This window comes from Epargyreus clarus, unplaced genomic scaffold (genome assembly GCF_041222505.1).
Source record: "Epargyreus clarus isolate Ecla_fem2 unplaced genomic scaffold, WU_Ecla_fem_2.2 ptg000004l, whole genome shotgun sequence".
NCBI lineage: Eukaryota > Metazoa > Arthropoda > Insecta > Lepidoptera > Hesperiidae > Epargyreus > Epargyreus clarus.
This window is the reverse complement of record NW_027332212.1, coordinates 14,851,034-15,139,391: the sequence shown is the minus strand read 5'-3', so window position 1 is coordinate 15,139,391 and position 288,358 is coordinate 14,851,034. Positions and strand designations below refer to the sequence as shown.

Here is a 288,358-nt window from a genome sequence, read left to right as displayed (position 1 = left end):
ATTAGATAGACTTTTAAATCAAATCAAATCAGTTGTTATTATTATGTCTGATTTGAATTTGATTTGATATGAGACTTTTATTAACATAAAATAATAAAGGAAACTATTGTAATGAAAATATGGCCGTATAGTAGTTATATATGAAGATTTGTATTAACGCCCTGCCTCACAAAAGTCTATTTACTCTTATTTATCTGGAGATAAATGAGACAATTTTATTTATACTTAATCGCCAGGTTGTCGCTAATCAATAGTTATTGGAATTCATTACATAATGCTGAGTACTTCTTAAAGCAATGTTTTCCGACATCGAAGGAGTACTAGATTTCTCTCAAGGCCAACGAGGTTATACCAGTTACTGTATTTTTTATTCAACAAAACAATTATATTATAAAATTCTTGATAATGATTAAGTGATTATGAACTCTGGTAGTAATCGATTCGTGAGTCGTTCTTGCAATATTCAACTGAGTGTTATACTCATGTTAATATTCGATATTATTATTGGTTTTAATTACTTTACTTATTTGTTGAACTATTTTAATCTCGTCATAATTATTCTCTCTCATGTAACCCTCTCTGGATGTTGAGTGATTATCCATTAGATTCGTAGCTACTAGACATCCATCAACATGATAAAATAGAATGATTTTATCCGATTAATCGAATGATTTCCCTCCCTCAGGACCATTATAACAATAGTTCTGTTTGAACACGCTTGTAAAAAAACTCAACAATTTTTAAGCTTTTTTTGTATTCTTCACTGGATTGGAAAATCATTCGAAACGGTTTATGACGGACGGGCCAATTAAGTCAGCAGGGGTAGTACGCCTCTGTGACCGACTTTAACAGTAATTATGAAAGTTGGGGAAGAAAATTTTGCGGTGAATAATTGGTCATACCCTTCAAGAACTAGTAAGTATTACTCGAACTTTTCAAGGTATATTTTAATATTTTTAGGTCATCCTTATCTAACCCCATTTTTTTTGGGAACGTAGGCAATTGTTTCAACATACTTTGTTTACTCACATGTGTACCCTGCTCTATCATTCGTTTCTTATGTTTTTTTCTTGTTTAATATTCAGGGTTTCTTCTCCTTGTGATGATACAATTTTTACAATAATACTATACGGCCTCAAAACACAAGGCCCGAAGAACACGATCCTGGCCGTCGTCGATAAAAGCCTTTGAAGGTTACAAAAATGTAGAATTAGACATCCCTTAAGCCCTCAAGGGTCTTGCTATTGGTAATCGATGAACGGGATTGCCAGTAAGAACAGTTTTCTACGAGTTAGGTTTGGAATAAATTGTATGTTCGTCGTTCCTTGCGCGTGTTCCATTACGATCGATTAAACGTATGCCCGTGCCTACATTCCACATCATCTATCATTAAAATTAATAACCAATATAAATGAATGTATTAACGGCTGTAATATATGGGTAAACTAGTTACGTTTATATTTCTGTATCCGAGGCTAGGAAATTGATTTTATTGATAGCAATTGTATCTCTAGAGAAAATATTTTTATCATAGCTTATTGCTTGTTGTTCTTTTGTATGCGCTAACTGATGGAAATTAAATTGATTGCTTCCACGCCAACGCAATATTTTTATGTGTCCAACAAGTGATTTTTACCTCGGAGGTGGAACAAACGCCTTATTCTTCAACGTTTGACCCCTTTTCCATTGTCAGCACTTTGTGTCTTGGATATTGAGATTCTTGTTGTTTCAATGTTTGTTATAGATCCCTAAGAGCAACAATATTCCCTTTTGAGAGGCCGTCGGGTTACTTTCTTAACAATATTCTTGTTTGGAATGGATGGAATGTTTCTTATTTGTTTGCGCATGTTTTATGGCCCTCTTCGTAGTTTTCTTTCGTACTCAGTTTAGTACGGATGAATTTAGATTACATTGGATATTTTAATGTATAATAAATGAGCTATCATATCTACGTCTATAAAGATTACGTACATTGACGGCCTCAATAATAGTGTGTTCCCAAATAAATGCGATTTGCTGAGCTTAATAGCTTCCGTTATTAACTTAACAGTGTTACTATGTTTTTATTTTATGCTTAGTCAATAGTCTTAATCGTATGTGCAACTTATTAGTCCATAAGTAATATTGAGAGTAGTGCAAAATGATGTAATAAGGTAATATTCTATTTGCATTTATACCAATCAGTGATTCACTAGTTCATGGAGGGCTTTGCCAGCATTGGTCAAAGTGAACAAAATCTAACTAAGTTAAATGCTAAAATTGTCTTGAAATTGGGATAAGAATGGGTATGATTATTTGGTTCAATAATTTTGAATTCCACACAGCTCAAGACAATGTCAAAATATCATGGTCTATCGGTCTTATCCAAACTTGGCCGTAGAAATCGAATCGGATATTAAATTGAAAGTAACGACGGAAGTAGGCGTTCGGCATCCGAATTGTTTCATAAATGAGGTTAATCGTGTCGGGTTAAATGTACGTTTGTTACGAGGGCGAAGTACCCAGCATTTAGAGGTTATTTTTTGGGTAACTGGACTTAAAACAATTGCCTTACATTCCTGAGATGAAGTCATCGCTACCATGCTCATGTACCTCTGCAATGAATTATAAATATAGCAGGAGTACTATAGGATAAATAAATAAAATAAATCTAACTGTAGATCCGTTATTACCCCTGAGCTATACGAAGATAAGCCTTCATCATAAAGGACAAGAGCCCAAATCCAAATACTGCTGTTATCACGCAGAAATATTATGACGCTAATGATGCCTTGTCAAACCTCGAAAGAATTCTACCTTCAATACTTGCCAATGTATAAAGGTAACATTGTACATTAAACATTCAATTGAAACGTAGATGAACGTTTATATGTACACATATTGGTTATGTCCTCTTTCCTTTATGTTATTACCACGGTATAACTCTCTTTATCAATATGCTAATATTTGGTGTTCGTATAGCACTTTCAATTAGTGTTCAATTTATTCATGCGCAGAGTAATATAGTAACACGTTCAGTCATAAACAAGGCAGGTATAGGCACGTGAGTTACCTAGAGCAAAGTTGGTAAAAATAGGCCGGCAAACTCTACCTTAGGAAAAAAGGTAAAAAAGCTGTTTCCGTGGTTCATCTAGCGGAAATTATTTAGATGGACCATTTATTACTATTGAACGTCTTCAAGGAAGAAAACCCGTTCTCGATTAGAAATTTTTAATATTAGACGCCATTCACAACTAGATGACTCACCTACATTTTCCTACGTTATAGAATGTCTGATAAAAAATTGGTAATGCCTCGTATGCCCTTACTTAGTGGCGCAATATGGCCGATTTCATATCCGTTCGCTGGCGGAGCGCGCCAAGGCTGCCATTGACGGCGTTGCCACATACAGTGGGGCTTGCTCGATCTGTTAAATATGTAATTATTGTAATGAGGCTTTTCAAGAAGAATTCTGAAGGGTACAAAAATAACTTATCTGCAGAGCCGAAGACGCTATGGCAACTCCTCTGGTATTGCAAATGTCCATAGGTGACGGTGACTGTTTTGCATCAGATAGGCGGACTGCTTCATCATCATCATCATCATCATCATCATCATCATCAACAACCCATTACTGTCCCACTGCTGGGCACGAGTCTCCTCTCATAATGAGAAGGATTAGGCTATAGTCCACCGCGCTGGCCAAGTGCGTATTGGTAGACTTCGCATACCTTTAAGATTATTTTTTATAAATCTTTCAGGTATGCAGGTTTCCTCACGATGTTTTCCTTCACCGTTTAGCAAGTGATAATTAAATTCTAATACACACATAACTTTTTTTGAAAAATCAGAGGTGCGTGCCTGGGATTTGAACCTCGGACCCCTCGATCGAGAGGCCGAGTTTATTAACCACAAGGCTATCACTGCCGTCAGCTGCTTCATCGCTATGTTAAAAAAAGAAACATCATTCCCAACGATCCATTTTTTCGCTAAGCTATAAAGTTTCCATCAAGATGACCGATGGACGATCCAAGGAAGGACATGATTGATCGCCAGTAATCCATAGGTAAAAGTTGTTTTTGTGGAGAATAAAGAATCGTGGCATTATACTTCAATTCATACATAAAATTGGAACACATGACATTGGACAGTAAATTCCTTGGATAGCGACCGTTTCCGTGTTTTTGGAAGTGTATAAAAAGTTTTGCGAAAGTAAAAACAAGAATCATTCACTATTTATGATCTGTCAATCATAATTGAGTTGTTTTACAACTAAAAATAAATTAGGTGATTTTGGTGTGGAAAAACAAGAGAAACTATTGTTAATTTTACAAGCAAATAAATACAATTGATAACATGACTAGAATTCATTATTTAATTATATTATGTGCTTTAAATAAACGGAGCGAGTGTTTAAATAGATATCAATATCAATTGATGTTTGCATGCTATTTTCGTTTTGACGATATTTTAGAAAACTATTTTTCATTTTTTTTATATTAAATGTTAAAATAACTAATTATTCAATGTTAGTAAAAAAAATCTTGTAAACTATACAAAATATTTAGCCGATTAAGTCTCTCTGTTCTTACAGGTGTTATAGATATGGTATTAACGCTATTTTTTTCTATCAAAAAGATCGTCATATTTTTTATCGTATAGTTCTTTTAGGATTGCGATACCGTTCATCCTGTGTTAGAAAATAGATAGTTTATTAGTGTCCTACATGTGTAATGACTACGCGTTTTCCACAGTATCATCACTACCGTTCAATTATTTTAGCCCTGAAAGTTTTCCTGTAGTACCGTTACATGCCATTCATGACACATCAAAGGTTTGACGTAGGCACTCTGAAGTTAATAGACCAATCCTATTTGTGAATCTAAGTAGTCTTGACTGGCAATGACAAGTGACAGTGGTGACAAAAAATGACAGTGGTCCTGTCGCAACCCAACCACAGATAGTTATGTCGCCTTAAATTTAACAGATGGGTTAAATTCTGAATAAAGGCATGCGATTTGTTTTAAAAATGTTGAATAAAGTGGACTTTTTGCGATACCTCGCCAACTAATGAAGGTTATCAGTTTCTTGCATTCCTGCCTGTTCTTCGGCAGGCGGAATAGTTCAGATGCTATCTGCGTAAATTGGATTAGAGGCCACATTATTTTCGGTTCATGTATGAAGTTACTGAAGCCTTGTGTGTGACAGGTTAAATAGTTGACTATACATAAGATCCTTACATACCAATTAACACGTACTGTCACGTGACATTGAAGTGAGAATGATATGGTTGGCTTGGTATAAATCTTGTGGGGTTTTCCTCTTCGAACGATGTATTCATTGACGTTAATTTTCTAGTACCTGCAAATTATATGTAACGTAATGTTTCAATGAAATAGAAAATGAAAATGTGTTAAATATTAACGTAAAGGGAAACTGGTGGAAATTCTACGAAAAAAAATATCGTGTTCATTTGTAGATAAGTTTGCTAAAAACAGAAAATTGCTTTGTTGTGTGCGACTAGAGAGCATTATTCATGTGGGAAGTGTGGGAACAAAGACCTGTAGGTGGAGACTATTTTTGTGTCAGCGATATAACACACCCCGTTTAAAGGGCAAATCATTTAAAGGTGAACGCGCCCGAGATCTACAGAAACAATTTGGCATTACGAGAACGATAAATATCTACATGGGTTATTACTTAAAGCATTACTTTTGACACATTAACTCGCGGCATTTTTAGGTTATCGCTACATTGTTGGCTCAAAGTAATTTATTATCCCCAGTAATTTTGCCCTAGCCGAAATTCGATGACATACATTCGCGCAATCTTTCGTTCGCAAAGACCATTTATTCCCGGGAATTAAATGCTGGGCAATATCCTTTTTATGTTTCGATGAATTGGGAATATCGCTGGGAAAACTTGTACGGTCTTGCACAGTCGTTTATGGTTCGTGTCTTTTGCCATTTGACCTAGTTTTACAGAAAAATGTGCCTTTATTTTTCTGGTTCAAACTGGTTTTGCGGATGCTCTCTACATATGACATGTATCTACTGACATGTGTGTACAAAAACGTACGACCGCCATGACCACGCTGGATTACATTTTAAAAAGGAAACCTAGAAAAGATTAGATACTAAAGTAAATAAAACCTATTTTTCAGACTGCTACATTTTTGTGTATCACGTTGATTTGTTTCTTGTGATTGCGTTGCAATGCTGTTTCTCTTTTACAGGCATACGAGAGACGGTTTCCGAACTGTCCGCAAATTCCTGTGGTGATCGATTGCGTGATCACGGAGGACAGCTGGTCTGCGGACGACTCGCAGCGGGACACCACGCGCCGGTGCCAACTTAACGTGGAGGCGCCGTACCTCCTAAAGAAGGTGATGACTTCAATCTGGTATAAGATTTTCCTTAGCTTGCCAGCTTCCTATATATAAAGCATCTGTATTTAATATCTTATAAGTAAAACTCATATAGTTGAATATAATAGCCGCCTTATTTCTGCCGAATATGAAAGGTGTTAAACGCTGTTGTGGTTTGAAAGGTCTAATAAGAAAAACTCTTATAAAAGGATCAACTTACTCCTCAGGGTAAGCAACGCGTTTGTGACCGACATTTGATAAAACTTCAATCCTATGTGGAGTTGATTACGATTCATGAATGACAATGATACTTACCTTATATAGGGTGGACTGTATGTTTGTTATTTACGATACTTGTGTATTAAAAAGATGTAGTAACAGGTACGCATTTCATCTGATATTTGGCTACCTCGAAATTGTAGGAAAAGAAAATAGAAGTTGATATTTCATGAATTTTCCGTCTTTATGCATAACAAATTACTTAATGAAATATTCGTGATGAATGTACCGTGGAAAGTTAACACGGATTCCATAACGTTGTATTCACGAATAGTTGTGAAAGTGGACGTAACATTCCTCCATCAATCCGGAGGAAACACCAACCCTCGTCACTCGGCTGATAGACGCGGGAATTTCAACTATTTTCCGCACTCCGCCATGTTAAGCCTTATATGAAAATGTTCAGCTTTACACACTTTGAGAGTTAGATTTGTGAGGTTTTATATTTATATCTATGTACTGCATTAAAGGTGGTGATAGACTGCTGATTAGAAATTTTATCGAGCCACTAAATTGGGAGTTCTGAGGTTCATATCCCATTGAAAATATTCGAAAATAAAAAGGTGTGTGTGTGTAGTCTTCCAATCTATAGTTGACTTATAACGCGATGTGCTTAGTCTAAAACGCCCTCACCCGGAAAGGAGACCCGTACCCATATGTAGGATAGTAACGGGTTTACGACGACAAAAAGATCGTATAGATCATAAATAGTCTATTTTTGTTAAGACTTGCATTTCATTAGCTTTTTTCTTTGCAGATGATCGGTGTTGACTACATCTACTTCATCCAAAAGAACCATCTGGACCTGAAGGCCCGCTTCCTGGAGATCGAGGCCACGAACGAGACTTTCGCCTCCAGGGTCGGAGTCGTCGAGAAATGTAAATATTATGTAAGTGGCAATTTTTAAGTGTTTTATTTCTACTGATTTTATAAGGGAGGACTCGTCGTAATGGAAATTAGGTTTCTGGTGAGACTCTCAATTGAGGCCAAGTTCCATGAGCGCTAGCTTCGGATAGCGTGTTCGTGTGCTAATTCCTTTACTTGAAAAAATAATTCTATTACGATCAATCAATACTAATTGGTTTTCGCTGCGCGATGGAGCGATCAATTAATTATTTATCAATTCATGCGTACTACACGACGCTTTTCAGCACTTGCTCAGATCGCCGTATTTGATTAAATAAACTAATTAATCACTACTTTGGTATGGCTTACTTTTCATAAAATAGCAGCGATTCTATGTGATATGGTACTTTTATATACATGATGCGTGGATGTAGATGTTTTTACGATAGAAGTGGCAAACGAGCTTGCAGTCCACCTTATCGTAAGTGGACTTTACCGCCCATAACCAGCTCCATATTATCAGAATAGGGCTACGGTATCCCCTGCCTGTGGTAAGAGGCGACTAAATGGGGGCTTCCGGGGTTGCGGGTGGCAGGAGTGGGAGCTCGAACCGCCCAAACAGCGACCTTTTGGAGGTATGGATCAGGTTCTGTCGATCACAGATCCGTTGCCATTCCAGAGGACTAAGATTTTAGTCTCGTACCCTTCAATTGAAACAAAACTGATTTGTGCTAGAAATAGATGTAGCGGTGATATCGCCCCGGGCACACTATACTGGCTCTATCCCCTTTCAATCATATTCTATACGGTCCATTACGAATGTGAACGTAAAGTCCTCTAGCTTGATTGCCAATTTTAATGGAATTGTTTGTCGCAAGGGTCATAAATTCGAATAAACCCCTGGAGATCGAAAACGATCTGATAACAAGCGCTTGTTATATAGAATGATTGGATGTTGACGTTTAATTTAAATTTACGGTGCACTCAATTGAAGGAGCACATTTTCTGAGATAAAAATCAGTTATATTATCTTAGATGAGTAAAGTGGTAAAATTCATACATATTTCATGGAATTACATACATATATGACGACGCAGCAGTGAAAGCCTAGTGGTTAAGAAAATCGGTTTCTCGATCTAGGGTTCCGAGGTTTAAATCCCAGGCACGCACCTCTGATTTTTCAAAATTATATGCGTATTAAATATTAATTATCATTTGCTTAAACGTTGAAGGAAAACATCACGAGGAAAACTGAGAGGTTTATTAAAAAAATATTTATCTCAAAAGTATGTGAAGTCTACCAATACGCACTTGGCCAGCACGGTGGACTGTGGCCTAATCCTTCTCACTTTGAGAGGAGACCCGTGCCCAGCAACCCGGGACAATAATGGGTTGAGGATGATGTTGATATGACGACGAGGCAATAGGAATGAATGTTATAATTTAAATCAAATGTGAGCTAAATAACGTACACAGACTATTATGAGATTTTGTAACGATTCGTGTTTGTGTTCTTGAATTCATGACGCAATGCAATGGAAAGCTACTTTGAATTGATTTGAACGAGGGATTCACAGAAATTTCCGGCTCATAAATACGCTTAGTAACGCGCAGTAAAAGTTCAATGTGACTCGAGATTTTCGGAATGCAAAATTTAAGCTTTAAATAAACTCAAATACGTTGTTGCCTCTTCGCAAAGCCCCGTTATTGTTCCGGAGAAAAAACTTCACGCTAAGTGGAAATTGAATACAGATTACGATTTGACGTTCACTCGTTGTTTAAATTTGATTTCGCTGAGTATCCGTGGGGCTGCCACCTTTTTTTTTAGGAAAATGAAATACATTTTAAATTTTCTAGAAAACAAAGATATTGCGTTTTTTTTACTATACATATACATTTATTTTTCGCCAAATCACTTGATTCAAGACTAAGACATTTTTTTTTTGTTTTCGAGGGGGAAACCTTCAAAAGGACCCGACGCCGGGTTACTGCACTAAAACCCCCTCGGTGGCCTAACTCAGCGCTTGTTGGAGATCCCGGAGTTCTCCAACAAGCGCTGAAAACGGCGGCATGCAACCACACATGCCGCCGTTCTTCCCGGGGTTGCTTTCCGGACGGTTCGAGCTCCCACTCTTGCCGCCGGCAACCCCGGAAGCCCCCTTTTAGCCGCCTCTTACGACAGGCAGGGGATACCGTAGCCCTATTCTAGCCCTGGAACTACAGGGACAAGACTAAGACAACCTAGATTATGCTCCTAATTATCTATTTTTTCGCCTACTACAGCTATTCGCATTTCGGGAGAGCACCACGATACTTAAATATCGACGAAAATATAGTATCTTAAGTACTATAGTATAATATGGTACAATATTGAATATGAAATATGGGTACAACACAAAAAATATATTAAAGAGCGGGTGGCAACCCTAAGTAGGTATTACCTGATGCAGATTTGATATTTGACTTTCATTTTCGTAATGTGGCTTTTCTTTAAATACACGAACCGACTGCGTGTTTTTGGGGGATTTTTATGCGGCATTCGGCATTGCTTGCGGACGTGCCCCGCATGCGGACAATATCCATGCCATCATAGCCAGCTTATATACCAATAAATTGAGTAAATTACACGTATCAAAATAACAGACATTTTCATATTTTTATAATAATAATATGGCTAACACAACAAAGTACGCTTTAATGAATAAACGAGTTAATGTTAGAACGGCTGGACTGAGATCGATTGAAAGTTTACCCCTGTAAAATATATTGTAAGTTTCTGCTTAACATTTGGTAAAACACGGGTGCGGTTGGGATATTATCGGGTAGAAACAGATCTTTAAATACAATTTTATTAATATCTAAAAATATTGATACATGATAGGTAATAAGTGAGTGTGTATCGAAATTAAAATCTTTGTGCAACTCGTATGGCGAGCGGGCCAGGTTACAAAACTAACCGTCTGGCATCAGACCGGTGTTTGCGTAAATGTTTACAAATCGAGCTGCCTGCGCTTATTAAGACGAAATTTTGAGATTCTATCGTAAACTACCTAAATACCAACCGAATACTTCGATGATCGTAAAATAAATGGAATATTCGCGTCTCTTTAGTTTTGACGGTGGTAGAACTCTCTGGATATACTTTAACAGTACGTTGTGATGCTTTAATATGATTTGCAGCGGTGGTAAGGGGCCAATTATTCAGTCCACTTTAGCGTTTAGGCGTAGCAAAGTTACGACTTTAATCTTGCTTCTACAATAGCAATTATTATTTATACCACAAAAAAACATAGACACCGTCGAACCTCCCCCTTTTTCGAAATCGGTAAAAATCAAACTTGAAATATCTGTTTGATATAAAATAATCCCGTTCAAATCCCACTTACTTTTATCACGATACTTCCATTTAGTGTACGGGCAATATTGAATTCTGCAAAATCCAATTCATGTTAGTTTTCAATTTCTTTATTCGATAGTTTAAAACTAACTTCCGAGAATTGAAAAGCTTCGGTAACTAAGGTGGAAGTTGGAGCTTTTTCTGAGCTTCGCTTTAACAAAGTTTATCAAAGCTATAATTCAACTTTTCGAAGAATTTGTACTACGTAGAGTTTGAATTGGTTATTCTTAACTCCCGTAACAGCGTGGTCATAGCTATAGCTACTATTTAACATTAATATATGACAGATGGTTCCAGCTTCAATCTCAGATTGAATTAAAAAAAAATCATACCTACTCTATTCTCTCTCTCTCTGTTGTATACTTGTGTGTGCGTGAAATGTTGTACGAGTATTAACTTTATAAAACCCATGAAAACGTATTTATATGTATTTTAAAATAAAATTCCTGTAAAATTTATTATGCATCGGTACGTTTTCTATGAAATATGTTTTGTGATAAATTATTCAGTTTTTCTATAGAGTAATGGCTTTTCCGTGGGAATTAAGCAATTGGAGTGGAAATGCTTGGTAAATTATAATTTTACTCATCTAATATTAACGTCCCGTCCATTATTTCGTTTTTATTTAGTCATGATCCTTATTGCGTAAAACGGTAAAGTATAATACTTGTACAGTTTTCATATAGGTAATATATTTTACATAGATGGAATTATAATTTTAATATAAGAAAATTTCGAAATGAATAATTTATTGAGACCAAGAGTTTTTTCCACACATTATTTTACTACTGCTAAAACTTTTTCATCGTGTTCCATAATGACGTGTATTAATCGTTGTGTTCAATTTGGAGTCATTAACAGATATCTAACGACGACGGTTCCTTCTCATTACAAAAAGGATTGTTCAAGTTCGAGTTGAAATTTGGCGCCCAGGCCGAAAAACGCCGAAAATTGCCGGCTACTTGTATGGGAACGCCCCTTTTTATTACTGGTATTTCATATAGCGATCATAGTAATACACACTGTAAAAATCAAGTGCCTAACTATTATATTGAAGAGATAGAACTAGAGCTCCGTGACAGACGGACAGACAGACTAACAGTTAATGCATACAGTACCGTTTTCGCCCTTTAGGTACGAAACTGTATAAAGTATCACACACTTTTATTAAGTACTTTTCATACTTAGAAGTCAATTGAGTTGTCTAACAAGCAATTATTGTTATGTTGTCAAAATGTCTATTACGATAGAAACAGACATAATAAATCGTAGCCAATGTCTTTCACCTTATAACCTTTGAGCCTCTTCGGGCTCGCCCTACTACATCGCTTTCCCAGTAAAATTAATTGCTATATTAAGGTAAAGTAATTGGCCCGATATTTGGAAGTGCTTTGATCAAAATATTCTCATTATTTTCCACCTCGTGCCAATATAGGTGGATGATCAAATAATACGTTCTGTAGGAGATTTATATTCTGTACTTAATCAAAATTATTCGGTAGTAATGTTCCTTTAGCTGTCAAAGGAAAATATTGTTTTAGCTACTTTTCAAAAAGGTCTGTCTTCCAACTATCGTCGGCCAACTATCGTATATCTTCGACTTCGGAAAGGCCTGAAAATTCCCTGGGTTCGTGAGCTATGTCAGATTTGTCGGGTTATATTAATAAGTTAAGTAGGTATTCGAATCGCTGACTGAACTTGTAATATTTCGAAGCTCTGTGGGCTTTATTATCATATTCACATCTGTTGCTTTAATGCCGAAGGAGAATATAATAAGAAAAAGATGTTTTAATGTTCTCTATAAAATACATAAAAGCACGTTTAACAGCTTTTACTCGATGTTTTCTATGACCCAAGACTGCATTTTGTGCTTACCCAAAATTGAGGTGGTAAAGGAATTTTATTAAAGAAATTGCTTAACTAATTTCGACTTTGTCACATCTTATCAAACCAAAGTGAAATCCGTTTGCGCGGTCGATTTCATTATGAGGTTTTAATTACAATAAAAAACAACTCAATCTATTACTCGATAAGTGTAATCAGATACTCGTAATGCTTTTGTCGTTTATCTCAGTTCGAAAACGACATAAGCAACACAACACATAACCTTGACATCGCATGCTATTGTATAGGAATTCTATAGTTATAGGTAATCGTGGTTTATAATTATTATAACCCGTATGTTCATTTAGCATAGGAGTATAACGTCGTAGTTAATGGATCAAGAATACAAGTAATAATAATGAATAGTATATTATGTTTTATGTGGTACATCTTTTGCATCTAAGTTTAATGTAATTGCTTATTGCACGATTCTCTATGCAAACATATTTCATCCTGTAATGTATTGGCGGAAATATTTGCATTGTCACTTATGTAGGTATATAGGTATTAATTAGTATCGATTGGTCCTATTGACTGTGTTATGGAATTTTCGTAGCACAGACCAGGTATATAGGTATTAATTAGTATCGATTGGTCCTATTGACTGTGTAATTTTCTTAGCACAGACCAAAGACGAACCACACGTAGACGTCCATATACAGATTTGTGGATATAATATCTTCTAGTACAAAATCTCGACATTCTCATAAAGAGACCCGCCGCAGAACCTTTGCTCATTGCTTTCACAGGCCTCTCGTCGTTGAGAGGCCTGGACCGTACACTACCACACTGCTGCCAAGCGTGTTGGTGGCCACCCATTCAACTTTCAGTCGCTTTACCTAAATTTATAGATCGGGTGATGTCTAAACTAGCAACTAAACACGCTTCAGATATGAAATAGTTTTCTGAAATTTACAAGTTTTATATTTTCTGAAATTAATTGTCGGCTATACTTGAACATTTTCATATTGCCTTTGTCCTTGTCATACGTACTTAATACACGTGTAGCTTTAATTATGCACTGGGAAGAAACCATCGGTATGAATGCATACATTATATTAATTGCTTTTGAAATATTCACGAAGACTACACGGGAACTAAGCCGTATGGTGAATCGAACAATTACCGTTAAGATTAAGACTTCGTTGTCTGTTCGTCTGTCCGTCTGTCACAGGGCTCTATCTCGGGAACAGTAATAGATAGATACTCGTACTTGATTTTTTTACAGAAGATGCATGACGGTGACCGCTATAATAAGAAATATTAAAAATAAAAAAAAAGTTTAATATTAAAGGGGGCCTCTATACAACAAACCGGTATTTTTCAAGTTCATTTCAAAAGGAAGACAATTGAATTTTTTACAATCCGTTTACTGTCACTGCTTTTATAATAAATACAAATAAGAACAATAAAACATATAGTACGTGGTACGGAAGCCTTCATGTGCGAGTTCGACTCGTACTTAGCGAATTACTCTGTCAATGCTTACAATGTAAAAGGAATTATTGATTGCAGTAATACACGTGTGTCCTTTGAAAATATTGCATTTTACTATTAGTCCATTAAAATGTTACATTTTTTAGGCCTTAGTGTGCATTTGTCAGAGGACGCAATTTTATTTTTTTAATGTGTAGGGGGGGTCAGTAGAAGCTTAAGTTCAAGTTTGTGGGGTCGGCACCCTTGTCCCCCGGCCGCCATCTTGGAAAAGGGGGTGCAAAGGGTTTTCGCGCTGTATCTCGTAAACTAGTTACCCTACAGAAAATTTAATCAAACATAAAATGTAGCAAATTAAATTTCCTACAATTTTATTTCTATTAATTTTATCGTCAAGTGACCAACAAAAAAGTTATAAACAAAAATAAATGAAAATTTTGTAACAAATTTCCTTTTGGAGGTTATAACTTTTTATCAGTTTATTTTACAATAAAATGACATCACAGCAATTTTGTAGAGGGTTTTTCAACGAACAATTTCCTCTATATAATTGTTTCATTTTATTTATTTATCTAGGTTTTACAGCGCTCCAAACTTGAACGGATTCTCGAATGCTCATAGGGATGCAATAAAAACTAAAAATTAGGCTTACTTTTCTATCTATATTTTTTTTATTCATACAATTTATTATGATCTTAACATTCCTATGCTATTATTAAACTATGTTTGACCCTTTTACCCACCACCTATGAGGTAATCCACGGGCAATTTCTAGACAAAATAATGTTATTTATTATTATATATTGAAAAATGTCTATCAGTTATTATTTTTTCATTCTCTTCGATGGTCCAGGCTGCGAGAAAAAATCTGAATCAGTATCCGAGGTGAATTTTTGTAGTATAATGGGAGTTGGTATTGGCGTTATTGTCGGTAATTCATCTTCTAATTCATTTTCTTCAAGTAATGTTGATATGTCCACGATGTTGCTGCAGCTTTTACCACCACAATGGAGGCAAACTGGTGAACATTTAAGGCCTGCTTTTCGGCAACCGGATTTTCAGGATGCGACACAACGTCAGCAGCGTATAACATGGGCAAAGTCAAATTTATAAAAATTTTGCAGAAGCATCCAGAGTTAGCAAGTGGAACTAAATTATTTATGAGTGAGAAAGTCGAGTCATCGTTACTCAGTGTTGTTGGCGAACGTTTTTTCGTCTCTTTATATGGCGGAAATAAAGACGATACTCTAGACACTCTGCGATACAAACGATTTGCTAAGACAGAGACAAAAAATGCATTTAATCTCTCTTCACTTCCTCCAACACAAGATGCAGCCCGTTTCCACAGTTTCCCAGTGTATCACCAGATTCAGTTATGGCTCGGTAAATATTGTGATCCAGAAGAATGGGGCTGGAAAAAGCATGGAAAATTTTGGATGCCAATCCAAGCTTCCAAGCCTCCAGCACCCCCCGAGCTTATGAAATTAATCTTTTGTAGATGCAAAGGAAATTGTGGAAGTGCGTGCGGTTGCCGAAAAGCAGGCCTTAAATGTTCACCATTTTGCCTCCCTTGTGGTGGTGAAAGCTGCAGCAACATCGTGGACATATCAACATTACTTGAAGAAAATGAATTAGAAGATGAATTACCGACAATGACGCCAATACCAACTCCCATTATACTACAAAAATTCACCTCGGATACTGATTCAGATTTTTTCTCTCAGCCTGGACCATCGAAGAGAATGAAAAAATAATAACTGATAGACATTTTTCAATATATAATAATAAATAACATTATTTTGTCTAGAAATTGCCCGTGGATTACCTCATAGGTGGTGGGTAAAAGGGTCAAACATAGTTTAATAATAGCATAGGAATGTTAAGATCATAATAAATTGTATGAATAAAAAAAAATAGATAGAAAAGTAAGCCTAATTTTTAGTTTTTATTGCATCCCTATGAGCATTCGAGAATCCGTTCAAGTTTGGAGCGCTGTAAAACCTAGATAAATAAATAAAATGAAACAATTATATAGAGGAAATTGTTCGTTGAAAAACCCTCTACAAAATTGCTGTGATGTCATTTTATTGTACAATAAACTGATAAAAAGTTATAACCTCCAAAAGGAAATTTGTTACAAAATTTTCATTTATTTTTGTTTATAACTTTTTTGTTGGTCACTTGACGATAAAATTAATAGAAATAAAATTGTAGGAAATTTAATTTGCTACATTTTATGTTTGATTAAATTTTCTGTAGGGTAACTAGTTTACGAGATACAGCGCGAAAACCCTTTGCACCCCCTTTTCCAAGATGGCGGCCGGGGGACAAGGGTGCCGACCCCACAAACTTGAACTTAAGCTTCTACTGACCCCCCCTACACATTAAAAAAATAAAATTGCGTCCTCTGACAAATGCATACCCAAATGTAACTTTTCAATGGACTATATTTAACTAAAGTATTAACGATGATGTAAGCGATTTCATATTTATGTTTTATGTTTCAAAGCGAAAATTTTGCATTCATTGCTTACAATGTAAATGGAATTATTGATTGTACTAATACTAACACACGTGTGCTCTTTGAAAATATTGCTTTTTACTGTTTAACTAAAGTATTAACAATGTTGTTTGTTATTTCGCATAAATCGGTAAAATTTAGCAGTCATGTTGTTAACATTAAGTTATTTCTATTTTCGGCTAGCAACACTTAAATACTCTCGAGAACTCGGGAGTGTAAGTAGCTTATGTCACTCTTCAAAGACATTCTTGTTAAATTCCCCGCCAAAGTTCAACTGTTACCGACATAAACTTGGACAATTTTGTATTTTAACTTCAATATTTACCTTTAACTTATATGTTACCTTATATGAACTTTATGACGTATTTGTTGTTATAGCGGATATACAAAAAAATGTAAAAATTTCAACTGTCTATCTTAATAATAATTTTGTATATTGTAACCGTAAATAGTTCAGGAGACAGAGCTCCTTGACAGACGGACAGATGGCGGAGGCTTGGCAATAGAGTTCGGATTTACCCTTTGGGTACGGAACCCTGAAAAACTTCTGTTTAGATACAATAATAAATAAAATAGTAATTAGTTATATAGTGTAATTTTTTGTACACAGGTGCACCCAGAGAACTCGGACTGGACGTGCTTCGAGCAGAGCGCGCTGCTCGACGTGAAGAACTTCTTTGGGCTGGAGAGCACGGTCGAAAAGATCGCAATGAAGCAGTACGCTGCAAACATTGCTAAGGGTACGTAAATCGGAATGTCTTTGATATTTTCCCAAATGGGGGAGAAATTTTAGAAAAATGATTCTTTAAATAATCGGAGTTATATCCAGAACTGGCCCTGACTAGTTTGGATGAGCACGAAATTCTAAGTTCCAAGAAGGTTTTTTGAAGGTGGTAGAACCCTTTGTGGTTCGACTCCGGCGGCACCACCGCCACACCTATTTCTTCCTAATAACAGCTGTGTTAGGCGCTACTGTGTTCCGGTTTGAAGGGTGTGGTAAGGGAGACAGACTTCCGAGGCGTTCAAGCTTAGTCCTCAGGGGTAACGGCGCGTCTGTGGCCGACCTCAGGTAGGAATATCTAATGCTATCTGGGGTTGATTACAGATGTCCATGGGCGGCAGTAGCCACTTACCATCAGGTGGACTGCATGTTCGTCTGCTACTCTTATATTATAAAAAAAAGGTTTATTTTATGTCAAAGAAGTATCAGATGAGCATGCATTCCATCTGAGAGTAAGTAGCCACTGTCGCCTATAGACATTAGTAATCAACCACAGATAGGATTGCCGATCAGATTTTCCTGAAGACAGCCATAAATGTGTTGTTACTTTTGATGCTAAGTTGGATCGCTTAGTATCAGTGTTTATTTCGTACCATACTTTTCGAAACAAACAATAGGAGGTTTTGACACAGCAGATATAAGGCATAAATAAATGTAGCGGCAGTCCACAAAGTGATCTACCATCTATTCTTCCAGCACGTTAAATGAATTCATATTTGTTTCATCGTTTTATTATGTAAATGGACAAAACGATGAAGTTTGGGATGAGTGGGAAAATTCGTTGACAAATGTACAAAATGGACCTCCAGGTTTGGGCTCTGGTTAACCTGCCAAGAACTTTCAGTATCTACATTAATCTTTGTTTTCGGCCTCTGTATGATACTACTTGATTATCTCGTTCTCTCTCTCTCTCTCTCTAAAATATGCTATATCACTTATGATTTATAAATATGATTTAGTCGTTACTTATTTCTTATTCAAAATGTTATCTCCTAAATAACATTAATGTGCTTTTAAATTAAATAAATTCACTTTGTGAACAAGCTTTTTTGTTAATTAATTCAAGTAAATAGGTAATTATAATGTTACTCATCTGAATAAAAAAGAAAAATGTAAAAACATTTTTCTTTGATGGCATAAATAAAATTAATGTGTTGTATATTTAATTAAATAGTCTTATAAAACACACTATTTATAATTATTGTTGGAAATACAATCTACTAACTACTTCATACAAATCTTTTCAAACAAAAAACAGCATTTAATATGGATATAATTTATTCGTATGATAATGTGAAGTTTCTTTGAGTACGGTGCCAAATATATGATTATATATCGAGATAGTGTTTATTGCTGTATATCATTATAATAATTATACTGTGCTAAATATTAATGTGTGAAATATGAGCTATTATTTCTGCATAACAAAGCTTGTTAAGTTTCGAGCTTAGTTATATTTTCGTTTGAAAGGTGTGGTAAAGCAGATACACATACGAGGTGTTCCAATTTAGTTTTCAGGCGGTACAATAACAGTGTTAAGAGCTGCTTCATTCTGGTTTACTGGGTGTCTTAAGAGGTAACACTTATACGACGTGTTCGGGTTCCAATTTAGTTTTCTTTGCTTTTCCGTAGTTTTGTACGTAAAGAAATGAATTATCATTTATAACAGGTACCATGGGTTATCACGGAGTTCTCCATTGTTCTTAAAAATAAGCGAAGATTTATTTCCAGGAAATTTGTGGCCGGTAGTGAGTCGGTAATGTGTTGATGATAAATTATTATCGACTACTAAACTTTTTCTACGTACGGAGCTATGCGTACTAGCTAATCATTACTCAATGTACGTTAATAAAAGTCTGTTTCGCGGGCAATCTGGTTTTCGCCAAGTATTCGTCCTTCAACCACAAAGAAACACTTTTGCGTGAAGTTGTGTACAACTAACATAAATAAAATATTAATAGACAACGTGTATTTTTAACTGTGGCTTGATTTCATACACTTTATAATAGTAATCATTATAGAAACAAAACACAGTCGGTGTTTTAAAATAACTATTTAAATAAAAAGGGAATTAATGTAGCCTGTCATATCCACATTTTAGACGTCAATTGATTTGATACCTCGTGTATTAAATCAATCTGTGAGGCTGTGAGGTGTGCCAACCATAAGTCATGCCCTTGAAAATATTACCCCCTCGTGGTCGTGTAAAAACTCAATATAAAATACTCGAATACATAACCAATCCATCAATTTCATACGCGGTTATTACGAACCTATGTATATAAGTATTGTTTCTTCACACTGAAACGCCTTTAACTCTACACTACATGACCATAAGATAGAAATTGGTGGAGCAGTGCTGTGGCGCTATACCATTACCATACAATTGTTACAAATTGAACGGTTACATTAATCATGACAGAAATTTTCCGTAGGTACCTAGGCACCTACATACCTGTAATTTATTTCGTTTCCACTAGGTACAATTAAATTATTATAAATTGATACGTCTGTTTCAAGTTCGCAATAGAAATGGTCTATATTTGTTAGCCTATTTTATTATAGCAGAATATAAAAAAAAACTGGTTTTGATGTGTTTGTGTGACTTGAGTTTTCTGTACAGACATATTTTCAAAAGTACTAAAGCTATTTGAAGAGGTATTTTTGCACAAGTGCATACACACACACACACACACACACACACCTAAGCACGGACAGAATTCAGAGTTCTCACACGTGTCAAGGTTTCCTCTCGATATTTTTCTTCGTAGCTAAATCAAGGGATAATTAATTTTAATACACACATAATATGTAACTTTGAAAATTCAGAGATGCCTAGGATTTATATCTCGAGCCCCATGAGACGCCACCACTCCAACACTTCTTCTTCTGATACCTCTCCAACTCGTAAAGTATTCCTTTTTATTCATTGCTAGATGAAAGAGTTCGGCGGCATTATTAATATAGGCTTTCCTACAAATAGGGGTCACTGCGTCTTGTAAAAGTTTTAGATCTTAAGTAAAAATAAAATATATATTTTCGTTGCGTGCAGGCAAGGAGCTGATCGAGTCGTTCATGAGCGAGGTGCACGCGGAGGGCGTGACGGAGCTGCGGCCGTGGAGCGCGCACGAGCCGGCCGCCAACCGCGAGCTGCGCCGCGTCGTCTCGCGCGGCACCGAGCCGCTGTCGCCGCGCCCGGTCGCCGAGACGCGCCGCCACTCGCAGCCAGGTCGGTGGATTGTTATAAGGAAAATGATGCTTTATCGTATGTCTTTGATGGCATAGTCAGCGCCAAACTGTTAGTCCGCTTGGAATATAGAAACAAGTCGCGTCAAATCGCAAATTGTAGATATTAGCGGGACGAAGACAGCGCGAGACCCCTTCCGGCACCCGTCAGTTGCCAGCTCTCGCCCACAGTTACATAGCTGCGTTAGTATGCCCTTACGTTGCTATGGAATGTTAGCTTGTAGTTAGTTGTAGTAGTGCGCAATAACTTCAGAGCGAACTAGCACTTTGGCGTGGACTATACCGTACATACCCATCTCTATTTCTTCCTTATCCACAGCAGATGGCAAAGCGTTGATGTTTTAGATGAGGAGGGTCTTTTTAGTGATACGTTGGTAGTAGTGCAATGTCTAAATTGATATCATAACAATTGTGTTTAGGTTCAGGCTAGGTATTTGGTGATTATTACAGAAATTCTTAGGCGACAATGATCATGTTTGTGAATTGTATTGTGTGTGACTTCAGTTTCGTAAAAAAAGACGTTTAAGCAAATTCCACGTCGAGAACTACGAGACGCTTATAAAAGTAATAATAGACAATTATCATTTAAAAGCGACATTTGGTGGGTTGCCTGTGCGGCACCGCCGTGGCAAGTATTTTGGGCTTGGGTAAATGTGATCTTAGTATTCGACTTTTCGTTACAGTTAGCCACAGATGTGCCTAAGAACATTGGCCATTTAATATTACGCGGACAGTACAAATTACTTCTATTACATAAAATAATATAAAAGAGGTCTTCCATAAAGATTCCCCGACACATACAACTACTAGCACATTAAAAGAAAGGCCCAAATAAAAGGCCAAAATGTAATCTTATATTCCATGTAACATAGAATCATTTGTACATTTTCGCTTGCCAAATCGTTGGTATCATGTGTTAAATGTTGCCAAATGAGCTCTTCCAAAACAAACCTCTCACTACTCATATGTTATTCACACATTAGATACAATTATATCAAAATTTCTAATAAACACGTTTTTAATTTTGTTTTCAGTATAGTGTTTTAATGAATTTTAGGTAAAGCTAGAGAACTTATAGTGTCGTCGAGAGTAATAAAACTTAAGGTTAACTCGTAAAGCAAATTTTTATTTCTGTAGGAAAATTTTAGGTGATCAATAGTGTAGAATATCTTTGTTAATACCTCGGTAAAACAACTTATGTATTTGATTTATTAAAGTCTAACACAACCTACCAATAGTAAGCTGTTAAATACTATGCTTAGCGCTTTCGGAAGCACATTTTCAGAATTTTCGCAAATTAAACAATATCCACGTTCACAAAAAATAAACGAAAAACGTGAAAATATACTTTATAAGTATATTTTTCACTTTGACGTGCAAAATACTTTTCACGGTATAATTTTCAGAGTAATAGAAAGGACCAAACGGCGTTACTTTACAAAGTCATATTTTACGCAAAATAATCAAAAGAGTTTATTTTTGTGGAATCTCAGCGCTCCCGGTAATCCTGCTAATTCTCCCTGCTGGCTGTCACGGATGCCGCACAGGCAATCTCTCTGCGTTTTGAATTCTTAAGGGCCATTTGCATGATGTAAGCGTCGGCTCTGTTTGGGGTGCTCGGGGGACGGGGGTTAATTTTCAAACATCCCTCATACACCCTTAGGTTAATATTTACTGTCCTTGTGTACTCTGCTGAGGGCTGCTTTTAATTATAATTTTTTTCTGTTGCCATTTGTGAGCTAATGAACATTTTAAAACATCACATTTTCTCAACTGACTTTTCTAAGGCGAAATATTGTGAATATAGTATGTATATAGAACAAGAATATAACACAAAACAAGGAAAAATAAAAGATTTATTTACATATCACTGGTTACTTAGTTAAACGATTAGGTCATAATAATATGTACGTACCATACCATAACGGTAATAGCTACGACCTTTATTATGTCCCATGTGAGGCCTTACGTTCAACTGGGGGAGGTGTATTATTAGTAAAATGACGAGGGCAGCACATTACACAACAACATTTTTATATTCCGGACCATAGCAGTGATAGCCTAGTGGTTAAGAAACTCGGCCTTTCGATCGAGGGGTCCGAGGTTCGAATCCGAAGCACGCTCTGATTTTTCAAAGTTATGTGCGTATTAGAAATTAATGATCACATGCTAAACGGTGAAGGAAAACATCGTGAGGAATACCTGCATACCTGAGAGAAAAAAAAATCTCAAAGGTATGTGAAATCTACCAATACTTGGCCAGCGCGGTGGACTATGGCCTACTTCTTCTCATTGATCATGAAAGGAGACCCGTGCCCAGCAGTGGGACAGTAATGGGTTGTTGATGAGTACCAGTCTATGCTGTATCTAAATTACGAGCTAATAAGACATACGAAAATATATAATATACAAAGCCTGTCTTAGCTTCCAATCCTCATACCCCTTTGTCTCAGTGCACCCGGAAGTGCATGCTTCCGTGTCGTAAATACAGTGGCAGCCGATCGCGCATACCGAACGATGACGCGCACTTCCGACAAGCCCTTGTCTGATACACTGCTCATCGACTCATTAACTAGCCCGCCTTCGTGACTTCACTCGGTTGTTATGTGTTTTGATACCGCCAAAGGTGAAAGTGAAAACACTTATTGTTATGTTACGTTTATTCGAAACCAAATTTTCATTGGTTGTTGTTAAAATAAAATAACATAAATTAAAATATATTTGTATTGGAGTAATGTGGTTGAGTATGATCCATGCTTCTTACACTTTTGAGGAGAGAGATGCGACCAGCGATGGATATAAGAAAGGGAGCTGGTCATAATATCACATACATAAGTACCGCAATCCTATTCGCATAATCTTTTACAAATCTAATTCAAAAGTTTCTACGGTTGAGAACTAATTCAATCACACCTTTGACACATAAAACTCGATTTAGGGTGGATAATAGGTGTTACTTCGCCCAGTTGACTTGAATACAGGTTCTACTGACAATCATGAAATTTTTATTAACCAAAAGCAAGAATTTATTATCCGCTTGTATTTTTAGTATGTAACTAATTCCACTTGCAATCCGTTTAATTGAATACATTCACGCATATATAGCCCAGTCATTATAAATTCATACAGTAAACGGTATGATGTGAAGGCATGTGTTATGCCACTTGGGTACCGGCGGGCTCGCAAACGGATTAGTTATGTAACGTAACGGGCCGCGGGGATCTGCGCTAATTGCGCATGCAGTGAGCTAATTATTATCACCGATAGCGAAATTAGGTTGGCGCAAACGGAATACCTTGGCGTAATGATTGCTTAGTACAGTTGTTAGGTGCTATGAGGTGACCTAATAGAGCCTTAATGTATTCTCTCCAAGTATTACTTTTATATAAGTATGTAAAATGTGTGTTATCTGTACGTTTACCTGTTATTTCATAATGAAAACTAGGTTTAGGTCATACGTCTTTTGCATGATATTAAAAACATATAAACTTAAGTCATTAGGAGTTTATTGATACTGCAAGTCTATTTGACCACTTCTATCCATATTTTCATCATCTTTCATCTGTCGAAAATTTAGACTTAAGGTAAAAATTACAAGCATATTAGAAATCAAATGAATCTATGTTATTACAACCTATGAATGTTTCTTAGAATTCATTTGACTAAATCATGAGTGCAGCTCATAAAACTTTGCTACTACGAGATACAAAACGTCGTAAAACTAGTTCCCTATTCTATGTTTTCAAATTGTTACAATCTTAACCTTAACTCATGTTATCTCGGCATTATTCTGTCGCCGTACAACAACAGTGTTTGTTTACATTCGTCGAACAATATGGCCACTGATCCGATTTTAGTTACACTGGCAATGCTGTTTGACTTTCACGACATCAATAATTCAGAGGATCGCCCCTTGTTCTCCGAGCCGGCGTCCTTTAGTTTTCTTAGTATAATGCCGTTTCAATGTCACTTCCATATTATCGTGAAGTTTTAGTTACTCGTGGCTTTGTCGACTGTTTAAGTTTTAGTAATTTGAATATCGTGGCATTGTTAATGATTGTTATTAAATTCTACGGCCGTTGTCTTTTACATATGTACATTGTACACATAGTTATGTTCTATGTCTAGGTTTTAAGGCATAGGTAATAGCTTTTAGGTTGTAAATTCGTTTTCAAGGTGTGTTAACATAGATCCTATTTAGGTAGAGTTTACTGATGTTTTTAGTAGGTATTCAATGATATCGACATACTTAAAATGTCTACCTGGTAGCTACTTATTACTATCCTTTCCTATCCTATTTAATTTAATCTAAATACAACTAACCAATCTATTAACAATTTAACCTTATTCCTGTACATCATTATTAACATGCCTTTCCTTCCATCTCCAGGTCCATCCCAATCGGAGTATCCTACCAGATGGAGCACCCAAAACCTATCCAAATCCTCCCGCAAAAACCTAAACATCCGCAGTAAATCCGCCACCCGGGAATTGAGCCCTGATGCGTCCCATAGGAATATATTTTCTATGTCCAAGTTGAATATTATAGAGCCAGTGAAGTCTGGAATATTGAACAGTCTACAGCGCAAAAACAAGCCCGGAGAGTCCGTGCTTCACCTGCCCTCCGATCCTAAAACGAAACAAACGTCAACCAAGTGGTACAAGCAACCCGGCGAGTCTTCCTTCGACGTGAAGTCAAAGAAGGAAGAAAAAAAAAAGAAAGCGACTCGCTCTAGTCCAGACATGGCCCGAGATTCAGTGAACGTGCGAGATCTAGAATACAAGCCATGCTATTGCCCCTCAGGGACTAGGCAGGCGGGCACCATGGGGGAGTTCGTCACGAGATGGGACAACTTGGTGGTGGTGCTCGCTTGTGCTGTCCTCCTAGTCGTAATCCTGTCGACGCCCTTGTCGTTCTTGTTCCAACGCCGCGATGGACGGTAGATAAGTGTAAAATAATAAATTTATATGCATTTTTATTTTACATTTTCTTTTGTAGTTTGTTCTATGTAGTCTAACAGTAGAAGAAGATTAAACGAAAAATTGAGGTTACATAAGGTAAATCGTAATAAATAACTGTAATGACTTAAAAGTATAGTGGAAGTCGGAGATTACGCATTAAAAAAAATTAATAATCCAACTTTTCTCAAAAACACATTACACAATTTTGGTTTAAATTATTCACATCATATGGAGGAATAGCCGATAAATCTAAATAAATGTATCTTGTTATAACGGAGAGTTGCGATAAATGTCCGGGAACGAGTGTCCGTGGGCGGCTGTAGATTATAACATTTCATAACCGTATTTCAAACATGTGTAATTGTATTTCATATTAGCTGCAAGCTTGTCTGTCTGTGAACTATCGAAATATATTTAAACAAAAACAAAGTTTTGTAAAGTATCTGTTTAAGGCTCTAAGATAATCTTGGAAAATGTGAACCGATTTTTACTGGCCTTGAGCGAGGATAAAGGGCTTCCAGAACTCCTTCGTGTTTAATGGCGTACATTAATATTCTTTTGTAAATTTTTCATCGTTTGGAAATATGTTCGCAATATGATACTTTTTGATACCATTCAGTCGTTTTACGTAAGTGGATCTTTTATCTGGCTAATATTTACTTTGATTTCGTTTCGCTGACGTCAAACATTTCACATACGCGAAACCTGTGTCATTAAAACTTTGTTTGTAATGTCAAAAATTTTTGTTAAATATTATTTTAATGAAAAAATATGAAATGAAAATTTCGTCATAACCTTGTAATCTCGGTAAAGGTAAAACAGTAGCCATTTGTTAGATGTTATTTCAGTAGTGGATATTTTTGTGAGTATCTACGGCAGGTTCATAAGCTGGAGCTGTCTGAATAATATTTACGTTGGCAGCGTTTTCCCGCTGACGTCAAATGTTACGACGTCCTTGACATTGGCGGAACGTTCATCTAAACTTGTTCTGGATTACGATTTACTCCTCGGAGTTTATGAGGATAAAATAGTTGTATTGACATTCAAAAAATGCTCTGTATAGAATCTATTTTAAATTTAAAAAAATAGAACTTGTCGTGGTTCGACTCGGCGAATCACAGGCGAATCTTCTTCGTTGTCGTAGATTTGCCTTTATTATTCCTGGGTCTCCTCGCAGATTGAGATCAGTTTTTCACACGTCTTTAAGAACTTTTTTTAACACACACTGGTACACCTATGTCTGTCTAGTAATAGTAGTGTCAAGTCCCCTCAGGGATAGCAATCCATCTGTGACCAACGTCTGATTCCAATTACCTGAGTTGAACAGATGTCGAAGGACGAAAGTGGGCCCTTACCTACAATCAAGTGGATTCAAACTCATTTGGTACTTCTATATTGCAACTGAGAAGTTTAACGTTAATAATAGTAAATCCCAGTTATTATGAACTAGTGTCAGCACGAAGTTTTACTGCTACTGGCGTTGTTTACTCGGTTCGCAGTCACTTGCCGGATTCCCGGTGACGTCACGTTACATGCTTGACATTGTCGCACGGAGATTCATTAAAACTTTGCTTAAATGATTTAGGGAGGTTTGAGCTAACGCTAACTTTATTCGAGTGACAGGATTGTGAGTTGTGACTCAAGTTGAGTCATAGGTTTAACAGTTTGGGTGATATGTGATTATTAGTGTAATGTAAATGTAGGTATAGGAGCTAATCTTAGCTTTGTAGACGTTCTGTATATTCGTGTTATCTTATAACGAGAAATGTTAAGGTTTTATGCGTCAATAGACGGCACCACCATAAAAGAAAATACATTTTTATTACCTATGTGGTACCACGGTGGATAAGGCAAATGCACTGGCACACGTGACGTTCGAACTTAGTACTTTAACTCAAAGATGCCGACACATCTTTGGCCAAATTCGCAAAGGACTTCTATGATTCCTTTGCGAATATTATTTTTTGCGCATATTTCAGATTATAGTTATCACTTAGCTTCCGCAAGCTTAGCAAATGACTATATTTAGGAACGTAAAAATCAATATCTATTAATTAGCCAGTCAACAAAATTGGAGCTACATTATGGAATTTGGTTGCCACAACTCGACCGTCCAGTAACGTCAAATATGACGTCCTTGGCATTGGTGAACTAGCAAAACAGAGTTGTAAAGTATTAATGTAAATGTTTATGCAAATGTCTTAATTACGTGTAAAACTTGTACCGCTTTATTCAGTTATTTGCATTTGACGACTGTACGGTGTGAAGTGATTATAAAACAAATACGTAAGCTAGTCTATGAAGTTGTAAATCATTTTTGCCTTTTTGAATTTTAAATACAGGTTGAACGGCTTGTGTTTCTTTTTAATAAGAGAACGTAGAATAGATTATCTTAATTTATTAAATTTCCGTGTTATAGAGATGTGTTGAAGGTGCCACAAGAATATAACTAAAATTATTTTGAACGTGTTACACATGCCTCAATTATAGATTTTTAGTGCATTCATGTAGATGTGTTTCAAGTTTTTTTTTTTGTTTTATACCCACACGTAGAGAAGGGATAGATACGCGTAATAGCTTGACATTCAAGACTTTGGTTCGAATTAAAGGCACCTTGGAATTGCTGAAAGCACGTAGTATTATAATTTAACGAATGTAAACGAAAACGTCACAATTTAACATTTTTTCTGAGGGGCTTCCACAATTCTCAAAGATCGTAATGCATTTCGTCAGCATGACTAAAGTGGAAAGTAGGGCAGTAGCGTTATGTTAAACTTTATTGGAACTTTATAAAGTTCTAATTCATGTGATGGTGGTCCGTGCCCAGCCTCATTTATGGACAAATCATACTAGTTTGAGTGAAGATAATGAAAGCTCAAATATTCAAGAAATCATAGATATTCATGATATACATGATAGTATATATATGAGTGAAGACCGGAAATCAATACTGTATATTCAAATGATTGTCGCAATGCTGCATTGTGCGATCTTCACTGGCCGCGTAGTGATTTAAATTCTCACTGGATACGTACATAAGTATAATAGGACGCCCACGCGTCACAGTTACCCACGCACTTGGTATTACGTAAGTGTGATAAAGCGCTGGCACAATTGCCAGACTTTACTTAAGTTTAAGGGTTGGTGATTATTTTTAGGGATCAGTAACATTGAAGAATTTATTCAGATACGCGCAAAAGTTTTGCGGGGTAAAATGTAGAATGTACCTAAGACAAAATGATTGATAAGAGGATTTTAAAGAAAATAGTTTATAAAGAAAAGCTACTGGAACTAAAACGAATAGTTAAGTTATGATTGAAACTTATGGCGTCTGTAAAAATTCAGATGACCTTTTCTCCATTCGATTTGTCACGCAGGCGTCTCGTTAGTGACGTCAAAAAGACAAAATAATGTACTTACTTATTAGATACTTAACATAGTTAATTTTAGTATGACATTTTGGCAATGACAATATTGTGTTCAGCTATGCTAAAAACACCCGTGTACAGTAGGTACAGTGTATTCAGAAAGGAAATTAAAAGTACACTTTTGAAACAAACTACAGTTTACTAAGTACTTGATGGCTCAGCGCTCTGGCTTTCACCTCTCTTCGCGAAGCTCTCGTAAAAGTCTTTCGTCTCTAAGAACTTCGTCCTTCTAGGAGGATTGGAAAACACACGAAGTTTTTGCTACAAAAATAACACAATGAACTTACCTGGGCTACACTTTTTATTACTTACACAGAAGTAAATGACTAGGAGGTTTTTGCTATAAAAATGTTTTTCTGAATAATACGTAGAAACCATCGACTCACGATGGATTAGAAGGAGCGTGGGCGTTACGTCGCTCCGCGGTATTAATTTAACACGAGCTGTCACAAATTACATTAATTACACGAGGGTATTTTATTGTGGAGTTCTAGAAAGTACTATTCATAATTTTCATCGGAATTATTTGTTTGAAATTCATGGAATTAAACGGTACGTTTTGCACGTGCAAATAAGAAAAGTCCTATACTTATGTCAAGATTATATTAATTTCAAAGTAATTGTAACATAAATCAAGAGATAATATGATATTCTCTTTTTAGGGTTCCGTACCCAATGGGTAAAAACGGAACCCTTTTACTAAGACTTCGCTGTCTGTCCGTCTGTCACAGGGGTCTATCTCCGGAACCGTAATAGATATGCTTGAAATTTTTAAAGAGGATGCATCATGGTGGCCGCTATAACAACAAATATTAGGAATAAAAAAAAGTTGAAAATAACTGGAGGTCGCTATACGAGAAACCAATATTTCTCGACGTTTTTCGCTTTATATATTGAACCGGAATAGAAAGGCAGTTCAAATTTTAAAATGTATTTACTTCAGTGGCTGCTATAATAACAAATACTAAAAATATATATGAAAAAGTTGGTAGTACGGAACCCTCCGTGTACTAGTTCGACTTGCATTTGGACAATAATTATTATTAAAACAATAATTAAGAACCATAATATTTACTTCCTATAAGTTTATTCCACATTAGTACATAAAGTAAAGCGACTCGCATCAAGTGACTCGCAAGACTTAAGTGCCTCGTAAATCAAAATTTACTTACCCTTTCATAGTAGATGGCATAGAGTACGGAATTACGATCTATGGTGTCGATTTGCAAAAAAATCGCTCTTAATTTTTCCCTAACGCATCAATAAAAACACACTTAATTTTTTTTTTACTTTAATTTCTAATATTTAATTTGCTATAGATAGAAAGACCTTCACGATAGATTCTTATTATACACCGTCATAGATTAGTAAAGATACTTCGCCGCCTTGAAATTGAATGAAGCCACAAATGGCTTATTTTAGTAAGTTCTTTTTTTGAATCCTTGACAAATAAAATAATTTTTAGAGAAAATTTACGAATAAATAACTAATTTACGTAATAATTACGTAATTTACGTAATAAATAAATAATTATTTCAAATATTTTAGGGACATTTTAGCATGGAGACGTGGCAAAACTTTTTTACGCAACTATTTCAATTCTCAAAACTGGGTACATTTTCTTGTTAGGCGTGAGTAATCTTTACTAGTCTATGTACACCGTACACAAATTACAAATACTTCACTACGCCAATTCCACGCTAAGCGTACAAGACTATATCCATACACGGTAACTAGTTCTATTTCAATTTAGCCCTAGGATATAGCAATTAGCAGCAAGTCTCGGGTAACACCTATCCTATTTGCTTAGATATCTGATCTTGCAAACATGTTACTTGTCGTACAGTCTAGGACATTAGGTCAAACCACTTAAGACTTAGCGAAAGTGTAGCTATTTGTGATAACGTCGACGATCCTTGTAATGTAGACACCCATTAGCCGGGATAATAGCTTTAACACAAAGTATTGGATTTAAGAATGTCTACTAGGTGTGAAGTGTGAACCATCATAATAGCTATCTGAAATTTCGAATTAACTTGCTTTGATGATCTTCAGTTTATTTTTGTGTCCTAATTTTTGAAGCATCGTTAGTGAGATGCATGGGTTTAAAATACTTTCTATGAACCCAGACATAACATCGGCAATTTAAATAACATCTTTATACATGCACTTAAATACTAATAAATATTGAATGAACGTACGTTCTGCATTATTTTAATAATAATATTTTCACAATTCGCGCTTTTTTTGACAACACCATCACAGACGAAACAGTTAAGTTCTATTTCAACGACAATATTGTCGTTAGACGCAGTTGATAGATGCACTATATTCTATCATAAATGTTTGAGTTTATTTTAATATTACAATTTCACGTACGGACCAAGAAACTAGTTTTTATTATTAAGTAGTTTTACAGTAGTGTATAAACACAAAAATGTTCTGAAAACTTTTAAGGAATGTAAACAAATGCTTTTAAACAAGTTTTATACTCATTGCTACGCGAGTGTGGGGACATCTTGAATGTAAAATAAATACGGGATGTTCGTGTTTATTTTACATGTCCTTTGCATGTATGAAGATGAAGTTTATTTTTAGGTGGTACGAGTATAAAATTACAATATGTTGATCTTCTAAATTTAAAATTTGTTCAAAAATAACGTGACCGCATAATAAAAATACATAATTTTTTGATAAGGTGGATTTTTAATCATAATACAGAGGTACAATTTCTAAAATTTAGAAAGTATGTCATAAAGGCATAGAATATTTTTAGCAAAAAAAACTGCTATTTTTATCCGTTTATAATTAAGTTGATCCACTCTAACTTGACATTGAGTCTTTTGTTACAAGGGCCTTGTTAGACAAGGGACTCAGCTGACACGGGCGACACGGCCATACTTCACATTTTCAGCGCCCTACAGATATTTACAGCCATCTCCTGCGTTTGCCAGTGACCCCGTTCCCGCCAGCCTTGACCCTCCCCGTTACGTGCACAAGGTTCTATCTATCTCCCAGTCTCCCGCTCGGAGCGAGGAAAGGAACCTTGTCGCAATACCGCATTAAACGTTCCATGAAACAATGCAAATGGAGCCTTCTCGCCTTGAACTTGTGTTAACATTGCGGTGGATCTGAATCACTGCGATAAACGCACTGCAGGTAGATTGCTGCTTTTAGCTGTGGTAGGCCTAGTAGGCGACAGTATTCATTGGACTTTTTATTTCAGAACTAAAATAGTAAGTACAATGAGAGCGCCCTCTATTAGTGGGGTAGGTCAGACAGTGCCGCCGATGTATTGTCATTATGTCAGATAGAATTTTAGTAGTAAAATAAAGATTTACTCCTACTTAATATTCATGAGCCATGAATATTAAGTAGGTATTTATTTTAATTAAACTACATTTAAATTAGATACTCGTAGATAAATCGAAACCTCTGTGTGTGTGTTTAAAGAATATGACGATATCGTATTAATACATAAGATTGCAGCCTCTGAAAATGTTATGTGTGGGTGAAAAAATAAATTGGTATCGCGCATACTTTGATGATTAAGGAAAATATCGTGAAACCCTTAAGTTACATGATAGTAATGGATTTATTGCGATGTCTGAAATAAATTAAATAAACCTAATAAGAATAAATTGTATAAATTGCACTGCATAGTGAACAGAACAACAATGAAAAGCACGGACTCTTGTTCGGGCTATAGACATTTTTTTCAATGTTCAAACAGTGAAAATAACAACCTTTGTTAAATGGAGCACTCTATTCAGTGTTCCAGTTAAATGCGCTCCAAGATTTCCGAGCGTAAGTGCAATTTTCTCGACAAACATCCTGCCGCTCCCGGGAGCTTCCCACGCCTCCCATTCATTCAGAAAGTCTACAAAGACTTGCAGGCAATCATTTATTCAAATAGGAGATAAATCTTTCAGTAGCTGTAGGTTTTTTTGTTTCTTTCTTATATAATACGAGAATTGTTTGACCAAACTGAAAATATTTTTAATTTCTGATACGGAATATATGGGGACATTAAGAAATGACATATTTTTATTTTTTTTTGCAGCACACTGCATCTCTCGCAAGAGAGTAGTATGTTCTGTGCTCTGCATTCATTTTACCTACTTCTCGTATCTGTATATAAAAACTTTATCTGTAAATTTTATGACACTTTTCAAGAGTACAAAGTTTCAAAGGTTCAAGAGTTTGTCATACAAACGATTTTGTGGAATTCATAAAATACATACAAATACGTGTTTATTTAAAAGCGTATGTCTTTCTAACAAAATTAATACAATCCCTAATTTTAGCTATTAAATTATTATCAAAATTTGTGGGATGCCTAGGGATAATACCGATAGAAATATGCCGCCTAAAACAAAAAAATGGCTGGTATGCTCCAATAAATCTAATCTCTGAGACGACGATATTTCTACAATCCCTGCAGACCGCCCGCCGCCCTCTGGGTCAAGGTCAGATCAGAATATTCCTTTGCCTTTCCTCTTAGCTGTATTTTTGCACAGCTTTTAAATATTACTTACATTTATTCCGCAGATTTAGGGCTGTAAGGTTTGATGTTTTTAAAGCTTTTATATTTAAGCTTGACCTTAAGTTTCTTTGATTATTTGGGATTAAAGAAATAAATGATTTACTTGTACAGGTCTTCGTGCACACATGGAATTAAAGTACCCCTATACCTATACCTAATTTTGTATCATATCTCATTTAGGTAGGTACGCGAATCTTAAACAAAGTTTTCTTATAACTGTTTTCGTTTGTGTGAAATGATGAAATGACACTTTGGAAATGGCTAAACCGCGTATCGTGAGCATATATTACATAATAGAGTGTCCACTGATACGGTTCTTTCTCTGATTTTTAATAGTTTAGGTGACATAAGCAGAGTTTTATTTTAAATCAAAAGTAATACATTTGCAAAGAGACGCGGGCGGAGGCCGTGTAGAAGGCAGCATACAATATTATGAAGTGCTTCAGTAATTCCTAATCTCGGTATTACCTAATGCAGTTTCCAACACTCCCCCCGTCTCCTCTCTATCCCTCACGCTCTCTTCGCACTGAGTCACGGTCAGATCACAGCTTCCCTTAGAATTTCCTGTCAATTCATTTATCCTTTTTCAAGGAAATACATTTTTATCGTATTGCTGTTATACGTACGTATTGCTGTTATTTTATGAAACAGCAGTAAAGAATGGGTACAAACTATTATGACAAACGCCATAATGTACAAAATATTATGGCGTTCATAAAAATCTATTACTTATATAACGCGAATCTTACTGTTTGTTATGGTATCTTGTATCAAGGTACAATTAGTTATCATTAATATTATTCTTATATTTGTATTTGCGCGAGTGTGTTTACTTGCTTGCGAGCCTGTGTGCGTGCGTGCGTGAAATAATGTAACACATTTATAGTAGGTACCACTGGAAATTTAGTGATAATAAATATTAATTTATCCCATGTTGTTATAGATCAATACACTCTGGACAGCGAGTATATCAAGCGGTATCTGGGAGAGCTGACCCCAATGCAGGAGTCCAGGCTACTGCAGCTGAGGAAGTGGATCGCTGACCTTCAGAAAGGCAAGGTAAGGTCCTTTGAAGCGAAAACTGAACGTGGTAAAAATAATAAAATCATTTACGCAAATGTAGATTATGCTGTTATCATAACCTTGTATTACAGGCATTTCCTGACAATTTTATACAAACAGTCATAATGTGGCGCAGAAAGAGCCGCCAAAAAATGAAGTTTTTATCATTGGGGCAACAACGCACTTCTTATTAGAAGAGATTAAAGCTATGAGCCAGACGTTTCCGTTGATTTGCGAGGTCATTTTACTGACACTCGTAAGGCTGACCGCCCATTAGCTATTATAGCTTGAGCAACTGGTAGATGATTACTATTAAGCAACGGTTAACGCGTAAGGTAACATCTCAAAAGTTTCTCGGACTCAGCTACTATTTAGAAGTTTATACAGATGCTTAGATGCAGATTTTTTCGAATAAAGTCAAATGTGTATCGCTCGCCGGTTGCTTAAAAAACAAATTGGACGCACGAGCTGCCATCTAAGCAACTGTTCAGTAGCTTAATTGACAAGGTAGCCTAAGAAACTATCGCTCAAATGATGGGCCACTGGCTAGCATAGCAATGGGCGGTCAGCCTAAATATTAATTTATTATTTTCCTCAAAACAAGTATCTGAAGTAAGCGAGTTATTTTTTGTCTTGATTTTTTTGATATCCTGATATATCTCGTTATTGGTTACGTACGTGGGTAGGTACAAAAAACTTGAATAGTAGTCGGTAAAACTTGGAGGTTATATTAATAACTTAAAAAGGATTGCAATAAATATATTGAGGAAATCAGTTCCCTATCAGTTCGTAATTAAATTTTAGTACATTAAAACATGATAATTTAATTAAAACTCTTAATTTATTTGTGTTGAAATGTAATGAATTAACAATACAAGAAAATTATTAAACAAACGTAATCTAAATTTAATGTGGAAATTGAACTTTTCAAATGTAAAGGCGTTGCAACTTACTCCTCAGCAACGCTGTCCCTGTAGTTTCGGGGCAAGAATAGGGCTACGGTATCCCCTGCCTGTCGTAAGAGGCGACTAAAAGGGGGCTTCCGGAGTTGCGGGCGGCAAGAGTGGGAGCTCGAACCACCCGGCCACCTACCCAAAAAAAAAAAAAAAGATATAGCAACGCATTTGTGACTGATCTTAGGTAGAAATTTAATCTTATCTGGGGTTAATTACAGGTATGCTACTTCTATATTTAAAAAAATCTAATATTCAGGTGCCGAGCGACACGACGTTGCTCCGTTTCCTACGAGCACGGGACTTCAACGTGGAGAAGGCACGCGAGATGCTCTCGCAGTCGCTGCTGTGGCGCAAGAAGCACCAGGTGGACCGCATCCTCTCCGAGTACGAGACGCCCGACGTCGTCAAGCAGTACTTCCCGGGCGGCTGGCATCATCATGACAAAGGTATACCATACCCTCATTATACTCCAACACTAATTAATTTTGAGGTGACTTAGGTGTTTTAGGCCATAGTCCACTGCGCTGGCCAAGTGCGAATTGGTAAACTTCGCATAACCATGAGACTGTTTACTAACTCAAAACGCTGCCAAAACTCTTTCTGCGTTATAACAGGAGTATTGCTGCTATTTTCAAGGTTCCTAAGACTTTACTGAGTCGTCAATTTAAGGAAGCAAAGCACCGCAACCATCATTCTCTGCAAGATAATCTTCTTTATTTATGATGTAACGGCAGTAACCACTTAATGCCAGGCCGAATCCATGCTCGTCTGCTCGTTTAAAAATATTCTTGGTCCTTTTAAGTATACAGGGTGAATTTTTAAAACGGGCCTTCAGGGCCAAATCCGAAACTATAAGGATTAGCGAAAAATGTTGAAAGGGGTTACGAGGCCGATTTTGATAAAAACTAAAACTGCATCATTAGTTTTTTAAAATATTTTTTTCCTTAGCCGGGAATCGAACGAGTTTATTTTGAAAAAAATGACACCTATATATTATTCCACTATCTGATAGTGTCGCTTATAAGGATCAAATTCTGGGAAGTAATGTTATGTGACAAATTAAAGGAAAAGGATTTTTTTAAGAAAATACGAATTTTTCCATACATTGGCATACTAATCCTTAAGGATTATACATAACAAATGATTTATGTATAATTCTTTAGAAACAGACATAAGTCATACCATTGAAGAATTTGTTGGTTAATCAACTTATTATTCGATGTTATGACTATGACATACGGCTTAGTATGAGAAAGTAATAGTTTGGCAAATAAGTTATCGCCGTTTTCGTTCCAACGTTAAGTATGATTTTCTATATCTCTTTTTTACCCGACTGCCAAGGAAGGGTTATGTTTTTCGCGCGTATCTTGTATGTTTGTCTTTCTTTATTTGATCCGATCTAACAAACGGCTGGATGAATTTCAACAGTTAAAGTGTCATTATATTTGTCTCAATAACCCGAGTGTCCTTAGATAGGTGTTAGTAAAAAAAAATCAAAATGGCGGATTTTTGGCGCGAAATAGTAACACATTTAAAAAAAAAGTTTACCGAACCGATCGAGTAGGGTATCAAATGAAAGGAAATTAAACGGAGATTATAAAAACATATTTGTATATATATAAAACAGTAAGGTGACTGACTGACTGAATAACTAAATGACTTTTTCATTTTTAAGAAATCAACGTACAGCCTAAACCAAGGACTTTACAGTTCTGAAATTTTGCACACAGGTTCTCTATATAGCTTGAATAAGTACTAAGAAAGGCCTTTTGGAAATTCTAACCTTAAGAGGGTAAAATAGGGGAAACCAGTTTTTTTGAAATCCTTTAATTTTGAAGCAACTACTATAAAATTTTGTATTTGGCTTTCTGGATAGGAACAAGGACGCACTTATTTATCTCCCTCCGAAAAATCAACCCCGTAGAGGGTAAAATAATGGTTAAAAGTTCATTTGAACTATCGTCAATTTTGAAGCAAACACTATGACATTTTGTATCAGGCTTGTTGGATAAAAATAATGAAATGCTACCTCTAACGAGGTAAAATAATGACCGAAACTTTGATTTACTGAAGTTATATATTTTATAGACCGTAAATGGTGAATTTTTTCGCGAAATAGTAACACGTTTTAAAAAAGTTAACAAAACCTATCGAGTAGGGTGTCAAAATAAAGGAAATTAAGAGGAGATTACACATACATTATATAATATATCTTATATATAAAATTCTCGTGTTAGTGACCGTACTCCTCCGAAACGGCTTCACCGATTTTCACCGAATTTTATATACATATTCAGTAGGTCTGAGAATCGGCCACTATCTATTTTTTTTACACCTAAGTGATAAGGGTTGTTCATCATTAACATTTTTTTATTTATATGGCAACACAACGTTTGCCGGGTCAGCTAGTACGTATATACTCGTATATACACATCGAGATGACTGTCTGACTAAATGAGAGAGTTGCTGTGCCAGAGATCAACGCAAGGGGAAACCGCTGAACTTAAGCGTGCTGGAATTTTACACATAGGTTCTTTAGCGTAAATGAACACTACGAGGATAAAATAGGATATATTGTTTGAACATCTTTTGTTTTTGAAGCAGACACCTACTATGAAACTTTGTATTTGGCTTTCTGGATAAAAATAATGTAATGCCTATTTCACTGCTTTTGGAAATTCTACTTCAGCCTTTTTGGTGCAGTCGGGTTTTTGATTTTTTAAATTAATTACTTGTCTTAAATGTAAAAAGCGTTGATTTTACTTTAATATAGTGTTGAATTGAAATTTTGTCGTTAACCGTTTTTATGATACAGGAGTGATGTACTTTTTCGAGGCATTCCAGTTTAGTCTTCAGGAGTAGCAGGCGGGGTGTGTGGCCGACCTCACGTAAGAATACCTTATCCTATCTGGAGTTGATTACAGATGTCCATGGGTGGCAGTACCCACTTATCATTAGGACTGCATGCTTGTCTGCTACTCTCATATACGAGTATTAAAAAAACTTCCAACAAATTTAACTGTGGCCGGTTGCTATATAAAAAAGAGTGTGGAAAATAAAGTGTCAAACTTCATAACGCAGACAGTGTAATAATATTCCACACGTGCGCTATTCAAATATGCAGTAAGATCATCGCGACGTATTCCGTTATTTTTATCTGTGACACGTCCCCGAAATTAGATTTTAAAATGAGAATTCTCTTTGCGCGAATTTGGATTAAAGTACATCAAGCTGTCAGATTTGCGGGGTACATTTTAAATATAAAATACGGCTCCTACATCTAAATATGTTTTTTTCAGAAAATATCTTGATAAAATTTTGAAGTTGATATTTAAGTATTTTATAATATTAAAAGAAATTCTTGTATGGTTACAACTCATTTGTATATCCCACTGCTGGACACGTGTCCCACGCTATAATCAGGGAAAGCCTGAAGTGTTCATCAGCAGGTTTATAAGCAAATAAAAAAAAAAATTTCATCGAAAAAGTTACATTGCTTCGTGTCGAAGTGTATTCGTATAAAATATAGTATTTTAAAGTTAGAATCATATCACTAAGAACATTTTTGTAAATTGAGAACCACGTAAAAATTACAAGAAAAAAGTATCTACAAACATACGATATACATAAACAGAAAACTCCATCTAGTAACAACTTTGTAAACTCGCATCTTAAACATTTAAAATCGTGGTTTATATATGTGTTGCTTATTTTATAATATAGAAATAGCAGAAAAGCATGTAGTCTACTATGGCACATAATGGTAAATGGTTACTGCCCCTCCTGAATATTTTGAAATCAACCCCAGATGAGTTTGGATTTCAACCTTACGTCAGCTATCATTCATACATCCGTACACACACTCTACTTTGTATATTAATGCATTAAATCGATATATTCACCAACATTACATTACAATTTTGAGGCACGCGAAAAAACTCGATTATCATACCTTGCGTGACCAAAAACTATTCCAGTTGAAAAAGCCATAACAATAATAACTTCAGCGACAATAAATCATGAGAACCATGAAATTTTGGAGCCTAATAGCGGATTAGGTCTGTAATAACATTACCTGGAAATCTGGAACGTAAACAAATATAACGTAAGTCGTCATTATTGTGCGGTAGCGTATATTTTACTTCGTGTTTTATCGTTTTGAAAAAGGTTTAAGAAACGAAATGTATGTATAAGCAGAAATAAAATTAAAGTGGTTAAAATCTACTTGGTTCGATGTAATAACTGTTGTGTAAAGCGCTGTTTTGTTTTTTTTTTGTTTTGTAATATAGGAGTAGCAGGCGAGCATGCAGTCCACCTGATGGTCCACCTACTGCCGTCCATAGACATCTGTAATCAACTCCAGATAGGATTAGATATTCCTACCTGAGGTCGGCCACACATGCGCCGCTACCTGAGGACCAAGCCGGAACGCCTCGGAAAAGTATTTCCCTCAAAACGGAACACAGCAGCGCCTAACACTGCTGTTATTAGGCAGAAATAGGTGTGACGGTGGTGCCACCGGAGTCGAACCACAAAGGCTTCTACCACCTTCAAAATGCACTAATGCACTTCCTCTCTTGAAGATTCCTTTATTATTTATTTAGTAATCACTCGGATTTGACTCTAAAAAGTAATTCTCGCAAATTGTCAACTTTACATCATTATTAAACGAAACTCCGCCCATAGCAAGTAAATCTATTTTAATGGTCCTAAAAATAACCTTAGTTAAGTCGGACATAAAAATATAAATTATTGGGAAACAAAACGTCCATTTCGAATGATTAGAAACATTGAGCCAAAAAAAATGTTAATACACGAAATGTTTAAATTAATGAATGGCGGGAACTTAACTGCCAAATTAATATGAAAAAATATGTATTTTCTTAAAATTGAGGCTTTTCCTTTAGTTTTTCATTTATCATTACTTTCCAGATTTTGATCCTTATAAGCAACACTATCAGATAGTGGAATAATATAGAGGGTGCATATTTTTTCAAAATGAACTCGTTCGATTCCCGGCTAAGGAAAAAGTTATTTTAAAAAAGTAATGATGCAGTTTCAGTTTTTATCAAAATCAGCCTCGTAACTCCTTTCAGCATTTTTCGCTAATCCTTATAGTTTCGGATTTGGCCCTGAAGGCCCGTTTTAAAAATTCACCCTGTATATATAACCTACAAAATTTCTATTATTTCTATTTATTCGGTTAACGTGACAAGTTTGAGGAGGATGCTCATTCTCAGTTTGATGATAAGATAAAATATTAACACAGGAAACGCTGAATGCAAAATTTATATGCAAAGTAAAAAGTCTACCATTTTAAATTAACAAAACTTCTAGAATATTTAATTCAATTACAACTTTTTACTATTATCTTGACGATGTTAAACTTTGTTCGAAGTTGTTCGCGTGAATTTGATCTTGGTTTTTCAGCGGCTTTTTTGCATTAAATTTTTATTCTCAGTACTTTTTTTGCTGTTTCAGACGAGCGTCCGCTGTACATCCTCAGGCTTGGTCAGATGGACGTAAAGGGTTTACTCAAATCTATTGGCGAAGACGGTCTTTTGAAATTGGTACGTATTTAATATTATCGATATATCGTTTGGCTTGTAATAACCAAGTAGTAAATATAATGTTTTTTAATATATTGTACGTGAAGATCGGTTGAAAATTGCACGGAGTAGGTAACAATATTAATAGAAAATATTTAATCTTATCGGTAAAACACTACATGTAAATGTTACAATGTTTATTATTTTTATTTATGCAAAATAGGTTATAATTAATGGATAAGTACATGTATAATTAAGGCTATTTAAAGATTATTTATTAATGGCAGTACGAGCCAACATGCAATTTATGAAACCAGTGTGGCATCTCCAATCCACTGCCCATTGCTTATCGGTGATAGTATGTATATTCATGGTCAACTTCACGAACCATTCCAGCTGCATATGGATTTAATGATGGTCGGGGCATGACTTGCGTTGGCTATCTAACTGGTGGATTGAATACCCAATATGCTACTTAAGCGTAATTAAGTTTTCACTGATCTTAATACATATTTCAATGTATAGTATAGTCCCCGCCAAACTTCTAGTCCGTTTTGAAGTTGAACACAACTATAAGCATATACTCTTTTGCAATAGTCAAGGCAAATATTAACGTAGCTATTATATGTACTCACGGACGAGCGGGCGGCGGGCAGGTTCCGGGGAGGGGGGCGGGGGGGGGGTCCCTCGCTGTCTTCGTCCCGCTAATACCTACATAATGTAGCCTACATTTGCTGTTGCGATGCAACTCGTTTCTATATTCAGAGCGGACTAGTAGTGTGGCGCGAAGTCTACATTTATATATGCGTAAAGACTACTCTACCTAGAAGGACTACCTTCTACCATAATAACCAAATTAAGTACAAATGTCGTTACGGTAGACGCTGCATGTATGCGAAGAGGGTCTGAAGCTGTTAGAGGAAGCAACTCGGGCGTCCGAGCGGGCGGTGCAGGCGTGGTGCCTGCTGGTGGACCTGGACGGGCTGAACATGCGGCACCTGTGGCGGCCCGGCGTGCGCGCGCTGCTGCGCATCATACAGATCGTGGAGGCCAACTACCCGGAGACCATGGGACGTGTGCTCATTGTGAGAGCGCCACGTGTCTTCCCCATATTGTGGACTATTGTCAGCACTTTTATCGGTTAGTTTTAAACTCGGCGCATTTACTAAATGTTTTATATATAAAATTCTCGTGTTACAATGTTAGTTACCATACACCTCCGAAACGGCTTTACCGATTTTCACCAAATTTCATATGCATATGCAGTAAGTCTGAGAATCGGCTACTTTCTATTTTTCATACCCCTAAGTGATTTTACTTCTAACATCTTACATCTAACATTATAGGCTTGCCTAATGTGTTCGTGTACTTCACCTAATACCTTAATCAGTTACAATTCTCCGATATAATTATATATTATTAATTTATTATATTTACATGAATTACAAAACTAAATTAAATCCAATGAAATATCAAAAAATCTAATAATTATATGGATCGATTAGGTATAGGTATGGGTCGAATGTCTCGATAGATTAGTCGAGTAGTTATATGGAACGATTTGCTTAAGAATCAAAATTATGTATATGAAATCTGCAGGAAGAAAAAGACTTGTTTCATAAAGCTCAAATATTTTATCAATTAAAAATAAAACAACAGCTGCATTTAAAAAAGTAATTATTAAATTAATATAAATTACATTATATGTTTTTAAATCAAATCCGTAATTAATTAGTTATTAGTTAATTAAATATAATCGTAGAATATATTAAAGACACGTTTAGTTAACATGAAGCCTTGTTTCGTATTACAATTCCATGGTCACTTAAAATTGATTTATAATTTCAGATGAGAATACTAGAAGCAAATTCTTGTTCTACGGTGGCAAGGACTATCTGCAACCAGGTGGTCTTCTTGACTACATTCCTAAAGATCTCATCCCTGATTTTCTTGGTGGACCTTGCAAGGTATGACTTTTGGTCCTATACTATTTATTTTATTTAAGTTCTTTAATACTTTTTTGTTAAATATTTTTAATATAGAACATAAAAACATATTTGTTCAAAGGGTAATTAAAACATAATGTGGTTATTGCCCTGACTTTCTGTTCAACTTGAATTTAATATACAAAAAAGTGTAATTAAAGAAACTTTTTATAATAAGGTTTTTGAATGGAATAATATGTTTTAAAATAAGAAATATTTATAAAAGCTACTAAGTAGGTATATCTTACATTATTTTTATTTAATTATAGAATCCTGTTTTTGTTTTGTTGCATTCAAAATATATTTTTATTTATTTTCTGTTATGTTTCCTCACATTTGCGGCAGTCGGATGTATTAGAGGTGTTGTTGAACGTGCCTCGCGTCTATTACGATGAAGTATGCGTAGATATATAATCGTTTAGCTTCAGTGCACATGTGGACACATTGTGCCTGATCAATATGCTATTGTGCCGACTTGTTTGTCTATCGTTGCTAGTTATTACTGTCGTAAAATATTTGTACCTACTGGTACCTGGTTGTTTGATGTAATCGAATAAGAAGTGAATTAAAGTGTCATAACGGCCTTTCGCATATTATTTTGATGCCATAAGAAAAAATGAATATGAAATGAAGGTAACATTCCGTTCATATTATGTCATAAACGTGATACAAAATTGAAAGAAAGAAAAAAATTGCTTACTTAATAAATTTTTATTGTATGTCTATTAAATAAAAATAGCAAAATAGAATAGTGTTTATAGATATAGTTTATTTCACCACTTCCTTTGCCATTTGGATGTGATAATATATTCGAACAGCCAGGTAACTAAACGTACTTTTTATTCTAAATACGTTAAGTTTTTTTCTTTACTTCTGTTAACTTTTACATTTTTTCTTACGTTTCTTTTGTCTTCAGTACGGATATATTTGTATACTATTCTTTACAGTTCATTTGTCAAACATTTTTAGATTATATTTATTACTGTATTTGTTTTCTCTCAATGATAAATCACATTCAAATAATAGCAATTTGTAAGTGTCTTAAATGTTACGCAAATGCTATTCGTTTCACACGTGCATCTAATATCACGTCAATGTATTTTTCAATCTCTGTTTATGTAACCTTAAGCCAGCGAGCACATAATTAAAAATGTATTTTGTGGAAATCTCTATTAATTTTGTTCATTTTGGTGCAGAGTTTCGTGCATGAGGGTGGACTGGTACCCAAGAACCTGTACGTGAGCGGCGCCTTCACGGAGCGTGATGGAGACCCGCTTAGTGAAGACAGCATTTACCGCTCCGTCAGTCTCACCAAGGGACAGGTAGGTCGGCCACCTGGTAAACACTACCTGTTATATCTATAGAAATTACATATTAATGAATAACATAATTATAGACTATGCCATAACTCCGACAATAAATTAAAACTAAGTTTCTTATTGTGATCTTTTGTCCTCCATTCATAAACGGGTCGTCCGTCAATAACAGGATAACATTTACAATACTCTGAATGGTACTTATGAACTATATTTAAGACACATTCACTTGCAAACTCTAGTGATTAAATAGCGAGTTTCGTCCCTTGATGTTGCCACTTGCCACATCCAGAAAAAAGGCCTGTAAAAATATAATCGAAAAGTAAGTATTATAACGGTTTCTTTTTAAACTCAGGTGCATGAAGTAGTGGTGGCCAACCGTGACCCCCAGAGCGTGCTGACGTGGGACTTCGACGTGCTGCGACACGACATCGCCTTCACCGTCTACCGCAGCGAGCAGGACCTCGACATACCTGACGCTGCCGGTATGTTGCTACAAAGTATAGTTAAATAAAGTTGTTGTAGAAGAGTGAAATGTACACATGAAGTCGATGTTAGAGACAGAAAAATATTCATATATCTAGAAGTTATGCTCAATTTTTTCTTTTCTTATTGGTTTTGTTTCTTTTTAGTAATTATGTGTATTTTTTTCGATATTAAAAGTTGTGTACTTAAACGATATCTAATTTTTTTTCCTAAAAAAAATATCAAAGATATCATGCGCCATTATGCTTTGTGGAAATTTTTTCGATGTAAGTCTGACAAAATATATAGGTCCAGTTAAATTGGTCTCTACTAATGGATGGAGTGTAATGGAAGCCAAAATTTTAATAATCTATGATTAAACATTGCACTTAACATTCGTTTTGTTATTTATTTTATTTATTATATATGAAATAACAAAATTCTTTTTTAGATTGTTATTATTTTTCTGTTGCGGTTTTACTCGCCATGCAACATTAAAATTGGTTCATTGTCTTAGCAATTATCCTTTATATGCAAACACTAAGTACGTACAGTTATTTGAGTGTGTCGGTCACAGCGGCGTGCGGCGCGGCGGGCGAGGAGGGCCGCTCGGTGCTGGAGCGCGGCGGCGAGGAACGCCACTACCACCGCGTCGAGCCCACGCTCGTCTGCCACGACGGGGAGAGCATACAGGTACACACTTACCGAGAGGTTTCACGTTCAATAAAGGTTAAAAGACAAAGACGTTATTTGTATCCTGAAACATGATTATGAAGTATAGTAAACTTTTTGCATGTTTAGATGCATGGTGGCTCCCTTCATGTAGTGACTAACCCCGTAAAGAACCCTTACCGAAAGATTATAATAGAGATACAGAGATATTCTTTGTTTTCGTAAATCAATGTCCATTTGGCGATAAATTTGTAATAATGAAGGTTTAGATTTTAATCTAAAATACTTGTAGTTTCTCGTCCATTCTTGGGTATATGTACGTTGACCACGTGGATGTAGGCTAAAGGTGGTACAACTCTCAGTGATTGGACTCCGGTGGCACCGCCGTCTCACCTATTTCTGCCTAATAACAACAGGTTTAAGCGTTGCCGTGTTGTGGTTTAAAGGGTGTGCAAAGGGAAACATAGTTTTCAAGGCATTCTAGCTTAGTCCTTAGGTGCAGCGGTGCATCCGTGGCAAATCTGTAGTAGAAATCTAATCACATTTCACAAATAAATTTGATTTGATTTGATTTAGGAATCTAATATTATCTCAGGTTGATTACAAATGTCAATAGGTGGTAGAAGCTACTTACCATTAAGTAGACTGCGTGCTCGTCTGCTACTATTATATTATAAAAAAGGCTAACTGCGTACATATTTATTAGAATTAGGAACGTACGTACTCTGACTTTTATCAGTGTACGTACGTTCCTAAGGAATACGTTTTTGCATCCGTATGCGTCATCCATCATCCATCCTTTAAGAGTCCACAGCTGGACATAGGCCTCCCATAATCTGCACCACTCCGACTGGTCTTGAGTCGTGTGAATCCAACGGTTACCCACCGTCCACTTCAGGTCATCATCAGTCCACCTGAACGGGGGGCGTCCTGTACTTCTTTTGCGTATGTACGTGAAATTCTGTGTACAAGTCCACGTGAAATTAAACGAGAGTTTGTTGCGTAGGGCTCGCACGTGATGGCGGAGCGCGGCAGCTACGTGCTGCAGTGGCGCTGCGAGCTGCCCGACAGCGCGCCGCGCGCCGCTCAGCTCGTCTACTTCCACGAGACGCTCGCCAGCCACCACTACAGGTGAACTGCACTTACACACGTCACTACTACTGTTTATAATACGAGTAGTAATGTAGGAGTCAATACATAATATTTTTACTATTGGCTAACGCTGATAATATATTAAATAACGCTTTCTATGCTCATAGCCTCACACTAGGATTTTCCTTTTGTGGGTGCCACAGACACACACAAACACAATGAACAAATACACAAACATTCAGACCCAGAACGCAAATCTAAATTAATCATTTATTATTCTTTTATATTATTCTGGTTAGGGATTGAAACCTGAACGTAATGTCAAGCCGGGAGAGTAAAGTTGTTAAAGTTCTTTAAGTTTTTAAATCATATAAATCATCAATATCAAGATTGTTTGAAAACAAAGCAAAGCGTTGTATAAAAGCTTTAATTAAAGACATATGTATACTTACATCGGTTCACACATCATTTCTTAGGCAACTCAATAGACTGTTTATTGTATATGCACACGTTTTGGTTTAAAAGATGCTATTTATATATATATTACTTTTACATAGCATTTACTTAGTTATAATAGACACAATTATTCATTCCCAATCTGGAGTTCGATCAAATTCCAAACTGACACATAATTTATTACTTATTTTTCGCTTTGTTGCTCAAAAACCGGAAACTTTAATTCGATCGGTAGTTAGATGATCTCAAATGGCCTATACATAATAAACTGTTGTCAGGGGCTCCATGTCGAGCCTGCAGTCCGGCACCAGCGGGTTCTCGTGCCTCAGCGGCAAGTCTGCGGGCAGCTCGTGCCCCTCGCGGTGATTGGAGCCCGCGCCCCACTCCTAGCCCGCGCGGGGGCTAGTGCCGGTGGAGAAACTGACTCTGAACCTATGTGAATAAAGTTCCCTTCTCATCGGTCATGCTTGTGTGGGTTAGGTCCTGTGACTAACGACTCATGACGTCATACCTGTCATCGAAACTAGATATCAATGATAATGATGCGGATTAATAATGCATACTCACGTTTGAATCAGTTTTCCATTGACATGCAAATGTAAAGTAGTGTCAATCTCCATCTCTGCTTTACTTAAGAATATATGCAAAGTATATTAAAATATAAAAAAATATAATAATATGTTTAAGGACACATTGTTAACTTAAATGTTAGATAAAAGCAATTACAATGACTATAGTACACGCTTTACATTTTAGTACATAGATGTGGACCCGGTATTGTATACTATTGCAAGATTTATTCATTATTGAATCGACTATATCATCTACTGGCCTTTTGTTAGAAAGGTCTATTGTATATGAATAATTGACTTATTTAGAAACTAGCGACTAGCTAGCTTGCTAAAATGCCTAAAGAGGAATTGATTTACGAGTTCCGTAAACTGACGACCTAGTATACTGTAGTATGCAAATCAATATTACTGATTATGTTTGACTGGTACAATACATGCTCCTTTTTTAAAAGTTTATTAAAAAAATGCCAAAGAATTGCTAAATTTAAAATTATAAAATGGAATACTTTACAAAAGCCAAATTAGGAAATTCAACAACAATTTTTGACTTCGTATGTTGGATCAAAAAATATTTGAAAGTTTGTATGGTAAGGATGTATCATACGTAAATGTAGAAAATGTACTAGAAAATATGGTATCATTATTAACTGGTACTAAATGTATAGGAAATTAAGATATTGGCTCTGGGTCCGGGGCGTGCTTGTGTGCGTTTCTGTGGCACCCAGAACATTGAAAATATCAGTGTGTGGGAGAGTTTATAAGTAATGAGCTCACGCAATTCTATGGACAACTTGTAGACGAAATAAAGGATTGTCAATGGCAGCCGTGGATATGATCTATCGGCTACGTCATAAACCTGACGAAGTATGTAAAATATCTCTTGGGAATTATGAAGTCAGGGCTCAAAATATACGAGAGGAATTACAGTATTTTGCACTGTAGAAAAGGTATTTATTATGAGTTATTGAGATATCTAATCTTTGATATCTCTAGTAATATTATGTGAAGCATGTGTCCGATGACAGCAATATTAGTAAAATATTAATATAAATAATATATTAGGAATATCGATGTGAACTTTTAAAGAAAATTAAACTGGCGATATTCGACATGACCAGACGACCAAGCGATCATAAGTCTTAGTAAGAAGTCACATTGGTAACACGTAATATTTAGGGAGCACTACCTAATTCTCCAATAGCTACGTGTATTTCATCATAATCATATTAGAATTACTTTGTTTTCGGACCAGAAGAATGTAGTCTAAAGATATTATGGAGCGTACAAACTGAAAGGGTATAGAATTTTGAGGCTTTTTACAAGCTTTGATTTAATTTGCTGCGTTATTTCGTTCGTCTATATGTGCGAGAAAAATATATGCATCTGAATTCAAATCAGTTTATTTGAGAAAATTACGAAAAATATTGTTTATACAATTTTTAAAATTTTAAGATCAGGGGTTGTATCCGGTAATTCCTCCATAAAACTCCCCTCGCTACTCGCTTATAACGTATGTAATACCATTGAATAATGCCTCCGTCGTCCTATTTTGTTGTTACGCTACACCGTTTCTAATCTGCACGTGGCAAGTAGTGATTCAAGTAGAATCAAGCTTTCCGCACGACGTATTTATGTTCAATAGACACATTAATTATATCTAACTATAAATCAATAATTACAATGGCATTTAAAAAATACTGATCTGAGATTTAGGAAACATTTAGCCTTTCTATTCGATTCGATTTTAACTCAGGTTGCAATTGCTGGCGAGGTTGCTTTATTTTTCGGCAACATTGCTCGCCATGTCTGGCAACGTTGCAGGACAAAATATATGCAAGCAATATTTTGCATACATAGGACAAAGATGATGACTTAAATACTGAACGTAAAGGTCGAATCATTAGGTACTTATGTGGCTTAAATGAGATAGAAAAATATATATATTATATATTATCCTTCCTAATTATTGCTGTCAATCGGTAATCGTGTTCCGTCGTATTCCTACGTAATGGAATTTATACAATGTTATCATAGTAATAAAATATTATGTCGCCGCTCAATAGAGTAATGCAAATATAAAACGTATGCTTCTAGCGTAAAGTCTATTTTTGATTAAGTAGCGAATTATATTAATAGGTAGCTGTAAGTTATGAAGGATTGTTAAAGTTACTCGAAGAATGGGTGGAACCCTTTTTACACAATAATTATGCCTACCTTGTTGCTAAGTAAAATAGTCATTACAAATAATAAGCTTTCGTTAATTTCATAGTTTTGCTACATGTCAATTTCGTGTTACAACAATTTACAAACTTTTAACACTAATTTTGTACTCAAATGTATTTACAAAGATAAGTTTTATTATAATGAAGGAATTGAATGTTCTGCGAATAATTTTAACAATGCTAAAAAAAAAGAATCTCTGTTGTAAATGTAACAAAATTCTAATATATATACAAAAATGTCTCGCGGTTATTACGGTAAGTGATTACAAAAGCGTTGGGTACAAAGTCGTGTAAAGAAAGATGTATTCTTAGACCGGGGGCCGGTTGGAAATACCATTTGTGTATATAATACCACGTTTACTTACATTTAAGTGATAATACAATAAAATAAATACACAATTATTATTGTAAGTCTGGTATGTATTTTGTATTCTATATTTTTAACACGATTGTTGGTTCCCGGTGTTGGAAAAAACTAGAGCACACATTTATTTTATTAAAAATTAATGGAAGAATAACAAATTATTGAATAGTGTGTGTTTCTAGTTTTTGTCAGATCGCATATCGTCTGCGCGGGCAATGTGTATGCTCTTAATGAATTTAATTTTTACGCGAAAATACTTATTTAACAACTACCATAAAATAAGTAAACATTACAAAATTAAATTAATTATAATATTTTATATTTTTTACGCTTACCTTTTATAGTCGCAAGAAATTATTATTTTCAGCTGTCATATTGTTTCCCGCGCAAATGAATGCCACAGATTACGTATTGGGCGTAAAGGAAGTATCTCAATATTTGAGGATGTACATACACACAATTCTGCCAATGTTGTAGAACAGAGAAAGCGCATATTTTTCCAAAAAAATCTATAATGTTGTAAATAGCTTGTTAGATGTATTCGAGATGTAGTGTAGTTATTGTTAAAATACTCTAATAAATATAAATGGCCAATGCTTATACGCTGCCAAAGAATTGAAAAAAAATGTCCATCTTCAATAATAAATATTAGTCAATATTAAATTATACAGATTATTGTCATTATATTGTTATTGTGCAAAATTTCAATGTTAATAATGATAAATGTAGACCATATGAATAAGGTACCTATAATTCTTAGTACCAAGTATTTACATTTTACTTTCATGTATCTATGTTTATCTTAATTCATTGTTTTGATTAGGTATTAAATTGTATTATGCGTTTATTCTCTTAAGATTAAATAGTACTAGTGTAATTTTTTGTGAATATTTTAAAAGTAGCTTGTTAAGGTAGCTGTAACGTTTGGTGGCGGAATTTGCTTGGGGATTTACTCGGTGGATATCATTGTCCTGTTTTTATCGTTCTCGTTCAGAAAATTCTTAGTCTGCTGTTTCTTGAAACATTCCAAATCTCCATTGAGAGAGTATTACCAACCATAAAATAATACTCTGTTTTATGTTTAGTAGGAGAATTTGCAGACCAATTTGTTGACCAGTTTTTTTTTTTCCATGCACATTATTTTTTATTTCACAACAAATATCATAATCATTTTATTTGAAAGTTATACCGATCGGAATTTAATATTTTTGGCTGTCAAAAATTTCGTTGGCTTCGTATAAGTCGAAAATATATCTTTTGTCTCATGTATGCCACTAAGATCAATAATGGAAAATAAAAGTGTTTGTATAATATGCATGAATCTATAAATAATATTAAGATAATGGAAATGTAGATTTCATGCTCAAATCTCTCATGAGTTCTCTCATTTTGTTACCAAATTGAGTCTATAGCATAATTAAATAACAGAGAAAGGCCGTTCTGATATTATTTATATATATATATATATATATATATATATATATATATATACCTATGACGTCATTATATAGATTGTTGTTGCCTTCGTCGCAAATATGATTTTGAATCATTTCCTCTTTTATAGCTATTTATTAGTATTGAATTTTAAAGATGTCACTCTATAACAGATTACATACTGCAATCGAGGTTATTATTTTAAAATTCGTTACGCAAATAATGTATGTTATTAATAATAATAATTGATGACACGTGCGTGCAGCGCAGTGTGTACAAACTCTAATGGTCTACTGTATGCATGAAATTCCTTTGAACAGTAATGGCGGCTGAAATCCAGCCCAGCTGTTAATTTAAGCGTACAATATCTTTGGTTTCCGTTCTTCCGTTTAAAAAGTAAGTATTTACATAGTGTTCTTCACACAATCGCACGAGAATAGCATAGTTAAGAATGCTTGGAACCATGAATGCAATATAGAAGGAATTAAGTTGACACTTTGCATTGTAACGCAGCTACGCCCTTGTCTGATATCTGGTACACTGGCATTTGGCAATGGAGTATGCTCATTGGCATTTTGTTAAGTAGAGTACATACTCGTTTACTAATAAGCTTAAAAAGGCATAAGGGCCTGGCATTCTACGGCATTTATTCCAGATATTCCACTATTTACTTTAATCTAATTCAATCTATCGTACCTACTTTTTAAACCTAAACCTTTATGCAAAATTCCGTGCATTGAAGCACTATCCTGTTTCTAAACCATGCTATGTTCAGCACCGTGCGAGAAACTTCCTATGAGCATTTTAAACACTCGCATCTTTCAATTTCTTTAGTGTTGTGAGCGTATGAGCAATTTATGAATAGATTTAATGTACCTAATCTCAAATAATAAAACTATGAACCTATCTTAAGAACGGAGTTGGTCCTATGAAATGTTATTTATAATAGGTATACCTATGTTAAGAAAGAAACTAATACACATTAGTAGAATTTATTGACTATTAAAATAAAAATCTAAATCAATTACATCTGTCTTTTATTACTATCACTGTAACAAAGTAAGTGGTGATTATAGATTTATCGTAACTAACATACGATTTAAAACAATACCTTTTAAGGCATATGATTCACAATTTTCATCTAGATCTTTCTGGATTCTTTCTAGATTGTGTCTTATCTGATTCAGACAATATAATCTCGAATGGTTCCCTTTGTTATATATGTTATGAAGTTATTAAATATTTCATAGTTCCATCCCCATCCATCCATCCATCCCACCATCCCTGAAAGTTCCATGTCTTTCTAACATGGAACTTTCAGGGTTAGCTTTTTGACATCATGGGTCAATGGATTTTGCAGTTGGTGACGTTGAGGACTTGTGCAGCAGTTGCACGCTGATAGCGTGTCTCTTTGCTCCTTTTGATTTCATGGAAAGGGGATGCGGGATGGAATGGATTTTTCATGGAAGGGTAGACTCTGTTTACTCTGAAGCGGTAGGAACATCCCTACATGTATGTAAAAGTATGTATGAAAATCTATGAAGGTAACATTTACAGGTATAGGTATTGTATTAGAAACTAACAATGGCAGTTTCGAATTTTATCCAGTTTCGCAATCATACAGATTGTTTACGACAAAACCGTAACCAATTTCATAAAACATTAAAGCCGAAAGCTCGATAAGGGACCCCGTTTCACAACAGCCATCGCCCACCGTTTTGATTAGCCGCGCTCAAATCGCCAACCAACGGATTTATTACTAAACGAATGGTTTCTTTTCGTAGTTGGAATCTTTTATGACGACGATAAGCGGCGGACAATTTTCCGCCATGGAAATATGTTTTTACGACGCGCCGCCACGCGGGGACAGATTAAAAATTATGAGACAAAGGATATAAATTGTGATTGGGAACCTAATTATTGTTTGATCAAGCAAAAAATTAAGTAGACAGATATACTCGTACCTGCGAGATTTAAAATTGAGGTATTTTTAATAGGTAAGGCATATGTCTTTAGGGTAGGCAGTTACAGGTAATATCTATCGATGCCAAGTTTATCTTTTGGACGTAACGTGTCATGTGCATGTTTAAAAGGGCATTTTACTAAGGATTTAAAATTCTAAACATGATCATGGTGTAATAATACCGTTTTTTGTTTAGGAACTACAATGTTAATATCTATCAAAAGCCTTAACTATGTCATAGTCAGTCGATACTAATGGTTGATAGAATATAGCACTCCCTTCAAACTAGAATACAGCAGCGCTTAATACTATTTTTATTAGATACAATTGTTTCAGAGAGAAGACAAAAACACATGGACCATAGATGTAATACCACACTGCGTATTAAGTTGGTGCTCCTCGTTTGAAACGTTTAAATGTCTTTGCTATCCACTCTTCAAACCAGAAGATTACATTTGCTCTATGGCGGAGGAAAGAGATCACACGTACCACTTGAATATAATGATAAAGGAGCAAATGCGGAGGTTCTGCACCTTGATACGTCGATAGTTTTGTCTCTGTAGTTCCGGGACCAGAATAGGGCTACGGTATCCCCTGCCTGTCATAGGAGGCGACTAAAAGAGATTTTCGGGATGCGGGTGGCAAGAGTGGGAGCTCGAACCGCCCGGCCAGCCACCCTGGGAAGGACGGCAGTATGTGTATCGTGACGTGTGTGTAGTGACAACGTCACCACACACCTATCAATCTCACCTGGTGTTCCCTTGGAGATCCCGGAGTCCTCCACGCAGCGCCGACGGCGATAACCTGGGAGGTTTTAGTACGGTAAAAATCCCACATAACCCTGTGTCGCTCCCACGGTACCGGGTACCTTTAGAAGGTTTCCCCCTCGAGAAAAAAAAGTATAGACATACATAATATTTGTCGCGACCTTTACGTGAGAAAAGGATCCGAAAATGTCAGGTTAAAGTGTTAAGTGGACTGTAAATTTGGCGAGACGGACACAACATCTCTGTGTGTTGAAGATTTTACATTTTATTTTATTTAATTGTTTATGGACATGTTCGTATAACGAGACCAAGAAGACAAATTCAAGGAAATATATTTCAAAATTGTTAAAGGAGAATGCCCATTCTTGGTACTGATTTTTCTCATGCGTCAAAATGAAAGTAATATTAAAATTATTTTTTGAATTTTTTACATAATTTCACGATCAGAATAGTTTCTTTGAACAGGGGATTCCATTTAAGATAAAATAAGACGAAATGTTGATTGTTGTTCTTAAAAATTAAAATGGCGGTCACTTATACCCGGAATTCAATAAGATCTATTAGTGTTTTGACTAATGATTATTCTCATGCGACAAAATGAAAGTAATATTAAAATTATTTTTTGATTTTTTTACATAGTTTGTCGATCAGAATAGTTTCTTTGAACAGGGGATTCCATTGAAGATAAAATAAGACGAAATGTTGATTGTTGTTCTTAAAAATTAAAATGGCGGTATTTTATACTCGGAATTCATTAATTTAGGTTTTTAGGATTATTTTAGGTTTTTGTACCTACTACCTTTAAAAGTAAATGGAATATGTTAATCGAACTACATTATAGGTACCTACTATCAGTTAAAACCGACCTTCAATCTATCGTCGGATATTTTCGATTTTGAGGTTATGTAACATTTCGGTAAATCACTTCAGAACCCGGATGCCGATCTAAAAAATAATTATTGGTGGTAGTATTTGGTTAATTATACATCGTCCACAACAAGTTTCAATTTGATGCAACTCTGGACGGCGGTCCATACTTTCATGGGCATTGTCCTTTACAACAATAGTTTGGTACACTAGGCTGATTTGCCTGTATCGTAGATAATTTAATGCTGATTATGCTGTAACCATTCTTAAAAAAATCAGTACCATCGATCAATCCATATCAGAATTTGGCAGAGTGAAAACTTCTGCTATAGCTCATAAATAGCTACTTAAATGGCATTGATGGCAGCCTAGCCGGACCATAAAATTTGACATGTTGAAAATGATTAAATATATAACTTTCCACCACATTTTCATATTTATTGTTGCTTTTAGTTTGTACTTTTAATTTAAATGGTGATGATAAGAAATATAAATTATTCCATTAAAAGAGTATACCTACTACTAAGCATGTAGGTAAACGGTTAATGCAGGTGGAAGAACCCTTTGTGGTTCGACTCTGGCGGCACCACGCCACACTTATTTCTGCCTAATAACAGCAGTGTTAGGAGCTGCTGTGTTCCGGTTTGAAGGGTGTGGCAAGGGAGACATACTTTTTCGAGGCGTTTCAGCTTAGTCCTCAGGGGTAGCGGCGCATGTGTGGCCGACCTCAGGTAGGAATATGTAATCCTATCTGGGGTTGATTACAAATGTTCATGGGCGGCAGTAGCCACTTATCATCAGGTGGACTGCATGCTCGTCTGCTACTTCTATATTATAAAAAAAAGCAACCTTAATACCTGCAAGCAAGTCCTTAGTAGGACTAAGTTCCCTGTAAATCTTTATTATTTTGGGGACGCTACCACGATACCATGTAACGATAGTTACCAAAAAGGAATATACCGGAAAAACTTATGCGAAAATGAAGTTCAGACGATAATTAGTCAGAGCAAACAAAAGAGACATCTGCTCCAATTTCAAAGCCATATTATATGCCTAGCATTTTAATTGCAGAAATTCTCTTATAACTTACATCGGCTTTTGTAAAAAGGAAAATACCACAGCATCGCTATAGGTACAACTGTTGTGTTATTATATTAAGACTTCCGAATTATACCTACCTACTGCATCTCTGTAAACCATGCTATATGAAAGCAGTGAAACTATCTTTGACGAAGGATTTATGTGCTAGGTCCATCCAGTAGAAGAAACAAAACGTGGAAGGTACAATCCCATGCTTTAAGTTATACCTACGTAGGTACGTGTTAAGTAGGTATTAGTGTTTGAGATTCGTGGACAGATATTTTAGTAAAACAAACATCATTGGAAAGGAGATTAAAAGATGAAGAATGCAAAGAAAGTAGCGGAAAATATACCAAGTATTAAAATTAAAGGCAAAATCAAAAACGTGGTCTCACATCTAGAAGAAAGCCGCCATCGGAACCAATCACATATAGTCACGTGTACGTTGCATCGTCGTTGTGCGGCGCAAGGCGACACGAGCCGGGGCGAACAAACTAGTATAGGGACAGTTTGCTCATCCGCTCGGGTCGCCCATCGCCCCAGGTCATCATCCAAATCCGAAATATTTAAAAATCCGTCTCCGAAGACGTAAGGAGCGCGCGCGCGCCGGGTCGACACTACCGTATGAAAAACTAATGGTGTTTGCGCAAGTGTTTTCAGTAACAATTGTAAGGACTTTTCTACTATTACATGGGCGATGTGGCAGCTGGAGTGCGTTATCGTTTTTTATATGAAATGTCAAATTTTTAAATTTCCTTTGTACTATGCCTACCTATGGCTACTGATTCAAATGCCTGACTTACGATATACAATCTTGTAATTGTTGCGCTACCACTACTTTAATCGGATGTTTTAACTTTTGTCTCCCTAAGAGTGACTTTGTTTTGACAGGTTAGCCGCTCCGAAAAGTATTTCAATTAGCTTTTTATACAGAACTTTTCTCAGTTAAGCTTTTATGGTAGTTTGTATCCCAAGCATGCGCACCTCTTGTTTTATGAAGAAATGAACATAAGTACTACAAATGAATTAATAGGGAGAAAAATATCGAGGGAATGTATACAATGGACCAGCAGTTTGGAGCGGACTATAACTTGCAGAGACTTTCCTAAAAGTTACGTCAATATTTTTTCTACATTTCTCTTCACTGAAGCCTGTTTTTTTTTGTGTGAGCGGAGGCTAATGGATAGCACAGCAACATCAGCAGCAACTATTTGACATTTTAGTCAACTTGTAGGTAGTATGTTTGAGACACCATGTGAAGTCCATAAACCTCATATAAATAACGTATCGATGAAAACCAGCATTCTATTCTGGGGCCGAGCAATTCCCAAAAGGTCTAACTCCTTGTCCCCGTTGGCTCTATATCGTGTTTTAAGGGATAAGTTGTTTAACATTCTAACTAAGTGACATCTTTAACTAGCCTGAAGTTCTCAACCTGGCCATTTCACGAAAAGGCGTTATTGCTTTTCGAACCGCAAAAGGCAGCATACACGAGTGCCGGCGACCCACATAACCGATCGCCGCGGTTTTATCAATGTTGATAAACTTAACTACTGCCTCCTCGTAAGTTGCGCGCAGCACCATGAAATCAGAACGCACGCCAATAATTAGTACGCAAACGGTATTTGTGTTAAATGATAAAATTCAATTATTATTTACGATATTTCTTCATAAACGAGGACACGAAATAGAATCTTAAAGTATCACTCCCTCTCGGGTCGTGGAAGTCATTTCTAGTGACGACAGAGAAGAGTTTAATGGGAGGGTCTCTCAATCTTCAAAGGGAAACATTGCTTTCCCTGTGAACTTATACATCTGCATAGGTGCAGTTACGAAGAAGTATACCTAAGCTCTGTTACTAAGCCGAAGCAACGAGAACGAGTATGTTCAAATTGTTCAACAGCCGACCGATTATTACCTACTTTAATTGCCCAGAACAAAATTTCAATGAAGATTTTGAATTTATTTAAAACAAATTATTTATGATAAATTCTATCATTATCATCTTTGAATAATTAATCTCGACTTCTCGAGTTCAAAACAGATGCACGTCAAGATGCAATCTTTACTTAATTCGTTATAATTTCAATAAGAGGTCATGTTATATCTAAGATTGTTTTATACGTTTCTAAAGCTATTAAGTCTATCCAACATATGAGTTGTCTAAAGAGGTTTCCACGTATATAGTCTCAGTGGAAACGAAGAGAACGAGGGAAAAAAGGAGTCAGTTTATGCAATAGCGCCTGTTATACACATTTTAGCAATTTATCGTACGAGTGAAACTGCACATAATGCTTGTTCGGTTATTTATGAACAGGCGATAGAACATTTCTAAGATATGTATTAGGTAAGTAAAACCTAAATAGACTAATCTATTACGCAGGACATTTATATTTTTAGTATGTAATGTAAACGAGCATGCAGTCTACCTGATGGAAAGTGGTCACTTCCGCGCAATCACATCTGTCGATTACAAATACATTGCCACTCCTGAGCCTCCGGAGGCTTAAGGAGGAAATCATATGTAAATCCCGGCATCCACACCATCGACACCAGAAATATTTGACACTGAATATAGATACGGTTGTGGTCTGCCCGTTCGAACCAGTGAGGTGCTAAGTACCTACTGTGTTATTTGAAGATTGTGTTAATTAGGACATGCGTGGTTGCATATATGTAACTTAATAGAAGGAACAACGAATTTGTGACTGACCACGTCGAACCAATGGTCGAATATGCATACTTGCATAGTTTACAGTTGTATATGGACGGCAGGGACCAAGTATTAAAAATATGTTATCAAGCTTTGGACAGCAATATAAGTGTGCTACTGATACTCTCGCAGTTGAATTACTATCTTTGTTCTTTAATGGAAGCTTTAATCTATATAAGTAGGTCCATCTCGTAAATGATAGAGAATTCATCGGACAGGAAAAGTGTGGTTACCCGGAATACTGATCCTAATATAACCGCATTTTCTTCTGTTATTTTGATTTTCATTTTGAACAAAAGTGTGATAAGGAATACATAATATAATATAAGTACTTGTCCGAGGCGTTACAAGTTAGTCCTTGTTTAGTGACGCATCTGTAGCCGACTTCAAGTATGACTACCATCCTATCTTGGGTTGATTATAGATGGGCGGCAGAAGCCAGCTACCATTAGGTATGCTACATTATTGTTTGCTACTTCTATAATATACCAATGAAATAGATAAAACACAATACGTAAGTAGTTATAAATTATACCGATAATAAAATTATACCTAGGTAAACAAGTGACGTTTGGGGTAGGCAGTTCGTAACCTACGTACTAACCTAACCCCCAGATGACAATTTATCTTGTACCTTCTTATAATGTACAGGAAAATAACTGGTATAAGGATGATACGAAGTTATGTCTTTGTGGGTCTACCAATATGCTTAAAAATATATATCAGCCCTTTTCCTTTTTGTGTCTTAACTTTACAAGTCTTTATAAAATTTATAGAAATAGCAGGCCAATGTAGATGCCACCTTACTTTATTTATAACGGGGTAGCTATTCTCATACTTAATAGTTAGTACATTTTCGACTTAGCGGTAGTTGTGTAGGTAATTACCTGTAAATCCTTTCGTTTTAAATGTCGGTTGATTTAACTCAAGTACGGTACATTATTCTGTATGTTATTTTTATAATTGTCTGTAATCTACTCCTATAGAGGTCATCCGTTGACCACTGGCGGTCGTTATCGCACGCAACTTCATCTCGAATATCTCGATCTCAATACACAAAATACAAAAATTCTCGAACGGGAATACCGGATACCGTGGTGGGAATCGAGCGCAATACTTCCATCCCTGTCGTTAGTAAGTGTACTACGGTGCATGCGTTTGATAACCGTGCTCTGTCCTTGTCTCGCACGTCATGTTGGCTCGTTGTAGGTATATGGTTGTAGATACACGCATCGGCGGTGGTAAAACTATTCACTTTTGTGTTTTGCCAAGTAGGAGTCGCTGTGTCGTTCAGTTGTTCCGTGAGTTGACGAAAATTAACAGAAATCGTGTAGTTTTATGTATTCGTGAGGTGATGTGAGTTTTTTGTCGAGTTATCGTAAAATGATGCGCTTGTGCCCGCAGCGCCGTCGGAGGCGCGCGAATGCATTTATTAGATTCCGATAGACTTCGAAAGTTATGCATAGTTTATGTTTTCTAGTGTTGTAAGTGCCAGTGTGATTAAGTTATTTTATCGGATCGGATGCAAAAATGGCAAAAGCTCGATGTTGCTATACTGACGTAAGTATATTTTTTATTTTTATATCACTAATAAATTAAGATTCAGTGACAATAAATTGTTTTGACATGTTTCTTGGGATATTTGTGTTCATTTTCCTTAATTTATCGTCATTGTTCCAAGAAGCTTACTAAGGAATTCAAAGTTAGGAATAAATTTCACAAAAAAATGTTTGATTTCATAAGATTTTTTTTCTGGTAGAAAGTGTTTTAACTGAGCTTTCTGATACAAAGACCTGGCTCGAACCCAGCGATGAAGATGTGTAGGTATTTTTGTGTCCGCGAATACAATTTTTGATCTTGTCCCTATAATGTAGGGTTACTGTACTGTCGGAAAATTATTAATGAGGTTAATGAACCAAGTTATAAAATCGTGTATAACAACAGTTCCTACCCACAATTTCCAAACGGATTGTAAAAGGTTTTAATCACCTGACACTTTAAAAACCCTTATTAATTAATATGTATTGGTAGGTAAATACAAAAAATAAAGTGGTAAAACGTTTCAAACGATATTATTATAGACAGGGTCATTTGCATACTAACTTGATGTTAAAATAGCTGTCAGTATCAAATTGAACCATTGACTACCTTGAATTTAGTAGAATCGTTCAAACTTCATATTGGTTAATATCTTGGAATACGAAAGTCAAAAACTATTCAAAATAAAAAAAAGTTTCAAAAGTGATTTTGATGCGTCCGATCAGGACAAACCCTTATGTTAATCGTTCTCCATAGTGTAGTGTAGGGAGATATTCGTTTACGTTTTTGGCCCTATCGAGTCTTAAGGATGCATATTTTTGTATCTCTTTAGGGAGTAGTGTTGTTTGGTTGCATTCCAATATTTATGACAAAATCCGACAAAATCCAAAAGTATAGCAGCACTATTTGAATGTATCCACATTTGTAATGGTCTTCGTTGCACAAGAAGCCGCTTTGATGGATACAAACAGACCAACAACACATTTGTTTACTTTTAGCAAGATAAAGATTTCCATATTTTTTAGATCTATATTTTTTAAAACAAATATTGATTATTTTGTGAGATTTCAACGAAGTCTTATCTTTTCGTAGAACATTGATGTATGTCTAAGCATGATTAACAGTGACAAGTAAAAATTGTCTACATGAGTAACCATGATACGCAAATCTAGCAAAATGTACTGCATTACATTTTCGTCACAAACTTACTACTGTTTCTGTTTTATAAAATTGGTGCTCATTCTCCAATGATCTGAAAGTGATAACACTGATAACGTATGCAAGTTCCGAGCGTTACATTCAAGCATCGCTAACTATTTAGTCGCTCTGAGTAAAAACAATCTTTGTCGTCCTTAAAGGACACCATACAATTTAAGAGACCATATAACAAATACAGGCCTGTAATATTGTTATTACATAATGAAAGGAACCAATTTTGCTGCCTTTGCAATTATTCGGCTCCCTTTTCCCCCTACAAATGGAGTCTTCCTTTCAACTTTGACTTAGTCTTCAGATCTCTGTATTGTATATACGATGCATATATGACTGCAACGGAGTTGTATGTGTTCTTCAGATGATCTGGCGGCATAGCCACATAACAATTTTGAAGGTGGTAGAACCCTTTGTGAACCCTTTGAACCCGGCGGCACCACCGCCAGCCTATTTCTGCCTAGTAACAGCAGTGTTAGGCGCTGATGTGTTCCGTTTTGAAGGGTGTGGGAGACAAACTTATCCGAGACGTTCCAGTTTCGTCCTCAGGGGTAGCGGCGCATCTGTGGCCGACCTCAGGTAGGAATATCTAATCCTATCTGGGGTTGATTACAGATGTCCATGGGCGGCAGTGGCCACTTACCATCAGGTGGATTGCATGCTCGTCTGCTACTCCTATATTATAAAAAAAAAACATCGTCAACCTATAGAAACCCACTGTCGCTAAGGCTTTGCCAAAAAGAGGAACTAGTTACTCCCCGTGTTAAACCACTGACGACATAGAATGAATACATGGTTGGAAGGAAAACTAGACAGAAGTCTTCGTAGTTCGACAACATTATAATCATATCTATTTCTGCCTCATTACAACAGTGTTGGACGCTGTTGTATCCTGGTATCCTTATACGACACTTATACGAGCCAATTTAGTCCGTAAGGGTCTCGTATATGCCAACGTTTAGGAAGCCAGCTAGGACTCCAATCCTATCTAGGGTCACGAATCAACAGGTGGACTGCCATGCTTGGTTGCTTTATATTATAAGAACACCACTTGTAACAAAGCAATTTACCCATACCTGTTTCTGGCGAAGAATTTTATACTTTAAATAAGCGGCCCTGCACCCGCATAGCAACGTTAGAACACAATGTCATACTAAATACTTTGTACCAAGGATGTAGGTACTGCTGGTGTAATACGTAAAGATAATTATGGTTGAGTGATTGTCAAATATTGGCGCAAATACAATACGGTCATTTAACATGCCAAGGCCAATAATTAATATGATTAATATTAATCCATAATTGAAGTTATAGTTCATATGTTGAATTTGTGTATCAATTTCTTAAGTGCATACATAACATTTACTTACGATTTTTAACACGCTTTTATTATTTAAATGAAGCTTCCAGGACCTCAGGCCGTGTGTACCCTCGCGCACGAGTAAAATTTTAAAAACGTTAAAAAAAGATACTCAACCCCACACTAAAATATATTCTGTGCAGTGTCGTATCTTATTATCTATAATAAACACCCAGGCCCAGAAATCTAAATTCATCAGTTAGATATCTGCCTGCCGGGGATCGAACGCGGAACCCTCTGCGCGTCAGACCAGTATGGTGACATTCCGCCATGCGAATCGTCTTTTTCAACGATTTTAATATTCATAATAATCTCTGTTTTCGTGAAACTCCCCTTAAAATCTATAGGTTCTGTAATCATAGCACGGACAGACTAAAATACAGAAAAACTATTTACATTATTACATTTAAAATATGTACATACAACACATAAACAAAGCGAGCGTGAGACAAGTGATGCAATGATTATGTTTGCGTCTAAAATTATCTAAAAATAGACGCCATTAGCACCACATTTAACGCATTGGACACAAATAATTATCGTAACGGAACAGCGTATTATAGAATACCTTTATTTCTTAACGCTAATTGACATACGTTGTTTAGAATATACTTATTAGTTCACAATAATTAATAAGCTAAAACATACCATGACTGCGATCATTTATTTATTTTGGCACTCGATGACTTCAGTGTATTTTGTCGTCCACATTATTGTAACTTTTATAGATATACTCGTAGAAATAGAATATAGAAAGGTACAAAGGTACAATACTATTACTAACTAAACCAGGTTGTATGAAGTATTTTGTATGATTTCGCTTATTGTCTGCTTTAAATTCATTTTGTAGTAGGTATTAGATTGTCCTTTCTGTATGTTTAATTCATTATATCGTATTTTATGTGCTCACAATCATGAAGATTGATTTAGTGCTGATTTGACGTAATTTTAATAACATTTTGCAGAACTCTCAGGCACGCCTGTTCTATTAATGATATTTGTCTAGCGAAAATGATGACTTAATATATAAATACTTTTAATACCCACTTCGGTAAAAAATTAGAGGTGCCAAGGATTTTAAAGTCTATGCTCAGATTAATTAAATAGGTAATCAAAGGGTTTATGCCAAACTTCATAGTTCATACCAGTTGGTTTGTGCATCAATAATTGTATCCAACATCCAAATATAACCAAATTAAATAATAATATAATATTAATAACACATATTATAAACGGTTTTATAATGTCTCTATGAGAGATAATATTTCCATTAGTCTGCACTAATACAGTATATCACACTTAGAATAAATATTACTAAGCACAAACAAACATTACGAAGATGTGAATTAGTCAACATGTTTTTTGGGTCATGTAATGATTCCAGATGTCTTGAAGTAAATCGGATAATCCCATAGTATAGCTGCTAGATGACATAAACAGAGGTGAATATATCTCTTTATGTTTGAAATGCTACTTTTCGTGTTTTTAAGTTTATCGAGAATAAATCAGTAGTATTAATATGCAAATATGCAAGTTTTTTATTGAATAAACATATGGAACATGCTACGTACATACAAGTGTAGGTTAGCGGTTAACGTAAGGACGCATTTAAAAATATAAGATAAACGTATATTTATCTTTTGTAAAGTCTGTTGGTAATGATGATATTCACAATTTAAATCGTTTCACGTATTTTTAGATAAAATAGGTTTACTAGTTTTTAGCTTGGTTTATTTATACCAATCAGTTTATTATTTGCTTGAATTTGAGTTTTAGCGACTCATATATTCTTATATATAAATTTCTCGTGTCACAATGTTAGTTACCGTACTCCTCCCAGTTACCTAAAGGCTTTACCGATTTTCACCAAATTTTATATGCATATTCAGTAGGTCTGAGAATCGGCTACTATTTTTTTTCATACCCCTAAGTGATAAGGGTTGTTCACTTAACATTTTTTTATTTATATGGCAACACAGCGTTTGCCGGGTCAGCTAGTTATTATTTAATATGCATATCTAATAGGTTTAAGCTTGAAATGTAGTGAAAGTGGCTACTACTACCCACTGCGGTGGACAACAGGTGCGTTGCTATCCCTGAGGACTAAGTTGGAACTCTTCAAATAAGAACACTGCTGTTATTAGGCAGACATAGGTGTGGCGGTTGTGCGTTGGAGGGCTCTACCTTCTTATAATTGTACTAGTTTTTGCCCGCGGCTTCGCCCGCGTTTATAAGAAAATAATATGACATATAATCGATTATGATATGAAAATAATAGATTTTTTTGATCCAAAAGATCGATTCTCCGATTAATCGATCTTAGATCGCCATCCCTAGTTCCCGAGGGATTTCCGGGATAAAAACTATCCTGTCCTTTCTCAGATCTCAGACTATCTTTGTACAAAATTTCATTCAAATCGGTTCAGTGGTTTAGGCGTGAAGAAGAGACAACCAGACAGACAGACAGACAGACAATGTTACTTTCGGATTTATAATATTAGTAAGGATGGGAGTATTGTATAGATGAAACCGCACATTCCGTGCAATTACATGCGGGTCGAACCACTCTATAAAAAAACCTTGCAGTTTGAACACGTCACAGACAAAAATAAAGCAGATATTTTTACTCCCTCCTATATGGTTTACTCATCATTTCTTTGTTTGCAAATGTACGTACTTATTTTGCGTTATAACAAGTTCTCAGTTCATATATTCGGTAAAGCAAACTATGCAAAGAATCTTGAGGCACTCTCATGTAGTCCTCATAAATAACATATTCAGGAGGAGAATTCCCGTAAGACTTCTATCCTATTTGGTTTTGATTACAGATGTCCATGGGTTGCAAGAAAAAAGTTGGCCACTCCCTTTTTAAATATATAGCATTACCCGTATTTCAATATTTAAAAACCTGTTGGCGAAAAAAGTTCGTAAATATAAAAGCAAATTCATAAATATAATAAAGTGTGTCTTATTAGCCTCTGTTTAGTGAGTGGGCGGAAAAAAAGATTATCTGAATAAATGAGTCGGCGTGAACTAAATGTACTTACTATATAACTATACTATACTATAGGTTTATAACCCACTATATATTTTCCTAAATTTCTTATAAAATGTTTTTGCAATGTTTTAAAAGAAATAATATATTTCGTCTAATGAGATGACAACCCTATTCAATCTAGGCGGATAGTAAGTAAAAATACTCGCTACAATATAAAAAATGTCCTCAAAACACTTGTAGCGTAGCATCAGTAGTGGGTACTGTATGTGTGCCATGTGTTCATTATGCGTAAGTTAGTGATTTAACGTACAGATGAGTAACGGTCGACTCACCGGCCAAATGTTATTCGCGCCCAATGATATATTAAAACTATAGATACGTTACATGCCTACTAAACAACACAAAAAAGTGAAAGAACCGCGAGCGCATTGACACACGTGCACGTTTTTCATTTTACTTACGTATTACTAGCATTACAAATAGACAAATACTCTATAATAGACAGATCTATTAGAACAATATGATAAAAAAGTCAACTAGTGTTTGACATTGCGTTTCAAGTCTCATTCATACGTAAACTTTGCTTCTCTGTCACTTTAGGAATACGTTGTCTCGTTCTTGTTAGTTACGTTATCATGGCGGATCAAACCAGTAAAATGAACAAAATGTGCTTCCATAAAGCTTGTTTAATTTTTGCGCATAATTTGTACATTGCGCAAGAAGGCAGTTTGAGGCTTAGAAGACTAAAATAATGACGTTTGACGTGTATAGTGATATACGTGTGAACTACTACGCCGCGCGATAGTGACTGTAGTCGACAAACACCAATTGGTTGCTTTTGTATGTTTCAAGTTTTGCCCCCTAGTAACGTATCTTTAGTTATTATATCAATGATCGCGCCTTGTTTTTGTACAGCTAAATGCCATTGTCAGCCATTGTTTTGGATTTAAGTATGTTACATGGTAACAAGATAAATGGTACGTAATTTTGAAGGTGGTAGAACCCATTGTGGTTCGACTCCGGCGGCACCACCGCCACACCTATTTCTACCTAATAACAGCAGTGTTAGGCGCTGCTGTGTTTTGTTTGAAGGGTGTGGTAAGGGAGACATACTTTTCCGAGGCGTTCCAGCTTAGTCCTCAGGGGTAGCGGCGCATCTATGGCCGACCTCAGACAGGAATATCTAATCCTGTCTGGGATTGATTACAGATGTCCATGGGCGGCAGTAGCCACTTACCATCAGGTGGACTGCATACTCGTCTGCTACTCCTATATTATAAAAAAAAAAACGTAATTGGTAGGTACGAATAAGTACAAAGTTAATGGTGTAATTTGTAGGTACGGAATGTACTTCTGTAGTTCCGGGACAAGAATAGGGCTACGGTATCCCCTGCCTGTCGTAAGAGGCGACTAAAAGGGGGCTTCTGGGGTCGTGGGTGGCAAGAGTGGGAGCTCGAACCACCCAGCCAACGGCCCCGGGAAGGACGGCGGTATGTGTGGTCGCATACCGTCGTATGCACCAGACGGTGCGGTGAGCGATAAGCTCACCTGGGCGGAGCCCGACGGGGCAATGCGCTAAGAGGACTCCGGTTGCGTTCCTTTGGAGATCCCGGAGTCCTCTACGCAGCGCTGAGGACGGCCACCGGGGGGGTTTTAGTGCGGTAAGAGTCCCACATAACCCCGTGTCGCTCCCAAGGCATCGGGTACCTTTTGAAGGTTTCCCCCTCGTCAACAAAAAAAAAAAAAAAAGGTACGGAATGTACTTGACGTGTAATTTAAGCTAAGGGCCTGTTTACAATGTCCGAATGTTACAAATAAGGTCCTTGAAGGCACAGATTAAATAAAGGTCAGGCTAGAAAACTGATATTGTCAAGATTTTTACAGACTTTGAAAGGCGAAAAAAGAAAAAAATATGTATGGGACAAATAGATAAATTCGTTATTTTGGGAATTCGGTTACATAGATACTTGAATGTTTTGATCCACCTGATTAGACTTTCATGCATCTTCACACTGACATTATCTCAGATTTATTGATTTTTACTAACTTATATTTATATTATACTTTGGAAATATGAGTCAACATCAATTGGCTTGGAAATGATGTGGCTATTTAAGACATTAATTATGTTTAAAAGTATTCAAATAGAACTAAATTCAAACGACAATTAGCTGTAAAACAAAGAGTACCTATTGTTTAGAATTAAGTGACAAGGATAGCATAATTTAGTTAGAACGTTATTAATTTATTTATTTTATTTATTTATTTATTTATTTATTATTACATCATATTCACTAACATTACAGGAATGCCTAATTCGTTAGTAAATGTAGTCCAATGTGTTAGTATACATATATTATTAATTACTTATAATATTCATTCATTATCATTATATAAAAGTTTAATCGTTTTAGCATTTGTCAATATTGAGGTATACCTAAGTCAAATATAATATAAGTCAATACAAGCTAAATCAAATTATTAGTAATAGTTAAGTCTATAAAATATGTTTTTAAATTATGCTTCTATAAACTATATATTATTGTATTAACTATCTTATTTACATACTAGCTGACCTGGCAAACGTTGTTGCCATATAAATAAAAAAAATGTTAAGGGTGAACAACCCTTATCACTTAGGGGTATGAAAAATAGATAGTAGCCGATTCTCAGACCTACTGAGTATGCATATAAATTTTTTGGAATCCGTAAATCCGTTTCGGAGGAGTACGGTAACTAACATTGTGACACGAGAATTTTATACATGTAAATGTAAATGTATATAAGACTTACACCAATATATTCATAACTAATTGCAATTTTATACACGACTACATAAGTTATTCCTTCGAAGTACTTTAGTATGAATATTAGAAGGGTTTCTTCGTCGTATGTGGTATAACTTTTAACTATATACTTTACAGCAAGTCTCTGTCCCTTACTAGATATCTACACTTAAAGTGAAAAAGGATGCACTTAGGCCATAGTCTTCTAAGTTAGCTAACCTGGATCAGTCATGTTAAATTTCAAACACATAAGAGCTACTTTTTCAAATTAAACTTTCAACTAGTAGTTAGTTTATTTATTTAACTTTGTAACTCCGTTAAAAGTGATAGTTTTATACTCATACTTATGTATTTTTATGATCATGGACTCCGGTAACCAACTCCAAATAGAATAGGAATTCCATCTGAAACCAAACTTGGATACGTAGCAATTTCCAAGCATGGTCGCCTCATATGTAGGTAAGCCAGGCTGCATCCACACTCTGTCAAAAACACACACTACTTCACGCTAAAAAATAAAAATAAGTCAATAATTTGAAAAACACAGGTGCCTGGGTTCTTTTTAAATTGTTACTTTGCATCAATCACACACGTTGATGCAACAGATGTGAGATAACAGTTAAATAAACATTTATGTAATCGATGAACTGCCTAACCACATTAGTATGATAATTAGATTCAAATAATTTGAATTGGATAGACGCCATTATCTTACTAATTGGTGGCTTGTCGTTATCAGCTATCTTGAAAACAACAATTAAGCTACAACGTGTAGATGTATATTGTTTTATTAAAATAGTTTGCTTTTTGTTTTAAAAGGCTATAAAAAGAATTTCAGTAATCTCCTGCTGATAAGGAACTTGTCTTCCTTGATGTAGAATACCGCAATTTCAGTCAAAATGAAGGAAAATACTGTTAAAGCGATACAGAAGAATATGTATGAAATTAAATTATGGTTAAGTACTATACCTACATTTAAATTTAATTAAAATTAAATTATGTAGAGTTATACAATATTTTTTTTAGTTTCTCCTAGAAATATTATTTTTCTCATCACAAAACCCGCAGGAGCAAGAAACGATCTTCATGTGGTTGTAGTGCCTCTGCAAGTAGATTGGCAGTCAGCTCAGCTCCTTTCTTTTTGTTGACCGTAAAGCAGAAGTCCTGCAGCACTCTTAATCCCCACCCACCTTCTAAAGCGTTTGAAAAGTATATTTGAGTATTTATTGTAAAGTCCAGCATATCCTCTCCGTTACACCCGCGGCAGAGATAAATGTATGCAGAGAAATCTATCCCCACGAAAAGAAAAACTGACCAAGTGCGGGTCGGACTCGGCGGATTTTGGGATCGTCATGACCTCGGTAACCAACCCCCCTTGGAACCTCGCCTGCAAGAAACGATGTAGAAACTCTTATGAATCAGTTCGAAACTCGTAGAATCCAATGTTGATTATAACTATTTTCTGCTACAATTATGTTTCGGTGTTTATACAATGTTAAGTATATTGTTAGTAACAAAGTTCCTACGGTTCGTGCTATGGAAACTGGAGAGCTATGCTTGGTATTTTGCTACGTGACAGAATTCACAATAAGACCATAGAGTATATACGAACAAAGGTATTTGAAGTAGCTTTTAGCCAAGCATTCATATAATGTTGCAATTTGCAGTTGATTTTACAAATACCAAGCATTCAAATAATGTTAGACTTGGTCAACTTGTACTTTTACAATACTATTTTGTTAGTATGACATGAAAATGTAGCTGGCGGAATTTTGTAAAATGGTTTCCGTACCTACTGTGATATTTTACGTGGTTTAAATATTGGGATTTTCGATGAGGTTTTCCTGCAATCTCAGTGTAGCTTTACATTTATTTGTATTACCTAATTACTTCCACGATTATTTTTAAATTTAGAATTATTTTATTTTGGTTATACACTTGTTATTAATACACCTCATTCTGAACACTTATACTATAACATAACTTATACTAAATTTCAACGTCTTATACCCGAAGAAGATTCGAAGAAAGTAGATTGTAATAATTGTAATAGATGGACGGACGAAGCGACAAGAACTACATACTACAAAGGTTCTTGCAGATATACGGTACCCTAAAATTACCTATAAAATTGTTATTTATGTACGCAATGTCACATATTTCCATGCATATGCAAATGCATTTAAATCCGATGCAAACAGCTCGGTTATGCAAAATACCAGAAGACCAGACATTAAGCTACACGAGGGGTTATTAATAGAAGAAAATCTTCCATAATAGGTTCGTTATTGCTATGCTAATTAACTTAATACATTAATGGAGCAGCAGATAAATATAAACTGTTGTAACGCCAATCAGAGTGTGCAAACATCGTCATCACCTTATCATGTTTGTTGCATGTTAAAAGTACCTACATTGCGGGAATGATTTTTTGTTCTCTGGTCTGTTTTTAAGTAAATATGCCTTAAGATAAGGAACTGTCATGTGTAGGTAATGTACTCGTATGTGCAATATATTGAAATAAATATTGTCATCGTCAGCCGTTACTGTGTCACCGCTGGGCACGAGTCTCCTCAGAGCAAGAGGACTTTTCTTTAAACATAAGCTATCAATTGTGTAGTTTTCCTTGTAATACTCACGTCCACCGATATAATAATGTAATATTCTCTTAATTTTGAGTATGAAGTATAAAGATGGCAACCCTACATGGTTTGACAACGAAGACAATATTGTCACACTTGTTTGAGTTATAACAGCAGTGTTAATTGCTACGTTTTGGTTTGATGAGCATGGTAATTGAGTCACTAACAATGCTTTCTCTAACTTAGTTCTCTGGGGTGTTTAGTGAGAAGTGTCTACCGAGGCTAAATCAGTGTAACGTAACTAGAAGGTAGTAGAACCCTATGTGGTTCGACTCCGGCGGCACCACCGCCACACCTATTTTTGCCTTATAACAGCAGCGTTAAGTCCTGCTGTGTTTTGGTTTGAAGGGTGTAGGAAGGGAGACATACTTTTCCGAAGCGTTCCAGCTTAGTCCTCAGGGGTAGCGGGGCATCTGTGGCCTCAGGTAGGTATATGTTATCCTATCTGGGGTTGATTACATATGTCCATGGGCGGCAAAAAAAAGTCTACCCTAAAAAAATACTAGTGTGTGTGAGCCCTTAGATAAATGCAGAAGTTATCATATCCACTATACATTGTCAACTATCCATATCAACCATATACACGTTTATTTAAATACGTAATTAAATCGCGTTTGAATATATTATTTCGCTTTTACATATAAGTAACACATTGGGCATAGATATAATGAATAGAATTATATGGTTACGAGAATACTTGGAAATCATTTTTCCTGTAATCATGTTTAACTAGTATTGTATTATTAAAACGATTTATAAACAGACAATATTTATAAACATTGCTCTCAAAATTAGCAAGGTGAAGTGGCAACGTGCTGGCCACATTCGTAGGACAGACTCCGCAGGTCATCAGTTCATCTGGGACTGATCATCTGTAGAGGACGGGAAACCCATGTTGAAGGAGCGTTGCTACACTTAAGGACTAAGTTGGAAGGCTTCGGAGAAGTATGTCTCCCGTACCACACACCCTTCAAACCGGAGCCCAACAGCGCCCATGGTTATCAGGCAGAACTAGATGTGGCCGGGTGTCTCCGGAGTCAAACAACAAAGGTTCCGGTGACCAGCAGCACTAAGTTTAATTTTCAGTTATAAAATGACTAGTTTGTACCCAGGGCTTCACTCACTGTCTGAGTTTTTATCTATCCCTTGCGTACGTTTTTTTTCGGGATAAAAAGTACCCTATGTTCTTTCCTAAACCCCTGACAACGTGTGCAAATTAATGACAATCGGTTATATAGTTAAATTGTGAAAGAGTAGCAAACAAACAAACAAACTCACATTCGCATTCTTATAAGTTTACTTAATAAGAAATGAATCGACTTGGCGCCTCGTCTCCGTTCAATCGAATTAACCCGTCATCGCGACGGTCAAATGTAATTCGATTGAGCCACTTCCCTCTGGGCTTTATTTAATTAATTGCGGCGCGCTTCGTAAGTCTAATTTATTAAAGACAAACAGTAAGTTGGTCAATCTGGAAATATACACGCGGTATCGTAAAGTAGACATTTAAGCTGAGTTACGGATATAGAATTATTTCGGATTATACGATAGTTTCGGATAGTTTCAGTTACGGTTATTAAAGTGTTAATAAGTAATGATATTACCTTTTTTTTAATAATAAACACGCGTGAATAACTGTGTCGGCTCGACCGAACAAAAACCTGTCCTAATCCTTTCGTGTCTCATTTGCATTTCTGTCCAATCCGTAATTATTTGAAACTTTTCGGCCCATAAGTGAATTACATATTTGAGGCGGTCAGAATCATTGTATTTATCGTACAAACTAAAGATTGAAACTTTTGAAGATTGTTTTTGAAGATACACAGTTATTGCTATGTTAAATAGGGAAGTTATTCAGCAAAAACTTAGTAATGAAATGTTACTACTACTTCGGATATATCATTTAGTGAAGCGGGCCATGCCTTTAATAACTGTAGTGTTTAAAAAAATAATAAGGTATGAAACTTCTTGAAAAATGCTAATGTCTACCCTCCTGCCCATCTAATTAATTGCCTATTGGAATGAATTATGATTTTGAATACATTAAATTGTGCTACTAGCCTACTGTATAAAAATTGAGAATAACCTTTATCAGGGGGCACAGGAGTGCCCCCGCCAAGTCGAGCAATAAAGCGATATGGCCGTACTAACCTTTTCTCGTGTAGATATTACTTATGTCGTATATTTGTGTATGGACGTATATTTTGGTGATATTATTTTTTACACATGTAATGGGCATTACAACTGTAAGTAGAGATAAGAAGATGTAAGTCATTTACGTGTGTTTTATTGTTACAGTACATTGTAACAATGTTACAATGTGTAGACTATTATTTAGTACCACAAAACTACAGTTTGTTCATATTCATGCATTCTTTTGTTTAGCGACCACGCAAAAAGTTTGTAATGAAGTGGTGTGGTATTGTGTTTAGATTAAATGAGTTAGATACATGATTGTAATCGGTTGAAATAAACGTAATGGGAAGTATATTTTTAAACCAATTGAAGGTCTATGATATACCTAGTATAAAAGAGGAAGCAAATTACAATTAATAAAAACTGCTTTTACCCGTATATGTATCTAAAAATTTAATGCGTTATATTTTTGTTTCACTTGACTATACTTTGTGTTTTTTTTCACCTTCTTCTCCACGGAGAAAGTTGTTACAATAAATCAAAGTATCCGTCTTTGTACAAATCCACGACACATTTTTTGTACCATAAAAAAGCTTAAATATGAGCTTAGCCTATGAGCATTTTTATAATTTAATTCGAGTATAAGCCAGTGAGTCACTACGTCATAGGCCGGTCGACTAACGTGAGTATATTTTTATTCAACTGGCATACGTGCGAGTGGAACACATTAATATGTCAATTTCATATTTCTAAGTATTATTGGATTAATCGGTACATGGAAGTTTCCTTATAAACGTAATGAACGCATCTTTTAAGAGACACGTAATAGTTTTGTTAAGTTTTCCTTAAAACACAGTAACACACACAAAAACACAGTAAAACACAAACACAACAAAACACAGTAGTAAGTAGTAAGTTAAAACACAGTAGTAATACTTACCAATTATATTTTAAGAAACATAATGATTATGTATTGGATGTATTTTGTGTCAATTTATCGGAGTAGCGTTACTTTTGTAAATAATTTCAGTTTTAAGAGTAACACAACATAAATATGTGTATTTAGAAAAATGTAATTTTCGAAAACTGGGAAACTTGTTGAAATCAGTGCAACCCATTCATCAGTTTTCAGTGATTCACTTTAAAATTAGTTATACCACTGATTAGCATACTGTGGATTTAGTTATTGCATTAGTATTATTAAAAATGGTAGAATATAAACATATGTTTTTTCAATAGATATTTTTCATTAGTAATGTACAATTTTCTACAGTAAATTAAGGAGAAAAAATGTACTGAAGAAAAGAATATCATTTGGTACAAATTGAGCAAACAGGGCGAGCTGCAAATAGCTCATTCGATCGTGGTAACGGCCCCCGCTGTGATAAATTAATGCCTATTCGGGCCACTGTTTATTTCTGACTGCTATTGTTCTTTGACATGGACAAAACATAATTTGGACCTTGAGCATAGACAATACGTACATATATTAAGTATGTTATGTTAGAAATCTATACAAATTATTTTATTATTATATTAGTATTATTTTATTTTATTATTTTGTATTATTTTCATGACGTGTAATTTTTATAATATTAAGATCTTGTTTATATAATTACTGGCAGGTACGATTGTATGAGTTAGCATAAAAAAGAACGGCTCTTGACGTTTGAGTTGTATTTTGCGCAGGAATAAAAAAATGGAAATTTGATCAAGAAATAGTATCTATTATTCTATTAGTTATTATAAGGACGTGTTCTAAACCACGAATCAAATGAGGTTACAGCTGAAACGATTGGCGTTTTTGTTAGTTAAAAAGAGAAAGTTAGGTAATTTGAATCACGTTAAAGACCTACTGGCCTATGTGTTCATTCAACTCAATGACTTTATAAATTGCTAAGATAGGCCTAAGATAGGATTTCCAATCGCGAAAAGTGAAAGTGAACACTTAATAAGTAAAATGCGCTCCTATTTGTTACTTTTCATAAGTACATAGACAAGATTAAGGTAAATAAAACACATAACGTTCAAGAAATAGCTACTTGTCAAGAAAAGTAGTCGCAAAACAACTTTCGTCATAGTATTCACTTGATGTGCACACAGGGAGTGGCAAATGCCACTCGGTACTAAAGTGCCCCCTCCGTGGTAAAGTTATTACCTATTCAGGCCACTGTTTGCCGCGGACCAACCCTCGATTGTTCTTTGACGTGTACACTTTTATGTTCTGTGTACAGTACACACACGTACACAGTGTGTTTACTGTACACAGTGTGTTTACACAGTTAATGCGTGTGGACAATCTTATGGTAATTAAGGTTGCCTATGGTCATTTAAGTTTAAAGTAGTTTGTACGTTTGAAGGGTTTGTGATCTTTTGGAATTGAACATGGTACGCACTGCATGAATATTTGAAATAAAAAAAAATCAAATACGAATACAACTAGGTAAATACACCAATATACGGACAGACATAAAACATATCGTTTATGTTTTGTGTATAAGCAAATTTGCATTTAAATAATAAAGAGTACTTATACGAAAACAATAGAACGTGCTTTGTTAGAATTGGTTCTTGTAACTAATTAGTTTTTTACGGTTGATTTAACTGATTATGAAAGATTCCGTATATACTTAAGTACGTTACCGAAATTCATATGAGTTATAAAAATAGAAGCTAGAGTGGCATGCTAATGGGCCATCATAACAACATATTAAAGTATTAGTAATGGGATTTTAAATCACTATAATGCCCTATACAGTCTTATACAGTGCCCTATACAGATTCCTTATTAGCGTGTGACAGAATACCGTGGTGATAAAATATTCAAAAAAATATTTTATTATAGGTAAGGATAAAGAGGTACATCTGAACCAAGTCTAGAAAGATATTAAAAACATTTAGAAAAATCACGCAACATTTACTTCGCCAAAAATTGCTTAATTTTGAAATTGGGTCGAATGGTACATAATAATCACGTCAACAGCATTGGTAGCATTAAATAATAATGCCGGAAAATCAATCTGTCAGATCTCTAGGTAGACCGGCCAGCTCTTTTTGTTCTGTCCGAATATTTCCGAAGAGGAAATGTGGTTGTCATTGGCACAAATTAAAGTCTTAGAATGTCAATGACTTTCGCAAAGAGTGCTATAGAAATAGAGCAATAGTGTTGTGCTAATATCTAAGATTCAAGAATGACGGTGTTATTTTTAGAGGCACGAGTATTTTTATATTGACTGTAAGCCGTAAAAGAGCGTGTATACCTGGTATAGAGACAGCTGAGGAAATGGTGTCCCTGCAATTTCCGCACGGACTGGTTCTAAACCATATGACTTATAGTTAATTAATGCCCACAGTCAGCATTAAGGCACAAGTAATGTTAAAGTAACCATATAATCGTACGATGCCTTACGTAAACACCTGTAGGCCTTATGTATATAGAAAATTATGTTACTACATTTTTGATGCGCAAGATTTTTTTACATATTCCATAAAAGTCTAAAAACCAGGCGTGTCTTAAATTGACCAATTTTACACGAAATTATGACGACTGAACCATAAAATAAATTTCATTATTTCGAGATCCGAAAAGAGACGACATTGATCTGAAAATGTCATGGTTATAAGTGATGAATAGAAAGAACAAAAGGCGAGATCAACCATTATGGAAAACATTCATAAATAAACATAATATGTAATTGTTTTTTCTCCGGATACATCAATTTCAGAGTTATCTATAATAATTTAAATAAACTCTGGATTTTGTTCCATATTATTTTGATATTTTAACAATATTTATCCGATTTTACTTCTTAAATCATTTACCAAAGTACATAGTACAAAGTATATAGGCACCGCAGACCATACGGTCATGGTTTATTAAACAGTTTGTTTGTGTTTTCTTCGGATATTTTAGCTTCCATATTGTTTTATGAAATATAAATCATGCTAATTTTGATATATATCTTGATTCAATGTAGTATGAATATGTATGTAACCGATTTTTAAATAATTCGTATAGGCACCGTAGACCATACGCCTATGTACAAAGAAAAATGTTTAATTATTTTTTATTGAATAAAGATTTGCAAATGCAGGACTAATTGTATTTTTTTCACACTTGTTAGTAGTCAGTTGTTTTATAAATAGAACAAAATAAGCCACAGACTTATTTCTTATCTGTGCTCAAATAGCAGGCAAGGCTGCGGTCTGTTTGCACCAATCTGGCCGTTATCTGTTTCAACGTCGTAAATAGCAAATGTTATGTCAGTTTAGTCTGTAACAGAAAAATAATATAAGTATTGATTTAAATTTTAATAAATAATATAAATTAAAAAGAGGGCTAGGTTTCTGTTTTATTCGCGGTGACTTGTTTTGCGTATTTCTTATTGCATGACTTGTTTTTTGCTCTGTCCCGTTCCGTTCATTGTAATTTATAAAGATGAATTGTAGCAAAAGCCTCTAAAATTTCGGCGTTATGTAGGTATATTTTTGTATTATTAGAATTTACGTTTCAAGTTATTTAAGTTCTTATTAGATTTTATATTTAGGCATAGAACCTATCTTAATAGTAAAGCGGAATTGCTCTGGCCAGTTTGAATATAGGCTTTCGCACTATCGCGAACATACGTAGGTACTTATCATGCCGACCCTTAATTTTATTTGATACATTAGATTTACTATGCAGCATTATGCACGATGGTCGAATGATCCACAATTAACGTGCCTTAAACTTTGCCTTAGTCTATAATTTTCCAATTTATTTGAAAACCTATGATGCTTTATAGAGATTCAAACATAAAATGTTTAATAAAGTTATATGCTAACTTTATTTTAGTAAATCAAAAACAATACTGTTTTTTTCCTTTCTTTGTACAGGTTTTTCTTGTAACGCGATGAATCAATTTCTATGGGACTTGTGCACAAAGAAATAATTTTGCAAAATATGAATACACTATTTTGTACCCATAGATAAGTAGAGATACTTCACCGCCTTGAAATTGAATGAAGGCACAAACGGCTTATTAGTAAGTTCTTTTTTTAATTCTTGACAAATAAAAACATTTTTAGAGAAAATTTACGAATTAATAACTAATACTGCGTAATTTACATGATAAATAAATAATTATTTCAAATATTTTAGGGACATTTTAGCACGGAGACGTGGCAAAACTTTTTTACGCAACTATTTCAATTCTCAAAACTGGGTACATTTTCTTGTTAGGAGTGAGTAATCTTTACTTATCTATATTTGTACCATACAGACATCCTAAATGTTCGGATTCTGCACAAAATTAAATAACCCTTGTTTGGTACGGCGGGCGGTACCACTAAACGTTATTAATAAATTGTATTTTAAATTCTGAGAATTGTTAATAGTTATGTACCAGTTAGAGACTGGCCTGCGGTTAGCACACGTCATACAGATTCTACGAGCACTAGTTATATTTGAAAATCGTGTGATCGAGTGATGAATCAGGTTATTTTTCCATAAACAGATGAGTGTAACTTAGAGAATAACTTAAAACAAAACATTAAATTAAAATGTAATAAAAAATAATATAAAAACTTGTGAACTACTTCTTTGTTTAAGATAAATTGCACATGACTTGATTTTTTTTAGGTTTGTCTGTATATTGAAGGTTATAGACCTTTGTGATTCGACTCTGGAGGCACCATTGTCACACTTCTGCTTAATTAACAGGTGTTAAGCGCTGCTGTGTTCCGCTTTGAAAGTTGTAGTAAGGGAAACATTATTTATCCCAGGCGTCTGATCATCGTAACGCCCTCTACTGCTATCTGGGGCTGATCAGATGTTCACGGGCGTCACTACCGACTTACCGTCAGGTCGACTGGATGATCATTTTCTACTACATTTTCATAAAAAAAAGATCTTATTTCCCAAAGGAAGTAGGTATTAACTTTTTTTTTATAATATAGGAGTAGCAGACGAGCATGCAGTCCACCTGATGGTAAGTGGTAAGCTACTGCCGCCCATGGACATCTGTAATCAACCCCATATAGGATTAGATATTCCTACCTGCGGTCGGCCACAGATGCGCTGCTGCCCCTGAGGACTAAGCTGGAACGCCTCGGAAAGGTCTGTCTCCCTTACCACACCCTTCAAACCGGAACACAGTAGCGCCTAACACTGCTGTTATTAGGCAGAAATAGGTGTGGCGGTGCCGCCGCCAGAATCGAACCACAAAGGGTTCTACCACCTTCAAACTATGGATAACATTAATCTCGGTCGTCTGTACATATGTTTATCTTCGCAATCTCCATAAAATACGCGATACTCAGTGTCAAAGCAATAACCGATAAGCTATCAGCCAATATTTGCTGTAATATCCTATGTTATTCGCATCACTATCAGCAGATAGCCTGGGGACAGCCCGTCGTGTGTTCCGGTGATAATATCGCTTCGTCATAACAATAAAAAACGCTAGGTACCTAAGTGGGTACTAATATCCATAGCTTATGATTTCCAGACGTGTATATAAATTCACCAACAACCCATTATTGTTCCACTGCTGGCACGGGTCTCCTCTCAGCATGGATTAGGCCATAGTCTACCGCGCTGGCCAAGTGCGTATTGGTAGACTTCACATACCTTTGAGATATTTCTTTTTTTTTATAAATCTCTCAGGTATGCAGGTTTCCTCACGATGTTTTCCTTCACCGTTTAGCAAGTGATAATTAATTTCTAATACGCACATAACTTTGAAAAATCAGAGGTGCGTGCCTGGGATTTGAACCTCGGACCCCTCGATCGAGAGGCCGAGTTTCTTAACCACTAGGCTATCACTGCTTTTGCAGTTGCAGTTTTATATAAATTAGAAGTACATTATTATGAAAATTTTGGTAGTTCAAACACAGGTGCTCCACTATTCTACTTTACAACTGAAGTGTTAAAGATTGCTGTGTTCTGATTTTAGTGGTGTAGTAAGGTATGCATTGTCATTTTCACTGAATTGTCAGAAGTAATTTGTAGTCGATCTCAAGTTTTCAATATATTTTGGATGATTACAGACTGGGAGCGGATTTGCTACTACAATCTATAAAAACATCTCATCCTAACTTATACTTCCAAATCTCATTTTCTACCACAGACCTTTATTGTACAAACAAGCCTGTGTTCTCTACCTTATCTTAAACCTTTCTCAAATATTATAATATATTGAAAATATGTATATATTTTTAGAAATACTCACTTGGCAGCATGGACAGAACTGTTTTCTTGTTCATCGAGTGCGAAATGTTCCTTGCCAAATAATAGACATCTAATGCAGGACAGATTCTTGTGCTACATTAGTTATATAGATCTTAAAAATATAGCCAGTCTGCCCGTATGTTTCTCCCATAATTTAGGCGGATCCAACGACGATTTATATGTTAAAAAAAATAAGTCAAAGAAGTTTTGTTTTAGTACATAGTTCTGAAGTCGGCGCTCAATATATTTCGTTGGATAACGGCGTAAACAGCGTGTCCAATATGAGCGCAGACTTCAGAAATATGTACTAAACTAAAATTTATTTGTCGACGTAACAGTTGAGTAAAATATTAGATTTTTTTTTTTTTTTTTTTATATGTAACCTAACGATAAGGCAGACGGGTTGCCTGATGGAAAGCAGTCACCGTCGCCTATGGACATTTGCAACACCAGAGGAGTCGCCAATGCATCGCCGGCTTTGAAGGAGAGCTCTTTTTACACCCCTCTTGAAGAGCCCCATGTCATAGTCCTGAGGGAATACCTCAGGAGGAAGTTCATTCCACATTTTGCACGTACGCGGCAAAAATGAACGTACGCGGCAAAAATGTTCTCTCATTTACTATACGTTAATACTTTTCAGGCGCCGTGTACATTATCTTTATAAACTAGCGAGCTACGTCACACCTGTGCTATGTACGATTGTTGCCAAATTGTCTACACCTCGTGCGGTCTCAAGTTCAAATTTTTGTGTTTGATCTTGACCTTACTTGCTAATTATAGTACAGGGCTTAGCGGCCTGTAAGAAAACAGCAGTGTTAAGCGCTACTGTGTTCTGGTTTGAAGGGTGTGGTAATGGAGACATACTTATCCGAGGCATTCCAGCTTAGTCCTCAGGGGTATCGGCGCATATGTAGTCGAGCTTAGGTAGGAATATCTAATCCTATCTAGGGTTAATTATAAATGTCCATGGGCGGCAGTAGTCACTTACCAATCAGGTGAACTGCATGCTCCTATTTTAAAAAAGAATAATAATTGAGCGTAAGAACTTGAGCCAGACCAGGGGTATCGTAATAATTTAATCTTGACTCTATTTATAATTTTATTAGAGATATGTATCCTCGCTGATTACTGTAATATCCTTTTACTATTTGACTAAAATGTCAATGCCACAGCACAGTCAATTATATTGGATTGAATGGAATATTTAAAAGGACGATTTTTAAGGCGACGAACGAAAATTGAATTTTCTGCACTGTGCATAGGGATGACACACGGTGTCGTGGGTGCCATGGACAAACACGACGATTATATATACTATATAACAAACAAATATATACTAAAAACGAAAATCAAAATGTATCATTCCGATACTTGCTGGGTTGAGGGTCGGACATGGAGCCCTTTGAATCTCAAATCGGTATCGCGATAACTCCGCCACGTCGCTAGTATTTTCGACTCCTTCATTACAAAATGGACTAAAACGGAGATAAAACTTAAAATACCACGTTCGCTGTCCGTGAAGAAAGGAAGTCCAATATTGGATAATTGGCGGCGGCGTCCTGCGGCAAGTAGCTAAACAGCGCTGAACGATCTCGCGGAAGTTGGGATGAGTTGAGATGCCTACAAGGTTTTGACCGTTCATGTTTTAAGAAGCAGCAGCGATAATCTAATGCTGCAACTGAAAGAATAAAACTATATCATGATCCAATTTACAACTTTTATTATTCCCGTGCAATATACAACTGAAACGTCAAGAGCGTTCTTTTTGTTCTTTTTTTTAAATTATACATACAAGGGTATCAGCCATTGACTATATTAGAAATGATATCTCATCATTATAAAAATAACACATCATGAAAATAACACAAATTAATTAAAATAATTTAAATTCGTCGAACATTCGGGCTTTCACACACGGGGTCCAGGGTTTCGGAGCCCAGGCACGTGCATTTTATTTTAAGGCGTAATGAAAATTAAAAATTAATTTGTTTTAACGCTAAAAAATCATCGTGAAAACTACATGCCTGAGAGGTGTCCAAGAAAAACCTTAAAAGTGTGTGAATCCAATCCGCGCTTGGCCAACGCGGTGTACTACGGTTAGGCCGTAGTACACCGTATATCGCTTTCAGAGGAGACAGTGAGGAGGAGGAGGAGATGTGCACAGGCACAGAAGTGGGAAACTAAGACAACTGACATACCTTCCTTTTTCTACGATAATTGTGTACATTGACTACTGAGTTAATTTATAATTTCTTTGCCCCCAGATAATATTATGGTGCTTAGTGGCGTATCTTTCGCTGCATGTTCCGTACATCGAGACGAGGATGGAGGAAACCGACCGGTACAAGAGTGTGGAGGTATGTCCATTTCCCATTTTAATTAGGGATCATTACGTGTCATTACGTAGGAGAAACCGCGCCCGGCTCTGCATAGGATGCACGTTTTTAGGATTCCGTAGAGAGACTGATACCCTTTTGCTAAGCCTTTCTTTCTCATCTGTCTGTCTATATGTCACAGGGCTCTATTACATGAATTCATAGACTTTTTTTGCGAACATCCTATATTTATGCTTGAAACGTAATAAACATACACTTTAATTTTTGAGGTACGGAACTCTCCGAGTGCGAGTTCGACTCACATTTATCCAAAGAATTATATTACTCTTATTAATCACGGTAAAATCTATTTCATGTTGCTTTTAATTTGCTTTAAGTTCATAATGTCTTAAGTTTACGGGACCCGTATAAATAATGAAACTTCGTTTAGAAGTCTGCCTTTATTTATCAGAAAGATTACATTATATGTTTATCATAAGTAGTATTACATTGGTACACTCATAAGTGAGAATAACATGTTATTGTCCGCTAACTAAGGACGTAGGACATTCTGGATCTAACTAAACTTCAAGTTCAATATTCCAGCCGCCGTCAACAGAAAAGCCTGAGAAACCAGAACCGCCCAAACAGGAGCTGAAGATGGGCAAGTGCTTCCACATGTCCCGGGAGCACTGCCCCACGGATGGTCATAAGTGCGCCAAGATAGACCCGGCGTCAGTCTTCTGCTGTGACGTCGACAGCTTTCGCTTGAAGGAGTCCTTGCAGATCTTTGGTGAGATTTTATTTTTATAAAATAGGAGTAGCAGACGAGCATGTAGTTCACCTGTTGGTAAGTGGCTACTGTCGAACATGAACGTCTATAATCAACCCCAGATAAAGTTAAATTCCTATTCGGCTACAGATGCATCGCTATCCTGGGGACTAAGCTATAACGCCTCGGAAAAGCATGTCTCCCTTACCACACCTTTGAAACCATAACACAGTAGCTCTTAACAGTGCTGTTGTCAAAGAGTTCTAACATCTAGAAATGTTACTGCACTTCCTAAAAAACCCTTACTCTTTTGTCCAGCTGTCAGAGGCGCATGCGGCGCAAATTCGATTTACTGCCTAATTAGCCATGAAAACAACAAACTAATCTTGTAACTTGTAATAAAGCATGAATTGACTATGAGTAATAAACTTTGTTTATATGTAAATCGTGTCTATAAATAGCACTTAGAGCGCGTGTATGAGGAGTTACGCTTGATACTTATTCGTATTTATTTTCTGCCAACGCATAAAATAATAGTAGTGTTATGTTTCACGTCTGTGCAACTAGCATGCAAGGCATGTAACATTGTAATGCTCTTTAGCACGTTTCCGAGTTTACATTTTAAACAAACGATAAGTAAAAAAGCAGTGATAGGGTTCCAATGGTTCAGAAACTCGGACGACGGTGTCCGAGGTTCAAATCCTAGGCACGAAACCTCTGATTTTTCAAAGTTATGTGCGTTTCATCGTGAGGAAACCTGCATATCTGAGAGATTTATATAAAAAATCTCAGAGGTACCTATGTGAAGTCTACCAATACGCACTTGACCAGCGCGGTGGACTATAGCCTAATCCTTCTCATTCTGAGAGGAGACCCGTGCCCAACAGTAGCACAATTATGGGTTGATGACGATAAGTAATTTTAAGTTGATAGCAGGGTCGGATTTGTAGGTCTACATAAATTTGATATTTCTGCTCAATTCTATTATGAATAATGAAAAACAAAGCCCGTGGAATATCTCACAGAGTTATAAGTAGTTTGATAACGAAATTTCCGTAACTAAACCCGGATATTTGCATTAAATTATAATTATGGATGTATTAATAATATGCAGAGTATTATTAAAAATTTCCCCCTGTATAGGCAAGTATGATGAAATTGCCAAAATTACTATACTCGTAATAAATTCGATAACAAACAACACAAATATAGTAACCAGGGCCGGATTTAAGGGAGGGCAACCGGGGCGGCAGCCCCGGGGCCTCCACAAAAGAGGGCTCTCCACAATAGAGACGTCGGATTTTTTTTTAATTCCGACTAGTAAACACTAGTAAAAAAAATATAAATCTTTTCCTTTGATATTTTTTTTCGCTGTTTTACCTTTATCTACAGTACTTTGTACAAACATGAATACTAGAAGAATTTACCTGCGTTTCACATATTTATTGAAAAACTCAACTGAAAAAAATATTCATTTTATTCGGAAAATAATTTGTGCCAGGGGGTCTTCACTCCTTTGTTGCCCAAGGCTTCTTGACCTCTAAATCCGGCCCTGATAGTCACCCAATTTACGTTAAAACATGTGACATCTTTCCATGAATTCTGTTTGGATGTCTGTCTTTGTGTGGTTATTTATTTATAGCGGGATGTTGTTGGCATGCGTGGATGTCACTGCGCAGTGTAGATAAAACTGTGACAATTCTAGACATAATTCTGAAATTATACAACGTACTTACTGCTAGTAAATGATGACCATAAAATACTGGTTATTATTAGATAATTGACACTTGTGCAAGTAATTAATAACAAACAGTTAACGTGTTTGAAAACTACTTATTTTTGTGGAAAAGGTTCAGTAGTATTAATTTTTGACTTTTTTGACAGCGTGAAAATTAAATCCGCTATAAAGGTATAGGGAAGCTATATGGTGGCGCCATCTGTTCAAAATTGGTCGTACCAACTCAGAAACCTTCGTGGGCTCCTGCACAACTACTTTGCTAAAGATCAACACATGATCAAATGAGTTTACGACATACAGACAAACATTCATTTTTATATACATATTAAGATAACCGTGTTCTTTAGAAGTTGACAATGCCCGCTTCAGGTGTGGAGATGGATCTTATTTGATATGCCAGTCATTAATCTTATGAGGAAGTTTAGCAAAAATAATTATTTATACACCTACTCATAAGATCATCTAGGTACTTATACTGCTTGTAAAGAATGAGCATTTAAAATCTTGAAATAAAGTATAATGTATGCACTTAGTATTTTACACCTACTCAATAAGGATAAACTAAATAAATAATTTTAATGAAACTAGATAAATAATTTTAAAGAACTAGTAAATACTTTCATTCTAAATGTTCCACAATAAAAATAATAAAATTAGCTGTGTCGTTTTGTAGTGGTTTTCCAATAATAAACGAGTTTCAGAATATTTGTTTTTGGTCTTAAATATAATAATTAACAACGCTTTTGGCAATAATGAGAGTTTATTGCTGTATTGTTGGATGCCTTATAACGTTATTATTGGTCTCTTTCATGACTTTTAATTGTAATTCTATATAGCATTCGTTAAGCTATATATAGACTTATAAGACACGGCCTTGGGGAGTATTATCTTGTTCCATCTACAACTGTAAACGATGGGAGGTACTGTTGTAGACAGACAGATTCAAGAAATTAAAGTCAATGTTGATGACCCGATGATGATGATAGTAAAACCTTTTACTTTTTTTTATTACTTAGGAGAAATCAACGTCTCATATATTTTAAATGCTGCTGTGAAGCTGTGTGCTGTTTGAAGGATATGATAAAGGAATAATAATTGTACCAGGCGTTCCAACTTAGTCCTTAAAGGTGGTAAAACAATAGGTATATCTGGTACCAACCTCGGTTAGGACCTCCTATCCTATCTGAGATTTACTGTAGATGACCATTAGCGGTAGTTGCACTTACCTAACCTAACCATCAGTTCGACGCGTGCTCTTTTACAGTTTCTAATATAAAGCCTATTTATTTTCGGCACCTTCTAATCATAAATAAATAAAATACTCGCAAATTGATCGCTTTGATACAAGGAACTCATTTATATGTACTGTTTTTTGTAGAGTATATAAATAGATTTTATGATACCTCGCGACTAACTTTATTGTTGTGTGGTGGGTGTAAATGGACTGCATTGTTACAATTGAACAGATCTGTTTTGTTGTTAATAATAGTAAGTAAGATGTTTTAACATAAATATTACGCTGGTTTCCTCACACTGTTATATTCATAGATATACTAGTCAGTAGGATAATATATCTCTGATATCTATGGGTATATTATTGTGTATGATATATGTGTATGACTTATGAGTGTGTCATTAATTAATGTCATTATATAATTACTTCATATATTGGTCTATTTTTAGGTCCTTAGCATGCAAAAGTCCGAGGAAGAAATTTTACTTTTTGAATGTTAAGGAGGGTAGAGGGTAGGGGGGAGGAAAGGATTGGTTCTGTGAAGTTTGAAAGTGGTAGAACTCACTAACGTTCGACGACATACTTTTCCGAAACATTCCAGCTTAGTCCTTAGGTAGTGGCGCATCTGTGGCCGACCTCAGGTAGGCATCTATATTATCTGAGGTTGATTACAGAGTCCATTGGCGGCAGTAGCATTTACCATCAGGTAGACTGCATGCTCGTCTGCATAGCTGGGCATTAACTCGTTAATCCGTTAATCGTTAATTAACTAAGTTAACATTTTGATTAACGAATTAACTTTTAAGTTAACTTTTAAAAATGTTAACGGACACGTTAACTTCCGTTAATATGCAGAAGCCCGTTAATCGTTAATCTAATGCCTACTATTTACCGCACGGCACCGCGGCGCGGCGCGAAAAACAGGTTCAGATAAGTATGAAACGAATGACAAGTGCCGGGAGGCGCGTTACTGATCGCTTTCAGACGAGAACTTCAACACGTTAATGTTCATGAAGGGGAATATGCACCTTATGCCCGACGATTAAATTACACATTTGAATTATACAAGTATTTTGTTTTATTCCTAACCTGTTAACTTCCAGAACCTAAACCAACAAGTTGTATAAGTTCACTAACGCAACGATATAAAAATGCAATTTTACACATATTAACGGATTAACGATTAACGTTAACTTGCGTTAATTCTTCCGAAATGTAACGCTTTAACGCTTAACGAAGCTAACTTTTTTTGTAGCGGATTAACGATTAACGAAGTTAACTATTTGATTAACGGTGCCCAGCTATGCTCGTCTGCTACTCCTATATTATAAGAAAGCTAAATATCTTGTGTTAAGGAGTAAGTTGCTGTTGTATATACTCAATTTGTATTTTAATTTTACGCTGCAATACTTGCAATGGTCATTTAACATCGTAGCTTACTTGTTTTCTCTCATCACTTTACTTCAACTAAAACTAATCTGTTCCATTTCCAGTGACACAAAACACGACGAACCTCCACGTGCTGAACGCGAGTATCGACGAGCTGGACGTCTCGCAGAGCACCTTCCGCCGGCTCGTCTCCATGGCGCTCACCGACGGCAGCATCGGCAAGATTGTTGGTCAGTTCATGGAAAGGATTTTATGCTCTGATCATTGTCATTATTGCCACTATTGTCATTATTGCCACTGCTTATATCATCATAAAAGTTGTTGATGTCTTCACTGTGATTGTCGCCCCCATCGTTATAGTCATCACTGGCACCGTTTGAATTAACATCATCACAATTGTTATCGTAACCATTATCTACACCGGCACTGTCGTCATCATCATCGCCAATGTTAGTACCGTCTTTATCATCATCACCATTGATATCATCGTAATAATCATCATCATTGTTATCCGATAATAAAGCAGGTGACATTAAAATTATCTTAAAATAGAAAAACTTAAGTTCACAGTTCTGGCAAAATCAAATTATCTTTTTTAATTCTTGTATATTTTTCTACATGCTAAAGCCAAGGATGTAGATGAAGAGGGAAGTACTAATGGAAGCAGTAAGTATGGCATACGATATACTCGGAAAAATGCACAGTGCATTTATTGCGATTAAAACTGTAATACTGATTGACAGACAAAGCACGGTTAAAGAGACGGTTTTTGATAATCCTTACTATTTTCTGGTATTCGGTATAATATACTTAAGTGTTACGTTCATTTGTATGGATTAGGTAGTCCAAAGTAGTTTAAATATTAAAAAACAAACCAACTGTTTAAAAATAATTCATTCGAAAAAAGTGATTTAGCTTATGTTATTTCTATTACTCCGACAATTTAGACGACTCTAATACTTATATTATAACCCATTCTAGTTGTCCAAATATGAGACATACAGTCATACAAACATTCATACAAACGTTCGAAAAACTTTAATCTTCCACACTCGGGTAAATAGCGCGGTGAACAACAGATTACCAATAGTTCCTCTCATGAATACTCCTGTTGTCGCTTCCAGGACAGTTCCCGAAGCACTCGTCGGTGGCGTGTCTGAACATCTCCAACAACAACCTGAGCAGCGCGCAGCCGTCCATCCAGCGGCCCTTCGCGTACCTCTACAACCTCACCATCCTGGACGCCTCTGCTAACAACCTGACCGAGTTCCCGCTGAGTTTAGTGCAGAGTAATCGGAAGATCTCCGTGGATCTATCAGGTGACTTATCTTATCTTGTACATATACTCCATACAAAAAAAATTAAGTGTCTGTTCTTGTCAATGTAATGTCAAATGTTTTTTACTAAAGCGTATGATTTTTGTCTTTCTGTCTGTTGGATCCTCTCGGAAACGGCTCAATCAATTTTGACGGGAGTCTGGCAGTTAGCTGATGTTATAAGGAGGTCTTCAAAAGTACATTTTGGATTATCATTGGATTGGAAAATTCACCCTGTATATAATAGGGATTCTAATCTCTACTTGAAGCCGATCACAGATGCGTTGCTACTCCTAAGGACTAACATGTAGATAGGTGTAACGGTAACTCCCCAATCGACTCATACTAGTTGTACCTTTCAAAGTAATCAGTAAGGTACATTGACACTTATTTCAACTTTCCAGGCAACAATTACATGCCCTGCAAGCACTTCCAACGCGCGATGGAGACCAACAACAGTCCTCTGGTGTACTTCATCAACTACGAGAAGACATTCTGCGCGCTCGACCTGCTCTTCAACTGGTTCAAGGACGTCAAGATCGTGCAGATTGACCACCTTCGAGTCCAGAAGGAGGTAAGACTTAATTTTACATACATACCTTATTTTTTTATAATAATGTAGAAGTAGCATACGAGTATGCAGTCTACTTGATTTTAAGGTAATTGTCACTAATCGACATCTGTTATGAACCGTAGATAAGAATAGATTTATTTCTGATGTTGAAGATTCAATTTATATCCTTCAAACCAGAACACAACTACACTTCAGAAATAGGAACTTCAAAACACAAATAGGTGTGATGGCGGTGCCATCGTAGTCGAACCACGATCATTCAGGTTCATTTATGGGTTTGTGAGACCGAGTAAAAAAACACGATTCACTTCGACTTTTTATTTTATCAAAATGAATCGATTTATTAATCAATCGGTTATTGTACAAATAATCTAATAATAATCGATTTTTAAAATTAAATTTAAAATCGGCGAACAAAAGCTCCTGAAATTTGACAACTTAAAAAATATCGATTGACAAAAAACGATTATTTTTCTACATCTGCAGTTGAACGCGAGCTGCCGCAACATAAAGCCGTCGAACGTGAACTGCACGTGCGTGCCGGACCGGCTGGAGCTGCTCGGCGACGAGGTCACCAACCTGGTCGCCGTGGACTGCTCGCGCCGCCGCCTGCGCGAGATGCCCACCAACCTGCCCACTAACACCGTCAAGCTGAACGTGTCGTACAATAACGTGAGTTGCATAGGCACGTGACCTGCACGTGTGCCGGACCGGCTGGAGCTGCTCGGCGACGAGGTCACCAACCTGGTCGCCGTGGACTGCTCGCGCCGCCGCCTGCGCGAGATGCCCACCAACCTGCCCACTAACACCGTCAAGCTGAACGTGTCGTACAATAACGTGAGTTGCATAGGCACGTGACCTGCACGTGTGCCGGACCGGCTGGAGCTGCTCGGCGACGAGGTCACCAACCTGGTCGCCGTGGACTGCTCGCGCCGCCGCCTGCGCGAGATGCCCACCAACCTGCCCACTAACACCGTCAAGCTGAACGTGTCGTACAATAACGTGAGTTGCACTAACTTGCTCATTAGTTTGAAATAGCAGACGAGCGTGCAGACCATCATAGGATATGGTGAATTTGTTATAAAATATTTTATATCTATAGCCGATTACAAATGTTTTGCTGCTCTTGAAGGCTAAGATCGCCACATAAGTCAGTAAGTATCGACAACTTTTCAGCGAAACGTAAGTAGATCTGGTCAAACCCTTTTCGATCGAACCCTAGTCTCTCTACAAAGTGTAGATAAATCCTTTGTTCTATACGCAGTTCGTTACGTTTCTGGACGTAGAATGTAGTACCAGCAACATAAGATTATTGTATGAAATCAAGGCTCAATAAGTTTTATTTTGTGTAGATAACATCGTTGCAAGCGGTAGGCGACGACCCCAGCTACGAGCACCTGCGGCAGCTGATCGTGGACTACAACGACATCGCCAACATCGTGGAGCTGGAGGGCACCAAGTTCATCGACAACTTCATGCTCTTCTCCATCAGCCACAACAAGCTTAAGACTGTGAGTTTTGTGATATGTATATTTTTATATGTATTTTTATATTTTATGTATTTTTGTATGTTTTTGTACCTAGTGGAAAGCAGTTACCATCGCCTATGCAACACCAGAGGAGTCGTCAATGCATCGCCGGCCTTAAAATATATGTCGTGAATAAAATATATGTTTTTTGTATCCTGAAGAATCTGAATTTCGGGGACACGGTAATGTGTCGTTTTAGGAAAAAAATAGTGATTGTTAGTCAGTAATCTAGTAAACGAATAGTTCAAAGAACATGCAATGATACAGGATAGGAATGGATTCATCCCTCGTATCTTGACACCTCTTTACAGTCCGACTTCGGCGCTGTAGCACTAATCTGTTCAAGTTTGAATTAGTAGATTTCCCACACAATTGTAACAAACTTTGCGGAATTGCAATACGCAATATAGCCTTATTACCATTTGAGATAGTTATGGGAAGAAAAATATTTTATATTACTAGATTATTACTGTTTTTACGGTAGTTAGAAATATGAGAAATATATTATTCTCCTTATAATTTTAGATCCACACGTACGTGTTATCGAACAAGTTCGACACGACGGGCCCCTACACCACGTTTTCCATCGCCGGCAACTTCATACACTGTGATTGCAACACTGAGAAAGTTTTAAAGGTAATCTATAATATTAAGAATTATTGTTAGATTCTGGAGTTTCATTCTCGAACCCTAAGTACATTTAGATTCTGATTTCTTATTTGCAATAATATTACGTTCAAAAGAGTTTTCCCACGAGATCGCAATTCAGAGCTTTTACCAAGTTGTTCAGAAAACTTTTATTCCTTAATCCGGCATTGTGTGGCGCCATCTACTGACGATTTGCAGGATATAGCCACAATTCTAATTAATTAATTAATGATATAGCCGTAGTCATAAACCGTTAATTTTATCTCAATTTTATTACCCAGACGCATGAATAGTCGTCTTTCTCTTAATTGTCCTCTTATCTGCCTTTCCCGTATTAAATAAGCATACATTTAGAGACGAGCTTCCTACAAAAAATATGCTCTTGTAACTGACAACTTGTCTTATTCCAGCCGTGGCTGCTAGAAAACTTCAAAAACATCCCCGATTACAAGAATCTCGAGTGCCAGGACAACATGGGTGCCGTGGTCGACCTGGTGGAGTTTAAGGTGTGCCACACACCTCGCGACTGGACCGACTACATCTACTACATCATTGGCTTGGAGGTGCTCATCCTCGTGCTCCTCATCAGCAAGGTCTCGTACGACTACTGGGTGTTCAAGACCGCGGGCTACCTGCCCTGGCCCGCGAATAAGATGCCTCGTCTCCCTTGTGATTGGTTGTGTGAATGATTCATTCATATTTGGTGTTTTTCTGATTTTAAAGACACTGCAAAGACATTTATATATAGCAATAGATTGGATTGGGCAGGAAGTGTTATCTACGTTAGTACAATCGGTAGAAGAAGCTGGTAGAACCCTTTGTGGTTCGACTTCGGCGGCACCACCGCCACACCTATTTCTACCTTATAACAGCAGTATTAAGCGCTTCTGTGTTGTGGTTTGAAGGGACATACTTGTCCGAGGTGTTCCAGCTTAGTCCTCAGGGGTAGCGCCGCATCGGTGGCCGACCTCAGGTAGGAATATCTAATCCTATCTGGAGTTGATTATAGATTATTATAAAAAAATAGTAAGTCGATCTGTCATATTTCAATCGTTGATTAATACGAGATTGTGTCAATCTGAAGTGTGATGATACGTTTATATAAACATTTCAAAGTCCACTCTATAGCTCTATATATAATCTCTTTGACATCATTACTTAGTAGTCCATGGATCTGTTCCTTTCTATATGAATGTTAGCACAAGACAGCATGTAAAGCTAGGAGCACAGCTAAAATGCTTAAACTGTGTATATCTAAGGTGTATAAGGTAACTGTGTATATCTGTGTATATATAAGGTGTTATGTTTAAGATAGTCTTCGGACTTGAAATTACGGACGGAATTTCCAAAATTTGTCCTAAAAATGTATTTCTAAGTCTCACAAAGAAATGGGTAACTAATATAAATATCTTCATAATTTCTTTTCTTTTAGTTTAGTCGGAGAAGACTGGGGTAGCACATAATACAATAGATTAGAGTAAAACAGGACTATTTTGTAGATTTAATTAAATAATAAGCCAAAAACTACCTTCACTTTTTGTTATTTTTATGTTTCAAATTTGGAAATAACAAATCGTGAGGCCTTAAATAACTTTAATTATAAGATTTACGGAAAACTGTAAAAGCAAAGAGGCTTAATAATTATATAATTAATTAAGGATCAATATTATAGATAATAGATTTATTTTTATAAAATATACAAAATGAAAAATCGTAAATTTTGAGGCTTCTGCTGTATATTTATTATCAAAATCAAAATAATATTAGTCATGTAAATTAGTGCCATAAATTCTTGTTGGCCCAAAGCTAAGCTTGTAAATGTAGCTGTTAAAAATGTATGAAAATTTGTGTATGTTGTGAAATCGCTATTTTTGTATATAATTTGCATTGAAGACTGTATATTTTGTACGCGTTTTGGAAAATCATGCCACAGAGATGAGTAAAGAGTTTTGTTATTAAAAAGTTTTTTATTACCACTCCTAATTATTTAGTCCTATTATTATAAGGGTGGCAGGTGAGCTAGGGGTATAACCGGGCGTTAGTTTCCATACCGAACGGTATGCGGCAATTCTATCCAACCTAAGGACTATATTTTTATACATTCACAATTAAAGACTGTATTTATGAATTCGCTACTTAGAAAGAAAAACGCTCCGTGAGTTATAAACCTTATTGTGACAGTTTTTCCACATATAATACCAGCTGTGAAAATAACTGATATTACAAATTTTTAAATTTTATGTTGGATTATAAAAAGAAAAAGTTTTTTTAGTATTTTATTTTTTGGAAATATAATTATTAAGTTATCATACATTAGGTTTCACAAATGCTTTCTTTTTTCGCTTCTTATTTATTTTTTTCTTATCCGCTATGCCTTTTTTCCCAATCTTTTTCTTTTCCTTAGCTTTACCCTTTTTATTATTTACCATTTTCTGTTCATTACTTTTGCCTTTTTTGACATCGCCGTTTTGAATTTTCCTAAGTTTCTTATTTTTCGCATTTTTCACTACTTCAGTATCTTTCTTTTCATCATCTTTTGTTACTTGACCATCTTCTAGTTTTCTCCTAAAAAAAAAACAAAAAATATGAAATAAACTAAGAAGTTTCACAAGAAGTTTTCACACAAGTGTGAAAAATTAATTACAGCCGATACTGACAACTGTGTTTCGTCTCCGAAGGCACTACCGCCACTCCTACTTCTGTCTAATAACAGCATTGTTAAAAACTGTTGTGTTATTTTGTCAATTAAAAATAAAAAAAATAGGAATTAAAATATATCGTTCGAAATATTCCGATACGAATAATATAGAATTAGACTTTTTTCTTGTATGCGGTAGAATAAGAGTATCGTACTTATCAGGTCGTTTCCCCAGCACAGTGGAGATATCATCTCTGCGCGGAGCCTTCGCCCCGCGGCGGCGGCGGCGCGCCGTGTTCTGTTTCAATTGTAGAGCGTAGGCGGGGACTTCGCAGCCGGACTGCTTCATTACTGCCGCTATGCTGGAATACCAAATGAAATTTACAAACTTTTCCGCTAATCTTTCATAGTCCACCGGCACGGCTAAGTGCAGTCAATGATTTTTAAATTATCGCGTAAGGACCTGGCTAACGAACGTTACTAATGGCCACAGTGCGTTGGCCCTTCAATATTAATTTAAGGGCCAACCCGAGACTCCGCGAGTCTCTTGAGTTTTCGTCTTAAAATAGATGGCGTTGTTATTTCTTGTATGAAAAATGTTTGTGTCAAAAGTCTGAACAAGCGTATCATTGATCTTCAAATTATTTTAGTTAACATTAAGATTTTTATGGACCTTTATAAACTTCAACATTAAGGGCAATAATTATTAATTTCAAATATCTATATTATTTCCAAAAGGAACGCATAATTGAACGTCGAACCGCGGACATCCAGAGCAAAAAGAAGAATTAAATTTTATAACCACTATGGTGCATATTTACCTACCTTCTGAGATTAACGACATCGTCTTGTGTGAAGAAGGTTATCGCGCGCCCCTTCTGCCCCGCGCGACCCGCTCTGCCGATCCTACAAACCAATTAAATTGTTATTAAAAATAAAAAATAAAAACATAATTATTTATGCTAATCGTCAACAATATGTTGTAAAAGTTTACATTTTATTTTTATTTAGGAAGATTTCTGAAATCCATACACAAATTTGGATGCTTCAGATGACAAAAATGTACCTACGCAAATCAACGTACAAAGCCATCCATTCGATGACCACGAGTTTAAAACATTTTAAATAAACAATGTAAACTAGAATTGATTATTCGGTAAACATGTAAATTTTGTACTTGCATGTTCTAAAATTTATTGGTGCCAATCTCAAGACTTTTTAAATGATAACTTTGGCATAAGCCAATTAAATAATGATACATTTCTTAGGTGAAGGCTTTTAAATGCCATTTTTTATAATAATATACGAATAGCTGACGAGCATGCAGTCCACCTGGTACCATGATGGTAAGTGGCTAACGCCGCTCATGGGCACCTGTAATCAACCCCAGATAGATTCTTACCTCACGTCGGCCACAGACGCGTGAGCACTACGCTGGAACGCCACGGAAAAGTATGTAGACTATTAAGCCCACTCCACATTCTCGCGAGAAAAGCATGAGAAACGAGAACGTGGAGCCCATACGAATCGGGTTTTTCTTGCGTTCTCGCGAGAATGTGGAGCAGGCTTTAGAGTATTGAGAAACGTCATAAAGTCCCACCTGTGTATATAAGCGATAGCGGAGGGCGGGAAGTCGTAGTTGACCACGAGGTTGACGCCGCGGAAGTCCATCCCCCGCCCCAGCAGCTCCGTGCAGATCAGCACCCAGATGCGCCCCACGCGGAAACTGCGCACCACGTTGTCACGCTGCAAACATTTTTTTTATAATATAGGAGTAGCAGCAGGTTAGTTAATTTAGAATTAAACGAGCAATGAACGAACAATAACAGTACGCCTAATGTCCCATCCCAGTCAAAGCCATGAGTTGCTGCTCTTAAGGACTAAGTTGAAATGCTTTGAGCAACTGTTTTCTTTTTTTATATAATGTAGGAGTAGCAGACGAGCATGCAGTCCACCTGATGGTAAGTGGCTACTGCCGTCCATGGACATTTAATCAACCCCAGATAGGATTAGATTCCTACCCGAGGTCGGCCATAGATGCGCCTCTACTCCTTAGAACTAAGTTAACGCCGTGGATAAGTATATCTCCTTTACCACACCCTGAAAACAGAACACAGCAACGCTTGACATTACTGTTAATAGGCAGAAATAGGTATGACGATGGTGCCGCCGGAGTCGAACCACAAAGGGTTCTATCCAGTGGCGGATTTTAAAAAATTAAGGTCTAGGCTGTACAGTTTTTGCCGCCCCTGCTTCTACAATTGTCATGTCTTACATTTTTTTTTAATCCAAAGTTTCGTTAAAATTCCACATAAAATAACAGAATATGGAAGTCTGCTACTCTCGGAATATGCAATGACAAGTGAAAAAACAAAGTCATCGGCAACATTTGTTGCAGACTTCTATCTGTAAGGCATCAAAAGACCAGAAAACCGTCATGCAAAAATCTTTTTGATTTCTATGAGGTAGCAAAAAAATAAATAAATTCGGTCCCCAAATTTGCCGCCCCAAAAATCTGCCGCCCTAGGCTGAAGCCTACTCAGCCTGCTGGTAAATCCGCCACTGGTTCTATCGCCTTCTAAAATGCAGTATAGTATTATTTCCGTAAGATTTATTTAGTGGAATATATTAAAAGGTCCATGAATTGTGTGTTACCTGCGCTTGCGTCCTGTCTGCGTGTATGACGTCAACATTGATGCCGTCGTAGATCAACTCCTTGAACAGTTGTTTCGCGCGATCCTTACTTTGCACGAATACTGAAAATGATAAAAAAAAACCTTTGTGACAACTGAAAAATTCTTACCTTTTGTTTTATTACATTTATAAAACTATGGGCATCCGAAAATTCGAACCCATTGTAAAATTTGGTAAAAGTAAAATACTGTCAACTACTGGATCTATGAACCCTGCGGAATAATTTTTAATACTTATAGACTATTGAAATGTGTCCCAAGAAACCCTTTAAAAATTATCTTTAAAATCCAGATGCAAAATAGAAAACACATCATTGAAGCTAAGGTTTTATACCTTTTTTTTTTGTTTACGAGGGGGAAACCTTCAAAAGGTACCCGACGACGTGGGAGCGACGCCGGGTTATGTGGGACTTTTACCGCACTAAAACCCCCCCCGGTGGCCGTCCTCAACGCTTGTTGGAGAACTCCGGGATCTCCGAGGGAACACAACCGGAGTCCTCCAAGCGCAATGCCTCGATCGGGCTCTGCCCTGGGGGAGCACTTTTGGCTCCTCCCACACCATCTGGTGTTTACGACGGTATGCGACCGCACATACCGTTGTCCTTCCCGGGGTCGCTTTCTGGACGGTTCGAGCTCCCACTCTTGCCGCCCGCAACCCCGGAAGCCCCCTTTTAGTCGCCTCTTACGACAGGCAGGGGATACCGTAGCCCTATTCTATTCCCGAAACAACAGGGACAAGGTTTTATACCTAGGACGGGTGGTTTGAGTCCGTTCTGCACGAGTTGTCTGAAAGCCACCAGTTTCCCATTCTCATTCCCACAGTACATCAGCTCCTGCTCCACTAGGTGTGTTGCAGCGTTCCTGGAATGTATTTAATTATTTTGTCAAGATTTCAAACACGATTTATTATACAGTAACACCTCGATCTACGCTACCCCGATTTACGCTAACCCGGGGTTACGCGATTTTAAAATCTCGTCGATTCGTTTTTTGTTTCAGCGACATGCAAGGACCGACTACTGCTCCCACACCATTGCTCAATTAATGTAAACGTTCGCATTTGTTGCGCGGAGTAGCACATAGTTATATGCGAAATTATACCTTACGATGTCAGTTATGTGCGACATCCTACCCTGACTTACGAATTCGACTTACGCGGTTATCGCTCGGTCCCACCCACCGCGTAGGGAGGGAGTAATACTTTACTAAGCTAATATGTTATAGAAAATGATATTTTGGGTCAAAATATTCTACTGAGTCAACCCATTACTATGCATTGTACTTTAGAAAAGTAAAAAAGGATGGTTTTAGCGGAGAGGTATCACAGCTACGTCTATTTCTAGCATGAATCAATCTTTGCGTTTGTAATAGGGTGATGGATAGTCAGCCGACTTATATTACATACTAGCTGACCCGGCAAACTTGGTACCGCCTCAAAATCTATTTATCAAATATATTTCATATAAAATATAGCCTATGTTACTCGTGGATAATGTAGCTTTCGTATGGTGAAAGAATTTTTAAAATCGGTCCAGTAGTTTTTGAGCCTATTCATTACAATTAAACAAACAAACAAAGTTTTCCTCTTTATAATATTAGTATAGATATAGTGATCATCTGTTCCCATGGTGCTACTGAAGTTAACTTCATCATCATCATCATCATCAACCCATTGCTGTCCCACTGCTGGGCACGGGTCTCCTCTCAGAGTGAGAAGGATTAGGCCATAGTCCACCGCGCTGGCCTAGTGCGTATTGGTAGACTTCACATACCTTTGAGATTTTTTTGACGTGACAACGTCTTAAATTAGGTTGCGGCTGGGAGTCACTTATGAAAAAGTGTAACGCCCGGTAACGTTACGATGAGTCACCGAACGAGAGAGAGGCCCGCCGAATGCCTTGCGTCTCTCTCCCACTCAACTATGATCGGTCTGCCGCGCGCGCAGCACTAGAGAATTAGGCGCATTGAATCGGTGCATGCTTGTGTCTCTGTCTTTGTCTTTCTCGAACGTTCTTGGCGTTGGAAAAACAAGAAAGCGTCACAATACAAGTTCACACGTGTGGTTAAAGTATCGTCAGCTGTGTCTGTAGTGAAAATATGGAGTGCTTAGATTCGTCATTTATCATTTACAACAACTACAACAATAAAGGTAAATAATTGTACACTGATATTTCATTATCGTAAACTATGATTGATTGATTAATTGTTAGATTGACACAAAAGTTGAGAAACTGAGTTTATAGGTTATGTCATACTATTGATAAATGTTGATAGTGTTAAGTAAATTATTAGTTTAAAATTAATTAATTAATTAATTATTATTTTACAAATTTCTTTTGAAAAATGCAACCATTCCATCAGTATTTTCATATGACGTTGTCACGTTCAACTATCGTCAGTAAACCGACTTTACAGACAACCGATTTTTTTTTATAAATCTCTCAGGTATGCAGGTTTCCTCACGATGTTTTCCTTTACCGTTTGAGTACGCACATAAATTTGAAAATCAGAGGTGCGTGCCTAGGATTTGAACCTCGGACCTCTCGATCGAGAGGCCGCGTTTCTTAACCACTAGGCTATCACAGCTGAAGTTTACTTATCAAAATGTATGACTCACCTCTGCCCCACTGTAATATTAATAAGCCCCCGCATATTATGCCGGCACCACTTCGCGACCACAGGTGTGTGCGTGGCGCTGAACATCGCGATCAGGCGTCTACCGCTGCAAGCAGCCATCACCACGCCGAGCTGCTGCCTGAACGTTGAACCCTCGTCCTCGGAGCCTTCGAATAGCTTGTCCGCCTCGTCGATGACTAGCCATCGTACTCTGATGAGGAAGGCATAAACACAAAAGAAAAATAAAGCAAATAAACAAATGTATATTAAGAAAAAATTTTAAAACCAAGATTTTTAGCGAGTTCACAAGATGAGATTCTGTATTCAACTGCTGTGTGCGTGTATGTTTGTATGTATGTCTGTTACTTTCTCTAAAGACCCGGCCAAACGGAACGCGTATTTTAGCGCCGCGCTAGGCGACAGCTAGTCGTGTTTTTATTTTTATTTATTTACTCTTTATTGACCATGTTAAAAACAATGTGGTACAAAAGGCGGACTTAATGCTAAATAGCAAACTGAGTTACTACTGAGCGGTCACAAAACGCGTACTCGTACGCTTGTCGCGGCGCTCGGCGTTCTTGTCACCGGACGTTGTATTTTTTTACAGATTTGCGTACAAGCGTCAATGTATGGGAAAAAGTACGTGCACGCGTACGAGAACGCGCATACGCGTACGCGCTCTGTGTGACCGCTGACTACAGTCTGAATCATAATTAGATGTCCAAAATGTAAACAAAGAAATTACACTGTCAAAATTAAAAAGACACAAAACCTTTAACAAATTCAACAAAAAACGAAAACTTTAACAACTATACACAATTTAACATACGCGCTATAAAAACTAATAAATATTGAGTTTGATCACAATCACGAAAATGAATAATATCAGCTACGAAACTTAAAAATGACTGCACAAGAAATGTTTTGGATTCTGATTGTGTTACCATTATCACATTTTAATTTTCTACCATAAACCTTTTTTTATGATTATTACTGTATGGAACAAAATTAAGTTAATATAAATATTGGAAAATGTGAATTGTTTTTAATTTATTTAGATTATTATTTTATTATCGTTGTATTAATTTCATATTGTCAAAAATAAGAAACTACCATTTTAAATATATTTTCTTGGTAGGTCAACACCTTTGTTTACATTTTGGACACCTAATTATGAATCGGACTATAGTAACTCAGTATAATACAACTCAGCGGCGTCAGGATTCACTTCTAGCGCTAACGCCCTAGCGCGGCGCTAGAATACGCGCTCTATGTGGTTAAAATACCCTCAAAAGTACTGATCCTATTTAATGGGGTTTTGTTATTCATATTCTTCTCAGAAAACACTTTATAGGGGTGCATAAAAAATAATGCGTCCGCCATCTAGGAGTGGCATATTGGATTTAGAATGACGTCACAATGCTAATTTTGCATTATCCGAACCAAAAGTGTTTCTAAAAGTACAGGTTATTCAGCTGAGGTTAACTGACTTAAAACTCGGAGGATTTAACCCTCACATACATACATTTAAACGAGACAAGTTAAATAAGAGCTTTGTAAAAATAGCACATAAGGCTTCTTACCAAGGGGCACTACAATTAAGTAGTTACTTACTTATCTAAACTAATCTTGACATCATCACGGTTGAGCAGATAGCACAGGCGGTTAGGCGTGCTGATCACAATATCTGAAAAAATATTTCGAGTGTAAAAATAAACTATTATTCTTTGTAAAGTTCTATCAGTTGTCCAGCTGTTATGATGATATACAGTAATTCTAGACATACAAAGAAAGCTATAAAATTTATTCCTATGACTTCGAAATTCGAAATAATAACTATAATTATGTACACTATAATATTTTGAGAAAACATAAATATCTTAGTGTTCTATGTAAACTTCATGTGGATATACATAATCTATCAATCTGCACTGTGTAGCACATTCATAAAATATAATGAGGTTACTAATTAACATACCACTTTTCTTAATAGTAGACTCCCGCTCCTTCACTTTGCTTTCCTTGATGTTCCTAACGACTGTACACCGGAGTTGCGTTGAGGCACTGAGCCGCAACGCCTCCCTGTATATCTGGTGCGCCAGTTCCCGCGTGGGGCAGAGAATCAGGGCTCTGGGTCCGCCTTGCGGAGCACCCAGAGAGTGTAGCAGAGGGAGCAGGAAAGCCGCTGTCTTGCCTGAGCCGGTCGGTGCACAGGCAAAGATTTGACGGTCCTGTGAAAATGTATGATAACTCTATATAAATAGTAAAATTATAACTTGTAATATACATAGCATTGTCTATTTTCACTATACTGAAATTATTGTATGACATACTAACCGTTCTTGAGCATGTGTGTTGCAATAATATGATTGGGTGTAATATTTTTTTAAACTATAATGTAATGGTACAGATGTACATGACATCTTTTATTTCCGACAAGACAATTATATAACCTTAAAGTTTAGTTGTTTGTAGGTATTATTTAGGCCTGCTTATGCAAATCCTTGGCCACTGATCCAAACTTCCATGCACTAAATGCCATTGAAACATTGAGTACAGTTGAGCCCTTTTAAGGTTGTGAAGACGAGTTTCTTTACTGACTTTCAGTTTCGCCCCCTTTGGCCATGCAAATTAGATGTCAATTACAGTATGTAATGCTAGTTAATACAAAAACATAAATTAGATTCAACATACCTCCAACATGCAAGGCAAAGCTTGCCGTTGCACTGGTGTGGGTTCATCATACCCACACTCTCTCACAGTGTCAACTAAAGCCTGGGGCACATTGTACCTGGCGACCAGGTCGGAGAAGTCCTTCAGAGCGCTGGGTATGTGCCGGCCCACTGCTTTAATGCCATGTTCGTTGCGGAAACGATTTTGCTGGATAGAGAGAGAACAAGATAAGTATGTGTTATTTTATATATGTGGTTTGTGATTACAATGTTTATTCAAGTAAGTTTCACATTTTCTACAGTCTGCACCAAACTTCTAATCCGCTCTTAAGTTGTTACAGGTGTAGTCAAGAGCCAATGTGGGCGAACACAACTACAAGCAACTCCGTAGCAATGGTAAGGGCACATTAACGCAGCTATGGGCGAGAGCGGACAGCGGAGGGTGCCGGGGGTGTACCGCGCCGTCTTCGTCCCGCTAATATCTACGATTTCTTGTTGCGACGCGACTCGTTTCTATATACAGAGCGGACTAAAATTAGCGTTAGTCTAAAATGTTATTTAAATATTTCTTTTTTATAACATTGAAGTAGAAAATAAACAGAGCAGTCGACCTAATGCTAAGGATGTGGGTTCCAGCTAACTAATATATAATGATGTCTTCAGGTTGACAATCTCAGTCCTCAGGATTGATAACACATCACTGATCATGTCTATGGGTGGTTGATCGATGATTTTTTACATGATCGATGAATATAAAGTATATAAAAATTTGAAAAACCAATTAATTTTTAAATTTACAGTGTAAATTACCTCCTCTAATTCAAGTTTCTTTTTTAAGTCCTCTGGTTTTTCTTTATTCTTCTTTTTTTTCTTCTCTCCAACTTTGACGCCTTCTACTAACTGTAGCTCATTATCTGTCCCACTCTCTACTTCAGATTCTGAGTGAGACAATACATTAGCCTCAGCCTCCCCTTTTATGTCCTCTGTTTTAATATCTGTTTTTACTTCTGTCTCTTTCTTTACTTTTGGGGTTAGCTCCTGTAAATAGAATAACCATTTACCACAAAAATTACATGTTATTGATGTTAATACCATTGCCATACTGTCTTATAAAGTACCTAGTAGTCGAAGACATTGAAGTTTAAAGATGGTAGAGTCCTCCATGGTGGGACTCTGGTAGCACCACCTCCACACTTAATTACAAGTGTTAAGAGCCGCTGTATTCTGGTTTGAAGTGTTTGGTAAGGGACACATACTTTCACGAGGCATTACAGCTTAGCCCTCAGGGATACCGGCGCATTTGTGAGCAATTTCAGATGAGAATTTAATCTTATCTGGGGTTTATTACAGTTGTCCATGAGGCAGTTGACGCTTATAAAATAATAAGACAGCATACTGATTTGTTAAAGGCTGAACGAGCAAATAATTATCATTTCTTTCCAATGTTTTTCTTAATATTCTTGTATCATATAGGTTAGAACTGCATACTTACATTGTTTTTAATGCCTAAAACTTTATCCTTGAATTTTAGTCCTTTAGTTAGTTTTTTAAAAATATCGTATGCGTCCATTATTCTTAATACTGCGAAAATATAGTGGAAAAAACTATAAATACACACGTGCCATTGTTGATTTCAATTCAAATACCATTTGACAGCCATTATTATTTGACACATGACATATTTGCTGTCAATGTTGGCATTACAGGTATCGTTCGGAAGTTTATATTTTAAATAGCAAATTAAAATGTTTATTGCATGTCATAGAAAGTAAGACTAATAATAATATTACTTTTTACTAAATGATTTTGTCTCATATATAATCAGACAAAAGTTCATATATCACTTGCAAAAAATACGACAAAATAGGATTATTTGTATGCGTTCTGCTGCCTGTATAAAACGGCAGCACTTAAGTGGATGTCGTACTATTTAGCAACATAACGCATAGATGGCATTGTAATTTATAAATTTATGATGGTGTACAACGCTTTATTTTTATAGTAATATAAATATATGAATAATAGAACCACATAAAGTTATATATTTTGCAAAATCAGTACCAGAACCACCTGATGATTTGCATAATCAGTTTGCGTGTATGGATCTAAATCAGGCCATTTATCTTTAACCGTTTTCTGGTAGTCTTAAATATTTATTTAATTTAAAATAAAATAATAATTTTCAACTGAAAATTAAATAAATCTTACGTGCAGATTGCTAAAGCTTCGCTATTACATTCTTAACTTACACTGTCATCTGTTTGCATTGCTGGTATCTTCGTATTTGTTATAATATATCTAATAATATACAATAGGATACTTCTACATTAAAATAAAATAAAAATTAATGAAACAGTTGAAACGATTATGATGAAAAAATAATAATTATAAAGAATGCTTAATGTAAATTAACTCATAGAAAATATAATTCATAGTATGCCGCTTAGGTATATGATAAATTGATAATATTTACCTGTATTTCATTAAAAGCCTGTTCAAATAAACACAGGATAGTGGGAATAGAAATAAATAAAAACACAATATCAATGGAATCACTGCGAGTTTATTAATTTTTATACTTTTATTACATCCAACTGTTATATTATTTCCCATGACAATTCAAAACGCAGATTTCGAATGGAACCTTAAGGACCGCTTAAAACAACCCATTTGCAAGTAATTATAAATCACTGCATGTCAGATTCAAAGATACTTAGAGTACTAGTTCACCCGACTTTTGATATGTACTTACTACGCAACCCGAGTTGATTCCTTAATCACATATATCAACAACATCAAAACAAGTAAAGACACTTCCATAACATCATCACTGAAATCGTGAAAAAAAGAAAACAATAAAAATAATCTGCAATAAAAAATAAGTTTAGTATTTGTGATTATAGTTGAGACCATGCTATATTTCTGAACGTAACCTTTCTGTCAAAATCTAATACGTGAAATTGGCGGGTAAAATTGGTTTTGTATAAATTTATTTCAATAAAATATGTTTGTTTATAGTGTAGAATAAAATTTGTTATAATCGAACGTATAAAACGGTGAAATTGTTTCAATGAAGTTTTAATGGAACCTATATATATCGGTATGTATATCTTACAATGAATAATTTGGCGAAGTGTGAAACTGTATTTTTTCAAAGTATCAATTTCACGATTTCAATGATTATGAAACACTTCAAATTCGTTATAGTCGACTTTCATACAATCTACAACAATAGTACTTTAAGTGTCTTGACTGAAGATGTTAAACTTACAACAATTTCAAGAGGAGCCCTAACATTCTATAGGGCCGCTTACGTACGGTCCCCCCACATCTATCCTTATTCATCGATACACAATACTATTAAACATTTTTTACAACCCTATCCCTCTGTTCCGAACATTAAAAGTATAACAAAACTCATTAACTAAATGTATTTAAAACATATTTTTCCTCTTTGACAACGATGGCAAACTATAACTTTCACATAATATTAACACAATATTAGATAGGCATATAAAACGGCCGTAAATGTCACATACGCTCGATTTTAACGTTTGTTTACTATAAAAATACAATAAATTAATAAAATGTGTATGTTTTCATAATGAATCGAGGGTACGTATCACTTAAGACGAGAAAACCTTAAAAAAGAAAAGAAAAAAAATCGATACTAATAAAAACGCAGATCGTGCATACATTAAATTACGAAAAAAAAGAAAAAACCTAACCTAATCGTGTCAGCAAAAATATAGTGCAGTTAAAATTAGAATTGCCACTTAATTAACATTGACATATAAATTGTTTTCATAAAAAAATATTTCTGTGTATAAAATGTTTCACCCAAGCATAACAAGTAACAGTGGAGCAATTCAGCTGGAAGTGACTGGGCGGCGGTGGCCTGGGCGATATTTTGAATGCAATACGGCATTGAATAGCGCAGGCGCATCCTAAGACTAACAAACAAGACGCGTCCCAGTCGCCTCCCGCCGAATTGGGCCACTGCCTTACTTCCATCTGTAGATAAAAAGTTACTTATAGCAATATATTGTTTGTCATATTTGGGTATATTGTAAATACTTTTTAATATAGTTACTGCAAAAAACTGGCTATCAACGAACATTGCTCGACCAGAGAGGCGGATGAACTACGTAGTTATAATACTTCTTATATAAAAGACGTAAGTGCACTTTGAGTTACGGAACTATGATTTATGTAACTAGTATAAAGGGATTAGCAGATTTGTGAATATTTATAAGGTAACAATCACATAGAACGACTTAGAAAATATTATTTTTATAGATAATCTGAGTATAAATATGGAACTGGAACATTTATTTGAAAAACAGCGATTCATAAATGAAAAAGTAAAGTGATGAAGTAGTTTTTTGGATATTTTACATGTGACTAGTACCTAGATATTATTCTGTTGAGTTTATAAAATATTTGGTTCGTAAGTTTTACTCGTATGTACATTCTTAGGTACTGATTCAGTGGATGTAAATTTGTGACATGGTTTGACAACTGAATCTGAATAACAACGTTTAAAACTGAAAAAATACTGTTGTAAGGGATAATCTGCTATACTTAAATTACAAGTATATATGATAGTTATATTTACTGAGGTATTGTGGCAGATGGGAACTATTGCTATAACTGTATTTATAATAATTACATTTAAGTGGAAGATACTGTAAATATTAAAGCTATTGACTTAAGAATATAACGACTTATTCTTAATGACTTACTTTATACACTCGACTTCAGATAGAAATTCCATCGACTTTTCAAGCTACAAAAATTCAACAAGGAACGTGGAAGTTACAAAAATACATAGAGTATATGTAAAAATGGTGTATATATTCAACAAATGATTTATATTCTATAAATATTCATTAATTACGGGATAAACGCGAACAAAAATTTAAAGTCGGTGTGATTTTTATCTTCAGTATACTAGGTTCAAATGTAGTCGATTTATTCTTTAAAATGGCTTCGCTTCTCCGGTCGAGCAATTAAAATTATTTTATATAATTAACTATTGTGAACTGAGGTAGTCTGGATTTTAATTTTTGGCCATTACAAAAAATAACAGTCAAAAAGTAAAACGTCGACGATAAACTATTGCATTTTAAATATGGATATGGATAACAAAAATAATGTGTGTATGGGAAGAACTATGTAACAACTGATTAACTTTAGTCCGACAATACCTATAATTATTGTATTTGATAAATATAAATCACGTATATTGACTCGTCCTGGTTAAAGTTAGCGGATCGTCAACTACCCTCATGAAGGACGCCGCAGTTCGAATATTTCGTCCGTTAAAACTTACCCTACCCCGTATACATGTTTCTTTATCGGAGAAAATATTCAACCTGATCTCGGCGCGAGAGGTATGAACGAGCCACTTGCTACAATAAGTATTTTATATTAAATTAAACGATTTAATGGAGGTAATACTTAATATTATTGGAGGTAATACTTAGATTAAAAAGCAAAATTCATTTGTGAATCGTTTTGTGAACATGTAAATTGTAGATAATGTTTAATATTAGATTTTAAACGCAGTATAATGTTTACGTTTATACGGAGCAATTTGATGTAGTAAAATATTTTATCGAATTTATTCTGTGCTATATTGCCTATATTCTTACTTATGTGGCAAAAATATATTATTTCGATTTGTTAAAACTATCATGACGTATTAATTGCATTCACAAGCTAATTTAATGAAAACGTTACATCAAAACCTACTGGCAGTTTATATTTCATCTGGTTTAAAAAAAATAACTGGGTATCAGTTTGCAACAGATAAACAATATAGATAACAATTAAATGACAGTATGATGACAGCATTACCAGGTACATCCAAGTATAGTGTTTGAAACAAAAAGGTATTAAATGTATTCAGATATGTATAACATTAATAGTACTTAATGGAGGGAAAATTATACAAGATGGCGGATCTCCTAATACCCGCAACTCTTGTGAACCTGAACTATAGCGAAACGTGACCCCATACTGTTATTTTAAAGTATATTTTCTTATAATATTTACTTACTGTAGGCTATTGTAATAGTTGTACTGTTACGAAGGCATCCCGTTGCTGATTATTTTGTGCATTACCTTACTTAGTAACACAGTCGGTTTATTTAAACGTAAGTATTTCTTTAGTAACTTAAAATAAATTATCTTGCGAAAAAGCGAAAAGAATATAACTCGTTAATTATTCCAGACGATGCTGTAATTTATAAAAAAGATTTCTCACTTAAAAACTTACTATTTAAAAAATGCAGTATTTTGGTATACATTGCAAAATATAAAATAACTTATTGTTTCGCCGTAGCTTTGTTAATTTTTGGGATACTAGTGGACACTAGTGCAATTTTGCGTTTATATTTTTATTTTTGAATTTTTAGCTGCGATCGAACCCAATTTTTGCCGACACTTATCCAAACTTAACGCGATAACCTATGCCTAACAACAATCACCAACGGCTGTCTCCGAAAATTGATGTAATTCGCAGCTGTCAACTGAGATCAAATTTAGAATTACAATTTAGAAAAAATCCAAACAACGAACAAAATTGGTGGGAAAATAATCCGAATGTTTATAACGAAGCGGTTAACAACAAGCTTTGCCGAGCAGCCGAGCCCGAAATAATTGCACAGCGAAAACAATAAACGCAAACACTAAAACGTTACGGAAAGACTAAGTCTAAGTTTCACTATTAATAAATCCATTAGTAGAATATATAAAAATCCTTTCCATTAATGATTTTATCTATTTACTATTTAGTTAATAATATCACGAGGCTTTATTCCCGAATGATGCCACGATACTTCATTATGTATTAATTACTAACTTATAACATATTTACAATTCAAACTACCCGCTTGCTTTTCTCTTCTAAGCTCCCTAAAATGATACTATGAAGATTTCCGAACCGATGATAACATTCCACTCCATCGGAATATAAACAAACGGCCAAGTATAACGTTGTAATAAAAATTAAAATAAGAAAAACAAATCATATGAGGTATTACGAAAAATGGAGGTACGCGTTTTAAAAAACCCGGGAGAATCTAACCACGACCTTATGATAAAATCAACCGAGCAAAAGAAAGCCCTATACCGTCCAACTAATAACATCTAATTAAGTTAAGCTGAATAAAAGAAACTTACTTTAAAATATATTCGGAATTATACCAAATAACGTTTTAAAAACTCATTATCACAAAGTACGAATATGCAACATTCCGAAAAGAAATCTATAATACGATAAAACTTATATTTAATCTTATTCAGTGTTAGCTTATTTATCATTGGAAAAATAAATGCAAAAATAACTTTCAGTGTCTAGAAAGCTTATGTTGGCTAAATTGCATTGTTGGATGTACGTTTGCATTGTTCGAGTGTTGCCAGCTTAAATGTAGTTTCACTTCTAGTGATTGATATGATAACCATTGAGTCCAAAAAGTTGTTTATTTTACAGGTTACATTTATAGATATGGCACGAATTTTTTGACGCATGGATTGTTTTGAAGTTACACTTCTTTAGGCGTTATTAGAAAAAGGATAACAGTTTTTTTTAGATAAGAGTGTTTTTTTTTTAATTTACGGAGATTTTTAAAGTAGGCACGGTAGAAGGGAGGTTCTGAGGAAGTACTTACAAATATATGTGTTTTATTCGTAAAATTATTCTTATTTGAATATGAGGTTAAAATAACAATTATAATAAACTGCAGTATCGTTAAAACGTCTAGTGACGTCAAAGAAGTATAACTTCTCATGCGTATTAACTTTGATACGCATACTTTGATTTTATTTTAGAAAACTCTCGTTTACTCTAGAAGAAATATAATAAGCAACTTGGCAAAAAGTTATACCCATTTCGTTTTCTTTGGCTTTGCGAAATATCACGGTGTTAAACTACTTTCTTCCTGTGTAGCGTTACCTTGTCTATAGATATTTGTTCTGTGATATGTAGGGTTGTCACTTAACTGTTTAATTGTTGATTCATGACATTACGATTACAATGATTCTCAATGTACACCCTGAATAGATATGTATATCTTGAATTATTCAGCCAAATGCGGTATTCAAGTAATTTCCTATAATATAAGTAAATAAAATATTTTTACAATCTGCAGCCATCTTATGGTCGTTCCTAAGACTTTTAATTTTGAGAATAATATAATAATAATAATCTAATAAATTTTCAATAACGAGACGTCCGCTACGTTGGTCGACATTTAAATAAGAAACCACTATACACTCATAGAGAGAAATCCGAAAATGGATACAGATTAAATATAATTATATTAATGAATACCTAACATCTACGTAATTTTATACAGGAGAAATGATTTTGTTTCATGATTTGAAATCATGTACGTATACGATCGTCGAACAGTTTGCTGCTTTTCGAAGACCCACGGCCCGGGCCCGGCGCGGCGCCCGCCTCTCTGACCCTGTATGCGGGGACCGGCGCCCGCGGCCCGCGCACCTCGCGGGGATGCAAACATATTATATCGAAATATCGATAATATCGAACCCGAAATATCGATATTTATATCAATAAAAAACTAAAGTATTGATGTAAAAAAAATGTTTTATGTATTGATAGGACTAAGGCTGAGACCGCACTGCGATTAAACGCACGCGTTTAACCGCAAGACTGAAACCGCTAAAATATAAAACATATTGCTTTCTATACAAGTGCACGCACTAGTGACTTTTTCAGTCGACTGATTTATTGTTACATTTTGACCGCGGCTTGTTTAAAGCGCGGTTTTTTGTCTCCCATAGTAATTGTATGGTGGGGCATTGATATAAACTAAAGATATGTTACTAGTGGGTAAAACATGAAATATACAAAATACACCAATTGGAGTGAATCGACTCCAGCCGCTCTCGCGGCGGCGTAGTAACTGACACGTATGTATGTCACTGTATACGTTTAACGTCATTATTTTAGTCTTCTAAGCCTCAAAATGCCTTCTTGGGCAATGCTTAAATGTACAAATTATGCAAAAAAATACCCAAGATTCATGGAATCACATTTCACAAGTAAATGAGGAGAAATCATTATATCTTGATTGTTTTTCGTGCTTGGTCCGCTATAATTACGTAACTGACAAAATAGAGATAACGTATTCCTTCCACAAGTAGTAATAGAGAAGCAAAATTTACGTACATATTTACGTATGAATGAATGAGTTACTTTCGGGTAAGCAAAAAGAAAAACGTGTATTTGTGTGTTTAGTGTAACACTTATTTGTGTTGTTTTGTGGGCAGGTAACATATCTATAGTTTTAAATATCATTGGTTTTTTATTCAGTCTCTAACCCCACAACACGTGCTGTTCGCCTGAAATCTATGATGAGACTGAAATAAAATTAAGCCAAAAGAAAACCGCAGTGCGTGTTCGTATGCGTTTTGGCGTTTTCAGCTTTTTTTATTCAGTCTGCGTTTAATCGCAGTGCGGTCTCAGCCTTAGTCTGAAAAAATAAATGTCGTCAAAATTAACAATCTTTGAACTTTGGGTGACAAAAGTCCTACATTAATATTTATTAAACTGTCGATATATCGATAATATCGCGACAAATTTTCGATATTATACGTGTATCGATATATTAAGCGTTCGGTATAAATATCGATATTTGTATAATTTCACGAATTTGCATCCCTATCGTCGCCCCACCGCCCCCGTTCTTCACTCTACTCTTTCGCCAGGCTCGCCAGCTCCTCTCAGTTCGGAAATTCACTCAAACCAACCCAAATAATGGCATGAAGACGAACGAAGGCACGGCTACTTATACATTGATCGTAATCATTATTTTATATATCATTATCATTACTGAAGCCAAAACGCACATAGAATAAATACACTTATTCTTCGATCAGACGTTATCTTTTGTACTTTCAAAATCAGATTCTAAGAAGTCTTTAATTTTTACTCAACATCAACATTTTTTTTTATTTTTAAATCTAATTTTTTGTAATTAATCCCTAAATAATCTGTATCTTTAAAAATTTAGATTTGGCGATCCGAAAAAAGTTTCTTTAAAAAATATTTTCTTCAATCTTTTAAATTACTGTTAAAATTTGTACGTTCAATTTTGTACAGTTACCGAATCTAATTTGACACTAGACATTTATCGAAAAGTGATTTTTAAAAAATGTATTACTCTTTAGAATTAGTTGGCATAATTTGGCAGTACTAGAAATATGAATACTTTAGTATTGCTCTGAATTACATTGTCAATTTGAACACTGGTTGAACATCGTAGGCACCTAGAAGTGCCCGCAACCTCGCGGCGCTCGCCCGGCCGCCGAACGAAGTCCGATCGTCGAAGCGTACACTAGACGACTTCTATAAGTCGCGTGCGACAATACTGTTCACGTAATTTTAAAACTAACGTCAATATTTTACTACCATTATAATACACAATTTACCATATATATGCGGCATAGTCCTGCATAGTTTTGGCATTGTCCGTATATTGCACATATATGCTATCCCTATCGCGTCCGAGCCCATTTGCCCCGATTCGAGTACGCTCGGCCGTCGGGTCGAGCGCAATCGAAGCGTGGCGCGTTACCACCGATTCAAGCCATAGTTTGTGGTCATTGGAGGCCCGGCGGCAGCTGCGGGCCGTGGTCGCCGGCGCCCAGGTCGAACAGGTGGTGCGGGGAGGGGGCCAGCGCGCTGTGCAACGCGGAGGTCTTGAGCAGCCGCTTCAGCATGCCGCTGGAGCCCCGGTGCTGCAGACTCTTGTGCGTGGTGAGCGAGTTCTTGGTCCTGTACCTTCGGTGACAGAACTCGCACACGTACAGAGTGTCGGACTGCTCGTGCTTGTCTTGGAAGTGTCGTTTCAAGGAATAGTAACAAGAGAATGTCCTGCGGCAGTAGGGACACTCTTGCGGCTCGTTGATGCCGCCGGCGGTCGGCGGGGGCATGCGGAGGGGCGGTACAGCTGGAAATTGAAAAAATGATTTATTGTTCGTCGAGAACGACCGGTGAGCGACTGTAGTTAGCTGGCGGCATTCAAGACACTAAGCGACAATTATAGAAGTTGAAATGCAGTCTTTCAGGTTACAATTATCTATTAGCCTTTTATAATACGTAGAATGTATGAGGTTAATAATATTAGGTATAATACTAATAATATGCACTGTACACATTGACTAACTACACAGTAATCACGAGTTCTCATATATTCAAAATCTTAGGAAATTCTTTCAACCACAATGACACAGAAACACGTGATAACAAAAATGATAGAAGCATGCTCCAAGCAACACAACAACGTCAAAACTGCGAAACCCGATGGGAGGGGGCCTTCGGCTAAAGGTTTAAATAGGAAATCAAAATAAGAATTAAACTAAAATTTAGAAAAAAACAAAAAAATAAAACAGAAACGTAACTAAAAGGGGGACCCTTAATTTCCTAACTGATCTATCGTGTGAGAAAACATCATTAATGATCTCAGCGGTCATGTGTCCTACGTGTTGTTGTCTATAAACAGTTTCTAACCTGGGTGAGCGATGTTACGATCGGCTGACGAGCGAGGGTCGGCCTGATGGTTCTCTTTGCAAGACGAGTTCTGCCGCACGCCGCGCCAACTCCGCCCGAGTAGTCACTAAAAAAACCGGATTTGGTCTGTCTCCCCTGGCCTGGACTTGTGGTAGGTGTATATATGGGTCATCAGGGAGTTTCGCGAGCAGTACACCCGCTCGCATATGGTGCACCTGTACTCCTCCTGCCTCTCGGCGTGCTTGTCGGCGATATGCCGTTTCAGCGAGGCCTTTGAGCACAATACTTTCGCGCATAGCGTGCAGGAGAATAACTTTTTACCTGCAAACAAATCGAAAAACAAAACAAATGTGGGGGTGGTCCCCGTACGCGATAAAACAAAATAATACGGAATCACCTAGCTGATATCTTTTCTAAGTTGCATAGTAACGTAAGTCTCTTCGAAATGAAAACTTGATAAAGGAATGAAAAAAAAGTGATTGAAAATATAAAAATAAATAGAAAATTAAAGAAAATAAATATAAATGATGGCGAAGCTACGGTGGCCGATGAGGTGTTAGAACATACATGCAGACTTGCGGGAAAAGATACTAGCCGGAAACGATATGACAAGCATACTTAAAGAAAACAAGGCACAAACTGACAAACAGAGCTACAAGCTGTGGACAGTACGAGGCTGGTGTCGGGGTGTCGCGGTGTCGGGGTAGTGTCTGGCGACAACGGACGAGTGTCGGGCGGGACATGAATAAAACTAACGACTTTTGTATATTTGTTTTTATTAAAAACGCCATTATCATCAATATTAGGATTTATGAAGTTCAGTTTAACGATTACAATTACACTTTATGAGTAGTTACGTCAAGTTCTCTAATTTTAAAGTAAGGAAGGAAAAGAACTATTATACATATTATATGTGATGCAAATCAGTTTGATATCTACGGTTATACGGAGACGTGCAGCCCATTAATCATTAATCTATTTCGACATGTAAGTATTAGTACATAGGAAATATTAATTAGCCAATCGTGTAAATAATCTCTTATTACAAAGAGCATTTAATGGAAGACAAAACCATAAAAATAACATTTTTGGCACATTTTTGTCACATTTTAAACATCTAATGGACTGCATTACACTAGTGCCAATTATCAACAAAAACATCTAGATTCAAGGATAGAACAATAATTTAAAAAGAAAAAAATAAAATTTCAATACAACAACCAATAAATTAATTTAGATTCCTTATAAAATAAGTAAAAATGCCAACAAGAAGTATAAGAACATTAAGAACACATCGATTAAAGTCGTCACGCCTCTTGCGGTACGAGTAGGTATGAAAAAAAAATACCTTAACACGTTAGAAGGATAAAAACTTAAACAGGTCACAGAAACAGTCTTAAACTTGCTAAGATCCTAACTAATGTAGTTTGACAGGGATGTGTTCTGCTCCTTAGAACACGGTGTAGTTTTCGCCCATAAAACCCACAGAGACCTTATAGATTTCTTTTGAGATCCCCAAAACTTAGCAACTACCAAATTATATTTCCAAAAAAAGATCCTCGAATCACAAAATAATTTAGTTTTTTTAAAATACCGAAACGATCCACGCTTCTGACTTGTTAATTTTTGTATAAAATTATCAATAATTTAGTAAATAATTGTACAATTTTAATCTAGAAAATACGCCTAATAGTGTACAATTGAAACGCGTACTTAGTCTAATCAGTCTATAGCGCTTATTAGATTTTGCCAAAAAATTTTCGAACCAGATTATTATTTTCGTAAAATAAAATTCTTAAGATCTTTCTCCTAGAGCTACGATCGACCAAATTATTACCGAACTGCCACACTCAGCAGCACATCCCTGTAATAGTAAATTAAACATATAGATGCTATTACCGCTATGAATTCAGATAAATCTTACATCTAAATAGTCAACTAACTTAATTCCCAAACCCAAATTAACAATAAAAACTATTACTAAATTACTAGACAAAAAACAACAATCCTACGTCTTACGTTCAATTTCTTGCAATTTGTTGCAAATAAAAACTTAACATTTTTTCTTCCTCTCACTCGGAATGTTGCGAAATGTTTAAAAATTTTGATTCCGTTTTCGATTTTCCTAAACATTTTTTTTTCACCTTTTAGCACGAACATTGTTCCAATTTAGCACCAAATCACTAGTCTTCCAATTAGTTCCAAATTATCGTAATAAAGCTTACAATAACTAAACAAATAGTAATGGCTAAGCGTTATGCATCTAGTAATAACAACATAATCTTATAACGAATAGCATTAAATTTACTTTAGGAAGCCTCTCATACTTGTTATTTAAAGTATATCATAGCGTCGATTACCTTCTAGGTAAATAGTAAGTGTTCCAAACACTACTCCTAAATTTTTAGAAGTTACGCAAAATATGTCTTTTCCCGAATAAAAAACAATTATGTAAAGCAGGCACTAATAATTACTTAGTGTGTATATCGTTACAATAAATTATGTGTTTACATTTACACTTAGATAAGAATTTCTTACATCTACAAAAAGTAAAATAACAATATTGAATACGACGACGTCCGTCGACTGGAAAATAGTGATGTATCATTGAACTAGAATTGTCATAGATTAAAGATGCAGTAAACGAACCCGATAAGTCTAGATTCAGAGACACATGGAGTCGAAATTATTAAGAATTACTGTACTGTTACACATCTACACTACGAGACGAATTGCTATTTTTTCCACATATTACATAGGTAATTAAATATTATTACACACATATGTAAACGATGAATCGTATTACACGAATACACAATTACGTTAACATTAAGAGTATTATAGTAAAGCAAACGAGGGATGGAGAATGAGATGCTGAATCTAGACTACGCGTAAAATATTATTACCGATTTCTGCCTAAACGAAAATAATCTATCATAATTGTTACGACTACGCATGGCAAGCAAAAAGTTGCATTTGAAATAGTTGCGATTAAAAAATTCACTGTTCAAATTTAGGAACATTTAACACTGAGAATTATTAAGATTTAATAGTATATTACCTATTATGTATTTAATATTTATAATAATAATGTGTGTAATTACAGTTTAGTAAAAAAACGGCAACAAAATTGTAATTCAATGTACAGAATGTAAACGAACAAAAAATAAAAAGAAAAAAAACGATGTCGAATTAGATAGAGAATTCGACGAAAATATTTAAAATCATAAAAAAAAAATAGAAACGAACACAAGACAGTGATAAAAACTTACGTTCTGATAGTAACTAAAAATCTGATTAAACTAAAATATAATTAAATAGCCACATTGATTCGCTTAAAATGGCACCTTGCGATTCACTAACAAATGCGTTATTGTGCATTGATAACCTTAATAACCTGTCATAATAACGGAAACGAAAAAAATAAGATACGAAACGAAATGATACAAAAAGTCGACTAGATAAAGTTATGATGTCGACTTGAAAATAAGCAATAGTAATATGGTAAGTATTGGTATAGTATTGTATGTATGTATTTATATTATTGTAGTTGTTGATTACTGTTATGGGTATGTTGAACTGTTGTCTTATGTCGTGGTTGGGTGGTTCCTGGAGTATCTGTTGTATGTGGTGACAGTGCGTCTGCGGGTGGTACATTGTAACTGAAATCTGTTTCTTCTGTTTCTATTGGTGCTATTTCTCTGATCATTTCAGTCTTACAGTGATTGAACAAAACACCTAAATAAAATAATAAATTTGAAAAGCCTCATAAGCCAATTATATATCATATAAATTTTATTTATTTTTTAAATAGATTTTTAGTAATCTCGTATAAATATCTAAGTGTGAGATCATGGAGGTAAAAATACAGAATAAATAAAATTGCAAAACGCCGAAAATGAACACAACATTGAAAACAATATGCCTCTTTTGTTACTTATAACGAACACTGTTCCTTTTTATAAATTTAAGCCTAATATATAAATTTACAGCACCAAGATTTTTCTCTTTTTCTCAAAATATTAATTTCTCTTCGCCTTATTGTCACACATTTAACATAGTGTAAAAATTCAGGAATCGTCATTTACCGCAGTATGTATTGCACTTACGGGCGTGTTGATGGCTCGAATATACATTGGACCAATATCGCCCTCCCTAGTATCCATTGGAATGTCGAATTGCCATGGTTCGGTTTAAAACATATCGGTTGATACGATCACGGTCATAGCAACCGTCGTGGTCAATCCGTGCACGAACATTCACTTTACAAGTTTAAAGTCTAAAAAGTGACAAAAGAATAATATAAATAAGTCTCACAAAATAACTAGGTATATGAAATCTCGGTTCAGAGATAAAAATATAAATCATCTACTATACGATAGAATAAAATATAGAGAAATCAAAGGTAAGGTAAGATAGTCGATATAATTTAGACATTGAACTGATCTTTGAACTTGTAGAAGTCGATGTTGTGGTGCGGCGGAGCGATCTTAGTGTCGGGGCTGGTGGTGAGGTTCTGCGGCTGCGTCTGCTGCGGCAGGCCGCGCTGGCGCCGGTGGTAGATGCTCTTATGGTTGTTGAGCGAGTTGAGCGTGCGGAACACCTTGTGGCAGAGGCTGCAGCGCGCCGAATGCAGCGGCTGCAGGTGCTGCTGCTCCGTATGCCTCTTGAGCGTCAGCCGCGTCGACAGCAGCTTCCCGCACACCTCGCATCGGTGACCCGCCCCCAAGGGGCCCACTGCGCCACACATAACAACCAACATTAGCGCATTAGTCAACGGAGACACCCCTAACCCCCAGGGAAAAGGGCATACCAACACCACAGCGACCGCTCGCATCCAACAGGTCCCATTTTGAAGGAACCAATTGGCACAATTCAGTGCCGCTAAGTTAAATTCGAGTGGCAATTTTGAACCTGGGTTGTAGAGGCAATTTAACGTGAATCAATTTAAAATTTAATTTGACTAATGCGCTTCTTTCAAAAAAGAACGTTGGTGGTTATGCGTGTACCGATCATACATGTTCCAATTGGTTCCAGAAAGGCGAGATCTGTGTAAGCGATGCGCCGTCGGTACTCGAGCCGAGTGAATTTTGTACGAACGGCCCACGCTTACGAAGCATACAGTTTAGTAACGATACATTATACATACATAATATAATAGAGTCTGGCGATGCGCATGCAAAGTACACGTAAAACTATGCTATGTACAAATGTTAGGAACATATCGCGTTACAATTTTTAAACTTAACAAAGGTCTACGGGCAAGACTATGGCGTTTTAGGTGGTTAGGATGGCAGCTTTGATTCTTCGAATGGCAACGTATATGGCAACTGTTTCGTCGGGCGTCAATTGACGGGGTAGAAGGGGCCCTGGCCGGCGGAGGGCGGTTGCTGCTTGCGGTGGTAGATCGACTTGTGGTTTCTGAGACTATTCAGGCTGGAGTACACCCGTCGGCAAATGTTACAGACTGGCTCCCTGGAGGGCCGCATGTGAACGTTTTGGATATGCCGTTTGAGCCGGGTCAGGGAAGACAGACTCTTGTTACAGGGCTCGCATCGGTAATCTTCCTGGGGGGTGCGGGCGCCACCTGGTCACAACACAAGCAGTTAGCCCCATCGAAGCTTCCGAACGCACTTTTAATGCACTCACTATCGTAGCCTCTCTTTACTTCCAAGCACCGCCACCCCCCTGTACTGTTTGATGATAGCCATCCGACGCGCCGGATATAAGCGGTATTAGTAACGCAATGCTGATTTTACTGTTTCCTATTCGACCTATGGCTTAGTTAAGCTCAGCGATGAGGTGATAGGTGTACCGGCCGGTTTCATAACAATCTCGAGACGCGATCGGCGAGTGCATTCTCAAATTTCTCGAACAAAAGTGTTAGTATTCTTCAATGAAATCGCTCTTTTTTAAATAAACTGACACCACGTAACCATTACTAAAATTCCATTGTCCGGTCGTGTACGTCCCCAGCGTTATTTCTCAAGACAATGATTAAGGGTAATGCGATACTGTTTTTAGAAACATGAATGATTCATGGGATCCGACGTTTCGACAAAAGTAAATGACACTCGGATTGGAATTTCTTCTAAATCGAATTTGTTTCGTGGAACATTTTTTAAATTTCGGGTTAAAATTTTGAAAAAATATATTTTTTTGTTTATTTATAGCCAATTAAACAGCGCAATGTTTAATGCATGATATGGATTTTAGTTTTATGATTCGGAGTAAATAAAAATAAAGAAATAATCAAAATAAGGAAGGAAAATTAAATTGCGGAGATAAGAAAATAAACTGAAATAGGAGACACGGGACGAGGGAGTTTCCTAGCGTATTTTTCAAGGCACATCTAGAAACAAGCTAGCAAATTGCAATGTCTTCTTTGTATAGAGTACATTAAACTATAGTTACAATACATTAAACATGCACGCCACGTTGCGTTTTGGTTCAATGATCAATCATAATCTCATTTAACAGAACGGTCTAAAGTCTGAAGAATGAAAACAGATTGTACCCACGCGCGTCCATCGAACCAGAACACAAAAAGCTAACATTAATATTCAATACAGAACACAGAGCACAAAATGAAGTCATATACAGAGGTTAGGAGGAGATATCATAATTAGAATACATATATTATAGAATATTATATGTCACGTGATAATTGCCTCATACATTTTGTAAAAATATAAAACCTAATAATGATATATAAACCTAATAATGACAGAGCAGAGAGGAAGCGGTGATGGTGGCATACGACAGACAGTGCATTAAAAATATCGTTTGTTTCAATATATGTAGGTAATGCATAAAATAAACTTGTTTGCTAGACAAGCTATAACTAACCTTGAGAGGTGCTCGCCATGCCATCGGGTGCCAGCGGGCTCGGCAGACCTGGAAACAGCAGATAATAGCTCTTATGCATTCAATGCACCAAACAAGTGGGCGTTGAGAAAAGTACATTATTTTTGCATTTAAATGCAATTCTGTATTTTTTCCTTTTTAGTTTCCCTTTCAATTATTTAAAACTCATTCAGTTAATTCTAAGAGTTTTCCACTTAAGTAGCAATAGTTTTTTATCTTTGATTTTAATAATGTCGTCATCTGATCTGATTGTAATTACCCTAATATTGTTTCCCTCCGTATAGCATCACTTCAAACAAGTCAAAAACACAACACACAAAAGTTGCAGTTACCAGCTAAAGCAGAGTGTTCAGCCAGCGCCGATATATTGAAGTTAGTGTAGTGCGGGGTAGAGGGTGGGAAGAGTTTGGCATCGGGTGGCGGGATGAACGGCGAGGGCGGCAGCTGCGGCGGCGGGGTGCGGTCGTCGGCGTCGGCAGAGCTGCCGCGAGATGGCGGGCCGCCTCCCTGAGGCAGACAAAAAATAGGCATTATAGTCACATATTCAAGAGTATTTTATCTATGACAAAGTACGAATAGTTTCTTTAGTAGAGATATTTTAACATTTGACAGTTTCGTTTCTATGTTTCCTTCTTTTTTTTTTTTGCATTTTACATTTGTACGTGGTATATTCGTAACATTTTAATTTACTACTAATTGTTGAAAACCGCAACTACCCTTGTAAGCAAAGAAGGTAGATAATAAATCTCTATAAAATACATTTAAGTCGGGTTTATTAGTAAGAAAGGTAAAGACAAGTTTCGAAAGTTTCTTGTAAATAAGACAGAGTCATCTCTGATCGTGATAAATGAATTAAAAACAAACTCGGGCCCGTCAACTATGAAAGTTAGTATTCCAATCTAACTTTGTAATAACGAGATTTCTATTTTTATAAGAATGTTTTGATAAGGACGCTTACCGAGGTCTCGTTGGTACGAAAACCAATTAAATATATTGCGGCAGTTATTTTACTACTTCATTACATTTTTCGTTTTCCGGAGCATTACGAGTATTTGAAAATATTTTAGCATGTTGAAATTGAAGATTTATTGTATATTATATTATTATAAGAAGATGTGACAGATGTGGCCTCTGAATTGAGAGTCCGATATTCGATTTCCAGACATGCATTTCTGAGAAATTAATTACCTATCACTTTATTTAACAGTGAAGGAAAATATCGCAAGGAAGCTTGTAACTACCTACGTGAAAACTATAACAGTTAACCATTAATTGAGATTTAGTTTATATATTTTACTGGCACATAGCGAAATATGGGGAAATCGATGAATTGATTTTTATCACCGCTCTTTATTCGAGCTCGACATTCGAACCATAAGTATAGTGTATGGCGAATCGATGATTGTCATACCATAGATTAGTCTGATCACACGAACTTGATACTTAACAATATAATGTAACCTGACATCCGAGGCGAGAGGTTCCGGGTACAAATTCTAGTACGATAGACGGGGCTAATACTCGGTAAATCTCAATGCCAAGGTTCTTCATTATCAACTGTCTAACTGAATCGTATTACTAATTCCGTTAAGCACTTAATGTAGCGTTGTCAGACTCACGAATTGGTAGTAGACTGGAGATTAAGTTTTTCTGTTTTTGAATGTGATATTTTGGTAATATTACAGTAAAATGTTTATGTTAAAATAATTTAAATTTCAGTGTGAAGATAAATATATATTATTTACGACCTAGGCATGGTTTAGATAGTATTTTTAAATATGTACTCATTATCAACCCAGTCCTGTGTTACTGGTGGCTCTTCTTCAGGGGACTTTTCTAATAATGATGGGTTTGGGTGATAGACCACGCCGAAGTTTGCAAGTTTGCAGACTTTGGACTCCATTGTTCTCCTTATTATGGAGGGCTGCCAGGTATTTATGTAACTTTTTTCATGATATCATCGTACATCATTATGGCAGTGACCAAGTGGTCATTAAATTGTAACGCGTTATATAACTTTGAATTACAGGTTCATGTTTATCGAATCCGAAACTTCAAAATTGGAGGCTGAATTTGATGTCAGTTTAGTTTAAGATTATGATTTTTAATTGTAATAGATATGTCTTAAAACTCACAAGTGCTCTATGATGGGGGTGCGGCGGCGTGTCGTCGGTGCTCCTGTCAATGTCCGGGTTGGAGGGGCAGATCATATCCAAAGGCTCGTTCTTGACCTCCTCCATGAGGCGGGGCGAGGGCGAGGAGCTGCTGTTGGAGATGCCGTTGCCGTTGTTGCCCTGTTCGGTGTGCGCGCGCGAGTTGTTCATCGAGTGGTTCTTGGTGGAGAAGTCGTGGATCTGGGGTTGGTCGTTGTTGTTGTCGTGGCGGGTGCGCTTGATGACGTCGGGAGAGTTGTCGGCGGAGCGGCTCATGCGGCGCGGCGGCAGCGGGATGCGCCGCATCATGGGTGGAGGGTGGTTGAGCAGAGCCTCCTCCAGCTTCTCGTTGTAGTTGGGCGTGTGCGGCGTGTGCGGCGTGTGCACCGGGTGCGGCGGTGTGTGCGGCGACGAAGCGGCCGCGGCGGCGGCGCGCGCGATGCTCTGCACTAGCGGCTGTGGACAACACTTAATTAGTTTTCATTGTACTTATAACTGGTAAAATTTTGCCTGGGATATCGTACAGGTTGCTACCATTGGTGGCGCGACGGTGCAGTGTCAGTATAAAATTAAAATCTTCAATACTCAGTTCAATTAAAACTATTCTATATTAGTATAACAAAGTAAAGAGTATCACTGTATAAATTATTAACATATGGTAAAAAGTAGGTATGCAATTTTCATGAGATTAAATACACTAAGGTACCTACATATTACAAGGCTGTAAGTTGTCAACAATTATAAAAGTTTCTACGCTGCATATTTATATAAGTTGAGGTAAAAAATTATTTGTACAGGTGCCTTGTATATCTTTGTATTTCTTAATCAAGCGAGGTTTTGGAAATGCAATGTTCCTCGGTACACGTCTCAGTTTGCATACTAAACATGCACTTATCTAACGAAATAGTTAATTGTCTAGACTTAGCTATTAAGTAAGTTTCTTTATCCAAGGAACTCGATTTAACTAATGTATTTTTAAAAGTAAGTTAAAGACTTGTGAAAATTAGATAAGTTAACGTGTTTTTTTTATTGGGAATTACCTATATTTTGTGTGTATATCATAAAGTGGTAGCACAAGGGTTTCACTGGAGTCGAACCTATAGCACCAGCTAAGCGTTTCTGTACTCTTGAAGTTTTAAAGGCTGTGCTAAAGTTCACATTCACGAGGAATTTTAATTTAGTTTTTCATGGTAGCCATTCCTGTGGCTGACTTTCATCGTCTTTGCGGTTGATTATAGATGTTATGGTATCTAACAACAGCCGGTGGGCTGTATGTTCGTTTCCTACTTAGATTTCAAAGATAAAACCCAAAACTAAATCATCATTTAATACGACGTTGTACGTTTATTATAAATACATACTGAATGAAATAATACGCATAATGATTATTAGTGATAACTATCGGTTAAGCGGTTGTATCAACCGCTTAACCGTTCAATATTCAACCGCTGATCAACCTAACGTAACCTAACTATTCTGTAACAATAATATAAGGTACACTAGATGTGCGAAGCCAAGTTATGAATGTGTCTCAGTCGATTTATTTATTTATATATTTTTATTCGAAGAAATTTCGTGCAATCAGAATCAAGCAATCCTGTTGACACACATCCAAACCTACTAGCTAGCTACTTCACACAGTGGTAAAGTACCCTAAAGGTATAGAGCTCTATATGCAACAAACATCTTATGAGGTGCATGCATTTTATTATAAAAAACCCGCATTTATTAAATTAACTGAATTTTATGATTTTACCTCATCGGGGTATATTCTACATTTATGAGTTTTTTGACGAAATAATTGAATATAATAAATTAAATCGTAATAGGTACTGATTTTTATATGAATAAGTTTGCGAAATTGCTGCGATTCTGCGATATGGGGTTTGAATTCTGCACGTCGATTAGATTGCTCGCTAATTGGCACAAACTGCATTCTGATTGGCCTAGACAAGTGCACCATAATTAATCCAATATTTATGTAGGCGTGGCTTTATGTTGATATATTTTACTGATATAGGTAATACTAGAAAATTCTTTGATAAATATAATAAAAGTTTTTTTCGCGTTTTAAAATGTTATTGTGACTACCAAAATAAATATGGAGGGTTTTGAACTATTTTATACAGACACAAACACTTACATCATACTTAGGTAAATGATAGACTCTACAAGAAAAGTGCATATGCTAACCTCTGAAAGATCCCAATTTGAATGTCAATGATGCATGGCGTTTCACCACACTTTACTTAAGACATATTTTAGGGTCCTAGCTGCCAAATCTGAGATCCGTGAGAGTGGAAAACATGGATCTTAAATGTAAAACCACTTAATAGTCTGTAAAGTAGACTACAGTCGTAGCGTTGGTGCCGTCGTAGTAAACGAAAACCTGTGTCTTAAAAATTGCTTAAAAATTGCCTTAGCAGTGATAGCTTAGTGGTTAAGAAACTCGGCTTTTCGATTGTGAGTCCGAGGTTCAAACCCCAGGTAACCCCAGTTCAAACCTCTGATTTTTCAAAATTATATGCGTATTAGAAATTAATTTTCCATTGCTTAAACGGTGATGGAAACATCGTGAGGAAACCTGCATACCTGAGAGATTTATAAGGAAAAAACTGAAAGATATGTGACCACCAATACACATTTGACCAGCGCGGTGGAGTATGGCCTAATCATCATTATGAGAAGACACGCGTTCCCAGCAGTGGGACAATAGTGGGTTGATGATGAAATCTTACCCCTTGAGCATCGTCGTTTTGCGTGAGGCCGGACACGCGGAGCACTTCAGCGGTCTTGAGGAAGGACGAGAGCGACCGCTGGTGCACGTTGACCTCGCCGTGGTAGATGAACTCCACCAGCGCGTGCAGGTCCGTGAACGCCACATCCTGGAGTACTATCACTGGGTGCTTGCATGGCGTTGACTGTTGGGAAAGATGTTTTATGTAAAAAAAATTGTATGTTTGTTAAAATTTTGAAAAATACACGACTGAATTTTAATTTGTACACAATATTAATTATGTAAAGATGTAGTATACTGTGTGACCTCAAACCCGAAATGTCCTTAATAGTTCTTTTTTATATTATAGGAGTAGCAGACGAGCATGCAGTCCACCTGATGGTAAGTGGCTACTGCCGCCCATGGACATCTGTAATCAACCCCAGGTGCGCCGCTGCCCCTGAGAACTAGCTGGAACGCCTCGAAGAAGTATGTCCCTCCCTTACCACATCCTTCAAACCAGAACACAGCAGCGCTTAACGCTACTGTTATGATTCAGAAATAGTGGTGGTGGTGCCGCCGGAGTGGAACTACAAAGAGTTCTGCCACCTTCAGATTAATATACCAGTGTAGTGAAACATACCTAGTTTAGCTACTTATGTTTACATGCATGGTGACGCACTCAAGCGTGCATATGTACGCATCTCGGCCTCACTTCTAGAAAGTTTTAAAACTGTAGGTAATAGGTATTTTCCTCAAAGTAAATTCGTTATAGAATATTTTTCGAATGACAATATTTTACCACCGCTTCGCACGGTATTCTGGTTATGGAGAAGAAGCGACAAATTAGAAATTATTTTCATAAAAGTAAATTTTTACATTTCTAGGTATTATTTTATTATATCAATTTTTCATTATCGATTCTCTAAATATGGATTCTTAGAATCGGTCTGTTTGTATTATCAGAAATATGAAATAGGTATAGGTATATGTATGTCATTACCAAAAAGTTAATAAAAAGCGCAGCATCTGTACCTAATGAGTTCCTACATTGAAATTAGTTTATTATTAGCACATAGAGGTATCTACAGGCATTTTACAACTTCCGATGAAAAAATTTCATTATTCTTATCACTGATTCAAATTATTATTAATACCATTTATGTTGATGCATAATTTATACCAAACTGGAGTGCTAACTGCTAAACATTCGATTGTGAAATCGATTCTTCATACTGTGAACATTACACAATTATAAATAATGTATGAAGTACAGTTCGTTCGTTGGATATATAGAGAAATTTGCTTCCATTCCCACAAGTCAGGTTGGCCGAGTGGTCTAAGGCGCCAGATTCAAGATCTGGTTCCCGAGAGGGAGCGTGGGTTCGAACCCCACACCTGACATACCTTCCATTGCGACAATTTTTTTTATATTTATTATATATTCTTTGGGGATAATAATAACTATTAATTCTGATATAGGTTAGTCTTACTATTTTTGTGTCAAATTTTATGTTAAAGTTTTTTTGAACAAAACTTAAAACAAAAATCAAATGAAAAAATTGGTTCTTTAAAAAAAAACGCATTTTCAAAAATAAAATATACTTAAATTATTATTGAATTTATTTCAATTTTATACTCGTAGAGAAACCTCGTTTTAAGCATCAAGTAGGATCACTGCTTCGGAAGATGTTTTGCGACGTAGCGACAGAACTACTATGTAGATTTACAGAAGTATAAGTAAGGGCCGCAGCAGACATGCTACTTTCTCATCGGCGATCGACGATTTAGATCAAACGCTGCACACCGCACACGTTCGTGTACCGGTTGCAGAGTAAGTACCTAGAGGACGCTCCATGCAGCAACTAAACGCGCATGACTAATATTCGCTAAAATGCGCGTTTTGTTACTGCAACCGAAGTCGTGAACGTGATGCAACATAGATGCAACCACCAGAACATTAATTATCGGTGCACTATTTTGTTACGGCCGTAATAAACATAATTCTACTCACTTTTAGTAGCTCTCGGAAGTAAGGGCTACAGGCTGATAAGACCACTCTATGGGCTTTGAGGCTTTTCCCGTCACAGGCGAGCGTGACGTCGACGAAGTCCTCGTCATCACGAAGGTTCTCGAAGGCGCTGGTGATGCTGCTCTGGTAGTTGTTCCACCGCAAACAGAAGTGCTGTGTGTCCACCATGTTGTCTGAATCTCGCGCGTGCTTAGGGAGTCATGTGTCCGTGATGAGCTGCGGAGAGAAATGTTATTAGAATATTTGTGGGTAATTTTATCTTGCGGGATTAAAGTTTAGTAAAATAACCTATAGTACCTATGACAAACTAACAGTACTAGTTGATATACACAATAGTGTGTGGGTATTTGCACTCCTTGCAACCTAAACATGGTGAGGGATTTCAACATATGAGGTATCGTCGGGCTTATCTGAAGTACGGGAATGATATAGGTTACGAGTATATTTTTAAGAAGTCGTCAGTAGTTATACAAAACTTTTGTCATAAATGTTTGTATATGAAATAAAAGTGTTTGATGTAAGTGTGTGCAACCGAGTTTTGTGTCTTCTGAAGATTTCTGAAGATTTCTGAAGCTTTAATCGTAATTTAATTGTATCTACATAGAATGATTATAAAACTACTTATTACAAATGGGGTAAAACGTTTCACATAATTTTTAATACATTTATTCTTTTAACGTGAGTCAGAAGCAGAAAACTAGTCGATATATCCTTAAATAGAATGATCATTCACTTTATCAAGCCAGCATAATAGTGATAGCGGTAATGGCAGAAAAATGGGGCAAATGCACAATAATTCAAACCGATCGCAAACAACGTCTGTGCAAGAAGCTTTGTTATCTGTGTGACCCGATTTTTGTATCGTGTTTTTACAGTAATTGTTTGTTTGTCGCCATATTATAATAGTAAGGATGCCAATGCCAGTCCCGTGAAGTTGATTGGAGGTTGTCCTAATATCCTTTAGATAGCGCAAGTAGGTTTTGACCAGTAACGCGTTAATTGAGGGCGCAACGCAATAGGCAACAACAACAAAATATCGTTCCACGCAACACGCCGCTGAACCTATCCCTGTTTTAATCCCCTGTTTCACTGGTTTTTCGTGTCATCCAGTACTCAGGATTCTTTTTATCGCCGACAAATAGGCATTTCTAGATTTCTTTCATTGATTGGTTCTGACGATCTTTTTTGGGATGACAAATAGAGATGGGCACAGACGTGGGCAAACGCCGTCAGGACCGCGGACTAGAGCTATTAACGTACGCAGTCCCGACAAAGGGCCTCCAAAGAAAGACCGTGAAAAAAGGGTTGCATCGCTGATGTTAAAGGTGGGGCACTTCAACGCTTTAATGTGTCGCGGCCTTTTATAAGTATTGCGTACTATTTACCTATAAATTTATAATTATTCGGCTTGCATTAAAGATTTTTACCTCATTGTATTTTTTTCACTTTCTATCATATTTACGAAAGTATTGGTGGTTGGTACATGTGGGGATATGTTCTACTTCGAAACTTACCTTTAGCTGTAGGACTCAGTGATAGATGGCGTTACCTATTAGATACATTGCATAGCAGGCATAAAAGATGTCGCTACTAGGAAGAAATCTTGAAGTTTAATAATGTTATTAGGTGCATACGATACTTAATTTTTGTGTTAATTACAACATTGTGTTTTAATGGTGCCGCGTACAATAAATAATTGTCAATATGACATAAATGTTTTCGTGTATTTCATAATTTAAAGATGCACGTATTTTTACATTGGGGTAAGTACTTTCCAATAAACTTAGTTTCATTTCAGATATGTTATCGTAATTACCTATGCAACGTCTACCGTCTGTTTATAATCAATCTATGTAATGTTTTACCTAATAAACATTGAAATTTGACAATTGCTTCATATTAGAAATTATCCAATGCTTTTGGCCACATTTGAATAAACTGCGTATTAATAACGGGGGTAAATATGTTCAGTGTATTTTCGTATAACATTTACAAGAACAACTGAAGTTTTACGTAAGCTACTCAGATGTAAGACCGTCTCAAGCCTAGTAAAGTTCGCTTACTGTTTTTGTTTAAAACAATTTTTATACGACAAAGGAAATGTATTGTCGTGGATTTCTAATAAAAACCTATTGTTTTCGTTGTATGGGTTCTGTTTTTTGCGAACTTTGTCGTGAAAACTTTTTAAAACTTGTATAATGACAAATGCCGAAAGTTTTAGGGTTTGCCTAAACGTGCTGCCTTTTGTTAGCTGTTTAATTATTTTTGGAACCCCTTTGCTGCTTTCATCGTAACGGTGTTGTCGAAAACCAAGTCGTTTTGGGTATTAGCAATAATATAAAGCAATAATATTCTATTTAGATTAATCGTTTTTTTTCAATGAGAACTTTAATCTGCAAGTGATAATTTAGCGCTTATATGTAAAGCATGAAGAGTTCTATCAATTTTGACAAATTATTTATTCTTGCTAATTCGTATTATATACTTGAATGCTAATCAGATTGCAGGTACATAAACCGATGTAGTTTGTTTTACATAAAATTAATAATTCATAATAATTATGTAGGTAGGTGATATTGGCGACCCGCCCAAAGGTTTTCAGAATCGATCTTCGGCCAGACGGACAACTAAACTTCGAATTTGGATTTCGTGAATACTTGCCCTTGTCTACGGCACTCGCAAAGCAGGGAATCCGAGTGCATAGGTAGCAGTGGATTTTTTTTTACCATAAGTAGGTAAACTTGTGATCTTGTGTTTAATCATCAACTTTGAGTAGCTCTCTGCTTGTTTGATCAAATTAATTATTTGTAGTTAATATTATCGGGTATTACTTTTAGGAAATTGATGATAAAATATATGACAAGATTTCCTTCGCAGTAATACAATGGTATTTTTTTATGTCTTGCAGTACGTACTGTTCTTCTTCAAACATAGTAGGTACTCACTGTATATATGGGTACAATATACATGTAAAAAACATATACCATACGTATTACTACCAATACTTGGATCCTCATCAGGGTAAGTTAACTACAGGTAATAAGGAAATAGTCCGGCTTAAGGTTTAAGATGTCACTCCGGAGTTCTTAGAACAGTTACGCTGTTTTGCTTGTCATTTCTAAACCGGCTTCTACTAATGCATTTCGCGGATTCTTTCCCATTTTTCCATTCTTCCGTGCAAGTTGAACTCTATTCTCGCGGCTTAAGAAAAGTCAACGCGTAGGAATAATTGTGTTCGCTAAGTTTTCAAACAAATCGTAGACAATACGGCCCAGTGGCCGATTGGCTCACTTTAGCTGTAACAACGGGATCTCGGGTTACAAGACGGTATGTTATATGAATAGGTACTAGGTATTGGTTACGTATTCGAATTATCTCTTAGGTATGTCAGAAATTACGTTACAGATTAGGGCTGCAAGGCTTGCTTGAAAGCAGGATCTGTACTGATTAGATTGCTTAGTCATTTATTGTAAATATTTTTTTATAAAATAGGAGTAGCAGACGAGCATGCTGTCCACCTGATGGTAAGTGGCTACTGCCGCCCATGGACATCCGTAATCAACCCCAGATAGATAGTCCTACCTGAGGTTGGCCACAGATGCGCCGCAAACCCCGGAGGACTAAGCTGGAACGCCTCGGAAAAGTATGGATGCCAGGTGACTTACATAAGAGGAGACCATAATCGGCTTCAGGTGTAACCTGTTCTATATTATTATGGATTGGTTATAGATGTCCAAGGCGGCAGTAACCATGCACGATTGAGTGACTATAAGTCCTTTTGTTACTCCAATCTTATGTTTTTTATTTTATTATAGTGTAGAGGTGTAGATAAATAATATATACAGCAGATGCAGCGCGCTCGGTTAGCCTTTAGACACGACAGATAAAGAAAACTTGCTTTGATATTCTTCTTGCTGTCGTACATTTTAGTTATTAACAAAATAATATTTTTTGTATCTGTAAGGATTATTTAGTTTTAATATCTTTGATTTTAATACAGGAGTTTTCTGTCAAAAGGGAATAGGAGAATCCTATTCCGCAGGATACATTGCTGTAGACTAAAACCGGGAAACAATAGTAAGAAATAGTTAAGGACATCATCATCATCAACCCATCAAGTGGCCCACTGCTGGGCACGGGTCTCCTCTCATAATGAGAAGGATTAGGCCATAGTCCACCGCGCTGGCCAAGTGCGTATTGGTAGACTTCACATACCTTTGAGATTTTTTTTTTATAAATGTCTTAGGTATGCAGGTTTCCTCACGATGTTTTACTTCACCGTTTAGCAAGTGATAATTAATTTCACATACGCACATAACTTTGAAAATTCAGAGGTGTGTGCCTGGGATTTGAACTTCGGACTCGCCGATCGAGAGGCCGAGTTTCTTAAACATTAGGCTATCACTGCTTCTTAAGCGTAGTTAAGGACATAAATAGCGTCAAAACATAAACACCAGAGCTAAATTTAGAAATACGCGAGATAACAGTGGAATACCTTGTACCTAAATAAATTTTACGGATGGGTTTCCCAATCACTGGAATTATCCTCTTATTGTATTGTTTATATTATTATACGCGAAATATTAGCTTGGTTAGAGACGAAATAACTAATTTTCCCCCTTAGCGTCAAAAGAGTAATTTTTAATATGTGTGTTGATCAGGGCTGTTTCCCTGATTTAATGAAACATAGCAAAATAATTCCATTGTTTAAGGCAGGTGATACTAAAGATCCCAACAATTATAGACCCATCTCAGTACTGCCTGTTCTAAGTAAAATTTTTGAAAAGATCCTCTTACATCAAATGTTGCTTCATTTTAAACGAAATAATCTTTTACATCAAAAGCAATTTGGCTTTACTAAAGGCCGTTCTACCACAGATGCTGGTGTTCAATTGCTGCGACATATTTTTGATTGTTGGGAACAAGCACATGATGCTATAGGTATTTTTTGTGACTTGTCTAAAGCTTTTGATTGTGTTGATCATAAAACCTTATTGTTAAAATTACAATATTATGGTATTCAGGGAAATTCTCTAAAGTTGATAAATTCTTATTTAAACAATAGAGTCCAACGAGTGCAAGTAAATGGAGCATTATCAGCAGGTTCTAATATTAAAATAGGTGTACCTCAGGGCTCCATCCTAGGTCCGTTTCTATTTTTAGTTTATATAAATGATTTGCCAAATGTAGTAAAGGATTTATCTGAGGTTGTTTTGTTTGCTGATGACACTTCCTTGGTGTTTAGAGTAAAACGACAATCACAGGATATGAAAGATATTAATGAAACTCTTTGCTGGATTCAGAACTGGTTTGATGCAAACAACCTACTCTTAAATTCTAATAAAACTAAATGTATTAAATTTATGCTACCAAATGTAAGGAGTACGGGGATGAATGTCGCTCTAAATGGTGAGACTTTGCAATTCGTCAATGAAACTGTTTTCTTGGGGATTACCATTGATTCTAAACTCCAGTGGGGTCCCCACATCTCTGCTTTGTCCAGCAGACTTAGTACTGCAGCTTTTGCAGTCAGAAGAATTAGACAGTTAACAGACATACCCACTGCCAGACTTGTCTATTTCAGTTACTTTCACAGCATTATGTCTTATGGCATTCTACTGTGGGGCAGTGCTGCTGACATAGACTCTATATTTACTATTCAAAAAAGAGCAATAAGGTCAATATATAGTCTGCGGCGTGGTGAGTCCCTAAGAGAACTGTTTCCCACTATTAATATATTGACGGTGCATAGTCAATACATTTATGAAAATATTATGTATGTAAGAAAACACACTGATATGTTTGAAAAAAATAGTAACCACCATAACTTTAATACCAGAAATAGAAATAAATTAGCAATTCCTAAACATAGATTATGTAAGGTGGCTAGATCTTTCGTGGGCAACTGTATTCGCTACTACAATAAAATACCCGACCACATTTTGAATCTCACAGAAAAAAAGTTTAAACATGTCGTTAAACTAACGCTATGTAAAAAAGCGTACTATAAAGTAAGTGATTATTTGACTGACAAAACGGTGTGGTCTGAATTAGCTCCAGCTCCACATGTACCATTACGTTAAGTTAACATTGTCAAAAACATTTTTTTTAAAAGATGTGTGTTATGGAGTTTCTTTCGCCGCTTCTTCTCCATAACGAAACACCTTGTGAAGTGGTGGTAGTTGCTTTGACATTCAAAAAGTGATCTGTAAAGAACCTATTTTGAATAAAAAAATTTGATTTGATTTGATTTGATTCGGAGTATGCATGTGTGTCTTTTTTATTCACACGCGCTGCAATCCAAACGACTTGAAGGATTTTAAATTTTTAACATATTAGGTGTCGAATACGTCTAAATTATAGGAGTGACATAAGCTATGCTTTTAAGCAATGGGGTTTTCTATTATTATGATAGTTATCTAGTCAGTTAAATTGCTTTATTTAAACTAAACATACAGTGTTTATTGCCAATATATAGACATACAGGAAGTCAGTTTACAAAAACTAAAAGTTTCTTCTATGTTCTCATATATCATGCGAATTTTATTATCAAAATAGGTCAAAAGGCTATGCCAACGTCAAAGATTAAAAAAAATATATCTCCAGTAACATTTTATGTAACTTTTTATATACTTTTTTCTGTGAGATCCAAAGTGAGAATTGAAAAAGGAATTCTAACTTACACCACTTAGCATGATCTATCAGTGTATATAAAATATAATAGAAGCCAGTCATCGTCTGAGAATATTTCGCAAACATGGCGACCTATGTATATTTTACTAGCTGACCCGGCAAACTTTGTACCGCCTCAAAATCTATTTATCAAATATATTACATATAAAATATAGCCTATGTTACTCGTGGATAATGTAGCTTTCGAATGGTGAAAGAATTTTTAAAATCCAGTAGTTTTTGAGCCTATTCATTACAATAAAACAAACAAACAAAGTTTTCATCTTTATAATATTAGTATAGATAAATATATTTATGCCAAAAATATTATACTTTAAAGAAGAGTTAATAAGATTGATTGGAGAATGCCTCAACCATTAAACTAGTGCTTAGTTTTACTATTATCGAAGTTTAAATACAGCAAAAAAGTTGTTTCTGATAACTTTTTACGTTATGGCGCTCCGACAGTGCATCAGAAAATATCCATACAAATATCTATGGTTACTTATCAACGACAATTTAAATATGTCGTTATAAGCTATTGAATGTTTTTGTAAAAGATGAATATCATATGGTTTACATACAAATGTAATAATTCATAGTTCACACCAGGCATTGGCGAATCTAGAATAAAGAGTGACACGCCGCATTGCAAATTCTTTGCTATTCAGTACATTTGAAAAGATAGGCACCCTTTGACACTCTGGTGTAAGGTATAGGCGGAGCGGAGATACAAATAATTTAAAAATACAGAAACTTCAAGTACCTTCTAATGAAATAAAGTCAGTTTAATGTTGGTCTAATATATTACGGTTCTACTCCGGCACACAATATGCCTTATAATAAATATAAGCGCTGCAGTGTTCGGGTTAGATTATGTGATAAAAGAGGAAAATATCTGCTTATCTGACTGGGTTGGTGTTGGTCCTAAGGGGTACAAAATTTTTCAAAATAATTAAGATTACGAGAGCAGCGTGGTGGGGTATGCTTTAGGCCTCGCCCAGTGTGACGTGAGGTCTTTCCCCAACAGTACAATAAAAAAAATATACCGCACACATTTATTAACTGTGTCAATTCACGACTCACCTGATGAATAGTCTTGCTGTGTAGGATCGAGGTCCCCGGTTCAATTCCCGGCCAGACTTTTAGATTAAAATAGTCGAGGAAAATGTAGAGTTCATTGTCGTTCGATGTCCTTGAACTGATAGCATATTGACGAATTGTGACCTAAACTGAGCTATCCCGTGATTGGTCATAGATAAGGCTTGTGATTAAATTTAATTTGTAATATAAATAATGTATTACTGTTTTTATGGTTACTATTTTTAATTGATTTTAACCGTCAATTGTGTTGAGCTTGTTCGTTATAGAATTTCATAATAAGTTAAGAAATAATTTGGTTATTATTAAATAAAACTTACATAACCTACATAAAAGCCATGAATAAGTTTAAACTCAGAATATGTCATGATTAACATGACATAATCTGGGTTGTGTATAAATATCTAATTGTATAAGTAATTTCGATAAAGTACAAACTTATTTGTTATAATTATTTTTATCTGTGGTTAATTATAAATAACATTTTTCAATTATCAATCAGTGATATTTCAGTCACCTGATCTGATCATTGTCATCTCTTTAAATGAATCAAAAATATAAAAAAAAATAATACATCAAAATTCCCGCTCCACCTTATACTATACACTGATGGATAATCTAAACAAACATCTATTCCAAAATGGCCGTTTTGTCCCATTTAAAGTTTTAGACCATCCATCTTTGTCTCATTTCAAAGGGTTTTTTGCCTATTTAACACCCCTAGCACAGTTCTAGCAACAGTTTCGCATTAACCTTTATGTATTGTATAAATTAGACGCAAGATACTAGAAACCATATTTTATTAGTCAAGAGATCGAAAATTGCTTATCTGTTTGCTGTAAAATATATATTTAAGGAGTAGGTCGAATGATTTTTTTACGACAAATACACGCAAAAATGAACTGTATCTACGAAAGATAAAAGCTACAATGACATGTCCGTCACCCGTGCATAGAAATGATAACGTTATATAATATACGTGCAATATCTGATGCATTATATTGCTATTGTATAGATATCGCAAAATTTTGGCGATCGGTAGGTATAAATTGCGTATCTAAAGTCCACACGAATTTATAAATCAATGCACGTAAAAAGCGGGTGTCCTAAGAAGTTAGACTTTGTGCAAGCTATCAAACAAAAAGATATCACAAATTTATGTGTTACATCCGCGCGCTAAACTTTAAACCGCGCTATAAAAATGTGTTACATTGGCGTGCCCAATTTCGTCTCACACTAAAATCACATTCCTGTCACAAACGTACCAAAAGAAGTATAACTATAATTGTATGAGAAATATCACTATAAGTAAGTATAATGCAAAGTAAATCTCTTTGTTGTCTGTCACTAACGCTTTCGTTGCTATAAAACATAGGCTATTTTAGTTTCATAATTATTCCGTGATGGGATGAAATGAGGAACGAAATATTGTACTCAAGCATTAAGTATTTAAAGTCATTCCGTGATAAAAATACTAATTTAAACAGTCTTTATGAAATAAAGAATCCGCAATACCAAATATTTATCATTTTTGAACTTAAATACTTACGAAAACAAAAAAAAAAACATTACGTAAAATTGAGAACTTCCTTTTTGTTAGGTTATACTTAAATGAGTATAAAAATTCGTTTTAATTTACTGTCCGTCTTTAGGGGCTAATTTTGGAAGCTGTTGACCCGATTTTGGCGGTCTTTCTTTCAAATAGAGAACTTTAGTGGGACTAACGTAGGCTTCTTTTAACCCAAACATATCTCTATCTATTTTTGCGTGAAAGCCGAAACATTCCAGAGCTCTCTTAAGTAGGTATTTACTAAATATTTATGTATAAATAACTTTTTGTTATTAGGAATTATTTATTAAAGGTATAATTTTTTCGTGGTTCTTCTCGGAGAGCTCCACCGCTACACCTATATTTGGCTTTTTACAACAGTGTTAAGTTTCTGGTTGAAAGCTTATTGTAAGGGAGAGTCTTTCATGCTTAATCCTAATCCTTAATTTTTAAGATGGCTTTATCGTATGCTCTTAAAGTATTTATTGTTTTCATCAACACAAACATAGATTTTACGAAAGAGATTTGAACTAGAGTGGTTTTATTAGATTACATTAAATCATAACAGAGTCATAGTGATAGTGTAATCACTCTCATTGTTTCGACCTTTAATTAAATCTTGTACAATATGCCACTAAACACCAGATAAATGCTTTAACATTTTGTTATTACTATTTTAATATTAGAGACAATTTTTAAAACTAATGCATTTTATCCTCGTTGTAAAACCCGGGGTTTTATATGTATGATGTGTATATTTGTAAGAGATTAACCTTTTTGATTTAGCTCATCTTGTTTGAAGGGCGACCAAATCAAGGATGTTATTAGCTATTTAATGAAAATATATTCAGCTATTAGAAGGTCATAAACACTTCTAAATGGAGTTGGGGGTGTGTGAAATATTTAAATTAAGTTTTTTTTAAGTTGAGCAAACTATGGAAATGGAAATCTCGATAGCAACTATGGAAAACTTTAATTGATTTCAGAAAGAATTTGAGACCTGTGGTCGATAATTTGTTTCGCCTGGTGTTATAGGTGTATGGCTATCCTTAAGGATTAAGTTATAAAGCCTTATATCTCTTCAATGCCACACCACTTTAACGTCGGAAATTTCTGTTACTACGCAGAAATAGTTATGGAGCTAGTGCTTCGTTCGAAGTGCCACCTAGGGTTCCACCACCTTTAAAACCTTTTTAAGTAATTCTCGTACATTTCAGTATACGGAACCACAGAATCCACACGTGTAACGCTTGGCCGATTTTTTATTTTATCAGCACTCCGATATAGATAACAATTTAGAAACTATGATTAAGGGTATTAGTTCTACTATCATAACAGATGACTGGCTTGCCTTTAATCATGAAATAGTTTTCATGAAATTGCACTGATAAGACTGCAAATTCGTTCTGAAAACAGTATTTTTATAAAGTTATCATTGTAGGTGCAGCATAATATGTACACGTCTAGCTAATATATTTTATTATATGGGACATATGTTACATAACTCGTTTAAGTAAGTAAAATCTATTACATATCTAGCGTGATACAGAGTAAAGTGTGTCAGCGGCGTCAGGTCGAAAATCGAATCCAAGTTTTTTTGATGTCCACTCGTTACAGATAGTTTTGTTGCTATATGTAAAGTTGCCTACCCATTTATTTGGGTGTTATAGTAGATAATGTTATGCTTATAATTGTTTGGCTCGGTAGTGAAATCACGACAACTTCTAAACCAAACACAAAGGCTACATTTTGCACTGACATTTTCCTCCTTTCTAGACTAGGGCTTTCCGTCAAAAGCGGTGTACGCGGGCGACACCGCGCGCGTTTTCTTATGAATAACCATACATATAAATAACATTAGTTCGTTTTGTCCCAAATCTGGGCTTCGATTTCATTTTTCTCAAGACTTAAAGCATACTGCACACTATTCTCTGATCAAGTAGTTATTAACAAGTGAATCCCACAAAATACGATAAATAAACAGCAAGAGCACGTTAAATATATCCAACGAATATTAATAATGGAGTTAGACGAAGCGGGAAGCCACGGCCGATAGCCCGCTCTTATCTGTATTTTTGTAAATTTAGCGTTTTATCAAAGACCTAGGCTACCTGATATCTTATCGGGCGTATAGTTTAGGTCGCTGAATTTCTAGTTTTATTTTATGTCGTAAATTATTTGTTCGAGCTAATATTTTGTGGGATTTGACGACGGTTTTAGCGAATTTGCAGTGCATTCGGAATAATAATATAATAAGTATTTATAAACACATTTATATTCTAAAGGATAAGGTGTATGCGGTTCTAATCCCTTGTAAAGTTGTCTGATTTCCAAAAAATAATTTATTAAAATTAATCAATGGAATATTATGAAATTTAATGTTACACAATATTTCAAAGACTAAAATATTACAATTTTCCAAAATATTGCATGAAACATTGTAGCCGTTTCACAATATAGAGATCACTCTCCATAGAGTCTACTAAGGCTAAGTCTTAGCCTGAACAACAAGTTGTGTAGGGAAAGATACTGCGAGTTTTCTAAAAGTAATTAAATTATAGATAAATTATCAACTATTTCATTTACGAAGGGAAATACCATATCTCTTTCAGACATCTTGGAAATAAATTGAGATTACTGAAATTGGCAATAAGTTTTCGTAGTTGAATCTTTCAAAAATATTTAAAAGACAGGAAAGGGTGGTAAAGGGATTAAACTGGTCTGAAAATGTGATCAGGGAAACTGCCTAAAGTATGAAGGGATCAATGATGGTTTTAGGATAGCTAATCATGATCCACGTCTTTTTTTTATAATATAAAAGTAGCAGAGGAGCATGCAGTCCACCTGATGGTAAGTAGCTACTGCCGTCCATGGATATCTGTAATCAACCCCAGATAGGATTAGATATTCCTACCTGAGGTCGGCCACAGATGCGGCGCTACCCCTGAGGACTAAGCTGGAACGCCTCGGAAAAGTCTGTCTCCCTTACCACACCCTACAAACCGGAACACAGCAGCGCCTAACACTGCTGTTATTAGGTAGAAATAGGTGTGGCTGTGGTGCCGCCGAAGTCGTACCACAAAGGGTTTTACCACCTTAAAATTCTCTATTTTACATCGGCAAAACAAAGATTATTTGTAAAATTTTAGAATAATATTACCGTAAAACTAAGATTGAAATATTCTCAAAATTTGCAACCTTATTTTTCTACCTGTCTATTGCAGACTTCAAGGACAATTACAATTGCACAGATGGTTTCGCAAATTTGTTCCATTTATTGAGTAAACAATTTAATTGTCACATGTACAATTTGGTTCCAATCGTACATTACCTACTAGTGAACTATAGTGCTCAATATTTGTATGCAAATTTATAGTTTGCAATAATAAAAAAATGGGAAAATAATAAAAAATAATGCAACCCAAAACTTACATTAAAAATTCGAAATTACTGTACTGTACTCTTTATCCGCATAACTTTGATAAAATATTTTTTTTATTAAAATTCTGGTAACATAGGAGCATGCGATCTATCTGATGGTAAGAGGCCACTGCCGCCTATGATGGACATGTGTACCTATTCCACTTCATACAGAATAGGGGTTTTGCCTAGTTATACCCTTAGTATGAGTTTATACGTTTTTACAAAAATGACTGTTTTCGTATTTGTTTACGTATTTACTCATACATTTCCAATCAGTGCCCCTAGCGGACTGTATCAGAACTGATGTATGAGAAATATGATTCTTTCTTTCTTTCTTTCTTTCAAATACGTAGACAAATACAAAAACAGACGTTTTTGTAAAAACGTAAATCTCATTCTAAGGGTACTGAAGTTAATCAATGTTGCGTCGCCATCACTGAGGACTAAGATAATCGCCTCATTCTGAAAGTCACTAGCAACCATACCTTTCCAAGCAACGCAAGAACTGCTTAATGCATGATTATGTACACTTTTCCGAGGCGTTCCAGCTTAGTCCTCAGGGGTAGCGGCGCATCTGTGCCCGACCTCAGGTAGGAATATCTAATCCCATCTGGGGTTGATTACAGATGTCCATGGACGGCAGATGCCATTTACAATCCGATGGACTGTATGCTCGTCTGCTACTCTTATAATATAAATATATATATATATATATATATCAGTGAGTTACCTATGTGGTAAAATTTTATTACATTTTATATACCTCCATTACCATACCCTTAAATAACCTAAAAGTTATTAGTATAGAAGTTATTTAGCGTCATATATCGGCCAATTAAAACAACATGAACATTTAAAAAAAGTTGCCATTACCCACTTTCATTGGTCGCTTAAACGTTGTCGAAATCTATAAATTCCCAGTACCAACAATTTTTATACCAAGAATACAGTGACTTATTATAAGTTTATAATTGCCAAACAAACACACGAACATCTTATTATTATCCTATTATTTTCTATTACAAATTCAGTGACACGTGACACGGCGTGGGCGTCCCAACAATCTTCGTGCAAAGCGTTTATTAATATGTAAATTAAATCTTCTACGCCGCCAAACACTTTATAACACTAAAATATTGTGGCGTTATCAGAAAAATAACTTAAAACTTAGGCTTTATCTAGCTCATGTCAGTGCTATCAGGCATGACCTACCTACCAGTTATCAGAACTTAATTATGCTTTGTATAATAGGTTCATAAAAATATCTATTGATTGACGTTGTTGCTGCTCGAGGCGATTAAGATGGAGTCGCAGCGACCGATAATTATAAATGAATTCAATGTCACTTAATAATAACAATTAGTTTCGTTTATTAGAGTAGAGCGCTATAGGTGTAGTTTATAAATAACTGATAGCTTAAGTTTACAGATTAAAACTTGATTTATGTGTAACGCGTCACGGCGTGCGGCTCGCTCGGTTTTTGAAAATACGTTTAGTTTAAATACGCAGGATTTGTAGCCTGTTTATTGCGGAAAGTTTGATCAAAATTTGTATAGCGAGTTCTACTTGATGCAAGTAGACAAAAAGCTAAAAAGTGTTTTTTTGGCAAAGGGTGAGTGGGGGTAGGTCAATGGGAGTTATATATTCGACTATTAAATAATTTTGTTATTTACTCACAAAAAATATTTATCAGAGAGTACGTTCATTTTTTTCGTAATATGATTATGTACACATACAGACTAACTTATGAATGAAGATTTATATTTATTCTTTTCTTATTTTTCTGTACGGAACCCTAATTACGATTATAACAGTTTTATTAGGTCTCACTAGAAGTTTGAAATTTATTACGTAGATTTTGCTTACCTTTGCGTTTGCAACTGTCCGCTTACTACCCCCGTTTGTTTCAAATCTGTAAACAAAAATATAAAGGTAAATACAATACTACACAAAATTCACCTTTTTAAAAAAATAATAAAAGTTACTTGACATGACTTGTTGGAAAGAACTTGGCTCTACACTTTACAATAGAGTCGCCATGAAAAGAGCTCTTACAAGCAATGCGTAGACCTTTGGGGTAGAACTCTACCTCTGAATAAGTACAGATACGTCGAAAATAGTTAAATTAGTTATTTCTTTTATTTCTTTAATAAAAATTACTTTTTTCTTTGTCATAGTAATGGACATGAGATTTGTTTGTAGCATATGTTTACTTTTACTCAAATGAAAAAAATATATATTATTTATATTTTTATGTCAATAATTTGTAACTTTTTAATGTTTGTATTGAGACAGAAAACACTTTTAATGCCCTAAATCTCGAAGCTTAGTGCCGTTGAAAGGAAAACCGTGAAAAAGTGCTTAGAAGCACAATAACGGTAATCTTTGACAATGCCGAGTCGTTTGAACTCAATAGGGTGTGCTGAAACCACTATCCGTAATTACGTGGAGCCTTAACGAAAGCTTCATTCACAACGCACACATACCCAACTCCTATTTACATACGTCCACACACGACACAACTACGTGCAAACTAGACACACCATTGGCCAACTTTCACTTTCAAATCGAGCCTACATAGTTCGAATTCCACAACGCCGGCTGCGATTGGCCATTTAAAATTTGACCTTCGTTCCCATTGGTCGACCCGCGCCCATATACCTGGTGTTTACGGAAATAATGTATAGAGAATACGTCCTACGTGTTTCCGGGCTAAGTAACTAACCTTGGGAATTATAATGCTGAATCTGAAACGCCTACAAGTAACGCCTCTATGAGCTTATGTTCGCCTGGTACATTAAGGTCCATCGTGGGACCTCCTCTTATAGTTTTCTGGTTTATTCCAATAAAATCAAACAAGTAACTAACATTCTAATAATATAATCGTAGGTACATAATACATTGTACATTAATATTTATATCTCATACATAAAAAAAATTTCAATTTTTTCTCAAGTCTAAATATGTCATATAATACAAACCATCTATATATGTTATTATAAGTAGATATTTATAAAGAATTACTTTTGAACGTCAATAATAATCTACCACTTTGCAAGGCGTTTTGTTATTGTAGAAGAAACAAGCCAAAACCTCCACAATACGTCTTTCCACAAAAGTTTCACTTGCAATTTAAACATAAAATATAAACGAAATTTATCAATTCTAAGAGTTATACCACTGATTCGTACAAGTTAGTTACGCTATGTAATAACTACAGTATTTTTCTGAGGCTAACGTACTATACAAAGTACATTATCCTTTGCAAAACTCAAACAATAAAAGTAGCTGTGTTCCTATCGTTTATTAGTTTAGAACAAGACTCGCTCTTAGAACATTTTTCAAGAAATATAAGGTCATGCTATCTACATAGTTGTTTATGTAATACTCGGAATTGCTGGACGATTAGAATTAATTTTGTATATAAGTAGTTTGTTTCTTTCTAAGTTTACTTTTTAACTGAATGTCGTCAAAAACACACAAACAAGTTCTAAAATGCAAAATTCAGTTCAATCGAAATAAAAAAATAGAACGTTTAGTTCAAAAATCTCGATCGTCCCTAAAGCTCGTTATAGCTACTAAACAAAACAATAGTAAAAAACAGGATTACTAACAACAGTTAAAATATTCGTATTAGATTATTTACCCGACTTCCAAGGAATAATAGTTATTAATAATTATTATGTAATATATCGAACCACCTAAAATATAGATATTAATAAATTATAACTTGATTAGTTTGAATTGAATTAATTAATTAACGATTTTCACACCGGGGGTATTGTGACAATAATAATTTTAGTTTAAAAACTAAAAACCACGCTAAAATCGCACAAGGAAAATCGTTAATCCGTGATTCCTGACGATCCTGATGAGGTGAATGAGATAAAATCATTTTAATCGTGTATTGTCATGGTTTCTTGATAATTTTTAAAATTTTTAAATTAATCAGGACCGTTCAAAGTGGGTAAAAATCGAGTTCAAAGATTCCGTTACATAGATACAGGTCTAGCTAATAAAAGCGTGGTGAAACTTTGAATGTCACATGTACTCGAAATATGTGACTTAAGTGTTTCAATAAATCAGATATTACTATAATTTAATATGACTAATGCTGTTTGTTTAGGCAGTAATAAGATTTTATGATGCAAGTAGAAATAGTTGCAATTGCCTCATATGGGTAAATGGAACTATTTTTGTTGAACTAGTGAATGGGTACTCTATTTGATAGTTTTTCAAACATTATCAAGATTTTAGTGCTACTATAGTTTTGTTAGTCTAAAATATTTTTAAATATAAACAAGAATTTTAAATGAAATGTATGGCAAAAGTCCTATTAAAAAAGGCCATTTACCTGTAAGTTGCAATTACCCCATTTTAAGTTTTTGGCGGGGCAAACGTAACTTTGTCCATAACTTAAAGTAAACTATTGATAGAATCAAACACGTATAGGCGTTGTTAACAAAATTATGTTAAAAGGTATATAATTTAATTAGTTATTTATGTCTCGTAGTTACAAAAGCCCCGGCGCACCTTAATATTATTATGCATTTGATTGTTAAGGGAAAACCCTTTTTCTGCATGTACAGAAGTTAATTCGAGCATACACATATTTTCCTGTGTTTGAATTTGGGCTTTTCCCCATATTTCCTTATTATTTCCTATCTCTTAATTTGGTTTTTAAATTATATAATTAGGTTATTTAATATATAATTAATTGTATATATAAATAATTATATAAATAATTTTATTTTGAGGCGATTCATTATGATTGATTTATTTTCTAGTTTTTAGTTCTATTAGTTAGCTAGTAACAATAGTTCTAAGCGTTTCTGTGTTCTGTTTTGAACGCTAAGAGAGACATACGAGTACTTATCCGTTCTAACTTAGTCCTCAGGGGTAAAGCGCAACTGTAGTCGACATCAAATAGGACTTTAATCTTATCTGGGGTTGATCACAGATATTGGGCGGCAGTAGACACTTACCACTTATATGACAAAAAAGAACTCATTTCGGTTCTTATTTGTAAATAAACGACTTTGAATTTTTTCAGATATATCATTACGGTGAAGGAAAACATCGTGAAAAAAATACATGCCTAAGATTTTTAAAATCTGGTTCTCAAAATTTTGTGAAGTCTCCTAATTCACATTTGGCCCGCGTCTCTGAGGGGAGACCCGTGCTCAGTGGGAAAATTATGGGTTTACGACGACGACCATTTGTTTTTTTAAAAGTCGTCGCTCTAGTCGTGGTCGCTACGTCACCGTCACGTCGTCGTCCCGTGAGTCAGTGTCCTGTGAAGCAATTAATTCCACATAATAGTTTATTATGTAAACCGAATAGATAAACGATTATTTCTTCCTTGTATCCTCTGAGGGTTTTTTGACCCGGACATTGACATTCGTGATAACTAGTTTTTTCTTGCGGCTTCGTTGCTATTACCTATATATATGTTTGAGCTATAAAACTATATTAGCTTTTATAACAAACATATCTACTGAATGTCGAATTGAATGGGAAAACCGAAAATGTATATCAGTTAGTAATTTAATTATAGTTCTCCCCATAATCACCACGTAATTATGATTAGTAGAATTAAATTTATTTAGATAATCTATTTTAGGTTGCAATGGAATCATAAACACAATTTGAAGCGAAATAAGTATTTGCAAATCTTTTTAGTATTTTCATTGAAATTTTATCTAAATCGGTTTAGGAGTTAGTAGAAAATATCCTAACAATGTTTCTTGGTCTTTATTTTATTACTAGCTGACCCGGTAAACGTTGTGTTGCCATATAAATAAAAAAAATTTTTTAAAGGTGAACAACCCTTATCACTTAGGGGTAGGAAAAATAGTAGCCGATTCTCTGACCTACATAATATGCATATAAAATTTGGTGAAAATCAGTAAAGCCGTTTCGGAGGAGTACGGTAACTAACATTGTGACACGAGAATTTTATATAAGAATTTTTTATAAGGTAAAAGTGACATATTATGTAGAAGCTTTTTTCTTTGTATTTTTTTTGTAATGTAGAATTAGCAAACGAGCAGTCTACCTAATATTGAGGCTATTGCCGTCCATGGACATCCGTAATTGTCTTGTATAAGCAATCATATAAGTCTATGTGTCTAAGCTTGCACGGTCATTTTTTCCGCGTATGTACAAAATGTGAAATGGGCCTCCCTGAGCGCTATGACATGGGGCTCTTCAAGAAAGGTGCGAAACAGCTCTTCGTCAAACCATTGCATTGGCGACTCCTATGGTGTTGCAAATATCCATAGGCGATGGTGACTGGCTTCCATCATGTAGAACGCATTTATCGTTTGCCAAGTCAATTAAAAAAATAATTTAACCGTTATTATTTATTTAACTAATGTGGTATTAATAATTGACTCAAAAACATATTTTTATAATTTAGTACCTACATCTATTTTTAGGTTTAATGTAGAATTGATAGATATGCTATAGTTATATGTTCATGAGTTTTGTGGTTGACTTTCCTTATAGCCGATTAGTTTTAAATGCATTTTAGAGCAATTTATACTATTCTTTTAAATTAGGTGTCTAAATTACTCAATAGTTAGACTCGTTTTTAACACGCTTTTATTAGCTTCAGACGTATGTATGTTGGTATGTTAGTATGTAACGGAATCTTTCAACATGATTTTAACCCCCTTCAAAACGTCGGATTAACTCGAAATTTGGCATACTTATTAAGGACCGATGACAATTCAATATTTTAAATATTAATAGTTTTGTACCATTGTTCTTATCAACATCCTCTGGATTAACGATTTTCGAGGCGAGATTTTTCAAACACCTTCAGCAAAGTTCATCGCAACTTTAGATTGCAAATAATTATTGCTGTTTAGTTTCAATAGGAGTAACTTTTATATCGTGATTTTTAGTTTAGAAAATAATAATGTTATTTCCCTATAACTCAAATTTTCTGAAACATATCTATAATGCCCTCTTGTAGAATGATTTTTAGGATTCCGTACTCAAAGGTTAAAACGAAACCCTCTGCGGTCTGTTCGTCTGTCGTTGGGCTTTATCTCTTAAATCGTAATAAATAGACACTTGATTTTTTTACAAACGATGAATAATGGTGGTCGCTATAACGAGAAATACTAAAAATTAATAAATAATTATAGTTCAAAAAACTAAAAAACACGCTTTTATGATAAAATCAACTAAAAAGGAGAAAATAATTTTCAATCTAAGAATCAATTCTTCTTAGTTGTCTAGTCTATCTAGTCTTAGTTGTTCTGTTCTGTCTTAAATCCTTTTTAGTTGATTTTATCATAAAAGCGTGTTTTTTAGTTTTTTGAACTATAATTATTGAATAGATATTTTCGTTGATACATATATTTAATTCGTCACCTTTCATTGTTAAATTTTTAAGGCAGCCAATATTATCAATAAACACCATAAGATTGGAATACTACCTGAGTTCGGCCACATATGCCTTGCTACCCCTGAGAACGAAGCTGGAACGCTTAAGAAAAGTGGGTGTCTCAGCATCGCTTAACACTGTGTTCTGGTTTGAAGGGTGTAAGGGAGACAAACTAGTCCGAGGGATTCTAACTTAGTCGTTACGTGAAGTTACGCGTTTGTTTCCAAACTCAGGTGGAAATCTATTTTTTTACCACGCTTTTATTAGCTTGACCTGTATGTATATATGAAACGGAATTTTAGAGCTCGATTTTTATTCACTTTGAACGGTCCGATTAATGTAACATTTTGAACAATTATCAAGGACCGATGTCAATTTAAATAATTTTATCCCATTCACCTCATCAGGATCGTCAGGAATCAGGATTAACGATTTTCCTTGTGCGATTTTAGCGTGGTTTTTAGTTTTTAAACTATAATTATTCTAGGGTTGTACTTATGTTCATGGGCAGCAGTAGCCACTTATTATGTGGACTGCATGCTTGAGTGCGACTTTAATATTATTAAAAATGTACATACACGTAATATGATTCTAAAAGACAACGCTTTGTAGAGAATAATGATCTCTATATTTTTTTAAGGTCAATCACCTATACTTACTGGGTATAGTCACTGTACACACAGGATTGGTTACACAGATATCTATCTATCTTTACTGTTATAGAATCATACGTGAACTGTGTTTGTAAAAATATTTTATAATAAACTTTTTTTAGGTACTAAGTTAGTTTGTATGGGTTAAGTTTTACGACTTATTTTTTTAATATTTTAAAAACTAACTAACTAATATAACTCAGATTTTTATGAAAAAATTGAATATTACTCAGCTGGTCTAATGATGGGCCCGGTTACTGACCATGGGGTGTATGTAATCTTATATATAAAATTCTCGTGTCACTATGTTAGTTACCGTACTCCCCGTAATGGTTTTACCGATTTTCACCAAATTTTTTATGCATATTCAGTAGGTCCTAGAATCGGCTACTATCTATTTTTCATACCCCTAAGTTATAAGGGTTGTTCACCCTTAACATTTTTTTATTTATATGGTAACACAACGTTTGCTAGTCAGCTAGTAACTAATAAGATATCCTCAGTGAGATTAGTTGTTTTTGGATTCTCGGTGACAACCATTCATTGTAGGACATCCGTTAAAATTTGTTTTTACTCGTTTGCAGAGGGTAATGTTTCAAGCGTATGTAATATTTGGCACTTCCTGCAGTCTTACTATAAAAACAAAAAACTGGATTCTTTAAAAATATTGCCAATGTCACTCTAAAAATTTAGACGAATTCCACCAATCCTCTTATATTAAAATCAGTAACGCCGTTTGGGTTGTAGAGCATGTCAAAGAATTAGACATACTCAAAAAACATTACCGTCCGTCCTTAAAAATAACAAGTTACTTCGCGTCAACGTATAATGTCGTATAAGCGCAAGCAACGCCGCGTGCGCGGACCAGTCTAGCGATAAGTGTACATGTGTTTATATTACAAAGATTGCAAATTTGTAGATAGACACATTCGTCTATGTTTGCCTCGCTAATATTTATGTGGAGTATTAAAAACGCGATAAGAGTTGCACCGGAGCTAGGGATGTGCTAGCCTTTGTCGATATTTGAGTGGGTAATATTATTGTTTTAATTTAAAGATTTGATTTTCATACTATATATTTTTTGTCCCTTAAATATAGAAAATGTCACGTAATTGATCTGATTTTAAATGCTGATGGTCAATTTTTTGGAACATTTTTCCTGTAAAACAGCAATAGGTATGAAAGGGTATAGCCGTAGTCAAACCACTAAGAGATTCCCTGAAAAAAAATACCTTTCGCATTGGAGCATCTAGGACATCTTCAGTTGTAGGGGTTTATAATTTACTTATTAAATTAAAATAGCTCTTTTTGATTTCTTTTTTTGTTAGTCACGTGATACTACTGAATAATAAAAGCACGAATTTCTACACATATATCTTTGGTTGATCGTAAGTTAAGCGGTAGTTCCATCGTATCTGAGGTTAATTATTGAAAATTAGTAAAGACATTGACCATCCAACGTCAAATCACAACGATAATCTAAAATCGGCAAAAACTGAATATATTGTTGATACATGCATAATACGATTTAATCGCTTTTACTTAAATTATGTTATTGATTTATGCATATACATGATTACATAATTTAGGTAATAAAAATTAAACACTTATCGTTGATAAGGAAACCCCTACGATATCTCAGATAGTCTAAATACAAAAATACATTTTATAAAAATCATCGATTATACCTACTATCGAAGGTATTAAATTGCAGCAAGTTATCAAATGATAAACAAATGTCAGTCTGCTACATTGCAAGATTAAGAATGATAGAATGCATCGATAAAATTAATAGCGAATTTATTTAGAGTTCTATGATTAGATTGATAACGTTATCTGGTGTAAGGACGGTTGAAGGACAACGAATTTCATGATTAGTTCGCAAATCTAAATCTTAGCTAGTTTTTTGATTGTAATTTATGGATTAAGTGCACTTATTATCGATCGATAAATTATTTATTTGTTTATATATCGTTGCTAGGAGGAATATTTATGTAAAGAAAATACATGTACATAACACAGAAAATATAAAATCAGTTTCCCCAAGTTCGATGGAATGAATTTATTTTTATAAAGTGTCGATATGCGCGTCACATCACTAACCTAGGGCAGGGCTAGTTATCAATGTTGCAGGAGATTGCGAATATGAAATATCGCGAGATAGCGTGTGCCGAATTATGCTAGATTAAATTTCATACGATAAGCCTAGTTCGTATTTGACTACTGATAGTCTAGGAATGGGAATTGTGATGGCCTACTTCCTTTCTTTACCGTTCATAACAAACGATTTTGAGGCTGAAGATAAAACGAAAGTGAATAGAATCATTCTGACAGCAAAACCTGATATACAATCCTATTACATTCAAAAAGTAATCTAATAATATAACCACAATAATAAATCTATTTATTTACCGTTTTTATAAGTTGCAAATTTTACACAAAGATAATTTATGATAAAGATTGTTTTAAATATTACGAACTTGGCCAGAGCACTGCCGTGCGCCTTACGAGTATGAAGCTAAACCGTGATATTGACCTCTAGGATTGTCTTACGCAAAAATGATAAGGAATATTTCGTAACGTATATTTCATTGTTATAATGCTTTGTATAATATTTTAATTAAAAAAAAAACAGACTAAAAGAAATTCTTATTTTGATATTTATTTAGTTTAGACTAAAAAAAGTGAGTTTCTTTCTCAAATTAACGAGTCGTTTTATCGTGGTTGCACATTTTTCGATATACGTATTACAATTTCTTATCACTTAATTTAAAATCGGAAGAGATGGAGAGTTAAACTGAGATTTCTCGACTTTGTCTAATAAGAAGACTCAATTTGCAATGGTATGCTGGATTAGACTCCGGCGACATCACCGCCATACCTACTTTTCCCTAATAGCAGCAGAGTTTAAAGGGTGTGGCAAGGAAGATATTTTTCCGAGGCATACCAGCTTAGTCCTGAAAACACCGCATCTTTGGCCGACTTCAAGGAGGCATCTAATCATATCTGAGGTTGCTTACGGATGTCTATGGGCAGCAGCCACCTACCATCAGGTGGACTGCATTGCTATTCCTATATTGTAAAAAAGTCATTTTTTCATACTATTCAGCGTCCATTCTACAATTATTGTAGTTTCGGCGGACGCTGAAAGGTAAACACGATAAACAAAATATCTATGAGTCGCGAAACAATAAACAACCCCGTAATTAGTATATTGGTATTTACAGCGGAAACTACGATGTTTATATTTGACGATACATAACTTCGATTTTTTGATATAGAAAAAGCAAGGATTTTGAAAATAATTATGTTTTTTTGTGATGTAAAGCTGAACTAATTTACATAGTTTCTCAACTTAGTCCTAAGTAGTGACACCAATCCTTCTCTATTATTACAAGTTTTTATTATTAGAAGTTCCACAGATATATAGGCAGCAATGATCTTTAAATATCTTATTTTTTATTTTTTAGAGTAGAACAAACAATATATCATATCCTTTTGATAAAATAATCGGTTTTTTGATATACATAGAAATAGGAAGTAGGAATTTTCCTGATATGATGGTTCTTGTCTGATTTATACTAATTTTCATAAAATCTACCAACTTAGTCTTAAGTAGTGACACCAATCCTTCTCTATTATTACAAGTTTTTATTATTAGGAGTTCCACACAGGTAGGTATATAGACAGCAATGATCTTAAAATATCTGATGCCATTAAAACTACAAGACTTGAATATTGTTTAGAGTAGAACAAACGACATATTACATCATTTTAATAAAAAAAAAACCCCAAAAGTGTTTATCAAAACAAAATCAGTGACTAATACAATCTAAGTCGAGCTCAATCTCGAACAAAGACATAAATAACAATAAGATTTGACAACGTGACCGCAACGATGTTTCATGCAACGTTAAGACGAAACCACGTAGTATTCATTCAGTGAAACGAAAATGCTTACGCGGCAACAATTGTTTCATTTCCAAAAACAATTGCATTATAATATTAGGTGGATCGCGAAGGGTGTCGCCACACATGCCCGGGCACGGATTTGTTTCTGAGTTCTAATATATCATTGATTCTGTGTCTATAAAAATGTACACGTCGAATAGATAACCTCTCTTCTTTAGGAAGTTGGCTAAAAATCGATCATCTTGTGTACGGCGGTGTGTGTGTGGTACGGCCGCAATTTCTTGACACATTATCATTAACAATATAATTAAATTTCATTCATCCATATTTTGAAAGTTCGTCAATTTATGTTATATTTTTTACCCCCAAAAGGCTTGTCGGTGACAAGTTATTTTATATATTAAATAAACTTATTTTATATGAAAAAAACGTCGTGTAATATACTTAACGCAAAATATAAATAGTCTGTTCCAAATCTTATTTTAATTTTGAAAACAGAAACATTATTGTAAATAATATTATTACCTTGTTCATTTCTATCTAATAGGTGTATACATTTTAGTAGTTACTGATAGTATCATTGTTTTTAACAGAAACTTTAGTGATGTTTATAGTATGCGAATTAATTTCATTTCTTGGGGTAACGCTGCTCACACTTGCTTTAAAAGTTCTCTTCCGAACGTGAAAAGGTCCGGATACGTCTAAAGACACCCTAAGTCCCTACTATACTACTACGCCGAGCGGAATAAAACCTTCTTACTGTACCTTAGAGACCATAATACACATGAGATGACACAATCAGGTTGATGCTATTACAAATGCTAACACATCGTTCTGTTTAATTGTTTAGTTAATTATAAGAAAGGTTCAGTTTTAGTTAATAAGAGTTTATGTTTATTTTGCCACATAACGTATGTGGTATTTGGAGTTATACTTTTGCAAGTCGATTTTTTAAGGAATTATTCCGGAAGACATCTTTGGCAAAGTTAAGCGTAAACTATGGCTATACTTTTCAGGGGATGTACAATACAATGTAATACAAAACTTTTTATTGTACCCCAAATTAAAAGTAAAACAACTACAATATTTTAATGAATGTCCTTAAAATTTAAGAACTGATGAATACGTGGATGAAGTTAGACATTATATCGATTTTATATATAACCCTGATTTATTCGTACGTGATAAACGTTTTTACGGATATATTTTTAAATTAATTAATGAAGTAATAAAAAAATCGCGTTCTATATTTTGGTTTTATTGCTAGAATTTTAGTCGTAATATTTTTTGTCATATTTTCTTTATGAGTTAATTCAATGCTTTTGATATCAGACAACTATTGCTTTTAGAAATTAGTAGAAGCACGAAAGAGGCATGCAATACGTATCGAGGGTTGATTGAGCAAATGAAAACGATTCATACGAACAAGTACGTGCGTCACTCGAGGGCCCAGACAGACCCACGAAGTGTGGAATAGAGAATGTGAAACTAGCATACCCGTAAAATGTGTACGGTAACATACTATAAAACTGATAGTTGAATGACAGCTTGGGAAAGAAATGTTCCGCATCTGTCTCCTTTGTCTTTTATAAAGCTTATTCAGTTTTTAATAGACTTTAATAGTGTAAGTTCATTTGAGTTTTGATATTGTTTTTGTCTTTTTTGTTAATTAGTATTTTATAAGAGTAATTTAGCGAGTTAATTTTTTCTTCCTTTTTAAAGGAATTTCTATGTCTTTATATTTTTTAAATTGCATGTCATTTTTTTACGAAAAAAATAACAAAAATCTACCAATGTCTTTTGCCTCCCATCAGTTACCTTTTATAGATATTTTAAACACACAACATATTTACATAGAAACTAACCATTTGCCAATATTTTCATTTTGCAAACATAGGTAATCAATTGATTGACTAATCATTCTCGAAGATATTATGTGCAATCTTTAAGAAGGAAGCACTTCATACGATAGTCTTGACAACTGATTCCGTGGATTCAAGCGCTTTCTATGAATCCATACGATTAGGACCACCGGAGGAGGCCTCCTATTACGGATTTCTCAGACCTTTAGCCGCCTGCCATGTCTTACACAATTCATGCAATTCTCACGGGACGGGGTCATTTATATGTTTTATTATTACACGCTTTTATATAACTTGCTTTGTTAGTTCGTATGTGAGAGTGTGACATAATTTAAACCCGCGAACTCTAAGCAATTGAGATGAAATTTTGCATACATGTTTGAATAACAATGCATGATACTGACGTCATTTTAAATCCAATATGGCGGACACCCTAATACGGCCGACCACTCTTCTTTTCGGACTCATGATATGATTATCAATGAAAGGAATTTTTTAAACAGTACGAAAACGCTTGATTTTAATTACCTTTTTATTTCATCCAAAATATTGATTTTTAAGTATTTTCGTATAATCAGTAATACTTAGAATAGAACACACGACACATTTTTTTTTTTTTTATTTTTTTTTTTTTTTTTTTTTATTTTTTTTTTTTTTTTTTTTTTTTTTATTTTTATAGTCATATTAGACGGTCCAGGGTTTGATTTCGGTCAGATAAAAAACAGTATAATTTTAGATTGTAGTACAACATATTGTAAAACTGTTAGCTCGAAAATAATTTTATTTCGCGAAGAATCCTAATTTAGTCGGATAATTTGACTATCCTCTGCCTCAATAGTATAAATAGATTGTGCTTATATATGTTATTAGGTCAATTGCATAACAAGGTATTTAAATGATCGGTAACAAATAATTATATAATAATTTAAACTATATTTAACCATAATTAAGTTACCGAGAAACAGTTTGTTTATATCTATAACTAAAATGGGATATGTAATTTCCTTCCGTTAATTATTTCGTGGTAAGTCAATAGTATAATAATATTATTATTTATTGCTAATAAATGATATAAACCGGTAAGTCCGAAATAGCAGTTTCTCGATAAACGGGGGAAAATGTAAAACGCATGCAGTTCACCTGTTGTTACACAGCCCATGGACATAACTAACTCCACAAAGAACAGAGGAGTGCCTAAGGAGGATCACAGATGCGTTGCCATTTTTGAGGACTAAGGTCAGCTTTTTTATTTAATATAGCAGCGGAGGAGCGTGCAGTCCGCCTGATCCTGACATCTGCTATCAACCGCAGATAGGATTAGATATTTCTATTTGAAGTCGGCCACAGATGCGCTGCTACCCCTGAGGACTAAGTTGGAACGCCTCGGAAAAGTATGTCTGCCATTTCCTTCAAACCAGAATACACCAGAGCTTATGACTGTTGTTATGAGGCAGAAATAGGTGTAGCGGTGGTGCCGCCGGAGTCGAACCACAAAGGGTTCTACCTTCAATGTTGCTCGCACTTTAAAATATCATTGAAGAAAGTTAAAGTTACATCTATAACAATATTGTTCGCTAGTTTATTATTATTGAAAATCTAATTAGCGCTGCACTACAATTAGTCAACACAGGCTATTTAGAGTTTTTCGAGCCTCTATCCTGTTATGACGGTTCGTCTAGCTAGTACACTCACGAATCAAGTGTCTGCGGAGTTTTAATGAAAATTTATCATACTAGTTGTGCCTGTGACTGCGCGTGGATTCCGAATATAATTTTACAACGCCATCTATCAAGCTCACGGAACATATGAGTTTATTTATTTGGAAAACAATTCATACGAAATATAGGGAAATGGTTCATAGATACAATTAGAGGAATTATTACGGTTTATACAATTAAAAAAATACTTTTGGCTTAAAATTGTAATAATTTTAATATACTCTATCAGTACATTTTAATGAAATCTAGATTTGCAGCCACGCGATGATTTCTTGAAGTTATGTGTGAATAAGAAATTAATTAACCTTAAACTTTCATCACTATGAGTTATGTAAAAGAAGGTAGTTCTATTGGCTAGCGTAGTGGGCTAAACTCTACTTATTCTGAGATAAACCCGTGCACAGCATTGGGACAGTAATGGGTTTACGACGATGATTTTGACGACGATGACGTTGCAGACAAAGAAACACGTATAATTACGTGATTACAGTCAAAGTTAAGCAACGCTGAGCGTCAGAAGTTGAATGGGGGGCCGCTGATGCAAAAAATGTGCGCGTTCCTGTGTTTAGATGGTAACGTTTTGGGTACTGAACCTGTTAGTTACAGTTTGAAAACAGTAACTAAACTATTGAAGGCGTTTTGGGCGGTTTAGAAACATCCCCCTCGGGCTGGTCAGTATTATGTACCTCCCTCCAAAAATCTACATTGGTGTGAAGTGGTACATGCTCCTGGCATTCCACCTTTTGCCACTTTTTGCCCAGGAGAGGGATTTAAAAAGGCGTCTTTTAACACATATTAAAAATTTTGCAAATATTATTGCAATCATTAAAACAAATTAAGTACTATATATAGTACATAACTGTACAATAGATTATTTTTAAGGAAAATCCGTTAGCTATGACTAAAACAAGGACTTTAGGTAAGATGCGTCTATTTAAACATAATTTTATGGTCAACTGGCTATATCAAACATTACCCATTTAAATAATAATCGGCTTCAATAGTATATAAAATAATTAGCTGACCCGGCAAACGTTGTGTTGCCATATAAATAAAAAAATGTTAAAGGTGAACAACCCTTATCACTTAGGGGTATGAAAAATAGATAGTAACCGATTCTCAGACCTACTGAATATGCATATAAAATTTGATGAAAATCGGCAAAGCCGTTTCGGAGGAGTACGGTATCTAACATTGTGATACGAGAATTTTATATAGGTATAAGATATGAGGAAATATATAACTAGTGATTATTATAAAAAAAAAACCCGACTAATTAAAATTATAGCCTATGTTAGTCACAATTTAGACGAATCCAACGACACTTCATCCGTTAATATCCGTAAAGTCTTTACAGTTGGAGGGCATGCCAAAGAACGAGACATAGATAGGCACGGACGTTCCAAAAACATTACCTTCCGCAGTGGGGTAAAAATAAAAATAAATACGCTATCGTGGTCCAAAATAAAGGGGTCTTTAAAATATTAATAAGCTTCTTTTCATAAGAAATTCCTAATACGCGCACGTGGGAGCCGAAAGCATAAGCCCTTAAGAAAATTTTAATGTTGAAAAAATACATGTTTATGAAATACACTCGATTAATTCTAAGTTCATTATAATTAAATACGTGTGAATATGTAAGCAGTAAAAGTTTTACAAATGAACTTTTTTTATTGTTTTAGTATGTATGCATTATACCTATATGCTATCTTTATGAAAGAGAAATAATATGCTTAAAACCTTAGAGCTTAAGACTTCATCAAATATAAGTGAGTATTAATAGGAATAGTAATGATAGGAATTTAGTATAAGAGATCTATGCTAAACGGCTCAAAAGTGAAATCTATTTGTATTTCACTCTATTACTGCCGAGACTCTACGAGCTACGGCTTCTACGAAACTCACCTAATGTGAAAACTAATAAGTTCTAACGTGATCTTCAACTTTATGATCTTGAAATAATATTTTAATATAGAGTTTAAAAATTAGTTACATTAACACGCTTTAAATTTATATAAAATCAAAATTTGTGTAAGATATAAAAATCTGTAACCTTCTTTTCTTTATTTCTCAAAAATACTAAATTAGCTTTTTTTATTTCAATGCTATAATATTCAATACATTACTAAAACGAGGTCTTGATTTAGATTTGTAATAATTATACATAAATTACATAAACTAAAATTGTAGAAAATAAAATTAATTTAAAATAATAAGTAAAATATTTTAACTCTATTTAAAATTATAAATAGGTCCTATTCCTACACGTAAACTTCAATTATTTCAATAGATATCGAAGACCACAGAGATATCAAATTTAAATTTAAATTCAATTAAAATTATATCACATAATTTACTTATGTTGTAATTGTAATTTTTTAAATGAGGAAGAATTATCTGCAATGTTCTGTAACAAATTTTACAATCGTTAATGTTTTTAAAGCTGATTGATTCATCTATAATAGTTATATCGTTATGATAATAAAAAAATCCCTAAATTTTAGAATTGTACAACACAAATACCTATGTTTTAGATATGTAACGTTTTATCGCTGTCTTTATTCCATTTATAGTATTTATAGTATATTCATCATTGTATGTTAATTTTAAGTAATTAAAAAGATATATACATTTTAAATGGAAACGTTAAGAATATTTTTAAAAATTATATGATTACATATGATATAAAAGTATAATTTTCCTTATTACAGTTAAAACTTATTTAGATAAAGTCTAGGCAAATCGAAATTATTATTGCCTTAATGAATTTTTAGTATTTTTAGTACAACACGTCATACATTTGGATAACGATATTATAAGGAAAAAGAATAATTCTTTATATGCAGTCAATGCAATCTTGATAATACTACGCCTTCAATAAATTCTTAAGCATAGGGCATATCTAACTCAACTCTTATTAAACTGGATGCCTACAAAACTTCGTTTTAAGTTATTTATTATTCTCATTAAAGCTAAGTAATACTTAGTAACTATATTTTTATTAATTGTACCCCTTACTTCGCTCTAAAAAGCACTGATTCGAATACTTTTGAAGTAGAAAATGCGTACATTTCTAGTGACGCGTGTTCAAACTAACGAGTCAATTTGAAATTATACGCTTTTTTTAAAAGCTGCAGATTCTATGTCAAGTTACTCTTTTTTAAGTTGTAAAAAGGTTTTAGAAGCTTTTGAATTGAGTTTATAACTCACTCATTAGATAAGTATTAAGAGCTTATTTGGTATATGGCAAATATAAATTAAATTTGTAACTTTAGTAATTAATAAACAAGCAGATTCAGTTTTTTTAATGATTAGCTTATCAAACTAAATGTACCTACTTAATAGTATAGTAGTATTATTCAGTATGTACTATTAGTAGTATGTAGTATTATTCACTGTATAATTTGAAAGGATTTATATTGATAAATCTTTTAACTTTAAAAGTTTAACTTTAAACGTTGTTAACTTAAATGAAATATATAATTTATTTAAAATTAAATATTTTATGAAATTAAAAAGATTTGAATGTTGAAGAAATGGATTTAATTTATTTCGAGTAGATTTTGATTTTGATAACTGTTATTTCGAACGGCGTAAAAACTTTTATGTCCGGAGCAAGATTAACTGTCTTCGCGCCAAATCTTTTGAATCTTAAAAAAAACATTTTTTTGCGATAATTTGCAATAATGAACAATCTAATCATTTGCAAATAGGTACTTATAGCAATAATGAAATGTAAGAAACAGACAACGGTCCGCGTTGTCCTAAAACGAGGTTATCCGCGACAGTCTAACACATATTTTTGTGCAAATAATATTATCATCAAGCCGCGACCTTGCTCCCAGCTATCACCGAATTTTGCTAGTTCTAACGTCATGCCCGATAACTAGTCTAGAAAAAAAATACACTCACCAATATTTTTCGGACAAAACCAACAATCCGTCACACACAACACTTCACATAAAATTAATAAAAATGTCAATTGGCGAGCCGTTTGCCGCGTGAGTGCAATATGGGTGGTCGGTGTGAGCGGCGCTGTGTATGCACATCGCGCGGTCGCCGGCCCTCGCCGACTGCGGCGCGCACGCACGGCGCCCCCCCTCCGCTGAAAATATGCCGCGAAAAAATATGGCGGGAGGAAGCGCGTAAAAACTGAAGGGGTGCGCTCGTTTCTCGCGCCGAGGCTGTATGCTAATCCATCGTGGCCCTTTTTTCCGGGGAGGGGGTGGGGGATGCAATTAAAAAGCCGCGCGTGCGTGTGGGGGCGCGATTAGAACTGAGACGTCGGACGGAATGAGTCTGTCACCGTTTTTTACTTTTTCCTAGTCTGGGTTCGGTGCGACTGCGAGTAGATAGATGCGCCGAATCGATGGCCGTCTGGACCCGATGAGATTAGCGGGTGGATGTTTTGCAGCTCCTTTTATTGTTTTCGCTTGATTACGAACTTTCGATTTCTGACTCGTTTAGCTCCGGTATACCGGTACAAGAGATTTGTTTTACGATTCGATTGATTACGTATTAGGCGGCTGGTAATAATGAATTCGAAAACTTTCTCAGTATTAAATACGTAATGTTTAATAAAGAGTACGTTAACTTTTAGAAAACTATTTTTGTGTCAATCTTAACTGAACATAATGTTAACTTATAGGTAACATTTACTTTTATAAACGAATACGAAAGTATCATTACAAATACATATCAAATAGTATCAACAAAAAATCCCATTTAATTCAATTGATATGCTTCACAAAGAAACGGCTCATCCATCGAAACGGTCAAAGTTCGAAAGTTCTAAAATCAAACATAAAGAGCAAACCTGCTCTAAAAACGGAATCTAGCGACACAATAGCAGACAGGGGAGCTTGCAGGAACGCTGCAAGCTGGCAGACCTCGGCGCTGCAACGATCCCTTCGTACGTAGCGCACACGTTACATTACATTTACGCCCTTTGATCGACAATACACTTTACATCCCTTTTATCTATTTTAATTCCCGTTTTTATTTATCTTTCTTTGCAAATAATTACGAGTTCGTTTCTTAACTTAAACAATTATTACAATATAATGAAAGATGTAGCTAATATGATTTTCTGTTGTAAATATGAGTTTTGATGCCATTTATTCGGACTTAGTTTTTTAATTTAACCTTTGGCGGCAATTTTAGGTAGTCTTTGTAAATAAATATTACGCATGTTTATGTATCAACTATTCTATACTACATAATCCTTATTCCAATACTTTTATGTACATGTTTATAACATTATGTATATTATAACATTATGTTTTAAGTAGTTAATAAAATATAAATAGTTTTAACAAAAAAAGTAAAGGTGAGAACAAGAAAATTTTGATTTTGGCTTTTCTTTAGTATTGTAGATACTCTAAGATAGAAATTTGCATATTCATGAACTAAAATTTTATTTATTTTTATGTACAAAATCTATTGTATGCAATACAAGATTATGACTATAATTTACATATTTAAATAAAATAATGTATAGTTAAAAACGAAGACGCACGATTCATCTGCGGGGTATATACATCAGACCTGTAATAAATTCGATTAGAATTTTATGTGCAGTTGTGTGTGTGGGGGTGATGCGTGGTTCAATCGAAGTAATTTTGATTAGCTATGTTTAAGGGAGTTTGAGAGTTTTAAAATAAAACGAAGTTATTTATACTTAACATAATATAAAGACGAGTATTTGTAGAAGAAAAAGGAGTAAGTGGAAATAGTCCGATGTATTTTATGATGCACTTAAAAATTGAGTTTAATATAGATAGATATTTTAATAACTAATTTTATTAACGAAATAGAATGTTTCATTTCTCAGTATTCTTAGTTTTTGTTATTAGTAAAACGTTTATTATTAATATTTAGCCTATTTTATCATGAAATGTAAATATAATTTTCAAATAGACGCGACTCGTAAGACGTAATATTATTAATGAATTTGCTATTCATTACGCAGTTTAATAAAGATTTAAATATTAAAATATTCCTATATAATACAAATAAATTATCGGTTATATTTTTAAACTTACAATATAATGTATATATTTTAGATTTGTAATCGAAAAAATGTATTAAGCAACAATACATTAAAGTACACACTTGTAACATATATGACATGTTATAATCCGAAACAAATCGACACAACCACACGTTCAAACGTTTGTTATTAGCTACTAACGATTAGCGAGCTCTATAAGATATTAAAGGGTCCTTATAGGTTAACGGTCGAGATGCACATCTTATAACATTTAAATAAAGTAATTATTTATGCAAAAAGTATAAGCGCGAGCTCAGAACGCACTTGCAAGGTACCTTCACCCTTCTGCGATTAGCATGATAATAGTCAATGATAAAAGTTATCACAAACCCAGATAGTGGACAATTAAATCAAGTTCGGAGACGGACGATATCTTAAATAGAATTATTGCTAATAGTTTTTGTATGGAATTTTTTGGCGGTGTATTTTTTAATTTATTATTATTTTAAAAATAGTAATTGTTGAGTCAACGTAATTAAAATCAGATTAAAAACACGTTTTAGCGGGAATATTGCGAATTTTTGTCGTAAAGTTTTCGGCACTATGTTAGTTATATTTGTCATTATATTCTTAAACTTCCGTGAAATGTGCGTTTGCAATTTTATCACGAAAATTAATGCATCGTATTTAATTAAAGTAATTTTACTTACGAAATGTATATAACATTTCTTATCTTACACTTTGAATTTTTAATTACGCAATTTAACTGATTTAAACATAAAGTAAGTAATTTTTAATGTGCATAAATTAAATTATTGTGTAAATGACATTATTGCACCATTCGTAAATTATTGTCCTTTAACTAAGGAGCTGTGTAATTTTGTGAAGTGTTAATGTAGTGAGTTTTGCTGTAGTATTTATTAAATAACCACTTACCTTCGTCCGGCCGTAGCACCGTAGAACTGCAGCGGAAAAGTTCAACGAATAGTCAACAAACTTCAAAGTCACTGCGAGTCAATGTCCGGTAAAAGATCACTAGGAACGATATAAACAAGCGGTGTTGACAAAATACTCCGGTGGCTACGCGACTGAATTTTCCCCGAGAATCCCGAAAAGGAAGGATTGTCCGATAAAATAGTATCAACAGTGTGGCCGATCCGTCACGCCGCTGTCCACACACGTGCCAGAAACTTTAGCGAACTTCACCGAAACTTTTCCGACGCGCCGTATAGTTCCGCGCGGACGCTCTATTGCAAAACTTGGAAAATTTTGAAGACCGAACCCTATTACGGAATAATTGCAGCTAAGTATTTAATTTATTGTTAATTTTTAATTGTTTTTTTTTTCGGAAGCGTCCACCCGTCCGGTCGGGTCCGGCCGGTCTGCAATATTAACACGAGCCGCGTCCACCTTTTGTAATGAAACGTTCACACATGCTTCCGCATTACCGTCCCGATGCCATCAATAATGAAGCCGGGCGGGAAAAAACAAAACGGGGCACCTCTCCCGGCGAGGCGCCCGCCGACACTACAGCCTCCTCGTCAAAGATCAGAATTGCATATCTGGGTTGCGTTAATGAGCGGGGGGTGGGTCGGTGGGGGGGTCGAAAAAGTGGCACCGCTCGCGCGCGAATATAAATTCATCGCCAAAAAATCATTACGCGGGGGGTGGTATTACGGTTCTCGCTGCGCGGGTTCGTTCGTATAGTTTTTAAATCGGGCGCTCACTCGGCGGAGCGGCGCCGCGGCGCGAGGCCGCGCCTCTACTGCACCGACCGCCGCCCTGCACCTGCACTATGCCCGCAAACTATCACGCATGCACCTCCCGACGTCTTGGGAACCACACACGCCCGAACTTATGTCTTAGCGCTCAAACTCTCCCGGGCGGCCGAGCGCGCGCCCCGTGCCCCGTCGACTGTCGACTACACGAAGTCGACGGGAAATTAATGCGATCAACGGGAGACGGATTGATAATTTTTTTCTTATACCCCGAAAAAGAGAAATCCACCACGTGTATGCAAATTTCTCTTTTCGTCGACGATCGTAATCAATTTATGCGTAGGAAGCGGTACACTTCCGCACGCACACTCATCTAACGGGCGCCTGTGTGCGACTCAAATTAAATCTAATACAAAATTGCGTTTTATGTTCACGCTAGTGCGTGTAGGTGTGTGTGGGGCGCACAATGCGAGCTCGCACCCCGTACACTCGAGCTAAACATTCGTATTAGAAAAAATTTGGGATCACTTTTTACTAATTAAATTAGTCAACTTCTCTTTTGGTAACTTCAAATCATGTTTCATTATAGGAAACGTATTCCTTGAATAGTAACACTTAGTTATTTCTAAATTAAGTAACCTAATAGGCACCAAAAGAATTTAGGCTTTCCAAAGATAGATTATAAAGTGAGCTAGAATATAAAATAGCAATCCATTTCGTTGAGACAATAATTTGAAATAACCTCCCGAATTCCTTTAAGTCGTAAACCGAAACTTTAACTATTTCCAAACTAAACTCTATTAAAGTTAAATTGAATTGCTAGTATAAACGCAACTATGGATTTGTATAAATAATATCTTAGTTAAAGAATATACATAAGGTACTTATGTAAATGACGCTTTAAGATATAGTATTCAGTAGTATCATGGGTGTCATGGACACAGAGTAATAACATCTAGACCTGACGGTAACACAAACATCTAGACCTAAAACGGAAATCTATCATCGTCATTAAAAATGTCTACTTGACCGGGAATCCTGAAACCTCTGCGTGTCCGATTAGCTAATTCAATAAGAATCACTCAATAACTTTAATTTTGTGGCATCTCTGGCAATGGATGGTCATCACTGCCCACTCTTAAGTCATATAAAGTACACATAATTGTTATAAAAATAAAAAGTTATCTATGTCAAGAAAAACCGGTTAAATCTAAAACCTTAAACAATTCAATTATTATGTTAAGCGAGTTAAGAGTATGTGTAATATATTAATTTTAGTATTCAAGGTAATTAAATTCCATGTATTGAGTAATATACATTGATATTTATGCTTAGGCTACCGACTGATAAAATATTGACTCATTACCAATTGAATAATGTTAATTAGTCTACATTAGTTACGTTCAACACTTAAAGACTAAATATAGCATCGATATCGGTGAGAGAATCGATTCAAAAGTGGTAGAGTCAGTACCATTTCACGTGGTTGGTACCATTGATGTACCTATTTCTAGCGTGAAATAATTCTTGCGTGTCGGTGGAATGGTAAGAATGCTACCTGATTTGCATATGAGTCCACCATCTGTTAAAGTGGACCATTTGTAATACTAATTTGGGTAGAAACTATAGATAGTCTAGGTAGATGATGTTGATTACAGATGTCTAAAGACAGTAGTGACAATTCACCATCACGTAGACAGCAGCTCATTCGCCACTCCAATCTTATAAAAAAATAATTTTGTCCAAAATTTTCACCAAAACTACACATTAGCATAATGCGATCGACTGTACTTTAAAAACTCACACAGGCTTAATGTTAAAAATGAATTACCAACACAGTCTCCCTCCTCCCTGCTACACTCATTTTCATTTCGATGTTTTTGGGTTTTTGCGCAGATGGGGGCCCCCACCCCCTCGAGGGGGCCTCCCTCGCCCTATGAAAATAGGATATATTTTTATGTTTTATTTGCCCGGAAGCCCGTAGCTTAGTTGCATGTTTATTAGAACTTTTTATTAGTAGAAACAATACTGTTGGTTTTTTTCGTTTTTCCGGCTATACGGTTACGGTATGGGATGATTTGCGATGACAATCCTATTGGTTGGAGTCACGGCATGTTTGTTTTTGATTAGGCATTTAGTTTCTTTTATTGGCGTAGTGCTACGCGGCTACGTCGTAACTTCCGTGAAACTAGTAAAGCGAGCTACGTATTACTACGTACTGTAACCTTACCAGGAGTTTTTACGTTTCGACAAATATGACTGTTTTGGTATTTGTTTACGTATTGGCCCATACGATTTCCTAGTTCTGACACAATCCGCTAGGGGCGCTGATTGGAATTTGTATGGGCAAATACGTAAACAAATACCAAAACAGTCATATTTGTCGAAACGTAAAAACTCCTGGTAAGGGTACTGTTTAGGGCTTAAACTTAAGTAGTGTAAGGGTATATCTATTACAATACTTTTATGGTATTAAAATGTATGTCTATTAAATGCTAGTGAGTTGGAATGTAGCGGGAAACTATATAAAAAGAAACGATATTATATGTTTTACAGAATAAGATTTCATAGAATGGAGAGAGAAAATAAATAATGAAGTTGTTATTGAATCTTTTATTATACACAGTAGTCTTTCAGGAATAATGAGATTACAGTAGGAAATGTGAAATTAATATTTTCTTATGATATCAAATTGCCAAGTGAGTTTTTAGACTACCTGATTGTATATAACCACTGTCGATAATGAAACTGTAATCAATCCTTAAAAGTGCTACGTCTTACTTAAAGTCGATTAAAGATGCGTTATTACAGGACTAAAATGGAATGCTTTATAGACACGAGGGTCAGTTCTTAGCACATACTTTTAAACAGAACACAGCAGCACTACACAGCTTTTATGGCGAAATAAGTGACAGTAGTGCCTACGAAGTACCACAATAGATTCTACCGAACTGTTATTGTAACAATATTAAATTTTAATTAAAATTGTGTTATTTTATACATACGTTAATGTTACATTTATTCAGAGTAATGATCAATTAATGAAATTAAATCAAACATTTTTACCAATGAATATGAGAACATTACCGCAATTACTTTAAATAATTACTTTTAAAACAAAAGCACTTTGGTTATTGTGCAAAATTTACAACAGGTCCACAGATACAATATTTGAACATATTCTCAATTGAACATTATAAAAATATCCGAAAAATCGTGACGTTATTACAACTATTTATGTAAAACAAAAAAAAGTAGAATTTATTTTTCGAATTCTCAGGCTTTCAGGTTTCCTTACGATGTCTTTAAGCAAGTGCTAATTAATTACCAATACCAACTTTGAAAAATTAGAGATGGCGTGGCTGGGATTTGAAACTTGGACCCCTCCACTGTGAAGCCGAGTGTCTTAACCACTAAGTTACCGCTGCTTATAATAAGCAAGACTTACCCTAAAATTAGTAGCAATGTGCAACTCATTCGCGTCTTTAAAAAAGAAGCCCAAACGGTCATTGGATAAACGCTGTGCAAAGAAGCATATTACGAAAAATTGCCGAGAACTGTGACGTCACTTGGGTCTCAGGGATGAATAATTTTATGTGTAATGGACCTCAGGTGTTATTTAGTTATTTTTTGTCTACAATGAACATTAAGTTTTATTTATAATATAAAGTAGCAGACGAGCATGCAGTCCATCTGATGGTAAGTGGCTACTGCCGCCCATGGACATCTGTAATCAACCCCAGATTAGATTAGATTCCTACATGAGGTCAGCCATGGGTCCGCCACAGAGGGTTCTACCACCGAATAAGTAACTAAATAGGTAGAACTATAAAATGCCTTCTACTTTCTTATACTTCTTTCTTGTATCCTGGGTACCTTGTAAAGACAATATTATTTAGATGTCTGTTTGTCTGGGGAGTTAACCCGGACCCCCGCGCCACACTTATCGTGTACTTATGTACTGCAAGAAATAAATTAAGCATTTCTGATGGCGACCACCACAGCCCTCGGAAGTAGCTTCGCATAATTGATAAGCTTTATGTAAAATGCCTGTTGTATATGGAGTTGGTTGCAGATGGGCTGCAGTGACCACATACCTAACGTGGAATGTATGCTCGTTTGCTACTTTAGTTTTATAAAAAAAATACAATCAAACCAAATTAGTTCACTACATTTATAATACTTTCAATTAAGTTATGAACAAATATGTCATCGTCAACAATCTATTTCTGTCCCACTGTTAGGCACGGGTCTCATCTCAGAAGAAGAAAGATTAGTTCCACCGCGCGCTGCAAGAGCAAATAATTGGTAGACTTCTCACTTTTTAACTTTAAAGTAGTCTCAAACTACTCTACTCTACTCTACTCTCTATGTTTTCCTTCGCCGTTACTGTAGTGACAATTCATTTCTAAAACGCAAATAACTTAAAAGAATTCAGAGGTATGTGTCTTTTTCCAACCTCAGGTCCTCCGATTGAAAGACTAAGCTTCAACCACTAAGTTATCACTGTTAAACATGCCAGGTTCTTATAAAATGATATTTTATAAAGACGAATAAACTTATAGACTCCTATCAACTAAACATACGTAAGGCGTTTTATTTATTGAAGTAGATTTATGCGGCTTACGTCGTTGCCCCGAGCTCGTAGATCCCCTCCTTGTATTATATTTATCTGTTCAATTTACCTTGTATCACTTATTTTACGATGTTTTATGAAGTTACTGTAAGTTTAGTTTGAATAGTTTTGTAACAAACTTACTATAAGTTTAAATAGTTTAATTAGTTTAGTTTAGTAAGTAATAAATATGTAACTGTTAGCAAAATATAGAAAGGTATTGTTACGATGTCAATTCTATTCTGTAACATAGGCTGATTCGATTTAGTCATCATCATCATCATCTATTCATGTTTGTACCACTGCTGGGCAAAGGTCCCATTTAGAACGAGAAGGGCTTAGGACGCAGGCCAACTGAGAGAACTCTCAGGCATGTAAGTTTCACAATTACTTTGTCATAGATTTCCATAACCATTCAAACCAAAATCCATATAGATATTTAAAACAAAAAAACAATAAATAATTCCTAATTAGATATAATTTTTAAAGAAAGAATAATAAAACAGTATCAAAAGATGGAACAAAAAATACATCTATGCATGTCGCGAAATATTCAAGAGGGTGATATGAAACAGACCAATACGACAACGTATTAATTAATCAGCTACAAACCTCTATACGGGTACCCACTAATAACCAGTCCACAGGGCTTCGTAATTCGGCGCGGACCCCAAAAATACGCAGACATAAAACATATAATACACGAACCCAAATGATAAAAAGAGATAAAAGGATGGCACACCCAATTCGATATGAAAAGCAGGCATTTTTCCACCAATCGCGGAATTATTGGAAAAACTAGCAAATGAATTTATTATGCCCCTCGGAGCCACCTCCCAACCCCCCTTTAGTATTATTTTATAGTGATTATGAACGTTGCATACGAGGCTTAAGCGGCTTGCACAATGAACATTGTCAATCAATTTAATGTATTGAGATCGAGAGATTGCACACAAAGGATTTGTATTAAGAGATATTCACTGAGGAAATAATGATAAGTAATGTTGATGGATTCATCAATTGGTTATATTTTTTAAGCGAGAAGCGTGGAGCGAAGTAGAGGGTGTTTATATTATAAGATGCGATCTTGTAAGATCGTAAAGTCGTAAAGTTCGTAAAACTAAAAAAAACGTAAAAAGTAAAACTCGTAAAGTCTGTCTCCCTTACCACACCCTTCAAACCGGAACACAGCAGCGCCTAACACTGCTGTTATTAGGTAGAAATAGATGTGGCGGTGGTGCCGCCGGAATCGAACCACAAAGGGTTCTACCACTTTCTGTTTTAAGTGTTAATTGTTGTTGTTGAATTATTTTGGTTATTTTTAGTTGTTGGTGGTTGAGTTAATTATAACCGGAATTTGGTAACGTATTCCGCGCTTTTAGATAAGGTAAATCAAAAGTAGTGCCTATTAACATCTGCATATTATAGATTTCATTGTTTGTTAATGTTATTATAAGATATAATGACATTCAAAAACTACCCTGCAACCTATTTGGAATAAAAAAAATGATTTGATTTTTGATTTTGATTATTAAAGTACATGAAAATAATTAAACTACACTTGTAGGTATATTTTTTTAAAATATTAGAGTAGCAGACGAGCATGCAGTCCACCTGATGGTAAGTGGGTACTGCCCATGGGCATTCGTAACCCTAGATAACACGAGGACATCAGTTTTGTTACAGACACTATCCCTGAGGGCTAAGTTGGAATGCCTCCGAGAAGTACACCACACTTGTATAATACCAGTATAACTGTATTTCCTTCTAATTAGTACATAATATTATTTTTTTTCATAATTTACAATAAGATGCACAGTTTTTAAAAACAACAAGGTTTTACAAAAAATGACGAAGTTTCTTACCTTGGCCGATTTCAATCCACCGCTTAATCTGAAACCAATAAGAATTGATAGTTAGTAGACTTTTCTTCGGTGGCAACCGACACATTACAGAAAACAGCACATACAGAGAATATTATCTTAATTCAATATAGTGATATATGTGTGAATATTATCTATGTATGTTCTTATAATATGAAAAGGTACAATTTTATCGTAGTTTCACTGTGGCGGTTTCATATCTACTACCGCCTTTTAGCAGCGCAGCTGTAGTTGAAGGTGGTAGAATCCTTTGTGGTTCGACTCCAGCGACACCACCGCCACACCTATTTCTACCTAATAACACCAATGTTAAGCGCTGCTATGTTCTGGTTTGAAGGGAGACATATTTGTCTGAGGCGTTCCAGCTTAGCCCTCAGGTGTAGCCGCATCTGTGGCCGACCTCAGATAGGAATGTAATGGTATCTGGGGTTGATTACAGATGCCCATGAGCGTTATTAGCCACTTATCATCAGGGGACTGCTCGTCTGCTAGTGCTATATTATAAAAAAAAACACAATATTGCTCTAGTTTGAAAGAAAATCAAACTGTGTCCAAGGCTGCCAGCTCTAGAACGACGTCTAGGTGTTCAAGCAAACTATGTGCGAATATGCCACTTGTGCAAACATTGTATTTAGCAGCTCCATTAGATACGAACATCTGTTTCAACTAAGACTTGCTGAATATCGTCTGAGAATAGTTATCGAGACAATATTGTAAATTTTATAACCTATACGTAATGTTTAATTTTAAGAAACACGTCGTTGTTTGAGTTATATAAATATACGCACCTATATTAACAACCATAATGTATTTTATTTAGTTTTAGGTTAGGCTATTCTTAGAATTTAGTTACAATGACAGAGATAGAATTATATAAATAATATATTATAATATATATTTTTTTATAATATAGGAGTAGCAGACGAGCATGCAATCCACCTGATGGTAAGTGATATGTCCACCTGACGGCCCATGGACATCTGTAATCAACCCCAGCTAGGATTAGATATTCCTACCTGAGGTCGGCCACAGATACGCCACTACCCCTGAGGACTAAGCTGGAATTCCTCGGAAAAGTCTACGCAGGAACACAGGAGCGCCCAACACTGCTGTTATTTGGTAGAAATAGGTGTGGCGGTGGTGCCGCCGGAGTCGAACCACAAAGGGTTCTACCACCTTTAAATAATTTTAATTTACCTTTAAATTATAATTATTTCTAAATTATTTATTTGTTTCACGTGCTAGATTTTAGGTTGAAAACCAGTATGACTTTACCGGAAAGGTACCCATTTCTAGCTTAACGCGGTTCTGCGTTTCAGTAGGGTATAGGTACTAATTGACTTACATCTTAGTCCTTAAGGGTGGTGACGCAATTACGGCATTAGGTGCAACCTGTCTATATGGTTACTCTGATTAAGGTAGATATCCTTTTCTAAGGCGTTCCAGCTTAGTCTTCAGGGATAGCGGCGCATCTGTGGCCGACCTCAGAGGAATCAAATCTAATCTGGGGTTTATTACAGATGTCCACTGGCGGCAGTGACTTACCATCAGATGGACTTCCAAATCGGTTTCTACCCAATTTTATAGAACAGTAGCTATTTAATACTTAATTTCTGCTATAAAAATCCTTCTACATTATTTTGCTCCAAAACTTTCCCTCGAATACTTCGAGTAGGTACAATATCTTATGAAATAAGACCAATCTTAGGTCCAATTTTAGGTTTTAACGAGCGCGAAGCGATTTGAGCTAGATCTGCCTCGCCATTTGAAGGTTCTACGAGCCTGAAGGGGTGAGGGTTGGCTGTAAATATATTTACTGTCTCATGACTTTCATATTAACTTTTCTAATTACGTAATTGAACAGCTTGAAATGGGTTTATTGTTTCAGGAATTTACTGAAGTATTTTTTTTAAATAAGTCTAATCGCGTTGTTTGGTGTTCACTTAGAGTGAGAAGGGTTAGGTCATAGTTTACCCATTAACCTTTTACCTGTCTGGCTAGTGATGCAAGTGATGGCCTAGTGGTTAAGAGACTCAACCTCTTGGTCGAGGGGTCCGAGGTTCAAATCCCAGGCACCTTTAATTATTTAAAGTTATGTGCGTATTAACAATTTATTATAACTTGCTTAAACGGTAAAGGAAAACATCGTGAAGAAACCTACATCCTTAAGAGATTTATAGAAAAAAATCTGAACGGTATATGAAGTATACCTATACGCACTAGGCCAGCGCGGTGGACTATGGCCTAATCCTTCTTATTCAGACAGGAGACCCGTTCCCAGCAGGGGAACAGTATTGAGTTGATGATGATGATGATTTCTGACTAAGTGTTAATTGGCAGCAATTACGCACCGGTGATTTTTTTAAGAACTTAAGTGTGTGGGAAGAGAGATATGTTTTTCCGAGGCGTTTTAGCTTAGTCCTCAGGTGTTGCGGCGCATCTGTGGTCGACTTCAGGTGGGAATCTCAACTTATCTGGGATTGATTACACATGGTCATGAGCGGTAGTAGCCACTTACCATCAGATGGACTGCATACTCCCTGCTCTATTTGACGACTATTCCAATTTCAAAATTCAAAATATCAATACCGTAAAAAGAGGATTCAAAAAATTCCACGGCAATAGGCCTTCGATAAATATAAGTGTGACTAGGAGAACTTCAAGTGTCTATTGTGGACGACAGCCGTTGCAGGGGACGATTGTTTGACTCGCTTCTTAACGTGGAACCAATGTATATTTAGTTTTATACAAAAGTTGGGTACATTGAAGTTACAACTGATATAATAAAGAAAACTTGAACATACGAATATTGTAACTATTTTTTATTTGCTTTGTATTTTAATATTTTTTTAGGAATTTGGTGGTTTTTAAAGGTTTTTAAAGATAGAAACTTTGGACGGTACAATGAGACAAATATGTCCCACTGTTGGTCATGGGTCTCTCGTAGGTTTATTGAAGAACTCTCTGGCGGGTAGGTTTCCTCAAGATGTCTTCCTTAATCGTAAAAGCAACTGATTATTAATTTCTATTACGAACATAATTGCGAAAAATGAGAGGTGCGTCGGATTAGAAGCTCGGACTCCAGATGTGACGGCGCGTTTCAAACCACTAGACTATCACTATTTGTTTTATGCAATTAGTATTTCTACATTAATACTAAAAGGTCTTCACAATCCATTTTTATCCAAACTCCATCGTTCAAATGGATATGTTAAAGATTATTCTGAATGGCTATCAAACATATTAAATAACTGTTTACTCAACAACAATTTAAAAATGATGTAGATCCTACGCTTAATTGAACTAATTACTTCGTAGCGAGAATGTTCTAAGACTTTATCTCATTCTACAAATAACATAACAACAAATATTCAATTTAAATCACAAATGCACACTCATCTAAAACCCTCACAGAGCATATCTTACGATTAACGCGGGGGAGTGGGGGAAACCAGGAAATGATCAATAAAGCTAAAATTCCACCATCTAAGAAAGTCGTATGGCATTTTTCCTCTTCCCCTACGTCTACGCAATTTTCTTGTTCTTAGTTGCCAATACGAACACATATTAACGCGTGTGTGTGTGTACCTAATATGGGGGGTACCCCCTAAATTATTTCGACATATGCAAATTTGTATTCACCTACAGGAGTGCGCAAAGAGTATGGGAGCACAGAAGTGTGGGTCGCTTGATCGATTGCTAATGAGGAATCGTAACGATACATGACTATACAAATGTTACGAACATTGAATAAGTTAAAATAAATTATTGTTGGTTTTTATTTATATCACCGTTATTATTTTATTAGTAAGTACATAAAATTCGAATACTTTAATACTTTTGATCTGTTCAAAACTTTTCCTTGATAGCCATTGTTACCCCTGATGGCCTATGCTTATGCTTAAAATAATAATCAATTCATCTAATTTTTGCCTACCTAAATTGTCAAATTCCGAGCCAAGCTAAGCAAAAATTTGTTAAGTCTTCAGGAGTACGTGCGTGCTGTGGCCGACTCCAAGTAGGAATGTAATCTTATCTGGATTTGATCACAGATGCCCCAGGGACGCAGTAGTCAGTTACCATCTCGTCATGACTCTCTCGATGGACTGCTCGTCAGCTACTCCTATATTATATAAAACGCCACGGTTGATCGCGCTGTACTCTTGCCGCACGCTCTGCGAATTAAAACACGCCACGCGCGTACGCAGTTATCGTGTTGCTCATACTATTTATAAAAACAACTACGCAGCCACACGCGCCAGTTTCAACAGACGCCCTTAGAAATTTCATTCCTTCTAAGCACGTAGGCATTAACGTTCCTCCAGACATGCCGTCTTGACGCTACTTAGTCTTTGTGAGCACACCTAGCGACGCGAGTCTCCCAAAAAACGGAGCGGCGCAGTTGTAAAATTGTCTAACTACCTCCCCCGCGCGCGCTCATTACGGCGCGTGCGTGGGCCACACACGGTGGCACGGGTCGCGAGATTCTGATATCTTAAGATTTGTCACTTTTGTTTTTTGTGGAGTTAAATTTTTTTGCAGATGGGTAAGGCAACAGCTCGTCGTATGCTGCCCGTAGCACATGGTCCAGGTGATCTCATTATATTTCTTGAAAATTACTTTAAGGTATGGCTATTTAAATTGCGACACAGACTAGATCAAACTGAAAAGAAAACATAGAAGTACAAACAGGAAATGTATTTCAATCAGTTCTTGGTTCAATACTTTCAAGAATATTATTAAAAAATAATACCAAAAAAAATGTTATTTATCTACAACGTTAATATATACGTTAAAATATAAAGGATTTACAAGATAAAAGAACCCTTCCTACTAAAGAAATTAATAACCAATTTCTTTAAACATAAAACAGGCTATCAACAAAAATAATAACAAAGTAACGTTTTTATTTGCCAAAAGCAGGGCATCTGCACTTTGAATACTTTTCTCTTCTAGTAAATAAAATATTTTAACATCACATAATGCTATTGTAGTTTAATACTAATTAACGAAATCTTAAGACATATCCGTCTAACCCCCGCGCAGTACCACCGGGAAGCAGCAACGCTCAGATCGCGATACTAAGCGTGTTCATCTCTTTCTAGTTTTTGAAAAACCGGCCCCTCTCGCTCCCGCACCCCACCACCCCACGACCCCTTCTCCTAATTCCTTACATATTTAAATTCCACTTTCAACGTTCGCAGAGTCTTCATATTGTCTCCATACGTTTCGTGTGTTTTTCCGTTTGGGAGGTTTTCCCTAAGAATTAATCAGGGCGAATGATTTGTGACAGGAATGGTCGCCGGCCTCCGTGACACGGATATCCGGTTGTCCGTAATGAGTTGATTATAAGTTATTATGTGTACTTATTATTATGCGTCATGTTATTTTGATATCGTTTATTTATATGTCACATAGTGAAAAACAGGAGCTTCTTTTTTATAATAAGAACTATCAAGCAGTCCATAATGTAGTAGTTAAGTGGCTACTGCCACTCATGGACATCTGTAATCAACCCCAGATTACATTAGATCCCTATCTTAGGTCGGCTACAGATGCTTCGGTACCCATGAGGACTAAGCTGGAACGCCTCGGCAAAGTATCTCATACCACTTAACACTGTTGTTATTAGGTGGAAATAGGCGTGGCTCTGTTTCCTTTGGCTTCTACCCTCAAAGTAGGTAGTATAATATACTTGTAATCAATTCCAAATACGTTTCTATTTCTGGAAATAAGTTTATTCAATTCCTGTATCTATTAAAAGCCTTCTCGGAAACAACTGGGGTAATCTTTATAAGTAATTCTTTCTTTTCATCATCATCATCATCAACCCATTACTGTCCCACTGCTGGGCACGGGTCTCCTCTCAGAATGAGAAGGATTAGGCCATAGTCCACTGCGCTGGCCAAGTGTGTATTGGTAGACTTCACATACCTTTGAGATTTTTTTTTTATAAATCTCTCAGGTATGCAGGTTCCCTCACGATGTTTTCCTTCACCGTTTAGCAAGTGATAATTAATTTCTAATACGCACATAACTTCGAAAAATTAGAGGTGCGTGCCTGGGATTTGAACCTCGGACCCTTCGATCGTTTCTTAACCACTAGGCTATCACCAGGATATAATTCTTTCTTTTAACTTCAAGTAAACGAGCAGAGTTCATCTTAAATGGTGTCTGTCACCCAGAATATCTATAATCATATATTTGAAGGTCTGTGATTCTACTCTGGCACCACCGCCACACTCATAAGGCAGAAGCCTAATGATAGTAGTGTTAACCGCTGCTTTCTTCTGATTTGAAAGATGTGGTAAAAGAGACACACTTTTCCGAGGCGTTCCCGCTTAGTCCTCAGGGGCAGCGGCACATCTGAACTCTAACTTATCTGGGGTTGATTATAGATGTATATGGGCGGCAGTAGCCACTAACCATCAGGTGGACTGCATGATCGTCTGCTACTCCTATATTATAAAAAGAAAACATTGAAAAATCTGTGATGAATGCTTGATATTTGAACCTCGGACCGGAATAAGTTATGAGTGTCAACCACTATGCCTGTCACATTACTACATCCTATAAATTAGAACATTTCAGCACTTATTACATTAAATAAGCGAGATCACTGCTATATTCATTCTATTATATCTATTCTATTGCAATTAAATTGAATAACTAAAAGATGTATAGTCCGCGCCAAACTCCTAGTCCGCTCTGAAGTTGTTGCGAGCAGGTGTAGTCATACAATTTGCTATGGCGACGCCATTTCTATACTCGAGCGGACTAGCAGTTTTACGCGGACTATAATACCGTAAAACGCTTCTAGTGCGTTAAATAAAAAAATTAGGTCCAGCTGACCCGAACTAAAGCGAGCATGTCTAAGTACACGTTAAAAGTACTAGACTGGTTCTATATATTAAATGGTCCTGTCGGGCTCCAAGCTGGCGTCTAAATCTTATAATTCCGGAGGCCCGGCGTCTATGTTTAACTGTGTTTATGCAAATAGTTTTTATGCGGACATTTTATTTTATGAATTCATTTGTATTTTTTTATAATTAGAAGTAGTGATTGAGTTTAAAGTGTCATCATTATCAACTTATTAATTCTATTATCCCACTGCTGGGCACGGATTAGACCATAGTCTACCAAGCTAGTCACGTGCGAATTGGTAGTTTAAAGTGTAACTGATGTTATGTGGTCACGACTGCTTCCATTGAGGACGTTTTATCGGTGGTAGAATCAGGATTCCTCAGAGAAACGTGATGCAATTCTTATTTCGGTAGAAAGGTGTGGATATTGGCTGACGTATATATAAAGTAATCAACTTAGTCCTCGGAAGTGGCAACGGATCTGTAATGGGGTAGAACCCGTGTTCTATATGTACGAAGTGGACATCTGTTAATCGGCGTGAATGACCACTCACCATCAGGTGCACTGTTCGGTACTTTAATCTGATGTAAAAACAGTACTCTTATAACAGGAGTGTAGACTTGTGCAGTCCACCTGATAGTGAGTGGCTACTTTTGTCCATGGACATCTGTAATCAACCCCAAATTGGCCAGAGATGCTACCCCTTAGGACTAAGCTGGTATGCCTCGGATAAGTATGTCTTATCATACCTTTAAACCAGAACACAACAGCGCTGAACATTGCTGTTATTAGGCAGAAATAGGTTAGTGCTGTTGTGTTCTGGTTTAAATACTGTGACAGACAGAGACATACAATGTTTAAGTTGTAGCAACATACAATTACGACCTCCTTACCATCAATTGGACTGCAACACCGAAGGCTTTTCATAAAACAAATCTATTCAAAGTAATATAAACAAAGGTATTATTTGGTTCGAAATAAGTGAAAGTTTATTGGCAATAAAGTGAACTCTACCAATCAACCTGATAGGATATAAAATATACTCCGCAGTTAAAGGTACTATGTACTACTTTACATGTTAATACTCTGTAGTGGCAGATGAAAATAGGAGATATAACAAAAACAAAGGTACAGCCCTTGGCGATTTTATGGGATTTTTTTCGTATAGTAGTGTTAAGTGTGTTGTGGTTTGAAGGGAGTGATAGATATAAACATTTATAATGCGATTTTGCTTAGATCTTAAGGAGGGAAATGATTTTGAATGATGTCCAAATCGAGAAAGAAATCTAGTCTTATTCAAAGTCGATTACGGATGTTCGCACCAGGTAAAATCATTTATATTCCTTCGTCGCCGAACCATAACTTGGCGTACATAGATTTTCTTAAAACATATTCCTCCACCGTTACTTTCACGTGCGTAGCCAGTATATGGTCAATGGCTCATCAAAGGTGTGGCCTTGACACAAACAGTCGCCAGAAAACAAAACAAACATATTGTGTTTGAACAAAAGGATTTCGAAAACACGCACTGGAGTGCTATCTAAATAAAATCGGATTTGTTATTTGTGCAAACAGCGCTCTCTAACCACAAAAAAAATGTCAATGGATCGTCCTATTCGGGAATAGTAAACAAACTATGCGAACATCGGCGACCTTGAAAAAAAAAGAGTTTTTAACGCACGCTGAAATAGATTAAAAACGGTTCGGATTTTTATTTGAGCGACACGAAAAGTGAGAGTGCGAAGATTTTTTACCACTTTTTTTTCATCGTACGAATAGATGAATGGAATATTTTTTCGGGCTTGCAGCGCGGCCATTCGCAAAATTTAGAGATCGCCGTCTAAAAAAACTGTTATCGAATTTGTTACTGCTATTTTCGGGGTGGAAAGTGAAAAAATTCAGTTGAAGCTGGTACCGATAGTGGATTTAGTGATCGGTTTAGTGTTTTTTGTCGATTTGCAGCTAACAGCCGCAACTGGTTGAGTGATGCGAGCCGTTTTCATATTGTTTTGATTTTTTTGCGAGGTTTTGTTGATAGCCGTTTTCATATACGTTGTTTTTAGGGACTGATTTATCGCGGTTTTTTCTGTGGACAGTGGTAAATAAATCACATAAGTTATAATGACATAAGTGATTTATAGGATGCATTAATATTTTGAAAGAACGCTTAATGATCTATTTTGTAAGTATCTATTGAAACAAGATTTTTTTCAAATAACACAATAGCAATGAGCCAAAAACCGATCTATATTATTTAAGTTTGCTTATTTAAGCAAGTATTACGATTATTGATGATATTATAAGAAACAAGGGCGGCAAGGAAACGCCGCCAGCGTTTTGGGAACCATGCCTCACACGGCAATTTTAGATGGCTTATTTTATTTATAGTTTTCTTGTATATTTTGTAAATAAGTCCTTTTTTAATTTATAGTCCATTTTATTACTTAAAATGTTATGTATTCAGTTATTATAATTGTAAATAAAAAAAACAGAAACAAGTTCATCTGTTAGTAAGTGGTCATTGCCGCCCATGAACCAACCAACTGTATGTAACCAACTGCGTATAGAATAGGCCTATTATCTACCTGAAGCCGATTACAGATGTCTTGCCATTCCTGAGGGCAAAATGATTTTCTCGTCTGTATTTTTTTTATAATATAGAAGTAGCAGATGAGTATGCAGTCCACCTGATGGTAAGTGGTTACTGCCGCCCATGGATCTGTAATCAATCCTAGATGTGGTTAGTTTCCTCTGAGGTCGACCACAGATGCGCCACCACCCCTGAGGACTAAGCTGGAATGCCTCGGAAAAGTATATCTCCCTTACCACACAAACGTCTGATCATTCACACATTTCTATATACCTTTAAAATGTATAATTACCATCAACACACCTCCATTATTGTGGTAAGAACCAAAACGCGGCGGCCACAAATCGGAAGGATCTTAAGGTCTTGCACATTTCGGCCATCAATTATGGGTGGATTGTGCAGAATTTCATCCCTTAGGTGTAAAGAGGGTAAATTTTTGATGTCCAAGGGCGATAAACTGCGGACAGCCTCCGGGGTAGCGTACTTTTAACTTGATTTCGATACGTGGATATTGGTTTTGGTGGTTTAAATATCATATTTGTTAAGTTAATTTTCGGTCGATAGCACGTAATTAATATTTTTGAATGAATTTAAAGCAGTTTTTTTAATACCAGATTCGAATATAGCGTTTTAGTTATATGTATGTTAGTAAATGTATTTCTATAGCTATACATACTGAAATAAACGCGGATTTCATTTTAAAACATAGTTGTTGCTCTTTCAGACATTTAAATATAATACTTAATTAAAATTCCTGTTTTTAACTTCAAAAATGGAAAACTATCATAAAAATGACCTATTACTTATTAAAAACGTTTCATATTATAATTAAAAAGATATATATAACTGAAAAACAGGTAAAGAGTAGAAAATATTGTTATAAATATAATTTAGATTATGTTAATACAAGGATGATTGTATTGTAGTTATACCACACTGTCTGTCATTAAGATTAACCTACTTATATTACAGCCCACTTTCGTTAATGTCCTATGACGTCACTTACAATGAGATTTGTGACATATTTCATGTATTTTTTCTAATATTTTATTTAAGGGAAAAAATATGTGTCATATCATGAAATATAATGTTAATTGACGTTTGTTGTTTAATTTACGCCCGAGAGATAGCTTATTAATAATGAATGTTAGTAAGTAAGAGATTCCGCGGTTGCTTTACACATTTTAGTGTTTGTGTGTTACATTAGAGAATGACAAACATATCGCACACTCACAGTTTTCTAATATCAAATTCAAATTTAATTTCGTATTCAAAGTATCTGATAAAACATTCTTACATACTTTAAAAGTAAATTTCTTAATACTTTTGTACTAAAATAAGAACTTAAGTCAAAATAGGATCTGATTTAGTTATAGCAGGATTTTATAATAACTTATAGGTATATAGATTTAAATGTTATAGAGGTTTTAATTAATTATTTCTTACTGTAGTTTATTGTTACTTATATGATAATAATATTTAGTGGTAATAAGATAAATTCGTAATTCATTATTTATGTGCTTACTTTCATAAAACCCATTAAAGCCTAGTTGTTAATTTTATAATTCTTGGAAATGTGTTCAATTAATTTTATGTATTGCATTAAGCAAATACCTGCAAATTAGGTGACTATCCTAGTCCTCAAAAATGGCAACGTATCTGTGATCGGCATCAGGTTATAGATCCTGTTTTTGTAAAACCTGGTCTATCTGGAGTCGGTTATAGATATCCATGGGTGACAGTGACTACTTAAGACCAGGTGGACTGCATGCTCGTCTATTCCTATATTATATGCTATTGCTATATTATAAAAGAAAACAGATAGTATGTTTGCAACTTTAGTCACTTAAAACAAAAAAATGAGGTAAGTTTCTTTTTTAGTTTTCTGTATGGCAATTTCTTATTTCAATCGAACAGAGATTAAGTTACATCTCATTAATTCCAACAGGACTGAAGCACGGCACGTGTTAGCAGCTAATTATCGCAATTGAAGCAATAATGAAGTGTTGCTTCAATTCCCCATTAAATGTTTCGTGCATTCTTTTGTTCAGTCTGGCGAGTCTGCGGATAGGCTCAAGTGTAGCTTTTTAATTATTCCTTTTCCTTCTTCCGTCTAGGCTTTCAGGGATTGCGAGGAAACTAAGATAAAAACGGGGAATCGGCTTCGTATCGCATTTTGACAACTCGCCGGGGAACTCACACGACAGCGCCGTAATAAAAATTATATGCTTCAATTTACGGTGTGGGGGGAGGGGAGGCCAAAAAATGCCCCCCCTTCCCCCCTGATTGCGGGATCGAATCTCGCTAAACGAACGCGGACGTGGGGGCGAAAAATTTCGCGGTGGTGTGGGGCGATGCTCCCTGCGAAGAGTGCGATACACTTTTTTTTCGTCATTACACTCGCACAACTATGCTCATGGTTTGTGTAATTATTAAATTTTATGCCCCGCTCTTTTGTTGGCGGATACTCGGGTTTGTCCACACGCGGGCTTACTGTAAGCCCGCATGCTAGATACAGGTACTTTACGAGTCGAAATCTGGAAGCAGCCTTTTCAGCGGTTAAAAACCTTAAAAACGGCGTGCTTAATGAAAAGTTTTCGGAAATGCATGCACGCTTGAATTATTGTTGCTCACTTATGAGGCATATTCCAATTTGTTGTAAAATGGGTTAACAAACATAAGTATGTGCTTGCTTGTCTTACAGTGCTGATTACTCGAAAAATTACACAGTATTTCAATACAAAATCAATTATACAGTATTTAACAACAAAATAAGGTAATTAAAGTAATGTAGTAATATATTTTGTTTAAGTTAAGATATAATTGGACAAAAGTTAAGTTCCATGCCATTTGAATATATGGCTTAATTTTTAGATTAATTATTGAATTGTAACCAATTCTTTTGAGAATAAATGATCTTTAACCATCATTATGGGCGTATAGTAATCTATGTAATTTAGTTTTAGAAAAAATCAAAACAAAAAATATTTTTTATGTTCATTAGACGAGAAGATAAAAATTTATCAAACTGAAAAAATATAATTTGATTTTTCATAAAATATAAATAATTAAGACTAATATTCATTATTACAACTATTATATGTTTAATTACATACATATTTCGTTTACCTAATCACAATACAAACTATAAATAGCAATTAGAAAACTGACTTATTTATAACAAAATTAAAAAAAAAACATAAATCAAACCGCGCTCATTATATCAGCGTTAAAAAGTGCTCAATCACAATTACTTGTATTTGGCTAATAATAATTGTAAGGCTATTTATATTCAAGCCTTGTTCAGTGACTGGGCGCGTTAACGACCTACGAAGGAACGGTAAGACGTAGCTCGTAGCGTAGTACTACGACGTAGAGCGCCTACGCAAAAACAAATATTTTCATTGTACCTCCATAATTATGTTTGGAGCCGAGAGAGGACGATTCATAAAATTATATCAACGCTAAATAATACCAATATTGTTGTCCCTTTCGCTCCTAAATTCGGCACTCATCGATCCTTTATCAGGTTTAGACGCACCGGAAATGAGGTATTAATGTTTATTTTTAACATTTTTATTTAATGTGTCGCCCAATTGTGTTTGTCGCCATTTTGATTTTGGTAAGGAAAATGTAAAAATATATCTCATTATACTCTTCCATTACATTACGTTAAGATAATTGATATTTTGTTAAATGGATTACAGTTAAAATAATCAGGAACAAGCTATAGCGGAAGCAATAAGGAACGCTAAACATAAACGGCGGGTTATATGAATCACGATAGGGAATAGTTATTGTTCTTAAGTATTGTTACGAAATAAGTTCATATGGCATAAGCTATGTCGGTTTGAGATTCAATGTTCGTGGAGATTTAAGGGTTTGTGATGATCATGTCTACACAAGAGAAGCACGGGTCATCCCCAACCAAGTGGAAAAAGAACCAGAAGAAGACACTAATGGATTGACAAGACTTGTTGTAGTATCATTTATTATGGAATATGTCTATTAATGAAATTGAAAGGGTCAAGGGCCATGCCTTACGACTATGATAAAAGCTAAAGAGAGACTAAAATCAAGTAACTAACATCAGTGCCATCAGTGAAAACTAAAATCAGTGCCTTCTAAACTCGAAATATTGTGAACTTTTCTCCTAATCATATCGTCACATAGATTATTTCACAACTAACCTACTCATAGTGGCATTATGTTATGAATAGCGATAGATATCGTAGCTTTGGAGGGTCTGTCGCCGACGTGTAAACAGAGGGTGGTCAAACGCTTAGATTTGTAGATTTACTTGTAGTTTCATTTTCAATTCAAAAATGTAATAGAGATTTTTGGTTTACTTATATTACAAATGAATGGATTTTAAAAGTTCTTGATACAAATTGTATTTTAATACATTAACTTGTAAAAATCTAAATCTATTAAGGGTGACTAAAAGGATGTGAATATTACAAATATGGAATAATTTAGCAATCATTATAAATTACCGAATTGCACGATTTTCTTTATATTAATTTTTAATGTCTCCCTGTAGTTAGATCTTTACTTTAAACTAATTATTACTTGCTATAACGTTAAAGAAAACATCGTATAGGGACATGCCTGAAAGTTCTTTAAAAAAATCCACAAAGGAGTGTGAAGAAATTGTGTGAACAGTCGGAAAAATATATCTACAAATTTACACTTGGCTTTCGTGGATTATGACCTCAATACTTCTTATTCTGGGTAATAATGGTTGAGAAAAAGAGAAACAGTGTCAATCAAATAAGCATATGCAATTTTATGAAAATTACTTGTGTGAATATTACAAGTAATTTTCATAAAATTACATTCTGGTTTTAAAGTATTCGTACTATAAATAAAATAACTCTATCGCCAGTGTATGATATCAATTATACGCAGAGGGTTCTAGATTGGATTCCCGACTGAACCTTAATAAATTTAAATTCCTGTTCAGCTGTTTGTATACCTATTTATAGTAATTTCTCTTAGCTCTAATATACACGTCTATAATACAATAAATCCTAGTTGGAAACTTCTAGAATTTTTAATCCTATTCCAATTAAATGAGATGTAAAACAGAGAACTAGCAACTTCACAGCTTATTGCACTATTTCCTCTCACCGGAACTAAGTAGCCACTACAGCTGTATCGCTATTGTGCGATAGAGGGAGTGATAGTTATCAAAGAGGGTCTGTGAGGGCATGGAGGGCGAGATCAAAGTGGGAAGTACATGTTGGCTTTAAATCAATCTTTGTATACGGCAGTACTAGTGATGGTTAGTAAAGTAATGTTTTGTCATTGTTACACTTATATTTGAGTGTATGTTTTTACCTAAGTGCAGAGGGTAATGTTTTTTAAACGTATGTATGTATATCCCATTCTTCAGCACATCTAACGCTTTTAAGGACTAATATAGTTGCATCATATGTAAGTCAGATGGCTTCCACATCTTTCTGAACAAGAACTGCTTTACGATAGAAATGAGTATGAATCCCAGTTATTCTACTAGCTTTTTTAATTTTTTTATACAGTATAGTAGTAGACGAGTATGCAATCCACCTGGCTACTGCTGTATATGGCCAACTTCAATCTACCTGAAATAGGGTTATATTCCAACCCGAGATTGCCACAGATACGCCGCTACCCCTGCGGACTAAGCGGGAACGCCTCCGAAAAATACGTCTCCCTTACCACACCCTTTAAACCAGAGATCACCAGCGTTTAACTCTGCTATTAAGAGGCTGAAATAAGTATGGCGGTGGTATAGCCGGAGTCGAACCACAAAGACTTCTATCACCAAATCTGTTTCTGATTTACTTCTCAAGCTACATGAACGGGAAAGATATCCATTCTTTGACATCAAAGTAGAAAAAACTACATCCAATGTTTTACAGCATTAAGATATTTTGAAAGAATTTGTTTCATCCAGTGGCATTCAGTCCGTACTCGGTGCTGAGACAATGAGATACTGGGATATGACAAAAGGCTTAGGTACGACGAGACATGAAAGGGGTTGAATGGCTTTTTTGGGGCTTTTTGGAAGAATGCTGACATTGTACTGGATGCTGGCAATAATGTATTGTTTCGGTTTTGGTAATTAGCTCGCGTATTTTTTGGTACTCCACCGAATGATATTTCTAGTTTTGTGTTTCATGCAACTATTTTTATGCTATGTGTTGCTGTAATTTTATTTTATGATATATTGTTATCTTGCATCTTAAGACGAGTTTTGAATTCTCTCTTAGTAAAGATTTAACGATGTTTGCTTTATATCTTTGGTAGGGAAATATTGGATAGAAGGTTTTTTAAAAGAAGGTGTAATTAAACAATCTATTGTTACGTCACATATATATGAAATACTAGTTTGCTGTTATATGGATAGTTAAGCTAGTGGTCTCGTATAAGTAAATTATACATGAAGTCTTCATTTTCTTAAGCTGGAAACATATACTGGAATAAAGAAACATTACAATGACGCTATACAAGACAGGAATGTTAATAGTGGTATACCACTCAGGTATATATTAGCTTCAAATAATTAATTTATAAGCTTATCTTAGTTATGTTGATACTTCTGACTAGATTGCTTTAGTGTATTAGATTATTTTTGAGTGATGTTTGAATGTGATGAAAAATGTTACTTAAAAATCCAAAATTAAATCAAATCAAATCAAATCAAAATTTTTTATTCAAAATAGGTTCTTTACAGATCACTTTTTGAAAGTCAAAGCAACTACCACCACTTCACAAGGTGTTTCGTTATGGAGAAGAAGCGGCGAAAGAAACTCCATAACACACATCTTTTTAAAAAAAAATGTTTTTGACAATGTTACCTTAACGTAATGGTACATGTGGAGCTGGAGCTAATTCAGACCACACCGTTTTGTCAGTCAAATAATCACTTACTTTATAGTACGCTTTTTTACATAGCGTTAGTTTAACGACATGTTTAAACTTTTTTTCTGTGAGATTCAAAATGTGGTCGGGTATTTTATTGTAGTAGCGAATACAGTTGCCCACGAAAGATCTAGCCACCTTACATAATCTATGTTTAGGAATTGCTAATTTATTTCTATTTCTGGTATTAAAGTTATGGTGGTTACTATTTTTTTCAAACATATCAGTGTGTTTTCTTACATACATAATATTTTCATAAATGTATTGACTATGCACCGTCAATATATTAATAGTGGGAAACAGTTCTCTCAGGGAGTCACCATGCCGCAGACTATATATTGACCTTATTGCTCTTTTTTGAATAGTAAATATAGAGTCTATGTCAGCAGCACTGCCCCACAGTAGAATGCCATAAGACATAATGCTGTGAAAGTAACTGAAATAGACAAGTCTGGCAGTGGGTATGTCTGTTAACTGTCTAATTCTTCTGACTGCAAAAGCTGCAGTACTAAGTCTGCTGGACAAAGCAGAGATGTGGGGACCCCACTGGAGTTTAGAATCAATGGTAATCCCCAAGAAAACAGTTTCATTGACGAATTGCAAAGTCTCACCATTTAGAGCGACATTCATCCCCGTACTCCTTACATTTGGTAGCGTAAATTTAATACATTTAGTTTTATTAGAATTTAAGAGTAGGTTGTTTGCATCAAACCAGTTCTGAATCCAACAAAGAGTTTCATTAATATCATTCATATCCTGTGATTGTCGTTTTACTCTAAACACCAAGGAAGTGTCATCAGCAAACAAAACAACCTCAGATAAATCCTTTACTACATTTGGCAAATCATTTATATAAACTAAAAATAGAAACGGACCTAGGATGGAGCCCTGAGGTACACCTATTTTAATATTAGAACCTGCTGATAATGCTCCATTTACTTGCACTCGTTGGACTCTATTGTTTAAATAAGAATTTATCAACTTTAGAGAATTTCCCTGAATACCATAATATTGTAATTTTAACAATAAGGTTTTATGATCAACACAATCAAAAGCTTTAGACAAGTCACAAAAAATACCTATAGCATCATGTGCTTGTTCCCAACAATCAAAAATATGTCGCAGCAATTGAACACCAGCATCTGTGGTAGAACGGCCTTTAGTAAAGCCAAATTGCTTTTGATGTAAAAAATTATTTAGTTTAAAATGAAGCAACATTTGGTGTAAGAGGATCTTTTCAAAAATTTTACTTAGAACAGGCAGTACTGAGATGGGTCTATAATTGTTGGGATCTTTAGTATCACCTGCCTTAAACAATGGAATTATTTTGCTATGTTTCATTAAATCAGGGAAACAGCCCTGATCAACACACATATTAAAAATAGTGACTAAGTAGGGAGCTAAAGTTTTAATGATTGATGTACAAACTTTTACTGACATTCCCCAAATGTCCTCTGTATTTTTAATTAAAATATGTCTAAATTTAAATTTAATGTGACACTGACTTAAATTCTCTTTAAGGATGGTCACTGCTTTAATTGGGGATGATTTTAAAAATTTAGTAGTATTAAATGGTATATTCGAGAAAAAAGTTTCAAATTCTTGTGCAATTTCTTTATCTGAGGTAATCTGACCACGTTCAGTAGTAAGAGATACTTTACTGATACTTAATCTACAAGTTCGTGTTTCGGCATTAATTATTTTCCAAATTGTTTTAATTTTATTATCAGCATTTTTTATTTTATTATGTATGAACTTAGATTTAGCTGTCATACAAACTGATTTAAATATTTTAGAATATTTACGAACATATTCATTGAAGTGAGGGCTACAGTTATTCTCTCTTTCACTATAAAGCTCGAAAAGTTTACTTCTACTTAGACGAATACCTTTAGTAGCCCATTCACAAAAACTAAGTCTAGTACTCTTTTCATACCTAACTTCAGAAAATATTTTTTTAAACTCTGTGTGCACTGTGGAGAAAAATGCAGAATATAAATTATTAACACAAGTACTATGGTTCAGAACTGACAACTTATTTAGTAGCACTTTATTATATTTTAATAAACGGTGACTTGTAATTGGTGTAAACGGTGACTTGTAATTATTGTCTTCTTAAAATAATCTTCACTTACTATCATTGACTGACTTAAAGGATTTGATGTCTAGGATTCGAACTCCGAAGCTTCAGTAAGAAAAGCGAAAATTCATGCTTCTATATTAACAATATCATAAGATTACATTGTTATCATTTTATGAGGAAACTCTACAAACAATCTTAAGATTGACTTTTGCGATCGCAGAATATTTTTTAGGTTGACCAATCTCGAATTTCCTTTCATTATTTATTTGTTTAATAGTTGTATTTATAACCATATTTTTGTCATCCCTTCACGATAAACATACAGTTCATCTGATGGTAAGTGACAACTGCCGCTCATGGACATCTATAATCAACTATAATTGTATTCCTATATGGAATACAATTCTATCTAAGGTTGTTGACATTGCTTCCTTTGAGGACTAAATTGGAACGCCTCGTTTAACTGTCTCTCCCTTACCACACCCTTCAAACTAGAGGCGCTACATACAAGATAGGTATGACAGCAGTACCTCTAAAATTGAACCAAGAAACCTTCAACATTATCATTACGAACAGTACGAGACAAAGCAGTATAATAAGTCAACATAACAAGTGATTGTACAAATTTTTCCAACGCGATTACCATATCAAACATGCCAGAAAACCTTGTTAACTGAACGTAGGCATAACCCTACGAGCTAATTTCGAAACGGGCCCACGGAGTCGAAATATCAGTACAATAGAACTTTCTAATGACAAATTTCCGACAGAAAAAATCTAATTCACGCACGAACCGCGCGCCCCCACGCCACCCTCCCGACATAAGCACACGGGCACATATACGCAATTTTTGATCAATACTTAAAAATTAACCCGGCCTCCGGTAGTTTTTAAATTACTCTGCGCATGTCATGATTTTTAATCACCCCCTATGTGACGCCTACATCACCACACACATACACGGCGTATATGTTAAATGTGATCAAGTTAATATAGAATTGGTTTTTTACATATGCACAGCGATCGGTATTGGATTTTTTGGGATGGTAATTCGGGGGTGGGGGCTACTGTCTTTGTGGGGGATACGCCGCTGTGTACGCTTTTTCATAAGTAACTCTTAATTTAAACGGGTAATGTGCGCTGTAATTACGTTTTTTGTTGGATTTTCGATATTTTTGGAAGTTTGCTGCTTTATGTTTGTAGTAGGTACGTTCTGCTGATTGGTACTTATGACTAAATGTATTTAACTATAGCGTGTGCTTTAGTCAGATTTGCATATAGATATATATTATGAAAGGGTATCCCGTTTTATCATATTTGCAAAAAATACCTAGAACTGTTTCTTAGTTGACTCTGCTGGACGGGAATAGTAACCGAGACTTTCTGAGGAGCCGTCATGACTAACGCGGCATGCGTCATAAGATATAGGGATAACTATTAGATAATCTTCTAACATTAAAATTTAACCTAAAAATGAAAAAAGAAAAAAACACCCGAATAAGTCCCATTAATGTGATGAATAGGTTTACTAGAAAACAATCTTCTTTGATAATCATGTATGTATATTGAACATTGACGTCAAAGTAAGTTTTTCGTATACTCAAAATGACAGTTTTTAATTAAACTATATTTGAAAGCTATTCTCAGAATCACTCCGAATTCACTATTAATTTTTAGGGTTCTCGTACCTCAAAAGGAAAAAACGGAACCCTTTGACACCCTTGGACACTTTGTTGTCCGTCCGTCCGTGCGTCAGTAAAGACTATTTTTCTCAGGAAAGTGGGGAAGTATGAAGCTGAAATTTATATCAAATACTCATATTTACTGTCCCTTGGAGCTTTGAAAAATTCAAACTTCTAAGCTAACGCAATCAAAAGATACAGCCGTTTATGTCGCTAATTTTTGAAATTCCTAAGAGAATCAAAACCTACAGGGTACTTTCCGTGAACTCAGAATCTTCAAATTTGGTGCGAAGCAACGTCTAATACCGAGCACAAATAAAGAAAAAAATGCGGATAACGTAAATATACTGAACCCTCGGTACGCGAGTCCGACTCGCACTTGGCCTTTTTATTTACCTAGAAATCACTAATATTTGTTTCAAAATCCATATCCAATCAAGAGGCTTTTTAAATTTCATTTCCTGTTCACTGACGACCCTATTCAAAACCATTTCATTTCAAGTTACGTTTTCAATAAACAAAATTACATCGAATTAAGTAGTACATTCATAATAAATTTGAGGAAACACACATTGTAAAGATTTCGCTCTTTTCCTTCGATGGAAATTGGGTCAAACGGTATCTCGGTCACAGAATTAGGAGCCGTCACACATTGTTCCATTGGAATATCGAAACGAAATATTTATAGCGTCGTAAATTATACAACGGAGCCAAATTACCATGTATTATTTTAATATACGTATCTGTGCTATGTGCTAACGAGGTGGGTGGTACCACCGTCGCATTTATTTCTAGTGTTTTTTTCTACCCCTGAGGAACTGCTGGAATACTTCGGAAAAACATCTCCCTTACCACACCCTTTAAGTCTGAACAAAGCAGCGCTTAACACTGCTGTTATTAGGCAGAAATCGGTATGGTGGTGGTGCCGCCGGAGTCTAAACACAGAACCTAACTACCTTCTACCTTCTAAATTTAGTAGTGTGAAGCTTTTCTGCGTTTCAGAAGGTTTGCATACCTTCACTGGTCCGACCGAACTGGTTACTATATCGGAAGTCCAGACCCTTTAAACCAGCCAACCAACACAGCAGTGTTAACTGCAATTAGGCAGAAATAGGTGTAGCGGAAATACCGCCAGACAACCACAAAGAGTTCTACCATCGCTGTATCTATGAGGCTCTTATAACAAAGAACTAAAAGGCCGTACTTTTTATAACATAACAAACAAATCACACGACATTTAACACATTTATTCTAAACTAACTGGCGCACACTATATTCTAAACGGCTCAAAGCGGATTTCACGCCGCAAGCTTGTTGATTTTAGCATCTGTCACATTGCAACAGAGCTGTGCCCGTTTCCACAGGCCGGCTAATAACGCCTTTGTCGTGTTTTCCCGGTCGTTCTATGTCGCATTATAACGTACTTATAAGTTTATTTGAGGAGATGTGGGATTTTATTTGGTATGTGTGATAACGTTTGCTTAGTTTTTGATATTAAGGTGTTTTTATATGATGGAAGTAGCAAATGAGGTTGCATTTCACTTAATCGTAAGTCATTGTTATCGCCCAAATCTGTAATCAACCTCAGTTAAGATTGTATCCCACTCTGAGGTTAGCCACAGACGCGTCGCAACTCTTAAGGACAAGTTTGGAACGCCTCGCTTGTTTGTCTCCCTTGCCACACTCTTCAAAGCGGAACCGAAGACCGTATAACACTGATGTTATATGCTGCAGAATTAGCTGTGGTGGTGGCGTTTCCGGAGGTAAACTATAAAGTGTTCTACCACCTTTTGTATGTGTAAAACTATTATAACAAAAAATTAAAAGGACATCCTTTTCATAACATTGCAAATAAATCACACGTATTTAATTTTTAAAACTGGCTAACGACATTTATTCTAAACTAATTGGAGCATTCTACAGTATTCTAGATTTCACGCCGTAAGCTTGTTGATTTTAGCATCTGTCACATTTCCACAGGCCGGCTAATAACGCCCTTGTCGTGTTTTCCCGTTAGTTCCATGTCGTATTATTGCGTACTAGTTTATGTTATTATTTATGATTATTTCTTTGTTACTGTTTACTTCATTTTGTGAGTTTATTTTATCTAGGATTGTTTTAAAATTATCTGGTAGGCTGTAAAGTTAATAAAGTATTTGAAACTTGTACTTAACTTCAATTATTTGAGAAAATTAAAAAATATAAAAACTTTCATCCGCATTATAAAAGACCCACATGCGCATTTATAGTTTTTTCACAGCATGTAACATGATATCAACTATTCAGATTTTGATAAAAGTAACCATATGGTGTCAATGGAAACAGTTCCCAAGAATATGAAAATAAGGTTGTTAAGGAAATGCGGCGGCTGTCAGGCGAACATGACGGAAATCCCGCCCTCACCTTCACTTTTCTTTAACACGACGTTTGCAATACTATCAGATCAGTTTTCTTATAGAGATTTTCCTATTTTCCATGGGGAACTAAGTGACAAATACTCCGAAGGATCCTACATAGGATTTATATATACTTTTCAATTGTGAACCAATGTATATCTTTAATGTAATAAATAAATAAATAACAACTAAAATTGCATCATTACTTTTTTAAAATATATTTTCCCTAGCCGGGAATCGAACGAGTTCATTTAAAAAGAATACACTCTCTATATTATTCCACTATCTGATAGTATCGCTCATAAGGATCAAATTCTGGGAAGCAATGTTATGTGACAAATTAAAGGAAAAGGAAAATTTGTTAAGTAGGTATTATAATTATGTTTTGAAACAGGCTCTTAATAAAATCTACAGAAACTACTGTTGTAGATAAACTATAGATGTTTATAGAACGTGTGTAGTATACAAATAGATTAGTTAGGGTGGGTTTAGACGGGTGGCAATGAGTCGCGTTCGGGACTGCACTTGATTCGTTTATCGCGACTACTCTTTGTAGGGCATTTTGCAAGATTTATTTCGGTATCTAACTGCCTTTTGTTTCCAATTTCATGTTAGGTTTCTACAGCTTTCGTTTATGTAACGACTACTCTCTAAATAACATTAAATCCTTCTTTGTAGGTATATTTACGATACTTTGATAGTTATAATCAAAAGATACTTTACCGCCTTGAAATTTAATGAAGCTACAAAAGGATGATTAAATCATTTATTGTTTGAATTCTTGACAAAAAAAAAACATTTTAGGAAAAAAAATGTGTATAAATAACTAAGTCTATGTACGTAATAAAGAAATAAGAATTTCAAACATTTTAGGGACATTTTATAACGCAGACGTGGCTACTCTTTATTTACGGAACAATTTCAATTCATAAAACTGATTCCACTTTCTTGTTAGGAGTGATCTGTGTATTTTACTCACTCATCTAAGCTACGATATAATAATATAAAGAATCTCTATCTATCTTTGCTTATCTATTTTGAATAGTTATTATTGTAAACTTAGTCCTCAGGGGTAACTCATTTATTACCTACTTAAAATATAGCTACTAATTGTAGTAATAAATGCTATCATCCCCTATTTAGCTGCTAGGGGGTGAAGTTTCATAAATCCTTTCGCGCTCATTGACGTTGTGTAAAGAATTCTACTGCAAAATTCCACCATCTTATAAAAGTTTACGAATACTGAAGCCGATTCAAGCGACTAACACTTGATGCAATATTTTATTCGTTTTCTTATAAAGTTAGATGTTTTGTAGTATAAAGAGTTTTAAGTTGTATTGTATCTTTCATAGATTTGGACTTATTTTTTTACTCAGTGAAGTGCATAGTAATATCACGTGAATTTTATAAAAAAAATTTTTTTTTTATAATTTTCTCAAATTATATTCAAGGAGCAAAGGACCATGTAGCCCACATGATTGTAGGAGGCTGCTGCGACTCATCTGTAGTAAACCTCTAATAAGATTAGATTCCTACCCGAGGTTGGTCACAGACACGTTGCTATCCCTGAGGACTAAGTTGGAACGCCTCGAATAAGTATGTGTCCCTAACAATCTTCAAAGCAGAACACAGCAGCGCTGTTATAAGCCCGAAATATGTGGGACGGTGGTAGTGTCTCCGGAGTCGAACCATAATGGTATCTACCATTTTTTAAAGTATGTGTGAATACACTTACAAAACGAACTTTGTAATAGTGTGTCTACAGAATTGGTTTTAATTAAATAACTACATATAAATATATACAGCAATGATAGCCTAGTGGTTAAGAAACTCGACCTCTCGATCGAGGGGTACGAGGTTCAAATTCCAGGCACGTACCTCTGATTTTTCAAAGTTATGTGCGTATTAGAAATTAATTATCACTTGCTAAACGGTGAAGAAAAACATCGTGAGGAAACCTGCATACCTGAGAGATTTATAAAAAAAATAAACTCAAAGGTATGTGAAGTCTACTTGGCCAGCGCGGTGGACTATGGCATAACCTTCTCATCATGAGCGGAAGCCCGTGCCCAGCAGTGGGACAGTAATGGGTTGCTGATGATGATGATGATATACATATGTTTACTTGTATGTACATCTTACAATAATTAGATATCATTGAATACAAAGATGTAATATGAAACCTCTGCAATACTAAAATATTTCTTGTTCCAAATGTCCGTTTCTTAATAAAACTTTTCCGGAATATAACTGCAAATAGCTTTTAATGGATCCTTCAATCTGAATTTACTGAAGCCCAGGGCGGACGTCTCGTGGGCGGGCGGATTGTTTCTATTACAATCATCTCGGCTATGCATAGTTTTGAAGGTTTTAAGATTGTATGAAAGATAATTGAAGTTTTGTAATTCAATTTTTATTAATATTGTTATTTGTAATTGGAAATAAATGAGTAGACGATAATCATTTTATAGATTATTTTACTTTGAATTGTTATAAGGATAATGTATACAAATTTTATGTAAAATACAGATTATACACATCAATTTCACAGTCGTAAATGTTATTATTAATGTAATTATTTTTAATTGAATAAAGATTGGAATCTTAATATTATTAATTACGTAATTAGATAGAGATTAAATATGAAAGATCTGGGACATAATAAACACAAAATAATCCTATTATAAAATAAATCATTATTTTAATACTAACAATATATTATGTAGAACATTTTTAATTTTTATAATGGAGTGCTCTTTAAATTTTATGTTTTGAGATAGAATTTTAGTTTCTTGGACAAAAGCTTCACAGTTCGCGCGAGGGATTAAAAAATTGCTTGTAAAAATGCTTAAATATTTGTAAAATGGCGGAGCGCGGAAGTTCCACGAGGATTGTGTACAACATTCATCGCGGCCACCACAGATAATGCGAATACAGAGAGGAAAAAAATTCGAACTAAACATCACAAACACCCGCATGTGGAGAATAATTTAAAAATACGCAAAATACGGCCACTTCTAACCGGGGGGGTACAGCGGGCCCCCAACCTCCCGTTTTGCGTATTTTTCGGTATGCGTGGCAGGTGGCGACCCCTCGAGGGGGGTTCGTTAAAAAGCGCCCGAGTACGTAGTATTATAAAAGTTGCGCCTACCGCGTGTAAGTAGTGGCGTGGGGCAGGGGGTCGGGGGCCCCCTCCCACCTAGTTAGACAGTTAAAAGTATGCGGTATTAACGAAACGGAAATGAATATACGAGTAGGTAGGTACGGGTTTTTGGGAGGCTGCGATGTGACGCCGCGGGTTAGATTACGAGTATACGTACTTGTGCGTTTATTTTGTATTTTTTTTCGGCAGGCGCACCGGCCGGGGTCGCTTTGCTCGCTTTTAGAGGGCTTAGGTTTTGTTTAGAGCGGCCGGCACCGATCGTATTGTTTTTCACGCTAAGTTTTTAATTAAATAAGATCAAAGCGAAACTACTGAAAGGATTTGGGGTACAGTTATTTATTACTTTAATTGAATTTGAATTAAGTTTGGTTAGGTGTATTAATGTTGATATAATTTACATTAATATTTATTTTGAACAATTTCATTGAGTTTATTGCCTTCATACCTATACTTGTTTTTAGAGTAAGCTAAGATTATAGTGCCTAAGTTTAGGAATGAATTGTTCTGATTTTCCACAGGAATTTGTGGAGACGGCTAGACTATGAGAGATAAGAATTTAATTAAATAATTGTATTAATCACTTAGCTTTAGGTCAGGCAAGGATGTATTCTTTTGTAACTTTGCTTATTTATATTTACCGTTTCCCAAAATTTAATTTATGGAAAGTCTAGTTTGCCGAAGTAATATTTTCTAATAATTAAATAAGTTTAAATTAGTAGTTTAAATTAAAGAGTAGTAGTAGTATAGTATTGAAAAGTAAGGAAAATTATTTTATGTTGTACTAACTATTATTTAATTTAACTATATAGATGAGTAGGCATATAATGACTTATTAAAACAATAATTAAGTTTATTTATATCAATAGACAATAAAGCAATGAAAGATACGTAGATCATTTCAATTGCACATAAGTGCCTGCAGCTTTCCTCATAGCAACGCAAATGTTGCATATTGTGAAAAGGCTATGATCTTTTTGTAAGGCGTTAACCGTTCGGAAGACCGCTGTATGCCATCTCGATTTTCTCAGCTCAGCTCGTTGAATGCGATTTCTTTGTTTCTTTATAAATATTTATCTCAATGAGGTTTTTATATTCGCTTTATGGATTAACTGGTAGTGTTTTAATCGTTCAATAATGTTATTTAACTTCTGTATTCTCGCAGTTGGAATAAAATAAATTGTTATGAGTATTAAATGGTGTTGTACAGGAAAATTATCACATACCTACATACTTATAAAGGTAGTGTAGGTACGCAAAAATGACGCGTTTTAAGATAGGCCTATTCTTCGTAGAGGGTTAACAGTTTCAATAAATATTTTTGTAATGTCTCGATATTTTTTGCATAATACCTACCTAATCGATAATAATTAATATTCATTTATGTTTAATTCTTATTTTTTAAAGGGAAGTAAAGCCATGAGCGAAGCTACTGTCGTTATAAAGAGTATAGTATTTCTAGTAGTAAATTACAATGTTGAAATATGGCAATTCTTATTTATGTCAGGACACCGAGATAGAATATTAATTTCAGCGTGTATTTGAAAGAACATAAGTAATTCTTTTTAGGTTAACCATAGCAGTTAGTAATAAACTTTAATGTACAAAACCGTAATTTTGAAATTATTTTACAAGCATATTATGCCATGGATTAGAATAAATGACAGTTAGTCTTTATTTCACAAATATTGATTGTTTATATTTCTAACAATTAGATTAGATTAGATTAGATTGGATATAAATAAGTTAGAAAATAGGTCTTCGGATTTAAAAGAAATTAAAAGGTCTCACAGCGAATGTTGTTTTTGGAAAAAACAAAGCACCTTTGAACTTACAAGCTTTTTCTTAATAACTTTTATACACTACTAGCTGACCCGACAAACGTTGTGTTGCCATATAAAAAAATGTTAAGGGTGAACAACCCCTATCACTTATGGGTATGAAAAATAGATAGTAGCCGATTCTCAGACCTATTGAAAATGCATATAAAATTTGGTGAAAATCGGTAAAGCCGTTTCGGAGGAGTACGGTAACTAACATTGTGACACGCGAAATTTATGTATATGATATATAATCTAATAACTAAATATAAATAACTATAGCATATTTGAATAATATCTGAATATCACATATATATGTGAACCTATTCTTGCTATAATAAAATGGCGAATTTCCTGTGATATTTCTGGACACACAAAATCAATTTCTTGCATCATCTGACAAGAAATTCTTCCTACGCTCATAGAGTGACTAATTAAAGATTATTGCTATCCGAAACTAATTATTTTATATCAGTATTCCTCTTTATAATATTAGTATAGACAACATACGACATTTTTTGCCGTAATCTTATTTTGATAGCAATAGACTTCTTAATAGTTTGTGTAATTGTAGATCAATATTTATAGAATTGACAGTATGTAAAACAACGTGAAGCTTTTTGTTCGTAAGTTTATGATTAAAGCAATGACATAGGTAATACATCTATGGGTTAGAGTAAAAACATTGTGTTTCACTACGTCATAATTCATTAATTAATTTAATATGCATAAATAATATTACTTTTTATGGAAAATATCCCATAAGTATTTAAGTAGAATCAATACTATTTATAAAGTCGATGAACAAAGAAATTAATAGTATTGTCATAAAAAACAAAATCCCAGCTTAAGAATATGACCTGTCATTCCCACAATACAGATGAATTCTACGACACCTCGTAAGTTTAAAACCGTCAAATGATTTAGCTATAGGGCGTGGCAAAGAATAAAATAGATACAAAATAAAATACATGTAAATAATTATATAAGCTAGTAAAACATTACCCTCGTAGTCGAATAAAAAACAATTATTTTACGAAAACATACTATTCTGGTATGTCGTACTTCCTGCGTCTCTAGATAGAGACGGCATATTCATTTCCGCGTCTATTTGAGTGGAAATCGCCCCTTTGTAGAGTCGATCTATTGACGAATTTGTAGAGCAAATGTCGTTGCGGTAAGATAATAGAGATAGCGTTTGTTTTTGAAGTTATGCTTCTGTGTAACATCACAAACATTAATTTAGTGATGTTTAAACTGTAATATATCGACAACTTACTCGGCTATCGATATAATTCTAGTACAATAAAATTCATATACAATAAATAGTACTTTTTTAATTGACTATTTCTTAATATTACATTTATCTAGGTATAATTTTACTTTTCCCGTTGTCTGTGGAAATCTATAATCAACCGCAGATTTTATAGAAGATTAAATTTCTACATGAGGTCGAGCACAAACGCATGCTACCCCTGAGATAGTCCTCAGGAATAGCAATGCGTTTAAAGTCCTCGGATAAGTATGTCTCCCTTGCACCCTTCAAGCCAGAACACTGCAGTTATTAGGCTGAAATAAGTGTGGCGGTGGTGCCTCCAGAATCGAACCACAAAGTATCCTACCTTCAAAAATATATTGTAGCATAATCATTACATATTATAATAAAGTCCAGGTAAACAATTATATCTTAGTATTGTGTGAGAGAATTATGTTTACTTCCTTAATTATTTATCAAACAAAATTTAACGAATTTTAATTGTTTCTTGCTTTGTTCTTCTTCCTTAATTAATAATAACAATGTTTATTTCTACGTGTAATATCATTGATTTTTTTTGAAATTTTGTTATATTATTATTTCTGTACACTTGTTATATTACTTGCTATTGTTTGTTTAACGTATAATAATATCAATAAATGAATCTATACTCAGTAATTTTATAAAGTCCTGAAAGAAATTTATTCCTAGGAAGACAAAACAGTGTTCGAAATTTTAATTAATTTTCAATTTGACGGGCGTGGTAACAGTGACTGTGAGATGGTTTGTTGTATTTAATAATAAAAGGGGTTCTATCTACTTAATACTTACCCCAAATTTATTTTCTATCATTCGCACAACATATACGTGGTTGTAAATGGCCACTATCACCCATACACACACACACACACACACACACACACACAAAATTATTCACTAGTATTCACAAACATATTTATTATTTTCGTTTCAATGTCTGTTTATGCAAGTGATATATTATTCTATAATGGGAGAAGACGCTGGTTCCTGAAAAACAGTTTCGACTAACTCAGGAACCAGAGGCTTCAAACTTCTGAAATGTACTTACAATTTTTGTGTCAATAAAGTTATTATTATTATTATTATATATATCGATTATCAACTCCAGATAGAATTTGCATCCTACATAAAGTCGGCCACAGGTGCTACCCCTGACTAATTTACCATACCTTTCAAACAACACAGCTTAGCATAACTGTTATAGGGTAGAAATAGGTATGACGCTACTACCACCGGAGTCGAACATGATTGACTCTACGTTTAACTTTTCTGTGTTTTTTAATAATATAGGAGTAGCAGACGAACATACAGTGCACCTGGTGGTAAGTGGCTACTGCCGCCCATGGACATCTGTAATCAACCCCAGATAGGATTAGATATTCCTAGCTGAGGTCGGCCATGGATGCGCCGCTACTCCTGAGGTCTAAACTGGAATGCCTCGGAAAAGTATGTGTCCCTTACTACACCATTCAAACCAGAACACAGCAGCGCTTAACACTGCTGTTATGAGGGAGAAATATGTGTGACGCTAGTGCCATCAAAGTCAAACCACGATTGACTCTACTTCAACTTTTGTATTATTACGAATCCAATAAATATTTAAAAATGTCCCGTCACAAGAGCTCACAAATAAATAAATGGGTATGTTTCATAACTTTTAGTTGAACAATGCTTACTAATACGAATGTTGAAGGGGAGCTATTCCGCTTTGAAGACTAATGTTATAGCGCGTTGAAGCCAAACCACCCCTATTCTTCATTACATCTGCCAAAAAATTGTTCTACAAACATACTTCCAGACAATTATGATGTTAGATATTATGTTAAGACTATGGCTGTGATTTTTAAAATTTGAAGTTAACGAGTTTTTATCTCATATTTAGTATTTAGCAGTCGTTTCTTAGAAGTTATTTACTTTATTATTATGTTATATATAAAATTCTCGTGTCACAATGTTAGTCACCGTACTCCCCCGAAACGGCTTTACCGATTTTCACCTAATTTTATATGCATATTCAGTAGGTCTGAGAATCGGCTACTATCTATTTTTCATACCCCTAAGTGATAAGAGTTGTTCACCCTTAACATTTTATTATTTATATGTCAACACAACGTTTGCCCTGTCAGCTAGTATGTATATAAGGTACTGCCTTGGAAACTTTTGATGATTTTATACCCATTTTTTTAATCTGTACCTTTTGTGTATTATCTTATGATGATTTGTCTTGCTGTTTTTGCTTATATATCAAGTTATGCTCGAATTCAAAACATATCACATATGCTTATAAAAAACTAAATGTATGATTAAATGCATGTAACGTGAATTCTGAGTGACACGTATAACATCACTTTTACATAAATAACATGAATAAACGTCTTTTTCAAAATTTTTCATACTAAAATATCTTTTGCTATTACGCATTTTTTAAGTTTGGGGTACTGAAGAAGGTATCACAGAATTGCTCTTGTAGGCCCCTTGTGAGCCCCCAGGGGGTCAGACTCACACTTTGAAAATCACTGGTGTACAGCTAATTGATATCGGTTACAAATACTGTTAAACACTTTATTTCGGCTTAGATGTTAAGATACTACGTTCAAAGATAATAAAATTGATTACAGGACTCGACCCTCCTCCTGCACAACCTTTTCGTGTTATGTAACACTTTGACTATTACATGAAGCCTTTTCATATTGTGTAAGATTTTTATATTCGTTACTAGCTGACCCGGCAAACTTTGTACCGCCTCAGAATCTATTTATGAAATATCTAAATATATATAACTCAAAGGTGACTGACTGACATAGTGATCTATCAACTTACAGCCCAAACCACTGGCCGGATCGGGCTGAAATTAGGCATGCAGGTAGATGTTATGACGAAGGCATCCGCTAAGAAAGGATTTTGAACAATTCTACCCCCAAGGGGATAAAATAGGGGATGAAAATATTACTTTGTAACGCGAGCGAAGCCGCGGGCAAAAGCTCGTATTTCATATTTGTTCACCTTTTAAACCTTCCCTGGACTCCAACAAATTATTCTTAACTAAAATTAGCCAAATTATTATTTCTCGAGTTTTAGCGAGACTAACGAACAGCAATTGATTTTAATATATATAGATTTTAAATATTAAGATGTGTATGAAATATTGCTTTAAGTAATGCTTATGACGGTATTACATTTGGACATATTTACATACAACAAACATAATATTTATTTTATTTTATTATGCTGTGATTTTAGTGGTATGAGACATCTTGCGAAGTGGAGCGGTTGCCGAATCGGTCTGACACGTGAGGATTCAATCACCGGCCAGACAGATATCTTAAGATGTATTTAGATTTCTAGTACGGACTGCGTGTTTGTGTCTTGGTGTGTATCCGTAATACCTATGAAATAAGAAAAATCTATGTATATATCTGTAGCTATGAGTATCGAAAAAGTTAATTATTTGTGGATGTGGTAAAGCTTATATGAAGCTTTCATGCAACAGTCTTGCATGTGTTACATTAGACCCCGAAGAATTACACTACCCCTGCTTGACTGAGGTTGCTTTGTTACTAATTGAAAGTATCAAGATTACAACCAAAGGAATTTGCTCATGACCCTAGTACGAATAATTGAATTGAACATATTAATAATGTGTTTTTCTTCCGAAGGGTTTGTTTTATACCGGAAATGGACATCAAGGTAATGAATTTAAACACTTCTCTGTAGCTTGTTCATCTATAAAAGTTCTTTCATAGAAGACTAGGCGAGACATCTTTTTGTGACTTTGTTTCTTGTAAGATTTTTATGACCTACAGTTTAAGTGGAAAAGAAGACTATGCAACGCTACACAAAACGAAAGAATAAGGCATCAGCTGCTAAGAAAATCCGTATTCTTATTATCGTTACGTCGCAAACATCGGAGTAAAACAATTTATTACGAAATGTAAACAGGAAGAGCCGTATTTTCATTAAGAATACGAATCCGATACCCCCCTCCGCCCAACTGGAATAGACTGAAAATACCCAGTTATGATTAATTCTGAATGCGCCTCACATTGATCAAGGAACCAAGGCTTTTTGCTCCAAACTACCCACCCCTCCCCCTGCGTTAGAGCGGGACTAATGCAGCCTCGCCCGTCTCACTCTAAAACAAAGATGCTAAAACTTCTTTCGCTAGTATGAAGATTTTAATTTCATATTTTTGACGAAACGGTTCTAATTTTACTACCTCCGTTCAACAATATTCGACTCTACACTACCAAGATAGAGTTGCTTTCTCATTAGGCCCTGAGCGCACTTATTTCCGTCTTCTAATTCCGAATTAGTTTTCGAAGTAAAAAGATACAGTCCCAAGACTGTGTGAGTGTCTTAACCCCGTTTAAACTTTACTACTCGAGTTTAAAGTGCAAATTTCTTCGACACGCTACTCTCAAGAAATAATTCTCCAGTCGTACCCCGAAATTAGTCGAATAAGGGGAAAGGGGTTCATACGACGGGTGGTTTTAAAAGAAGAAGGCAAAAAGGTGGGGATAGAAAGATGCGCAAAGACTTAGTTTGCGCGGGGGTGGACGGGGGTGTTATAAAATATATAATTCTATACTTACAATACTTGTAAATACGCCACGCGGAAGTACGGCGCTCGTTCGAACTTGATCCACGATATGCTTTGATTGGGTACTTCGTATAACAATTTTATGTAACAACTTTGGTTTGGTGTTGAATGTGTTTGGTAAATAAATATGTATTTACAGAATGAATGTTTGTAAGTTCGTTTCATTTCCGGGTGGTGTTTATTTAAGAAAAAGTTAGCCTCATAAGTTAGATAAGTAGGTTTTTATTTATGTCTTGCTTCTATCTGCTTGGATGCAATGAGTACCTATAATACAATGTGATAAAAACTAGTTAAATCATGATTACAATGGTAAAATTCATATGCCTTAAACATACATAACATACTAACTTTTTTAATATACTTAAACAATTAGTATTTTTCTAAATATCATGACATTAATGAATAATCTATCTACTTCACTTAGTAGTCACTTTGATAAACAAAATACTTTTAGTATTTAATTTTAAATCTATAAATAAAATGTATACATAAAAAATATAAAAAAATTATCTATCACAACATAAACGTAATAATAAAGTACAGGTTGAGTTGAAGACAAAAGATTGAAACAACAATAAAAGAAAAAAATACGACACAACACAAACACAGAATCTCTTCCTTTTTCGAAAGCTGTAAAATCTGCGTAATACAATTGAGTTATTTTCAAAATACTAAATATTTTTTCCAATTGTACAATTTTCAACGTAATAAATCAAAAGTCTTAGCGCGCACCAAGAATGTCCGATCGCAGTACAGCGCTACATTCGCTGATATTTAGTCGCGAAACGGGATGTATTATAAGCGTAGTTGTTTAAAATAAGAACGCCGCGGGGGCGCTGCGGCCGGGCGGTTGGCGCTCCGCCGGGCTGCGGTTCGATTCCGACGGGGGTAAGGTTTTATTCTGGAGATTGGATGGGTTTTATATGAAGACGCGTTGCAATAGACGTCTTTAAAGTTTGTTTTTATTCCGATCCTGTGTTATGCTGTTTTTATTCCTAAATTAGATTATTTTATTTAAGAGTATCGTGTAGGATGTCTTGTAAGCAAACAATTTATTTATTTTTTTAGAAATTATGTTACAAAAGTTTGTTCAGGTTCTAGTAATAGCTTTTATTTATTTTTAAAACGTACTTAGTCAAAATAACTTCAGTTTCTAGTTACTTTTAACAAAAAAATACCATTTTGGTTTAACATACAGCATTCATGCATCACATTTAAATGCACAATTTCATACACAATTTAGTTCTTAGGTAGCTATGTTTTATGCGTATTAATAACGCGGAAATGATTATATGAAAAGCTTTATGCATTCATAGAGAACTAGGCAACTTTTGCTTAGCATTATAAAAATTACATTCACCGAATCCTTTTCATTTCAGAATACGTAGCTACGTACGAGACCGTGCGTATTTGGTTTTACGTGGCCCATTCATCAGAATAAGAGCTTTTTCCAAAAAAGTTCAGCGTAAACTTAAAATAAAAGGTAAAAATAATAAAAAGTACAAGAGTGAAGCTACCTATGTTTTATCCACTCATTTCGCGCGGTTCTTAGTAAAAAGTTGTGTAACAGGGGGTGCACTAGCGCCTACGCCGTAGCGGACTACGTGCTACGGGCGTAGGCCTCGTAGCAGGGTTGTGCATACGTACCAGCTAATGATGCTTCCTTAATTAATAATTTTGTTTTATTTTCTTGAAAATTTAAAAGTTTAGGGTTTCTGAATGATTTTACTGGTAATTCTTAAGACTGTTGGTGTAATTATTTTGTGATGTGATTCCTACTTTGTTTTCTTTACTTTACTTGATCTAATTTCATCAGTGTTGTGATTCAGTTAGAATTAGTATGAAATTCACATATAATCATGACACTATAATTTATAACTTGTAACAAATATAACAATATTCTACATAATTATGTTGATATTGAATTATTTATTTAATAAAATTAACATTTAAAAACATTAAATGATATCTTTGCTATGAAATTATTATCTAAATAACAAACGAAGAAAACAGTTTGTTCTGTTTCTTATTTTTCTTTTTAGTCATTAAAGCTGCTTTCTTATTTCAATTTGAAATTGTCGTATACTTTAATAATATGTAAATGTATAATGATAACCTTAATTGTAAGAAAAGTTTAATTTATTAAATTTAAATGATAGTAAACCAATGAATAAATATACGTATTTTATAGCTCCTCAGGACACCTGATTGTAAGTGGTCAGTGCCGCCATATAGAACAGGTGTTCTTCCTGAAGCCGATTATCGATGCGATGCTACACGTAAGGACGAAGATGATCGCCTCATATGTGGGTCAGTGGGCCTCCACGCCCTTCTACTGACACGCAAGAACTGCTTCACGAATTAGGTGTGGTAGTGCTACCTAACGTTACGAACTATATTACGTTCTACCCATAGATTAGTAAAGATTACTCCTAACAAGAAAATGTGACCAGTTTAGACAATTGAAATTGTCACTGTCATCTATTTTCGTGTTTGAAAAAGATTACAAAAATGTATTTTTTAGATTTACAACGATATTTTTCCGCACTTCTTCTTCGATTTCGTGTTTTTGCACCACTTAACTGCGCATGTCGGCCGTGATCCGCGTAAATTACACCACGACAGCCATTAAATGGCTTCCTTCAATTACAAAGCAGTGAGATATCTATACTTATCTATGGTTCTACCACATTCAAATTAAAGTTTAGAGAAATCTTAAAACAAAATGAAACCCGTACTTGAATATTTAGCATGCGACCCCGCAATAATTTTATCTCCAATACTTTCAAAGTCTCGAGCCTTTCTTATCAGGGAGGGTTAAAACTAAGCATCCTCCATTAAAATTCGGAAGACGGGGCGCATTTATCCCTTGTCGCAACTACACTCAACGTCTTATAAGAAGCACCCTAAAAACTCGAAAGTTCATTAGCCCCAGCCCTACTGCTTACTATCTTGCACGTTCCTAAGACGACCCCCCCTGGGGGGGCTTTAAAACCCCCACTGGGGGGGCAACGCGGAAATATGAAGGGAGCGCTCATTTATCAATACACGGAGACTGTTTCTTTCTCTCTAAGAATTGATTATATTCTACTAAGAATATTGACGGGGGGTAAAGTTTTAGGGTGGGGGTGTCGTAATGTTTTGATTAGAGTTTTTGATGTTTCTCCGTGTATATGGAACGGAGGGTTGTATAATTTTTGGGACACTTCCCATTACGTAATACGTAGATATAAATATAGATATAGGTGATATAGTATTGCGTTCGGTGTAAAATGTTACGCCTTTTGGAGCGAACCATAAATAAATGTTATTTTTCTCATAATAGTGTATTTGTGTAAGGGGAAGCTGTGCTGCATTATCGCAATTTATGGCCAACTTTGCTAATGCTGCTTCCGTAGAGGCGGATATTTTTATTTCTCTTTGCAGGATTAAGTTATTAATTGGATTTTTTTTCACCTCGCCCTATTTTGTAACGCTGCTTTGTGATAAAATTTCTATTCTTATTTTCTAAATAGGCGATTCTAACCTCCAAGATATTTTAAAATCCAAGATTGTTTAGAATAAAATCCTTATATATGTCCCGTTACGTATTGTATACATTTTATTACAATATGGTGTATCATGTCCCTCTTTACAAATGACTGCTAAACGCAAATCATGAGTCTTCAGAAGATAATGGTGAAGGGTTTATGCAATTGAAATAGAAATCAAACATGTACTTGGCGAATACACAAGCATTTAAACCAAGAATAGAAATCTAAACTCATCATTAAGATGTTTACTCGGCCAGGGATTGAACCTGGAACTCTCGTGTTATACCGGTATGACAACCTTAGAGCACGCGGCGTTCTAATAAGTACGATTCGTTACTTAATGCATAACAAAAATTCCGATCGAAATATATCGAAGATTTATATAAAAACGCCTGAAAAGAAACTGAAAAATCTTAATCGTAATACGACGAAAGTCTGTTTATTTACAAAGATGAAGCTTCTAAAGTTGACTTAGAATTCCTCGGGGTTAAATGTCGTTAAGTCATGAAATAATCGCCGATAAATCTCCGTAATATGGGTCAGGACGACCTCGGCCTTTGGAAATTGACGTACCTTCTTTCATTTCTTGTTCCTCTTTATTCCTTCCGAATTTATACACTACCATAAACTTCATGAGGTGGTAGAACCCTTTGTGGTTCGACTCCGGCACAACCGCCACACCTATTTCTATCTCATAACAGCAGTGTTAGACGCTGCTGTGTTTTGATTTGAAAGGTGTGGTACGGGAGACATACTTTTTCGCGGCATTCCAGCTTAGTCCTCAGGGGTAGCGGCGCATCTGTGGCCGACCTCGGTAGGCATATGTAATCCTATCTGGGGTTGATTACAGATGTCCATGGGCGGCAGTAGCCACTTACCATCAGGTGGACTGTATGCTCGTCTGCTACTCCTATATTATAAAAAACTAGAAAATTGTTATAAAATCAAAAATATAGCTTATGTTACTCTCACAATATAGACGAATCGAACGACACCTCATATGTTGAAATCCGTCAGGACGGGCTGCAGTGCGTGCCATAGAATGAGACATACATACTCTCGCAGAACATTACTCTCCATAATTGGCTAAAAATGAGCACATTATAACGTTACCGTTGTAGTAAGACAGTTGTAGCAGTGATAACTCAACCTCACGACGGGTCAAGGTGCGAATCCCAGGCAACGCGCTCCTGATTTTTCAAAGTTATATGTGTATTAGAAGTTATCACTTGCTTTGGATCTAGCTATCTATAGCTATCCCGTGAGGAAAAACGTCGTAAGGAAACCTGCTTACCGAAGAGATCGAAAAATGTTTTCAAAGGTATGTGAAGTCTACCAATACGCACTTGGCCGCGATGGACTACGGCCTAATCCTTCTCATTCAGAAGAGAGGAGTGCCCAGCGTGGGATAATAATGGATTGATGATAACAAACAAAGATACAAATAGATCTTTGTAATGTCAGTAACAACAAGTCAAATAACAAACTTTATACAATCTTTTGAGTAATTAAAAAGTAGTATACGGCCATTATAAACCTGTTTCGCTTATTAAATATCTACCTATTTATAAACAATGAAAGAACAGTCCTTCACCTGTTAGTTTAAATTATTACCTGAATTAACAAGGAAGATAATACTTAGATTACATCTTGTTTTTTATGTAACTTCATCATCTTTATATCTCTACCTAAAATATTTGAGTTAAAATATATACTTCATACATTCGTTGAGGAGTAATAATTGTTTTTTTAAGATATTGACGTAGCAGATAAGCAAAGCAACATCACTGATATTTAAAGTAAATATTTATAAAAATATCTCTTATAACTTTGTATAAGATATTAGCTGACCCGGCAAACTTTGTACCGCCTCAAAATCTATTTGTCAAATATATTTCATATAAAATATAGCCTATGTTACTCGTGGATAATGTAGCTTTCGAATGGTGAAAGAATTTTTAAAATCGGTCCCATAGTTTTTGAGCCTATTCATTACAATCAAACAAAGTTTTCCTCTTTATAATATTAGTATAGATCTGTTGGCGTAAGATAATTGTAAGTAATTGTGAGTAAAACTTGATATACTCGTATCATAGTAAATGTAAGTATGTTCCTAAATATAAATGAGGACCAAATATGATGATAATGAGAACTAAATGTGTACTGCCGACAAACTGGTCTACAGTTTAGCAGATTTTAAATTTTGTTCTTTTGTAAGTCTTTTTTATTGAATAAATGAAAATAAATGTAGGCTACCTGATAAATGATCACTGCAACTTATAGACTTCTGCAGTCAACTCAAAAAAGAATCGAAGTTCTGATTTAGGTCGACCACAGGTGCGTTGTCCCATTAGGACTAAGTTGGTACGTCTTGAGTGATTTTAACGCTCTTCAGCTTAGAATTAAACATCCTTTTCTTGGAATAAAAAATATGAAGTATCATAACTATCACAAACCTATGTAATGATTTGCAAAAAACACCGATTTAATTTTTAAATTATAATACATTAATAAATTCATGTTTTCAACTGAAAATGATTCTGGAGGCATCATCGCTACGCCAATTTATATTTAATAACAGCAGTGTCAGATATTCCTACCTGAGGTCGGCCACAGATGCGCCGCTACCCATGAGGACTAAGCTGGAACGCCTCGGAAAAGTCTGTCTCCCTTACCACACCCTTCAAACCGGAACACAGCAGCGCCTAACACTGCTGTTATTAGGTAGAAATAGGTGTGGCGGTGGTGCCGCCGGAGTCGAATCACAAAGGGTTCTACCACCTTCAAACCACCACCAACCACCACTCTGTCTAGAGTGCACCACTACAGAGAGATGACACGTCCAATTCCAATCCACTATATACTCTACTTAACTTCATCATATCAAGATGGTGCCCATTGTTATCAGAAATGCAAAGCGCGTAGCAAGGATTCAAAACAGCGTGTCATGTCCCTGACTTATTTGATAAAGACCCTCTGAATTAGTAATGTAATGCGTGCGAGCCCATGTTATGAAAGGGAATGTGTGGAATTATTATCTGTACGGAGATGCTGGGACATTTTACTTAAAAATCGAACGCTGACTATCTAGAGATTATTTGTTGGATTTATACAGGTAGTATATGATTTGAGACTGACAGCAGTGACGTTGCATATAAAATAGGAAGCCTTATAGGAATGACTTTTTATTACTTTTTGATTAAATGGTATAAGGGTTATAAATGATTTGGTTTTGATTCTTGGCAGACATTTAAATTATTAATTTGGATTTCACTGAAGTGGATTTTGACCTTTTTTCCAGAATTATGTGTTTATATTATGCTACATTGCTTTCATTGAAACCTGCATTGTTGTACCTTCCTAAGAAAGCTCGGCAATGTACCTATGTAAAGTTTAATTACATATAACCTGAGTGACGGACTATGTCCTAAGCCTAGCCTAGTCGGTCCCTTGTAGTTAGAAAAAAGTGAATTGACTATAATAATGATGTAACTAGTTGTTTTCAGCTATGGAAGTAATATATTCGTTTATTCCTAATGATATAAACTACATATCTCAAATAAACAATCATTAAAATGAGATAAGGTAACCAATTTAAAGCACGTTGGATTGAATGAAACAAAGGGAAGCTCACCAACCTAATTTCACTGTCCGAATCTCCGATAAAAGCTCCATAACGAACAAACTAATGATTTTTAGAAACTACAATGGCGTAGATAATTAAACGGGGAAGGGCCGCGATAATCTTTCAATGCAGATCCATAGACAATAGAGAATCCAGCTGAATTAGTGTGCTTAGTCCCTGATTCACCGACTCCAGAACTGGCGGCGAATCATCAAAAAATACGATCGGAAAAATCAGAGGCGGCAGCATCTAACCTTAAAAACATAATGGCGATGCTAAAAGAGATCTATAAAAAGGGTGGCATGGGGCCACTAGGAACCGGTATTCATAAAACACATCTGCATAGGAGCTTAGCGTCCGTAAAACTAACTCACACGTAGAATGAGACACACACTAACACAAATAAGCAATAAAGTACACCAGTAATATAAAACTAAGAAACATCAACATCTTACCCCCTACCCCCTCGCACCCCTTGGGGGTAATTTCTCCCCGAACTTACTAAAATACTAAAAACGGAGATACGGAGGGGTGTGCCACCCCAACGTTTTCTTATGCAAGATGCTTATATTTTAACCTAAATGTTGGAGCAGATTCTCGTTCGCGTGCTTGAGTTATGTGATTTTTGGCGGAAATAGCTACGGATTCGAACTAGAGAGTAATCAGCTAAGCGGTTGGGGCTTAGGATTTGTGTGGTTCTGTAGTTTTTATGATATAGATGTAGGTATCGTACACCACCTGATGGTAAGTGGTTGCTTATGGACATTTGAAATCAACATTCACTAAGACAAGATTAGAGTAATATGTGAGGTCGTTTTAATCCATTTGATGGTAAGTGGTAATTGCCGCCTATGGACGTCTGTAATCAATCCGACCTAAGATTAGAGTTCTATATGAACTCGGAAAGCTCGAATAAGTATGTGTCCACCCAAAACCGGAACATAACAGTACTTGAGGATGCTGTAATTAGGCAGGAATAAGTGTAGCGATGCTGCTTGGCGTAATCACTTTTAGCTATATATTGATACCACCGTCACGTATTCTTACGTCACATTTAAATGATACACGTTTAAGATATTTATTACCTATTTTTAACTAACTTCTGAGAAAAAAAAAATGATTACAACATATACATTTCTGAAAGATTTTTGTCACAAAAGATTTATAATAGTAATAATTAATATATAATAGCTTCGAAAATATAGAGGTGCCATCGGTTCGAACCCGGATCCCCAGAGGAACAATGGAATAATTGGACTATCAGTGCACTAATCAAAAAAGTAACTTAAATTTAAGATACATACACGTAATTGTCCATGGGATAATATGCTCAAAATAAATTGTTAATAATAAGATTGGTTTCATAAGATCAGTATTTCGATGAAAATCATTTCGTCATTTTACCAGTCTGACTCACAAACTTTCTGGGTTGACTTTGTGCTGGGTGTGGATGTGTACTCTCTGTATCAATAACACCCATGACACAATGATCCTAACTTGAAGTAGTGTGAGTGTAGAAGGCGTTAAATTCATTATTTATAATGTTAGGTTAATCCGTTATTGCTGTAGAAATAAACATTAAGTTATTGCCTAGTTACTATTGAAAACAGTAGTTACGAAACTCAGTTTCTTGATCGAAGGGTTCAAAGGTTCTAATACCTTTGATTTTTCAGTTATGTTCGTATTAGAAATTAATTGTCACTTGCTTGAACGATGAAGGAAAATCGTGAGGATACCTGCATACCGGCTAGAAATCTAAATAGTAAGGTATGTGAAATCTACCACTATGCACTTGGCTAGCGCGTTGGACTGTGGTCTAATCTTTCTCGTTTAGAGAGAAGACCCATGCCCAGCAGTGTGACAGTTAATGGTATGAAGATGAAATTAAGTAAACTAAAAAGTTACCTTTCATAACACAGAAACATCATACGTTAAGTCAATTACCGAAATAGATACGATAAAAAAACATCAAACAATAAACGCATCCACTCAAAAACATACCAAACAATGCGCATGTGTCATTGTTAGAACCGGCCAGTTAAAAAATCATCGCCCACTAAAATACAGTTCAAAACATCCGGCCCCCGATAAACGTGGCGTGCCACTAAACGCGTATGAAATTACAACAAAAATAAAACAAAAAAATCAATAGCCCTGAAAAATGTCGGGCGAAAAAATCCAACCGCGTTTTTCCGATCTTTATTTGCTTTGCGACCAGTGAAAGCGTAGGTTGGAAAATACGTCACTATTTCTATCGTGCAGGCCGTGAATAAAAAAAGAAAAAAGGCGAATGGCCGATGAGAGTGAGAGTTCTATTTTCAAATTGCCCGCGCGCCGACACCGTTTATTTTTTAAAAGGTTTTCGGACATGTGTTCGGTTTTTGTTTTGTGCAAGCGTGGCTTTGCTTCTTATTTAATTAAAACAATACGGATTAAAGGTAATAATGAGCAAAAACTTATCACAATTAGGAGCAAGATTTCACTGTTTTCCTTACGTCCTACTGCTGTGCACTTTACACAACTGAGAGACGTCTGGAGCCTTCTTTACCATGCTGTTCCAATGTCGATTGGTCGAGAAAAGAAAATTATTCAGCCATGGTCTAACAGATTTCAAACAATTCAAAAGGCTCTCAATGTTTAACAAGAGTTATTCCATGATATTAACAACGAATCACGGCTTAAGGCGCCCACCGAGGTACAAAAGTCTGATGTTGCTTTACTTTCTAGAACTGCTACGATCTTCAAAAGTTGTATAAGGCTCTATATAAGTATAAGGCTCTATATATGTATAAGGCTCTAGTTTAAGAATACGCATTAGTATAAATTATGGAGGTGACAAACGACCATACCATCTGAAGAAAAGTGACAAATGCGTCTATGGATATCTATAATCAATCTCAAATAGGATTAGAGTACCTGAGAACGACTACAGATTACTAACTCTGCAGACTAAGTTGGAATGCCTTATATATTGTGGGTTGGGTGTGGTAAAGACGACACGGTTTTACCACACCCAACAAGCCAGTATACCCTTACCATGAATTTTCAAAACTTCCCACAATTTTACGTTACGTTTATTCAATACATTATTCTGTTCCGTTTGCTTCAGTAGACTGAGTAAACGTAACAATAAGTAAGTGCTCAAGTATTTTTGTCTGCCTCACATCTTCGCAAAAAAGACAGATAAAACATAAAGCGCCATTTTGTCAATTTAGACATTTAATGTTACGTTACTGACACTATAATTCTGATACTTATTATTATTAATCCTAACATTTTATTTAAGTTTGACATGTGTAACACCTGTAAAGGTAGCATTTAATTGAACTGTATGTATTGTAGGTCAATCTATTGTACTAAATGCTTTACACAATAAAATAAATAAATAAAAAGATACAATCCGCTAGGGGCGCTGATTGGAATTTGTATGGGCAAATACGTAAACAAATACCAAAATAGTCATATTTGTCAAAACGTAAAAATTCATGGTAATGGTACAGAACACAGCAGCACTAAACACTACTATTATTACGCTGGAATGGGTGTAGCGGTGGTGCCTACGCAATCGAACCACGAAGCGTCTTTCAAGTTTTAACCTTGTTTTATGCCTAAAAATAAGTAGTAAGGAAGTCAATTTATAGACTTACTTGTAACATTAAAGTGACGCACAAAACCTTACAAATGGTAATTAAATTTGTTATGAAGGTTATTTAAATTATATTGCTTGAAACTTAAAGTGCAAATATTTTTTATGTTAACAAAAAATAAGTAATTACGCTTAGTTTTAACAAAGTTTTTATATGTTATTCTACAAAAATAGCATTTTATAACATTGGAGTAGTAAATGAGCTCGGAGACCACCTGATGGTCACTGCCGCCCATACGTGTCAGTAATAATTGCATATAGAACCGCCACACATATTTCTGCCTTACAACAGCAGTGTCGAAGGTGGTATAACCCTTTGTGGTTCGACTCCGGAAGCACCATCACCACACCTATTTCTACCTCATAACAGCAGTGTTAAACGCTGCTATATTCTGGTTTGAAGGGGAAGTAAGGAAGACATACATTAGCGAGGCGTTCCAGCTTAGTCGTCAACGGTAGCGGCGCGTCTGTGACCGACTGTAGGAATATGTAATCCTATCTGGGGTTGATTACAGATGTCCATGGGCGGCAGTAGCCACTTACAAATCAAGTGGACATGCTCGTCTGCTACTCCTATAAAAATAATCGATCATCGAAAGTCATTCATAGGTGCGTTGTCACTACTTGTCACTAATATGTAAGTCAGCCATATAAAAAGAGGTCTTAAACGGTAATCTTGGTAACTACAAGGCCTTAATTTTATTAAGGTTCACTATTGACAATATCGCCAATTCTAATAAGAGTAGTTTACTTAAATATTATTATATGTATATATTTTAAAACACTCCTTGCGAGTGTTTTTTTCTAATAAGTAAAAGCTTATCTTAAAATGGTTTAAAGTAAATCTTTTAAAGAGATTTAATCAAACATTTTAAATGATTATAGGTATTTTTTGTTCTCTGTCAAAGGATCTAAAACTGTAACTTACATTATTTCAAGTTATTCCAGCTAAATGTAGTGTCTATCGCGCCGCCCTAGCCAGCGTCAGGAAAACTAATTTCCTTTTTGCTTCCTCCATTCAACCGCTAAACAAATTCAATTATTAAATGGAAAACTTTGTTTTGAATGTTTGAAACTTATTTATTTAAAGTTCTCGCATATAACTAGTCACTTGATGAGTCGCCACTGTCTCCCATGGTTTGTAATCAACCCCAAGTTATATTCAAAGGATAAGTTATATTCAAAGTCGGTAGAAACATTGCCATACCTGAAGACTAAATATCTTACATTATAACACTTATGTATTACATAGTATAGAATACATATCACAGCATATAGTATATATAGTATAGTATAGTATAGTATAGAATATATATCATAGCATATCAGCATGGAATCCACGTGGTAAGTGGCCAATGCCGCCCTTTGACATGTAATCAACCCCAAAAAAGATTAGATTCCTACCTGATTTCCGCCTAAGATATATTGCTATCTTTGAGTAGGAATACCATACAATTTCCCTACCACACATTACAAAAACACGTATATATTCATATTATTAATAGACTTTCAATAGACAGAGTACACCTTTCGTATTTTTGAATGCTTTTAAATTTAAAACTAAGTTTTGTAACAACTTATCTACACGATTAATTTCTGTTTAGTTTTTTCAGTTTATTAACTAGAATGAAATTGTGACTAAAATGTACGTGACGACGATACCATCAGCCGATACGGGGAACCTAGCGTAAAATTAATAAAGCCGTTGTTACATCGAAACGGAATGGATTTAGCGTTTCAATTAAGTATTTTAATCAATCAGAGGCGTAAAAATAAAAGGCTGGAGTCACTGAACCCATCAGAGATGCAAATTAGCTTTCAGCGTTCCAGTGGGCCTACTACAACCGTTGTCGAAGTTTCGGATGCGTCCGAAAGTTTGGATGGTAGAACCTGTTCGAATCTGGCGGTACCACTGCCACATTATGTCTGCCTAATAACAGCAGTGTTAAGCGCTGCTGTGTTCTGGTTTGGAGGTTGGTAAGAGAGATACTTTTCTAAGGCATTCCAATGAGTTCTGAGGGGTTGCGGCGAATCTATATCTTGGTTAGATAGAGTTAATTAAAAATGTCCATGGGCGGCTGTGACCCACTATTCGTTGGACTACTTTAATCTTACAATAATTTGAAAACTATCAGTAGAACTTCAAAGTCAACCGAACTATAAAGCTAAATTTTCACAGGTTTTTTAGAATATATATTAGCATAGAGTGTACCTTGCTACGAATCGTAGGCAGAGGGCTACGAATCTATTATATGTAACCTATGAAATGTATTGAAACTAGTTTTCAGAAGAAATTTCACCAGAATTACGATAATTAATAAAAAAATAAAGAATTTAGCTAATTTCACTAGAACTTAAAGTAAGTCTGTTCGCCCTATATACATAGTGATAGTGTTCTCACCTAAGCCTACTGTTCGTACCTGAAAAGGCTCGTTCTATACTTTAAGATCACTCTACGGTCAAGTGACTTAACATTTTTTCGTCAAATACAAAACAGAATAGCAAATTTTTTTCGGATTTCGTAGCAAATTTCCGTAATTTCGTTCGAATTTTCAGTTTCCAGGACTCCAGGATAGGCCTCTAGGATAGAACAAATTTACGAATGGAACAAAGTGCCACCGCAAATGCACGTAAATATGTAATGGACGGCGGCATTTAAAATGGCCGAACAAAAAACCCGATGCCGTGATTGAGTGTTCGCTAGTTTCGCGCCACGGCGTTGCTTTCGTCTTTTTGATGTCGTGGACGTATATTTTATCTATGTTGCTAATGAGGTACAAACGTTTTTTGAAAATATTGGATATGGAGTCCTTTATTGATGATAGATATCTAAGAGGAATACATATATATGTGCCAACTAACATATTATTACCTTCTAAATTTGTGAATTAGGAATACAAGTTCTTATTTTGAAAGTTCCCTATGTGTTTTTGACAGAACTCCGGAATATTAAGAAGACCTTTGTAAATTATGGAATTCCGTTCCTTTTCTCAATATAGTTTAATCAATTCATGATTTGAAAGAATGGGTTATTAAGATATTGATAGAAAATAAGCACTATTTTATAATTAGATTTTAAATTTTTATAATAGCGAATCATTTTGGTTAGGTTAAAACAAAGAAAATAATTTTGTATGTTATCGAAGTACTACAAGTACAAGTAATAAGATCGATACTACAAGTTAATTGTCTGTCTGTCGCGTTAACTAACTACAAACCTAGCTTATTTTTTTTATAAGATCGAGAATCTTATCAGAAATGTTATGATAACTCGCCATCTCAGCTCATTGGGGATCTCCGATAAAACCAGTAACGGTGCTAACTTGTTCCAATAAGCATTGTAATATAAAAATACGCATTAGAAACGCGTCATTTTGGAAAGCTTCATTATTGAAACAAATTATATAAAATAATACCAAAATAGTTACGAAAGCATGAAAATCAGTATAAAACTATTACCTATTAAGAAACGGGTAATGAAAGTAACGTGTCTAGTACTGAAGGCTAGGCTAGGCTTAGATTTATGAAGATAGAACCCATTTTAGGTTGTTGTCGGAGACACCACCTTCAAGCCCTAGTATTCTGCTTACGTATGGTGAAGAAGAGATACTTATATAACGTACTAACTTAGTCCTCAGGGATAGCAAAGCAAAGCCAATCGTAGGTAGAGCTCTAATCCTATCTTGGACTAGGAGTTACAGATGTCCATACGCCACTTACCACTTAACATCATCATTAAAATACCCCACAATCATAATCTCTCATAACAAAAGTTACATATTTCTTTGTTTAAACAAATTAACATATATCAATCACCCTGTATACTCATTTACAATGAACAAACAAAAATTGCACCGCCCAATGTTATTACGGAGCGAAATGAGAGCCGCCATGTACGGTATATAGAGATTAAAGTACATAGAAAAAAGTATATAGTGATAAAAAAGCCACATTTTATTATGAGCCGATCAGATGAGAGAGGAAATTTTGTGTTTATTTGTATTGGTACGGTGCTGTATACAGCGTGTTGCGGAAGTGTTGCTTTTCATAATTTATTTGTTTTTTTTTATAATACTGCGGAAGGTAATGTTTTTGAGTGTTTATCTCATTGTCTGGTATGCCCTACAGTCCAACTGTCTTGACGGAGCTTACCACATAAGATGTCGTTGCAATTGTGGAAGAGTGGCATACCTATTCTATATATATATGACATATTTATCCTTCATTTTTAAAACATTACCTACACTATATTGCTCAGGGGTAGATAACCTAGAGTTGGATAACAAAAAAATAGAAAAGCTACGATCTAACGTTGTTTGATTATTGTATTTTTTTTTACAAAAATCCATAATTACATTTACTTAGGTAGTATTTTCTTACAAATTATTGAAAATATGGCTACCAATGCTATTTATTATAGCCCTTTTTGATATTCACCTACGTCATATTAATTGTATAAAAAAAAGATATGCAAAAAAAAAACTAAAAATAATCATCTCATGATTTGTTTCAAATCAAAACATCCTGTATACACGCGTCAATGTATTCGCGTGTGTACGCATCGGCACGCACACATCGGTACCGCCTGTGTGTGTTTACATGTGTGCGTATCGAGGTCACGTTGCATGTACGGAGTGATGCAATGCAATGAAGAGAAAAAAGTATAAATTACCTACTGAGTTTGGAAAGTTGGTTGTCTTGATGCATTTCTTTTTATGTTATTGATAAGTTACCAATGTTACCATAGACTCAACTCTTAATAACCCAGTCTACATCTAACTAGCGTGGAGTAAGCTTCAAGTCAGAAGATACTAGAAAGTAAAATAGTACTCGTGGTTAAAAACGGTATAGCTTAATAGACACAAAAGTGATCTTAACATGGTTGAGAACTAAGTTGAAACGACTTTATAAATCTAATAACCTTTTTTTTTATTGTATGCAAAGTTCCTTTGTTTTCTGAGTGTAAATATTCTTTGTTGCAGCAAAGTATTTACATCAAAATCTTCTCAAAATTGGTTCACACAAAACATTTACGAATGATACGCAGGAAAATTAAAAAAAATATATAAAAATCCTCAATCTTACTAGCTACGTTACTTTATAAGTTTTGAATGAGACATTTTTTGAGAATGGGTCGATGATAGTTACACTTTCACGCAAAAACTACTGATCATTTTGCGATGAAATTTAGTACACAGACAGTTTATAACCTGGATTAACTTATAGGATACTTTTTACTGTAGAAACTAAGGCCATGCGGGCGGAGCTACGTACTAAAGCTAGTGCGTAAATAAATTTGAAACTACGCAGAAATACTCGAACAAAATCTATATAGACAAGTGCATATATTAAGGAAGTGTCAGATTTCCTTTAAATTATCAAATTGGAAGTGAATTCTCTCCGATATTTTTACGAGTCATTTATTAGCTGATAATATGAGGCGGTTTTGTAATAAAATGTCAGTACTGGTTAAGGATTTTACAATACAATAAATGCTATAACAACATTTAAGTTAAATGTATTTTATTGAAAGAAGTGCTGCAATAAAAATGGAATCTATATTTGTAGTAGGTTTGATCTTACCGAGAATTTGTTGTTGTACAATTTAAGTTTGTGGAAATAGTATTCCTGTTTTAGGGGCATATGTCTTATGGTGGTGACATGGTGGTTCATTTAAAGAGTATTTTATCAGCGTTGAGCTAAGGACTACGTTGGAACGCTTTTTCAGCCTTTTGCCTTACACTTTCAAAAATTATATGCCACTAGTATTTAACGAGTAATTATTGTAATAATTTTATCCAATTATTAAATTTATGGATATTATTTTTTTTGTTGTTTTAAACAGTGAATACCTTACTTTTAAAACAGTAGTAATTTTTGAAAAGATATCAACTAATATCAGCCATATTAGAAAGGAGGGAATAATATCAAGGAAAAATTCAATTGCGTTTTACAATTAATTTCTTTATTTACTACTCATATATATAGCGACTATGTAATAAAACCCATTTTATTTCTATTCAACTATATTAACCTAAGGTATACACTGTAAGTTTCTAAAATGTTGTTAAGCGTAGTAATTTGAAGTTATGATAGGTAGACACTTTGTGACGATTATAATGAGAAAACTTTTCGTCCCTAAGTCAAGACTTAATCGTCAATCTTACTTTTTGTGGAACTCAGTATTTATTCAGGGAATTAAAGTCTAGAAATTAGACATTCTCTCTTTACTGCCTTGTTATGACAAGTTATTTTCCTGAAAATTTTGTATTTTTCAGCATTTTGGAAGATGTATAGAGTTTCAGGTAGATAAAATAGCATATAACAAAAATAAATAACAATACTCAAGTAAACAACGACTTTTGTATAGGATTTGTAAAAACTGCTATGTTTAAATTATATTAAGGTTAGATATCGAAGACGACCGCGTGGCGGAGCGGTCACCATACCGGTCTGACGCGCAAAAGGTCCCGGGTTCGATCCCCGGCCAGACAGATGTCTAAATGATGAATTTAGATTTCTGTTTCTGGTTCTGTGTGTGTATTTGTCTACGTGTGTGTCCATGGCACCCACGACATAGGAAATCCTAGTGTGGGGTTGTGAGTGTAGAAAGCGTTTATATTATTTTAGTATTATTTAGATATTGTTTTAGTATTTTAGTTTTAGTTAAATAACGAAAAATAATATAACAGATTAAATAATTCTGCTATATCGTCTATTTTTGCACAGCTACTTTTTACCTTTTTTATTTTTACAATAGATAGTTACGTTTTCTAGGATAGACGAAACCTAATTCCAGTGGTAATGCGCCTGCGCATAGATTGCATACAATGTTAGGGTTTCATGCTGATTTGATGCCAAATTTGTATGTAATAATATGAGTATCACCAGACACCCTCAGTAACTACATTTGCAGTCATTACCCGACCCCTATTCGTTTCGGCCTAAATCTCAAGTCAATTCAAAGAGGATGTAGGGTTGTCACTTTACCGAAAAATATTTATTATCTTATTTCACACAATATTACACTTTCATACCGTGTTAATCTCAAACATAAAGATTTTTACTTCTCTGCCAATTTTAAGTAAAATTAAATAATAAAATCTACAACTACTGTTGCTTTATTTACTGTTTGTTATATTGTCAGTATTGATGACATTGTCAGAGTTCAATTGTTTCAATTATATTTGAAAAAGTTTACGTTAAATTCAATTCATTTATTTGTTGTGGCAACCCTAACACCGACCCAGTTACAGATGTAAAGTGAATTCGGGTCAGTCTTCGATTCATTGTTCGACTGCACCGATTGCATCTCAACAGAACACACAACACACACATTCTCGTCCTTACACCCAAGTACATAAAGACCATACGCCAAGCCCTTGTACATTGAGAACGTATGTCTCGTCATATCCGAATTTAGGTTACTTCGTACATAAAAAGCTATTTGTTAGCACCGAAAATTATGTTACAGCTAACTGCCATAAATAACCTGTTATTTTTTTAGCACACGAAAAACTGTTATTACGTACTGGTAGGAAATTATCTACGACAATGACATTCCTAGCACAACATATTTTATTAAAGCAGAAGAAATAGTAATTCGAAATTCAATTTAATTTGACTGTACGTAACTTAAGAAAAAAATACAAATGCCCTCTCCATACTACACATCTCCGCGTTCTATTAACAAAATTACCTGCGACAAAATTATAGCACAATATTTATCATAACGCAGAAGAACAAATGATTCGAAATTCAACTTAAGTTTACTGCACGTAACTTAAGGAATAAAAAAACAAAAGCCCTCTCCACACTAGATGTCTCCGCGCCCTATTGCCAAAAATGCAGCGCTCGCGAGCACGCATTAAAAATCGACGATCAGGCGCGTCTAGCCGGCAGGACCGGTTCTAGGATTGTTTTATTTTATTTGCTCGTGAGAAAAAGCCGAATATCTTCTGTGTTTTGCATTGAGATGTTTCGTGGTTTGTATATGTAGCGGAAATTGCCTATTAGAAGTCAGATGGTGTTTATGCTGGTGAAAATGTGAATAATAGTGAAATTTTACTTGACATGAAGGCAAAGTAAAAAATTATGTTTTCAGTTATATAAATATACTTGATTCTGCATTTGAAAACCTTGTATTATATAAGTTGAGAAGTATTTAAGTCTTAGTCTTATAGTTATTATTGTATCCATAGTTGAGAGACACCTTCTTCCAGAGTAAAAAAAATAGAATCAATGTTTCATTCATTTTGAACGTCAATGCAAAAATTAAAATAAATATGGTTTAAAAATCACACGTTATGAAAAAAACTGGTTAAGATTGAACGAAAATAATGTTTTTAATTTCATTTCCTTAAATTATCTATATAGATAAAATACGTAATCCATACAAATTAAACGCCGGAATCTGCACATTAAATACTATAACAAAGTATCGCATCGGGACAAGAAGTCCACAAAGGTTATTGGGCTTGCTATAAAACTCCAACAACACTGGCACTTAATGATGCCATTTACACGAAAATTTCACCAATAACCGCAAGTAATGAATCGATATTCATTGCATAAAATCGATTGCCAACAAGGAACCTGTTCTCGCCGACCTTTGTCTTTTATTCACCGCTGAATAACATAACGCTTGAATAAAAACTCACTTTTAATGCGAGAGGTCACATAAACCTTTAATTAAAGTATAATAGATGTTTACGCACAATACGTTTGATTGATCTTCAAGGATTTGTTAACCGTTCCAATATTATCGAAAATATTTTTACAGCTTAGCCTTGTATAAAAGAATTAAAGGTAACGACTGCCGAAATATTGCTTATCTAAATTACGTGTTTTGCATACTAATTGGTATTTGGTCGTTTTTAATTATCATGTAATATTTGGTAAAGACGGCGGTATTTTTAAACCGCAATAGAACTAAAACCGAACATGATGCAATGTGAATAAAAATTGTATCGATTTAAGATATTTCGTATAAAAACGATTGGATGCACGCAGAATGTTATTCGGTTTTGAAATCCGTTAGCGCAAAAGTTTCCGATATTAAAGTAAATTAAGTTACTGTCGACGTAGTGTCAGATTCCATTTTTGAACATTTGAATGTCAAAAAATATGAGGACGGCATTACATTGAAGAAATAATTGCAATTTACAGGCTGTCTGACATTTTAAGTGGTAATATTAGTGATTATACCAGCAGAGGTCAAACAGATGATAATGAGCCAAGGAAAGCGATTACACATACCCTATTTTGGAGTGAAATAATAAGTGTAATTTTCATACTTATGCACATTTTAAATATTAAATCTGGTTTCATTCGTTCATTGTTACAAAGTTTTGGCTTCGATTATATTTTAAATGATATCCTGACGACGTAATGTCAAAAAAATATTAATACTAGCCTTGTCTGTTATAGTGCATTTGACAATATGGAAAGCATAGAAATAAATATCGGCACATATATCTAAATATATTAAGCAATTTATAAGTTCTATGCGTGTGGTATCTGTATTATACATTTGTTACAGGTCTGAAGCTAAGTATCCTGTACAGTAACAAACGAACATGGAATCCACCTCATGATAGTTGGCCAGTACAATCCATGGACATCTAAAATAAATCTCAAATCTCTCGATTAAGGCCACATCTAGGATGGCTACTCCTAAGGACTAAGTCGAAACAGTTTTGCCTCTCTTACCACGCCCAGAACACAGCTGTCCTTAACGCTATTATAATGGGGCAGAAGTACATGTGGCAGTAGTACCAGAGTCGTATCACGAAGACACCACTACAAAATCTGCATAAATATCATCCTGCGATGAATATCATCTTCTACAAAATTCAAGATTCATTTTTAAGTAAAACAAAATAAAACTCAATACATTTTACCGCTAAAAACAGCTAAGCCCAAATCGTTCTAACTTACACCCCACTTACAAACGGACGACGATGCGTTTATTTCTGCAACTGACCCAAATACAGCACATGGCCGTGCCGGCGTAACGCACATACGTCGATGTGTGCGCTGCGATAGTGTGTTACAGGTTGTATTATTGCTGTATGGTGCGCAGAAATGTTTTAATGTGTGATTAAAAGTAATGATTTGTAAAAATAAGTATAGTAGTATAAGTTGTTTGTTATATAAGTAGTGAAAAAAGACGTTTATTACATATTTTATTTTCATGATTTATTAAGTATGTACGCCTGGCATGTTAAGTTATGTATTTCGAACTTAAATGTGGTAATAATATTGTAGCTATTTAAAGAGCTTTTCTTATCTTTATTTATGTTCTGACTTTGGACTGAATACGTACGAAATATACAAATACCGCGTATGCAACACAAATGCGTAATATATAAAAAATAAAATTACTGTTCAAGTGAGATTATGTCTTAATAATGATTAAAGCAGCGCCATTAACAGCATAATAATACCAGAAACAACAAATAGTAATAAAAAGAGTTTAAAACTAATTTATAACAGGTATTTTAATTTGTTCATAGTATGCGGACGCTACAGCCAATGACAAGCGATATTGAATTGTGGCGAGCTGTCCATGTGTGCGTGTCATTCTTTCACACATTTTTGATCACTACATTTTTATTTGCGCGCTCGTGTGCGTGACGTGTACCAACGCGTGTGCATGTGTGCGCGCACTAATTGCGATAGCTACTTCATTTAAATTTCGAATGTCAGCCGCTCCGTTGCGAAAACCGTGTAAGTACGATTTGCGCTTCCTTATTTTATTTTTATGTTCTTGTTTTAATTTATATTAGACATAAATTTAAAATAAGAACACGTGAATTACAGTAATGACAGAAGCGATAAATCATTTAACAAAGGTATTTGGGTTTTGATTTTATGCCGCATTCGTGCGCTTGGTGTTTGCCACAAACTCCATACCTCTACAAATATGTGGATTGAACAAAACTATGTTACTAACGTTTGCAAATGCACACAAACTAAGTCAAATATTCTATCCAGACGCTGAAATTTGTGATGACTTGGCAAGCGGACGCTTTTCTTTTCCAAAACGCACAAGAGAATCTTTGCAATAGCTAGTTCTACAATATACTTAATTAAAAGCATACATTTCGTTAACACAATACCCAAAATACATAATTTTAAGAAAGAGTCGAGTGGAGCATTCTATGCAACCTGTTTTCTGCAACAAAGCAAAACCGTGCCTACGATAGCACATTTATGAATGATTGCAGACAAGTTAAAAGCACAAGCTATTAAATCTTTACCGAGAGTGGCAATGGACCTTGTGCAACCTTTGTTTTGTTGAAGGTTGCTTACTGAAACATGTTACACAGCTGCAGTAGTAATTTAGTGTATTCATACGTCTTCCTAAATAAGTTTATTTAAATATAAATCGAAATAATTTAAATATAAATACATTTTTATAACTTTTTACAGCATTTTTGTCTTGAATAAAGGTGCATGTCTTGAAATAAAGGTAATGTGCTATAAAAACAATTTAAAAAAACGAATTCCGCTATACTTTGGTTAAATTGAAAGGATTGATTTCACTATTCTTGCTAAGATAACGTTCCTGAATGTGACCAGCCTCAAGTAGCTCTCAATTCTATAATAAAATGAATAGGTACCATCTACAATTTTTAGTGTATCTACAAAATATAAACAAAAACTTGTATTGATAGAATTTAAAAATCAAGTTTTCTCGAAATCCCCAAAATCCTAACAGCAGTGAAACGACACCGGTAATCGACCTGAGTTCGGGTTTACGATCTGTGCGGAACATAAACATGGCTGTAATTACAAAACGTCCAGATCTCTATCTTCTTCGGTTACAGAGCTCTGCCGTATACGACTTAATTGCTGAATGAAATCAGTTTATTCTAAGACTTGATTTCACCTACTTTGGTAAGGCAGTTGTGTTGTATATAATCTACAGGAGCCGTCTTAGGAATAAAATCCAGTGCAGCAATGACGCTTTCTTGGGCAACCCTATATCCGGTTGATGTACCTATACATGTATGTATCAACCTATAAATAATATAGGACAACAGAACCCAAAGCCAAAGAAATATATCGTTTTCATATTTCATGACTAAGTTGCAGCTCTTCACGTATGTATATTTATCCCGTAGGACTCAATGTGCCGTTATAAACGTCACATGAAGAAAGGAAAGTTCTAGAACATTCCAGTATCTTCCTTTGTTGCACATGTATAAATTAGTGCCCAAGTCAAATAGAGGAAGTTTTTATACTACTCAAAGTTTTCAAACAACGTTGATTACCAACGTCATAACTATAACCAACTGTTACGTATAAGCCTAAAGTACAACATATTGGTTATAATAAACATATAGGTAACTAAATATTATATCAGAAACCGACATGCTACTAAAATACGTATAAAAAATAACAGGTTAATATATTAACGAAAAATATACTTTATATAGTGTAAAAATGATCATTTATTTTTATTGTTATGCTCGTACGCAGGTGCAAGGTATAGCGATACATTAATTACAAGATAGAAAGTTGTCGCGTTATGAACTTAATGTACCTACGTCTTTATCGGCATCAAAATTAGTCCTGTTTATTGAAATTAGCGAATAAATGTGTTTTTGTGAAACCGTTTTACACTTACTAAGTTACACAATAGATTAAATGTGTTGATCTCTTTTCGTATTGTATATAATTAGCCTAGAATTAAAGTAATTAGTTTGTGAATATTACGTAATTTCTTTATGAAGCTAAAAAGTTATCTATGTCGTATTTAATTTGATTATTTCTTTTTTTTTAGAAGTAAAAGCGCATCATAAAGTTTTAAACTACTTTTTTGGTATTTTAAACGAAATAAAAAATATAGTATGAAAAAAAAGAAAAATGGAAAAAATATCCTTATTACGCTTTGCTGTCAGGCGAACACGATAAACGACCCGTGCAACCGGACATTACGCCCTCATTTTTATTTGGCAGATAGACAAAAACACCCTTTTTCTTTATATAACACACACATTCACACATTATGTACGCGAAAGTATGTACGGTAGGCGACGTAATGTGTAACATCTGTCCAAATTATCCACGCAATTTTACGCTCTCCACAAACAGATTAAAGCACATAATCGTGTACAATTTAAAACCAATACATACATTACTTCACGGACCACCGTAAATAGGCTGGACAGTACATAGACGCGCTGCGTTCAATAATTAGCGAATGTTTTTTAAACAGAATTCGAAATTTGAAATGAAGTTTTATTCAGACCGATTGCGATTTTTCAATTCGTAATTCGAATGAGGATGCATTTTTTTTTCAATTTGCATTCGGAATGGCGGCGACGTTCGCTATTTAAAATGGATTAATGCTTTTGTTTTCAATAATGCATTGGAGCTTTGTGATATAAATCCAAATAAATCATGGCATTGATGCGAATTTTGAGTCTGTGGAGCCTTTGAAAAGTGTATTCTCACCGAAAAGTTCTTACACAGTAAAGTGTTTTATAAGTGGCCAGTATTGTCTGAAGCTTAGGCAGAGTAAGCATCGCTTTAAGCTGAGATCTGAGATATGTAACAAAACTTAGAACTTGCGTTCTTGAACATCGGTTGAACGGGTCTCTTATCCCTTGAGAAGTATTTTCGATTCGTCCAGCATAAGTTGAGACGCCGCGTCCCTGAGTTTCTTATAAAAGTGCACGGATGAGGGGTTTTGTATGGAGCTCGAGGGGTCAACGTAGTTGGCTGGTTGTTTCATAAAAAGAGTCGAGGGTCCTTAAGGACTTGTTGAGCTAGACGCGAAGGGCAGAGGGTCGAAGAACAGGATTGCACTGCTTAAGATAGACGCTTGTGAATTTTATAGTACTCATGTAGTAGGCTGTAAGATTTTTGTTACCAAGGACATCTTTGTGACTGATGAAAGAATACCATAAATGTGACGTCATATATTAAGCTATCGACGCACAGTAGAATTCCCTGTGACTACTTGTTTTAGTATCTTATGCATGCAATAAAATTAGATGTGCAAATATTAAATATTCAGAAGATATCGAAATGCATAATATAGATAACTGCCTAATCAAGTTTGAACCAGAAATCCTTTACATAATAGAATTTGCCCCTAAGCCACACTACGATTAAGTTTACAATGACTTGTTCAATGTTCAAAGCTAATTGAATCATTGAAAATATAATAATAATAATAAATATCTATTCATAAAATAAATATTTGAACACGGTAGATTAAAACAACATAGCCCAATAGTCGCAAAATATTAGCATACCAAAGACAAAAGCAGACAAGAGTGACCACAGATGATAAATATTTCAATTGCAAACTGCGCGCTAATCCCGAACGCATTCCAACTTTTCATAGAACTCATATTTCAAATATCGAAACCTTTCTATGTGTACACTTGTGTGTTTAATCTATAGTAGTGTGCGTGCTACGTAGATTAATACTAACTTTTATATTTATCGGATTATTTATGATTGTTTATTTTAAAAATGTAATTTAAAATTTGCATTGTAGGAATTTGTATTTAGAATATTATTTTCGACAATTTAAATAAATTTTTACCTTTTATAGGTTACAATTATTAGATATTACATTTCTTACACTGGTGACGTCTTTATTCTAGTTGATATTAAATATTTTGTTGCAATACGTATAATACGATCTCGTTTTGTATGATTTGCTATTTGCCATCGAATAAATTGAAGCGGGAATTATGCTCATTTGTGTTTAATGTTAAGAATAAACAAATAACATATATTCTACATTTACATATTATCGTCTTAATTATCATGTTTTCGTTAAAGTACTCATGAACTCATATAGAGACAGAAATCATAATTAAAATTTCCCCTAAGAATTCTGTAAGGGTGGTGTTAAGTACTTTTAAAAAGAATAAAAGAGAAGAAGTACATAGCGAGACAGTCATATCTAACATCTTTCATATATTTCAAGAAAAAGGGGAAGAAATGCAAAAGAAAGGCTTAGAAAGGCTTAGAAATGTAGGGGGCGCTAATGGGGTAGGCACATTTGAAAACCTTTGTCTTGTATTAGACGAGCAAAAAGACGTTTAAAAATAGAACGAAACGTAACGTACTCAGAAGAAATATGGCGTCGACAACCCTTAAGAATCAGGGAAGGTGAATATGCGAGGTACCTACGGCTACCTAATCCGAAATTCATGTAAGACGTTTTCTGCTCATAAAATAACAAAAAATAATACATTTATTACTTAAAATGGCTTTCAAATCTTAAAAATGTTACAACATACTCATACTCTACATTTTGAGTATCGCAGACATAGCCCTAACAATAATAACACGCATACAAGATGAGTTCCACCGCACTTATAACTTAATTTAAACAATCCGGAACCTCATATAACTTGAACATGCCACTTAAGCCATCGACACCCCAATCAACCCCTACACGCATCCAACCCCAACCGTAATCTGAAATTAATGTGAAACTTTAATGAAATACGTTACCTCGACCCAAACACTTGCTGCCCGCCATTACCAAGATTGCGTGATCCGGCCGTCTACGACTCGTCTAGTCGGCTAGCCACACGTCCAAACTAATCTGATCCGTGCAAACCTATTCAATCCCCCCGTATCCCACCTAAACAGTGCAGCACTAAAGACGCGGGGGAGCTCATTCCAAACTGGACGAGACAGTCGACTATCACGCGTCCAGAAAGCAAAGACCCCTGGAAATCTATTCACTAACCCCCGCGTTTATGAGAAACTAACGCTGCCAAGGCGGGGAGGGAGGTCTCGTTTGCTAGACGAGACGTGTAGTGTGTAGTGCTCCTGACCTAGAGACGATAGTCGCCGCTCTAGGTCAAGGAAGGATAGACGCACACATCGATGCATTGTATAAGTTATAGGACACGTATTGCGACGTGTTAGTGTGGTGTTAGACCACGTTAGTGATGTGTGTGTCATGCCTATGTAAGAAATGGTTGTGTGGACGCTAATAAGAAACAATTGTATCGATTATTAATCGATTGAAGACTTTTTAAGTAAGACGGTACAAAGAGCGCATCACTATCAATGTTATGAAAGAATATTCAAGCAAGTTAGTGAACGGATTCCAGACAGTTTTTGAATGTTTTACAGATTATTATGAAGAACCAGCAAGAATGTTGCACAATAGTTTGCTATAATGTTAGGGGATAAATCAGGTCTTAATATGCTTCTAATTTTACAAATATACTAAAGCTAGGCTTTTCCTTTAAGAAGCTATTTTTAGAAAACTCATATGAATAATAATAATAAATAATAATAAACGCTTTCTACACTCACAGCCCCACACTAGGATTCCCTGTGTCGTGGGTGCCATGGACACACACATAGACAAATACACAAACACCTAGACCCAGAAACAGAAATCTAAATTCATCATTTAGAATTTTAGACATCTGTCTGGCCGGGGATCGAACCCGGGACCCTTTTCGCGTCAGACCGGTATGGTGGCCGCTCCGCAACGCGGGTCGTCATGAATGTAGACTCGTTTTCTTTACGTTGTTTTCTTTTAATAATAGCAGTGATAACCTAGTGGTTAAGAAACTCGACCTCTCGACCGAGGGGTCCGAGGTTCAAATCCCAGGCACGCAACTCTGATTTTTCAAAGATATGTGCCTATTAGAAATTGATTATCACTTGCTAAACGGTGAAGGAAAACATCGTGAGGAAACCTGCATACCTGAGAGATTTATGAAAAAAAAATTTTTTCTAAGGCATGTGAAGATTACCAATACGCACTTGGCCAGCGCGGTGGACTATGGCCTAATCCTTCTCATTTTGAGAGGAGACCCGTGCCCAGCAGTGGTACACTAAGGGGTTGTTGATGATGATTACAATGGTACCCTTGTCAAACTATAGATTCTAAGACCTTGTACTTCCATACAGATGATAAAAATGGTGCAAAACAATTTTAAATGTCTTGAACTTTGGAATTTTCCATTTACACAAAACTTTATAATGTAGTTAGTTTCAACTAGGTACGTCAAAGTCACCGTCGACTAAGTACGATAACCGCTAATTAACTTGTCACCAATTAATTGAATAAACAAGTTTTTTAGTGTATTTTTAATTGAAGTAGCAAACGAGCTATCCACCTGATGGTAAAGTACCTTAGTTTAGTTTACTTAGATACTTTTTTTTAACGACGGCGAAGCCTTCAAATGGCACCCAGTGTCATGGGTGCGACACGGGGTTATGTGGGATGTTTACCGCACTAAAACCCCCCCGGTGGCCATCCTCAGCGCTGCGAAGAGGACTCCGGGATCTCCAACGGAACGCATCCGGAGTCCTCTGAACGTGGAAATTTCCAATCAGCGCCCCTAGCGGATCTTGGAAATCGTATGGGCCAATACGTAAACAAATACCAAAACAAACGTAAAAACTCATGGTAAGGGTACAGTGCCCAGCAGTAGGACAGCAATAAGTTTATGATGGAAGGTCCTCAAAAAGTTTGCCTAGGTACGTCAAATGCTACCCATCGTAAGATATCTACTAATTAAATGGTAACTAATTAATTACTCGAATGAACTAATTAATTTAAATGTGATGCAATTTGATAACGCTTACTACGCAGTTATTTACTGACTTATTTGTCCTTATAAGACTTTGGTGATTATTTTTACCGATTATGAAAAAGGAATAGGTTTTGTATCAAGTTGTATCTTTTTACAATGAATTACCTCTACATACATCTAGATACCTAGATGTATGTAGAGGTAGGTGATAGAACTCTTCGTGTTTTAATTTCGGAGGCATCACCTCCACATATATTTTTGCCTTAAGTGGCTGCCTCTGCTGTACTGTGTGTGTGTGTGTGTGTGTGTGTGTGTGAGCTGTGTGTGTGTGTGTGTGTGGGTGTGTGTGTGTGTGTGTGTGTGTGTGTGTGTGTGCTGTGTGTGTGTGTATGTGTGTGTTGTGCTGCTTGAAAGAAGTACGGGAGCTCGGGTGCGTAATGGCCGATCTTAGGTAGAACTCTAATCCTATCTGGAAATGCTACAAGTTATCCATTGACGGCAATACCCGCTTACCATCAAGTTAAATACTTGCCTGTTTGCTATTTCTACTATGAAAAAAAAATCGTAAATAAAAATTGTAGTACTTTTAGTAAACGTGAAATAATCACCTACAGTAGACTATTTTTTAAACGTCTATGCAACAAAAGGAAAGTAAAGCACTCTCAAATAACATCGATATTCGTATCGGTAATCGATATGTTACGATTTCACATCACTAAACCAATCTGACAAAGAAAGAAAACAATTTTCTTCCGAATCTTGGTTGACAAATAAAACAACCATGGATCCAGATATACTGGTTGTATGTAACACTAGACATAATATACATACAAACACCTTCTCACTCACACATGTACGACATCACATCAGTCAATTTAAGTACTTTAATGATACGAAAACTAAGTTTATGGACCTTCATTCCGTAGAAACTATAAATTTTCCACTGTTTTACTAATCATTTGATCAGCCTACACACAAACGCAAATAGGCTATATATGAATGTTAATAGCACCCAAAACAAACAGTCCACATAAATAAGTTGATATATTACCTTCCTATGTTTGTTATTTTATATCATTTAGTCAGGCTGTACTCACACATGAGTATGGGAACTAGACACAGATATACGATACATACATAAACCTACCCAAACAAAATGATTAGAACATCTATTAATTCTTAGAAAAATTATATGCTTCACAAATTATCCACCTACATGCACACATATACAACAGCGTATACGCATGCACGTTATGTGTTTTTAAACATTGCCAAAATAAACATGAAACCAATACCACCACGTTATATAGAAACTTATCCTAATATTAATGTTAGTGATTTACAATCCTACATGATTTGGTCAGCCTACACACGCACACATGGAGCATAGAGGAACACATAGATATAAATAGTATCCAAAGTCAAGGCATGGAGTGCACCGGGGTGAATGACCGCCGAAACGCCCGCGCGGCAAGGTCACGCACACTAGCACACACTGCGCGGCCGTGAAATTAGAAATACTAGTGCGTCGATAGTCGGATGCGTCTATCGATACATGGGATTATCTGTCGATAGTTTCCACCTGTTTTAACGATAACACCGATACCTGTTATTTAACAGTGAATAACAGCGATTTGGTTGCGCTTCATTATATATTATATTTAATAACTATATCTTAAGCGTTAATTATTATTACAAACTAGGATTATAAAGTACTTTATAAATGTGTTCTACTTATGAAAATCAAGCTTAAGTGGCTATTCTTCAAAAATAAAATTAAGTATTCTCATTCATTGTTATAAGCATTAAAATATTAACATTCACAGGATGTAGCGTTGCTCAATAAAGCCATATAACGATCTATGTACCCAATTCAATTATGCCCAGACTAAGTCATACGGTTATTAACAATTTAAATGTTTACTACTTTTGAATAAAGCATTTGGGTAGTCCGTTGAACTCTTAAATTATACGAGTACTATGTAAATACCGAAATTTGTTTACTTCGAATAGTATTCAGTGTCCGCCGAATCCGGCGTTGAATTAGCGGTGCACGGCGGGTGCATGCTAATGGATGCTTGGCTTATAAATATGAGTGGCATGGAGACGCGATCGTTTCCTGGCCACACTATGTTACACATGCTAATTTCGGCTTTACGATGATGTTTAACAAGATAAGCTTTATGACGTGATCCGACTGACGTTGAAATTTGATGTTAGACCCTACACCCCACACACTGTAACACGAATAAATTGCAAAGAGGAAATCGCTTCGACGGCGCGAATTTTATTGCATGCACCGTCTAAGCATATCAATTTTATCGTGCATGCACTTTTAATGTATGCTTATTTATTTCTTAGCAAGGTTTTATTACTTGCAGATAATAAAAACTTGCTTGAAGTACATAAAAAGAGATAAACAAAATTCGGTAAGCATTTCATATGTTGCAAACTTAAATAAATCGTAAACAGACAAAAACACGTTCAATGTTAGGTTCGCTAAGTATTATTCTTACCATTATAATAGCAGTCAATAACATTATATCGTTTGTTCCAAGGCTAACTTGATTTAATTTTAGCATAACATGCAACTCATGCATGTCACAGTCTCATTTAAAGTATTTCGCAGCTAATAAATTGAATAGTGACTTACTGACTCTATTCAATTATTCATATCTTCAGTTTAGTTTCAGAATCGTTAACAATTACATTATCATATAATTAAATCAAGCAGTTTTAGGTTAATTGCATATTTTTGTATATTTTTATTCATTGTAGGTGTTTGTACGTAAATGCTTTGTTCAATTTACAATTTAACATTACTCTGTGTTCAGATATGATTATCTACTACAAAAATATATTAATGTCTACTAACTACAAATGTTTATAACAGGAAACGTAACCAGTTATTGTCGGTAGACTAAAGCACATCACTTAGCAAATTGCTGCGCTATAGTTTAAACTAAATGTAGTTTTTTTATCAAAGGTTATTTTTACAACAAGTTTCCTGTTCAAATAGTTATCTAGGTTTGATATGTATTTTAAACGTACTTTATATGAATACCTACATAATCCGATACTGTGAATTTATTGTACTTTTGTTGTTGTAACAGCATGGAAAAAATTGTGTATGTTACTTATATGGTTTCGTAGTTATAACCAATGATTCTACATTATTTGTTTTTTTCTTCTACAGTCTTTGCGTACGCATGTACAAAGTCGACATTAAAATTTATTTAGTTTTACTTAGCTGGGAGTCGAACCCAAGCTTTTATGGTGATTTCTGGGCTGTAACAATTACTTAAATATTATATTTTCAAGCTGCAACGTAATCTTGTATATATAACTCTAATGTTATTTCCTTTTTATTTCTTTACTGATTCAAAGATTCTTCTTATTTATTTATTCATAATTCTTACATCGAACATTACAGGTTTATAGCCTAATTCGTTATCTCTGTTATAAGCTCAAATATCTAATAATCTACATGTGACAGTATGTAATATATCGATAAAACTGCTGAAAAACTATCGAGCACAACATCCACGGCACATCCCTACGGAGTCGTTGCCCACACTAAATTCAGTTCGGCTAGTTGGTTTATTTTCGTAATGTTAGGCTTCGCTTCGGGCGCGCGCACACTGCACGTAAATATTGTAAATCACTCAGAGACAAGTACTGGCTATTTTTGGATTTAGTTAGTATTTCAATCTGAAAATTAACACTAACGCTATAAAACACAAGGAATTTCGTAAATTATACTGAAATTCGCTAGTATTAGATTTCCTTCGTTTTTTACAGAATTACATTGATACGACATGGGGCTCTTAAAAAAATGTGCACTTACACAAATTCCTACAAAATGATTTAATACAATATACATTTTAATGACTACATGGAAATAATTATGAGTAGATTTTTTTGTATTGTCATTCATTTAGATTTCTAACCGGGATTCGAACTCAAAACCCTCTACCTGTCAGACTAAAGATGAACACATCGACCATACTGTCAAAGTAATTTATCCTTACACTAAATAAATAGACACTCTAACAAACCATTCAAAGAATTAAAAATAGCACAAAAAGAAACTACAGTAAAATAGTTAAACCATGACGTCACCGTTAACCGCACATATGTGGCTATAGCTTTATTTCTCAGAATCGGTCCACAGTGGGCGATAGTTTTACCAACACTATTTTAGTTGGCTAGGTCATGCGTCTATGCGTCATATTGACTCATGTGGTATATAATGGAATTTTATAACTATAATTCGATAGACTGTTTAATATTTGGATTTTTATTCTTAAGATTGATGGTCAAAATGAAATTGCAGTCAGCCTAATGTTAAGTGGTTATGATAGCAAGACGAGCATGTAGTCCATCTGTACCCTTACCATGAGTACATACATTACGTTTACTTTACATTTTCACAAATATGACTGTTTTGGTATTTGTTTACGTATTTGCCCATACAATTTCAAATCAGCGCCCCTAACGGATTGTATCAGAATCAGGTGGACTGCATGCTCGTCTGCTACTCCTATATGACAAAAAGCTTATCTATTTTACCACCAATACTACCAACCTACTCAAAACGGGATCTACATTGAGTCGTTCATAGAGATTAATTAAAATTGTTTCTCAGTAATTAAGCCGTGAGGTAGAGTCTACAGATTCCATCTTATGTAGAGACTAATTTGTAGAGGCTAATTTATTGAAACTTGAAGTAGAGTAAGAAACAGTAATAGCCTAATGAAGTAGGCTCTGAGTGTCTCGGCCTCTTACACTAGAGGTCCTTGGTTCAAATCCCAGGTAGTAGGTCAGTAACGTAACATTAAATGTCTAAATTAACAAACTGGAGCTTTATGTTTTGTCTCTCTTTTTTGCGAACATGTGAGGGAGACAAAAAGCTCATTGTCACTCGAGCACTTACATATTGTTACGTTTACTCAGTCTACAGAATATTGGATTGAATAAACGTAACGTAAAATTGTGGGATGTTTTGAAAACTCATGTTTTGAAGCCGATCACACACCGTAAAATGATCGGTTATGTTAGTCAGCTGGCAACTACACCCTTTACCCGAAATATATAACTGATGCACGCTAGAAATAGGTGTAGCGGTGGTACCTCCCCGGTCGCCCCTACAGGTTCTACCAGCTTTCATATATGAAATGAAATTAAATGAATTTTAGTGTTTAGTAGACACTGCAACCCCAGTTTTGTATAAATAACACATGCAAAAGATTATACCGGCATTTTTGATAATTCAAAAATCACATTATCAATCTGTATTATAATGATGGTGCTTTGATATGCTATATTTTGATTTGATTTGATTTGTATCGTATCGTAACTCTATTTCAATTGGCTAGGTCAGCGTCTACGCATCAACATCACTCACGCGTCGTAGCGTGTAAACAGGTTTATGAGAAATATTCTACAATATTTTTGTATCTAGTAAAAAGTAGTGTTCGTATTGTAACTTTATTTCAATTGGCTAGGTCAGCGTCTATGCGTCAGTATGACTCACGCGTCATAGCGTCTAAACAAGTTTTAGTGGAATAATTTACGATATTTTTTGTAACTATATTGAGTCGTGCTCGTATCGTGTGTCGTATCGTAAGTCTATTTCAGTTGGGTAGGTCAGCGTCTATGCGTCAACGTGACTCATGCGTCGTAGCGTCGAAACAGGTTTTAGAATAGTATTTCAAATTATTTAGTAGCGCCTTCGATACTTATCTTTTGCCTAGCCTAGGTCATGTAATATATCATTATGCACATCACGCATACTCTTATTTTTTATGCCTATCTTTTTTTACTTAAGGATAATGGCGTTTTCTTACTGTCAAGAAAAGTTTTAGTTTTAGTTTAGTTTAGTTTAGTTTAGCTTAGCTTAGTTTAGTTTTAGTTTTAGTTAGTTTTCGTTTCATTTAAATTGAAACTGATTTACGAAGTTAAGCAGTGTCAGGTTGAATGGGTGACTGTTGTGTAAAGATTTCAAGCATCTTCCAGGCTAGGCTAGGCATAGGGTACGTTAAGCAGTCGGCCCTATTTGTTATCATTGGATAGCAATCATTAAATATTGTCGGAGGCTTTGGTACTAATTACATCTTTCTTTATCTATAAGTTGTGGCTAGAGTAGGGTAGAGTATGGTCTAGGCTAGGCTTACTCTACCTATGAGGACTAATCCTCAGAAGTGGGACACAAAATTTGTTACAACTAAAACACTTCATAATGACAATCCCATACATTTAAATCGATAAATAGAGGTTTTAACAAAAATATTCAGATGATATTATTTCTTACAAACATTATCCTATATTGTGATTATGCGAATAAAACACGAAGTTGATGCATTTACAAAGAAATGCTAAAATAACACTCATTCAGTCGAGGGTAAGACTTGAAATTGGTTTGTTAGGCGCGGAGCGGTCCGCGATTCAGAATTCAAAGGATTCCTACGAAATTCAAAAGAGTTGTCAGTTAGTACACAACTATTCAACGAGTTCAAAAAGTTTATAAATATTAAAACGTTTCCTTCAAAATAAAAAAGTCCTCTCCGTCTAGCTCACCTTCAGTGGGTATGATAAGACTTCATTCGCCATTTACAATACAAGGAACTGACTTACAACTCTATCTCAAATGAGTAAGAACTAAATTAGTATAATGCTAACATTAAGGCCAAATTAACCTCTATTGCGATATTAAATCTTACTTGATACAGCGAAAGTCTAAATTCATTCGACAATGAGCACAAACCAGTCTTGACGCCTCGCTTGACGCAACGACGCAACAAAACGCTCTAAGCGAACGGAAAATGGCCTAAAACCCATTAGCAGAACACAACGCAGTTGCGACTATTCGATTCTGCGTCGAAACCGCCAAAATGCATCGGAAGGTCAACGAACCTCGCTCGCCAAGGACAGTGCATTCCATTTTTAAATTTAAAGCTAGCGCGCCAATAGAAGGCAGGATCTAAATAGGGCGGCCATCTTGCGTCGTCATTTTTCGCGGGAAGTCTTTTTTTAATTGCATTTGAGTTTTTGAGGTTGTGTTTAAACAATTTTTTTCGGACAAACAATGGTGGCCGTTTCATGTATTATTTCGTCGTAATTAGGGAGCGGTAACGAGATATTCTTTAAAGAGTTCGTTAGGTGCGTTCGGTGAATAATGCCTGCGTTCGGTTTTTCCTTTGGCCGCCATGATGATTTTCAATCTTAATGATACTCGTAATTGAAAGTAGTGATGTTCTGTTCTAATTAAATAATGTATAATTATAAATATATTTAATAATATTTATGTATAATACATAGATTAGTAGTATAATATTGTAATTCTTCGTCACTTAAATAAACACTTACTCTACGTATTCAAAGTAGTCACAGTTTTTTAGTTTTCGTAACTTTAGTTTCCCATTTTACAGTGAGCATTAGGCTAAAATTATGTAATCTAGATATTTATTTATCTAAATAATTTAATGTATTTCTTATTATACTCATTTATACTCATAAACAACGTTATGAAATATCCTGCAAAAGAACTAAACCCTGTTTAATTAGTATAAGGAGCTGCGTATTTCAAGAGTAAAATATTTTGTGCATATATTATTAATCTTAAAGAAAAACAAGTTAAGACAAACAAAAAATTTACATCGGCGTGGGCATTGTCCTTTATAGAAAATTAAATACAAAATATATTGAAAAAACACACAGAAATAAATTTCCATATACCAGTTAGGTAGGTTTTAGGATTTAAATATTGAAATTTAATAGCGTCATTAAGGTCGTAATACGTACAATGATTTATTGTTTGTACTTACGAAGGTACAATTGCATTTTTCAAGGTTACAGCTTGTACTTACTTTAATATATTTTTCCCTAAGATTGAACGCAAAACACAATTTTGATTACGTTTTTCATAATATTATATTTATATTTAAATAATATGCACTCACGTGCATAGTGTACTTAATATGTAGTTTCTTTTAAAATGCCCTCAAAATTCGTTTAACAATACACAAATAGATAAACTAAAATTTTATTCTAGTTTTGATACTTTAATAATAACTATAATCTTACAAAAATAATAAACGTTACAACCTAATTTAATAAAAGTGTAAGTACAGATAAAATATAATTACGTTTCTTTTTTATTCATCATCTACGTAAATGCGACAAAAGTATTGTCGAACAAAAATCCTTACAAAAATAAATTAGTACATTCTATTGTAATTTAAAATTAGAACGTTATGAAATGATTATTTTATGAATGAAGGGTTGTTCAGTGATGGGTCTTCGCTAATAGAAAGTGACTGTGATGACGCATTAGTACCCACGCTCAACCATTTGACGTCATACCAGAACAGCGGATGGAACATATGTTAATTTAATATTAGAAATGTGTGGCTTGCTATTTATATTACACCTACTTACCATTAAAGCCCTTCTTGGTACTAGCGTCATTGCCACACGTATTGGTTATGACGATGTTAAGTTATGCTGTGTTTGAAGGGGGGTGTAGAGATGCTAATACGAGATGTTCTAATTGTTTTAGGAGTAATAATCGGCCGATATCATTTAAACCTTAATTCTCTTTGCTTTCTATATTACCTGATGATAAGTGGCAATTGCTACTGGACATTTATCGAGCCCAAATAGTATAAGATTTGTACCTGAGATTGGCATATGCGCTGCTACCCTCGAGTACTTGAAACGCCTCAAATTAATATATCTCCCTTAAAACCCTTTAAACCAGAACACAGCAGCCCTTAATACTATTGTTATTCCCTTCAATCAGAAAAAAACACCCTATAACACTGTTTTTATTCGGTATAAAGATCTGAGGTGATGCCTCAGTCGAAACATGAAGGGCTCTACCCTTAAAATTGTAACAATCAACAAACATCAGTAACCACTAAGCATCATACTTGTTAAATTTTAAAAACTAGTAAAAGCTAAAGGACAATGCCCATGAAAGTATGGACCGCCGTCCAGAGTAGCATCAAATTGAAACTTGTTGTGGACGATGTATAATTAACCAAATACTACCACCAATAATTATTTTTTAGATCAGCACCCGGATTCTGAAGTTATTTACCGAAATGTTACATAACCCCAAAATCGAAAATATCCGACGATAGATTGATGGTCGGTTTTAACTGATAGTAGGTACCTATAATGTAGTTCGATTAACATATTCCATTTACTTTTAAAGGTAATAGGTAAAAAAACCTAAAATAATCCTAAAACCCTAAAATAATGAATTCCGTGTATAAAATACCGCCATTTTAATTTTTAAGAACAACCATAAAACAACAATCAACATTTCGTCTTATTTTATCTTAAATGGAACCCCCTTGTTCAAAGAAACTATTCTGATCGACAAACTATATAAAAAAATCAAAAAATTATTTTAATATTACTTTCATTTTGATGCATGAGAAAAATCATTAGTCAAAACACTAATAGATCTTATTGAATTCCGAGTATAAAATTCCGCCATTTTAATTTTTAAGAACAACAATCAACGTTTCGTCTTATTTTATCTTAAATGGAATCCCCTGTACAAAGAAACTATTCTGATCGACAAATTATGTAAAAAAATCAAAAAATAATTTTAATATTACTTTCATTTTGACGCATGAGAAAAATCAGTACCAAGAATGGGCATTCTCCTTTCCAGCTAAAAAACGCGTAAAAGCTAAAATGGTAATATGACGCGTAACTACAGTAATTAAGTCCCACGATAAATTAGAACTACCCTCGTCATCGGAAGAATGCCACCCCGGCAGGGAGGTTAATGTATCGTCGACGTAAATTAAATGCGCAGTTTTATTATATAATTACAAGTAGGACTTAAATTAATTAAACATTGCCCTGAAGTTATTAATTCTATGAAATGTTCTAAAATTTCACTTTGAAATATTTAAGGGTACATATTACAATATGAAATATTCTTGAATAATATACAAAACATATACATTAAAATGGAATCAGAGGTGACATACCAAATTTACGGTTTATTTACATATTGTGACCATCTTAGTCCTCAAAAGTGGCAACCCATTTGTAACCCATTTGAAGGTGGTAGAACCCTTTGTGGTTCGACTCCGGCGGCACCACCGCCACACCTATTTCTACCTAATAACAGCAGTGTTAGGCGCTGCTGTGTTCCGGTTTGAAGGGTGTGGTAAGGGAGAGAGACTTTTCCGAGGCGTTCCAGCTTAGTCCTCAGGGGTAGCGGCGCATCAGTGGCCGACCTTAGGTAGGAATATCTTATCTTATCTGGGGTTGATTACAGATGTCCATGGGCGGCAGTAACCACTTACCATCAGGTAGACTGCATGCTCGTTTGGTACTCTTACATTATAAAAAAAAACTATATTTTAAAAGGTAGGAACTTTTGTTCGGCTTTGTAAAAACCATTGCCATATATTTCTGCTGAATAACAGTGGTGTTCAGCGCTGGTGTAGTAAGAAAAAGATACTTATTCTAGGGGTTCCAACTTAGTCCTCAGGGGTACCAACGCATCTGTGACCGACCTTATCTCAATCTCACTTGGGGTTGACTACAGTCTATGGGAAGCAGTAGCCACTTACCTTCAAATATACGGCACGTTCATTTACAGCCATAAAAAGAATATAGTCCACAGATCATATAGATTCGCAACATAGCAACGCAATAACCTGAATGCACTAAAGCAGGGGTTCTCAACCAGTGATCCGTGGACCCCCAGTGGTCCATACTCATATAGAAGCCTAAATATGATCCGCGAACGATTTTAAATTCACCGGGCGGTGAGCAGTATTGATGGTTTGCGCGTAACTTTGAGTAACAATATTATATCTAAGATAGCCTAGTGAAGGAGATTAAAATTACAAAAGTTTATCCTACAATATTATTGAAAATGAAGGTGGTAGACCTCTTTGGTTCGACTCCGGCTGCATCACCGCCAGACCTATTCCTGTCCATTAACAATAGTGTCAAGTTGCTGTGTTCTGGTTTGATACTTTTCCGAGGCGTTCCAGCTTAGTCCTCATGGGTAGCGGCGTATCTGTGGCAGAACTCAAGCAGGAATGTCTAATCCTATCTGAAGTTGATTACAGATGTCCATAGGTAGAGCAGTAGCCACTTACTACCAGGTGGACTGCATGCTCGTCTGCTACTCCTATATTATAAAACGTGGTTCCTACGAAGAAGAGTGATATAAAAGTGATCCAACCAAAAAGAGGTTGAGAACCGCTGCACTAAACTGAACTCAAAAGTTTATTTAGAAGTAAAATTTCGCTCTCAATTCCGCGTGAAAAGATCCGCTACTTTCTATTCACAGTTTTACGCCATATTTAGCAGACTTGGTTATTTTGCCAACGTTTTACTTTTTAGTATTGACGTAAAATACGTAGGTAACTGTATCCCACTACTGGGCATGAGTCTGGCACGACTGGAGGCCTGGCAACGTTGCTCTTAGCAAATTGGTGGTGGATGTGGTAGAGTCAATATGTATGTAGTTCGGTCGGAAAAGTACCATCACCATACTATTTTCTTACGACCATAAGTTTCTGTAGAAGACTGTCAATGCAGACTGACTTATGAAGAAACGTTCTTAGTTTTTTTTTATAGTATAGGAGTAGCAGACGAGCATGCAGTCCACCTGATGGTAAGTGGCTACTGCCGCCCATGGACATCTGTAATCAACCCCAGATAGGATTAGATATTCCTACCTGAGGTCGGCCACAGATGCGCCGTTACCCCTGAGGACTAAGCTAGAACGCCTCTGAAAAGTATGTTTCCCTTACCACACCCTTTAAACCAGAACACAGCCGCGCTCAACACTGCTGTTATGGTGTAGAAATAGGGGTGGCGGTGGTGCTGAAAGTCCTCAATAGTGGCAGGGATCGGCTTTAGGTTGGTTCGAGGTTCAAATCCCAGGCACGCACCTCTGATTTTTCGAAATTATGTGCGTATTAGAAATTAAATATCACTTTCTAAAACGGTGAATGAAAACATCGTGAGGAAACCTGCACACTGAAGTCTACCAATATGCACTTGGTCAGTGCGGTGGACTATGGCCTAATCCTTCTCATTATGAGAGGAGACCCGTGCCCAGCAGTGTGACAATAATGGGTTGATGATGATATTCGTTTGATACTTCAATCTTACATAAAATAACGGTCTTTTCAGTATTTATTACACATTTTATTATTTTAATAATGTAATAAAGATAAGAGCATTCAGAAGATTCCCTCTTATAATAAGGAGCATGATACCAAATACTATTAGATATTGAGATAAAAATAGAATACCACCTAAAGTCGATCATACTCCTTAAAACGAAATTACAATAAAGTCCTTAAAGATTAAACTGGGACCCCGTATGTTTAGTTGTTTTCAAATATTAAAGATTTACTTATATTTCCGTATTTATTAATTATTAAAACCAACTGATCCAATCTGCTTACACCTATCACGCTATCACTCCGAAAATGCATTAAAAATCCAAAAAAGAAAGACGGAATCAACAAATTCCTGGCCGCTGTTAGCCTCAAAATGACCATTGAGAAAAAAAACGATATAATAGTCCATGCGCCGGCGCAGATCGGGGTCAAGGCGACGCACTTTCGAAACGCCCCTCCCCGTATCTAGGGATGGCGAAACCGAAAAATATCGACTGTTGAATCTATTCGAATAGTGTGATAAATCGATTCACAAATCAAGGCCCAAAGAATCGATACTCCAATGGATATTCGATCTTTTCAGCTATAAAGGGCGAAGATAGTAAAAAAATATCGATCTTTTCAGCTAAAAAGGGCCAAAAAAGATCATCAGGATCATATAAGCACTAAGAAACGAATCCGTCAGCAAAAAATATCTATATCACATTTGTTAATATTCAATCAATTTCAAAAAGAACGACTTTCGCTTTTCTAGGATGATGATCGATTAACCGAACTCACTGAATCCATCTATTACTAAATCGATGAAAATAATCGATTTTTCGGTCCAAAAGATCGACTCTTCGATTAATTGATCTCAGATCGCCATCCCTACCGTATCCTTGTGACTCCGTGTTTGTTATTTATAGTGTGTAGATCGCCTTTTAGTTTTTTACCCGGAAGCGCTCGGTCTATCTATTTAATTTGCAAAGGTGCAGTTTACGTTCGGTTTGACTAAATAAAAACAATATTTTATGCACGCACTGTTTGAAACTGGTTTTAAATAACTTTTCCGTCGTCTTGTTTATTATTGCTGTGGTTGAATTAATTCTAAAACTGCGTATTACTCGACTCTACACACACGTAATGCTATGCATTATGAAAATGTATAATACACTTTACTGGTATTATATTATGTGGATCCTGTGTACATTGCACAACTATTTAAGAGAATATAATTCCTTTTTGATTAGGTCCACTTGTCCGGGGCAGTCTATAATAGATGAGCATCAAATCAAAGATGTCAGCATGCAAGCTGAACTTATCAGCATGCAGTCCAAGCTTAACAGCGTGCTGTAAGCCAGTCAGCATGCAAACTGTTCAATCTTCATAATAAGCCTTTGTTTTTACCCACTCGCGATTTTTATTACGTATCTTCCTTAGAGTATTTTTCGAAAATTCGTTTTTAGTACTCGTTAAGTTATATAAAGAATTCCTGCGAAATTAATAATATTTGTAGACAGAAATGTTAGCGGTGCGTTGTTTCAATGCTTTATTAATTAACCAATCAGTACTTTATTAGTAAGATATTTAGTTTTATTAATAGACAAATGAGAAATCAAATCTCTTTGATATTCATTCTAAAGGTCCATAACCAATAACTAACAATAACATGTTAGGGTGACCCAAAATTTGCAAGCAGTCATCTGATAAGCGGGTTGACAAACCTTCACAATAGTGTTACGTGACAATAGTGCCTAGACTGGTACGCGATGTGATTCATGTGTATGTTGAATACTAACTAACTAATTTGAAGTTGGTAGAACCCTTTGTGGTTCGACCCCGGCGGCACCACCGCCACACTACTTCTACCTAATAACAGCAGTGTTAGGCGCTGCTGTGTTCCGGTTTGAAGGGCGGACTTTTCCGAGGCGTTCCAGCTTAGTCCTCAGGGGTAGCGGCGCATCTGTGGCTGACCTTAGGTAGGAATATGTAATCCTATCTGGGGTTGATTACAGATGCCCATGGGCGGCAGTAGCCACTTACCATCAGGTGGACTGTATGCTCGTCTGCTACTCCTATATTATGAAAAAGAACTTTATAGCTATATAATATAATATAGGTGTTAAGTGTTATATTTGTTAAGTGTTATAGTTGCTGCTGTGTGAGATTTGAAGGATGTAGTAAGTCTAAGAGACGTTACAACTTAGTCTGCATTGAATCCTGGAGGATTGAAGTATCTAGATTGATTAAGGATTCGGATTCGGGTTGTATACAGATGTCTTTACGAACGTGCTTATCTATTTTTAGGTGTACTGCATTCTCGTTACATAATTTAATAAAATTTCAGAAAATAAAAAATAAATATATTCATAAAGTTGTTTTGACAGAATAACAATTGTATTGTACTGGATTTTTTATCGGACTGTCTTGCATACGATTTGTTATTTGTTTATTTGTAAGACCATACAATAAGAAGCTTTCGAAAACTATAATAATATATATTTCACTAAAAAAAACTCCGAGGGACACAAATACAATATGTGCCTTTAATATACATTTGCGTAATTGGTCTAAATCAGAAAACTAATTAATAAACCCTTGTTTAACTAACCTAACCTAATGTTCAATCCAAAATCAGTTTTGAACGAGTGCCCTAGCAGAGCAAAGGAAACGCCACGAGCGTTATTGATAGGACTTTTTGTTTTGCAGAGCGAGTAGCGACTGACCTCGAAGCAATACTCGGTACATTAGTGTAAAGCACACAACGCGTTAGGGCGCATCCACACTGCGTTACTACTCTCAGCTTTACGACGCTCGAACTTGACAGCGGGACCGTTTATATCCGACATTTCTTCAATCTTTTATTGTCAAAGATCAACAAGAAATAATAAGTACCATTATGGCATGGCATCACGATTTAGAGCTTGAGTCTTATAATATACCTTTGTTTCATTGATCTAAGTTAAAAAACTATCTACTGAAGATAATTTTACATCTGTTAACTAACTAACTAACTAGTAAGCTAGTTGCTTACTAAATAACTAACTTAGGTTAAAATTTTAAAACAAAAGTAACTATTGAACCTTTGTTAACTAACTAAATAAGGTTAATATTTAAAAGCAAAACTAAGTAATGAACCTTTATTAAATAACTAACTTACTAACTAACGGACTAACTTAGGTTAAAACGTCAAAATCAGCTTTGAACGAGTGTCCTAGCAAAGCAATGAAAACATCTCGAGCGTTATTGATAGGACTTTTTGTTTTGCAGAGCGGGTAGCGACTGACCTCGAAGAAATACTCGGTGCATTAGTGTAAACAACTCGTTAGGGCGCATCCACACTGCGTTACGACGCTCAGGCTTACAGCTGGACACTTTGATCCGATATTTCTTTAGTTTTTTATTGTCAAAATCAGCAAGAAATAATAAGTTAGATTTTGGCGCGTCTTCATAATTTAGCGCTTAATTCTAATAATATATCTTTGTTTAATTGGGCTAAGGAACAAAATTAACTAGTGAAGATTCACCTTTGTTAACTAGATAACTAACTAATTAATTAACTAGGTTACTAACTAACTTAGGTTAAAATTTTGAAATCAGTTTCGAACGAGTGCCCTAGCAGAGCAAAGGAAACGTCTCGAGCGTTATTGATAGGACTTTTTGTTTTGCAGAGCGAGTAGCGACTGACCTCGAAGCAATACTCGGTACATTAGTGTAAAGCACACAACGCGTTAGGGCGCAGCCACACTGCGTTACTACTCTCGAGCTTGACGGCCGGACGCTTTGATCCGATAAATAGTATCTTATGACAGAATATTAATAATGATATAGATCCTAGATTCTTCTTACATCGATCTATGAATCATTTGATGAGAACAAAAGAGATTAGACTGAACATTTCCTATGATTTAGAATTTTTAGTAAATTGAAACGTCTTTTATATATCCGGCAATAAAATAAAACAAATAGGCGTCAATGTTATTATGTTCTATTATTCTCTATTGTTTTCCTCGGAAAACTTATGTAAAATATTTTGTTAGTTTGCCGCGTACCGACTATATTGTGATAATAGTAATAATAGTTTATTACTAGTATTACTATTATTTCACCCGATAAAGTCATATCGATATCAGACAATCTCAAAAATCGCACATGTATAAAGTTCCTTATGCTATTTTTACAGCGAATCAATGTGAATTAGTTACCATTAAATAGAACTTTCTAGAACTCAAAGTATAAATGCCATTTGAAATTCACCTATTAGTGCATGGCGCCACTATCGTCTACTTGCACGCAGTGTGTCCGTGCGCTAACCGGCCCGGTGCGATCTCAAGGTTGTCTACAATGAGTAAGCAGACACAAGTGGCGATGCGCATACTTTTCCTTATGGCTCCCTTATGCGTGCTTAGCCCAAGGCCCTACGCTTTAGAAAACGGTGCGCAAGTTACCTTTAATTACTGTCAGAAATTGACAATGCTATGAAAAGACCTTAAGAAATGATTAAAAATAAGCTTGATTAAAATATTAAGAGGTAAAACAGAAAAAGGTAAATCAATTGAGTTGATGTTAATATCAGTATGCATAATTATTGCATCGTAAATAATATCATGCGGAGTGATACCTAGTGGTTAAGAAACTCGGCCTCTCGATCGAGGGGTCCGAGGTTCAAATCCCAGGTACGCACCTCTGATTTTTCAAAGTTATGTGCGTATTAGAAATTAATTATCACTTGCTAAACGGTGAAGGATCATCATCAGGAGGAAGCATCGTGAGGAAACCTGCATACCTGAGAGATTTATTAAAAAAAAAATTAAAAGGTATGTGAAGTCTACCAATACACGCTTGGCCAGCGCGGTGGACTATGGCCTAATCCTTCTCATTATGAGAGGAGACCCGTGCCCAGCAGTGGGACAGTAATGGGTTGCTGATGATGATGATGAAATAATATCATTGAATTCTTCTGAGAAAAAGGATAAATTCTTGTATTAAGGTCTACAGTATTATGTATTTACGGAAATTGAGTTGCATTCCTATGAGAAGGATTTTTTTTTAATAAAATACGTGGAACTATTTAAAATCATAGGTTTGACGTCACAGATTCCTGAGCTTTAGTGAGATACGAAACAAGCCGTACGACGTGTATGCCTCACTCAACACACATTTTTTAACCCAGAATATTTTATTTTTATTTACAATATACCTATATGCTACATTAAATACATATTACACTACTACTACATATTTGCAAATATCAAAACATTTTCGATATTTGGAAATTAATTAGTGAATTTAAGAACTAAATTATTTACATTTAAAAGCAATGAACTAGCAACCCTTAAATTTTTTGAAAAAGTAACGTAAAACTTAAAATTTTTGATTAAGTAAAGAAAAAGTCAGACATTACGAACAGACACTTCAGTTATTTATTTGTATGGATTAAAACGTGATATACAGAATACAGATAATCAATTATTTTCTCTCTGGTTCCGGGCGAATCTTCGCGGCAAAATTAATTTCGACCGTATGTTCGTTTCCGGCTCGACGCATCTACAGGAAATTCTGGTTATTGTAATGGCCGATCGGTTTTATTTCTTATTTACATTGAGATAACATAATTTGCGAATAAAATGTAGGTGAGATGAGTTTATTATTTATTCTTTTTTTTTTCAGATTTTTTTATTTCACAATCAATGTAGTGCTAAAGAAGAAATAGGTATAATATGAATAAATTATTAGTATTTTTTTGCCCTTTACGCATTTATCATATAATTTGAATTTTGTACACTGTATCAAAATAAAATAGCCTGAGTAGAGTTGATTTATTGTCATGCGGACTACAAAGACATTTGTCCCCGCCGAGAACTGAACCCGGAACCACGCACAGTCGGTGTCCATGTTGCTTCGAGCACGCCACTCTATCGCCCTTACTATAAATTGTGCACATAACATGATCATTTATTATAATTACTTTCTTTAATTTGTACTTAGTTATTTTTAGACAGAATCTAGTGATTTTTTATGTTTTTTTGGAATCTTAAATTTTTTATTCGTACCTATGTTCCATTTTTCAATATTACATTACGTTGTCATCGAAGTTAAAAAGTTAAGCTGAAGTACGTAGTAAGGGAGACATACATATTCAAGGCGTTCCAGCTTAGTCCTCAGGGGTAGCGCCGCAACTGTGGCCGAACTCAGGTAGAAATATGTAATCCTATCTGGGGTTGAATACGGATGTCTACGGGCGGCAGTAGCCACTTACCATCAGGTGGACTGCATGCTCGTCTGCTAGTCCTATATTACTCGAAAAAAAAATGAAGCCTATTATATTTAAATAAAGTTAAAACATCATTTACGTATATAGGTTTCATGAAAATAAAGCTTTGTTGTTTAATAAAGAACTTATAAAAGAAAACATTATTAATATATCGTTGTAAATAGTATTAAAGTGGTCTTCACAGAAGCCTTGCAATTCCGGTAGTACCAATGAATAGATAAAAAGTTCTCTTGAAGGTTCAAGGCGGACTTGTAGAAAACGGAGGCTTCGCTGCTCCTTTTATGTTAAGCTCGCGAATAAAAGTTCAAGCTCATTTTTAATAACGTAGAGGCGCTATACTTTTGTTTTAATCATCGATCAACTGTCCCAATGTTGAGCAAAAGCTCTGAAAAAGCTTACATTAATTATACAAAAACAATATAAAATGTAATTAAATCAAACATCTTTATTTGCCATAATAAGGTACAAAGCTCTGATGAAATGTGTCCTAAGATACAAGTGTCTTATTTTACCATTTTGGCGCGCAAATATTATTTTTATAAGCTTAATTACGTATATATAATACGTATGTAGATTCTATATCATCTGAAAATTATAAAAAAGTGAAATTATGATTCCTTTTTATGCGTGTGTGCGTTTACGTGACGCTTTAAATGTGTACGCTGTAGTACGTTGGTGTGCGTGAGCTTTATATAGATAAAAATGGCGGGAAAAACGGCGCCGATCAGGTATTATCTGTATTCAAATTTTAGTTTAAGGCTTATTTAAAATGTATAAAAATTTTAAATGAACATTGCGTTTAATGTAATTGCTCAACATTAGGTTTTCCTGCGTTTTTATTTTACACTATAGTAATAATATATTTTATTGAATTATTTATTAAGGCTATCTCAAATATTATTAATATATAAGCCGAGATACATTTCGATACATTAATTCGCAAATCAGCCAACTCTACTTTTTGTCAAAATGATTTTCGTGTTTATTTTGATAATAAATGGCGTTGAACGAAATCAAAATAAATAAAAAAAAAAAACATTTTGACAAAAAATGGAGTTGACTGATTTGCGAATTAAGGTATCGATTTGTAAATTATTTATTTAAATACGTGCAGCGCCATCTAGTTTAGCAATATTGACATTTTTCTTTATAATAAGTTAGTGGTTTACTAAAAAAGACAGTACGTACTTCACAGCTGAGCCAATTTTAATGAAACTTTGCGTATCCTTAGGGCAACATCTGTACAATTCAGTTTCCGGGAAGATTCAGTTTCCGTCACAAGCGAAGCCGGGACGCTAGCTAGTAGTAGTAGTAGTACTAAAACAGGTTTACTTATACCTCAATGGGTACTTAAAATCTTCCATGATGTTCTTTTTTATCCAATTACTGTATACGATTTTATAAAGAACTCCATAACTACGTATAATAACTCATTATCACCGGAAATATGTTAAAAGAGTGCGTTTATAGAGATGCTGACTTCTCCGATAATACATCGATTTATTTATTTTGTTAACAGTTCAAATGGGTAAAAATGAAGAACTCTTTTGTTAAGCCGCAATTGAAATTTTACTTGAATTTAAAATGTATATAACTACAATTTATCAACCAATACATATAAATCAATATTGTGTTGGTTCTGTAAACGTAAGTATCACTCAAATATGAAATAATATTGTAATCATTAAATAAGATGATTTAAATTATAATTAGTGGACAAGTATTTATTTCTAAATAGAAAATTCATAATTTATATCATAAAAAACTATTTATAAAAATATACTTAGAAACTTGCATACAATTTTGTCTGTCCATTTTTGTACCCATTCGACTAAGTACCTACCAATCATATTTTTCAAACGTGAGACTACGTACCGACACTCTACCACCATCTCTACTCTACAGCCGTACACTTCACAATTGTATTTCTATAAAAAATTTTTTTGCCCAACAGTGGGCCAGCTAGCCCACGTTTATGCGTGTAGAGAATGCAGCACCGGGCGACCTCGCCGTGCGTGTAGCATTACGGAAGCATCCATAGATTTATCGCACGATACCAGCTAGAATCGAACCGAACACCTTGTGCACTTAAACGTCTTTTGTATGACTTATCTTACTTATATAATGAGTTTCAGTTTGGAGTATATTGCTTGTGTAATGGAGATGTTTATATATTACTAGCTGACCCGACAAACGTTGTGTTGCCATATAAATAAAAAAATGTTAAGGGTGAACAATCTTTATCACTTAGGGATATGAAAAATAGATAGTAGCCGATTCTCAGACCTACTGAGTATGCATATAAAATTTGGTGAAAATCGGTAAAGCCGTTTCGGATGAGTACGGTAACTAACATTGTGACACTAGGATTTTATATATAAGATATAGTAGAAAATGAATATGTAGTCCGTCTGTTTAAGAAAGAGGCTACTACTGTCACCTATGTACATCTGTAATTGATACGAAATATTATATATCTAAGATTTTCAATACGTCACCAGAGGGCAGAGTTGGTAATCGTAATTCAGTCCTCAAGAGCAGTAGGCAAAGGCATCAAGTGAGAAAGTCATCTTATATTAGTAGCTATATCTCTTATTATAGTAGCTATCTTATATTATTAGTAGCTCTTATATTAGTAGCTATCTTATATTAGTACCTAGACACCCTTTTACAGTATAAATATATATAATTTTAAATGTAGGTAAGTATTAGAATTGAAATAAAAATAAAGCATTTATTAATTCAGGTACATCTTTGTTCAACCTTAAAAATATCTGAATGAAATATGCCAAGGTTAATTCCTTTTTATTTTGGCTTTTTATATAGATAACTCTAAGTGGATGGAATATTGATATGATAAATATACTCGTATTTTATTTTGTAAGGGATAACAATATAAGACCCGTGTATTAAGAGACACGTACTCAAATATTCTAGGACACTTAAAAACTACATACAATCACAAGAATGTACATCAACGATCGGAACGTAGGAAGCGTTCCATAAAACGAAGAAAAACATCATTGGCGCGCACAAACTATAATACACTATAACTCTTTGTGTTAAGAACGCACGTCTTTGCAAATCAAAAGGAGATTACTATACACCTATCACTCTTTAGGCCACTGTTTTCCAACAGGGATCGTGCTCGACACAGTGTCGCGAATCCTGTAGGTATTTGCATCATATTGGTCGACTCGGTTACACAGCGTGTCTCGGTTGTCGACGTGTGATAAAGACGGCAAATCATTCACATGTTACTACGTTTTGAGATGCATGTAGGTTATGTTCTTACAGATTTCTAAAAATGTAAGCCAAAGCTGATGTTAACTGTTCGATTCGCATTCGATGAAATTTCTTATTATTTATCCAATTAAGTATCAATCTTATATTAATTGTACCATCTTTTTATTTCGGTAGTATTACTTTTAATTTTTACGCAAGCAAATATTTTCACTTTGGTTAAAAGTTCTGTGAAAATTAGTTCAGCCGTTTTCAGGTTTATCTTATGGGACGAAAAATAAATTAAGTTCATAATAATTTTAGGTGTTAGTTATTTTGAAAATTTAAAAAGACACTTTAATTTCAGTTTTATTTATAATATCTGAATATTACTATTCTATCGCTCAAAATACTCGAAGTCCTACATTATTTGCTTTGAAAAAGCTCATAAGGGTGCTCTTAGAAGCTTTACGTAAACTTAAGGTATTTTTATTTGTGCTAGAAAACTGGCTTTCCATGCTATTCATGCCTATGATTAGTACTGCAACTTTTGAGTACGAAATGTACAGATAGGAAGAACCGTCTCTGTGTATCCAAAGTCGTTAGTTTAGGATGGAGTTGGTGTAGAAAATCGAAAAATGAAATATATTAAGTACGAGCTTTAGCCCGCGGCTTCACGCGCGTTATGAAGTAAATTTTTTATCCCTTATTTTATCCCCTATTTTATCCCCTTGGGGGAAGAATTGACCAAAATCCTTTCTTAGCGGATGCCTACGTCATAACATCTACCTGCATGCCAAATTTCAGCCCGATCCGTCCAGTGATTTGGGCTGTGCGTAGATAGATCACTACGTCAGTCAGTCACCTTTGAGTTATATATATTTAGGATATGGAAATATTTACGAAAATTATCTGTAATCTGCATATTGCACTTCTATTTACTACTCTAGTCATCAAATTTAATCATGGATCATCTGAATCGTTATGGACATCTGTAATCAACCACACATAAGATTAAACTCCTACTTGAGGTGGTCCACAGATGCTTTGCTACCTGAGGACTAAGCTGGAACGCCTCGAAAAAGTACGTCTTCCTTACCACATACTCAAATCAGTACACAACTGTGTTTAACACTACTGTTAATAGGAAGAAATATGTGTGGCGGTGATGCCGCTAGTTGAACCACAAAGAGTTCTACTTCCTTCAAGTGTTTGTGTATGTCTATGGTACATACGATGAGGTAATCATAGATATCCTAGAGTTAAGATATATCTTTGATAAAGTGCATCTATAACTCGCTTGGATAAAAATTATCATAGATATCCTAGAGTTAAGATATATCTTTGATAAAGTGCATCTATAACTCGCTTGGATAAAAAATAATTAAAAGTAGGCGCTTTTCCATCATTAATCCATTGCTGAGCGATGCGGGGTGTGGGTCTCATCTTAGGTATTTTTTTTATAATATAAGAGTAGCAGACGACCACGCAGTCCACCTTATGGTAAGTGGCTACTGCTGCCCATGGACATCTGTAATCAACCCCAGATAGTATTAGATATTCCTACCTGAGGTCAGCCACAGATGCGCCGCTACCCCTGAGGACTAAGCTGGAACGCCTCGGAAAAGTCTGTCTCCCTTACCACACCCTTCAAACTGGAACACAGCAGCGCCTAACACTGCTGTTACTAGGTAGAAATAGGTGTGGCGGTGGTGCTGCCGGAGTCAAACCACAAAGGGTTCTACCACCATAAAGGTAGATAAAGATTAGGCCACACTCCGCCACGCTGGCCAATTGGTAGTTCACATACCCTTGACTTTTTTTAATTATCTCATGTATGCATGCAGGATAAAACTAGTGACAATGAATTTACAATACGCACCTTCGATTGGTATTGTTGATCGAAGATACGCACATAACTTTGAAAAATCAGTCTGAGTTTGAACCGCAGATCTCTGTACTGGGAGACCTCGTATCAACCATTAGACTACCATACCATTAGAATAGCTTGATAAATACTTATATCTTTTTATAAACACCGCCATTTTAAATTACCATACTTTTTGATGTACGAGTAACTTATACTTAAATCTGAGTACTTTAAATAAGCAATGTTAATGTTTTTTTGTATCCGAAGGATGTCTTAGAGATTATTAACCTTTATGTCCTATTCATGTTAATTTTGAAGAGGTGGTTAACCTCGTATCGGGCCCGTGGATCTAAGTCTGCTTACTCTAATGTAAATCAGGTACAGAAGCGCAGGATACGCCCAGTACCCTTAGTATGAGTTTTTACGTTTTTACAAACATTGCTGTTTTGGTATTTGTTTACGTATTCGCCCATACATTTCCAATCAGCACCCCTTGCGGATTGTATCAGAACTGATTGGAAATATATGGGAAATACGTAAACAACAACAGTCATTTTTGTCAAAACATAAAACCTCATACTAAGCGTACTGATATATCTCAAGACTCTATCGGTAGAGTTTGAACTTTTTGAAGGTCTGAAGTTGGTAGACATTCGTGATAAGACGCCAGAGGTGCCATCGCCACTGTATGTGCTTTGTTTGGCCGGTGTACTAAAGGAGAGAAGCATTCTGACCTGGCGTACCAACTTAGTTTGTAGATGCAAGACTAATGTAGGAATCTTATTTAGATCTCTTAATATATTGGAAATAATGTAGACAAAAGTAGATTCCCGAATACATAATACTTTCCTTATTTTTGTATATACGCATGAAAGTGTATAATTGTAAAGGTAGCAAGCACACTTGGTTCCACTCTGAAGGCTCCACAGCTACATCTATTTTTGTCTAATAACAGCCACGTTAAGTGCTGTTAGGATCTGGTTTAAAGGATATGTTAAGGAAGAGATATGAGGTGGCAGACAGACAAGAATTTCAACTTAGTAGACACGTTCAAAACTGAGGTAAAAGGCCATTCCTATATTGAGTTGATTACAGATGTTCATGCACAGCAGTGACCAACTTTTCGAGGCGTTCTAGCTTAGTCCTCAGGGGTAGCGGCGCATCTGTGACCGACCTCAGGTAGGGAATATCTAATCTTATCTGAAGTTGACTACAGTTGTCCATGAGCGGCAGTAGCCACTTATCATCAGGTGGACTGCATGCTCGTCTGCTACTCCTATATTATAAAAAGGTAGTACACGATCGCCAAGCGTTATACTTTAAAAATCAACTGTGCAAATGTTCTATGTGCAAACAATGTTTGCAGAATGCACACACGAATGCAAAATGCAAACTTTCCTGCGTTTTCGTTTTATTGCGTGAAATTTAGAAAGTGTTTTACTTTGGCTAAAGTAAATGAAACACACTGAATTAGTAAAACACTACATTTAAAGATTTTTACATTTCGTTTTATTTTTTAATAAACGCAGAAAATTTAATTACATTAGAATTGACTTTTTAAAAGCTAAAACTAATATGTAGTAATATACCAGCCTTTGAATAACACTACAGGAGATAATGCATTGCCAGCTTGATTTCTAAAGTCAGTAGAACTTTGTAGTTCATCTGCTAAAGGGCCGCCGCCTTATCTATTCCTTATAACAGCAAAGTAAAGTGTTGTTGTATTCTGGATATGAGAAATATACTTACCTACATGCCAACTTAGTTCTAAGAAACAGCAATCCATTCATGTCTGAACTAGATTATAATCATGTTTGAAGTTAATCATAGAAGTTTAGCTGCAGTGACCACTAACCATCAGGTGGACTGCATTTTTGTATGCTAAAAAGTTTAAAAAGCAATGTTTTTTTAGTAGCATGGAAAGATGTTATAAATACCTCAGAACGATAACTTCTCGTACTCAAATCCCTATCCTAGAATTCCCTGTAGAGTTAAAACGCGCGACTTGACAATAAAGAAACAGAATTATATTAGATAGTGTAATTATTATATGTAGTGTATACAGTTTTTTTAAATAACTTTTAAATGGGAAAAACTTTCTCTTGAATTCTAAATACGTTGCTACGTATTATAGTTATCTCAAGTGATGCTCTACAAAACGTTTGCATGGACTATTTACTATGATTCCACCAGTATAAGGTCTATTAAAATAGGAAATTTAATATTAAAATTATTATCATCTATCTACATTGAATATTGACAAAAATATTTGGTATATTCTCTCTTTTGTATGTTTGACAATATTCTTTCATTTTTACTTGGTAATCAGTCATTGAGTGTTATAAATAGAAACCTCAAAATTAACCTTAATAATGATAACAGAGCAAATTTCGATTAATAGTCGAATATTAAGTCACCAGAAATCGTCGAATGAACATCAACTCACTATATTCATTATACTTACTTAGTTAATATTTATTACCCTTCAAAGGACATGTACGCCATTTGCAACAAAACTCGGTTACCCCAAAACGAGAATAAATTAATAGTTTATTCAACTTCTCATAAATGCATCTTATTCAATAATAAACTTAGTTGTTTAATTAAGTTTAGTATTTATGATAACTATAATCAAAATAAAGATCATACACATTACACACAAAGATCTCTTTATAAAAATAATTCAATAAATCTATTTAATAATACTCTTCACACCGCAATAAATTCAAAAATTTAGACTCTTAAAAAGTAACATTATTGAGTTAGTTGAAAAGGGATACGTCTATTTAATATTTCATTTCGATTATTAAATGATCGCATTGCATCGAGGCGGGGTGCGCCCGCGCACTTTATAGGCTTTGCGAAAAAAACAAAAGCAAAATGGCGGCCTTTCTCGCCAGTTCCTAGTGACGCTGACGTCACTGGACGACGTGTCCTTGTGTCTAATGTCTAGCCCGCTTTTCGAAAATATATTTTAAAAATTTATACTGTGTGTTACTTCTGTATAAAAACTGATTTACGCTGTGTCGGATTATAAACTTTAAAAACGGCTTCAAATATCTTTGTGATAAATACGCGGCAAAATGATACTTATAGAATCGTCGGTGTAAAATAAAGTGACAATAACATAACTAAACAATAAAACAAAATGCATGCAGAACTGAAAATAAAGAAAATAAAACGTACTCACCAAATAAAATCAACCGAAAAACACAAATGTCCAACCAAAAATTCTAAATAATCGTAATAAAATAAATCACAACACGACACCAGGCACTGCTACAGTCTTTGTAAAATCAAAAAGAAAAATATCTTGAATACTTTATTTGTTATAATTTATGCCATCATCGTAAATGTCTGAAAAATGGCAGATTTAAAAATACTTCGCCCGTCCCCACGTTTTAGAACAAAACGCTCGTTGCGAAAATTTTTGAAAAAAATATGAAAATAAAAATAAAATGATATTATTTATCTATTAGACCGACTCAAAATCAAATTGGAATCCGACTAGAGTTGGCCGACGCGGTCGGAGATCTTTATTATTCAAAAAATTGCGACGAACTGGCGCGCTAATAAAGCTGGCAGGAAGGACGCCTTTTCCTAGTGATGTAGACATAAAATACTTTTCAAAAAATCTCCAACGAGCGTTTTGAGCCAAAAAATCTAACCTAACCTAACCCTGTCGGGCGGGCGACTGGCGGGCGCGTAGGGGCCGCATTGCCAAATATTTTTTTTTGCATCTCGGCCGAATTATGCACTTGTATGCGACTTACGGCGTCCCTTCATTGTAGTGGTGCGACATGTACCGATTGGGCATTTTTATGTCTTCTCCGTGTGTGTGTCACTCACACAGGCGGCACCGACGAAATTTCTGCATGTGTGCGTCCGCGTGGCCCTTCGGAGCTGTTTCTTTAAAATTTCGGCGTGTTATGTAAACATGCAGATTTTTTTCGAGACTAAAATATTTAGGTGTTGCCCTGAGGGGTCGACGGCCGAGTTTTTCGGGAACTCTGACTAATTTCGCTAAAAGGATCCGTTTTGACGTTCAGCATCGCTCCGGCAACAGAAGCTGTGTTTGGTTATCGAGCGTTCCGTTGTTTGGCCGTTTCGGCGCGGGCGCATTTAAAAACGTCAAATTCTGTTTTTGAATCCGAAAAAAGAAAGAGTTTTCCGCGGGCATATTGTAAACTTCCGGATGTGAACGTTTCTTGTACACATACTGCGTGGTTCGTTCGTATTTTAAATAAGTTTATTTTTTAAACTGTCGACACGCGATCGAATTCATCTTTGGAACAATTACGTCGATTGTCCTTTAAATTTGAATCGAATGACAATTCTCTCCACTCGGTCCCATTCTACTATTTTCATTGGACATTAGATTCGTGAGTCAATTAGATTTGTCAACGGAAGGAGTACATCGGGGACTATTATATCGGTTGGGAGCAAGCACCTTCCCACGTCTTCTAGGTGACCTATGAACAATTCAAAGCCATCTATGTTAGTTAGTTATGTTTATTTGTCGAGCGAGGCGATCTGAATATATTATGGTGATGCATTTATTTTTATTGAAGTATCGTGATGGCTCAGTGGGATTACCGCTGGAGGTCTGGGGTTCAAATCCACACATACATTTTTTTGGAGATATGTGCGTATTTGAAGTTAGTTATCATTTTCTTCAACTATGAAACATCGTGAAAATATTTTATATTTTTTTAAGATTGAAGCTTGCAATACACCAGATGAAGTGAATATTTAAAGTAGTGTGACGCATGCTCCACCATGCTTCTACGGTGTTGTTTGATGGAAGCTTCTAGATGTTTATAAAACATTATCTACTATACAAGCACCTAAATTTGAAGCAATTCTTGCGTTTCGGTGGTAGGGTGCAATACCGTTACTTACATATGACACTTACTTAGACTTCAGGAATAGCAAGGTATGTGTGATCAACTTCAGATAGAACATTTGTTATATAGGAAGTTGGTTACAAACACCAATGGGCGGCAGTGACCACTAACCATCAGGTTACATGCTCGTGGCTGCTACAATCATATAAATGGGGTAATACACTTTTATTTTTATAATTATCCGTATATTGGTAACTCTCAGGCTATTTATAATGTTATTTTCATGCGCAATAGATATTATGCGCAGAATCATTGTTGAACACACTAAAAAACTCAGTTTATGAGACAAAACGGAGCTAGGAAAAAATAGACTAGATACTTATAACTAATGATAAGGAATTTATAGAAATTTTACCTACTTGTATATGTGATTTATCGTTGTATTATAATTATGAAAGTATATAAATAGTATGTATAAAAATATTTTTAAATATTGTTATACTTAAAGTGATAAGAAAACTATTTAATATATTTTAAACGTGGTAGAACTCTAAGTGGTTGGTGTCGTTTTATGTGCCAATGGCATGTATATTTTTCTGCCTAATAACCTCTTTGTTAATAATATAGAAGTAGCAAGCTAGCATGCAGTCTACCTGATGGTAAGTGGCTACTCATGTACTTATAATCAGCCCTAAATAAATTTATAGTCCTCCAATCTAAGGTCGGCCTCAGATGCGTTGCTACCCTTTAGGACAACTTCGCCTCGGATAAGTACGTGTCTCTTACCATACCTTTTAAATCGGACAATAAACGCTATTGAGGATATTAGACTATGCGTTCCTGCGCCCCTACTTAGTCCAAATCTTTGTCGCAACTAATATTTTAAAATCCTATAGGTATTTAAGATTGATTCAGAAATATCTAATGGTTCAAATAACCACTTATCATCGGGTAAAAGCACACACGTTTTCCCGTTAAGATTTAACGCTTTCTTTCATAAAATCAAAGGGAAAGATGAATATAATAAAAAATAGGTACAATTTTCTAAAGCTTTATAAAAATACCTCCTCTACTGAACAAGCGGCCCGAACATTATTTATGACCTTTTACTAATTAGGACGCTTAAAAAAGGTTCAAGTATAAAACTGAAGTAAAAAGAGCGGAAAAGGTCGTCAGGACCACAGGTGCCCCAAAAATAGGACAAAAACGGCCCTTTGAAACTATCCAGCCCTGACCGAGCCCGCAGGAAGATAGTGAGGAAGGACGACTGATACAGGATGATAGTCGACTGATATCAGTCGATATTAAATATCAAATAATATTTATTCGATGACATGGTCATCTCTATGTTTTTGTTGTGACACAGATAAGGTCAGTATACTATAAATAAAGCTATATAAGTTGTTATGTACTATTTGAAGATCTCAAAAATCCTCGTGTTTCGACAAAATTGGTTTAGTAGTTTTCAAACATTTGAGATTTTAATTTTAAAAAATTCAGTATTTAAAAAAGTTAAGATTTTTGTTTTGTTATGATGCTAGTAAGTAAGTAATTTGAAAAAAATGGTAAGTCTTTTCAAATTAAAAAAAATGGGGAATTAAAAAGAATGTATTTTTGAGATTACTTATAAGAATAATATCTTAAGATATTTTTAAAAGAATGCGTAATTGCCTACATTCTATAATGATAAAGTTCAAGCTTAATTAGAATTGAAAATAATTTTGAAACATTTCACGTATATATTGTTAATTTTATTATGATTTTAACCATCCACCATCAACAACAATAAATACAAATAAAAGTTACCAACGTAGCTTTGTACTTTCACAATTACATGTTTACATACCCTTAACCGTATTGCAAAGTTAGTGCCCCGGAAAATGGTAAAGTGTTTTCGAAAAATAGGTTATTTTTTAGTGCGAGCGATATTTACGCGTAAATTTGTAAATAGTTTGAACATGCTTGAAATATTGCTTAATTCTGTGGAAAGTAGGCTACTAAAAAGTTGTGACAGAAAATAGAAAGGTAGGAATATTAATATTTAGGGTGTAAAGACGTGGGGGTAGTGTGTATATTTTTGGAATAACAGTAGTGTTCCGATCCGGTAAAATATTGCAACTGACAATTTATAAGTGCTCTTGTAGGCCTATACAAAATAAATATATTTTTTCGTAGTATTTTTTTATTATATTGAAGTATCAAACGAGCATACAATCTATCTGATGGTAAGTGGCCATTGCCATATATATTATTAGCTGACCCGGCAAACTTTGTACCGACTCAAAATCTATTTATCAAATATATTTCATATAAAATATAGCCTATGTTACTCGTAGATAATGTAGCTTTCGAATGGTGAAACAATTTTTCAAATCGGTACCGTAGTTTTTGAGCCTATTTATTACAATCAAACAAACAAAGTTTTCCTCTTTATAATATTTGTATAGATTAGCTGAGGTTGGCCACAGAATGCTACCCCTGAAAGCTACATTGGAACGCCTCTGACTAATACGCAACCACACCCTTCGAAGCAAAACACAGCAGCGCTTGACTCTGCTGGTATAAGCAGATATAAATGTGGCGGTGGTGACTTAGGAATCGAACTACAAAAGTTCTACCATCTTAACTGCATCAGAGCTGTTATATTTTGATTTGAAAGATAAGTTAAAGGGAATTGGCAGTTTAAGGTGCCCCTAGGAGACGCATCTGTGATCGATTTCAGATAGGACTGCTCTATACAAAACTGGTTACCGATGTTCTAGGGCGGTAAGATAATTATTAGTGGATAGCAGTCATTAAAACTTATTGAACATCTTAAATGCTAATATTGCTAATGCATTTTGCAACCCTCAAATTTAATTTTTATAAAAACATTTAATTCTGTTTCATAAATCTTGTGTTTATTTTCATAAAATTACGACATAATTATTTATTTCAGTCGGTTTTTAGAGATGATAAATATTAAATAATTATAACTCTATGGCGGTCTAAAAAAGTTATAATTACTATGCCTAAAACATTTTAGGTGTTAAAATAAGCATAATTGTTGTTTTTATTTTTAGAAAACATAAGACAAAATTTATTAGGCAAAGGGGAATATGCTGTGCTTTTTGCTTTTAAAACTTTTAATGTAATTTTAGTGACAAAAATGTGCTATTACCCAAAAATTGTTTTTAAGTGTTCCATTTGGGAATTGCATTATATTTTTTAATTAAATTTTTTCCCGCTAAATCCTATGATGTGTCAATTTGTAAATAAGCTTCTTTGTCAAGTATAATGCATGTGTTCAGTCCATAGATTAGTAAAGATTACTCACTCCTAACAAGAAAATGTACCCAGTTTCGAGAATTGCAATAGTTGCGTAAAAAAGTTTTGCCACGTCTCCGTGCTAAAATGTCCCTAAAATATTTGATATAATTATTTATTTTGTATGTAAATTACGCAGTAGGTATTAGTAATTTATTCGTAAATCTTCTCTAAAAATGTTTTTATTTGTCAAAAATTCAAAAAAAGAACTTACTAATAAACCGTTTGTGGCTTCATTCAATTTCAAGGCGGCGAAGTATCTTTACTAATCTATTATTCAGCCAATAATAATCTTAATAATAATATTTCACTTGGTGTAAGCCCGTGAACGCCATTATTACTACCGATTCGCCTACATCTGAGTCGAGACTTCTAAAAAAAATGTATATATTGTTTACTTCATACATTTATAAATTATTTAACTTCATAATAAATTTATACATGAACAAATTAAATATATTTATTTCATGTTTTATTTCTTGAACGGAATCTTTATTCTATTATTTTAAAGTCACATCGGTCAAGTCTTAAATCAAAGTTATTTTTTCCCAACAAGTACTTTGAACTGTGCAAAAAATTAACATGTATAGATGTACATACAATTTGTTAATTTTTCCTTATATTTCTTTTTTGTTTTGATAAAAATATGGCAGCCAACTTTATACCATAAACAAAAATATGATAATTTATGAATATTAACTCAATTATATTTTCGCAAGTACTTTAAACATTAACTATAGATCTACCAATTGTCTATTTCGTATTTTTTTCCTAAATTGACATTATTAGAATGGCCGCTAACAAACCATAGACAAGATGACGCAATAAAACAGTAATTCCAAATTTAAAAACGCCCTGTAGCGAGCTAATCGCGAAACAAGTCCCATACAAAGAGCCGTAGAGACGTATGCATGCGTGTGCGCATTAGATCGATGGCGTAGGGTTGTCGGCCGCTCGCCCTTGTTAGAAAAAGGACGATCCAACGTATAACTACAGCAATGTTGCCATAGAATTGAAATCTGCCCGCAGACGGGTCAGAGCTCTAAAAGAATTTTGATAAGGTCCTGAGTGCAAAGTTGTATGAAATTTTCAACGTATACAATGTATTTATTACTCTAATTCCACTAAAAGGTGCTTGTTACTGTTCTTATGTTAACCATTATGATTGAAGTTGAAACTTGACAATTGTAAAAGTGATGCATTAAGCATACTAAATAATAAATACTTTAAAGCTAATAAGGTATAAGAAAAAGTCTAAATAGAAACTACATATTATAATAAATACAATATTTCTGATAATAAAAGATCCTTGCTTTTTGAAGTTACTTAAAAGTAGCACAATAGTCCCAACTTATCTGGAATTGTCTCAAATGTCAAAATAATGGAGGGCTATTTTTTTATAAGATAGGTGTAGCAGACGAGCATGCAGTCCACCTGATGGTAAGTGGCTACTGCCGCCCAAGATCAATGCAATCAACCGCAGATAGGAGTAGATATTCCTACCTGAGGTCGGCCACAGATGCGCCGCTGCCCCTGAGGACTAAGCTGGAACGCCTCGGAAAAGTATGTCTCCCTTACCACACCCTTCAAAACGGAACACAGCAGCGCCTAATACTGCTGTTATTAGGCAGAAATAGTTGTGGCGGTGGTGCCGCCGGAGTCGAACCACAAAGGGTTCTACCACTTTCAACTAATAATAGGCTAACTTACTTTCAACTAATAAGCTAATAGGTTGTACGAAATACCAAAGGCCAAAAGGCCTTTCTATACATTTTCCGTCACTCTGTGGCAACGCACACAGCCGCACTGCGCCGGCGCAGGTTCGTAGACACCTTTTGTTTGGGACATTTGGTTTTAGGGACCATGTCTTTTTGCTCCATGAAATTAATTTGAAAAACGTTCTATACTGACGTTTGTTTTAGGTTTTAGTTGGGTTACGATTTTTGTTTCTATTTTTGTGCTTGCCATTACATTATCTTGTAACTTTGAGCTAACACTTTTAACGTTTAAAAGCATTTGCACAAGTGAAAAAGCACAAGTATATAGTATAACGAGCATACAGTTCACCTAATTATTGGTTGCTGCTGCCGCCCATGGATATCTGTAAGATGGATATCTTGAGGTTTACCTCAAGTAAGATAAGAGTCCTATCTGAGGTCTGTCACAGATTCGCTGCTACCCCTGAGGTAAAAGTTGGAACGTCTCAGATTAGTAAGTATCCATTATACACCTTTCAAACTAGAATACAACGGGGCTTGACACTTTTATTATTAGGAAAAAGTAGGTGCGGCGCTGGTGACTCCGGAGTCGAACTAGAAAGGGCTCTATCACCTTCAGTACGCATTAGATGTCCCTTACTTGTGGGCCCTGAGCAGTAGGGTATAAAAATATTGAGCCTGCAGCCAATTTGTGCCTATAAAAGTTAAAAATATTTTGAATTTACCGTAACTACATTTTAAGCTGTTGTATTAAGAATCAACCGTTCTAAGTGTAATTTATTATTAATGAAAATCTTCATTACTGTTCTCGATAATGTTCTCACAGATATTTTTTTATAAAATAAAGTAGCAAACGAGCATGTAGTCCGCTCGATGGTAAGTGGTCACCGTCGAAAATGAAAATCTACTCATCACAATTGAAAATCAACCATAGATAGCATAACAATCCTATCTATCGTAGACCACAAATGCGTTGCTACCCTGGACGACTAAGTTGTAACGCCTCGTATCAATGCCTCTCTTATCACGTAAAACCAGAACATCTCTTATCGCGTTTTTAGACAAAAAATGTCTAGGCACTGATACCAGAATCAAACCATCTGACCAAAAACGACAAATAAAACAAATGAAGTAACCATATTCAGGAAAAGCTTTTAACAGTTGGGTGTTTTAAATAACATAATCATACGGGTTGTTAGCACTCAGTTCATTGCACATGGGGCCTCTAAATATTACGATCTACGTGTGAGTTCAATCACACATGCCGGGTCGGGAAACTCGTGAACGTTGTTGCATGTACAGAATTAGGCGAAAATTGTTCAATTGAGTATTAATTTTACGACACAGCTAGTGGTTCGAAATTTGAACACAATCGGAAGGTGTCGAGTTTGAATCCCAGGCAGGCTTGGCAGATTTTTCAAAATTATGATTCTATTAGATATTAAGTACCTATAACAACAAAAGTAAACTTAGGTAGGTACATATTACAAATTAATTGTCACTTTACCAGAAGGGAAACATCATGAGGAAACCTACACGTCTTAGAGTTCTTGAAAAATTAAAATGTTCTCAATGTGTATAGATTCTACCACAAGCGAACTAAGACACACACATCTATGCGAAGCTTTTTTATCACTCATATGTAGGTTTCTTAAGATAATTTGCTTTACCTTTTAATCAATTGATATTTTTTTAAAATCTTGGTGTCGTGTCGCGACGTTTGGTTTCGAACCTGCGACCCCTCGATTCAAAGACTGAAGCACTGCACATACATTACGTAAATAAATTAATTGTTTAATATTCTAAAGTACTAATTCAATCACATAGTCACTAATTCAATCTAGACTCGTAAACGTTGACAAGTCACCTCAGCTAAGACATCCTAGATAACATTGACTGAAATAAAAACCACTTGAAACTTTCAGATGTTTTGAAAACAGCGCCAGTTTTGTGCTATGTCTAACGATTCTACACTATTCGTGTACTGACCTTCTTAACCACAATGACAAGCCAATAATACCCCAAATTGTTCTAACATTATTTAACCTTGTCTAGGCGGACGGACAAACAGACATTATTCTATGTATATCACGTTTGAGTTCGTTGTATGCGTCATTCTAGAAAATTGTGTTGCAATGTTGTTTTGCTTGCGTGTTTTTTCTAGAAATTTGATATTCAAAATAAATAATAATCCTTAAGCTTTATTGTTTCTTTTTTTGTTTAAATTATATTTTTGTATATATTGTATATAGATTTATAGTTAGAATTTTGTAAATATGAAATACCTAAATTGAGTTAGTTTTGAACAGAAAAAATAATTGTTATAATGTAAACTTATTCTAATATCTTCTATATTTTATTTATTGTTGTAACGAGGGGTTTTTGTGTTTCACGTGCAATTGGTTCCAAGTTCGATCCCCGGTCAAGCAGATATCTGAATGATGATTTAAATATCTGTTTTTGGTCTGGATGTCTGTGTATTCGACTTTGTGTGTCTGATTTTTGCAATGTGTTTTATGTAGCAATTGTAAATTAGTGGATTAGTGGATATGTTGATTATTGTGGAAAATATATGGTATTTTTAAAATCCGTTCTGAGCGTTTTAACACCTGTTCTTGTAACTTCGAAAATTTGAAGAATTGGGTAGGGAAAATCAGACCCTAATAAATTCCAAATTTTCATCGCGAAATTTTATACCTCTTGCCCATCACTGCTTCTAACATATAGGTATGTATGTATGTGTAAAGCATATTAATAGTAAGCGTGTGTGAAGTACGATGCACCCAGATTTTTACCGAGCGTCATGCGGCGGTTTCATTGACTTCATGCAACTAGTGAACGTAAATAGAAATTTGCATTTTGTTTTCCGATGAAACCGCTCATTCTAGCTGATTGTGATTTTGGCCAAATTTATTTACGGGTGGAATATCCCCTCTATATCAGTATAGTTGGTTTTATATGTATAGTAATAAAGTTGGATTGGATGTGGTTTACAAATAACACATTTTTTGTAATTGCAATTGAGCATTCCACCTCTATAAGCAATTTCATCTTAAAGCAGATCGAAGTAGCGTTGTCACCCCTGAGGATAAAGATGATGTCCTCTTAAATAAGTCAGCCGACATCCACACCCTGGTGTTTCTAATAAATAAGGTATATGGAAAATATTTCTTTATATATTAGTATCGTACATAACTATAAACGTATGTATAAAAATATGGTTAAAATTTTGGTCGAAGATTTAAATCTTGTAATCAATGTTCTGAGTAAAGATAAAGAACATACAAAGAGCAATGTAAAGCCAATACACGAGCCATGAAACGTTATAGTATAACTGTTTCAGAATGTTGATATTGGCCTATTTTCTGAAACAATAGGAAAATTCAAGAAAAAAATCTCGATAGCATTATTACTTAATATTACATTAAGTATTTTTTTTTGCATTATCCACTATATCTTTAGATGTCTGATCTAATATAGTTTGTAGTATATCGAATTTGTAAAACGTAAATAAATTTTATTGTAAGATTTTCTTTTTCGTTAGGACGTTAGCGCGTCTGATTTTAATATAACTTATTTCTAATGTGCAAACCTATAATCTAAATGCATATTCAAAACTTTTTCTTATTGCTATATAAATATTAGATCATTTTATGTATGTACTCAGTTGGTATGCCTTATTAAATAAATAAATGTAAGGAAAAAATAATAACATTTTATACGTTTTGGTCGTGAATCTATTAGTTTAGTGACAATAACATTGCACTAATCTTAAATATTAAAATATTATTATTTACATTAATGTAATATTTATTTAATATTCAAATAGACAGCCATAAACCTAAATAATTTGCATATCTATTCAATACACGGTTCTAACTAACAATGTGTTAGTCAGACCGGGCAACGACCGCTAGACTGGAGGTCAGTGGGGACGGAAGTTGCGTCAGGTTAGGTCTAGGTCTAGGTTAGGCTAACAATACCCAGGTCATGTTTTGTTTTTGTTGTCTATTTTATAATCTTTATTCGTTTTAATTGGTATTGCCAGTTTTAGGATTGAATACGAGAATTAAAAAAAATAATAAATTGAATTAAGAAAATTAACGATAAAAATGTCCAAATATAAAGTAAAAAGACTAAAATATATAAATATGATTTAAAAGCTAAATCTAATTTTAGTATGTCATACACATTCAGTGATCACCATAGATAAGTAAAGATTACTCACTCCTCACAAGAAAATGTACCCAGTTTTGAGAATTGAAATAGTTACGTAAAAAAGTTTTGCTACGTCTCCGTGCTAAAAGGCCCCTAAAATATTTGAAATAATTATTTATTTATTATATAAATTATGCAGAATTAGTTATTTATTCGTAAACTTTCTCTAAAAACGTTTTTATTTGTCAAGAATTAAAAAAAAAGAACTTACTAATAAGCTGTTTGGCTTTATTCAATTTCAAGGCGGCGAAGTATCTTTACTAATCTATAGTGATCACATTGAATTATTTTGTTAAAGGATGCAATTTTTGAAAATCATTTCTATTTTTTTTTACAATAACAACAAACCATGCGGCCTGACCTGATCATACATTGTTATATCTATTGTACAAAAGGAGTAGTGCGGTAATGACTTTACAACCTATATAGCATACCTACTTTTGTAGGCTAGGCGAAATGGACTAATAAACATCATACACCATTACGGAGGCTTTGCACGTATTAATAGGTCCTAATAAATATTACAAACAAAGACACGTAATAGGTCCATTTATATACTAGAAATAAAGCAGGACTTAGGACTTATTGTTCAGTAGTTCTGCAATAGTCGCGCAGTGGAGCAACGACCGGTAGATTGAAGGTCGCGCGATTAGGTCCAGTCTTGTTACGGTAGGTTGTGTCTATGTTTACGAAAATATTAGACTAAACACTACTCACACGAATAGTATGTTAGTGTCGATTTATAATAAGCATAGTATATTCTTATATAGAATTTCTTAATATAGAAAAAGAAAATGGAAATAAACTGCATGTCCACATGATGATCAGTGGCTACGGCCGCCTGGACATTTGTAATCAATCCTAGATAAGACTAGATTCCTATCTGAGGTAGGCTACAGATTCTTTGCTACCCCTGAGAACTCTTCAAATAGGAACGAACATATTTGACTATGTTTACTACGAGTATGGCTCAACAAGCCAAATAGATAAGGGATTTGAATTGATTGAATTAGAGATAAAATTACTTGCTTTAGCTGCGATTTTGGAGACCAGCTGACTTACATATTAGGCAACACTCTTAATGCTCGGGAGTGTGAGCTGCTTCCCTCAGAACCCGTATTGTATATGGAGTTGGTTACAGATGTTGGAAGATGGTAGAACCCTTTGTGGTTCGACTCCGGCGGCACCACCGCCACATCTAATTCTGCCTAATAACAGCAGTGTTAGGCGCTGCTGTGATCCGGTTTGAAGGGTGTGGTAAGGGAGACATACTTTTCCGAGTCGTTCCAGCTTAGTCCTCAGGGGTAGCGGCGCATCTGTGGCCGACCTCAGGTAGGAATATCTAATCCTATCTGGGGTTGATTACAGATGTCCATGGGTGGCAGTAGCCACTTACCATCAGGTGGACTGCATGCTCGTCTGCTACTCTTATATTATAAAAAAATGTCTATGGGTGGCAGTAAATAGTTACTTTCCGGAGGCATGCCAGCTTAGATCTGGTAGGTAGCAGCGCATCTTAGGCCGACTGCAGGTAGAAATCTAATCTATCTGGGGTTGATCACAGATGTTCATGGGGTGCAGTAGCCACCTACCATCATATGGACTGTATGCACGTCTGTTACTCCTATATTATAAACGAAATCAGGCGGACAGCATGCTCATTAGCTACTTAAATATAAATAAACATGTTATTGTTTATTAGGTTTGCATAGTCGCGCAATAGAGCGACGACCGCTAGACTGAAGGTCGTGCGATTAGATCCAGTCTTATTGCGGTAGGTGTACATGTTTACAAATCTAACACGAACTACTACTACACTATAATTTTTTGTTTGAAACCTTCAAAGGGTACCCGGTGCCGTGGTAGCGACACATCGTTATGTGGGACTCTTACCGCACTATAACCCCCCGGTGGCCATCCTCAACGCTGTGTAGAGGACTCCGGGATCTCCAACGGAACGCGACCGGAGTCCTCCACCTGGACGAGACATTTCTTTTGTTGACTTTTTCAAGTTATTCCTAGAGATCAATTGCATTTCTAAGGCCTCAGTTTATTAATCCTGCCATATTTAACGTAGTTTTTATAGTCCATGTACAAAAAATTCCTTAATTTTATCATAAACTACATCCCAAATACTTAATGTAACGCCTAAAACAAATCTGCATGCATGTGTGAGTCTAGTTCTAAAAACCAGGCGCCGCGTATTCTGTTTAATAATTCATAGTGTACGTAATAGTTGTGTAGAGCAACGACCGCTACATTGAAGGTCACGATTAGACCGCGTTGAGGTAGGTCTATTCGCGCTACAAATAGCTAACAGTGCTACTAGTATGAGTCAATAGTAATATAACGTAATGGTTCGTAATAGTCAGCGTTAGGATATCAATAAGAATCGAAATTTAACCGATCAAAATTGTAATTTATTTGAAGCATCGGTGATGAATCGATGACAATGATGATGATGACCATTGATAACTGCAGCTAGAAGGCTTTTACCACAGTTAGAAGCCGTTTACTAAGATTTGACCGTTTAACCGAAAGATTTGATACGAAGTTTAACAACTAAAGTGGATAAAACTTTTTATGATCCAGTTGCTTCGCTGCAGCTATCAGCGCATCTGCGAGCAACCACAGATAGGACTCCTCAATGTTATTTTTTTATATAATACAGGAGTAGCAGACGAGCGTGCAGTCCATTTGAAGGTAAGTGGCTACTGACGCTCATGGGCATCTGTGATTCGATTCCTGGCAAACCTCAGGTGGCCACCGTTACTCAGGAAAAGTGAGTCTGCCTTACCACACCCTTCAAATCCCAACAGAATAGCGCATAAAACTGATCTGATGAAACTAATCAGAAATAGGTGTGGCGGTTTTAACACCTTTATTACTTTTTTTTATTTTTATTTTTTTTATTTTATTTTTATTTAGGAAACATACAATACAATATGATACTTAAAGATAGGTTATATAGCTAGTTCACATATCAGTAAAGTTTCCACTAATATCACTAATATTACTCGATTAGAGATGACAATTAACGGCAGTAACCATTTACCATCAGGTGGACAGCATACTCGTTTGCTACTTCTATATAAAAAAGTAAAATAAACATGTTATTGCCCATTAGTTCTAAATAGTCGCGCAGTGGAGCAATGACCGCTAGTTTTAATTGAAGGTCGCGCGATTAGGTCCAGTTTCGTTGCGGTAGGTTGTGTCTATGTTTACTATGATGACTAAGCGTACTCGGGTACATTTGAAGCATTATGCATCTTTGTAGATTATGTGGGTATTAGAAATAAAATGGCAGCAATGACCGCTAGCTTGAAGGTCGCGCGATTAGGTCCAGTCTCGTTACTGTACGTTGTGTCTATGATTACTATGATGACTAAGCGTACTCGGGTACATTAGAAGCAATGTGCATCTTTGTAGATTATGTGGGTATTAGAAATAAAATGGCAGAAATGACCGCTAGTTTGAAGGTCGCGGATTAGGTCCAGTTTCGTTGCGGTAGGTTGCGTCTATGTTTACTATGATGACTAAGCGTACTCGGGTACATTTGAAGCATTATGCATATTTGTAGATTATGTGCGTATTAGAAATAAAATGGCAGAAATGACCGCTAGTTTGAAGGTCGCGCGATTAGGTCCAGTCTCGTTGCGGTAGGTTGTGTCTATGTTTACTATGATGACTAAGCGTACTCGGGTACATTTGACGCATTATGCATCTTTGTAGATTATGTGCGTATTAGAAATAAAATGATTTTTTTAAGAGTCTTTGTCTTTGGCATCATACTAAATGCGTTATTTAATTATTATGTCACTGTTAACTTATTAAAATGAAATCGGTTTATATACTGACAAATATATATCAATTGTGAAATGATACTACAGATAATAGATATCAGAAGAGGAACAATATATCTCAGAAGTCTATAAGTTTTTTTTTCTATATTTTCCATCCTTAAACATTCCTTTTGCACAAGTAACTAAGAAAATTTTTAAGCGCCTTATATTTGGTCTCTGGTTCTTAAATTAGATAAAAAAACGAAGTGTCTATCACTGATCTATCAACATATGGCTATAGGTGTGTATAAGTCATTACTAAGAGTAAAACATTTATTTTAAGTGACACTCTAACATTGGATAACTATTTTTAAATTCTATGCAGGCGACCTCCAAACGTGGAGGTTATTAGATTAGATCATTCGCTGCAACTGTTTTACTTATACTAATTGTAATACAATGACACATTAAGCGTTAACTATAGTACCTATTATACAATAGTTCGTAATATATTTATATTACAAAAATACCTACAATGTTTTATGTTTTGAAGGTGCTAGAAGTTTCTGTGGTTCCACTCCTTCGCCCCACCGCTACACCTATTTCTGCCTCGTAGCATGGTATTGGTAAATCCATTGTAAGTCTACGCTGTCCCTGTAGTTCCGGGACTAGAATAGGGCTACGGTATCCCCTGCCTTTCGTAAGAGGCGACTAAAAGGGGGCTTCCAGGGTTGCGGGCGGCAAGAGTGGGAGCTCGAACAGCCCGGCCAGCGACCCCGGGAAGGACGGCGGTATGTGTGTTCGCATACCGTCGTGAACACCAGATGGTGTGGGAGGAGCGAAAACTGCTCCCCCATGGCAGAGCGCGATCGGGGCATCGCGCTTGGAAGACTCCGGTTGCGTTCCGTCGGAGATCCCGGAGTTTTCCATCAAGCGTTGAGGACGACCACCGGGGGGGTTTTATTGTCCTCCCACGTCGTCGGGTACCTTTCGAAAGTATCCCCCCTTTTATTTGTAATTAACCCTTCTTGATAGCTATACATTTTTATCATAGGGCTTTGTTCCTACAGCAACGACAATCGGTGGACAAATCTTTTCGAAATGACACTCAATATTATCTAACTCGACAAAATAACAGCTATACATGAAGAAGATTTTTTTAGTGGCTCTATTCTGGCCCTGTAACACGGACACGTCCTCTGTTTCCAATGAAACAGAAACAGCTTTGTAGTTATTTCCTCCCTTTATCAAAAACATCGTCGAATAGAGGTATATTACTCCATATATCAATTAACATAGGCTATACGATATATGCCATACACACTAACTAAACGCCGCTCGGTAGCATTACCATGAGTTGGCATAGAAACGCCACTATAGAAATGGTAAATAGAAAACTATTGTCGTTTTGCTAGTGAATAACATAACTACTATCGTTACGGTATTTCTTGACAACGTCTGTCAAATTAATGACTCATGGGACCGAATTTGTATGGCAATAGATCATAATGACATTAGCTAGCGATTTGATTTCGATAGGTTTTTTACGTATCGAGTTACGTCACTACGGATTTTAGTTCTACGAGTAACCACCAGAGGCGCTGTACAATTTTTCATACATTTATTTTACGCAGTCGCTAGCGAGTAATACTTTTGTAAACTCATGGTAGTGCTACGGGTCGTATCGCATAATTTAGTGTACCTAAACTGTCCTATCCGCGCAGTGCCACTGACCGCTAGTTCTGAAGGTTATTTGATTAGATCACTGACTTGTCGGTTAGTGTAGGCATTAAGCCAGCACGCACTGTGCAGTTACACGTAGCGTTTTTAAATATACATGGTGAATTTTTCAAATAAGCCTTCAGGGTCAAATCCGAAACTACTCGTATAAGGATTAGCGAATGCTGAAGGGGTTATAAGGCCTATTTTAATAAAAGCTAAAAGAACATTCGTTCTTTAATTTAAAATATTTTTCCCTAGACGGGAATCGAACGAGTTCATGTTGAAAAAAAAACATCCTATATTATTTCACTATTGGATAGTGTCGCTTATAAGGATCAAATTCTGGGAAAGAAAATTATAGGACAAAGTAAACTAAAAGCCTCATTTTTAAGAAAATACATAATATAATACGCGTCGCATAGATAACCTCTCTTCTTTGGGGAGTCGGTTAAAATGAAGCTTTAAGGGATAGCCGCGTCGTGCTTTATCGCGTAGTTTACATCATCAACCCATTACTGTCCACTGCTTTGCTCGGGTCCTCTCAGAATAAGAAGGATTAGGGATTCTCGATTCTCGGAAAAGTATCCTCCCTCACCACACCCTTCAAACCAGAACACAGCAGCGCTTAAGACTACTGTTAGTAGGCAGAATAAATGGGGCGGTTGTGCCGCAGGAGTCGAACCGCAAAGGGCTCTACCACCTTCAAGTTCAATTCTCATACCTTAGACACCTTGTTTTTTAATTTCTCTGGTTTCTACACGATGTTTTTCTTACCGTTGAAACAAGTGATAATTAATTTCTAATACGCACATTACTTTGAAAAATTAGGTATGTGCCTAGGATTTGAACCTCGGACCCGTCGATCAAGAGGCTTAGATTCTTAACCACTAGGCTATCGCTGCTTTTTGTGTGTGTGTGTGCACGTCCTAATACACGTTTTTGCCGCTTTAAATACTTGATAAGGGACCCCATTATGCCTTAAAAGTAAAATAACATCCTTCGTACTGTTTTGACAAGATGAGTCAACCGATTTCAACAAATAGTTATAATGTATTTTTATATTTATTACCCTTTAAATTTTGATTTAGAGATGAAAAACCTGTTTGGGCTGGGTTAGGCTTTCCGTTGTGGGATGTGATTGAAAATTAACAGATCTATTCGATCTGTAGTAATATTACGCAATTCATCAGTAGATGGCGCCACACATTTCTGAATCACGCTATTGAAGTTATGTACAAATATTAAAAATTAAAAGGTTCATAAAAGCTCTCCTCCTAAATCGGTCTATTCCGGACTTTAATTTAACAAAAATGACGGTGATCATGCTGAGTTTGTCCTTTTTCGTGGTCGTTGCATCACATATTATTGTAATAATTGAATGTACATTTTATTGTCCTTTTGCTGTTGTTTTATTTATTTTTTCTTTTGTTTTATGTTATTTTTATTTGTTTTTGTCCCTTTCTATTATAGTATATCATTTGTGTTGCAATTATCCGAATAAATGTTTCTTCTTTCTTTCTTTCATTGTATCACACGTCTTAAATAAGACAACTTTTAAGAAATCAATGTAAACAATTTTAAAGGTAGAGCCAGTATGGTTCGACTAGGGAGGTACCATCACCATACTAATTTTACGTGATACGTTATAAACGTGAAGCAGTTTTGCGTATCAGCATCGACATCGGTATCATTTGGAAGGTAGAACCCTTTGTGGTTCAATTCCGGCGGCACCATCGCCACACCAATTTCTACCTCATAACAGCTGTATTAAGCGCTGCTGTATTCTGGTTTGAAGGGTGTGGTAACGGCGCATCTGTGGCCGACCTCAGGTGGGAATATCTAACCCTATCTGCGGATTACAGATGTCCATGGGCGGCAGTAGCCAGTTAACATTAGGTGGACTGCATGCTCGACTGCTCCTATATAATTAAAAAAATCAACGGGTGCCCTATAAACTAAATGTCTGTGTAGATACTTGTATTTGGGGTTACATTTCAATTCGCCTTCCAAAGATACGAGCTCCGTATGATTTGACGAACTGTATACTTGTAGTATCGAGTTTCATTCAATTAACGAATCAATTAAGACGATTCAGACAAGCGCCGTGTACGCGTGATGATAAATAGGTTACGGACCTTACTGCTGAAAATTACATCTACAGGCATTAAAGGTACAGACACCGACCGTATCAGACAAAGTAATTTTTCCTGTACAATATTTTGACAAAATATCTCTTCTTGTATTGGCGCTCTTCTTTTTTGGTTAAGTGGGTGCGCCCCTATTCTTGACTGAATTATATCTTGAGCTAAGAACGCACTCGTTTCAAGGCAAAGGCGATATATTTTTTTAATTTAAATATTCCTAAATACGTCCCACCGCCATCCCCGCCGCAGCGAGCGGCGCCATGCCACAGCACACCGCCCGTAACTGTACCCGGCACGACATAGTTAGATTCATAGACCTAGAATTTTTAGGATTAGATAAGAAGTTAGTTATACTTATTGAGTGAAGTTAGTTTCACAAGAACCTACGTGGTTCGACTCTAGATGTACTACCGTCGTTTTTGGCAAGAGAGTTTGAAATTGATTGCAGACGTCCAAAGGCTGCAGTGATCTCTTACCACTAATCGATGGTCTCTATATCCATGTACGTATTACTTTAAATTAAAAAAGGCATATAGACATATAGACGATCATATCAAGATCGGATATAACCCTGTTTAACATGAATTCACACAAAAGAGTTGCATTGCTATTGTATTTTATTACTTCTTTACGGAAAATCGTCCCTTATTGTAAGATCCCCGATCATGACAAACGGATAAAAGGATGAGGGCGAAGGGTTGAACGTCCGGGTCTAGTTTATTGTGATTCCCGCTATAAACATTGAATGGTTAAGTTGTCACCTTCCGAAGGGATTTTTCAAATCAGATTTTCGTATAGATTAAGTATATAGACATTTTATTTTACAGAATGAATATACAGGTGGTGTGACATTAATGAGATATCATCATCAACCCATTACTGTCCCACTGCTAGGCACGGGTCTCCTCTCAGAATGAGAAGGATTAGGCCATAGGCCACCGCGCTGGCCAAGTGCGTATTGGTAGACTTCACGGTACCTTCAAGATTTTTTTTTTTTACATTTTTGACACTAATGAGATAAAATACATTCAATTTTATTGACAAAACTTAAGTTTTTAAGTTTTGTTTTGAACTTGAACCATCATAAAATAGCTGCATTTAGTCTTCATATCAGTATAGCCGAGGATCAAACCAGGAACCCATTACATGACAAAACGAAACCGCTACGCCGCGCAGTGGGGTTACTACCATCTCTAAAAACAATATTATTTTAATCATACATCGAAATTTCGTACCATATTTCGATTAAATTTATAAATAATTAATTTCGATGCAATATTGAAATAAAACTTTCCTGAACTATGATGGTTTTTAAAAGTCAGTGGTAGGCCCCAAGGTCTTCATTATAAATTTCGCGTTTGTCAAATACATCTTAGGTAAGCCACGATACTAAAACGTTAGCACTTATTTAAACATTGAACCATTTTCAAAACAATTTATGACCTAAAATATCCTTAAACTAAATATAATACAAGTTAAAAATATTTGTAACTAACACAAACAATTCAATTGTATTTATTAGTATAGGTATAAAATTATTGCAGAAATAAGATTAAATGCCACAATATCCGGTGAGCTAATCATGTGACCTTCAATCTAGCGGTCATTGTTCCGGACCTAACATTATAATATCATTTATAATTAACTTCGCTAAATTACAAATATTTATTTAATTAATTTATTAAAACTAATGGCAATAATTAAAATTAATTCAACAAGCGAAAACACGACGAGAATAAAAAAAGATAAAAGAAAAATAAAAAAAATATATCTTATAAAAAAAAATATTTAATTAAAATGTTACAACTAGCCCGGGTCGATCTTCAGATGTAAAAAGCAAGTTTTGAAGGTGGTAGAACCCTTTGTGGTCCGACTCCGGCGTCACCACCGCCTCACCTATTTCTGCCAGCACCACATAACAACAGTGTTAAGCGCTGCCGTATTCTGGTTTGAAGGGTGTGGTAAGGAAGACATACTTTCCCGAGACGTTCCAGCTTAGTCCTCAGGGGTAACGGCGCATTTGTGGCCAGATAGGAATATCCAATCCTATCCGGGATTGATTACAGATGTTCATGGATGCCCCTTATCATCAGCTGCATGCTCGTCTACTACTCCTAACTATAAAAAAGCAAGCGAGTATGCAATCCACTTGATGATAAGAAGTAAATGCCATCCATGGATATCTGTAACATACATATAGACCAGGAGTTCTAGCTGAAGGTAATCACGGATGCTTTGCCTCTCCCTAGTACCTAAGATACATGCAGTCCACATAATTGTCAAGTCATAGTGCAACCCATGGACATCTTTTATCAACCCCAGATATAACTAGATTCCTACATACAGTTAGCCACAGATGCTACCATTGAGGACTAAATTATAACGCCTCAGATAAGGCCTCCCTTACACCCTTCAAAGCGGAATACAGCAGAGAACATTGCTGCTGTAGGCAGCAATAGGTGTGGCGAAGATGCCGTCGGAGTCGAACCACAAAGGGTTCAATCACATTCAGTAATTATTATATTGCAATATAGATTACTAATTTCTATAAATTAGTGACCTTAACTGTTTGATAGTAAAACAATGTTAACACCGATTAAAACTAAAACTGTTATTGTAATTAATAGCGCTTATATGAACGTGTTATACATTATGAAAATAAGTATTATGTTATGTTATTCCATTTCACAACTCATTTCAATTTCATTTATTATTAAACACAGTTAAACCATTGAACGAACTATGGCTTCATTTGGAAACATCAGGGTTAAATGCTACAAGGCTAAAAAGTGCTACATTGGCAAATTAACTGTCGTTTGTCCTAACAACAGACAAATAAATTAAATTTAAGTTTCTGTTTGTAATTGCATAATAACTAACAGCTGTATACTAACTGCATACTTATAAAAGTATATAATATATGATATTTTTAACAAAAAAAAGTTTAAAAAAAGAGGTACATAAAGTCCTTAATAATCTCCATATGAGTGACTAAGTAAACGTACAATTGAAATATACCTTTGAAATTCATTATATATTTATACCTGTATTTATATATATTAATACCTATTTATAAAACTTACTTATTCGTGCTGTCATGAGTTCTTTAAAAAAATGTAAATCCGTAATTGGCTGTAAGAAATACTATATAAGAAATGTATTTGTATGATTTTAAGAGCTGTGGATTTTGTAATAATTAAATACATAAATAAAAAAAAAATAACTTTTATTAGAAATATATTTGTCTATCCGTCTTCTATCGTTCTGTCTGTCAGGACGGGACAACTGTTAAAGGATGTTATATATATTTAGGTTATATTTTGTTTTAGAAAAAGAATAAGACAGCCGCGCATAAAAATAAATCCCATGACATCTTCACAGTATTTACACTTTTAAACGCACGTAAACCCTGAAGGCACAGCTCGTTTAGACTAATAATTGGCAAAGTGCGAGTCGAACTCACACACCGAGGGTTCCGTACCACCAATTTTTTTTTCATCGCAGTATTTGTTATAATAGCCGCAATAGAAGTTTACTGAATAAAGCGAGAAACAAGGAACTATAACGGTTTTTTGTATGGCGCTCCCCATTTATTTTGGAGATTATTTTTTCAGTATAAGTTGCTATAGCGGCCACCAATATACATATTATTCTGTAAAAAATCAAGTGTCTCTCTATTACGGTTCCAGAGATAGAGCCCTGTGACAGACGGACTGACAGCGGAGGCTTAGTTACGTTATTTTTAGGGTTCTGTTTTTCCCTTTGACTACGGAACCCTAAAAATATAGGCATCCGATATATTTATCGGACTTACAATATTGTGTATCGACCTGTGGTAGTTAGACACGACGTCCATTTATTATGTCAATGCGGACAATAATTTTGTTTTTTTTTTAATGTCTGACGTCACCAATCGTGTAACCTTGTGACAAGCAGTTCAATGATCGCTAGAAGAAGGTTGTGGAGGTCAGTTTGTAGCGTGCCTGACTCATCTTCGTTTTTTTAAATTAATCTATCATGTCTTTCAGGATTTTTTCAGGAAAAATATGGATAGCATTTTTTATTTATAAATATCGGACATTAGGTATTTGGAGTCAGATAAAGTCTCTAAAGAACCCTAAATTTCCCAATGGGTAAAAACGGAATCCTATTATTTTTACAACTCTAACTCAGTCAGGAGTAGCACGCATCTGCGGCCGATCTTAAGTAGGACTGTAATCTTATCTGGGGTTGATTAAAGATGTCCGAGGGAGGCAGTTACCATTTTTCATCGAGTGGCTCGTCGTTTACTCCTTCAACCTAAGCTAAAACTTAGGTAGTATAAGAGTAGTGTCGTCTCTATCCTATTTCATTGCTAAGACAGAGATGTAGATATTGCCTTAATACTCACAGCTGCATCAAAATTAGCTACTTCAATCAAAGCTAAGACTTAGGTAGTATTAGAGTAGTGTCGTCTCTATCACATTTCACTGGGTAGACAGAGACGCAGAAATGACCTCACGCATTTAGTAGTACAAACAGCTGGTACAAACAGCTGCTAGGAAGAACCTGAGAGAGTTTGTACCGAAATTTTAGTATAGTTAAGTAATTTAATTATATGAAGCAAATAATTAAATTTTATTGAACATAATTACTTTACCTATCGTAAAAATAGCCTTATTTGTATAATAGTACTTATTTATATAAAATCTATTACTTATGGAATTATAATATTTTTAAATTCAATTCCATTTCTAAATTTAATTCGTAAGATTAAATTCCATTATTTTAAAGGAAATAAAATATAAACATTTATTTATTTCATAATAACGTTGTAATTGGAAATTTAAATTTAATTTATAGACAGAATCTGTAAATTGTCACATATTTTTCAAGAAAATTAAAGTATACAGCATGTACACAGCTATAAATACATTTCATAGTATTAGTTTAGAATAGTTTATTCTTGTTAAAAAGCAATAACTCAAAAAATATTCTCAAAATTACAATGCTAAAAGGCGTGAAGAAGTGAGCAAAAATGACTTCGAAATACGAGGCCGATAAACGACTAAATTGGTAAAAAACAAACTAGTTTGGGAACTTATATTGCGTTGAGGTAGGTCGCGAGGTCTAGGCTGACTCATATTTAGGCTATGCGTATTGCGTATCATGACAATCGAGCATCTGTCCTTGTTTCTCTTATACAATTAGAGTAAGAAAGAACTAATTTGTCAGTTTGCTATAATAAATCTACATATTTATGATTTGATTCACTTGTAAATTTGTGTCTGTTTAAAATAATAAGGAATAGGGTGGGAGGATAAATACTTTGTCGAGTCGATCTGTAAAAAACTGTAATTTTCATTCAAATGCGAGCCACTAGTTGATTAATTTATTTTTCGCAAGATTAGTTTTATAGCAGTCGGCTAAATAAATTAAATGATAAGGGGCCCAGGCGATGAAGAAATAAAAACTATAAAAATGTCTTACATTGTAGCGCGAACTTAAAAAAGATTGGATTCTCTGATTCTAAAAATTAAGTAACTTTAATAATAAGACTTATTAATCATTTTTTGTTGTGATTTCCTATTTTTTAGGTAATTTTTTTATTTTATTAAAAACGTTACGTTTATTTATTTTGTTATTGTTATGATTATGTTGTTTCCGACAATTTCTATTAAATAAAGCAACACTAATTTGAATTTAGAAAGCATTCAACAATAAGTCAACAAAGATATCTGGATATTACCAGTAAAACCCGATAAATGAGAAACAAATATCATCGTGGAATAAATTTCCAGGGTTGCGGCACAATTGGCGCTAAGTTCCGAGAAGCGTAGGTTCAAGGCGAGGGTTCGTCAACATTTCCAAGGCGACGTCTATCACTGTCGGAAATGTTTTTGAAACATAGTTGTTGTATCTTTGTTGTGTACATAATAGATATGTGACATTGTTGTTGGGATGTGTGTGTTATATTGTGAGACTTATTTTAATTAATTTAAAAATGGAATTTATAAAAATGCATTGGTATTATTTATATTTTCCTGTAGTTAAGTATAAGTTATGTTTTTTTTCTTTATAATGATTGCAGTTATGAGCAAATGAGTGAAAATATGTTATTCAAATAGATTCTTACAGAATTATTTATAAAAATAATAATAAATAATCTACTACCACTTCGCAAGGTTTCGTTCGATTTCGTTTTGAAGAAGAAGCAGTGAAAGAAACTCAATAAACACATTTTTTTTAAACTAAAAATTAGAATACATAGAGTCGTAGACTCCATAGTAGCGCAATGTACTATTCCAAATTCAAATAAATCCAATATCTAGTCTTCACTAAAAATTTAACCTAAAAACCTAGACTTGTTCGGGGCAATTCCAGGGCTCCGACACCGTTGGTGCTATTTTCCGAGACGGTTCAAGGCTGGGGTCGTCAACATTCCCAAGGCGATGTCTATCGCGGAAATACGCTGAAGCCAGTGGGAAATGTAGGGATTGTTGTGTATTATATTTACCGTTATAAATGATGTTATGTATAAAATGTACATTTTTATTGTAAAATGTTTAACGTATTTTATATTTTTATAATTACAATTAACATTTTTTTAATAAATATATTTTTGGTGGTAAATTTTTAAATGTTTCACTTACGTTTTATTAAATAATAATAGGAATAATAATGTTTCACTTGATTGTTTGTTACTTTATTTTTATTCATAAAATACATTCATTTTATTATTAAAGAATTTCTACGTTTTTAAATAACAATTATTTTTAGTCATTATTAAACTTAAGTATAACTTTAATTGATAATAGATATAGGTAAATTTAAATATGGAGATTTTGACATTAGTTTTTTTTTAACAAATTCGAACAAACGAAAAAGATGAGAAAAAAATACATCTTAGTTTTATAAAAAACATCCAAATCGAAACGAAAACTTTAAAATGAAAAAACCATATATTTTTTCTTTCTATTTTACACCCCACGACATGTCGTCATCACACAACACAGTTCGCGTCATGCTATATAAACCGATCGGTCAGTGCAATGTCAAATGTTAGTATCGTATAAATGACTATAAATTGCTATCCTACCTAATGTTAGAAGGGTAACGGCCGGCCGGCCCTGACCCGCGGACCTTGGTTTCAAGATGCTTGTTTAGTAGCTCCGACGCGCAGATCTCGCCGTGTAAGTGCATCGTAAGATTTATCAATAAAACTGAAACATTCTAAGTTTAAAACCATTAAAGTCTAATTCTAAGATTTAACAATAAAAAAAATTAAAGGCACGGTTTTTTAAAGCAGATGTAGAAAAATGGCAAGCTATGGACATCGTAAGCTATTCCGTCTTTGCCCTAAGGGCATAGGGAGCCTGTGCCCAGGGCCCCCGACACACGAGGGGTCACGAAAAGTCAATATATTCACTTACATGTCACGCTAATATTATTCAACAGTTATAAACTGAAATGTTGTTTTCTGTTGACTTCTATTCACAGGGCCCCCGACACACGAGGGGCCCCGAAAAGCCAATATATTCACTTACATGTCATGCTAATATTATTCAACAGTTATAAATTGAAATGTTGTTTTCTGTTGACTTCTATTCATTCACCAAAGGCCCCCCATTCCTGTGTCCAGAGACCACGACATTCCTTAAGACCTGTCTGTGACCAACATCATGTTTATGGGCGATGAAAGCTATTTACCAAGTGGACTGTATGCTTATTTATTTTAATATAACAATAAAGTATCAGACATGCATGCAGTCCACCTGATAATAGCTAGCTACTGCCGCCCATGGACATTGGACATACACACATACATACATACATACATACAACATACATACATACTCCTCCTACTTCTATATTATAAAAAGGACTTTCAAAACAAAGCAATTTAGTCTGACGTCACACCTTATTTCAATTCACATTAAACGTATAAATGATTGAACTACGTTGTTTACTGACTATTTGAGCTAATGTTAGAATTTTAACGACCGGCCGTGACCGAGGATGGTGCGCATAATACTAGTGAGATCGATGGATATGAAGGTAGAACCCTTTGTGATTTGACTCTGGCGGCTCCACCGACACCTACTTCTGCCTCATAACACCAGTGTTACACGCTGCTATGTTCTGATTTGAAGTATGTGGTAAGGGAGACATACTTTTCAGAGGCGTTCCAGCTTCAAGCAGACCACCTGATGGTAAGTGGCTACTGCCGCACATGAACATATGTTGTCCACCTCAAATAGAATGATAGTCCAATCTGTATTCGGTCACATATCGGCAGCGTTTAACATTATTTGGTAGCAATAGGAGTGGCGGTGGTGCCGCCGGTGTCGAACCACAAAGGTTTCTACCACCTTCAAACATTGTTTACTGACTATTTGATCTAATATTAGAATTTTAACGACTGGCCGTGAGGATGGGTCGCACAAAGCTAGTATTGAGATCCATGGATATCACGGCACAATACAATACAATTAATTACAATGTACGTTTATATCGCTAAGATTAAGATGTTTTAAGTCGACTGTGGAAGGGAATGTACATCTAACATTACCTTCCGCACAATGCTAGTGAGATCAGTGTATATGAAGGTGGTAGAACCCTTTGTGGTTTGACTCCGGTGGCTCCATCGACACCTACTTCTGCCTCATAACACCAGTGTACCACGCTGCTGTGTTCTGGTTTGAAGGGTGTGGTAAAACACATACTTTTCCGAGTAGTGGTGCATATGGCCGATCCCAGGTAGGAAACTAATCCTATCTGCCACTTACCATCAGTTGGACTGCATGCTCGTCTGATACTCCTATATTATATAAAAATACTAGCTGACCCGGCAAACGTTGTGTTGCCATATAAATAAAAAAATATTAAGGGTGAAACCCCTTATCACTTAGGGGTACGAAAAATAAATAGTAGCCGATTCTCAGAACTACTGAATATAAATTTTGGTGAAAATCGGTAAAGCCGTTTCGGAGGAGTAACTACGTAACTAACATTTTGACACGAGAATTTTATATATAAGAAGATATGTATGACGTCACAATACCATACACTTTAATATAGTACAATAAAGTATGTTTATTGTGCTAAGATTAAGATGATGCTTATTTTTTAGGATTCCGTGTAAGGGTAAAAACGAATAATATAATAGATAGAAACGTACAACTTTTACAAGATATGTATGATGGTGGCTGCTATGTACATTTTTTTTTTATAATATAGGAGTAGCAGACGAGCATGCAGTCCACCTGATGGTAAGTGGCTACTGCCTACCTGAGGTGGCATATTTGGCATATCTGGCATATTCCTACCTGAGGTCGGCCACAGATGCGCCGCTACCCCTGAGGACTAAGCTGGAACGCCTCGGAAAAGTATGTCTCCCTTACCACACCCTTCAATACGGAACACAGCAGCGCTTAACACTGCTGTTATTAGGCAGAAATAGGTGGTGCCGCCGGAGTAGAACCACAAAGGGTTCTACCACCTTCTACATAACATACTTCGTGTACATAAAACAATGTTGATTATTGACTATTTGAGCTAATGTTAGAAGTGTAACGACCGACCGGCCGTGACCGGGATGGGTCGCACAATGCTAGTACGATTATATCGCTAATGTACGTTTATATCGCTAAGATTAAGATGATTTAAGCCGACTGTGGAGGGGAATGGTTTTCTAACATTACCTTCCATATTTTAATTTTTTTATGTCTCATTCTTTGACATGCGCTCTAAATCAAACAACTTGATGGATTTTAATGAGGTGTCAGTGGATTCTTCTAATTTATACGAGTGAAATACGCAGTATAGACATTTTTAAAGAGTAGTTTTTTTTGTTTTCATTAGGTTTTTTTGTAGTTATGTAAAAAAGTGGGAACCTCAGGCTCGCAAGTTTCCTCACGATGTTTTCCTTCGCCGATTAAACAAATGATAATTAATTTCTAACATGCACATAACTTTGAAAAATCAGAGATGCGTGCTTGGAATTTGAACTTTGGAACCCCCGAATAACACGAGTTTCTAACCACAAAGCTGTCACTACCATAACAACTACCACCTTGAACACAAGCATAACATATTAGAGACCAACTGGATATTAACTTTATTTGACAAAATCCACGTTAATCCCAACAAATTAGTATTAATTTTATTCTCAGCACACCTCAAGCAATCGCGTAAAGATATCGAAATCTAACCGAGGGTCCCACGGAGCCATTATCATTCAGCTCGTAGATGACCTTCGGGTGACAAAATCACAAAAACGCAGAACATACATCTGTCTTGGGAAACAATAGACGAACCGTGAGGAGGGCGCTAAGT

General features: G+C 35.3%; 5 protein-coding genes and 1 non-coding gene across 12 annotated transcripts in view; 3 read left to right on the top strand and 3 right to left on the bottom strand.

Moving 5' to 3' along the window:
• retm (real-time) overlaps positions 1 to 49,238 on the top strand; it is a 75,051-nt gene extending 25,813 nt beyond the window's left edge. Inside the window, exons 2-15 of the mRNA XM_073093573.1 lie at positions 6,215 to 6,364; positions 7,383 to 7,514; positions 17,318 to 17,447; positions 20,541 to 20,717; positions 34,614 to 34,729; positions 35,945 to 36,134; positions 41,170 to 41,258; positions 42,119 to 42,377; positions 43,086 to 43,204; positions 44,419 to 44,544; positions 44,894 to 45,023; positions 45,581 to 45,696; positions 46,682 to 46,806; positions 47,502 to 49,238. Of these exons, the coding sequence (XP_072949674.1) occupies positions 6,215 to 6,364; positions 7,383 to 7,514; positions 17,318 to 17,447; positions 20,541 to 20,717; positions 34,614 to 34,729; positions 35,945 to 36,134; positions 41,170 to 41,258; positions 42,119 to 42,377; positions 43,086 to 43,204; positions 44,419 to 44,544; positions 44,894 to 45,023; positions 45,581 to 45,696; positions 46,682 to 46,806; positions 47,502 to 47,589 (1,947 nt within the window). The 3' untranslated portion in view covers positions 47,590 to 49,238. The remainder of the gene's footprint in view (positions 1 to 6,214; positions 6,365 to 7,382; positions 7,515 to 17,317; positions 17,448 to 20,540; positions 20,718 to 34,613; positions 34,730 to 35,944; positions 36,135 to 41,169; positions 41,259 to 42,118; positions 42,378 to 43,085; positions 43,205 to 44,418; positions 44,545 to 44,893; positions 45,024 to 45,580; positions 45,697 to 46,681; positions 46,807 to 47,501) is intronic.
• Positions 49,239 to 60,417: 11,179 nt separating this feature from the next.
• On the top strand, positions 60,418 to 94,562 carry hfw (leucine-rich repeat domain-containing protein hfw). The gene is made up of 10 exons (XM_073093548.1): positions 60,418 to 60,765; positions 83,350 to 83,442; positions 84,007 to 84,193; positions 88,638 to 88,763; positions 89,658 to 89,852; positions 90,254 to 90,423; positions 90,910 to 91,095; positions 91,776 to 91,934; positions 92,478 to 92,588; positions 93,011 to 94,562. The coding sequence occupies exons 1-10, from the start codon at positions 60,736 to 60,738 to the stop codon at positions 93,287 to 93,289; spliced, it is 1,536 nt and encodes a 511-aa protein (XP_072949649.1). The 5' UTR covers positions 60,418 to 60,735; the 3' UTR covers positions 93,290 to 94,562.
• Positions 94,563 to 94,618: 56 nt separating this feature from the next.
• ais (DExD-box helicase 52) lies at positions 94,619 to 104,897 on the bottom strand. The gene is made up of 12 exons (XM_073093539.1): positions 104,712 to 104,897; positions 104,030 to 104,257; positions 103,242 to 103,427; positions 102,526 to 102,778; positions 102,162 to 102,234; positions 100,549 to 100,758; positions 98,680 to 98,792; positions 97,894 to 97,994; positions 96,839 to 96,984; positions 96,064 to 96,144; positions 95,454 to 95,600; positions 94,619 to 95,165 (listed from the first exon to the last, which is right to left on the bottom strand). The coding sequence occupies exons 1-12, from the start codon at positions 104,787 to 104,789 to the stop codon at positions 94,907 to 94,909; spliced, it is 1,875 nt and encodes a 624-aa protein (XP_072949640.1). The 5' UTR covers positions 104,790 to 104,897; the 3' UTR covers positions 94,619 to 94,906.
• Positions 104,898 to 112,725: 7,828 nt separating this feature from the next.
• LOC140757664 (broad-complex core protein-like) lies at positions 112,726 to 114,906 on the bottom strand. Its single transcript, XM_073093547.1, has 2 exons — positions 114,765 to 114,906; positions 112,726 to 114,204 (listed from the first exon to the last, which is right to left on the bottom strand). Exon 2 carries the CDS (start codon positions 114,185 to 114,187, stop codon positions 113,855 to 113,857), a length of 333 nt encoding a protein of 110 aa, XP_072949648.1. The 5' UTR covers positions 114,188 to 114,204; positions 114,765 to 114,906; the 3' UTR covers positions 112,726 to 113,854.
• A 617-nt stretch (positions 114,907 to 115,523) lies between these two features.
• On the bottom strand, positions 115,524 to 260,104 carry br (broad-complex core protein). 7 transcript variants are annotated; one of them, XM_073093542.1, is made up of 10 exons: positions 259,978 to 260,104; positions 259,495 to 259,661; positions 171,012 to 171,039; positions 143,144 to 143,189; positions 128,515 to 128,748; positions 126,523 to 126,705; positions 123,767 to 124,240; positions 121,964 to 122,138; positions 121,614 to 121,661; positions 115,524 to 119,501 (listed from the first exon to the last, which is right to left on the bottom strand). In XM_073093542.1, the coding sequence occupies exons 5-10, from the start codon at positions 128,698 to 128,700 to the stop codon at positions 119,194 to 119,196; spliced, it is 1,374 nt and encodes a 457-aa protein (XP_072949643.1). In that variant the 5' UTR covers positions 128,701 to 128,748; positions 143,144 to 143,189; positions 171,012 to 171,039; positions 259,495 to 259,661; positions 259,978 to 260,104; the 3' UTR covers positions 115,524 to 119,193. The 7 variants fall into 7 exon arrangements, with proteins under 7 accessions (XP_072949643.1, XP_072949642.1, XP_072949645.1 ...); XM_073093541.1 differs by having other exon boundaries at positions 259,973 to 260,103; XM_073093544.1 differs by having other exon boundaries at positions 259,983 to 260,100.
• On the top strand, positions 127,821 to 127,904 carry TRNAL-CAA (transfer RNA leucine (anticodon CAA)). Its single transcript has one exon. It is a non-coding gene; the product is annotated as a tRNA-Leu (tRNA).
• Positions 260,105 to 288,358: the final 28,254 nt, after the last annotated feature.

Bases quoted from the DNA above. Each gene is read 5' to 3' on its own strand.
- LOC140757664 (XM_073093547.1), bottom strand. From the start codon at position 114,187: ATGCCCCCGCCGACCGCCGGCGGCATCAACGAGCCGCAAGAGTGTCCC.
- br (XM_073093542.1), bottom strand. From the start codon at position 128,700: ATGGTGGACACACAGCACTTCTGTTTGCGGTGGAACAACTACCAGAGC. The intron at 124,241-126,522 runs GTAAGATTTCAT...TGTTGTCCACAG, and splicing joins AAAACGACGATGCTCAAGGG to CCGCTAGTGCAGAGCATCGC. The intron at 122,139-123,766 runs GTGAGTTTTAAG...TGTCTGCCTCAG, and splicing joins ACCCCCATCATAGAGCACTT to GGAGGCGGCCCGCCATCTCG.
- hfw (XM_073093548.1), top strand. From the start codon at position 60,736: ATGGCAAAAGCTCGATGTTGCTATACTGAC. The intron at 83,443-84,006 runs GTATGTCCATTT...TCAATATTCCAG, and splicing joins ACCGGTACAAGAGTGTGGAG to CCGCCGTCAACAGAAAAGCC. The intron at 90,424-90,909 runs GTAAGACTTAAT...CTACATCTGCAG, and splicing joins ACCTTCGAGTCCAGAAGGAG to TTGAACGCGAGCTGCCGCAA.
- ais (XM_073093539.1), bottom strand. From the start codon at position 104,789: ATGGACGCATACGATATTTTTAAAAAACTAACTAAAGGACTAAAATTC. The intron at 102,779-103,241 runs GTATGTTGAATC...ACATTTTCACAG, and splicing joins CTTTGCCTTGCATGTTGGAG to GACCGTCAAATCTTTGCCTG. The intron at 97,995-98,679 runs GTATAAAACCTT...TATCATTTTCAG, and splicing joins ACTCAAACCACCCGTCCTAG to TATTCGTGCAAAGTAAGGAT.